At 42.0% G+C, this 265,724-nt stretch overlaps 2 protein-coding genes across 2 annotated transcripts; both read right to left on the reverse strand.

Annotated features, from left to right (window-relative positions):
* Positions 1 to 4,716: 4,716 nt before the first annotated feature.
* On the reverse strand, positions 4,717 to 76,178 carry LOC124777390 (cytochrome P450 9e2-like). The gene is made up of 8 exons (XM_047252781.1): positions 76,086 to 76,178; positions 65,356 to 65,743; positions 50,887 to 51,024; positions 21,244 to 21,452; positions 20,953 to 21,145; positions 20,002 to 20,223; positions 8,853 to 9,116; positions 4,717 to 5,495 (listed from the first exon to the last, which is right to left on the reverse strand). The coding sequence occupies exons 2-8, from the start codon at positions 65,738 to 65,740 to the stop codon at positions 5,326 to 5,328; spliced, it is 1,581 nt and encodes a 526-aa protein (XP_047108737.1). The 5' UTR covers positions 65,741 to 65,743; positions 76,086 to 76,178; the 3' UTR covers positions 4,717 to 5,325.
* Positions 76,179 to 117,808: 41,630 nt separating this feature from the next.
* Positions 117,809 to 236,641, reverse strand: LOC124774948 (cytochrome P450 9e2-like). The gene is made up of 8 exons (XM_047249657.1): positions 236,585 to 236,641; positions 190,780 to 191,170; positions 179,357 to 179,494; positions 162,437 to 162,645; positions 162,158 to 162,350; positions 149,592 to 149,816; positions 137,709 to 137,978; positions 117,809 to 118,357 (listed from the first exon to the last, which is right to left on the reverse strand). Exons 2-8 carry the CDS (start codon positions 191,165 to 191,167, stop codon positions 118,194 to 118,196), a joined length of 1,587 nt encoding a protein of 528 aa, XP_047105613.1. The 5' UTR covers positions 191,168 to 191,170; positions 236,585 to 236,641; the 3' UTR covers positions 117,809 to 118,193.
* Between the last annotated feature and the right edge of the window lie 29,083 nt (positions 236,642 to 265,724).

A 265,724-nucleotide genomic window follows, 5' to 3' on the forward strand; every position in this document is an offset into this window, starting at 1 on the left:
GAATGGAAGCCGCAGTATGTTTAGATCACTCCGTTCAACTAAGACGGAGGACGAGTACAAAGTGTGGTTTTCAATCTGCGGTGCCACAAAAAGTAAGTTAAGGAGAGTCAGGGAGAGTTTCAAACACGCAGACCTGGCTTCCGGCTCCTTGTGTTGTTGATGCCCCACAACTTTTATCGAAAACCATGTTTTACCACCATCAAATGTTATGGTAGCCTTTATTACTCGCATTACTGTCAGGTAACTAATCATCATCAGATACAAGAATTTTTCTTTGTTAATTACAATAGCGACGTGGAACGTGATGTTCCGTACTAATCTACATAACGTTAAAAACACGAACAGAACAACTGCAATCGTAGCAGCCGACGACGATACAACATGAATTTCCACAAATATCTACAAGTTGTGGGGCAATATATACTGAAAATGTCTTTTCAGTTATTATGGGCACCATAAGATCTTGCTTAAACGGTGGAACTGCGGAAAACCGTGGGTTAATCTGTGGTTTTTATGGAGAATAGCATGAATGTTGTGGATTACATTGGCGTAATTTACGTCCAGCTGCATCTCTTTATAATTGATGTCAGTCGTCTCATCAGTCCGTGCCAAAAACCGGAATAATGCAACAGGCTTGGAGAAGCATAATGCCGAATAGGGAATGATGGCTTGCCTCCCAAATTGCTGCTTGTCAACCCATCTAAACATATCTGGGATGTAAGTGACTGCCGACTGTTTCATCACGAAACATATCATCGTAATAGGCAGAAATTGTGAGAAGTGTGTGCGTTAACGCCCGGCACTATCCACTTCTCTCCATAGCAAGTAACAAACCCAGTCCGCACTGTTTACGCGGGTGCTTAAACTAATATTCCCACTGGAAAACACTACGCCGCATTCACCGAACGAACTGAATAGATTTAGGGCGATTTCCTTTCCTATACCCGTACAAAAGAGCAAATCTACCGTCTCTAAAGACTACGCCGTCGACACGATGTGAAATTCTCTGTTTTGACCCTCTTACACTGCTTTAGCTGTACTACGTCTTGTAAAAACTCTGTTACCGGGAAAGTATCATGAGTCATACCGCACGTGATTTTATCGAATGTCGTAACCTCTTTAGGTCATCAGCAACAGTGAGATCAAATGCGCTTGTCATGTTTATAAATGAGATGCTGATAGGCTTTTCTTCGTTAACAGCGGTTGTTTACAGCCTCCGGCTTTAGGCGTCAAGCTTACTGAATTTTCTGTCAACACCGTGTTGAGTAAATACATTTAAGTTTTACTGTAAACAGAAAACAGCTTCTTCCAAGATCTTGAGATTTTCTGTATCAACATTTACTGCTCCAACGTCTGGGTTTTAGATTCAGTGATGTTGCTCATATCGCAGATATTAGCAGACGACTGTGATACTTCTACCAGATATTAAGAGTACTGAGAGGGAAGCGGCATGTGAATTGTGTTACAGTGGGTGGTTTCTCCTTTGTTATGAGACACTCATAGTAGATGTCGGCGCCCGTGTTTGAGCATTAAGGGTCGGGCATGCTAGAAGCATTTGCAACTGATGTGAAACGTGTTAAGTTTCATTCTTTCTTTATAAAAACAACTGATTGCAGTAGCCACAGAAGCTATTCGTACAGTACGCGTTGTCGCATCGTCATGTTTAATGATGCCAGATTTACGTGGAGCTCTTTAGTAAATGTGAACGATACAACGAATTTGTAGTTATTACTGAGGAAAATAACGCTACGTAGAGAGCTGAAACTCAAACAGCAGAGAAAGTATTCGTGCAGAAACTTCCTTATAAAGTACAGTGGAGTCAGGTACATACCGTTTCTGATGCCCAGAGATAACATTTTATATGCATCCTTTTCATGCCAATTATTGCTTTAAGATCTCCAACTGCTGACTGAGGAAATGTTTTGGTCTCATTTGACCTCACGTTTCTCGAGTCTATATAAAAATAATCGTGTGGAGTCCATTACTGTGAGAAGTTTTTGAGATTTGTATACAGTGCAAAAAATATGAAAAATTATCTATGAAAAATTTAAGTGATTTGTTGCTCTCGTAAATATACTACATTAAAATAAGTTACAGCCGCCATAGGTGTAGCTGGGGCAACTTTGGGACATATTAATAAATACATTAAAATATTTACAATTATTAATGTCGAACAGCGTGATGATATGAGACGTAGGCGCCAAAATATTTATTGAATGAAACAAAATATCTCATATTTTGTATGGGTTCTACACACCTGTATCAAGAGAAAATTTGTTTAAGAGTTAAGAGTACAGACACTTCCATCTCACAGTACATTTAATCTATGTGAATAATCATCTTGAGGTTGAAGCTCTTCTGTTTCTATTTGTTTCCCAACAGATTTGCTTTTGTAGAGGGCCTCCTTCAGCAAAACCCAATTTTTATCTTTATCTTTATTTCCCAGACATATTTCGCTGAAGATTCAGTATCATCAGTGAGTTTTTTATTATCTTCGTCTAAAACAGGAAAAAATACTCTTTACTACTTGTACACATACAAATTTAAGAGAGTACTTACATATTTGAGGAACCGACAAAGTTTTGTATATGTACCTTGTTACCACAGGCTACAGTTTTCCTGGATTTTTACGTTTTTTTATTGCAGTTGCTTTGTTCAACAGTTTGGCATTTGCAGCCATATAACTTAATGTAGACTAGGTATTTACTTCGAAATTTTGCGACTGAGAATGTTATGGTTGTGTCTACCATTAACTAATTCTCTTTTGAAGATTGTGAGTGTGTTTGTTTGTGTGTGTGTGTGTGTGTGTGTGTGTGTGTGTGTGTGTATGTGAATGTGTGTGTTTGCAATATGTTTCACTTACTTTTTCTGGTTTCTCCACTATCTTCACTGCGAAGGCCTGCACTACAAAATTTTTGTTGTCACTGTTTACAAACTGCAGAAACAAGATGGCGGAAAGCTGAACAGTTGAATGTATTTTGGGTGGGAGTTTTGGATGTTTGTGAGCTGTACCTACCGTTTTGTGTGTGTACATATGTATGTAGATGAATGGGCGTGAGCTTCATTTACTTAATTACTACTTTTTATTTTTATTTATTTTTAACTTTTTTATTTTTATTGTGGTGTGTGTGTGTGTGTGTGTGTGTGTGTGTGTGTGTGTGTGTATGTGTGTGTATAGAGGGAGATTTGGGTTATATATGGGTTGGTGTTGTTTGATGGTTCTTTGAGTGCAAAGGACAGAGTTACATTGCACAGAACAGTATATTAATTTACTACTTTTTTCCCTTCAATTATGACTTTTGTGTTTGATAGTCTGCTCCAGTTATTACTTTTTGTGGGAGACTGTTGCTACATTTGAGCATTTAGAAGTCATTGTTGATGTTTTTTGGCTGTGTTTCATGTCCATAAGATGTAGAATGACAGATGTTACTTTTTAATGCTTTTCTGTGTTCTGTGTATCTGGTATTAAAGTTTCTGCATGTATATCGTATGTGAATTGATTTGCAGTCCTGGCATGTGAACTGGTAAATACCAAATGTGTTATGTTTGTCTGTGTTTGTAATGGTTGCTTTTAATTTTTTCTGTAGAGAGTTGTCTGTCGTGTGGGCTACTTTATGTCTTATTTTTTTTTTAGTGTGTTTCCTATTCTATGGGCTGCTTTGTTGTTCTAAGCCACAGTGCGCTGTTTGCTTGTTGCTATGTGTGTTTCTTGTTCATGTGTGCCTGTGTGTATGTTCTGTGTGTTTATATTCTGTGCCTTTGTGATCTGTGTGTTTATGTCCTGTGCGTCTTGCGTTTGTAAGTTGACGACAGGTTTTTATTTTTGTGTGCTAGGTGTCCCCTTTATTTTCGTTTTATTTCGCGATTTAGTTTCTCTATAATGTTTATATCGTATCCATTCTCTATAACTATTTGTCTGATTGTCTGTAATAGGTTTTTGTATTTGTCATCAATGAGTGGAGTTCTGTTCAGACTGTGTAGCATACATTGCAAAATGGATAGTTCGTGCATAAAGAGAGATTGTGTATAGACGGTGGCCTTCCAGAATATGGAAAACTGGGTTTGCTTGTTTTGTCTGTTCTATGGCGAATTTTATTTTTGCGTGAACTGCGTTTATATCATTGCAGAGTTGTTGGATGCGACTGGGTTTTTCATCTAGAACGCACATGATATCATCTACATAGCGATACCAATGTACTATTCTTTTTGTTTGGGTCTTATTGTTGTCTCAAATATTTTGTTTTCAATGTGATTGAGAAATATGTTAGCTAGGAGTCCACTGACTGGTGACCACACGGGAAACCTGTCCTGTTGTGAGTAGAGCCGGCTGAGTAGAACAGGTTGTCAACGAAAAAGAAAAATTGTGTTTTGCTCAAGGGGGACGCTTTCCAGAACCAAATGAATCTATGTGAAATTAGTTCTTAACAATTCATACAAAACTACTAGCAGGGAAATCTCTGTCTGTGACTTCGAAATGTGTGACATACATAGGTGAAACCCTTAGATGATCTACTAACAGAAATAAAATGCTTGAAAGACGGCAGTATTTACTTGGCAATACATTCTGTACAGAAGATGAATACTTGTATATAAACAAGTTATCAGTTACCTATAAACAAACTGCATGTTTATGTAAATAGCACAACTTCTGTGTTGAGGATTATGTACAAAAATGTGTAATTAGTACAACTACAAATCAATAAAAGTACCACAACGATAATTTAAAAACTATTTATTGAATGTGACAACAATGAAGTTGAGAGTTTACATTATCATTGTCCAGGTGTTTCACTGAGATACACTCTAGCTGCAGTTTCACAACACTATTTTTTATTTTGTTTTAGATACAAATATCATGAGACAAGACGAGAACAAATGATTCCTTATACACTATACCTGCATCACAACATAGTTTAAATGCTGACTGTAACACTCGAAAAGGTATAACTCAATTCATATATGATTGGTATCAGTTGATTGCGCCGTATCTCCTTCTCCAAAGCCTTTGCGAAGTATGGAACGAGTTCTGAGTCATCAAGTCATGTACTGGGAGTCATCTTAGTGTCTTAGTTTGAATAGCATCCAAAAACTACCGTTATGACAAAGTCCATTATTTGTTTTCAAAACTGTTCCACTTTACCCTTTTTGCATCCGAACCATAAAGTTTCCTATACTCAAGTCAATAACTGGACGTACAATAGCGACTATGGCTTTTTTCCATGTGAACAGGGACGATGTCGGCGTGGAGGCATCTCTTGGTGCTGTGAATTACCAGCTGAACGATACTGTGAGAACTCCTTCGTTCTGCTGAAAGTGATGTACGTGTTAGGTTCTCTGTCGCATGCCAAGCCACGCACCACCCTTTATGGAGAGCGACACACTATTGCCTGGATCGAGTTTTAACGGAATTAGTGTCTTGGAAACAACTTCTATATTAAACTGGGACATGAGGTACAGCAGCAAAGTCTTTGCCTCCATGATAGCGAATCTCTGGGCTGCAACAAGGAAACATTAACAACGTTATTTTCATATCACATACAACGAGAGCAATATGATGGCAAATTTGTTCATACACCATAGATTTATGGTCTGTGGATTTCTTGCATTTTGAGCTGCTACCGGTGAGAAACTACAATTTTTGTCGGTGTGAAGTTGAAGTATTTGTAAACATGAGTCACAAGAAAAAGTAAAGGACTAGCCACTTTACGCTGAGCAGGACTCAATGTAAAGTGGCTAGTCCTATCCTGTCTGTTGTGACTTATGTTTACAACACAGTTTAACTTCACACCTACAAAGATCCATGCTGAAGCGAGTCTGAAACATTGGAACATAAATAAACCAGTACATGAAGCACGAATGATGACCAGAAACACACAAAACAGGAAAATAGGTTTTGTTAGTGTATAACATTTTACGATACAGATTCAAATTTTCTCTGAATCTAATTACTGTTTTTTAGAAAAAGATAAGTAAATTTATTTTTGCGGCTACACCAGCGTCAGTCCTTGGGTGAAGTGCACGTTTAGTCGTTCAGACAGCTAAATGTATTTACGTTGCATTTTTTTTACCAACAGTTCAAAAACAGTCATGCATCAAATAAGATTGGCGGTGGCGTAACATTTATGGTGTACAAAAGGTCATAATCAACATTTTCTAGGAATAACAGCAAACAAACGTATCACCTTACGTACTCAAAGTAGGTACAATACAGAGTGGAGTAGTTGCGAATTAACGCGGCGCACAAGTGTGTTACAAGACGGATTTGAACTTCACTGATAAAGCTACAGAAGCAGTTTAGAGCTTTTTGCGAAGTAGAACCGTAACACTTTACTTAATAAATTATTTCTTCTTACTGATCTGAATTTGGCCAACTCTGGGCCATGTAAAGCAATATTTATAGTTCAAATTGCTTTGACCACTATGGGACTCAACTTCGGAGGTCATCAGTCCCCTAGAACTTAGAACTACTTAAACCTAACTAACCTAAGGACATCACACACATCCATGCCCGAGGCAGGATTCGAACCTGCGACCGTAGCGGTCTCGCGGTTCCAGACTGTAGCGCCTAGAACCACACGGCCACTCCGGCCGGCAATATTTATGATTTAGTCTTTCGGTTGCTATTTATTTTCCTTTTTTCCAGTTTTTTTCATTCTTTCGCTGTCATGGCTGATTATTTGCATTTTTTTCTTCCTATTCTTTTAAATTATGACTGTTTTTCATTATGCTCCTAATATTTCTCTGTTTTGAAACTCTTAACCCGGTAGAGACATTTCTTCTTACTTTGGTCTTTTGACGGTTATTGGCCCACATTTTTTTCTTTTTGTTACTGAAATAATTGTTTGCTTAATCAGTGTTATTCCGTTCCTTTTACGTAGACGAATACGCGGAGAACTGTTTACTCTCCAACAAGATCGGCGGTGGTGGCTACTTTACTACCCCCATCTGTACTTCATAGACATAACATCCTCTCTGATAATGAGTATAGTCTCCTCGGCCTTTACATAACGTATCTACGGTGATCTCTATACCACCTGAACGTTGAACTTCCGTTGTCTGATCGTGCCAGCCATAGATGATTATATTTCGTTTCTTGCCGAACTACAACATGGCTGCTAGGAAATGTCACTAGAACACGAAAAGGAAATACTTTCAGATTCCGCTCTCATATCAACCTGTTATATCACAAATTGACATAAAGTTCAAAACAAGAAATCGGTCTGCAATTCTTTGTCACGCACAGGCCGATCGATATTCCTTGCCAAACTGCAACATGGCGGACGATGCAAAGCACATGAATTTGCATACTCGTTGCAGTTCTGTACTCAGAGACCAGACTTCTACATCCAGGTTGTATAGAGATCTCTGTATTCGACCCATAGAAAAGAAATATCTCTGGAGTGAGCATTCAGATGTGCCGAATTGATTTTCTATTATCAACATACTTTGCCACCATTGTCACGGGACGACGTAGATTTGTACGTAATGTATCCTATAAATTTCGAATAGCGTCATATCACTCGTACGGTTAGAACAAACAGATTAACTTCGTAGGTGCCATGGACTTGGTATAGGCGATTTGTAGACACCATAGCAATATAAATTTGATGCCTGGAATAAGCTGGGCTCGTAGTTTTGACGAGCAAAATGAACGGGAATCACGTCACGGTATAGTCACATCAGTTTGCTTAGCCCAGTAACGAAAGACGTAAATATATTTATTAGCCAACATCTGTGATACAAAAAGTCAAAGGAATTGAGGAACTAACAACGTCAAATGTTATTAATGGCCTAAACAAAATTCATAACGTATCTTCTTGACAAGTTTTGTTCGGTAATGTGCTGAAAAGTGAAACAACATTTAAAAACATCGACATTTAACTGCTAGAGGAATTATACACATACAAACACGTCAAGCAATAGCTATAAACGAAGAAATGGAGCCTGTTTACCTCATCCGTTATGTTTTTTTCTTACGTAGCTAATAACGTCATGAACAACTACGTTTTCTCCTTCATTAGAGTTGACGTTTTCACTTTAACATGTTAGGTAGTGGAAATTGCTTCGTTAACTTATGTTCTTATTTACATGCATGTCAGCTCTGTTCTGTTATTGTAAAAACTGAATAATTTTTCGCTTTGAGATATCTGACATCGCTGGTGTAAGAACACTCAATATAAAAAAATATCCAAGTCGTCACGGAACATTTGCAACTTTCCACGAATGCAGAACAATAAGAAAATAAATATTACGATATTACGACGACACAAAGCACAGCAGCGAAAATAGGTTAACTTACGATGTTAGCAGACGACGACACCGTCAAAACTTTCTTGGCGAGAAACTTTGTGCCGTGATGTAACGGTCCGTTGACGAGCAGTGTGAATGCCTCTATTTCAAATGCATTGTTGAATGTTTTCGCGTGACGAGACGTGACGCCCAATGAGAAATGGCCTTAAGAAAATAGCGTCGTCCCGAGAGATCACGTGACACTTCCAGTTTACTGCTGACAAGATGCTCTGAACGCAATGCTCGAGATATTTCTACTCAACGATTCGACCGACCTTTACATACACAACGCTCCTGCAGCACGAATTACGACAGTCATTTTCCTTCGATGACGCAGGAGGAAATCACGGAAAACTTGAGTTCTCATTTGAACTTGACACGACACAAAAACCGAGGGAATTTCATCAATGATATTGCACTACTCGCTTGCAAAATCTCTGTAGTGTCTCCTCATACTTTTTGTTTTCCATCGTGTGTTTAACGTGTCTTTAATGTAGTGATGCTGATCCTGCTTTTCTTTAAGAACTGACACAATTCAAAATAAAAAATAAAGTACAGCTTACCTATACAAACACGAGGTCCTGACCCGAATGGAGAGTATGTGAACGGTACGATGAGCTGCTTGTTCTCCGGAGTGAAGCGCTCAGGCCTGAAGCAGTCAGGGTCTGCGAAGTATTTGGGATCGTTGTGGATTCCGTGAACGGGCACCCAGATCCCGTCTCCAGGTCGCAGTTCGACGCTCGGGCACGAATCCGTGGCCGGTAGGCGGTACGTGCGGACGCATTCTCGGTCCAAGAAAGGCGCAGGAGGGTACATGCGCAGAGTTTCTGCAATGTTCATTAAGAAAACCATTGGATATTGCAGATGTTCCACAAGCAGGTCTTTACATTAATGTGAAGCAACGGTCCCACAGGATTTACACATAGTAAGTAATAATATACTAACAATAGGATCAGTTTGTAATTCGTTGTGTTTTCCCTGTGTTGTATTTGACTTTACAAGTGTGCAGTGAAGTTACAGTGCCTTTCTGCCGTTTATATTTTATTTCTTGGAAACTGCATAATCTACGTACTGTATAACCCGTTGCAGCAGTGGATCGTAACATTCTATAAAGTTGGTTGGTTGTTTTCCAAATACATCATTTTGTCACGAGAAATATTGTTTGACAGATATCCGAGAAGTGTTTAGAAAGACAAAGAGAAGCAGTACCACGTAGGGCTAATAAGATGTAGAGACCGTCAACTACGTCAGCCATACCAAAATAAAACAAAAATGCAGCAAAACATCATGTGACATTCCGGTGACGTATTACACTGCAATCATCATATGGCACGCGAGATATCATCTGATTACGAACATAACGTACGTCGCCGAGAAAGTGAGCCTACAAGAGACTATCGCCAGTTGCACACCGAGGAATGGTTCAAATGGCTCTGAGCACTATGGGACTTAACATCTGAGGTCATCAGTCCCCTAGAACTTAGAACTTCTTAAACCTAACTAACCTAAGGACATCACACACATCCATGCCCGAGGCAGGATTCGAACCTGCGACCGTAGCGGTCGCGCGTTTTCAGACTGAAGCACCTAGAACCGGTCGGCCACATCGGCCGGCTACCGAGGAATCATTTGAACAAGTTCCTGATGTTACTTGACCGTTGCTAGGAGTAATTCTTGCTCTAGGATCTCGAACAATCGAATTTTGTAACAGTGTGACTGGGGCCACCACAGATCCACTTGACGTTTCGCATCAGGAATTAAGAAGTCAGAGTTCTTCACATTTAAGCGGCCTTGACTAGAAATACGTGTCGTTTAGCCAGATTCCTTCTTTTCACTCGGCAACGAACCAAATGTCATACTTCACGAATTATCTTGTCTGTTATACTTTGTGTTCTGTGATTGTAACTGGTTTAGATGTTGCTTTGCTACACTGAGGTGGCAAAGGTCATGCGATATCTCGTAAAATCGTGTCGGAGCTCCTTCTGCGCGGCGTTGTGCTGCAGCTCGGCGTGGTACGGACAAGTCGTTGGAAGTCACTGCCGAAATATTGTGCCATGCTGCCTCTATAGCCGTCCATAATTTCGGAAGTATTGCCGGCACAGGATTTTGTCCAAGAACTGACCTCCTTATTATGTTCCATATATGTTCGATGTGGCTCATGTTGAGGTCTGGGTAGCCAGACCATTCGGTCGAATTGTCCAGGGTGTTCTTGAAACCAACCGCCAACAATTGTGGAACGATGACATGGCGCATTGTCATCCATAAAAATTCCGTCGTTGTCTGGGAACATGACGTCCTTGGATGGCTGCAAATGGTCTCAACCGAACATCCAGAGGACCCAGTCGATTCCATGTAAACACAGCTCACATCGTAATGCGTCTAGGTCCAACTACCATTCGTCGTTCAAAGTCTATTAATTCTCATCACGCGTCCTTAATCACGTCGGAAACCTTTTCGCACGAATCACCAGAGCACAAACGACAACTCCGCCAGTGCACTGCCCTTTTTAATTTTGTGCACGCGATACGACCGCCATCTGTATATGTGCATATCGCTATCCCACGACTTTTGTCACTTCAATGTATAGCAGACGTTGAATTTATAAACTTGTTATTGGCCTATTGCTGAGGGATACTATTATAAAGATATTTACGAGGTTCCTGAAGTCACTCATACTGCGGATGCTGAACAGTTCTTTGAGACAATGTACGTCAACGCTGAGAAACCTTGTTAGTTTAGATTGGCTTTGGTTGATAGTACCTGATACTGTCATAGTTTTGTGTAGGCCATCAAAAAAAGTCATGTTTCTTGGTTTATCAAGTGTCGCAAGGGCTATGTTTATAACAGAAGCCTTACTTCAGAGCGCACAGATAGTCTTTGACTCTTCTACACTGCTTAGAATTATTGCTAAGGAACAGAGGTATTGTTGGGCAGGAATAAACACAGGCGGTGAAACACAGTACATTCGTAGTAGAGATGGGGTGGTAGGCTATATTTACAACGAAAAATGGCACAAATCTCATGCCACGGGAAAACAGGGTAACAGACATAAATATCGTTCATGTCTGACACAGACTCCCGACATGAAGGTATATATCGGACTCTCAGAAAGGAACAAGCTCTCCTCGGGAACTAACGAACATTAGGCACCTGTTATTAATGCTTGCTTCCAAACTGTTGAGGAGTTTCTGGAGGATACGGCCGCACACATCTCTCAAGGCGGTTATCAGTCCTTGCAAGGTTCTGGGAGGGGGTGTTAATCGAGAAACAGGTCTGTCAGGAGCATTGCAGACATGCACCGAGGAAATACGCAGGCCATTACGTACGTTCGGTATCTTCACATTCCAATGTGTCGGACACCTCAGCGGTCCTGTATGGGTGGATATTGTGGGCCATAAACACAAGAGTTGGGACCTACAGCAGCTCGAAGGAAACGGACGTGATCCAGAATAATCTCCCAGTAATACCGCTGTGGTGCAACGGCACCTCATGCAAAGATATGCAACGGTTTTCGCCCATCGTGCATAAAGCCTGGCCACACCATAACACCTAAACTTCACACATCAAAAAAGGTTTTGCATCACCTCGGTTCCGAGACTACCGGAAACTGTACAGAAAATTGGAATAGTGATCAACATAAACATCGTTTCTGCCCATTTTAATTGCTCATGAAAACTGCACATTGTGTGTTGTACTACCGAACAGGGAGACCGTCAGAGGTGGTGGTCCAGATTGCTGTGGACGCCTACCTTTAATATCCAGTAGCACGTCCTCTTGTATTGATGTATGCTTGTGTTCGTCGTGGCATATTATCCACAAGGTTATCAAGGCACTGTTGGTCCATATTGTCGCACTCGTCAACGGCGATGCGGCGTAGATCCCTCAGAGTGGTTGGTGTGTCGCGTCGTCCATATTAAGGCCCTTTTCAATTTATCCCAGGCATTACCGATAGGGTTCGTGTCTGGGGAACATGCTCGCAACATTAGTCGAGCGATGTTGTTATCCAGAATTAAGTCATTCACAATATGTGCACCATGGGGGTGTGAGTTATCTTCCATAAAGACGAATGCCTCGCCAATATGCTGCCGATATGATTGCACTATTCGTCGGAGGATGGCATTCACGTATCCTACAGCCGTTACGGCGCCTTCCATGACCACCAGCGGCGTACGACGGCCCCACATAATGCCAACCCAAAACGGCAGGGAACCCCCGCCTTGCTGCACTCACTGGACAGTGTATCTACGGCGTTAAGCCTGACCGGGTCGCCTCCAAACACGTCTCCGATCATTGTCTGGTTGAAGGCACATGCGACACTCATCGGCGAAGAGAGCGTGATGCCAGTCCTGAGCGGTTCATTCGGCATGTTGTTGGGCCCATCTGAATCGCGCTGCATGGTGTCGTGGTTGCAAAGATGGACGTCGCCATGGACGTCGAGACTGAACTTGCGCATCATGCGGCCTATTGCACACAGTTTGAGTCGTAACACTAGTCCTGTGGCTGCACGAAAAGCATTATTCAACATGGTGGCGTTGCTGTCAGGGTTCCTCCGGGCTATAATCCAGCGGTCATCCACTGCAGTAGTAGCGCTTGGCCGGCCTGAGCGAGGTATATCATTTACAGTTCCTGTCTTTCTGTATCTTCTCCATGTCCGAACAACATCACTTTAGTTCACTCCGAGACGCCTGGAAACTTCTCTTGTTGAGAGCCCTTCCTAGCACAAAGTAACAATGCGGACGCGATCGAACCGCGGTACTGATCTCTAGCAATGACAACGCGAGCCGTGTACCTCCTTCCTGGTGGGATCACTGGAACTGGTCGGCTGTCGGACCCCATCCATCTAATAGGCGCTGCTCATGCATGGTTGTTTACATCTTTGGGCAGATGCAGTGACATCTCTGAACAGCCAAAGGGACTGTGTCTGTGATACAATATCCACAGTCAATCTGTGATACAATATCCACAGTCAACGTCTATCTTCAGGAGTTCTGGGATCTGGGGTGATGCAAAACTTTTTTTGTTGTGTGTATATCAGTGACGCCGATGAATATTCTGTGTAGTGTAAAGTGATCTTCCCTCTCTCTACACTGTCTGGTGGCCAGAATCACTTGCCACAGGTGAGGCGAGATTCGTCGGAGAACATCACTCTGGGCCACTGTTGCTGTCTCTAAGCAATATGCTCCCTAAACCATCGAACTTTTTGCGACGATTGCACTGATGAAGTGCGGCTCTTTTTACAGGCTTCCGAGCATGCAAACCAGTCTGATTTAATCGCCGTGAAATGTTTCTGGCAGAGATTCTTGCTCCCATTGAGCTCGTAGGGTATGCAGTGATATGCCTAGGAGTGTAGTGTCTATTCCTTTCTGCCACTAGAGCTACGTATCAATCCGCTTTTGCTGTGGTGGTTCGTCTACGACCGCCGACATGCTTTCGCATAGCACTTCCACTTTCAGCGGCCTTTTTTATTGGCGAGATGACACTTTCGGACGCACCCATTACTGAGGCCACGGTAGTGACACGTTCACCAACTTCGAGCCGTCCAACTCCTCGTCCACGACCGTAAGCACTCAAATTATGTCTTGCTGTATCATTAATCGGTTCCACAATGATCTTCGTCAAACACGGTACTGCGTGAATTTTCCAATGCATACAGAGTGTTCGTACATAGGCGTCGCTGCAGTTAACACGTCCCGCCCCCTGCATTTCCTTTTACTATGGTTGGTCAGGTGTTCCGTACTAATTGTTGGTTGTTCCATAGCAATAAACAGTTGTTCCTTAGTAAGTGTCATCGTTCTTTACCAATTGTCAAGGATGTATATGCTGAATCTGTACTTCTGACAAACATTTCTTTTTGATTTCTTCACTTTTTCTTTTAATCATTTCGGTTTAGATGCCACCCACTTCCTATTAATTTCATTCCTAAGAGACTTATTCTGCTGTATTCCTTTCTTTTGATGAACATTTTTGTGCATCCTTCTTTCGTCGATCAATTACCCAATATCTTTCTCAGTTACCCTACTTGTGACTCAATTGTTTCTCCGACTTACGTGTTGGTTCTTTTTAGGAATATCCATTCCTCATCAGCTGAATTGCCTACTGTGGTTTCACTGTCGCAGCATCGGATCAGGGAGAACTTCAGTCGCACATCATCATTCCCCAGTATTCAGGTGTACTGCTTCTTTCGAATAGATTTTTCTTAACGACAGTTTCAAACTTTCGCATACTCTTTGTCATTACTAAATTGTCATCTGAGGTCGTCGCCGTCGCCGAAAACCGGACCCAGAATTTTCCCGTTAGCAGCCAGCGGTGCTGTCTACTGTAACACGGAGGCCGTGGTATACGGCCAATAAAGTAACAACTTGAAATAGGGATTTCGATACGTGTGGTGTCTACAATCTGTATTCTGGACGTCCCATAAGCCAGTAATTCCTCGTTTCTCTCACACTACGACCATTTACTGAGCGTTGAATAAAAGTCTTTCACTTGGCCAGAAACCCGTACCGTAATTTGGGATGTGCCCTGTCTGCCAAAAAAGATTTTATTTGTTGTCAGATAGGGCACTACGTATGAATCAGCAACTTGCTCACATGTTTAAGGGCTGTGAATAGCACAGCGAAGTAGAGACAGTTACTTAGTTTACTGTAAATGCGGCATTGGCCTTATCGATCACGAGCCTGCCCACTGAGCCTATTTCTATTCCCCGGAGCAAGTATCGTTGGTCTGACACACCGGTGTCAATGTGTTCTTTTTTCCATTCCCAGGAGTGTATATAAAAATGGTTCAAATGTCTCTAAGCACTAGGGGACTTAACATCTGAGGTTATCAGTCCCCTAGACTTAGAACTACTTAAACCTACCTAAACTAAGGACATCACACAAAACCATGCCCGAGGCAGGATTCGAATCTGCGACCGTAGCAGCAGCGCGGTCCCGGACTGAAGCGCCTAGAACCGCTCGGCCGGCTCTTAAATATATAAATTGGAAAGGTAAGCATATATGGAAAGATGTAAAGGCAGGAATAAATGAAACAATAGTGAGACAGTTATGACACACACAGCTGAGACAAGACCTGAAACATCAACAAAGACTTGTGGAAACCACAGAAATGAACATTCTTCGAAGGATTACAGGGAAGGCTCTGAGAAACAGAGAGAGAAGAGAAAGCATTAGAAAAGAACGTAGATTGGGCTCCTTTAATGAGTGGGTACATAACAGAAATCATGAATGGAACGAACAGATGGCATGGATAAACGGAAGATTGTGAAAATCGTAAGAAACAAATCACTAATAGGTAAAGGAAATACTGGACGTCCAAGGAAAAGATGGATCGACAACCGGTCGGGTAGACTCTGGAGTAGTGAAGGAAATAGGCTTTAGGAGGAAGACGAGTAAGAAGCAGCATAAGATGAAGAAAATGATGATGACTACGGTGGCGATGACGATGATGATGATGAAAAACTGCATGATTCTTTCAGACTGTGTTTTAAATTACTTTAACTGCTAGTTTCCGACACTGTCCCATTTTCAGGTGCATCTACAGTAACAGACATGGACACATCGTTATCAGTTCGTTAAACAAAACCTCATACCATGCATATCTGCGCACAGCACGGTCGTCATCTTCTAGTAATTTTTACTACAAATCACACAACTGCATATAATGTGATTTGATAAGATGACCGTGCTGAGCACAGACCTGTATGACACGCGAGTTTTTGACGAACTGATAACGATGTGACCATATCTGCACATGTAGATGCATTTGAAAACGAAAAGTGTCTGAAACTAGTAGTGCAAATACAGTAATTTAAAAAGGCTTGTTGGAATCATGCCCTTCTTCAGATTTATTGAAGCTCTTCAAAGTCTACACTGAGCTGAGACCAGGAATCGCCATTTCACTTATATTAACCTCGTCTTACAGAAGATCGATGGATTATCTACTGAAAGTGACCCTAATGGACCCAACTGCGGGATGTAAGCATTATTGCACTTGCCAATGTAGATGTTATAGCATTAATAAGTAGTTCCAAAACATAATTAACCAAAAGAATAAAAAATGGCTGAAAAAACTATACTAAGTTTTAATGAAGAGAAGACAGAATATCTGGATGCAAATAAAAAAATCTGAAGTCATGCATCGGGACAGCCTACACAAACAGCTACAGGGGAACTGTCAGGGCATTTACGCGCGCACTATGAAGAAAACGTGCTCGCCAGAAGCCAGGCACTGATTTGCAGACTGTCGCCAACCACTGACAAGCAGGCTAGCCAGTCAATAGCTTCTTTCCTACGCTCCCTCTTCCGTCACGACTAGCCTATTATACACTCGACCCATTAAAGTTTCAAATATAAGTCATACTGACACCGACCGCCTGCAATAAACAGAGCCACCTTTCCTCCAGAAAAGCCAGTCTTGCCCTGAGGAAGGGCGTTGTAATGCAGTCGAAACATCGGTTTTAAGTTTGTAATTAAAGTAATTTATTCGACGAAGCGGTACAACACCCAGAAGAATCTTAATCATTATAACACTGGCCGCGGAAGCCTTCGTAGTTATAATCAGCAATCTTATCGCCAAACATAGGTGACTAGGTCGCGAGGTTTCACATGTGGTGAGAGGATAATAACAATTTGGGTGACGATCAGCAGCAAGGAGCCTCCTTCGCTATGTGGGATCAAGATGTACGTACGGGTGGATTACAACTCACGCACCCGTTATGAAGGCCTAGTTGCACAGTGAAAGATAATAAGAGAAAACTGTGACTGGCGGACACGTCGGTTTCTAGAAGGATTTGTAGAATACGGACGATAAAATTGATAAACAGGTGGAGGGCGTATAATCTCTCTAGTAATAGTAGCTGCTAACTAATTACAAGATTGACTACCAGAGACGGTAGGGGCGTCCAAATGAGTGGGTGCAAGTCTCTACATCATGTTGAGTATATGGTACCAAGTTTCACACGAGAAAGCAAATTTTACACGGCAAAAATTAAATTAACGATCGTCATTCACAACCTATTGCTAAAGGTGCTGACACCAACAGGGTTTACTGAGAGCTGACTCAAAGTTACGTCTCCTCCCTACTACATAATGTCCGTACTCTCCAGATACTCTGAGAAGAGTGACCACAGAATCTCTTGTTCGTTTCTTCCCTGACGCGACGTTCTGCTTGTACATGTTATGGAGGGGGGCGGGGTGGGGGTTAGAGGCCAACACACAACAGCGTCAGCTGCTCGCCCAGTCAGGGTTCAGGAAGAGCGCGCCAGAAACTGTACTAAAGTCCTTTCTTAACAGAAAAAACTTACAGAATTTTCTCGAAGGCTTGATTTTGATTGCTTGATTGATTTTTAAGTAGGCGCGAAGTTACACCTCTGCAGTTGAAATTCGTACCCACCGGCTAGGTTTAAAAGCAGCCGGCGAACATTCCCTAGGTTTCAAGAAAAAAAGTAAGGAACTGCTTCTGACTCGTATCTAAGTTGCCATATTTCCATTTCATGCAAGATGCTACCCCAGGCTACATGAGAAATTATGAGGCTACTGATCACAACTGACGTCAGACAAAAAAATACACTCCTGGAAATGGAAAAAAGAACACATTGACACCGGTGTGTCAGACCCACCATACTTGCTCCGGACACTGCGAGAGGGCTGTACAAGCAATGATCACACGCACGGCACAGCGGACACACCAGGAACCGCGGTGTTGGCCGTCGAATGGCGCTAGCTGCGCAGCATTTGTGCACCGCCGCCGTCAGTGTCAGCCAGTTTGCCGTGGCATACGGAGCTCCATCGCAGTCTTTAACACTGGTAGCATGCCGCGACAGCGTGGACGTGAACCGTATGTGCAGTTGACGGACTTAGCGAGGGCGTATATTGGGCATGCGGGAGGCCGGGTGGACGTACCGCCGAATTGCTCAACACGTGGGGCGTGAGGTCTCCACAGTACATCGATGTTGTCGCCAGTGGTCGGCGGAAGGTGCACGTGACCGTCGACCTGGGACCGGACCGCAGCGACGCACGGATGCACGCCAAGACCGTAGGATCCTACGCAGTGCCGTAGGGGACCGCACCGCCACTTCCCAGCAAATTAGGGACACTGTTGCTCCTGGGGTACCGGCGAGGACCATTCGCAACCGTCTCCATGAAGCTGGGCTACGGTACCGCACACCGTTAGGCCGTCTTCCGCTCACGCCCCAACATCGTGCAGCCCGCCTCCAGTGGTGTCGCGACAGGCGTGAATGGAGGGACGAATGGAGACGTGTCGTCTTCAGCGATGAGAGTCGCTTCTGCCTTGGTGCCAATGATGGTCGTATGCGTGTTTGGCGCCGTGCAGGTGAGCGCCACAATCAGGACTGCATACGACCGAGGCACACAGGGCCAACACCCGGCATCATGGTGTGGGGAGCGATCTCCTACACTGGCCGTACACCACTGGTGATCGTCGAGGGGACACTGAATAGTGCACGGTACATCCAAACCGTCATCGAACCCATCGTTCTACCATTCCTAGACCGGCAAGGGAACTTGCTGTTCCAACAGGACAATGCACGTCCGCATGTATCCCGTGCCACCCAACGTGCTCTAGAAGGTGTAAGTCAACTACCCTGGCCAGCAAGATCTCCGGATCTGTCCCCCATTGAGCATGTCTGGGACTGGATGAAGCGTCGTCTCACGTGGTCTGCACGTCCAGCACGAACGCTGGTCCAACTGAGGCACCAGGTGGAAATGGCATGGCAAGCCGTTCCACAGGACTACATCCAGCATCTCTACGATCGTCTCCATGGGAGAATAGCAGCCCGCATTGCTGCGAAAGGTGGATATACACTGTACTAGTGCCGACATTGTGCATGCTCTGTTGCCTGTGTCTATGTGCCTGTGGTTCTGTCAGTGAGATCATGTGATGTATCTGACCCCAGGAATGTGTCAATAAAGTTTCCCCTTCCTGGGACAATGAATTCACGGTGTTCTTATTTCAATTTCCAGGAGTGTATTTAAGCACTCTGACACTATTTTTGCTTTTGTTACTTGTTCTCTAACTTCCTTCACGACATTTCCACTGTCGCTGGACAGTCTCTTTCTTCCATTAGCCTATTGTACCAGGCGGCAGCTTTGAAGGTCTGAGCTGACGAGAGAAAAAGAAATACTCCCTCGGGCCCCGGAACCTAATGCCATTGTGGTCGAGAACATAGGAACTGACCAAGAGAGTCCGGCAGGAAAGGCAACGGGAGGGGCTTGACGCCAGTAATTTCAATTACCGTCGTCAAACTCAGCTCACGGACCTACGGTCGCTGACGCGTGTATTCCCATAGTTGTTTTTCACATTTTTTTGATATTTTCAGTTTCTCCTACCGGTGTCTGTATATGACATAAAGTTTTCTCTCTACCAATTTCAACGAATCTGGCTAATTTTGAGGATATTTGAAATTTACAAATCGTGCTTAGACGTGTCTAACGGTGTATGCTATCACAGGCCTTTTGAAATCTGGAAACATAGGAACATCTGCATTGTAACTTTTCTCCCCGTGAATAAATGATCCAGTGTGAATTTTTTTCTCCGGAAAATGTACTGTTAGTCATCAATTAGTTATTCAGTTAAGTGGAATAGCCTGTTTAACATACAAATAAAAGATCTGAAGATATCAGGAAACAAAAATAAGAAACAACGTTCAGAAACGACCGGCTGCAATTACACGGCTTCGGTGTCATCCCGACTCACCGGAGATGACCATGTCGAGGTACTGGCAGCCCAGGACCTGCTCGTAGCTGGGCTGCCCCCCGCTCTTCTGCATCAGCTCGTCCACCTCCCTCTGCAGCCGCCTCTGGACGTCCTGGTGTGTGGCCAGCAGGTAGCTGCAGAAGGTCAGTGCAGTGGACACGGTGTCGAAGCCGGCGAAGAAGAATATCATCGCCTGGGCCGCTATGTCCTCGTCCGTGAGATCTGCCGCAATGAGAGGAACACTGTGGGCCAAGTAAGGAAAAAAAATGCTCTAATAAAGATTCCGTTCTTTATTTACAGCTCTCTCTGGTAACCACATTGCAGAAATAATGAAAGTGAGGTCCCCTCTTATCGTAGAATGCCAATCTTTTTTTCATCTATACGTGTTTCGGGACTTATGGGACAAAAAACGATTCTTTATTTAAGTTTAAAAGAATAAAAATAAATTAGAAAAACAGAAGTTACGTCTTCGCGTTTGCTATTGTCGTCTTCTTATTCCGATAAGATATTTTGTGTTGTTCAAGCCATGTTCAAGGTTACTCGGGCCTCAGAAAGTCTTTTGTTTATAATGGTGTTTTCGATTTAGTTAAACTGGTCTTTGCATGGTAAATAAGTTCATAAAAGTACTGAGCCCCACGTCTGTACAACAGCCAGCCCCAACTCTAATCCACGTCAATCCGACACTAAATCTTTTAAGATTCTATGGAAAGACCACATCACGACAAAAGACTGTCTCGTTTTAAATTTTTGTGATGTGGACCCCCAGGCCGCAACCTAGAAAGCTGTGCATAAATTCGGCCCTGCAGTGTAGAACTATACCGTGCAAACCAATGTGACGTGTACGGCAGAGGGCGCGTCTCGTCGTATACGGCTAATCAGTGTAAACTCGCAGAAAGTTTTACCTGACCAGTGCTGTTCTTAACATAAAGTTTCCTCCTGCCGGCTACTTACACCTGCGTTTGCCCTCGGCGGTGCCGTTCTTCTGCCCGTCCTCAGGTGCCAACTCGCCACGGCGCGCCTGCATGAGCAGGTGGATCATGTCGTGGCGGATGATTCCTTGCTTCTCTCGAGTCTGAATTGTCTCTACCACCAAAGACTTGAAGAAACTCACCGCCTTCTGACTGAAGAAGGGAATACCCAGCATCTGAAGTTCATAAAGTAAATGAAATCATTCTTTTGTTACACTGTAACTAAAGTGCCTCTACATGCCTGCATAGTTTACAAACGGTGCATATTACGAACCTCCATCATCCTTGCAGATATAAAATAGCCGAAACTGACTAATGGGCTGATATTGGACAGATCTCGGCCCGTGGTGAAGAACTCGTTGTCAGGTTCGGACAATGAGTCCACTTTGACACCAAACGCTGTAGTCGCAATCACGTCGTTAGTGACGCGTCTGAAGAAGTCCCTCAGCTCTAGTGTTAGGACGTTCTCCTTCTGGGAACAAACTGCACCAGAAAGAGTAATGATTACACAGAAATAATTCTTACGAGTTGAAATCATAAAAATTCTTGTCAATAGTAATAAAGAATCTCCCATAAGTCCAACCCCTCGTCCAAGTCGTGGGAGATGGGCAACGGCACAAAGTAGGGGATTGCCTTTAGGGGCGATGTACAGCGGGGACTTCGTGTGCCCCAGGACCGCTACGGTAGCTGAGAAGGCCCTATGGGAACCCTGAAACGTGACGGCTAACGGGGCTCTGGTGAAGCTGCGATAGGCCTAGCAAGCCAGTAGTGGATAAATCAACTGCTTTCAAAAAGGGAACATGCCTCGGATCACGGAACGGATTTAAAGGAAACGGACCAAGCAATGGAAAAGGATTACGAGATGGTTTACGGCTGGGCACCTTAAACGTAAGGACTCTAACTGGGAAGTTAGAAGAAATTGTAGAAATGATGGAAAGGAGGAAATTGGACATCTTGGGACTTGCTGAGACTAGGTGGAGAGGAGTTGGTGAAAAGCCACTAAGTAAAGGATGTAAACTGTACTGGATAGGGAATGAGAGGGGAAGAAATGGAGTGGCAATAGTGGTCAGAGAGGGTCTGCAGGAGGAGGTGGAAGGTATCAATGATCGAATGATAAAAGCCAGAGTACGGGTGAAAGGAAAAAGCATTGAAATCATCCAAGCATATGCCCCACAGGTGGGGTGTACAAAAAAGGAGAAGGAGGAATTTGAAGATGACATGCAAAAGCAGCTAAATGGAGGAAATCAGATTATAATAGGGGACCTCAATGCACATGTTGGCACAGACAGGAAAGGATTCGAGGAGATAATGGGACCAGAGGGCTGGGGGAACCGAAATAGAGAAGGAAAATTGTTGCTGGAATTCTGCAAGAGGAATGGGCTGGCGATCGCAAATTCGTGGTACAAGAAGAGGAGTAGTCACAAAATAACTTGGTACAGTGGGGACTGGTCCCAAACTTCAGTAGTAGACTATGTACTAGTGGATAGGCAGATGATGAGCAGCCTCACAGATGTTAAGGTCATACCATCTGAGGCCTTAGACAGCGACCATCGGCTGTTGGTAGCCACCCTAAGAGAGAAAAAAGATAGGAGGGCAACAGATATACAGGAGAAAAGGTTGAAGACATGGATGCCGAAAGAGGATGAACGGAGGACCCAGTACCAGACACTGATCAGGAAGAAGCTGCCAAAGGAAGATCAGAGAACAGTGGAAGAAGAATGGGGCGATTTTAAGAGGGCTCTAGTTGAGGCAGCTGAGACTGTGTGCGGAAGAACTAGCACAAAGAGGAGAAGTAGGGAAACCCCATGGTGGAACAACATATGTAAAGAGGCAGTACTTCGAAAGAACAAAGCCTTCAGAGAATGGTTCCAGACCCGAACAGAGGAAGCTAGGGTAAAATATAAGGAAAGCAAGAAAGCGGCACAGACCATAGTAAGGGCGGAGAAGAAGAAGTGGATGGAAAAATGGACAAGAATGTTAGAAGAGGACAGTGAAGGGAACAAAAAAGTACTTTACACCATGGTAAGAAATAAGAGGAATGACAGAAGCGAGTGCCTGAGGATCATGGATAATAATGGAAGAGTTGTGGAGGAAATGCATGAGCTCAAAAAGATTTGGAAGGAGTACTTTGAAGATCTGTTGAATGCTGCCAAGCAGGTAACTAACAGCGATGGAGAGCCTAAGGCAGCAGACGATTATAATAGTGGGGAAATTGATGATCTAACTTGGAATGAAGTGGAAGAAGCCATAAAGAGGATGAAAGGGGGCAAGGCACCAGGTTGGGACGAAGTAACAGTGGATATGATACGAGCAGCAGGAGAAGTAGGAACCCAGTGGCTATACAGAGTGCTGAGGGTGGTGTGGAAGGAGAACAGAATTCCTGAGGATTGGAAGAAAGGAATTATAGTCCCGATCTTCAAGAAAGGGGATAAAAGGAGATGTGAGAACTACAGAGGAATCACCCTGCTATGCCACTGTGGAAAAATCTATGAAAAGATGCTGGAGAAGAGAATAAGAAGCAGTATTGAAAGTAGACTGCAAGAGGAGCAGTACGGTTTCAGACCGGGAAGATCAACAACGGACCTCATATTTGCGGTAAGGCAACTGCAGGAAAGGCACTATGAGTACGGGAAGGACTTAATCATGGCCTTTTTGGATATTGAGAAGGCGTATGATAGTATCTGTAGGGACAAGCTCTGGGATGTGCTGAACGCAAAAGGGATAGATGAAGAGATTACACGAAAAGTCAGAAAAATGTATGAGGGAAGTGAGAGTTGTGTGAAAGTGGGGAGGGAACGTACTGCATGGTTCAAGCTGGAAAATGGGCTGCGACAGGGAAGTGCACTTTCGCCTTTATTGTTTATTATTGTTATGGATGAAATCCTACAGCAAGTATCAGATGCAATTGGAGATCATAAAATGAAAGCAGTGCTTTTTGCCGATGACCTGATGTTATGGGGAAATTGCGTGAAGGAGGTGCAAGAGCAGTTAGATGCATGGGAGGCAACGGCAGCACAATATGGAATGCATTTCTCTGCAAAGAAAAGTGAAATAATCGTCACAACAAGGAAGAAGAATAGGCCAAATGTGGATATAACTTGTGGAGGGGAAAAACTACAAGTGGTAGAGAACTTCAAGTACCTGGGAAGCGCGATTGAAAGTAAGGGGGGAAACGCAATGGAAATAAATGAAAGATGCAGAAAAGCAGGGCAGTTCTACAAATGCATTAGGGGGCTTATTTGGAGCAAGGAGGTGCCACAGAAATCCAAGGGAATTATATACCGAACCTACTTTGTCCCCATATTGACATACGGAAGTGAGACATGGGTAATGCACAAAAGCGACAAAAGTAGAATACAGGCTAGTGAAATGAAGTTCCAGAGGAGCAGATTGGGTGTAACAAGACGAGACAGATTGCGAAATTTGTATGTGAGGGAAAGACTAAAGGAGGAACCAGTACAGGACAGGATAGAAAAATCAAGACTGCAGTGGTATGGACACATGAAGAGAATGGATGAGGGAAGAATTCCAAAGAGGATGTTTGATCTGCAACTGGAGGGGAAGAGGCCCAGAGGAAGACCAAGAGATAGATGGGTGAAGGGAGTGAAGGAATGTGTGATGAGAAGAGGAGAGAACTGGACGAAGGTGGAAGAGGGGGAATGGTGGAAAGACAGAACACGGTGGAGAGGCTTGTGTTCCCGACAGACCCAGCCAGTGGCTGGAAACTGTCCAAGATGATGATGAGTAATAAAGAAACAAAAATAAAAAAAATCCAATCGCGAATGAATAATGTGTAAGTAGGCTGTTTAGGTTTCTATGTTGGTAACGCCATGTAGCGCTCTGCATTAAAATCACTGGCTGTGCTGTGTGCAGTCTGTGGCTGGTTGGCATTCTTCGAATGTTCGCCATTGTAGTGTTGGGCAGTTGGATGTTAACAGCGCAGTTGGAGGTGAGCCGCCAGCAGTGGTGGATGTGTGGAGAGAAATGGCGGAATTTTGAGAGCGCATGATCTGAACGTGTGTCCATCAGAGACAGTAAATTTATAAGACTGGACGTCATGAACTGCTTTTGAACACTATTAAGGTAAATACATTGTTTGTTCTTTATCAAAATCTTTCACTTGCTAACTATGCCTATCAGTAGTTAGTGCCTTCAGTAGTTTGAATCTTTTATTTAGCTGGCAGTAGTGGCGCTCGCTGTATTGCAGTAGTTCGAGTAACGAAGATTTTTGTGAGGTAAGTGATTTGTGAAACGTATAGGTTAATGTTAGTCAGGGCCATTCTTTTGTAGAGATTATTGAAAGTCAGATTGCGTTGCGCTAACAAATATTGTGTGTCAGTTTGGCGTTGATCAGAATAGGTAAAGAGTGAAATGTCTGAGTATGCTCAGTTCTGCTCAGCTGTTTGAAAATCAAATAATGTAAGAGGTTTATCAGCACAGTACTTCACTAATTTTACTATGGGTATGTTTCATATGGCGACCTTACTAGGATACCTCACTGGAATCTTCTGATTTTTTCTTGTAGTTTCTGTAATTAGTGTAGCTATTGTTTATTGCTAGCACATAATTATAGAGAGAATTTCCTTTGTAGTTGTAGTTTTTCATTGTTGTACAGTAAAGAAGTTGTGGCATGCATGTACATTTGCACCAAGTATTTCGCAGCTGCGCTTGCAATTAACGAGATATTATTTTCAATGCTATGTTAATGTGTTTTCTTATTTTGATCTTCAAATTGTGCTTTTCTGTGTTATCATGTGAAATATTGTGACAATAATGGCGTGTGAAAAACGTAATACTAGGGTCCAAAGTAAACTGAGAAATGACAGTGAAGACGAAAGCAGTGTGTTAGCGCCACCGTGTAATGAATTAACTAATGTTCAAAGTAGTAATTTGGTAATTGTGTATAGGGAAATGGAGCAGGCTGGAAATAATGGTGTAGGAAGTGAAACAATTAGTGAACAGGGAAGCATTATCGATCGATCGGTCGGCAACAGCTCGCCTCAGGAATTCGAAATGACAGGGCACAATCTCGCAAATACTGTAGATTCAGGTTTTGGGTCCTCACCGTTTTCTCAGATAAGTCAAGACACATTTTCTGCTTGTCAAAATGTGAATGTTGCTGGTGCAAATTCACTGCCGGAAACACTGAGGAACATGTTTCATACACCAGTGCATTGTTATTATAATTAATACAACAAATGGGACCAAAGCTTCAAAAGCTAGACACCACGCTTGAACAAACACGTGAAGATTTAACTACTGAGTTACATAACATCGAATCGAAATGTCAAAAAGTTTGTAATGACGTAAAAACACAAATTTGTGAGCATTTTCAACCTATTTTCTCGCGGCATGAAAATGCATTACAGAATCACGAAGCAGCCATATTATTCATGAAAATCATGAGGTTAAGCTACTTGCAAAAACGCAGGAAAACTTAAAGGACACAGTAGATACTCTGAAAATTGGTTCAGAAAGACACATGGAGGAAATTAGTTCATTATCAGAGAAAGTAGTCGAACTTTCGGATCAGCTAAATAATTTATCTATGAAGGTAGATGATAATCTGAATGACACTAGACCGATAGTCTTTGATGATACGGAAGAGTGCGAACAAATTAGGAAATTCAAACAAAATCAGAATCAAATTAATACGGAACACCAAAGAGAAATCCGGGAAGTACAAGATCAGCTGACACAGGTAATACAAGAATTACGTATTTCAGAGGACACTCGCGATCCAATACGGGAAGAGGGACTTAGATATACTGAACAGCCACAGAATAATAACACAGGGCACTTCGGAAATTATGAAAGAAGTTGGTAAGGTACACCGAATTTTGAGATGGAACCGCCGAAACGACGTAACAATGACCGACATGCGACTCGCCGACATGATAATTTTGACTATAAGCTGTTCATTACTACACGTAAATTCAAAACATTTAAGAATTCCGGCAACGACATTCGTCCACAAGCGTGGCTTCATTAATTCTCTCATTGTTTTCCTCCCAACTGGTCATTAGAGCACAGATTAGAATTTATGTGTGGCTACTTAGAGACTGAACCAGCTGTAAGAATGCGATCAGTCATTCATGATTGTCACAGTGAAGGAGAATTTTATCATGCCTTCCTCTCAGCATATTGGTCTCAAGCTACACAAGACCGAGTAATACATAGCATCATAATGATGAAACATTTCGAACAATCTGAATTTTCCAGTCTTGTAAAATATTTTGAAGACATGTTGCACAAGAATCAGTACCTGTCAAACCCATACAGCCCCTCAGAACTCATCCGCATTTGCTTAATCAAATTACCTGAACATTTACGACATATTATTTTGGCAGGACGTTGCAAAGACGACATTGAAGCTTTTCAGGGACTCTTACAAGAATTAGAAATTGACACTGACAATCGCGGAACGCGAAAACAGGAACACAACAATTACAAGTCACATCCGTCACAATTCCGCAATGAAAGAAATAATAACTGGACAAAACAAGGCTATTCTTACAACGTAAATCGTGAACAAAACAGACACCACCCGTATGACAACTGTTGACAGAGTAGTAATAATTACAGGGAAAGATCACCTCTCCGCAGTAATGACTATCACAGAGACAATCAGAGAAACAGACAATATGGGAACCAAAATAATTATTATCAAGAGAACAGAATAACGTCAGACGCAACGGTTACGGTTACGATTCCGGGAGAAATTCTCCACCACATGACCAACAAAAAAGAAACTATGTAAACTACCGACAAAACGACAGTCCTGAATTTCATCAGAACTGGCGGGATTCAAACAGGGCAGGGCCCTCTTGACAAGGTGAATTTGTAGAAGTTAGATCTCCAAATCCCAATAACGACGCGTGCCAACAAAGAGACAATAGGCAATGCCTCACACCGCTGGCAGCGACAAAACGTACTTATGAAGCTGACAACGTAGCTGCCGTGGCTAGTAATTACATATAAATGGAAGACATTAGGGACATCTTACTCCAGGAACACGACGTAAAACATAAGAACATTGCATATCCTGTGATTCACATTACATTAGGTCATGGGGTGTATCAGAAGACTATGCACACTGATCTATATTTGCACGCAGACAGCTGCCACCACCCTTCACAGGGGAATGGGGTACTTAAAACTCTAGTACATAGGGCGCGCACTATCTCTGACGCAGAGAGTCTACCCCAGGAATTGGAACATCTGAGAACAGTATTTCGAAAAAATGGGTACTCAGAGTGGCAGATTCAACGTGCTCTCCGCCCAACCACTGCAGCACAACCTGTTGAGATGGATGAAGTCACGAGCACGAGGGAGGAGGTAGGCACTGCATTTATTCCATACACAGGCGCACTCTCGGGGAAAATCACCCGCATTATGAAGAAACACCGGGTCGGAACTGTGTTTTGTCCTCCAAATAAAACTCGTGCACTGGTGGGGAGCGCCAAAGATGACCTCAGTTTGAGGAAGGCCGGCGCGTACCAGATTCCGTGTCAATGTGGCAAGTCGTATATTGGTCAGACGATGCGTACCGTCGAGGATCGATGCCGTGAACACCAGAGGCACACTCGACTGATGTATCCGAGCAAGTCGGCGGTCGCTGAACATTGTTTGTCGGAAAATCACGCTATGGAGTGTGACCGCACGAGAATTCTGGTACAGACGTCGAGATACTGGGACAGCGTTGTTAGAGAGGCCATCGAAATTCGCACCAATGACGACCTCATAAACCGTGACTGTGGCTATAATCTTATCAAGGCTTTGGAACCAGCGATCGGGTTAATCAAGAGTAAATCGAGCAAACATATACTTGTGACGGCCACGGCGGACAGAGCCATCACACCGACGTCATCTCAGACGCCGTCGCAATCTGTTCCACCGCGCGACCGTGGCGCGGGGCGCGGACGGCGGAGGGAGCGCGCCGCGGGCGGAGGGTATTTAAATCTGCCGCTGCCGCGATCGAACCCAGTTCCCTCTGAGCAGTCATAGCGTACGGATCTCCGTGCCGGCACGTTCACAGGAGCTCAGTCCGTCAGTTCACCTGATGATGGCGACATGTATGATCGCCGAAATATTGTGCCCATTGGACACTATAGACCGGCAGCATACCCGTGGATATTTTGATTATCAAATACGCCGGGAGAAACTCAAGAATCACATCATATTTGATACTAATGAGTTAATTCAGAATAAAATTCAAACAATTGAGAACTGTAATGACACTGATAGGCAGGACCTTTTTGAGATTTTACAAGCACATTCCACAGTTTTTTCTCACAAAACAGGAACAATCAAGGGATTTCAATACCAATTTCGTGTTCGTGAGCATACTAAATTTTGTGTTAGACCATACGTAATTCCAGCACATTATAGGGACCGTGTTAAAACAGAAATACAATCTATGCTTGAGGAGGGCATTATTGAGCCTGCAGTAAGCTCATACAACAATCCATTACATGTTGTTGAGAAGAAAAATGGATCGATCAGGCTTGTCTTAGAATCGAGACAAATCAATACTATCATCATTCATGAAACAGACAGCCCGCAAACGATGGAAAAACTTCTTCATAATTTTAATGGTGCAAAAGTGTTGTCTTCTATTGATCTCAGATCCAGATTTTATCAGTTCGAACTTCATCCAGAATGTAGAAAATACACAGATTTTCTTTGTTTCGGCGTTTGTTATCAATTTCGGAAACTTCCTTTTGGTTTGAACTTTTCTTCGGCAGCGTTCATTCGCGGGCTAAATTCCATATTACCTGATTTCTTAAAACGTCACATCACCTTATATGTGGATGATATTCTAATAACAGAAGCCTCATGGAAACAACATAATCGCATCCTCAACAGTTTGTTACGTATTTTTGCAGAATCTGGAATTACTGTTAACTTGGAAAAGTCTGAATTCAGTAGGTCAAAGGTGAGGTTTTTGGGACATATTATTTCTTCTGAAGGCATTCAGCCAGAGCCTGAAAAGTTAGAAGCAATCAGAGCCATTCCAGTTCCATCCACAAAAAAACAAGTCCGCAGTTTTCTAGATCTCGTAAATTTTTACCGTCGTTTTCTGAATATGCAACTTCTAGTTACACCAAAACTTTGTTCTCTACTGGAAAAAATACTATTTGGAACTGGAACGAACAAGCACAGTTGGAATTCAATTCTTTGAAAGAATCGCTACTTAACGTGTCAATACTAGCTCATCCAGATCTGTCACAAGATTTCTGCCTTAGCACGGATTCTTCTAAAGTCGGTGTTGGTGTCCATTTATTTCAAGAAGCCATAGAAAATGACACTACTGTTCAGAAAACCATTGCTTTTGCTAGCCGAGTGTTAACAAAATCTGAAAAAAAATTATTCCGTTACTGAATTATAATCTTTAGCTATCGTTTGGGCATTTAACAAATTCCGTTTCTTTCTTTCTGGTAAGCACGTAAAATCATACAGTGACCATCGTGCATTACAATTTCTTATGTCTTCAAAATTAAATCATGACAGATTAAAACGTTGGGCATTGTTTCTGCAAGAATTCCACTTCACAATAGTCTATATTCCCAGCAAGGAGAACATTGTTGCGGACGCACTGTCACGCGCACCGGCTGGGCTTGAGAAAAGTAACACAGAAGGCAACCTCGAGAAAAATTTCAGTATTCTTTACATTCAGAAAGTCGCCTTTGAAAACTTCATCACCACACCTTAAAAGGACATTGCCCATGAACAAGATAAAGATCCGATTTGGAGAGACATCAAAAGTAAATGGCATGAAAAGACACACACTCAGATTCGGCATTATTACCTGGTTAGAAACAACATACTCTTCAAACGCTGCACTGTTGATGACAAGCTATGGGTACTTTGAGTCCAGACGATTTTGTTAATAAGCTCATTTGGTATATTCATTTCAGCTGCGCACATTTTGGTCCACGAAAATGTCATATTCTTCGAACGACTTGTTATTTTAACAATATGGAAAAGAGAATTCGAAGAGTCTTGTCTATTTGTAAACTTTGTCAAAAGGCGAAACCATCTAGTATCTCACATCGTGCTCCGTTGTTTCCTATCATTCCTTCTAAATTAAAAGAATTTGCTGCTGTTGATCTCTTGGGACCCCTTGTCAGAACATCGAATGGATTTTCGTACGTTCTAGTCGCTGTTGAACTTACTTCAAAATTTGTTTCTTTCACTCCGTTACGTAAAGCCACTGGACGGTCTGTATCCAACGCCTTTGTTAAATACTTCTTATGTGAAGTTTGACACGTTAGTAAAGTCATTTCAGATAACGGACCACAATTCAAATCTGCTGTTTGGTCCCGCATGCTTCGGAACCATAAAATCAAACCTGTTTCTATTTCATTGTTCTCACCACATTGTAACCCGTCTGAACGGATTATGAAAGAAATCAATAAGCTTTGCAGACTTTACTGTCACAGAAAGCAACAGCATTGGGACAGATATTTACACTTATTTCAAAACGTGCTGAATGAAATGCCTCATGACTCCACTGCTTTACCACCTACTCTTGTACTGAAGAATGAAGAACCACCGAACAGATCCAGAGAGCTTGTACCTTTCCCGAATACACGCAAACTTCGACACAAAGACATAATTGATTTGTCTATTAAAAATATAAAATCTGCAGCAGACAAAAGGAGAAAACTACACGGTAAAGCAAATGCAAAGAAATTATATGTTAGTCAGAAAGTTCTCATTAAAGCTCATTCATTGTCATATAAGAAGAAACACTTGAGTCACAAATTCTTTCTGATTTACAATGGACCTTACAGAATCCGATTTATACCACATGATAATTGCGTCGAAGTTGAAACTCTGCGTACTAGGAAGAGTAAAGGATTGCACCACATTTCACATGTAAAACCGTTTATTGGAAGATAATCTGCTTTTTAACTTAGTCTTTGCCTTAAAATTTTCCACTTCACGCTACTAGTACGCTTGTCACACTTAGAAACTGTTATCATGCAACAATGTTTTGAAGTTAACTATCCAGTCTAGAACATAGGGAACTTATTTAGACAGTTATTACCACTGCATTGTGATAGTGAAATGAGGACACAGTGTTACTGTGTGTGTGTATATTCTTGCTTGTTAGTTACCCGATTATGTAACGAATATAAGGCTTACATACTTAGAACATATACTGCTAATGAGATTTTAATACAACATTTTGGTCTACTTGAAAAGACATTCTTTATTTGAAGTACTTTCTGTGAGATTAAAGATGACTTAGTATTTGGTTTCTTTGACAGCTACATGATTATATCACGACGCTACTAATGTGTGACACAATTTATATTGTTGCTTTTGTGCTGTATCTGCATTATATCGGCACAGTTTTTCTGAATTCTTCTGGAAGGTAAAACATGTTTTAGTAGTAACTTTTGTGGTATAGCTACAATGAGATAGCCTTTTCTGTAGCAGAACAATACGTTACAGTGTAGTACTTTCTTGATCACGGTACTGTACGTAATAACTACGAAATCTATACGCATAGCATTTCGCTTTTGTTTATTACGAGGTAAGTACATTGACTTCCACAGAACTTTGCTTATGGACAACGATAATTACGACACTTGGCACATTTTTTACCCTTAAGTAATGACAGAGATTATGTTACAACAAGACGAACAATTTAGCGCGGCAGTACACGTATTTGAGTGATTAATTTTGTACTTAAAACATTTATTTTTAAAGATGTTTGAATTACAAAGAAAGTTTTCGGCGATACATTTCATTCCATTGCTGTAATCTGTAACACCTGTGGGTATAATTACATTAATTCTCAGGGGATACACGCTTACTTTGTGTACCATGTGTGTAGCAAGCACAAGGAGCCCTAGCTAATATGGTATTTGCTTATACAACTTTACACATCGTTACCATATTTCTCTAACACATAAATTACACAGCTATCTGATCATTTAGCTGAGAGAGACAAACATTTTCTTTACTACATCATTGACAGATGTTTACGTAATTACACAGTTGGAAAACTTCAGACTTATGAAATTGTATATAGTCTGTACTGTGTGAACTGTTCATATTTTTTCGGAACCATTGTGATACTATGAGAGCTTTGAATGATGTGTTTGGTATGGGATCATGATTTCAAAGTATGATTGAGGAAGGTGACACTACTGAAATGAGCAGAGAATTTTTTTAGATTTTGGAATTATTGCAGAAAGCTACGACGTTTTTGAGATTTGGCTGAGTTTTTATGATATTATTACGATGACAATGTGTATTATGCTGTTGAGGTATGTTTATGATCAATAAGCTGATGCTATATGAGGAATTTGATTATGCTATGTATTTATTATGATGAAATATTGAAGTGCTACTAATATGTATATGTAATAAAGTAAGGAATAATGAGTAGTGGTTAGGGACACTGGTTTGTGAAAAAGGATGTTGGAAACCAAGAATCGTACTTTAAGAGTTTTGAAATGTGTGTATATGTGTGAATCTATCACAATGCTGGCGAAAATTTTTTTGGACACTGTTAAATTTACAGGATTTTGTTTCTACACATTTGTAACGCAAATTCTCGACCTGTGACATTTTTATATGAGACTGTCACTGTAGCAGAAACTGCTGTCGTAAATATTTCGGTAAGAAAGGTAAGTGACGTTGACGTATGCGTTTTGCGCGCCCAGCTGAGAGATAGTTGCCTGAAAAAAGAAAGCCATTAGGTGGACAAAAAAAGAGACCATTATCCTCGCTATTGACATTTCTTTGTAGAAAGCATCGCAAATATGACACGCTCAAACTTGAAAACATATGATTACACTGTGGAGCTCTTAATTTATGATATTTGCTAAAATGCCTAATGAAATGATGAGAAACATTTTACATGTATTATCTTTCTAGATGAGAGATTTTTTTTTTGCCTTTGGAGACGTCATTTGCCTAGTGAAGACGTTTCATATGTTGCTTTATATATATATATTTGCTCATTTCGTTTAATATCTAGTTTCTAGCTGCACTGCAGCATTGGTTAAAATAAAATTTAATAGATGTACTAATATAGATATTTTATACCTACAGATCCCGTAAATAATAATTTTATGATCTACTTCCAAAAAAACAAAAAACAAAAAAAACGAGCACAAGAAGACACTTCCCTTCATAGGAATTGCATACATAACTTTTGTCAATGACTGGGTAACTTGTTATGTAGAGTAACTTATCGTGATGCATCAGCCTAGTGTTAAGATGTGACATAGGTATTAGACATGGCCATATTTACTGTAATATTTTCCCTGCTTGAGCTTTGTCATGATTAGATATAAGTTATTGCATTTGCTGCTGCTGTTTTCCAGGCATAGTGCTACTGAATTTCACTTTGTATTACTCTGTTAAGCCAGTTTCACTACTGATTTATTTATCTTGTTTGCTGCACATTGCCTTATATTAGTTGTAATATTGCATTTGCTTTGCTAATTTAGATTTACTGCTGCTAGCTTTGCCAGTTTGCATTTTTTTCATTGCTGTTTGTATAATTGTTTTGTGCTGCTGCATTGCCTCGTCCCTTAGTTTATGCATCTGAGCTCAGTAGATTTACGTTAGCTTAAGAGGGGGTAGACTGTATAAGAGAATGAGTTGCGATGAATTGGAAGAAATGCATTGAGAAGTTATACGAAAAAAGTACAGAAAGCAGGTATAGATCGGACTTTTTGGAAATAATGAAGAACGAAGGGAGATCTCCAAGAAGTAAAGGAAGTTTTGTTTGCAAAATACTGCAGTAAAACAAACCCTGTTCTTTCCTTTTATGTTATTCCGCTATGTGTTCGTGTACCCTTGTGTATTTGTGTTCTTCCTCTCTTTATGTGTTTATCTGATGAGAGTTATGTTGTAGAATTTTTCCAATAATATGTCATTTTCTTTGTAAAGATGTTTCACATTATTAATTCTGTTCTGTTTCAATTCTTATGTGTGAAATTAATGTTTCAAAAACTATTCTCATTATTTTATTTATTTACTTATGTCATAATTCCTGTAACACTGATGTATATGTCTATTTCTATTCTTTTGTAAAGCCTGTATTAGTACAAATGTTATCTGTGTTGTTATGTTCTTTAGTGATGTATATTTTACCTTTGTAACTATATTCTTATGTTGTAAATTTATAATTATATAGACACTAGTTCTTCAAATTAAGTTTCCTGTCACTGTACACATTTCACATGTCGTAGTATATGAACAATATGTGAAAAAAAGAGGACTGTTAGTGTTTGGACGTGTGTTAATAATTCAGCGAGGGACTGATTAACAGCAATGCTGGTTCTAAGGACAATTCCAAAAACTTTGTGAGAGCGCAAGTGGTGGTTTATGGACTTGCTATATTCTCCGCAAGACTCTTTGATGGTGATTGTGCACCTGCTCAGTCGCAACAGATGGCTGCTGGCCGTCTCTACAAGGAATATAGTGGGTCTGCACCTTTGATGACCCACCAATACCATTATTTCTACAAGGACTGCAGTGGGTCTACACCTCTGGTGGGCCACCAATACCGTAATCTCTAACAGGACTACAGTGGTCTGCTCTGTGATGACCTACCTACCAATACTCTTCAACTCTGACTGACTCTGCTGTCGGTTTGCTCTGTTGAGGCCCATTACCTGTCTGCATGTCAAGAGTCGGCACTGTCTTTCTGTTGGAAGGACTACACCACTTCTTCAAGACTGCATGGAAACCCACTACTTCTGTGTGCATTTTCTTTTACTACTCAGACTTTGAGAAAAACACTGCAATTTTACTGTGATGAATGATCAACACTGTCTTTCTGGACTGTGAGAAAATTTTAGCTCTTGACCAACATTGTATCAATAAGTGTGTGCATTTGATTTCTTTGTTATTGTAATTATGAAAAATTTTTTCAAATTTGTATTGGCCACTGCCCAAAACAATTTGTAAAATTTTTTGTGGGGAGCATGGGGGCTATGTAAGTAGGCTGTTTAGGTTTTTATGTTGGTAACGCCATGTATCGCTCTGTATGAAAATCACTGGGTGTGCTGTGTGCAGTCTGTGGCTGGTTGGCATTGTAGTGTTGGGCAGTTGGATGTTAACAGCGCGTAGCGTTGCGCAGTTGGAGGTGAGCCGCCAGCAGTGGTGGATGTGGGGAGAGAAATGGCGGAGTTTTGAGAGCAGATGATCTTGACGTGTGTCCATCAGAGACAGTAAATTTATAAGACTGGGTGTCATGAACTGCTATACAGGGTGTTACAAAAAGGTACGGCCAAACTTTCAGGAAACATTCCTCACACACAAAGAAAGAAAATATGTTATGTGGACATCTGTCCGGAAACGCTTACTTTCCATGTTAGAGCTCATTTTATTACTTCTCTTCAAATCACATAAATCATGGAATGGAAACACACAGCAACAGAACGTGCCAGCGTGACTTCAAACACTTCGTTACAGGAACTGTTCAAAATGCCCTCCGTTAGCGAGGATACATGCATCCACCCTCCGTCGCATGGAATCCCTGACGCGCTGATGCAGCCCTGGAGAATGGTGTATTGTATCACAGCCGTCCACAATACGAGCACGAAGAGTCTCTACATTTGGTACCGGGGATGCGTAGACAAGAGCTTTCAAATGCCCCCATAAATGAAAGTCAAGAGGGTTGAGGTCAGGAGAGCGTGGATGCCATGGAATTGGTCCGCCTCTACCAATCCATTGGTCACCGAATCTGTTGTTGAGAAGCGTACGAACACTTGGACTGAAATGTGCAGGAGCTCCATAGTGCATGAACCACATGTTGTGTCGTACTTGTAAAGGCACATGTTCTGGCAGCACAGGTAGAGTATCCCGTATGAAATCATGATAACGTGCTCCATTGAGCGTAGGTGGAAGAACGTGGGGCCCAATCAAGACATCACCAACAATGCCTGTCCAAATGTTCACAGAAAATCTGTGTTGATGACGTGATTGCACAATTGCGTGCGGATTCTCGTCAGCGCACACATGTTGATTGTGAAAATTTACAATTTGATCACGTTGGAATGAAGCCTCATCTGTAAAGAGAACATTTGCACTGAAATGAGGATTGACACATTGTTGGATGAACCATTCGCAGAAGTGTACCCGTGGAGGCCAATCAGCTGCTGATAGTGCCTGCACACGCTGTACATGGTACGGAAACAACTGGTTCTCCAGTAGTACTCTCCATACAGTGACGTGGTCAACGTTACCTTGTAGAGCAGCAACTTCTCTGACGTTGACATTAGGGTTATCGTCAACTGCACGAAGAATTGCCTCGTCCATTGCAGGTGTCCTCGTCGTTCTAGGTCTTCCCCCGTCGCGAGTCATAGGCTGGAATGTTCCGTGCTCCCTAAGATGCCGATCAATTGCTTCGAACGTCTTCCTGTCGGGACACCTTCGTTCTGGAAATCTGTGTCGATACAAACGTACCGCGCCACGGCTATTGCCCCGTGCTAATCCATACATAAAATGGGCATCTGCCAACTCCGCATTTGTAAACATTGCACTGACTGCAAAACCACGTTCGTGATGAATACTAACCTGTTGATGCTACGTACTGATGTACTTGATGCTAGTACTGTAGAGGAATGAGTCGCATGTCAACACAAGCACCGAAGTCAACATTACCTTCCTTCAGTTGGACCAACTGGCAGTGAATCGAGGAAGTACAGTGCATACTGACGAAACTAAAATGAACTCTAACTTGGAAATTAAGCGTTTCTGGACACATGTCCACATAACATCTTTTCTTTATTTGTGTGTGAGGAAGGTTTCCTGAAAGTTTGGCCGTACCTTTTTGTAACACCCTGTATATATTATGACTTTTGAACACTATTAAGGTAAATACATTGTTTGCTCTCTATCAAAATCTTTCATTTGCTAACTATGCCTATCAGTAGTTAGTGCCTTCAGTAGTTTGCATCTTCTATTTAGCTGGCAGTAGTGGCGCTCGCTGTATTGCAGTAGTACGAGTAACGAAGATTTTTGTGAGGTAAGTGATTTGTGAAAGGTATAGGTTAATGTTAGTCAGGGCCATTCTTTTGTAGGGATTATTGAAAGTGAGATTACGTTGCGCTAAAAATGTTGTTTGTCAGTTTAGTGTTGATCAGAATAGGTAAAGAGTGAAATGTCTGAGTACGTTCAGCTCTGCTCAGCTGTTTGAAAATCAAATAATGTAAGAGGTTTATCAGCACAGTAATTCATTAATTTTTCTAAGGGGATGTTTCAAATGGCACAGTTTCAGAATCACCAATTTCAATACTGCAATGCCAAAGTTTGCTAGCTGAGACAGTATTGACATGAAAGCCTCAATGTTTCACTTCCGGCTCTGGAGAGTGCACCAAACAAGGTAGTTAAGACAATGTACTCGTATTTTAGAGGAGGGAAGACCAAATAGGAGTCTGATAATCATGAGCAAGATTTCTGGCGGTTCCTGCAGATCGTTGGAGGGGACTGCTGGGATGCTTCGTTCATCGAGGTTATGGCAGACTTCGTTCCCACCTACTGGGCAAGGTAGCGCGTGCTTAGCAAACTGGTCTCGCATTCGGGAGAAGTGGGGTTCAAATACCCGTGTTGGCCTTTCAGATTTAGCGTTTCCGTGCTTTCCCTAAATCGATGAAGACGGAAACCCTTGTCGTACCAGAACAAGTGCTCCGTCTGTAGTGACCTCATCGTTTACTTGACGTAAAGCTACGAGCTTCCTGAATTTTAAAATTTTCTCTGCGAAGGGAGCGTTCGGAGAAATTTCTGGCTTACGGGCGGTCATCGTCACCTACACTCCACGATATTTGAACTTGGCACCAGATAGTAATCCACACGTGAACCATCGAAGACTGACGAAAACGTCTCCTTCATTCCGCAATATATGTCAGACTGTGAGTACTCCGCGCACGCGTCTGAATCACGTTGACAGACGGACCGCAGCGGCCTCGCTCGTGCAGCCGCAGACCTCACAGCCGGCTGTCCCCGGGTCGCCGCTCGCCGCGTGCGTCGGCGCGCTCTGTCGTCTTCAGTTTGAGCAAATTGTGGAGAGCAGGGGATTCCACGCATTAGCCAGCAGGTAGCCGCTGCCGCCGTTCATCAGATTTTCCGCTATGCGTATGTTCAGTAATGGGATCCCAAACAGACGTTGCCGTGGCCAAAAATTATTTTTTTATCATACTCCATCGAATCTATGTTAAATGCAACATTCTTCCACAGTGCGTGCGGTCTGTCCTCTGTAAACCGTACCACACTGGCAACGTATTTTGTAAACACCAGTCTTCCACAATAACAAATGTCCTTGCTGAGGACACTGGTCGGTAAATGCGTACATTTTATACGAAACTCGGCCTGTTTTGCCAACACAGTGCGGATCATCTGTCTAAATAGTTCGCACCGTTTAATTAACTTTGGTATTATATCACTTTTTAGAAAGGTCCCTCCCGCAAATTCTTTCTACTAATTGGTAATAAGTTTCAGGAGAACGTCCAGGCTTTGTTCTTGTATGATTTTCCTCACTTTTGTTTTGTTTCCCTCAACTTTTGCTGTATGTTCAACCACGAATACTTTGATCAGCCCTGTGTCTTCCCTGGCGTCCAACATTTGTGTGGAGATCATTGAGGAGAGAGAGCTTGAATCAGCAGATCTTAAACCAATTTTATTTTGTAGGTACACAACGTGATCAAAAGTGTCCGGACACCCACAAAAACAAACGTTTCTCATATTAGGTGCATTGTACTGCCACTTACTCCCAGGTACTCCATATCAGCAACCAAAGTAGTCATTAGACATCGTGAGAGAGCAGAATGGGGCGCTCCGCGAAACTCACGGACTTAAATCGTGGTGAGGTGATTGGGTGTCATTTGCGTCATACGTCTGTACGCGTGATTTCCTCACTCCTACACATCCCTAGGTCCACTGTTTCCGATATGATAGTGAAGTGGAAACGTGAAGGGACACGTACATCACAAAACCGTATAGGCCTATCTCGTCTCTTGACTGACAGACACCACCGACAGTTGAAGGGGATCGTAATGTGTAATAGGCAGACATCTATCCAGACCATCACACAGGAATTCCAAATTGCACCAGGATCAACTGCAAGTACTATGACAGTTAGCCGGGAGGTGAGAAAACTAGGATTTCATGGTCGAGCGGCTGCTCGTAAGCCACATATCACGCCGGTAAATGCCAAACGACGCCTCGCTTGGTGTAAGGAGCGTAAACGTTGGACAATTGAACGATTCACGGCACACAGTTTGGTGATCAGATGGCAGGGTGTGGGTATGGCGAATGCCCGGTGAACGTCATGTGCTAGCGTGTGTAGTGCCAATAGTAAAATTCGGAGGCGGTGGTGTTATGGTGTAGCCGTGTTTTTCATGGAGGAGGCTTGTACCTCTTGTTGTTTTGCGCGCCCGCCACTATCACAGCACAGGCCTACACTGATGCCTTAAGCACCTTCTTGCTTCCCACTATTGAAGAGCAGTTCGGGAATGGCGATTGAATCTTTCAACACGCTCGAGCACCTCTTCATAATGCACGACCTGTGGCGTAGTGATTACACGACAATAACATTCGTGTAATGGACTGACCTGCACAGAGTCTTGACCTGAATCCTGTAGAACACCTTTGGGATGTTTTGGAATGCAGACTTCGTGCCAGGCCTCACCGAGCGACAGCGATACCTCTCCTCAGGGCAGCACTCCGTGAAGTTTGGGCTGCCATTCCCCAAGAAAACTTCCAGCACCTGACTGAACGTATGCCTGCGTGAGTGGAAGCTGTCATCAAGGCTAAGAGTGGGCCAACACCATACTGAACTCCAGCCTTACTGATGGAGAGCGCCACGAACTTCTTTTCAGCCAGGTGTCCGGATACGATTGATCACATAGTGTATGTAGAAGATACTTTCATAGTGTGGCCTCATGGAGACCATATATTAATGGAGTTATAACATCATCTCCTTTCATAAGAACATCTGGTTCACTATGGCATTAGAGAAAGGTGGTTGTTTACCTTTCCTGGACATTTCCGTTAAACAGAAGAATGATAGCTCTCTGTGGCATTCAGTTTATCATCGAGTTGTCATCATCCATTGCAAACTATGAGCGTTCTTAAAACATTGTACACAGAGCTCAAGCAGTCTCAGATGCACATAGTCTATTGAAAGTGCTCGCCCACCTAAAGACTGTTCAGGGGAGTTGGATATTCTACCCGGCAGATTAACAGGGCACTATCAATTAAAGCCAAGAACCAGGAAGTGGATAAAGAGGAGAGCGCACCTGAAAAATCTGAAATATTCTTCCCTTTGTTGGCAATATTTCGTGTAAAATAGCAAGAATCCTCCGTAATTTTTAGGGTAGATCGGTTTTCCCCCCACCATTTAAGGCTGTCTCCCTGTTGCTACGAGGATAATTTGTCGTTGTGGAAAGTTAGAATTTACAAAATACGTTGCCAGTGTCATATGGCGTGTGGAGGTCAGACCGTATGCACGGTGAAAGAAAGTTGCATCAGCGTTGCACTCGCCTTTTGCAACCGAGGACTCTGCTGTTGCTGAACATTGCATCTCCATCGGAAATTCAATGGCGTATGATAAAACACTAATTCTGACCACAACAACATATTTTAGTGACCCAGTATTGTAAATAGGCGAGGCGGAAAATCTGATAAACCATGACGGCAGCTAATAGCTGGATAATGCGTGGAGTCCTGTAATCTCCTCGTTTTTCTCACAGGGGGAGGCCACAACGTTGTCATTAAGGTTTTACTTCAAACTTCGCACGCCTCTTGTAATCCGACTCCGAGGAAATCGCAAGAAAAGTTTTTAGCCTCTATTATGTAACTGATATATCTATGTGAAAGAGCCGAACGTAGGAAGTCAGTGTGGTCAAGCGGTTAGCGTTCGCGCTTTGCGAGATGGTCGTGTGCGGGGCGATGATTTGAATCTCACTAACACTTATATCTTATGATAATGATTTAATCTGAAGAAATGTATTAAAATTTATGCTACAGCCAGGGCTTGAAACAAGGTCTCTTTGCTTTTTATATAGGAATGCTAAGGATTACACCAGCGCACAATAATAGGTAGCATTGTTGCACCGACTACCCAAGTCCCTGTCCCTCTTTAACACAGACTTCATACGTTTAGCTTATTTTCCCCTTGATCGTCACTATCGCCGAGGCCCTCTCGGATTGGAATAGCAGTCCACCGTTGGATGTAATGGGGAAATCCTGTAACACAAATGTAGGCGATCTCTGGTTCTTACGATTAGATTTGAGTCTCATCTTTATCGATGATAATGATGGAAACTGAAGATATGCAATACAATTTTTGCCACACCGGAGACTTGAACCCTAGTCTCATAAACATACTAGGCAGGAATGCCACCACAGGACTCTGCCGCGCGTTGTTGCACGCACTACCCATTATACTTAGGTACCACGTGCATTTTCATGAAGTAGTGAATTTAGTATGTTATCAGACTATTTACTATTTTTAATTAAATTTTCAAGGACGCGGTACAGGCTTGGAAAGCCCAAGTCAAACCTCGATAAATGATGATACGAATGACGTCATTAAAATCAGTAATATAGTAAGTCACAATGTGCCAGACCACAAGAGCAACATACAATTACTCGTGAGATGTGCTCTCGACATGACACGTTTCTGGATGGTATTTGACATACAGACATGGGAAACATAAATTGAAAGTTGATGCAAATACTGCATGCAAATACACGTGATTTTTTTCGTTAAATTACTTCCCGAATGTCACGACACTCAAACAATATGACCAGTGATTTAAAAAAATGATTAGTAATTACTTTTGAGCGGGAGTCGAACCGTGGCGTCGTATTCATTCATCTTACGAAGCTCGAACACTAATTACTTGACCAACAGGAACTCTAACGTCCGGCTTCTACGCACAGAGAAATAAGCACAAAATAGACGCGTGAAACTTCTCTTGAGATTTTCTCGAAATTGCCGGAGTAGAGCACCTTCCTAATTGCACATTACTTTGTTTTAATGGCCTCCTAAAGGTGTACAAAGTTTGAAGTGAATCCCAACGTCGTGGCCGGCCTTTGTCAGATCGAAGACGACGGTGCAGCAACTCTGACAGCCGAGTTCCGCCGGTGAACGAGGCAGCGCGCTGCCACCGGGCAGTGGGGGCGTGGCCTGTCTGTGTGCGCCTAGTACTGCGCAATACAGGGTGAGTCACTGACTGTTGCCACCAGGAATAACCCCGAAAGTATGAGAGGAGCTGAAAAGCTTGTGGGACGAAAGTTGCATGGGACAAAGGGGGCCATAATATGACGTTGGTGTTTTGCTGCTAGGTGTGGTCACTTCAGGGATATGAAGGTCAACTTTGTTTTTTTAAATGGGATGCTACAGTTTGGTACTTATTTTCTGATAGTGACTATCGAGACGAATCCAATGATGTGTAACAGTAAGGTCTTTGAACGTCAACGAAGGTCACAAAGGTGGCTGAACGTCCATTTACAGAAGGTGTTCGAAGTGCTGACCATTGGTATCACTTCTTATCACGGATTGAGTGGTATTCCTTATCACATCGGCACTTATCGAAGCACATGCTCTGACAATTTTCTCTCGCATATCTTCTACACCTACATCTACATTTATATTCCGCAAGCCACCTAACCGTGCGGGCGGAGGGCACTTTACGTGCCATTGTCATTACCTCCCTTTCATGTTCCAGTCGCGTATTCTTCGCGGGAAGATCGACTGCCGAAAAGCCTCCGTGCGCGCTCGAATCTCTCTAATTTTACATTCGTGATCTCCTCGGGAGGTATAAGTAGGGGGAAGCAATATATTCAATACCTCATCCAGAAACGCACCCTCTCGAAACCTGGACAGCAAGCTACACCGCGATGCAGAGCGCCTCTCTTGCAGAGTCTCCCACTTGAGTTTGCTAAACATCTCCGTAACGCTATCACGCTTACCAAATAACCCTGTGACGAAACGCGCCGGTCTTCTTCGGATCTTCTCTATCTCCTCCGTCAACCCGACCTGGTACGGATCCCACACTGATGAGCAATACTCAAGTATAGGTCGAACGAGTGTTTTGTAAGCCACCTCCTTTGTTGATGGACTACATTTTCTAAGGACTCTCCCAATGAATCTCAACCTGGCACCCGCCTTACCAACAATTAATTTTATATGACCATTCCACTTCAAATCGTTCCGTACGCATACTCCCAGATATTTTACAGAAGTAACTGCTACCAGTGTTTGTTCCGCTATCATATAATCATACAATAAAGGATCCTTCTTTCTATGTATTCGCAACACATTACGTTTGTCTATATTAAGCGTCAGTTGCCACTCCTTGCACCAAGTGCCTATCCGCAGCAGATCTTCCTGCATTTCGCTACAATTTTCTAATGCTGCAACTTCTCTGTATACTACAGCATCATCCGCGAAAAGCCGCATGGAACTTCCGACACTATCTACTAGGTCATTTATATATATTGTGAAAAGCAATGGTCCCATAACACTCCCCTGTGGCACGCCAGAGGTTACTTTAACGTCTGTAGACGTCTCTCCATTGTGAACAACATGCTGTTTTCTGTGAATTTTAAAATTTTCCCGGCGAATTGACTGGTCAAACAAATTTCGGGCTTGCAGCCGGTCGTCGTTCAATACTTCGCACGATATTTCAACTGGGCACCTGCCAGTCATTTTCAGGTGAGCCGTCGCAGACTGGCGAAAACGTCCTCCGTTCCGCAATATATAGCGTACTGTAACTATTCTGCGCTTGCGTCGAAAACTTGATAGTTGAACCACACTGCCCGCCGGCAGCGCCCTCGCTGGTGGAACAGCGGAACTCAGTCGCCCTCTGCGTTGCTGTTTGCCACGGCCGTCCACGCGCCCAGTCGTCTTCGATTTGAGCAAATCGTGGAGATGATGGGATTCCATGCACTGTCCAGCTGGTAGCTGCTGTCACGGTTTAACAGACTTCCACCAGTCGTATTTCTACGGATTCTTTAATGATGAAGTCCCAGAAAGACGTTGCTGTGGACAAAATCATTGTTTTCTCATACTCCATTGAATGTCCAGTAGAAATACAATGTTCAGCAATAGCGGACTTGCTTGGCTGCAAAAGGCGGGTGTAACGTTGATGTACAGTGAAGCGTTCTGTTAAACCGTGACAGCGGCTACCAGCTGGACAGTGCATGGAATCCCATCATCTCCACGATTTGCTCAAATCGAAGACGACTGGGCACGCAGTGTGGTTCAACTATCAAGTTTTTGACGCATGCGCAGAATAGTTACAGTACGCTATATATTGCGGAACGGAGGACGTTTTCGCCAGTCTGCGACGGCTTACCTGAAGATGACTGGAAGGTGCCCAGTTGAAATATCGTGCGAAGTATGGAACGGCGACCGGCTGCAACCCCGAAATTTGTTTGAACATGCTGTTTTCTGTTTGCTAAAAACTCTTCAATCCAGCCACACAGCTGTATGATATTCCGTAGGCTCTTACTTTGTTTATCAGGTGACAGTGCGGAACTGTATCGAACGCCTTCCGAAGTCAAGGAAAATATCATCTACCTGGGAGCCTGTATCTAATATTTTCTGGGTCTCATGAACAAATAAAGCGAGTTGGGTCTCAAACGATCACTGTTTCCGGAATCCATGTTGATTCCTACAGAGTAGATTCTGGGTTTCCAGAAACGACATGATACGTGAGCAAAAAACATGTTCTAAAATTCTACAACAGATCGATGTCAGTGATATAGGCCTATAGTTTTGCGCATCTGCTCGACGACCCTTCTTGAAAACTGGAACTACATGCGCTCTTTTCGAATCATTTGGAACCTTCCGTTCCTCTAAGAGACTTGTGGCACAAGGCTGTTACAAGGGGGGCAAGTTCTTTCACGTACTCTGTGTAGAATCCCGTCAGGTCCAGTGGACTTTCCTCTGTTGAGTGATTTCAGTTGCTTTTCTATTCCTTGGACACTTATTTCGATGTCAGCCATTTTTTCGTTCGTGCGTGGATTTAGAGAAGGAACTGCAGTGCTGTCTTCCTCTGTGAAATAGCTTTGGAAAAGGGTGTTTAGTGTTTCAGCTTTAAGCGTGTCATCCTCTGTTTCAATGTCATTATCATCCCAGAGTGTCTGGATATGCTGTTTCGATCCACTTAGTGATTTAACGTAAGACCAGAACTTCCTAGGATTTTCTGTCAAGTCGGTACATAGAATTTTACTTTCGAATTCACCGAACGCTTCACGCATAGCCCTCCTTCCGCTAACTTTGACATCGTTTAGCTTTTGTTTGTCTTAGAGGTTTTGGCTGCGTTTAAATTTGCAGTGAAGCTCTCTTTGCTTTCGCAGTAGTCTCCTAACTTTGTTGTTGAACCACGGTGGGTTTTTCCCGTCCCTCACAGTTTTACGAGGCACGTACCTGTCTAAAACCCATTTTACGATTGCCTTGAACTTTTTCCATAAAGGGTTATTTGGTAACCGTGATGAGAAAACAATGATTTTGTCCACAGCAACGTCTTTCTGGGACTCCATTACTAAAGAATCCGTAGAAATACGACTGGCGGAAAATCTGTTAAACCCTGACAGCGGCTACCAACTGGACAGTGCATGGAATCCCATCATCTCCACGATTTGCTTAAATACTCAACATTGTCAGTGTCGGAACAGAAATTTTCGTTTTGATCTGTTAGGTAGTCTGAAATCCGCCTCCTATTACTCTTGCTAAACAGATAAACCTTCGTCCCTTTTTTTAAAATTTCTATTTACTTCCATATTCAGGGATGCTGCAACGGCCTTATGATCACTGATTCTCTGTTCTGCGCTTACAGAGTCGAAAAGTTCGGGTCTGTTTATTATCAGTAGGTCCAAGATGTTATCTCCACGAGTCAGTTCTCTGTTTAATTGCTCGAGGTAATTTTCGGATAGTGCACTCAGTATAATGTCACTCGATGCTCTGTCCGTACCACCCGTCCTAAACATCTGAGTGTCCCAGTCTATATCTGGTAAATTGAAATCTCCACCTAAGACTATAACATGCTGAGGAAATTTATGTGAAATGTATTCCAAATTTTCTCTCAGTTGTTCTGCCACTAATGCTGCTGAGTCGCGAGGTCGGTAAAAGAAGCCAATTATTAATCTAGTTCGGTTGTTGAGTATAACCTCCACCCATAATAATTCACAGGAACTATCCACTTCTACTTCACTACAGGATAAACTACTACTAACAGCGACAAACACGCCACCACCGGTTGCATCTATCATTTCTAAACACCGTCTGTGCCTTTGTAAAAATTTCGGCAGAATTTATCTCTGCTTTCAGCCACCCTTCCGTACCTATAACGATTTCAGCTTCGGTGCTTTCTATCAGCGCTTGAAGTTCCGGTACTTTACCAACGCAGCTTCGACAGTTTACAATTACAATATCGATTGCTGCTTGGTCCCCGCATGTCCTGACTTTGCCCCGCACCCTTTGAGGCTGTTGCCCGAGGCCATCTAACCTAAAAAACCGCCCAGTCCACTCCACACAACCCCTGCTACCCGTGTAGTGGACTCCTGACCTATAGAGCGGAACTCGAAACCCCACCATCTTCAGATGTAGTTGGAACGTCTGCATAAAAAAATGTCTTTTACGAATATCCACAAGAAAAAAATCCAGAGGCGTCAAGTCTGGTGAACGAGCTGGCCACGACACATCTCATCCGAGTCCACTCCAACGATTTGGGAATTGTCTCTGCATCTCATTTTTAGCTATCAGCGAAAAATGTGCCGCACACCCATCGTGTTGATACCAAATTCTGTCCCTTGTTCCTAAAGATATTTCTTCCAATAACAGACCTAATGTTTCTTGCAAGAATGTGGTGTACTTCCTACCATTAAGATTTCCTTCGATGAAATAGGGGCCTACAATTCCATCCGCCAGAATCTCACATCATTCATTCACTGACCACGGTTTTTGGTGTCCAACTTGCCGGAGCCAACATGGATTTTCAGTTGCCCAATAACATAACATTTTCATGGTTCGTGAATGTAGCTTCGTCAGTAACTAAAATCAAATTAATCTGAACTTGAGCCCATCGGCAGAATTCAATGCGACGCATACAGTCCGTACCAGTTAATTCTTGGTGGAGACGATACGGTAAGGATGATATTTTTGGCGATGCGGAACACTAACAACACTACTCTGGCTCATGCCAGATTCCCTTGTACTCTCATTCGAACTAACACAAGGATCTCGAACACAGTGGCAAGAGTACCAATTTCCGTTTCCTCTACTAACTTTCCTTCGCCGGATATGTTTCCGATGCGTTAAAGATCCAGTTGTTCTCAATTTATCATACACATATTTAAATGTACGACGTTAATGATGAATACGTTGAGGATATCTTTCAGTGCACAAGGCTCTAGCTCTCACTAAATTTCTTTGGCATTCTCTGTAAATGAGAAACATACAGACTTGTTCATCGATGGAATACGTCATTCACATTCGCTTGATTCGACGATACTAGTCTAGTGTTGTATTGCGAAACTGTCGAATGGTGTTTACATGTCAAAGGCACGTTAGATGGATACGCCGTATTCGACGAATATTTACTATTTGCACGATATACGAGAGAGAATTGTCAGAGCATGTGCTTCGATAAGTGCCCAAGTGATGAGGAATACCATGCAATCCATGATAAGAAGATTGCAGCACTGCATTGATACCAATGGTCATCACTTCGAAGACCTTCTGTAAATGGACGTTCATGACAACTTTTTGACCTATGTTGACCTTCGAAGACCTTACTGTTACATCATTGGGTATGTCTCAATAACCGCTATCAGAAAATAAGTACCAAACTATAGCATCCCTTAAAAAAAAACAACAAAGATAACCTTCATATCTATGACACGACCCATCTAGCAACAAAAAACCGGCGTCATATTATGACCCCCCGTTGTCCCATGTAACATTTGTCCCACAAACGTTTCAGCTACTATCATACTTCCGGAGTTATTCTAGGTGGCAATAGTTAGTGGCTGTCCCTATATATTGCGGAACGGAGGACGTCTTAGATGGCTCGCTTGACGGTGATTGGCAGCTGACCAGTTGAAATATTATGGAGTTTAGTTCACTACGACCGGCTAGAAACGTGAAATTTCTTCGGAAATGATCTTCCTTCCGTCCTTTAACCCATGTGTAACTCATTTAGCACTCTCTAATCACACTGGCACCCATGGCAAACTTATTGTCTTCAATAGGAGTGCGATCAGCGATATCAGTTTCATAAAGTGGAATTTTTAATCTCGTTACATGAAAATTGGCTCTCGTTTTATGCCACATACGGTCTTCGTTCATGGAAGCATTACCAGGTCATTAGGTAAACGGCTAATTTTTTAACTCTTGGAGTGATAAGGCAAATGAATGCAATTCTGCGCTCCACAGGTACAGCAAGAAAGAAGGGATTTTTAGGGTCCAGAGGGGGGGGGGGGGGGTGGTAGAAGTCAAGAAATGAACCACACAGGCACCTTCATGTTCGAGGAGTGTTCCTCAAAACCCTTACACAATGTGGGATCGTTGGTGTGGTGCAGTGTCTTGTTGAAGGTGAATGTCACCTGCAGAACTTTGCAAGCGAATAAACATATGTACATGATCGGGGCGGAGGTTCCTGCATCGTTCTCCTGCGAATATAGCAGAGGATTAGGGGCCCTCATACATTGCCATGTCAAACCCCACACAGAATAATATGTACACCGCCCGCCTGAACAATGAGCTGTTGGAATTAATTCCTTCTGTAATTTCTGAGACTCCGTATCCTGCAATGGATGTGGACTAACTTATCCATCAACTTATTTGTCCGGACAAACTCGTCCAGTGGCAGAGTTCCTGCACTCCTGTTAATCACTGTGCTCTGTGACAGAGATAAAGGTGCAGAATGGTGGTGGCGTCGGAATCCAGTAACGGGTATGTTTCTGGATGATGCGGCAGCCTTTCAGTTGTTGATGCTCAGGTGCTCAAATGACCCGTGGCTAAAACGATGATACCCATCTGCTAGACAGGCATACGTGTCTTCCTGTCGTCGTAGCGTAGCACAGCGAGAAGGGACGGGGCTTTTGGCTGCGTAAAACCCTTTCAGACCATTTGGGGAGTGGTGAGCCTCATAAACTGTAGAAAGAGCGGAAGGCATATTTCCATTTATCGAAATAATTATAGAAAAATTATACAGCATATACTGAATATGTTGTATTCGAGACTCTTATGCGTTATTTCTTTGAATAATTTTCAGGATGAAATTGGTGTAGAAACTGAGCTACATTCTTCTGTTAGTGAAACGTTGTTCTTTGTATTCTGAAAAATGTTGCAGCGGCTTTCATCGTATTCGCATAAATTCTGTAAGGACCTAATGAGGAATATATTCTTATGTTCACACCTCCACATGTACGTGGAACCGAAAGGCTGGGGATTAACAGTGGTGTAAATTACCCTCCTCCAAGTGTTGCACTCAGTGCAGTTACTTCCCGAGCGCATATCTTGTTTTAGATGTTGGAAGTGATAAACGATTAGTAAGTGAAGTAAGTCTGATTTATGTGTGCGATCAAAAATATAGTGGCAAGTCTTTTCGAAAGCTGACGGTTGGATCAAAGCAATGTGGTCTCTTGAATCCAATGCAGAACGATGTCTTCGTCAACGATCGTATCTTCATTTGTTGAAAGTAAGCTTTAACTTTTTTTTACGTTGAGAAAACAAATGCAGAACAATAAAGTGACGACAATAACATAAACACTGCACACTATTGCGACAGGATAACAGTCTTGTTTTGCTACTAAGGGCAGTGTTGCTGTCTGACTTAGTCAGCGACACTGCACTAGTAACAGAAGAGTCAACAGTTTGTTATGACACATGCAATTACACTAAATACAACGTGTAAAGACTCACTTCTCAGCTCTGCCATTTCTTTCGTTAGGTGCCGGACCATCTGCTGCCCAATCTCTGATATAAGTACGAACATGTTTTTCATCTTCATAGAGGTGAAGGCTGGGCTCAGAGTAGTCCTCATGTCGTGCCACTCCTTCCCTGCAGAAACGTGTTGTACATGGAACTTCCATTAAAAAAATTGTTTACTTTAACATAGGTCGGAAGAACAGCTCAACATCGATTAAAAATAACGTATTTGATGACAGATTGAATGTACAGAGGGCTCGCTACTTCATACGAAGTACTTACCGGCTTGAATCATATTCAGAAAAGATTTAGCATAATGTTGCAATAAATTTAGCTGCACAGTTACAATGTCAATAAGGGACGCTTATGCTTTTATTTATTAAATGCTGTGCAAGATTTACTTAAAACCGAAGAGGGGAGGAAGGGGATGGAGTGGGTAGTTTGTTAGAGCGAGTTCAAGCATCCCGCTGGAAAAATCTTTTAGAAACGAACGAACTATAGATTGTGCAGTCATCACAGACTCGTTCTACTCTTCACAAACACCTCCCCATATTTCCGTATCGTAAGTGCTTTTCATTATTGAGTACTACCTAGGTGACCAGATAGGCGATAGTTTGGCATTTGAGCTACTAATGATAAAATTTTGAGCAAAAGTTTTTAAGGAGTGGAGACATCGTCGTTTGGGCATTATTTTTGTTGATCAACGCGATTTTTTGACCACACACGCAAATCCAAGAGTGATTTTATGGACTGATTTTAATTTAATGTTATTTTAAATGATGTTTACCGCTCCGAAACCTGCTGAAATACTGAAATACGACAAACTCAAAGTTCTACTAGTCTCCAAATTACGATTCCAGCTGCTATAGGTAGGTAATTAGGCTATTACAGTAGTGCATACATATTTTTAACTTACCGTCAAAATCGGTTTTCCTCTTCTTCCTTGTTACAAACTTATCTATAATTAAACAGTATCACAAAGGCAGACAGCGCAGAAACGGCAGCATTTAACTTGAACTCAAGTGCAAGTAAGAATTGAACTGATTATCAAACCAACGGCTGAGCTCAAATAAACCCAAAAATGTACAATGGTTGGTCATGGCTAAATTAGGAATGGGTGGCAGTTGGTAGTGCTGTCGGTAGCTTAAACCTACTGATGGCCTTATTGACTGTCGCTCGTTGTATGACCGAAAATCAGAACATCTTTCAGTTGCAGAGCACGGCAACAGCAGTACACCAGTAGAGAAAACAGCTGAAACAACGCAAAAGAACTTCTTTTTTTGAGAAACTTAATTTAGCACTCTCACATAACTACTCCTCTTTCAACAACAAAATTTAAAAGCATGGCCACGCGATGTAGCCGCGCGGTCTGGGGCGCCTTGTCACGGTTCGCGCTGCTCCCCCCGTCGGAGGTTCGAGTCCTCCCTCGGGCATGGCTGTGTGTGTGTGCTGTCCTTAGCGTGAGTTAGTTCAAGTTAGGTTAAACAGTGCGTAAGCTTAGGGACCGATGACCTCAGCGGGTTGGCCCCTTAAGATCTTACCACAACTTTACAGTTTTACAGGCATGACCTAGGGCTAGCAATGCGACGCGTTCTTAGTGACCTGATAGCAGAAATATTATCAACCATATAGTGAATAAAATATTGAGACTGAAACGTAGCATCACAAGTTAAGTTAAATCCCATGATAGGTACGTGGATGACAATCTCATTCTATTTGATAGTACAGATGATGACGTAACAATCCTTGTTAATAAGTTCAATAGCGTGCTTAAAAATATCTAGTTTATCCTTGAGCATGAAAAAAACATCATATCTTTTCTTGATATGAAAATATCAAAAAAGAACTAAAAGTTGCGTTCCAGTATTTACAGAAAGCCTATTGGTATTGAAAACACTATACCAAACTCCTCTACACGCCCCACCTCTCACAAAAGAACTGCATGTAGGTCAATGCTATACGGAGCCCAGAAATTTCCTGTTCAACACACAGAACACCACCAAGATATAGAAACCACAAAATGTACTGAAATATGCATTAGATATGCTCCTACGCCCATTAATAGGACGTTACAAGAGATAAAAAATTAATTGAACGAACAACGTAACGTACACTCAAAAGCGACGGCACCCCAGCACTTAAATATGTAAAAACGCCTTATCTTGGTATAATGGCTGACAAATTAGCTAGGCTGCTCAAGTACACAGATGTAAAAAATTAGCTCAAGCACCAATAACAACCCAAGTGTGAAGCTTACTCACAACATAAAACCGCCAGATACGGATCTTGATTCAATTGGCATCTACAAAATTACCTGCAGCCAACGCAACAAATATTATACAGAGCAAACACGCAGAAATTGCAGAACTCTATTTAAAGAACATATAGACTGATACAGTCTAGGTAATTGTAATAAATCGGAAGTAGCAATACACATTAAGGACACAGGCCACCCTTTAAAAATTGAATTAGTCTTGAAATTTTGCACAAAATGAAAGTTTACGCTATTAATACAAAACACGGAGGTAGTATTCTTAATAAGTTAAGCGAATTCAAAAACTCGAAATTCTTCAGCAGTCTTAAGCGAGTTTCAATGCAATAGATTTAAGATGTGTAAATGTGAAACAAATCATTACCAGCATCGTGAAAATCGCTGAAAAATACGATAATCGATAGGCCTACTCATTCACACGCTGCACGACCGCCATATTGTATTAAGCGTACTGTGTTTAAATGGATGTAGAAAATTTTGTGCACTGAATTATGTCAAAAAACGGCGACGAAATAAATAGTACAATATCGTAATGTTACAAACAACTCCGCCAGTGTACTAAGGATGCAGAACAAAGCTCTAATACCCCAAAAATCATAAGTGAAGAACTGTCAGGTAAAAAAGTGTATCATACGATTTTCGCAACGTAATAACTGATGCAAGATTCTTTGCATCAAATACCGGCTGTGGTGTAGACAGCTCTGTACCAGCATAAAACATCACTGGACACCAGTTTCTCGCCAACCATTGCCCCCTCTCCCTCCAGTTACCCCAACAGCCACTCCAGCAGCGACCAGTAAACAACGTGTGCTATGTTAATTAAATTTAAGACAATTTGTTTTCAAGTAACAATTTCTGTATACTTACAAGCCTGGAGATGGGCAGAACGTGCTCGAAATGTATTACAATTTGTTAAATTAAACATAAAACAAATTAAAATAACTTGTAGCAGAAAATACAAATAAATAATAACGGGGTAGTGTGTAATTTCATTAAGGCGCAGGGGAGGGGGGGGGGGAGGGTCCGGACCTCTTTGACGCCTCCTCCCGCTTTGACGACGACGCTACGTCCTTGTACTGCCGCCCACGTCCTAGCTGGCAACATCACATTCCTTCGCAATATTCCGGATCTTCAGCCCACATTACAACATGAGAAACTAAATGCTGTAAGTAACGGGTATAAACCACCGCAAGCGGACTTTCAAATTATTTTGTGGAAAGCATGGAATTTGTTCATGCCCCTTTCAACAATACAGCTCGTGGCGCAGTATGAAGATTTGGAGCATTGGCTGAAATACGACTGTGGAGTTGTGAACCGAAAATGTTGCGAGTTTAAACTGCGAGTTACTTCTGTGTTATTGTTGATCTGTTTTTATTAAGGCGAAATAACGAGACTGAGCAACTAGGAGCAGTGGTTTCCGAAATACGCCCGTCACTACACTACCTTGTCAATTTTTTAGACTAGTAGCTATGATCCAGAGTAGAAGTAGGTGTGACACCGCCATGTGGAGTATCTCCACAAATATACGATTACCTCGAAAACTATTGACTAACAGAACCCAGAACATTATAATCTTGATCATCTTGTGCTACACAGATGATTCACTTTAATGTTAAAAGAGAACCACAAAACGTGTGGTAACTCTACGACGATGTGACGGAACATCCTCCTCTAGCATTACTTTTCCGCAATAGTAGTTGTCGGTACCAGTATTATTTTTCAAACTTTGCAGAGCTCAGTATTATCTCAGTTGCTTTTCTGAAAACTTTCATACAATTTTATACACAGTATGTTATATTTCAAGCTAAGATTTATGAAAAGGAATTACTTTATAAAATATTTTAGTTTCGCTTTTATAATCGATAAGTACTAGTTCTGAATGTACAGTTAACTTTTTTTAGAAACATTTGAAGTTAAGAACTATTTGCACGCTTAAAATTTCTGTTATTAATTACACAATCCTGTACTGTTAAATATGTTTATTTCTGGATTTATTTATGAAATAATAATCGAAATTAATAATGTAACTAAAACTAGTAGGAATTCATTTGTTAAGAAAAATTGTAAACCGTTTGAAATATTGTTATTTCCGCAGGGTATGATCGGACGTATTTTTGTATAATAGGCGGGAACAATGAAATTTCGGCTTTGTTAATGTGAAAAATCAAAGTACTGTATGATATACCAAAATGTGAGAAAATTGTTTAATGCGTACAATAGATGGAAGAAGGGAGGAGGGAGGAGATTACAACGCCCAGGCTTTTTTGCGTCTGTAACGGATGCCGAAGTGGGCGCGGGGTGTCGGTGAACCCCCTGGCATTAAAATAATCTGCTGATAAAAAATTATAACTTTCAAGAGGTTTATGTATTATAACTAAGGCAGTAACTTATAAATATTGTTAATAGCTGTAAATGCTAGGAGAGTCAATAAAAATTGGCAAGTTACAATAGAAAATACAAATGACTGTGGTGATACATTACACAAACTACTCCTCAGCTTCGTGACAGGAGACACACTTCACAATTCTTTCTGAATGTGTGTTACATACGTGATTATGACTCGCTCCACAATACTGTTTTGCTTTTCTTAGATGTTGTATGTCTCCTTGTTTGTTTTAGCTTGTTACGCACAAAAAGGGTACAGGCCTTTCCCTACAGGAGGCTGATTTCCAGGTGTTGTCGTTTCTTCGATTTTATTTTGTGGAATACTTTCCACTGACTGGACGATTTGTTTAAAAACCTGCTTACATTGTCAAAATGAAGCAATGGGAACTCCAGATTGGAATATGAACCCTGTAAGGAAAAGACAGTTGCTCTTTACCATAAAGGTGACACGACGAGTCGCAGACAGGCACAACGAAAAGACACAACATTAGCTTTCTGCCGAAGCCTTCTGAAGGAAAGGAAACGCACACGCACACACAACGTATTCATTCATAGAGGTAAACACATCTCACGCTCACATGACCGCCACCTCTGGCAGCTCCGACCGGAATACTTGTTCCTGCTACCTGTCGATACACTGGTTCCAACCTAGCACGCTGAAGGAAAAGTTTCTGATTGCTATGAGTCTTCACGTTCCATCTTGGATATTGCTGGGTGAAATTTGTGGTTTGCACTGATAGCAAAGATATCGATGAAAGAGTAAAACATTGATAGAGGCCATATCTTTGTTCTCCTCTCGCAGGCGTAAACAAGAGCCATTTCATCAATGGTATCAGTTCCACCTTTCGTGGAATTGTAATATGTATTTACGTGGGTTTTGTACCTCTTTCCTCCTTCAGTGCTTTAGTCTTGGCGCATTGTTGATAATATCAGCAATTTTTAACTAGGTTTTGTTTTTATTCTGTGGGATACCAAAATAACTCCCCCCCCCCCCCCCCCCCCCCCCCATGAACCATGGACCTTGCCGTTGGTGGGGAGGCTTGCGTGCCTCAGCGATACAGATAGCCGTACCGTAGGTGCAACCACAACGGAGGGGTATCTGTTGAGAGGCCAGACAAACGTGTGGTTCCTGAAGAGGGGCAGCAGCCTTTTCAGTAGTTGCAAGGGCAACAGTCTGGAAGATTGACTGATCTGGCCTTGTAACAATAACCAAAACGGCCTTGCTGTGCTGGTACTGCGAACGGCTGAAAGCAAGGGGAAACTACAGCCGTAATTTTTCCCGAGGGCATGCAGCTTTACTGTATGATTACATGATGATGGCGTCCTCTTGGGTAAAATATTCTGGAGGTAAAATAGTCCCCCATTCGGATCTCCGGGCGGGGACTACTCAAGAGGATGTCGTTATCAGGAGAAAGAAAACTGGCGTTCTACGGATCGGAGCGTGGAATGTCAGATCCCTTAATCGGGCAGGTAGGTTAGAAAATTTAAAAAGGGAAATGGATAGGTTGAAGTTAGATATAGTGGGAATTAGTGAAGTTCGGTGGGAGGAGGAACAGGACTTCTGGTCAGGTGACTACAGGGTTATAAACACCAAGTAGGGGTAATGCAGGAGTAGGTTTAATAATGAATAGGAAAATAGGAATGCGGGTAAGCTACTACAAACAGCATAGTGAACGCATTATTGTGGCCAAGATAGACACGAAGCCCACGCCTACTACAGTAGTACAAGTTTATATGCCAACTAGCTCTGCAGATGACGAAGAAATTGAAGAAATGTATGATGAAATAAAAGAAATTATTCAGATAGTGAAGCGAGACGAAAACTTAATAGTCATGGGTGACTGGAATTCGAGTGGAGGAAAAGGGAGAGAAGGAAACATAGTAGGTGAATATGGATTGGGGGACAGAAATGAAAGAGGAAGCCGCCTGGTAGAATTTTGCACAGAGCACAACATAATCATAACTAACACTTGGTTTAAGAATCATGAAAGAAGGTTGTATACATGGAAGAACCCTGGAGATACTAAAAGGTATCAGATAGATTATATAATGGTAAGACAGAGATTTAGGAACCAGGTTTTAAATTGTAAGACATTTCCAGGGGCAGATGTGGACTCTGACCACAATCTATTGGTTATGACCTGCAGATTAAAACTGAAGAAACTGCAAAAAGGTGGGAATTTTAGGAGATGGGACCTGGATAAACTAAAAGAACCAGAGGTTGTACAGAGATTCAGGGAGAGCATAAGGGAGCACTTGAGAGGAATGGGGGAAATAAATACAGTAGAAGAAGAATGGGTAGCTTTGAGGGATGAAGTAGTGAAGGCAGCAGAGGATCAAGTAGGTAAAAAGACGAGGGCTAATAGAAATCCTTGGGTAACAGAAGAAATATTGAATTTAATTGATGAAAGGAGAAAATTTAAAATGCAGTAAGTGAAACAGGCAAAAAGGAATACAAACGTCTCAAAAATGAGATCGACAGGAAGTGCAAAATGGCTAAGCAGGGATGGCTAGAGGACAAATGTAAGGATGTAGAGGCCTATCTCACTAGGGGTAAGATAGATACCGCCTACAGGAAAATTAAAGAGACCTTTGGAGATAAGAGAACGACTTGTATGAATATCAAGAGCTCAGATGGAAACCCAGTTCTAAGCAAAGAAGGGAAAGCAGAAAGGTGGAAGGAGTATATAGAGGGTCTATACAAGGGCGATGTACTTGAGGACAATATTATGGAAATGGAATTGGATGTAGATGAAGATGAAATGGGAGATATGATACTGCGTGAAGAGTTTGACAGAGCACTGAAAGACCTGAGTCGAAACAAGGCCCCCGGAGTAGACAATATTCCATTGGAACTACTGACGGCCGTGGGAGAGCCAGTCCTGACAAAACTCTACCATCTGGTGAGCAAGATGTATGAAACAGGCGAAATACCCTCAGACTTCAAGAAGAATATAATAATTCCAATCCCAAAGAAAGCAGGTGTTGACAGATGTGAAAATTACCGAACTATCAGCTTAATAAGTCACAGCTGCAAAATACTAACACGAATTCTTTACAGACGAATGGAAAAACTAGTAGAAGCCAACCTCGGGGAAGATCAGTTTGGATTCCGTAGAAACACTGGAACACGTGAGGCAATACTGACCTTACGACTTATCTTAGAAGAAAGATTAAGGAAAGGCAAACCTACGTTTCTAGCATTTGTAGACTTAGAGAAAGCTTTTGACAATGTTGACTGGAATACTCTCTTTCAAATTCTAAAGGTCGCAGGGGTGAAATACAGGGAGAGAAAGGCTATTTACAATTTGTACAGAAACCAGATGGCAGTTATAAGAGTCGAGGGACATGAAAGGGAAGCAGTGGTTGGGAAGGGAGTAAGACAGGGTTGTAGCCTCTCCCCGATGTTGTTCAATCTGTATATTGAGCAAGCAGTAAAGGAAACAAAAGAAAAATTCGGAGTAGGTATTAAAATTCATGGAGAAGAAATAAAAACTTTGAGGTTCGCCGATGACATTGTAATTCTGTCAGAGACAGCAAAGGACTTGCAAGAGCAGTTGAATGGAATGGACAGTGTCTTGAAAGGAGGATATAAGATGAACATCAACAAAAGCAAAACAAGGATAATGGAATGTAGTCTAATTAAGTCGGGTGATGCTGAGGGAATTAGATTAGGAAATGAGGCACTTAAAGTAGTAAAGGAGTTTTGCTATTTGGGGAGCAAAATAACTGATGATGGTCGAAGTAGAGAGGATATAAAATGTAGGCTGGCAATGGCAAGGAAAGCGTTTCTGAAGAAGAGAAATTTGTTAACATCGAGTATAGATTTAAGTGTCAGGAAGTCATTTCTGAAAGTATTCGTATGGAGTGTAGCCATGTATGGAAGTGAAACATGGACGATAAATAGTTTGGACAAGAAGAGAATAGAAGCTTTCGAAATGTGGTGCTACAGAAGAATGCTGAAGATTAGATGGGTAGATCACATAACTAATGAGGAAGTATTGAATAGGATTGGGGAGAAGAGAAGTTTGTGGCACAACTTGACCAGAAGAAGGGATCGGTTGGTAGGACATGTTCTGAGGCATCAAGGGATCACCAATTTAGTATTGGAGGGCAGCGTGGAGGGTAAAAATCGTAGAGGGAGACCAAGAGATGAATACACTAAGCAGATTCAGAAGGATGTAGGTTGCAGTAGGTACTGGGAGATGAAGAAGCTTGCACAGGATAGAGTAGCATGGAGAGCTGCATCAAACCAGTCTCAGGACTGAAGACCACAACAACAACAACAACCAAAATAACTGGTGGACTACCAGTTGTTAGGTCTCGAACAATAACATTGATGAATATAGATCTCGATTTGATGGTTCTTCATTATACCTGGAATATGCTTCCTGTCTGAGTGCAGAGTTTCTGCTGTGGTAAATTTATATAGCCTTGGTGTAGCTCTTCCGTCAAATCCACCGATGTGTAGTATCGATCTGTAGTAATATTTCGACCAGTATTTTTCACAGACACTGCCAGACGTTTAACGATAGCTGCTGAAAATCGTTCTTTCTCGGACAAACTTTGTACTTTAACTGCATAGCGTTCCGTATTAGTGACGTGTCTGTCTATTGCGTCTGACATCACGCGTACAGTGATGCCATACTTGCCCGGTTTCTCCTCGTTCTCTGAGGGATTAACGTCCTGTAAAGTTTCTTGAAACGTTATCTTGGCATAATATCCTTGTAAACAGGCCGACACATTGGGTTTGATCGGAGATAGTGTAAAGTGACTGAACTGTCCTTATTTGCACCCTTTGTATCAGTATTCCTATAAACAAGTACAATTGTTTCTCATTAGTAGAAGTGACATTCAACCTAACTACCTCTTCAATTTGAATGTTTTAGTATAACATTCAGCATGTTACGTGTAAACGCCAAGGCGTCTCCAAGAGAACGCCAAACAGTTACTCCAAACTCCTCCCTTGCCACATACATCAAAAAAAGTTTTGCATAACCCCGATTCCCAGAACTCCTAAAGATAGACGTTGTCACTGGATATTATATTACACAGTCCCTTTCACTGTTCAGAGATGTCATTAAACCTGCCCAAAGATATAAAGAACCATGCATGAGCAGCGCCTGTTAGTCGGAAGTGATTCGACAGCCGATCAATTCCAGTTATTCAACCAGGAAGGAGGTACCACGGCTCGTGTTCTCTGTAGTTCAACCGTGTCTAGACGCTCAATACCGCGGTTCGATCGCGTCCGCACTTTTTCTTTGTGCCAGGAAGGGCTCTCAACAAGGAAAGTGTCCAGGCGTCTCGGAGTGAACCAACGCGATGTTGATCGGACGTGGAGGAGATACAGGGAGGCAGGAAATGTCGATGACATGCCTCGCTCAGGCCGCCCAAGGGCTGCTACTGCAGAGGATGACCCCTACCTACGGATTATGGCTCGAAGGAACCCTGACAGCAACGCCATCATAATGAATAATGCTTTTCGTGCAGTCACAGGACGTCGTGTTAACGACTCAAACTGTGCGCAATACGCTGCATGATGCACAACTTCACTCTCGACGTCCCTGGCGTGGTCCATCTTTGCAACCATGACACCATGTAGCGCGATACAGATAGGCCCAACAACATGCCGAATGGACCGCTCGGGACTGGCACCACGTTCTCTTTACCGATGAGTATCGCATATGCCTTCAACTGGACAATCGTCGGAGACGTGTCTGGAAGCAACCCGGTCAGGTTGAACGCCTTAGACACACTGTCCAGCGAGTGCAGCAAGGTGGAGGTTCCCTGCTGTTTTGGGGTGGCAGTATGTGGGGCCGACGTACGCCGCTGGCGATCATGGAAGACGCCGTAACGGCTGTACGACACATGAATGCCATCCTCCGACCGATAGTGCAACCACATCGGCAGCATATTGGCGAGGCAATCGTCTTCATGGACGACAATTCGCGCCCCCAACGTGCACATCTTGAGAATGACTTCCTTCAAGATAATGACATCGTTCGACTAATGTAGCGAGCATGTTCTCCAGACATGAGCCCTATCGAACAAGCCTTGGATAGATTGAAAAGGGCTGTTTATGGACGATGTGACCCACCAACCAATCTGAGAGATCTACGCCGGACAATCTGGCCCAACAGTGCCTTGATGAACTTGTGGGTAGTTGGCCACGACGAATACAGGCATGCATCTAAACAAGAGGACGTGCTACTGGGTATTAGAGGTAGCGGTGTGTACAGCAATCTGGAACACCACCTCTGAAGGTCTCGTTGTATGGTGGTACAACATGCAATGTGCGGTTTTCATGAGCAATAAAAAGGGAGGAAATGATGTTTATGTTGATCTCTATTCCAATTTTCTGTACAGTTTCCGGAACTCTCGGAACCGAGGTGATGGAAAACCTTCTTTTTATTTGTGTATATTAGCAAGAGACTTCCTAGGTATTCTGGACTGTGTAATTATACATTTTATTCTGGGCTGTGTGATTACATGCCTTCTTTCAAACTTAGTCACAGTTACATCCTGATGGTCACTACTTTACGCTGCATTACCTTCATCGTCTTCATCATCTCCAATGTCCACATTACTTTCCCGATCTGAATCATACTCCGTAACACCATCTTTCACTTTCATTCCCTGAGTTAGAATTTTCATCTAAAATATCATTCAAAAATCTTTCCAAAGATGGTTCACGTATTCCTTTAAACATTTCTGAGTCTCGATGTGAACAGTAGTGAATTGAAGCAACTTACTGTAAATATACAAGATAAATACAGCCGAATGTCATCAACAATCACTTCCTCTGAAAATAAACTGATTGCGGAAATTATCAAGAATTCCAGCCAACAAGAACATAGACTTGCATTGTTTCAGACATTGGAAACAAAAAAGCTTACACAGAAAATTTTTCTGTATCTTGGAAACCTAATTAGTGGGGGAGTGTGCGGGTTGTTGAACGCATATTAAAAGCTTCATTTTTCTTGTTTCAAAGGACGAGATTCCTGCAAAATTGGCCGGCCGGAGTGGCCGTGCGGTTCTAGGCGCTACAGTCTGGATCCGAGCGACCGCTACGGTCGCAGGTTCGAATCCTGCCTCGGGCATGGATGTGTGTGATGTCCTTAGGTTAGTTAGGTTTAATCAGTTCTAAGTTCTAGGCGACTGATGACCTCAGAAGTTAAGCCGCATAGTGCTCAGAGCCATTTGAACCATTTTTGAACCTGCAGAATTGATGGGCAATTAACGTTTCGTACAATATTCAATAAACAGTAACTCAAAGGGAAAACTTTCTATGAGTAGCCCGGGCAACATAAGCAGTAAGGAACATTCTCCCTCCAGCGTCATAGGGTGAGGTACGTTTATGGTCAACACAAGTTTCATTCAGTGAACATCAGGTGACACTGCCATCAGTGAGAATCTGTTATGAAGGCTGTTGGTAGTATCATAGCATGATGTTCACTTAGCAGTGTATCCTCTCCTAGCGACGTGATCATGATCTGTCGAGAGTGTGATTTATCATTCAGTGATATTGATGCTCTCGTTGATCGGGACCTCACCACTGTCATGTGACCAGGGAATCGATGGGTTCAGGAGGATCGTACTCAACCCCATGCTGGTTCTCGAAAGCTCCACACGTCCAGTGCTTGGGTTGACAGATATATTGATCGCTTGGACATGCAGAATCGCACAGCCACATCACGTTTCCTTGGTCAGGAAATGGGCTTGGCCGTAGCTAGTCTAGTATACACACTGACAGTCCGAGCTAGTCTGGAGCACGATGGAGTATCAGCGTGGCGGTCGCTGTTGAGAGGAGAGAGAGAGGAGCGTCTACAGTGGTGCGACCAGAAACAACTCTGGACTCCAAAGTGGCCCTGCGTCGTCTTTAGAAAAGTCCCAGTTCCGCGTGCAGCGTCACGACGGTCATGTCCGTGTGTGTATGCTCCCAAGAATTCGAACACTGTCATATTTCTGTCGACATCGTCACTTCGGCTCAATACGTTGGCATGATGACACAGTATACAATGTGGTCACCTCTGGTTCACGCAAACAGTAATTTGGAGAGCATGTGATACATTTTCGACTTTTAGAGGCCGGTGACATGAGTCTTACTATTGAGATCTCCGTGGCATTGCCTTGCAATAAGATATTGTTGTTCTGACCTACATTGCTACAGAGGGTTTTCGGCTGTTGCCCTGGGCACAGCTTTCTGTAGATCTTTCAGCCACTAGCCCAGAGACTGGCATGTCACCATTCACCAGCCTCTACAACTGATGAACTCTGGCATCGAGATGAAGCAGCATGGAATCTATTATCTGAACAGTCCGGCTCAAGCTAGCTGGGTTTGAGCCCTTTTTAGCTGCCGGAGGTTGCTCTGTGATATTTTGCTTCCTATGTTCTTTCAGATCACCTACAAATTTAATCATCACATACACCAGATAGGGAGGCCCTTCAAAGTTAGATATGAAAAGGACCTGCTAAGTAACGGTGGGGCAAATGTGCACAGTCCCACCTGTGCTGAACCCATCAGCTTCTTTTCCAATGCACATCATGGTGACTAGAAGACTTAGAACTTTTGTATAAAAGAAAGTACAGGTCGCAGGCTTGACCTGTTAGAAGAACGGGGAATTATTAAATATTTTGCTCACAAAGACGGGTCAGTTTCAAATGAGTAGGTGTAATTGAACGACAGGAATTTTGTGGATATTTTCAGAGTCCTAATCTCATTAACATACCAGAGAGATTGCTCGATATTCCGGATGACTATGTATATGTAATTTTCCTCGTCTTTTAATGCTGGTGTTCTGCTTATTCTTTGTTACGCTGTTAATGTATTCCTTGAAGTTTTGATGTTCAGATATGTATATTTTTTAATTATATACTGTTTTATCATCTTCGTTCCCCCTCCCCACTCTTTGCAGCCTCCTTTTTCTCCTACTGGTTTTTGCTGCCTATCCCTTTGATTTGTTCCCCCCCCCCCCCACCCCTTTTTCCCCTTCCTCATTTTCTCCCTTCCCCTTCATCTTCTTATTGTATTGTTTATTATTTATGATATCTTACAGTTTATATTACCACAATATTTACCACAATAACTTTCCTTGATGGTAACTTATTAATTATTTGTCATGTTGTAAATTTTACATAAGTACGTAGCCAAACATGATATGGTCTCAAATGCCATAATTTTAATTTTTAATGTTTTAAACTAGTTTAGTGTAATAAAGGTCATCCACTACTGCAAAATCTCCTCGCCTGTAATGTCAAGAGTGCCGTTTCTAGCCAGAAGCTTTCCTTAGCCCAAGCGTTACGTAAATGAGGCTAGTGCATTAGCTGTACGTTGTTGAAGTACTATTCAATGACGAGCACCATGTTGCGCAAGTTTTTAATATTGTGGAGTTGAATTTTATATTTTACTGACACCGTTCAGTTATACAACGTACCTCCTCTACAACATCCAACACAATAAGGCTGAATAACATTTGTATTCGCAACGAGTCATTAGTGTAGCATCTATAACTTAACATGTATGCAGTGTTAACCGGTTTAGTCACTCTCTTTCTCCTGAAGAAGATATTTTCATAAACTTTGAAACCATAGTGAAGGGATTTAAATAAAACTTTTCACCGGACAGGCTGTTTATTATTTCTTCACAAATATTTTATCCAACGGTTGCTGCCTCAACCATGTGCAAAATTTTAAAATTTAATCATCTATTGTTCCTACTATATGGTAAACATACAACAAGGAAAGTTTTCTTATTTGCTATTTGGTATTGCTGTTTTAATGCTTAATAGAGTATGTGAGCGTATTACCTTTCAAAGCGAAAAGCATTCTCGTTAGCAGGGGATTGGCTTTGTCAGTCGTAAAGAAGTCCATGTGGTCGGTGAAGTGGTCGAAATCCTTGACGGTGACAGATCGGATCAGTTCGGGGTCTCTGACCATGACTGCCGGGATCGTGAAGGAGAAGATGCCACCGTACGGAAACGGGTCGAGCTCCTGGTACAGGTCTTGGACGATCTCGGTGAAGGACTTCCTATAGAGCACCACGTCCAGCATGTTGCCCACGAGGGGCAGCGGCGGCACGGAGGGCACCCCGAGGCGGGCGAAGTGCTGGCTGTGGCGTCGCCACCAGAGGAAGAGCACCAGCGCACCGCCGGCGGCCAGGGACGCACATAGCGTGAGCCAGTCAGCCGTCATGTCCTGCAGGGATCACCCGCAAAAATTAAAATGTACATTGATTATAAATCAAATGATGATTTTAAAAGGATGTATTTCCGTCTATACTTAATATAAAAACACGACACTACCACTGTTACAGACTGATGACCATAGATGTTAAGTCCCATAGTGCTCAGCCAACCACTGTTACAAAGAGGGAAGTTTGTCTCGATGCTGCCTTTCGACTGTGTACGTGGTGTTCTCATCAACTCACTTTCTATAATCGAATATCAGCAGCAAGAACGCAGTCTCCAGGGTTAAAACACGCACTGATCAGCCAGAACATTGGGAACACCAACTTAGTACCCGGTATGCCCACCTTTGGCACGGACAACAGCGGCGACGCGTCGTGACCTGGAAGCAGTGTGGCCTGGGTAGGTCGCCGGAGGAAGCTGTCACCACACCTGCACACACGAGTGACCTAGCGACGATGAGCCCTCACACCACGTTAAATCGCATCCCGGGTGTGTTCAGCCGGGTTCAGATCTGGCGAGTTGGGGGCCCAGTTGGCCTACGTCAGTGGGAACTCGCCATTGAGCCGCCAGCTTGTCTCTGTCTCGTAGTACAGGTGTCAAGGAGCCGCTGTCCTGGAAGACGACAGATTCGCACCCTTCCACGGCAAGATGAAGAAGGTGTCGGAAGTCATCAGACTATGCAACGCTCTACCACTGCGCCAGCATCCAGGGAGGGTGGTGACGCGTGCATCTCAGCAGTAGCTGCCGATGTCGTGGTGTTAACACTGGCACACGCGTGGGTTGCCTGCTGCCGAGTCCCATCGTTAGGGGTGTTCGGTGCACTATGTGTTTTAAACACACTTGTATTATGCGCAGCAGAGTCTAGTGTTAGTTCCGCTGCAGTTCGCCCCCTGTCATGTTTTACCATCAGAGTACATATATTCGCTAATGAAATTTGTTATAAATCATCCCTCTCAATTCGCGAAGAACAGTGATGCTCATACGCAAAACACTAGAGGAAAAAATGACCTTTCCTATCCGTTATTGAAGCTGTCAATTGATCAAAAAGGAGTACATTATTCAGCAACATAAATCTTTGATCATTTGCCCAACAACATAAAGTGTCGGGCAGGTAGCAGATCAAGTTTTAAATCTAGCTTAAAATCATTTCTTTTGGACAACTACTTCTATTCCATGGACGAGTTTCTGTTTCAGAACTGGTTAAAAAAAAAAAAGAATTTGTACCTCTTAATGAGCGGTGGTCGCCCAGCCTCACGTCATCTGGATGTGTTTCCACCCCGGTTTCCCCAGGTGCTGAACACACTCACCGCATCACTCCTCGAACACCCGACAAGTCGTTCAGCTTCCAAAATGCTCGTGCTAAGCCTACGGGCCATCACAGTCTGCTCTCGGTCAAACTCAGATAGATCGCACGTCTTCCCCGTTCTACAAGCGGACAGCACGCTTATGTTATACTAAATGCAATGTATTTGTGTCTGACTGGCAGTCATTCCTCGCCAAATGATGCTGCTATCGCCTGGACAGGTTTATATCGATAGCAGGTCGTTGGTCATAATGTTCTGGCTGAACAGTGTATGATAATAGAAACAAGTTGTTCCAGTAAATATTGGCCCGCAAACAAGCTCTATGCTAGATAATTATGAATATATGGCGCTTTAGTGAGTTAGGTGACTAAGGACAGTGTACTGAACATTATTTAATTTACTAGCACACTGATAAGTGTAGCTATTAAGAGTAATATGTTTTCAGATTAATTAGTATCTCCAAGTACATGTGGCAACAATAAAACATAGTTGCTTATCTTCCCACGGGCAGCAGGTGGGGTGTTGAAGTGTGCAGGTGTGGACGCAAAATGGTTAGTCTACACTGACAGGCGTAGTCCAATTACAAGGGACACCATTGACCTCGAACGCTCGAGGCCGTACGAAACCATGCCTAGAATAACACTCGATCATGAAAAAACAGTGGTATGTGTCATTTCCAAGCAAAAGGTTGCTTTCCGCCACAAGTGCCATTTTAATACAGAGAAAAAAAGGAAAAAGATATTAATACCATTGGAGGGAAACTATATGTAATTCAATGACGTCAGTACATCATTACATTTTCATTCAACAGTGCCAAAAACCCCCTGCTTAAAATAATTATAATAACGGAAAACACACATATCCTACGCAACTGTCAGTGCTTATATTAATCCTCATAGCGCAGTTTCGTGTTTCCGACTAAGTGGTTAAAATAAAGTGGAAGAGAACATAGTGCACCTCTCGTTAAAGCCACTGTTTTACATTCAAAATCACTTTCGCATTAAGCAGTCCAATATCAAAAGCCACACTAATTACATTATCAAATGATGCATGGGTATGTCAATGTCATAACCTGTCTTTCACCAAGTAGGATTCGTTATCAGTAGGAAGGTTTTAGAGAGCGTTACTGTGAACAGTTTAGTGATAGGGTTGTTCTCATCAGAAACGACAGCAACCTAACACAACATAGACGTATACTTCGGTCCACAAAATTGTTTGTAAATCACAGAGTGAAGTCTGATGATGAAATAACAATCACGTATCTTCACTTGCGGTGTGGCACATTGTAGCCTTACAGAATTAGCAGTCCTGATGCAGAGCTTATATTACCGGAAGAAATAAACATCGAGAAGTAGGCAATATTTTGTTGTTTTCGGTGGCAATGTCTTCGGCATAACATCTTTATTTGCAAAACTTGCGTTGAGAAGGGTAGCATCGAGAAGGGCACGATCAGTGTGACCTGACCAGGAATCACACAGCAACAGTCTCTTTTCCACTTGTTCTCCAAGGACTGAAGTTATAAAACGTTTCATGCGACCTTTAATCATTTTTCGATTTTTGTTTGCCTCCACGTGAACGTTCCGTGGGCAGATTGTTTCAAGTTTGTTTAAAATATTTGGGCGGAAAGTGTCTTGTGCCTGTTGAAAACAGATGTACAACCTGTTTGCTATTCGACCTGTCATTGATCAAGCCGCATCAGTTGTGTAGCTGTGGATAGAACTATGTACTTCAGCACACTAGCTGTAGTTTTCTCTCTTCTGTGAGGCAGTGTTGGTGAGAAGACATTGAATTAACTCTGGTCGCTGTTACACACATTCTTCATCGCCACACCCAGCTTTATCAAAACCAGTTCACTTTCTCCACAAACCGTTGTGCGTGCTGACATATACTAGTCTCGTCTTCTACGTCCTTATGAGTGACAAATGTAGTAATATGTCTGTACGAAATGCCATATTCAGCCATAACACTGTCGATAAAAGAAACTGAAGCTTTGAAATTGCCTACGTCAACCATTTTAGACGCTTCTAGTGTTCGTATTTGCAGATACCAATACTGAATTGTAGATCTATACGACCTTGCACAATCGAACTGCGATAATCGAATTAAGAAAAGTGTACAACTGAGACGGAACAATAAATGAGAATTATCTAAAATGCATACGCCTATGCAGCTACTAAATTCACTCGAGACTATTATATCGGCTGTAGTGAAGACACATTCGTAACGTAGCTATATCATTCACGCAACTCGAGCATTTGTTAGTGCAGCTACGACATACGCTGTGATGGTGCTAGCAGGTAAGTGCGAAGTCTTGTATGGAAGTCACACAGACCACTGTAGTTTTTACGATCGAGTGTTAGTCTAAGCATGGTTTCGTGCAGTTCCGAACTTTCAAGCTCCAGCATGTCCCTTGTTAGTGGTGCTGTTACGATGGTGCAGAAAACACGAAGTAGTAAATTATTATCGTGATATCAACAGCAACAGAGAGTGGTATAACGAGAGTAGGATTCGTTATCAGTAGCAAGGTTTTAGAGAGCGTTACTGTGAACAGTTCAGTGATAGGGTTGTTCTCATCAGAAGCGACAGCAACCTGACACCGACAACAATAGTGCAGGTATACTTGCCGACGTCACAAGCAGAAGGTGGAGGAGATAGAGAAAATATATAAGGATATTGATCGGGTAATTCAGAACATAAAGGGAGACGAAGATCTAATAGTCGTGGAGGATGAGAATGCGGCTATACGGGAAGGGGTAGAACAAAGGGTTGCGGGAGAATGTGGGCCTGGGACAAGGAATGAGGGAGGTAGAACAAAGGGTTGCGGGAGAATGTGGGCCTTGGACAAGGAATGAGGGAGGCAGAACAATGGGTTGCGGGAGAATATGGGCCTGGGACAAGGAATGAGGGAGGTAGAACAAAGGGTTGTGGGAGAATGTGGGCCTGGGACAAGGAATGAGGGAGGTAGAACAAAGGGTTGCGGGAGAATGTGGGCCTGGGACAAGGAATGAGGGAGGTAGAACAAAGGGTTGCGGGAGAATGTGGGCCTGGGACAAGGAATGAGGGAGGGGTTGTTGTTCCCTGTGGAGCGGTGTGGCGGTGCGTGGCGTGTCGGACACGCAGCTGGACGGGCGAGCCTGACTACTTGGCATTCAGCAAGTTAACACCGTTCAGCACTGGGCTGTGGGGACCCGAGTTTTCCTGCAGTGTTGACGGTTGCTACCGGCGGCTTTAGTGGACAAGGAGTGGCTCTCGTCGCGTGCACCTGCTTGTGACGTGCACCAGTCCACTGTGGAGTGCTAACTACGCCGAGTTGTAGTGAACAACCTGTCAGCAGCCACGAGCAGCAGGGCAGTATTATCCAAGGGCCTCCCTACCTGCAGTTCTGAAGCTACTGGCCTGCTTGATATTTGTTTGAAATTATCTATGAGACTGTTTAGTAAGTAATGTACTTAAAGATTGTTAATTCTGCCTGGTGTAAGGTGGCCAGGAATCCAGTTTCTTATGCTTTTCGGTGACCCCCTACGGCGCTGTGTGTCTCCTTCTGCAGTTTTCTGTATATGCCAAGCTAGTATTTTGTAATGTTACCTTGTATTTGAAATCATGGGTTGTTATTATTGAGTATTTAATAATACTGATTGTAATTTCTGTCTGTTGCAGACCTCATGGCCCTTCCTGGGGCGAGTTATAGGATTTGGCCTGTAACTGAAGTTGTGTGTGCTCAGCGTAAAGGTACGTATTTGTGGGTCATGTGCATGTGCGTGCTTGTATTTGCACACTCTCTTGCTCAGTGTTGTGAATCCCTTCGGGTTATAGGTGTAACCGGCTGTCTGTCATTTGGTGCGTATACTGATTACAGTGTCTGTTAGCCCCTGAGAGGCCCCAGTAAAGGTACACCCTGAATTTTTAAATCTTGTTTTAGTTATTATGTAATTACTCTTTTAAATGACCTCGTGCATTGCTTCTTGTTATGGCTGGCGAGGTAAACTTGCAATGTTATGAGCAGGCCCCTCCATACTGAAGTTCTAATAGTTGAACTATCGATTGCCCATTTCAGTATTACTGTGCACGTTAATTTTCATCAGACTTGTTTTGGTGTTTGTTGTTCCTCGGTATATGTCGGCAGCAGTTGGCGCGTTTCTGCGTCGCTGTTCTGGGGCAGGGACGCATTTTCCTGCTGCTTCGGCGGCTTCCCCGTCGTCGCAAGAGGTCTGAGTACTGGAAGGTCACACTCGATTCTGCGGTTCTCCAGTTCCAGCCCCAAGTTGAGTGGTTTGTTGTTATTCTTTTGGTATCGTGCCACGGCGGGGGTATCGCCGGATATGCAGGTAATTGACTCAGTAATTCTGTTATTGTAAGGCCCTTGTGAGAGTCTGTGAAAGTCTTTGTGCAAACTGAACACTGAGTTTCTTATTTTCTTAAAAAAAACTGAGGGTTTAATGTTAATTGTCATTTTAATTGCGTTTTAGGGAACAGGCTTGTGCCCAATCAGTGAAGCACTGCTGTTGCTTCGGTTTTACATAAGGGTAGCCCTTGAGCAGTTTGGCTGTATCTTGTCCATATGAGAGCAGAATAACCAGTGGACATGTGTGCATCTTAATGGTTTTTATGTTCATGGTATTACCGCACAGTTGTGATCTAGTTGCGGGGAGAGAGTGCCGCCGCAGGTCTGTTTATTTAACTGTTTGTAGTTTGGCCGCCATTCTGTTGGACAGTTGACATTTTTTGAGTGCTATTTGTAATGTTATGCATAATGTAAAGGGACTTATACATTGTGAATTTAATTTAAGAATCGTAAGTATTTGTATGTATCTCCCAAGAATCTTGGTAACCGTCAGTTGACTCATGATTGAATTGTTATTAAATAAAAATTTTTGCTTGGGAATGATATTATGACGCATAGAGTTGGGCCACCCTTCCACGTGTTATCCTTAAATTAATCCCGGGCCTTGTTCAGGATATCAGGATCGGTTAGAAAACTTTATTGAAGACCTCTATGAGGAGGAGGAATTCTGATTACGTGCAAGAAGAAGAAAGAGGAGTCGATGGGGGAGAAACAGGGGACCCAGTACCAGAATTAGATTTTAAAAGACTTTTGGAAGACTTAAGATCAAATAACGCAGAACCGAAAGATCACATTCCATTGGAATTTCTAAAACCATTTAGGAACTGACAACAAAACGATTACGCACGATGGTGTATAGAATGTATCAGACTTTCGATGGATCATCAGACATTCGGAAGAACATGATTAACACAATTCGAAAGTAATTTTTTCTGTTTTCCGTCTTTCCCCTAGTTGCTTTAAATTCTTCACTCTCCCTCTTCCCCCTTCCCTCCCCCCCCCCCCCCCCACACACACACACATACATGAACACATATTTATATATATATTACTACAAAATAAATAAATAAAATAAAATAAAAACATTTATACACAGCAAAACACACACACACACACACACACACACACACACACACACACACACAAACAAACAAATATCCATATTTTTAAAAAAAGAGAAACATGCTGTCAGGAAAGAATTACACACAGGAAATACACACACACACACAAACAAACAAATATTCACATTTAAAAAAAAGAAAAACATACTGTCAGGAAATAATTACACAATTACACACAGGAAATACACACACACACAGCAAATGGAAAAAATAATCAAACCACAACACAAACAAAAGAAAGAAAAACACACAAGAACAGTTGGCAACACTACACACCGAAAACATAAATATCTTGATCACAAAATAGAAAGTGCAAGTGATATATGCGATGTGATAAATGTCTGTGAAAGGACGCTAGAAATCGGGCAGCTGGAGTATGGAAACTAACGAATACATCTCCAGGACCACACACATGAGTTAACAGCGCTGGAAATCGTAAGTAAGACCGCACGATAAGTTCACATTACGAACTTTGAACTACAAAAGTTGATTTTAGCCTGAAAAACAAGAGAAAGACACAACGAGATTTATATAGCAGCATATTACATCTACCACATAGTACGTTTATTGTATGCAAAAAAGGAAACATGTATTATAGACCACTGATGATGCTTCCCAAATAAATGTAGCGAAAACCGTATGGCAACAAACAAACTGCCTTCAATTGGTTGCATAGACTGTACATACCTCCAACAATTTGAAAGATTACAAGAACTGAAAAGTGGGAGAATTGTCACACAATCAGCTTAACAGCTCATGCATCAAAGTTGCTGTCATGAATAATATACAGAAGAATGGAAAAGAAAATTAATGCTCTGTTAGATGTTGCCCAGGAAAGGTAAAGGCACCAGGGAGGCAATTCTGACATTTTACTTGACAATGGAAGCAAAACTGGAGAGAAATCAAGACACGTTCATAGGATTTGTCGACCGGGGAAAAGCGTTGGACAGTGACTAATGGGGCAAGCCGTTCGAAATTCTGAGAAATATATGAGTAATCTATCTATAGTGAATGATGGGTAATATATAGCGTGTACAAGAAGCAGAAGGAACAATAAGATTGTAAGATCAAGAACTAAATGCTCGAATTAAAAAGGATGTAACAAGGATGTAGTCTCGTTCCCATTCTTCAATTTATACATGAAAGAAGCAAAGACGCAAATAAACGAAACGTTCAAGAGTGGTATTAAAATTCAATGTAAAAGTATATCAGTGCTAAGATTCGCTGATGACATTGCTATAGTCAGTGAAAATGAAGAATAATTAGAGGATGTGTTGAATGGAATGAGTAGTCTAATGAATACAGAATATGGAGTAAAAGCAAATCGAAGAAAGACGAAAGAAATTAGAAGTAATAGAAATGATAACAGCCATTAACTTAACATCAGACTTGGTGGTCACGAAGTAGACGAAGTCAAGGAACTCTGCTATCTAGGCAGCAAAATAAGCCACAACGGACGGAACAAGGAGGACATAAAAGGTAGACTAGCACTGGCAAAAAGGGCATTCCTAGCGAAGAGAAATCAACTGGTACCAAATTGACGACTTAATTTGAGGAAGAAATTTCTGAGAATGTACGTTTCCAGCTTAGCATTGTTTGGCAGTGAAAGATGGACTGTGGGGAAATGTTACGAAACACAATATTCAAATTAGAGAGCGCCATCCACCTGCATCAGTAATTGATCTTAAAATTACGAGTGATTGTTACTTGTAGTAGTATAAAATTGAATTTGAGTGCTATTGGGAAGTAAGGAAACATTTGCAAGCACACTGGGCGACACGGCCAATGAACCGAGCGCCTGAACGGCCAGGTATCCCGTTAGTTAGTTACATGTTCCACGGATTATTGTGCACTCCTTGAGAGTTGGCGCCACAAGCAGTGGGTAGGAAGCGGCAGGCAGGGCCGGCCTTCTCTGACGCCTTGTGGCGCCGCTGGCCGAATTCTGCAACAGGGAAAGCTGCCTGTGGCATCCAATCGCGAAAAAGTTTAATGAAGTTGTTTGAGGAGGAACCTCAGCAGAAAGCGCTGTCGCCGCTCGCACATAGACACGACGTTTGGGGCGGACAGTGGAGGTTGCTATCGGACAGGTGGGAAAGAGAGCCCCTAATCTGTCAGAAAATGTGGGACGTCGCTGAATGCGCAGGACCTACACAATACATCGGGTTAAGGACATAAGAACGATGGACGTTGTATATGAAACTTTTCTCAGAGTGACTGAGAGCACGGCAGTGAAGAAAGGAAGCGCCCTTATTGGCTGAGGAAAGACTGTTGGGAAGAATTTCACCGGTTAACCAAATTAAACATTGTCCACGAATCGAGACTTGCCTGTTAGAGATCCCATGTTAGTGGTCGGAGATCGCAAGAAATAGAATCCAGCCAATCTGGGCTAGCTCGTAACGAAAAATGCGGTAAAGCGAGGATTTATTGACGGAGTCCGTCGTACGGTACACACAGCTCTCATCTGACTCTTCTGTCCGCCTGGTCGCCCCTTATGACGTCAACTTAGAAGGTGAGGTTGCAGCATTTCTGCCACCAACAGATAGAATATGGCGAGGCCGAGCCACTGAAGCGTGGCAGTAACGACAGTCAAACAGTTACATCTTAGAGTTTGCTTCCAAATTCCGCAACGAGTGAGAGGCACTTTCTTCCATGATGCTGCGTGTTACCTTCAGCAGTTCTGTCCTTTAGCAACTCATTACGTACTTTATTTTCAGTTTCCTCCCCGACCCCCACGTCGGATTAACAGATTTGCGTTCACACAGGTTGCCTTATCGAGATGTTACCATAGGATGCCTTTATGAAATATTATTGAGAAATAAACTTTTTGTCACAGTTGTGAACAAATAATAATTAATAATACAATGTCATTCATTTTCAAACGACCCACAAAAAACGGAACAGACGGGAACTGAAGCATCTGAGATGTGGTGCTACAGGAGAATGTTGGTAATTGGGTGCGATGATACGGTACGGAACGAGGTGGTTCTTCACGCAATCGACGAGGAAAGTAATGTGTGGAAAACACTGATAAGAAGGGACATGTGTTAAGAATTCCATGGAGCTAGAGGGAGCTGTAGAGGGCAAAAATTGTAGAGGAAGACAGAGACTGGAATACATCCAGCAGATAGTTGACTAAGGACATAGGTTGCAATTGCTACTGTGAGACGAAAAGGTCGGCACAGGACAGGAATTTGTGCGTGCCGCATCAGACCAGTCACAAGACTGATGACTTGGAAAATACAGTAAATTATGTGACGTGGTTTCGGGAAGACTGAAGAGGGCAGAGAAAGAACAACTAACCCAATGAAGCAGGTATGTATCAAGGTGCCAATGATGACAATGTCTGCACTTATACTCCTCACACCCTGTGCTCTTACGAACCACCATTGGCTTCAGTATAAAATGTTGCTTCAGTCAGTATTTTAAATGTAAACTTCATGATGAAGTCCCCATCTAAGCGGGCTCAAATTCCACTCATGCTGTATCTTAACAAGGAATACAGTACTGCTTCAGTGCGTCACATGTCACAGTTTACTGTACACCCGCAGCTGACGGAGGAGGAGTTCTACATGTCGTCCTCACATTTGTGTGCGATGCTGCTCTCGCCTCTCCATTGAGTGCCTCAGGATCATCTCGTAAATCTTGGCAAGACTGTACAGCTCGCTGCCTCCAGTTCTGTAACTGTACCAACAGGAAGGAATGTTAAAACAGCAGCGAAATGTGCGGTGCGCCACCGTGCATGTATCACATTCCCCAAAGATGGGTTAGTAGTGAAATTTGATTCTGATCAGGTGGGGATGAAATCGAAAAATTTTCGTTTATGATACATTTGCGCTATCTTGGACAATTACTTCCATGAATAATGAAATGCCACTGTATATGAGGACTACTCTTTTCTACTATTAATCACTAAATTACATAGCAAATTAGCCTTAGCATAAGATAATGATGTAGTAAGTATTAGCTGACGAATTTCTCATGTTGTCGTTGTTATGTACAGCCTCTATAAAGCACGAACTGTGACGTGATGAGCCACAGCTGCAAAATAACCTGCCTCAGCCGGAGTCAATATGCGTATATTGAAACACGATGTGTGCGGTGTATGTAACTAGAATAGTTGCGTAAGACAACTCTTAAACTGATAACACTTGTTTCAGCCTTGCTTATACAGACTGGCGCAGAGAAACTGGATAATTTTAAATAATTAGCAAACAAGAACGATACTTACAAAACTGTATTTGATGCTGAAATGTATTTTGCACAAGAGTGAAAATTTTATTATGTAACACGTTTCAAAATTACGTCATTAAGTGCTGCTCATTTCACCATAAACATTCAGAAGTCGGTTCTGGAGATTTCAAACAATGCGACGCAATGGATTCTCTGCGATGTTGGCGATGTTTTCCTCAATGTGAGTGTTGATCGGAGTAAGGTTTTTTTCCCCATAAAAAGCTATCACACACAGAGAGGTCTGGAAATCATGGCGGCCAACCGATGTTAGCATTTCCTGAAATTATGCGATCCCCAAACAAAGTTTCACTGCGTACGTGAACAGTCTCCCACTGTGTGATGTGGCTCTACCCAGTTCAGACCATGTGTGCTGAATATCAATATCTGGGAGAGAATGGAGCCTTGGGCCAACAATTTCTCTCTGATATTCATATAACATGGAGACGTTACACTGACAGTGGGACCTTCTTCACCGTCAAAGAAGTCAAGAAGCATCACCCCACGACACGACACTGCACACCGTACAGTAACTTTAGCACTGCCTAACCGAAGCTTGTGAAGCGCAGTTTTGTGTCCAGTAACGCATGTTCTTTTTTTTTTTCGCTGATGTAGTTAGGTGAAGACGGCTTCATTTGACATCCAAAAACTTTCGGTAAAGTTAGCATCCTCAATTATTTTAACCAAGAGAATTCCACAAAATTGTACGTGCAACAAATGCTCATTAGGACGAATCTGAAGATTGTGGAGTATACTTTGCACTCTCCGGCGTCAGAACCCCGATGACGAGGCAATTTTCACACCGAAAGACGACTCCTTACCATTGCATCCTTCGCAGCATCAATGAGTTCCGAGCTACGAACGGAAAATAAGAATCTTCTAGGCTTTATTTTTTCAGAGCCGATCCTTTCTTTTCAAAGAGGGATGTCAAATTAAACATCTTTCAGCCGTCGAGTTTCCAAACTTATTTTATTTGGCTACCAGTTTCACCGATTTACTACGCCATCTTCAGGCCCGTGACCGACGTGTAGGAAGATTCCACCTCGATTCAGCAGTCCTGCTATTAGCAGATGTCTGCTTGCTATAGCGATACCTGCAACCATCATCTGCCTGCAGCCTGAACAGCCGCTGTAGCGAGCAGAAATCTAGTAACACCTGTATTGGTGGCCCCCTGTTTTGATCACAACCGAGGTGGAATCTTCCTACGTTGGTCAGGGGCCTGAAGATGGCGTAGTAAATCGCTGAAACTGGTAGCCAAATAAAATAAGTTTGGAAACTAGACGGCTGGAAGATTTAATTTGACATCCTGTATCGAAAAGTCCAGTCCCGCAACCATCTCTGAAAAGATGGATATACAGATATTCTCTGCCAAGTTACGAACCCGCATTTTGGTCGTGTGTGCAGAAGGAACTTGACCACAGGCCGAGATCTTATAGGGGCGACGAAACACGCTTTTTGCAGCTGTCACACTGTCACTCAAGACAATCGCACGGTCCGCGCCGCTCCAGTACCCGACTGCAACTAAATATCCATTATTATTTGGCAGTTTGGCATTTTAGCCCCATTTATTGAAATCTACGCTGCCGCCAGCATCGGCTTCAAATGTTCCCATTTCTCTGATCCACCCAATATTTCATGCAGTTTCAGTGGTAATGTCCGGTGTTGGTTCAAAGTGATGACAAAACCGGTATACATGAACTGAACCAAGTATTTAATTTACTCGTTAACTGTAAAAGGAAAGATATCTCAGACATGAACAGGACCCGAGAACCTGCAGCCGTAGACCTTTCTTTCGTTCCCTTGTTATCATATCATTGCCTCATCCCAGAAGGGCAAGTGTGAGCTGCCTGTGGAAAAATACTCCACTCTTCAGCCAAAGAAGTTTAAGAGACACAATAACGGAAGAAAATTTCAAAATGGTGAGCTGGTTCAAATGGCTCTGAACACTATGGGACTTAACTTTCGAGTTCATCAGTCCCCTAGAACTCAGAACTAATTAAACCTAACTAACCTAAGGATATCACACACACATCCATGCCCGAGGCAGGATTCGAAACTGCGACCGTAGCGGTCACGCGGTTCCAGACTGTTGGGCCTAGAACCGCTCGGCCATTCCGGCCGGCTATGGTGAGCTGTATACACATCTTTAAAGTCAGTACCACCATTAGATGTTGTTTATTTACAGTGTTACATTTACACTTGCACAATCATGATTTCGGCTTCAAAGTGCGATTATCAAGTGTTTTAAGAGTTATAAATTGCCTAAGATGGCATACTGTCGTTATAAATTGCCTAAGATGGCATACTGTCGTATTAAAATACGGCAATATGCCATCTTAGGCAATTTATAACATTTAAAACACTTGATAATGGCACTTTGAAGCCGATATCATCATTGTGTGAATGTAACACTGTAAATAAACAACAGTGTAATGGCGGTACTGACTTTAAAGAAAAATATTATGACTGTGGGCCCGCATTATGGAAAAAATTATTAAGTGTATACAGCTGTTTTAAAAATGTATTAAAAGACGCTTATCACTGATTATACTTAAAACAACTCACGGGAAAACGTCGGGTGATACTCAGAAACGGGAATACCGCAATGAGTTTCGAGTACTGCAACTTACTCCACTACCACCTAATTGGAAGTACCAGAATTTGGTAGCAATAATGAGGGGAGGGAAAGTGGATTGGTCCTTTGGGGATTATAATTATTTTGGAGGATTGGTATAATGTGGGAGAAAGATAACTACAAAAGCTCAGGATTCGGGTGCGTGTAGCTAAGATGGGGGGCATGCCAAGCTCAAGAGGAGGAAAGAAATGGGAGGGATAGATGAAGGACAGGGGAAAGGAGAGGGCACCTCTGAGGTCGGGAAGGGATAGAAAAGACATGGTTAAATCCGATAGGAGGGACGGATGATAGACGATGCAGAACAGCAGGACTGGTAATGATTGAGGGAAGCAGCTGTAGACGAGACATTGACGCTGAATATCAAAACATAAGTATTGTCTCCACGAGAGTTATGGGTCGAAGTTTCTCCTGTTTCCGTATACTGGCGCTCGCAAAACTTGTTAAAGAACTTACGTAAATCGCAGTCATAGCGCTGATTGCAGCTGGCGTGTTTCTGGATATGCACGCAGAGGCATTGTTAAGTGCTGTTCTTAGGGAATCTGCACGGTGTACATTAAGAAATTTACGGAAGAGGAATAGAAATGCGAAAGGAAATAGAAACCATTGCTAAAGTACTAAGATGAAGTACAAGGGCCGTCTTTTTTTCCAACCTCCGATCAGTCGGGAAACGAAAACCATAGTGAAAAATCGAAAATGTTTTATTTGCAATGTTTAGCAACACTTCCAGCTATCTCTAAATAGTCGCCTCTCCGACTTAGACACCTGTCGTAGAGTGGTGCCAGCTTTCTTATACCATCATTATAGAAAGCAGCCGCCTGCGATTTGCACCAATTCTCTGTGTTGAACTGCAGCTCCTTGGTAGCGTCAAAATGTTTTTCTTATAGGCAGCGGTTCGTGTGGGTGAGGAGATGAAGAACAGAGGGAACCAACTCCTGGCTGTTGGTGGATGATCAGCACATCCCTTCGAAAAACGTTGCAGGAGCATCTCCATTGAGCCTGCAGTATGTGACCGAGAAATGTGAAGAAGAAAACCCATGACAGTTACGTTATGTGGGCTGCTTGAAATCAGGCGAAAGCCTTTAGCAGCACTTCACACTTGGCAGGGGACACTTTTTTCTAGGCATCTTTATGTGCTCACGGTGTGCTCAGAACTGAAAAGTGTGGTGTCACGCAATACATGGGCATACAAGAGACCCTTCACGACACATATGCACAAAGCTTCACCGGATTTTGCCCTCGTAGTAGCTGTAACCGAACGTGAGGAAGATTTTGAGTTGTTAACTGGAATGGACAATTTATGTAACACAGTCTACCACTCCAACTGTTGTTATTAATAGTTAGAATGAAAAATATCAGTTACAGTGACAAATGTAAGGCGGAATATAAAGCTATCTTCAACCCAGGCAATACAACATGTTTATGAAGGAAATGACAAAGCCATCGCAGCTGCTATTTTTTGGAAATGCTGGCCAGACACGGAAATGAAATGAATGAATCAACCCATGGGTCGATTAAAACACTATAGTGCTTTAATATGAATGGTGCTGTTGGAGATGGTATGGACTTGCCGCTTTCCTGCGACCCTTCAGCTGCCAGCTGGTGCAGGAACATATAGTTTAATCTGAATGAGTCTCTTCTTCTCTCAATGTTACATCAATTTGGGTTGGGAATTGGAGAAAATGTTCTTTCAACAGCCACATTCAGCAGAGTTTTGACTTCAATGGAAAATAGACACATGACTTTGACTCGTTTGCTAATTTCACCTAAGACTTGAACATCTCTAGCTTTTTCCGTGAGATTAGTAGAATTTCACTGTGTAACTCGTTAAAACATTTCTTATTGTTCTCTTTGGTTTATGTTGTTAACGTGGCATTTGAATCCGAGACAATTTCTCTTGCCTTTCGTAGCTGTCTATCAATAAGTTTTTGGACCAAGAGTATTTCCGCACTTCACAAGTTTGTTAGGCATACACTGATCAACCAGGACATTATGACCACAGACCTACTATGGATATAAACCCGTTCACGCGATAGCAGCATCACCTGGCGAGGAATGACTGCTAGCCAGACACACGCAACGTGCATACACTATCACTGAGCGTGCTTTCCGTGTGTAGAATGGGGGAGGTGCACGATCTATCTGACTTTGACCGAGGGCAGACAGTGATGGCCCAGAGGTTCTGCACGAGAATTTCTGGAACTGAGCGGCTTGTCGGGCGTTCGAGGAGTGCTGTGGTGAGTGTCTTCAGTGCTGTGGTGAGTGTCTTCAACAGACTGGAGATTAGATTAGACTAGACTAGACTAGTACTTGTTCCATAGGTCATGAATACGACACTTCGTGATGATGTGGAGCGTGTCAGGTTAACAAAAGGTGTCTATACAAGATATTACATTACACAAAATACTACATGACACTTAATATTTTTTTGGGGTGGGGCGTGGGGAAATTACCCAGTTACTATATCCAAAAATTCGTCTAATGAGTAGAAGGAGTTGCCATTCACAAATTCTTTTAATTTCCTTTTAAATGCTATATGGCTATCTGTCAGACTTTAGATGCTATTATGTAGGTGACCAAAGGCTTTTGTGGCAGCATAATTTACCCCCTTCTGAGCCAAAGTTAGATTTAACCTTGAGTAGTGAAGATCATCCTTTCTCCTAGTGTTGTAGCCATATACACTGCTATTACTTTTGAATACATTCGGATTGTTAGTAACACATTTCATAAGTGAATATATGTATTGGGAGGCTACAGTGAAGATCCATAGCTCTTTAAATGTCTGCAGGATGAACTTGGATGAGCTCCAGCGATTATTCTGATTACAAGCTTTTGTGGAATGAACCCTCTTTTACTCAATGATGAGTTACCCCAGAATATGATACCATATGAAAGCAGAGAATGAAAATAGGCGTGGTAAGCTAATTTACTCAGATGTATATCGCCAAAATTTGCAGTGACCCTAATAGCATAAGCAGCTTAACTCAAATGCTTCAACAGATCTTCAGTGTGTTTTTTCCAGTTCAACCCCTCATCAGTGCATACACCTAGAAATTTTGAAAATTCTACCTTAGCCAGCGATTTCTGACCGAAGTGTATACTTATTAATGATGTCATTCCATTTAGTGCGTGGGACTGTATATACTGAGTTTTGTCAAAGTTTAATGAGAGCCTATTTCCAGAGAACCACTTAATGATTTTCTGAAAAACATCGTTTACAATTTCATCAGTTAATTCTTGTCTGTTGGGTGTGATAACTATACTTGTAGCATCGGCAAAAAGTACCAGCTTTGCATCTTCGTGAATACAGAATGGCAAGTCATTAATATATACACTCCTGGAAATGGAAAAAAGAACACATTGACACCGGTGTGTCAGACCCACCATACTTGCTCCGGACACTGCGAGAGGGCTGTACAAGCAATGATCACACGCACGGCATAGCGGACACACCAGGAACCGCGGTGTTGGCCGTCGAATGGCGCTAGCTGCGCAGCATTTGTGGACCGCCGCCGTCAGTGTCAGCCAGTTTGCCGTGGCATACGGAGCTCCATCGCAATCTTTAACACTGGTAGCATGCCGCGACAGCGTGGTCGTGAACCGTATGTGCAGTTGACGGACTTTGAGCGAGGGCGTATAGTGGGCATGCGGGAGGCCGGGTGGACGTACCGCCGAATTGCTCAACACATGGGGCGTGAGGTCTCCACAGTACATCGATGTTGTCGCCAGTGGTCGGCGGAAGGTGCACGTGCCCGTCGACCTGGGACCGGACCGCAGCGACGCACGGATGCATGCCAAGACCGTAGGATCCTACGCAGTGCCGTAGGGGACCGCACCGCCACTTCCCAGCAAATTAGGGACACTGTTGCTCCTGGGGTATCGGCGAGGACCATTCGCAACCGTCTCCATGAAGCTGGGCTACGGTCCCGCTCACCGTTAGGCCGTCTTCCGCTCACGCCCCAACATCGTGCAGCCCGCCTCCAGTGGTGTCGCGACAGGCGTGAATGGAGGGACGAATGGAGACGTGTCGTCTTCAGCGATGAGAGTCGCTTCTGCCTTGGTGCCAATGATGGTCGTATGCGTGTTTGGCGCCGTGCAGGTGAGCGCCACAATCAGGACTGCATACGACCGAGGCACACAGGGCCAACACCCGGCATCATGGTGTGGGGAACGATCTCCTACACTGGCCGTACACCACTGGTGATCGTCGAGGGGACACTGAATAGTGCACGGTACATCCAAACCGTCATCGAACCCATCGTTCTACCATTCCTAGACCGGCAAGGGAACTTGCTGTTCCAACAGGACAATGCACGTCCGCATGTATCCCGTGCCATCCAACGTGCTCTAGAAGGTGTAAGTCAACTACCCTGGCCAGCAAGATCTCCGGATGTGTTCCCCATTGAGCATGTTTGGGACTGGATGAAGCGTCGTCTCACGCGGTCTGCACGTCCAGCACGAACGCTGGTCCAACTGAGGCGCCAGGTGGAAATGGCATGGCAAGCCGTTCCACAGGACTACATCCAGCATCTCTACGATCGTCTCCATGGGAGAATAGCAGCCCGCATTGCTGCGAAAGGTGGATATACACTGTACTAGTGCCGACATTGAGCATACTCTGTTGCCTGTGTCTATGTGCCTGTGGTTCTGCCAACGTGATCATGTGATTTATCTGACCCCAGGAATGTGTCAATAAAGTTTCCCCTTCCTGGGACAATGAATTCACGGTGTTCTTATTTCAATTTCCAGGACTGTATTAAGAACAGCAGAGGACCCAAGACCTTGCGGCACCCCATTCTTGATTGTTCCCCAGTTTGAGAAATCACCAGTTTTTTGCATATTATGTGAACTGCTTATTTCAACCTTCTGCACTCTTCCAGTTAGATATGATTTAAACCATTTGAGCGCTGTCCCATTCATACCACAGTACTTGAGCTTATCTCGATGTATTTCATGATTTACAAAATCAAAAGCCTTTGAGAGATCACAAAAAATCCCAACGGGTGCCTTCCGGTTACTCAGAGCATTTAATATTTCATTAGTGAAAGTATATATAGCACTTTCCGTTGAAAAACCTTTCTGGAAACCAAACTGACATTTTGTTAAAACTTTATTTTCACAAAGATATGAAGCTACTGTACAACACATTACTTTTTCAAGAATTTTGGATATGGCAGTCAGAAGAGAGACTGGGAGGTAGTTGTTGACATCAGACGTATCCCCTTTTTTATGCAGTGGCATACTTCAGTCTGTCTGGGAAAATACCCTGCTTCAGAGAGCTGTTACATATGTGGCTAAGAATCCCACTTACCTCTCGGGAACAAGCTTTCATTATCCTGCTGGAAATGCCATCAATTCCATGTGAGCTTTCATTCTTGAGAAAGTTTATTATCTTCCTAATTTCAGAAGGAGAGGTGGGTGGAATTTCAATTGTATCAAATGCTGTGGGTAAGGCCTCTTCCATTAACTACCTTGCTTCTTCTAATGAACATTTAGATCCTATTTTCTCTACAACATTTAAAAAATGATTATTCAAAATGTTTTCGACTTTCGGCTTGTTGTTTGCCAAGTTTCCATTCGCTTTGATGGTAATGCCGTCATCCTGTACTCTTGGTTGCCCTGTCCCCCTTGTAATAATATTCTAAATTGTTTTGATTTTGTTATCAGAGGTTTTAATGTCAGACATGATGCACATGCTTCTGGACTTTTTAATAACCTTTCTTAATGTAGCACAGTAGTTTTATAATATTTGGCTGTTTCTGGGTCATTACTCTTTTTTGTTGTTAGATACAGTTCCCTTTTGTGGTTACAAGATATTTTTATTCCTTTAGCGAGCCAAGATTTTTTTACATGGTTTCTTATAACTAGATTTAACTACTTTCTTGGGGAAACACTTTTCAAATTTTCTTACAAGTATATCATCATATAAGTTATATTTTAAATTAGCGTCGGGTTCGTTGCACACCTCATCCCAGTCTAACTGCTGAAGATTTTCCCTGAAATTTCTAATTGTTGAGTCATTAATTGAACCCACAACTTCGGAGGGTAGTTTTGAATTACTGAATGGAGCTGTAACTAGCTGAGCAACATGATCAGAAAGCCCATTCTCAACAGGACAAGAATTTATGTTTTTAAACTTATCTTGGTCTATAAAAGTGTTATCTGCCAACACGTGGCGAGACCGAGGCGAGACCACGTCCAGACTTCGTGCGGTTGGGCGGCCACCCCTCATTACAGACGTCGGACGTCGTAGGCTGGGCAGACTGGTGGAACAGGACAGGTGCTCGAACTGTGGCGGAACTAACATCGGGCTTTAATGCTGGGCCGAATACAAGTGTGCCCGAACACCCAGTGCGGCGAACACTCCTAACAATTGGCCTCAGCTGCAGACGACCCATGCATGTACTGATGTCAACACCACGACATCGGCAACTACGACTGAAATGGGCACGTGACCATCGGCACTGCACGATGACGCTGTGGCAGAACGTTGTACGGTCTGATGAAGTCCGATACCTTCTTCATCATGCTGATGGGAGGGCGCGAATCCGTCGTCTTCTGGGGGAACAGCTGCTTGACACCTGTACTGAAGGTGGAGACAAGCTGGCGGCGACTCCATTACGCTCTGGGGAACACTCACGTGGACATCCATAGGTCCAGTGGAGCTCGTGCAAGGCACCATGAAGACCAAGCAGTATCGTGCACTGGTTGCAGACCACGTTCACTCCTTCATGACGATCGTGTTTCCCTGCGGCAGTGGCATTTTTCAGCATAATAATGCCCCATGACACAAGGCCAGGAGTGCGATGGAGTGGTCTGAGGAACACAGTGGTGAATTCTAGTTGATTTGCTGTCCCCCCCCCCCCCCCCAACTCGCCAGATCTGAACCCGATCGAACACATGTGGGATGTGACTGAACGTGGCGTCAGAGGTCAGCGTCCCCTCCTCGGAATTTACGGAAGTTAGGTGACTCTTGTGTGCAGATGTGATGCCAGATCCCTCCAGCGAACTACCAAGGCTTCGCTGCGTGCAAGCCACTACGCGTCGCCGCAGGTATCCGCGCAAAGGTGGAGAAAGCGGCTATTATGTAGGCAGTCATAATGTTCTGCCTGGTCAGTGTATCTGCTACAATGTGTGAGTGTAACTGCCTCTGTAACAATGAGACACGCTGTTGACGTAATTTGTCTAGAAGAAAAAGGTAGGAAGTAGCAAATGAAGTCTTATAATACCATGCATCACTAATTTCAATTAGTTATCGGTTGAGATTAAAATAGCGCTCTCAGTTCTTTTCACGTTTTTTCACACTGCATCATTCCCATTACGAGAGAGAAGTGATGTGGCGGTGATAAATGTAAATTATTGTTGATGTTTATTTTTTACCATACTCGTGTGTGACGTGCAGGCAGTGTGATTTTTTTTAAGCGACTGGTGTCGTGAAAAGGCAATTTGTAGTTTACATCAGGAAATTCGCTTTAAGAAGCGTTATAAACGATTAATACTAAAGACAGTACTTAATAAGAACAGTGAAAAGGGTGCATTACAGAATTCGAATTTTCTCTGAAATGCCTTTTTTTTTAATGGACTGCAACGGTAGTATCAATATAACACATGTAGTAAAGTTGACTAACTTGAATGTTTTAGACAGGGACTACTGGTTGGAAACGAGTATTTTTTTTAAACAAGTAACTTACACTTTGTAATAGGTAGTTCAGCTCATAACAAATGATAAAGGTAACGGTTGCCAGTCTCGAAGAACCCATTACTATATAATATGTTTACAGAACTGAGTTATTGGTTCCAAATAATCTGGCGCGACCACGCGTTGTTTGTGATATGGGCGTAACGATGCTCCACAAGTGCTCTACATACTGTTTTCGTCGAAGAGTACACTTCACGGGAAAGCTGATGGATACTGTTTAATCTTTTTGTTTACTTTTCGGTGCTTATTCATCCGGGTTTCCGGAAAATGCATGTAGCCGCATCGTACAATAAATGAATGTAAGCAAATTCGAGTAACGAGTAATATATCATCTTCAACAATCAGTCAGGACGAGTAAATAGTGATAAATTCCATTATGGGCGTGTTACAGACGATTGTGGATTGTTTCTCAAGTGAGCGCCATGAACGTTAATGAGGGAGGCAGCTGTTTATTGTGAAAAGTGTCTGGAAAGACGCGCTTCGCACGCATCACTTATTCAGGATCTCGTTCGACCTGAAATTCTTGCAGGGGCTGGACAAATATGTGGAAACACAAAAAACACATCGCGTTGCCATACCTAATACAGCGGAGAAAACCTGTTTGCTTTCGAAACAGCTTCCAGTCGTCTGGGACTGGATAAACGTAAGTCTGGTATGGTTTTGAAGAGGACCGTGCGCCTGCCGTTCTCGCTACAAAACGGTCGCAGGTTCAGGTCACGACGGTGGAGGTGGACGGCGAACGCGCTCCCGCCTCTGTGCAGCAGACCTCGGGGGCTCAGCGATGTTGAGGTTTGGTGACAGCGGTGGCCAGGGGGACGCGGCAGTTCGTCCTCGCGCCCGCGAAAGGCAGGCAGGTTTTGTGGCTTCGGCACAACGTTTTCCTGTTACGGTCATTGCGATAACTGAAGTGTGGGTTTGGAATTGCAGCCCGCCCTGCACTTCCGAGCTTACGGAGCTCCCTTAGTGTTGTTTTACTCAGGGGATGCGAGAGTGAGACATTCCGTTCTGCAGAGACTTTTGCAATTCTCTTCAAAGACCGTCTTTTACGATCACTCAGCAAACACCTTCTTCCATGTTGTTACTTAGGGGATGATGTTTTTACACTTTCCCAGCATGCGGTATAAGTCTTCAATACTGAGCCTCTTGTATAACTAAACACCTTCGGCTCCCTGGTAACGGAAGTGGCCACCAAACGAGCACCAGTAATTTGCCCGTGTTTGAATTCACTCAGCTGCGACATGGTGCGCTCATAACTACACAGAAGACGGCTGACACGTGAAACACACTGAGGAAACTGCACAGCCGCCGCTCGTGCTCCAGTAAAACGGCTCAACCTGTGGGCTCGGCTAGCATCTTCATTTATGTTCAAGCATGCATACCTCGAGGTGTTCCCATATTTTTGTTCAAATCCTGTAATTTAACCATTGGATCCGTACCTCAAAACTTTCGGTTTTCAATCTGTCCTCTGCATAATTTACACACTATAAAGATTTATAACCCTATGTAACGTAAATTTATGCTTCTGCGGCTCTGCCTTTCGCTACTGTTGTGGTGAAACTTCGCTTAAAACCAGTGGCAACATAAAGCTTTACTGCAACAATTGAATGACAATGGCCCGGGTTGACAGTTTATCTGCATTACCATTGACTAAAAAAAAACCTCATCGATGTTATTGAAAATCCCCTTTCGATCATCAACTTTTGGATGTTGCAGCTTTTGTTGCTTTTACGGTTTGCAAATGGAAATCGGAGAATTTCTATCCAGTTTTCCTATGGTTAACTATGATACAAAGCAATGATATAGCAGTACTGCCTTAAAATTCATGCTATTAGGGCATGGGCTGTGATTGAGTCTGCCTCATTTTGTAATTATCTTACTCGCTCGGATTTCTGTGATTTCGAACTCTCTCCATTTATTTCTTATTTTTACCATGTAATAAAAGTACACGTCGCGTGCCGGGTAAACAGGTGTGTAACTTGGTAGTGTAGCTTAGACGGAACAAATTGATTCTGTTCGTCGATAAAAGCTGTATCATAGAACCCGATGTCGACCTGGCCTCTCTGTAAATCCTCTACCACCAGGAAACTGCTAGCGTAGATCGAAGGGTACAGAAAACGGCACAAATATATACGGTAAGAACCAAGAACACCGGCTCAGCTCGCAATATTACAGTTCTTGTGTCAATCATTTTCGCTACTCCAAACATAACATCTTCAGATCAGAATTCATGCCACTTGGGAACAAGCATATAATTCACAGGTTCAGCTCACCGCATTGTCGACAACTGAATTAAGTACTAATTGACTTAAAAACTATAAACTGACTTGTCCCATGCCACTATGATATATCGCACGGGTTAATTAGCTTATCACATTTGCGAAGATAGACGTATAAAAATCGATGACGATTGTTCATTTGTATAACGTTTTTGTTAGAACTGTGCATTTAGTCATTGATGAAACGCTTTTTTCTTGTACAATATGTTCGAGATGGAAGGATTTTCAGCGTTGTATCAAGCTCGAAGACAATACCAGGTTACGCATTCTGTGCGAAATATGCGCTGCCCCTGTGCAGCTACCAAGGACAAGAATTATTCTGTGTTGGAATTACTTCACGGAGCGATCAGATACATGCCTAGCTGTTGGTGGAGATTATGTGAAATAGTGAAAAAGCTAATCGTTATTGAATAATAATTTTCTGCTGCCCTTTTCTCAATGGTTACTGAACGTGTCTTGTAGCATAACCGTACACTTACAATACAGTTTTGCGAATCTTGGTACTACAGGTGTTGGAATATGGCCACTTAATACGACACTCACTGCTGACTCAGCCGGCATAAAGCATATTGCCATATCTCAAAGGTTCTGCTTTAACAAGTTTATCGCTGTATTAAAAGTACGAATAACGTGTTGTTACGGACTTTCAGATCCGGTATTGTCAAGGATTTAGATGTTTAACGGTTCGTTGTACAATTGTACTTTACTACACCGACGATCAAGAAATGGTTCGTTGCGAACAGTATCGGTGATAGCAGAAGCTTACGAGATTAGCACTCACCAGCGTAGGTGTAGCAACAGCAAAGGGCTGCCAGCGCTTTCCTGAGAGGCACTTCTGTCAACAGTGAGCGCAGAGACTGGCTGTTACATGAAGCGATGCTCTAGGATTGGGGGAGGGGGGAGCGAAGGGGAGTAATGGCCTGAGGAAAGTCCGTGGAAGGGGGGGGAGGGGGAGGGGGAGGGGCGGCCACCAGTGCAGTAAACGGTGTTCAGGGTCGACCTCATACGCTCCCATAAAAAGCGACGCACTATCTCCTCTGATAAGCGGCGTAGCCCACAAAAACAACTTGTTCGAATGAAATGAGACAGCAGTAAACTGTAGTCCTTGTGTTTGCAAAGAGCAGGATTTGGACCCTCGTCATGTGATCTAACATCTACCTCACATGTTTTCGGAAATTCGTGTTTGGAGAACGCTTATCAGTCCAGTGACAGAGCAGTCCTTATCGCAACGTTCCAGCGAGTTTCCTGCTCGTTATCTTATCAACAAATCTTTTGGTTTCATGCGACAGTGCAATGATTTTTCCTAAACGAATACATTTTCTGAGAAACGGCCATCACAGCAAGATTTGTGCGCTTAAAACACAGCGTACGTTCATGTTTCACCTGGAAGAATCCCATTTTGAAATGATACCTCGATAATGTCACTGCGACACGGCTATTCATATTACTTAGTTCGTTAGACCGAGGGGGGTGCTACAACAACAGTTTCCTAAACTGCTGAACAAAATTGAATCCTGGTGGTTTTGGTGGCTGCTGAAAAATCGAAGTGCATACTGTGTCGAAGGAAGTATGAACATCCGGGAGGGAGTCGCGTGGAGCGTGGGAGGAGGGCAGGAGGTGCGTGTATCTACCGCTCCCCCCTCCCCTTCCCCCCCCCCCCCCCCTTCAACCTCTGAATTGCGGATTACAGAGTTATTGTTCATTACAGAATTATCAAACACTTCAACTGTCTGGGACGAAATAAGCTTTTTCGTGTTACCTATGAAATTTAGTTCTTGTGGGATGACACATCTCGTAGCTGAGCAACGTATATGCAGGATGTCCTAGGAGGAATGGGCAGTATTCAGAGCTACGACAGGAACTATCATTCGAGGCAAAAATATGTAGTAAACATGAGCTCTAAAATGCGTACCTTGAGAGATATCAGCACTTCCTCATCTTTAAAGTTGTGAAACAAATGTCTTCTGCTGCAAGTCCTTTGCATTCCATATTTTGAAAAGGCGTAGTTTGAACTAAAAGAAAAGGTCCAGTAAACATAGACTCTAAGATGCGTATCTTAAGAGGTATGGGTGCTTGGTACTTGTTCACCTTCGCCACTGTGAAACACATCTCTCCTACCGAACTAGTACTCATAGTTCTTAAGGGATGCATTTTAGAGCCTATGTGCGCTGGACAGTTTTTCTTGTTTTCGTTCATACTCCCTCCTCCCAGAATATGGAAAGCAAAGATTTGCAGTAGAAGACTTTTGTTTCATAGTGTCGAAGGTGAAGAAGAGCTCACGGCTCTTAAGGTGTTGATTTTAGAGGCCATGTGTGCTGGACTTCATGCTTCGATTAATCGTTCCTGTGATATCCCCTAATATTTACCATTCTTTCTTTCACACATGTATTTAAAAACGGCAGCTTCTGCATCTACATCTACACTTACATGGATACTCTGCAAATCATATTGAAGTGCCTGGCAGAGGGTTCATAGAACCACCTTCACAATTCTCTACTATTCCAAACTGGTACAGCGCGCGGAAAGAACACCTATATCTTTCCGTACGAACTCTGATTTCCCTTACTTTATCATGGTGATCGTTGTGATCGTCTCCTGTCTCCCGTCCCTCTTCATCTTCTGGATTAGTCTTTATGGATGCCCATGAAGCAAAGCATAAGAACGTCAGATGCACTTAACCTCCAGAGCGACTGTGACATCAGATATGACTTTGGCTCTCCTCTGACTGCAGAAAATATACTACCCACGATTCCTGATGTATAAAATAAGCTACACTACTGGCCATTAAAATTACTACACCATGAAGAAATGCAGATGATAAACGGGTATTCATTGGACAAATATATTATACTAGAACTGACATGTGATTACATTTTCACGCAATTTGGGTGCATAGATCCTGAGAAATTAGTATCCAGAACAGAGCTTGGATGGCGTGTACAGGTACAGCTGCCCATGCAGCTTCAACACGATACCACGGTTCATCAAGAATAGTGACTGGCGTATTGTGACGAGCCAGTTGCTCGGCCACCATTGACCAGACGTTTTCAATTGGTGAGAGATCTGGAGATTGTGCTAGCCAGGGCAGCAGTCGAACATTTCTGTATCCAGAAAGGCCCGTACAGAACCTGCAACATGCGGTCGTGCATTATCCTGCTGAAATGTAGGGTTTTGCAGGGATCGAATGAAGGGTAGAGCCACGGGTCGTAACACATTTGAAATGTAACGTCCACTGTTCAAAGTACTGTCAATGCGAACAAGAGGTGACCGAGACGTGTAACCAATGGCACCCCATACCATCACGCTGGGTGATACGTCAGTATGGCGATGACGAATACACGCTTCCAATGTGCGTTCACCGCGATGTCGCCGAACACGGATGCGACCATCATGATACTCTAAACAGAACCTGGATTCATCCGAAAAAATGACGTTTTTCCATTCGTGCACCCACGTTCGTCATTGAGTACACCATCGCAGGCGCTCCTGTCTGTGATGCAGCGTCAAGGGCAACCGCAGCCACGGTCTCCGAGCTGATAGTCCATGCTGCTGCAAACGTCGTCGAACTGTTCGTGCAGATGGTTGATGTCTTGCAAACGTCCCCATCTGTTGACTCAGGGATCGAGATGTGGCTGCACGATCCGTTACAGCCATGCAGATAAGATGCCTGTCATCTCGACTGCTAGTGATACGAGGCCGTTGGGATCCAGCACGGCGTTCCGTATTACCCTCCTGAACCCACCGATTCCATATTCTGCTAACAGTCATTGGATCTCGACCAACGCGATACCATAAACCGCAATCGCGATAGGCTACAATCCGACCTTTATCAAAGTCGGAAACGTGGTGGTACGCATTTCTCCTCCTTATACGAGGCATAACAACAACGTTTCACCAGGCAACGCCGGTCAACTACTGTTTGTGTATGAGAAATCGGTTGGAAACTTTCCTCATGTCAGCACGTTGTAGGTGTCGCCACCGGCGCCAACCTTGTGTGAATGCTCTGAAAAGCTGATCATTTGCATATCACAGCATCTTGTTCCTGTCGGATAAATTTCGCGTCTGTAGCACGTCATCTTTGTTCAGTGGAAATACTTTTCTCTGTCTACAACTTGACGGGGCTGTAGCGCTCCCGTAGCAGCACAACGTACTGTTGTCCCTATCTCTGTTGTCCACAGTTCGTTCTTTCCTTCGTTGACGAGAACAATGGCACAACATAATAACGATGTCTATGACAACTTGACATTAGCGAAATAGACGTTCTAAATATTTCCTTACTCGAATATTGTCGGAACGTTTCTCTCATCATTTCTATACGAAATATCGCAGTGTAGTGAGTATCAATGAAGTAAGTGCTCAAACACGCTTCTTGCGGTATTTGAAATTTATGAAGGCAACAGAAAGTTCTTGGCGGATCGAAATTCCAACCCAGATCTCCTACATATGGCGAGCAGTCGCGCTAACCAATCAGATCGGGGCGGCACTCGCTGGGCTTGTCGCCTGTTGTCGTGCTGCTGACGCGGCTTGTGCAGCCGGAAGTTGTTGTACCGTCGCCAACAAGGCACCAGTTGTTTGAAATTTTTCTTTTTAAAATTCAGTCTTGATCGCACCACGTATGCTACAAGAACATAGGTGACCGGTTTCGGTCATATCACATGACCATCATCAGACCCACGGCATGCTTCGAAGATGGTAGGTGGAGCACTCTTCTCAGCTGACGTCACAGCAGCTGAGAAGAGTGCTGCACCTACCATCTTCGAAGCATGCCGTGGGTCTGATGATGGTCATGTGATTTGACCGAAAACGGTCACCTATGTTCATGTAGCATACGTGGTGCGATCAAGACTGAATTTTAAGAATACAAATTTAAAAAAATTTTTTGATCACTGTTCCAAAAATGTTTATTAAAATTGTACCAGTTGTTTGGTTCTGGAACTGACACACTTGTGTTAGAGCCATCGTATTGACCGTCTACGTCTGAGACACCGGAGCAGGCGGTGGAGGTAAAGGGGTAGCCATTGTTTACACTAGTACGTTACAGCAAAAAGCAAGCAAAGACTCTGAAAAGAGAAATTTGATTAGTTCTGCGGCTCCGCTCCTGGAATAAATGCAAGAACACAACAAGAAATTAGCTATGAGAAATGAGCGCCCCCCCCCCCCCCCCCCCGCAAGCAAAAACACAAAACAAGCAAGCAAAATCTGCACTGAATTATACTCATCACCAGTTTTTGTGTCGTCTGGTTACCACTGAAGGCTTGTAACATGGGAAACAAGGAGAGCGCGTTGTTTGATGCCTGGTATCCACTTCTATAACACAAACAGCACGCATGTATTGAAAGGATGCGTTATTGATAAGAACAATAAGTTATTTAACTTAAGATAGTCCAGGTGTTGTGGTACGAGCTCTCCGTAATAGCCCACGCGAGCCTCACTGTTGGTGTACCACAAGTCCTGCTGTGTACTCTACTCAGACTCCCACTGGGTTGCGACTGAAGACTGCACTCGTTGACTCACTCGATTACTGACTGACTGGGTCCTCCGGTTCGCTGCGGCGATCTAAATACTGTCGGTTGAGAGGGCGTTGGCAGCGCGCTTCTTGCGAGTTTGGCCTCTCTCCTGATCGGCTCGCTTGCTCTGATGTCTATTATCGATCTTCTCGCAATCTCTTTGCCGCCTGGAGTGCTGGCGCCAGCTTACGCCACCACAACATCCTTTCAAGTTGATCGTCGATTCCTTAGTTTTTTTTTTATTACAGATGGCACCAGACCTCTCACCAAACATGCTGAACTACCGGACTGTCACGGCTCCACTTGACCACAATGTACTCTAACGTTAGGCACCTGTGCACAGATGCATCAGGTACATAACAGAGGCGTTAAACTTCTCCTGCGATTTTCTTGGTACTGCCAGAGTAGTACACCTTACTACTTGGTCATTATGTTGTTTTAATGCCATACTAAAGGTGTACAAAGTTTGAAGTAAATCTGTGATACCAATTTCATGTCCTCCCCTTGATAGCTGGAACTGGGTGTGGTGGAAATGGTAAGGCTAGTCAGATTTTCTACTTCTTCCACTGTAGTGTTAATGCCTAGCTCTCGAGAAATCATTTAATCTTCTTTTTTATTCTGAGAAACTTGACTTCACAAGACTGGTTCTGGCACCGAGGGGCGTCAGCCATACAAAATTACAAATTTATATTGATTCTCAAGTTGCATGGTCTTCTAGTCACTGCAGTCGTCAGCTACTTAAAGGAAAGAAATCCTGTGTGACATTTTTATAGATCGTTTCGTCAAACTTGGTAGCAAAGCACAAAATTTTACGTCGTTACCTTGTATTACACGAAGCATTATTTTATTACTGTGAAGCTATAAAACTTCTGAAATAGATAGGAAAAAGTGATAACCATGTGTTTCATATTGACCCAGTCAAAGGATAATTTATGAGGGATCGAGTTTTTGATGCCAGTATTTATGTTTCGATCATCAGATGTGTCGTGAACTGCACATGGGTTGAGGAGAGGATGAGGCCCCAGAGTCATAGTCCGAAACTGTCCCCTAACTTGTTTTATAATTTGATATGTAGATCCGAATAGTCAGCCAAGTCAGATTATTAATGCTGCATGGCAACTGCATACAGTATTCACTGCTGACAATGACTGCATTGCAGATTATTCCTTTTTCTCCTTTGCTCATGATATGGTAAGGCGGTCTTGGTATTTCGGCAGCCTTACGTGCTTTTAGTTAGCTCGTGAAAGGGAAGTTGACCTAGGTGTACAGAGGAGTTGTAAAGTTGACGTTCAAATCCGTCCTCCACACAGGAAAAGAGCAGGGGAAGACAGCTAGCATGTCCGCCCTGCAGGGGCTTCGAGGAGACCGAGCAGCGTGCAATAAAAACTGCACTGTGCGAGAAGCAAAAAGGAATCCTTTTTAACTAAGATAAGAATCTGAAGGACGGGTCAAAACACAAGCCTTAATTGCATGGGAACATACGTGAAGTCCTTGCGCGGTCTGCTGGAATGTTTGTTCCAATTCTTATAAGAGGTCATCTGGTTGGCTAATAGTAATTATTTCGGCAGAAGAGGCAAGTTCATGGGCATGCTGCGATAGTACCTAACGGTTGCTGCTGCTGAGTATAGTTTCGATTCCAAAATAGCAGTCCATATGAGCAAACTAGTTGCGTCTTTACCTTCAGGTATGCGCTGTGCTCTGTTTAACAAGAATAGCTCGATGTAGTCGTAGGGTCGATTCGCGCACGGCTGCTTTCACGTCCCGCAGCTAATTCGCTGCAGATAATTACCTGTAACTGTGTTCCTTCAATCAAATAGTCTATGCATTGGTTAGAATTGTGAGTTGATAAAATACACAGAGATATAAAATAAAAGTTAAATGAATAATTAATAAGAAGCGTTCTATTGTAACGTCTGCAATAGATGTAGACCACACGCAATTATACTGAATAATGTTAATTCAAGAATGGACCTGTAAAATAAACGGGAAGTGGTCCTACCACAGGCAGTCAAAATACAGGCGTAAAATATCCTTACGAACTGCAGTAAAGCTGCGTTGAGAGCGTTACAACAATGATACCAAATTCCCAAACTAAACAGTCATCAAAAATACGTGAAAACTATGTACATTTTGTATTCACAATACAGGAAATATTGACCAACTCAAAACAGTTCAGAGTTCAACATGAGGATTCACAAACGAACACATACTCTGTTTATTCTCAGTACCGTAAATCAAGCGTCAAAGATTTAGTCTAACTCTGGCACATTCAGACTCTCGAAATATAAAGTCCCTTCAGAAGCTAAAATGTGGTAGCTGCCGTTCACCGGCCAGAATCGATCACCTGTACCACTGAATCACGCGCTTTGTCATAGGCAGGTCTGCGCTTCATCTGGTTTGGCGGCAATCCATGGCGGAGACGCAGTTTGAGTGTCACACCGGCAGCCGCATTTTGCAGGCGGCAGATCACGTGAAAGTGACACAGCTCCATGCCAGACCGTTAACTTGGGAAGTTTCCGAAAACCACTGAGCAAATAAGTGACTTGTTCCAGCTCTGTGAGAGAGAGAGTCTGTACCTGTGATCTAATGTGTTTAGTTACTGCTCAAAAAGGCAGGTAGGTATTGTTTGTATGATAGTCGAGCATGTTATGATTGAGTTCCAGTAAACCAACTCCAATAGACACGCGCAGTTAACGTCCATTCTATTTGTGCTGAGTTGTATTTGTTTTTGTTAATGATGACTGTGTAAAAGTATATGTTATTGTTAAAGATGCCTATGGTCTAGGGGTAGCGTCTTTGATTACTAATCAATTGCCCTCAGTCCCAGGTCCTCATTCTGCCAACTACCTTGTCAAAGAGGACAGTGGAGCGCCCAGGGGTTGCCATTGTGGTGGGAAACTGCCTTTAAAGGCAGAAGAAACAGAAATGATCAACGGCATGTGGACGCAGAGGGTACTGGAAAACACTGAATTAAAGGCACATACTGTATATCCACAGGACATGTGGCCTGTAATGAGAAAGTGTCGTGATGAACTCTCCTTGTCAAAAGATGCCGGAACAGTCTCTGAGAGGGGATTCCAAAGAGGGAGTTAACCATGAGAGAAAAAGACTGAATATCTAAAGAAAGGATAACGTTTTACGAGTCGGGGCGTGGAATGTCAGCAGTTTGAACGTGAACGGAAAACTAGAAAATCTGAAAGGAAATCCTAAGGCTCAGTCTAGATATAATGTGGGTCACCGAAATGGAAAGAAGATAAGGATTTCTGGTCAGACGAGAGTAGGGTATTACCAACAGCAGCAGAAAATGGTGTAACGGGAGTAGGATCCGTTATGAATAGGAACGTAAGACAGAAAATGAGTTACTGTGTACAGTACAGTGATAGGGTCGTTCTCAACATAATCGGCAAGAAACCATCACCGAGAACAGTAGTCCATGCATATGTGCCGACGTCGCAAGCCGAAGATGAAGAGATAGAGAAAGTATATGAGAATATTGAACAGGTAATTCGATACGTAAAGGGAGATGAAAATCTCATAGTCAAGGGGGGCTGGAATGCGGTTGTAGGGGAAGGAGCAGAAGTAAGGGTCACGGGAGAATATGGGATTGGTATTTAGAGTGAAAGAGGAAAAAGACCAACTGAGTTCTGCACTAAATTTCGGCAAGTAGTAGCCAATACTCTATTAAGAATCTGAAGAGGAGGCGGTATACTTGGAAAACGCAGGGAGATATAAGAAGATTTAAATTAGATCACATTATGCTTAGGCAGTGATTTCGAATTCAAATACTGGATTGTAAGCTGCACACAGAAGCATATGTAGATACAGATCACAATGTAGTAGGGATGAAGAGTACGGTGATGTTTAAGAGATTAGTCAGGAAAAGTCAGTGCGCAAAGAAGTGGGATGTGGAAGTACCAAGGAAGCAGGAGATACGTTTGAATTTCTCTGAGGCTACAGAAACTGCGAAAGGGAATACGAGTAGCTCGGTAGGCAGTTCAATTGAAGAGGAATAGATATCATTAAAAGGGAAATCATGGAAGTTGAACAGGAAAACCATTGTTAACACAAGAAATGCTTCAGTTGATCGATGAAAGAAGTAAGTACGAAAATGTTTAGGGAAATTCAGGAATACAGAAATACAAGTCACTTAGAAATGAAATAAATAGGAAGTGCACAGAAGCTGAGGCGAAATGGCTACAGGAAAAATGTGAAGAAATCGAAAATAAATGATTGTGGAATGGACTGACTCAGCACACAGAAAAGTCAAAACAACTTTCATTGAAATTAAAAGCAAGGATGGTAACATTAAGAGTGGAATGGGAATTTCACTGCTAATTGCAGAGGAGAGAGAGAGAGAGAGAGAGAGAGAGAGAGAGAGAGAGAGAGAGAGAGCAGATAGGTGGAAGAGGTACACCGAAGACCTTTACGAAGGGCAGGACTTGTCTGATGACATGGGGGGAGAAGGAACAGTAGTCCATACACAAGATGTAGAGGATCCAGTATTAGAGTTAGAATTTAAAGGAGCTTTGGAAGACTTACGGTCGAATAAGGCAGAAGGATAGACAAGAGTCCAACAGAATTTCTAAAATCAGAGGGGGAAATTGCAACAAAACGACTGTTCACGTTGGTGTGGAAAATGTATGAGTCTGGCGATATACCACATGAGTTTTGGAGAAAACATCATCCACACAATTTCGAAGACTGAAAGAGCCGACAAGTGTGAGAATTATCTTACAATCAGCTTAACAGCTCATACAGCCAAGTTGCTGACCATAATAATATGCGGGAGAATGGAAAAGAAAACTGAGGCTGTGTTAGATGACGATCAGTTCGGGCTGAGGAGAGAGAAAGGCACCAGAGGGATAATTCTGACGTTGTCGTTGAGAATGAAAGCAAGACTGAAGAAAAATCAAGACACGCTTGTATGATCTGTCGACCTGGAAAAAGCGTTGGACACTGTAAAATGATGAAAGATGTTAGAAATTCTGAGAAAAATGGGCGTAAGCTATAGGGAGAGACGGGTAATATACAATGTGTACAAGAGCCAAGAGGGAATAATAACAGTAGACGACCAAAACGAAGTGCTCGGATTAAAAAGGCTGTTAAGACAGAGATGCAGTCTTTCACCACTAATGTTCAGTCTGTACATCAAAGAAACAGTGATGCATATAAAAGAAAGGTTTCGATGTGGAATTAAGATTCCTGGTGAAGGGATAATGATGCTATTACATGATCTGCTGAATGGAATGAACAGTCTAATGAGTATAGAATATGGACTGAAAATAAATCGAAGAAAGATGAAAATAATGAGAAGTAGCACAAATAAGAAGAGCGACGAACTTAAAGTCAGGATTGGTGATCACTATGTAGATGAAATTAAGGGATTCTGTTACCTAGGCAGGAGAGTATCTTATGACGGTCGGAGCAAGGAGGATACCAAAAGCGGACTGGCACTGGAAAAAAGGGCATTCCTGGCCAAGAGAAGTCCACTAGTATTAAACACAGATTTTCCTTTGAAGAAGAAAATTCTGAGAATGTACGTGTGGAGCACGGCATTGTATGGTAATGAAACATGGACTGTGAGAAAACCAGAAAAGAAAATCGAAGCATGTGCTGTTACAGAAGAATGTTGAAAATTAGGTGGACTGTTAAGGTAAGGAATGAGGAGGTTCTCCAGAGAATCGGCGAGGAGGGAGATATATGAAAAATACCGACAAGAAGCAAGGACAGGATCGTATGGTTAGTGGTCATAGCAGGAGACACATTAAATGTCATTTAGCGTCACCCATGACTTTTCGCACACAGGATAAACCAGGGTTCATTTAATACTTAGAAGAAGAATTATTTTTGAGACATTGTGCATATTTTTAACAACTTTGACCGTGTAAGGAGAGTAGACAGTTTACTTTTTTACCATTTATAGGTGATCTTGGTAGAAGAAGAAATAACTACTAGAGTACAAGTAACTGGCGAAGCAAGTGCTCATTAACATCGTCAGTATCTTTATTTAACGGTGATTCTTGAAACCTAAATTCACATCTCTGTACTAATCCATTAACCTCCACTGAAGTTATTTCCAACATTGCTCACACGCAATTTAAGTCATCCAAGATTTATCGCAGGAAGTTGTATTAGACTCCGAGCCATGGAAACGTTCGAAGTTCGCCAAATGCCGGTAAGTTACAGAATGAAAATCCCAGTAAGAGTGCAGCCCTGAAGAACCATCCAGCCAATCCCAAGAAAAGCTGAAATTTTTGATGCAATCGGTAAATGAGGCCTAAACAATTCCTTTGAAACGAAATACAACTGTCGACGAGTGTAATTGACCTGAGGTTAGGTTTGGTGTTGAATTAATAAATCTGTTTCGATATGTGTTGACTTCCACTTACCTTTTATTCGATGACCAGTACTACGAGCAGACAGGTGGAGTTGTGGTGGGAAGCCCAATGTCATCTGTTATTGCCAATTTGCTTGTGGAAGGCTTTGAGGAATGTGCATTGCATTCATGTGCGTAGACGATACTTTTGTAGCTTGACCTCATGACAGTGAGAAACTTTTTAGACCACCGGAATTCGCTCCACCAGAATACAAGATGGCTGCCTTCCCTTCCTTGGCGTGTTGGTCAGAAGGAAGGTTGATGGTACATTGGGACATGCCCTTTATAGGAAGCCTGCTCACACTGACTTCTGCGGGGTAAGAGTTGTCACCATCTGGCTCAACGTGAAGGTGTACTTTTTACCTTGGTTAACAGAGCCCCTGTCACCTCCGACCCTGAGCGATTGTCAGCTGAGTCAGCTCTTCTGGAGGTCACCTTTCGTCAGAACGGTTGTAATGAATGATTGATTGATTTTTATTGTTGTAGAGACCTCAGAGATCATCTGAGGCATTAAGAAAGTCAGTATTACACAGTATAAATGTTACACAAATAATTACAAAAACAAGAAAAATATTACACAATATAAATGCTACACAAATAATTATAGTACCTTCACACAAATACAAAACAGAGAAATTTCTGGTGCAACTGATACTGCATAGTAAATTTAGCCAATTACTGACTTACTCAGATATAGAAGCATATAGAAACTAATCACATAAAGTGTTGTCATACCAAATTCTTTGCTCTCTTAAAAATTCACCAGGTTCATAAATGCTGAGCTCAAGAAGAAATTCTCTGACTTTTTTTGAATTATTGAATTGGAAGACCCCTGATATGTTGGGGTATGGCATTAAAAAATTTTATGGACTCATGTAGGAAGCACTTTTGTGTTTTTTTTATAGTTACATTGGAAAGGAACTATGTCCTGCTTGTTTCTAGTGTTATAATTATGTTGCATGTCATACTGTTGATAACTGGAATAGTTTACCTTAATAATCATTATACATTGTAGTATAAATATTGATGGTAGGGTCATAATCTGTAATTTTTTAAAGTTTGGCCTAGAGGGAGCTCTGGGTGCCAAGCTACACATCAGTCTTATGCCTTCTCATGTAGTTTGAAGACATTAGCTACCTTGCTTTGATGTCCCCACAGTATTGTGCCATAGAAAAGGTGACTGTGTATTAAAGCAAAGCAAATCACTTTAACTACTAGCACATTTAGACAAAGACAAAGCTTCCTTAGAGCAAATATTCCTATGCCAATGTTGCTTCCCACCTTTTCTATATGGCTACCCCAGGATAATTTTGAATCTATTGAGATTCCAGGGATATTAACAACATTTGAGCTCTGTTCAAATTCAGAGTTATTATTCCATGTTACATACAGGTCTTGTACTTTTTTCGGTTGACACAAAGGGAATTAGCTTTACACCAATTTTCAACTTAGACAGTGCACTTGTCTGCTTCATATTTCACCTTCTGTGCTGTTTCTGCAGCTATACAGACTGCAAGATCATCTGCAAATAAGTAAGCCCTAGTTGACGGCCCAACTATGTTACATGGTAAGTCATTTATATAAATAATAAATAGAATTGCACCAAGTACAGAACCTTGTGGGACACCCAAGCCTACAGGTGAGTAATCTGATTGTGCACCATTAAAAGCCACCTTCTATAGATCAAGAAAAACTACTTTAACACAGGGAAGACATTAAATTGAACAACAGGGTGCAGCATTTCAGGATGTAAGGTTACACAGACTGTGTGGAAAGGGGCTTATTTAACAGTGATATATACTGTAGATACACAGTGAAAGAAGTTGCAGGTGAAAAGAAATCAAAAGGAAAGGAAATTCCAAATGGAAGAAGGCTGCTGTTAATGAGAACATGAGTACTTCAAGTAGACAACTGCAGGAACATTACGCATTCAGCAGAATTGAACAATACTATTCAAAAATTTCGTCAAGAAGAAGTGAGAAACACAACAAAAAATGGTAAGAGAATCGACTGAACTAACAAGGACATGAAGAATTCAACATAGAAATCACTGTTGGATAGAGACCACATTTCATCAGTTAAGATGGCAAATGCCACAGTAATTAACAACAGAACGGAATTTATACAAACAGTCCCAGATTTTTAAATGTTTGTGTAGTTTAAGGGATGAATCACAAACACAAATAGTTAATACTGAAGATAAAGACATTATTTAAGAAATGTCAGATGAGATATTTAGAGCCATTCAAGGTCTAAAGAATACCTCAGGAAGAAAATAATTCTCCTAAACTGAAGAAGTATAATAACTGTTCACACTTCACAAAAATGCCCAGACAAGACAAAAACCACTATACACTTATAGACGTATCAACCTTCTATTCGTGCTCCGTAAGATATTTATCAAAATTATCATTTACCGTAATGAATAATCATTTGGTTTTGATAAATCACGAGGACAAGATGGATTACAAGTCGATATAGCACGACGGATCGTCTGCAAATCGTTACCGAATTTATAGAACCGAGCAACGAGTGTAACTACTTTGTGATTCATACATTTTCAGAAAGATGTCCACTCAATTTTAGCAGAGCAGTAAAGAATAAAAGCTTTAAACAAGCGGGTTATTGATTCAACCAATGTTAGTTTCCGTTAGACCTGAACATGATACGACGAACAGCCATAAATTTTTAGTTATCACCTCGAAAAAAATCAAGCTACGACGAGGAAACTAAGCAGTCGCGTTAGTTCTTCTCTGGTTACTCATCCTTCAATGTAACACATTTTTCCCAACGACTGATGACATGGCAGAGAAAGGTTGTAGAAATTTGCATTTAGGCTTGTGAGGAAATATTCCACCCCGGATATCACATGTTTTTAATTATGGAAAATCCTGCATCGCTGTGGTTTCGTCATCCGAGGAAAGAAGAAAAATTCATTGGGTGCCGTGTTAGGAGAATACGGGGCGTAAGGCAGTATTTGACAGCGCAAAGAGGCAGTATGTGTAACTGCTGTGCAAAATGAGTTAGGGCGTTGTGGTGAAGAAACATCCCACTAGAGATATTCATGCGACGAGCTGATTCTGTATCTGTTTGACCCTTACGAGCAAAATCTGTTAGAACCACACCATGGCAGTCCCAAGAAACACTGTGTACCCTGTTGCCCTGTAACGGTTCGGTCTTCGCCATTTTCGGCGGTGGTAACTATATGTTTCCACCACTTGTTATGCTACTTTGTCTCGGGCTGATAGGGACCCATCCAGCGCTCATCCACAGAGATCAAGTGGCTGAACAAGTTATGTGGAGTGTCCTGAGACAGCCGCAACATTTTCAATGTTGCCTTCGTTCAGCGGACTTCTTAAATGAGTGTGAGCAATCACGGAACCCAGCGGGAGGGGACTTTTGCCATGTTCAAAATGGTGCACAAGTCCAATCTCCACTTTTCCCTATCGCCTCGCGTGTGATACGCTGATCTTCAAGGCCTACGTCCATCACAGGAAGATGGCCTACCATTCCGTTCTTTGTTATACGGACTTGTTCGACCACAATGGAAGTGTCTGTGCCACTTACGACTGTGACATATTACTTTACCTTCGGTGTGCGGGACAGGACATCTGCACTCTTTTCTTACAAAACTTTGCAGCTTTAATCCCTTGTCATTGCATGAAAGCAGGTTTTCCGCTGTGCAACCAAACTCGATCCTCGGCACATGAGTGAATGTTCAGTAGCCTGTGTTTCTCCGCATTCACTGATCATCTACAGAGTAGCCTCACTTAACGATTTTATTTTGCATTTTGCGACTCGTGTCCTTAATCTGTTCAGTGCTGTCCATGTACTATACTGTAGTTGCTGGCCTTGTGTGATTTCCGCTTTGGGTTGCAGATTTTTATTTTGCGGAGAGTCCTACTGTAATGATACTTGACGGATCTTAGGTCGGTGTTCTAGCGGTACTGCCCGCTGTATAAAGTTCTACCTTGACTGCGTGTTGCAACTGATTGGTGGTCGTACATCAAATGCCGTTGCCGATTAGCTGCTTTTTCATTTGCTAATTTGCATCTGATATTTAGTGGTACTGTGGCCGCAAGTGGGTAAAGTTCGTGGAGAGGTGTAGGCGTCAGGCGTCTGGTGACAATCCACAGAGTCTCATTTACGGCGACATCTGCTTCTTTGTTGTGGCCAGACGCCTCCCATGCTGGTACCGAACATTCTCCGGCCTGAAAAGACTCCCAGTGCCGATCGAGAAAGTTCTCGTTGCGCTTTCCTCTTTGAACTAGTTGGTTTACGTATAATATTTTTCCTTTCATAAATTTTTCTTTTTAGATTAGTGCAGTGTTCCTTAACCCCGCTTCCTTAAAAAAAGTTATACACATATGCTCTTTCGGGTGTTAATGAACCGCTGTAATACTTAAAGGGCATAATTATTATAAATTGTTAAAATTATTATTTTAAATGTAGGTTTATTTGTTACAATATAAACAAACCAACATTTCAATAATCATGTAATTTCTTGCCCTCAGTGAGCAGTTACGCAACAGTGTTTTACTTAGCGTACAAACTTCAATCACAGCAAAAATTAAAACAGTTTTACTTAGAATTTCACAATTGGGACAGTGGTACCTAACGTGAGCATTAAAAAAATGTTTATTACAATCTGAACACTTCATTTGTGTCTTGTCGTCACGACTTCAAGGACAGAATTTGCATCCGGAACCTTTGCAGTTTTGGTTGCCACCGCCTAGCTTGGTGTTGAGAAACTTCCTGTATGTATTTTTCTAACAATGGCCGATGACAGCTCATTTTGTGGCAGCATTTTTCTAACTTCAATGTAAGGAGTGACTAGGAGACTTCTCAATTGTTAAAGAAATATTCTTCTCTTGTAAAGGCCTTTTTTTTCGCCCTGGATTTGTTTCGCTCCGCAGCACAAAAGAATAGTAGACAGAAGCATCAATAATATTGTAGAAGATACTCATTGACCAGTGGTTGCTTTTCCTCTTGCATGTGTAGCTGTTATTAAGCTGATCCAATGTGCCAACTGTTCCCTTACTTGCCCTGTAGTCCAATATCATTTTTGGTTTCTTATCTTCTCTGTTGCTTATTTCCTCACTGTTGTGCTCTGTGCTCATCAGGACAACCTGTTTGTTCTTCCTTGGAACGGAAAGTACGACCGTGGTGTCCTGAGTAAAAAAGAACTCTTAGTCTGAACATCATCTTTGCTTGATATATGTGATTAGGGGGTTTGGGCTTATTTTTTCTTACTGTCACCAGCATTGTAAGATGTCTTTTGATAAGTCCTTGGCCTAATGCGTATGATGTGAAGAAGTTGTCACATGTGACACTTTGTCCTCTTAGTTCATGTTTCAGATCCACGATAAACTTCATATTTTGATTTTTTCGGTTGCTTGTCCAGATAATTTTCCTGTATAGATCTGTGTCTTCTAAACGTAAGTAGTAGCACTACCACACAATGTCCATTCTTTACCCAATATTGAGCGTCTGCTCGGCACAACGTCCTCAGAAAGCCACCAGTTGTTCATGCACGGTTGCTTACGCCAGGAATATAAGGGACTGAAAGCATTTCCACCCACTTATCCGACAGAACTCTTACAGGTATCAACTCGTCACTTACTCTTCGTGCTCTTCGATCATACTTGTCATGGACACGTGACACACGTGAGATGCAATAGGACCGTTTCAGCAACATTACGGCAGGAAAGAAGGCTCTACCTTGAAAGTTCAATCTATCATCAAAAATTGTAATTATTAGTATTAGCTTGGGGAAAGACGTACGGGAATGTGTAAAGCTCCATCTCCGACAGGACACTTTTTCTCTAAAAAAACTTAAAGGCCATCTAATGAAACTTTACTATCGTTATCACGAAATCTGATATGTAGCCGTACAACTTGTATTATGAAAACCCTTACTCCGACATGTCATTATTCTGATAGATAACAATACAGAAATTAATTACTCTTCCTATACATCGAAAAAAATCAGTTCTCTAGTATCTGACTGTGACTTTGCGAATATTCTCTAACATCTCCAAACAGTTATCTGCTATATTGATGCACGCAGTAGACAACGTACCTTATCTTACCGCTGCAACTGCATGAAAATATCGGATCCAGCAACATGCTAAAATATTTGAAAAGAAATACTACAATCCATGTAGAGTGAAATGCTGGACGCAACTACTGATCACACTTCCTTTGTTTTAGTTTTATAGAAGTTAAATGATCAGAGGCGTTTAGTCAACAAGCCGTAAGCAGTGTAAAGAAATGAATGAAATCAATAAAAACTTTTAACTTGCTATATTCGGAAAATTGGAAATTGATAAATTGGCAGCTTTACTCAGATCTTTCTTCTCCTTGGACAGTTTGTTTAGCAAAAACTTTAATTATTCCACAACGTTTATAATCAATAAGCACGTACCTGGTCGCAACAAAGACATGATTACTTTCAATGTATGCGTACACAAATCTGACAAAGTCCCTCCAGTGCGCAAGCTACCAACAACTACGCGCAGCAGAAAGGCAAAGCACCAAAAAAATTCTCAATTAATATCGAAATCTCCTCTGGCGCCACTAGCAGGCTGCGACGTTTCCTGGAGCGCGGTTTTTCTCCAGGACAACTGCTAGCAACTGTTTGCTCGCTACCTCTCGCGATAATAATATCTCAGTCTCAGAGTTTGTGTATGCATGCAACAACAGAATCAATAGCCAACGGCCCAGAAAAATATTAACGTCTAACTTTCAAGCTGTCTCTGGATACCACAGACTCTTTGTTGATTCACCATGTGACTAATACACCAGCCCATAATAACAAGTCAATATAAGCTTCAAGCGTAATTTCATGTAATGCTTCCCAGCTATCCCCATAAACTCTTCGACTCTCAATATTAGTCATTTCCACCACAATGCTCAGATTATTATTTGTCATAACTTGGAAAAACTCCAAGTGATACTTTGTCTTTAGAGTGAGTCAGTTGAACAGCTTACACATTGTCATTTAATGTATCAATATCTGAAATTTCTTCTGTATGAGATAAAGCACGAACGTTGTCATCACTGGTGTCATTTTATTGTTCTGTCAGATGCGTTTACTAATGCTTCCAAATGCTCATCGGAAAGAATTCGTTTTGTCATTGTAACAATAAAGAAATTACTACGGTAGGTACGTGAACTATGTCTCCACAGAACAACTGACAAAACGTAACTGTTAGAGATAATGTGCTACAATAATTTGAATGCAGTGAGCGACTTGTATTGCTACTTGAGCTTCGGACATTGAACAATAAGGAATCAGGTATTTGTTTGGCTACAAAAACAATTATGCTTATACGTCAGGCTTGTACAAATAAAACTTGACTCTGACATTTGCACATTCTGTGAATGGCCCCCCACGTCGTACTGACCCAAAGAATAAAAGTCTAACAAATTAAGTTTTAGCAAGGGGACAAGTAATTTTTTAAATTTGAGATTTAAGGCATTTAGAAAGTTTAGAAAAACAGTCACCAGGCTTGTAGCAATACCATTTAAATGTTAAAAGGTTATGGAAGAACAAATTCCTTTTCAGGTCATATTGACCTGAAGATAACAGCAAGATTAAATGACAGTGTACGATCTAGGCTGACTCCCAGGTATTTTGGTTTGGTGCAGTGTTGCTCTCTGAAACCTCTCCATTCCCATTACAACTGTCTTGAGGCTTCTCGCTTATGTAGAAGACACATTGTTTTTGCACACTTCTACCAACTCAGCAATAAGTACACTATCTTAACTACTTTAGACGTGAACTACTGTTTTTGTAAATTGCAATGAAGAAACTAATTAAAAATAAGAAAATTTTGATGTTATCAGACTATAAGATGCTCAAGCATGCAGCAGATTTCACACTGTCTGCTAAAGGAGATGAATGAATCAGTTAACTAATAGTAAATACTGTAAATATTGATTGACATTTTATTTAACTGGGTGAAGACAGCTGTGGGAAGATGGGAGGAATGGGTTGGACTGCTGAGGAAAACGCGAGTAGTGTGTTCTATAAACTGGAAGTTGTCTTGACCTGAAGCAGGGGAAGAGCACAGAGAAACCGAAGAAGTACTGACTATTAACAAACTTTTTTTTGAAACAGGAAGGGTTAATTGATGTATATTTGTGTAAGAAGTAGCGAGAAGAACGTCTCAGCTGATCAGTGATGCCCATGACTTGCATCCTCTTGCAACCGGATGTAATCTATTGCGGCCGTAGTAACCTTGGGGAACAATTGGCAGGCAGATTATTTTATTGCTGTGACGTCTGGCCGTTGTGAAGGCACAATCGTGTTCTGACTGTAACGACATCGACCCACGTCCTGGAGCCTGTGCGAAACAGGAATAACAGGGAGGCCGGATTTAGGCGGATTTACATTCGGTATTTTTTAAATTTCTTTGGCTGGTTTTATCTTGTTTACGATTGTTTACTCTTATGACATGGTTACTAAAGTATAACTTGATGTATATAATTCTCACTCAATATTTAAGAGTGCAAAATAATTTTATATAGACTCAAGTCGATGCGTGAGTGTACCCCGATCATGGGGCAAGTCTACGCAGCTATGGGAGCACGTTTACGCAGACATAGAACACAGCTAATGAACAAGTAAAACGCACTACTAAACTTTTCAAAATATGTTTTACTGGCAGGAAACAAAGTTACAGTCTTTCTTACACTAATGAACATAGTAAAACAATTTGTCTGCTACCAAACAAATGTCTTGGCAAAGTTCGACCTGATAGCGTAATATGACCTACACAAAAATTTTAATCTTAATTAAAGCCCTATTCACTATCACTGTTTTAGATGCAATTTATACACACCAAAAAAATGTGTTTCCTGTGGCACAATCACCGTGAGCCCACCTTTTACAAGTAAAGCCCTAGACCAATTCTTGATGATTTATTTTTGATTGGTTGTATTGTTTCAGTCACTAAATACAAAAGCAATTTTCATTCTCTTCATCAGACTACTCTAAGCTGTAAGAGAAAGAAAGAAGAACTGGATGGGATTTTCTTTGTTGAGACAGGAGTGCTTGGTAATAGTAGCTTTGGAAGGACTAGTTTGTGGGAGCAGACCGAGACTACGCAGGAGATACAAGATGAAGACGACATGAAGAGAAGCGGAAATTACAATAACCAGAAGAGTATCGCTGAAGATAGAAGCGTTACGATTTGAAAACCTGCCTTTGGTCACAACACTAATGACATCAGAAGTAGACCTATCTACATTTTTCCTTGTTCTTACTTTCAGCAAATTCTTTCCCTTATCAGTCCATGATCCCGTAGAATTTCTTGTTTGAGAATCACTGGATTCAAATAGCGTTTTTAGCAATTGCTACCTTTTATTCTCATGTGACCTCACATTTTTATATTGCGTTTCCAACTGATATTGTCTTAAAGTTTCCTTCACTGGCGTATCAGTTAGGATGGCAATGCAAAACTGTGCGGAAACATTCCCATTCCGTGTGACTTTTTTCTGTGGGGACACATTAAAGATCTGGTGTATATACCGCCTCTACCACGTGATCTAATAGTGCTCCGGGAGACAGTACGGGAAGCGACTGCCACAGTCGACGATGCCGTACTGGAACGAATATGGCAAGAATTCAATTTCCGTATTGACGTCTGCCGGTCACTCATGGTTCGCATATCGAATATTTACAGTGTTTAGTTCTTGTGCAATAAATAATTGCAAATTTTCCCGGGCTTTATGTACACCCTTTAGTAGTAATGTGCTACGTGCGTAAACGTCTTCAATTACTTTATGGATGTATCTTAATCTCTGTCTTCTTCTAGAGTTTTTACTCCTTTCATTTATCTGTCTGAAATGTTTACTGCTGTCTTTAGCGTACGTGACTCATGTTTTGCTTCTTACATCTGTAAACGGCTGGTTTTGGGTGGCCAGAAAGTAGTCCACTATTTCATTTCAAGAGCTTACCTTAGACCAGACATTTCAAGTAATTTCCATAATATGAATTTGACCCTCACTACCTCAACAGAAATAATGTCCATCATAAAATCTTTAAAATCAAAAACATCTAGTGGGTATGATGAAATATCAACAAAGTTAATTAAAGAATGTGATTCTGAGCTAAGTAACATATTAAGCTATCTGTGTAACCAGTCGTTTATCAGTGGAATATTTCCTGAATGGCTGAAATATGCTGAAGTTAAGCCACTGTTTAAGAAGGGAGATAAAGAAATAGCATCAAATTTCCGTCCAATTTCACTGTTACCAGCATTCTCAAAAATTTTCGAAAAAGTAATGTACCGTCGTCTTTATAACCATCTTATCTCAAATAACATACTGTCAAAGTCACAGTTTGGATTTCTAAAAGGTTCTGATACTGAGAAGGCTATCTTCACTTACAGTGAAAATGTGCTTAATTCATTAGACAAAAAATTGCAGGCAACTGGTATATTTTGTGATCTATCAAAGGCATTTGACTGTGTAAATCACAATATCCTTCTAAGTAAACTAGAATATTATAGTGTAACAGGAAATGCTGCAAAATGGTTCAAATCTTATATCTCTGGCAGGAAACAAAGGGTGTTATTAGGAAAGAGCTTGATACATGTCTATCAGGCATCATCCAACTGGGAACTAATTACATGTGGGGTCCCACAAGGTTCCATTTTGGGGCCCTTACTTTTTCTTGTGTATATCAATGACCTTTCATCAGTAACATTACCAGATGCCAAGTTTGTTTTGTTTGCCGATGATACAAACATTGCAATAAATAGCAAATCAAGTGTAGTCTTAGAAAGATCAGCCAATAAAATATTTGTGGACATTAATCACTGGTTCCTAGCCAATTCTTTGTCACTAAACTTTGAAAAAACACACTACATGCAGTTCAGAACTTGTAAGGGGTGTCCCAAGAGTATATGTCTAACATATGATGACAAGAAGATAGAAGAAGTGGACAGTGTTAAATTCTTGGGATTACAGCTTGATAATAAATTCAATTGGGAGGAGCACACCACAGAACTGCTGAAGCGTCTTAACAAATCTCTGTTTGCAATGCGAATTTTGTCAGACGTAGGGGATATAAAAATGAAAAAGCTGGCATACTATGCTTACTTTCATTCCATAATGTCATATGGGATTATTTTTTGGGGTAATTCATCAAGCCAAGCTAAAGTTTTCCGGGCACAAAAACGTGCAGTAAGAATTATATGTGGTGTGAACTCAAGAACATCCTGCAGAAGCCTGTTTAGGGAACTAGGGATACTAACTACAGCTTCCCAGTATATTTATTCCTTAATGAAATTTGTCATTAAAAATATATCACTTTTTCAAACCAACAGCTCAATTCATGGAATCAATACTAGAAATAAGAATAATCTTCACAAGAATTTAAAGTCACTTAGTCTTGTACAAAAACGTGTGCATTATTCAGGAACACACATTTTCAATAACTTGCCAGCAGCCATAAAAAGCTTAACAACCAATGAAATTCAGTTTAAGAGAAGCCTAAAGGATTTATTGGTGGCCAACTCCTTCTACTCCATTGATGAATTTCTTAGTAAAACCAACTGATTTGTATATAAGTACAACATAACTTCTGCACAATTTCAGTGCAGTAATGTGTTCACTGAAAATTTGTGTGTGTGTGTGTGTGTGTGTGTGTGTGTGTGTAAGTATAATCTAACTTCTGCACCATTTCAGTGCAGTAATGTGTTCATTGTAAATAAGTATTACAGTAGTTGTATTACATGTTTATTACCTTATAAATAAATAAAAAACGTTTTTTATTTTAAATTCAGTGCATTAGTATTTGTAAAATGACTCTTAGTGTCCATTAAAAATGACGATCATTCCACTTGGGACCTGTGGAATGGTACATTAGCTTATTTGTTTTAGTTGTAAATATTTGTCATGTATTGTTGTTTTTCTGACATGTTCCACATCCAGGAGGACCTCCTCACTACGGATCAATTGGAATGAAAGTAAATCTAATCTAATCAAATCTAATCTACTGGCTTCATGTCAATTCAGACAAACCAAAATATCTGGATGATAAGACTTTGTTGAATGTCTTGACATCGAAAAAAACAGTTTTGATTCGGACTGCACTATTTCTGTAGAACATTACCGTTGTATTAGCTTTATAAATTCCGTCGTGAGTTCCATCAGATAACTTCTTTGAATGATAGAATGCACTCTGTAAAGTGCCTTCCTATCCTTGAAGTATGCACAGAGTAAAATAAAAATTTGGTACCTTTATGATTAGAGATCCTACATCTATGAATGATATCGTTTGTATGAATTTTATGTAGTTGGCACTAGGAACACTTACAGCACGTCTTTATTTATTAAAATTAGTCTCTGTTTGTGCTTTCTGTGTTCATGAAAGTCAGCGAGCATTGGTGGCCTCTATTAAGTTGTTCGGATATTTATTATTTCCATTGTGAATTGTGGCAGCAATACTTTGAGAAACATCTCTACGATTTCTTCGCAGCTTTTACAATAAATTGTATTCCCACGTCCACGAAACAAATTTCGTGTGAGCCCGGGGCTATGCAGATCACTTGGATTGTAGGAAACGGGAGAGGGCAAAGGGCGAGCTTGTGGTGCCTCGAAAAGGATAGTTCGGCTCAAGATAGGAAACCCCAACAGAAAAATCCGACAGGTGTACATGCCTAGAGATGGCAGCGCTGTGGTTGAACTATCCTGGCGAGGGGCTGGCGTTCTTTCCTGGCGGAACTTCACCGCAGTGCTAGAATTCATCACAAAAACAGCCAGACGGAAATCAACCAGATTTATCTTTAACCTATTACGCTGTTGAAGGCTTACCACTGTATTTGTTTACAATCGCTTCTCCGTGCTTTAATGAACAGGTGTAGCGGAAACAAAAAAAAAATTACGCCAGGAAAGATCGTTTCTCTCTTTTCAGGTTATTTCCAGAACTTCGTACCATTCCAGTCCGTCTCTTGTGGTTGCCACAGAGGCTGTATCATGGACCAGACAGAGCACCTCAAGACGACTTCACGTGTACGGTCAGACGTCATTCGGAATGGATCTTCGTGATTCCCAGTTTTGTTTTACTGGTGCACTTCGCTATCTCATGCACAGGGCACGCGAACGCAAACAGCACGGATATCTCTGATTGTTTCTTCGCACAGATTTCCCCCCCCCCCCCCCCCCTCAATTCAGTTCGAGATAAGAGATGGCGACGCCCACCGTTGGCCCAGAAATGCAAACCGAGCCGCGGGCCGCTTGCACGACCCGTCGTTGTGGCGCGGACACCAGCTCTGGGTTTTCGTTGCAGATTAAATCTTGGCGGGACTCCAACCCATAACTTTTGTCTTTCGCGGGCAAGTGCCCAGCACGTCGTCCCCCTCCTATCCGTTGCGTCACAGCTTTACGTCTGACACTAGGGAGACTCAGGCACAATTGCGAGGATTTCTTTCGGAATCTTTTTAAAAAAATTGGTTGGATTTATCGTGTTTAAAATAGTTTAACTTTACAACACGATTTTAAAGTAGAAATTGGAATACATACTTCTGACTCACCATTACATTTAAGAGCGCAAAACTATTTTACATAGGCTGAGGTCGAGTGCGTAAACGTACATCGAGTAAAGGGCAGGATTACGCACGTGTGAGATACCATTTACGCGTATCATAGAACACACTAATGAGTAAATAAAACGCAATAGTAAAGTTTTTAAATTTATTTTATACAGGTTTACCTACATCAATTAACACAAGAAACAAAAAATTATAGTGGAAATTTTTTTTCTGCGAAATTGCAGCTGTTAGCGTGCTATGGCGTACTCAGAAGTCTGAATGCTAATTGAACGACCATTCATTATCGTTGTCCGCACTGCACACGAAAAATGTGTTTCCTACGACACATTCGTCGTGAGCTCACCTTTTACATCTAAAGCTGTGGAACCATTCGTGATTTTTTTTTTTTTTTTTTTTTTTTTTGATAGGGTGTATCTTTTCAATCAATAAATACAAAGGCAGCGTTCATTCTCTTCACCAGACTACTACTGGTTGCAAAAGAAAGCAAGAAGATGTGTACGTGACATTCGTTGAGATGAGAGCGCTTGTTAACTGACGCTTTTAAAGGATTGGTTCGAAAGAAGAGGCGGAGATGAAGGAGGAGAGACAAAATGATAGACGACATAAAGTGAAGCGGACCCGAAAAAGGTGGCGGAAGACAGGAGAACTTGGAGAGTTACCTCGTGACAGACCTGCCTTTCGACAGAGTGCTAGCCTAGTGACATCAGAGGAGGCCTACACACATTTTTGCCTGTTCTTGCTTTTAGCAATTTCTTGCCCTTATCAGTCGTTGATCTCATAAAATTAATTCTTTCTGCTTCAGATTCATTACGTTCAAATACCTTTTTTAGTAATTTCTATCTCTTATTCTCCTGTGCTGCCACTTTTTTAGATTGTGTCTGCAACTGTCTTGAAGTTTTCTTGACTGGCATATCAGATTGGACTGCAAACCAAAACAGTGCGTAAACGTGCCAAATCGTCATGTTAGAATTAGTTTCGAAACTACAGTAGTAACTCTGAGGCTTTCACGTTGTACAAATGTATCTTGTAATGTACCATAACCTCCTGTATACGCAGATACACTAATCAGACAGAACACTATGACCATCGACCAACTATCGATATAAAGCAGTCTGGGCGATAGCAGCGTCTCCTGGCGAGGAATGACTGCTAGTTAGGCCCATGCACTGTGCATGTGGTACCAGTGAGCGTCCTGTCCGTGTGTAGAACGGGGAGAGCGAGCGATCTATCTGAGTTTGACCGAGGGCAGGCTGTGGCGGCCTGGAGGCGCGGCACGAGCATTTCTGGAACTGCGCACCACCCGTCGGATGTTCGAGTGCTGTGGTGAGTGTCTTCAACAGTTGGTGGAACCGAGGTGAAGCCATGTAAAGCTGTCGTGGGGTTGAGCGGCCAGCCCTCATTACAGATGTTGGACGTCGTAAGCTGGACAGGCTGGTGAAACAGAACAGCCGGCGAACTGTGGCGAAACAAGCATCAGATTTTAGTTCTGGGCACAGTACAGGTGTGTCTGAACACACGGAGCACCGAACACTGCTAACGGTGGGCCTCCGCAGCCGAGGACCCTTGCATGGGCCAGTGTTGACAGCACGACACCGGCAACTGCTACTGAAATGGGCACATGACCATCGAAACTGGACACTGGCGCGGAGGCAGAGCGTTACAGGGTCTAATGAATTCCGATACTTTCTTACCGATGGGAGGGCGCGAATCTTTTCTGTTCTAGGTGAACAGTTCTTTCACACCTGTACTGTGGGAGAAAGACAAGGTGGCGGCGGCTGCATTATGCTCTGGAGAACATTCACGTGGGCATTCATGGGTCCAGAGGAGCTCGCATAAGGAGTATCGTAAACTGGTTGCAGACCACGTATACCCCTTCATGACGATCACGTTTCCCGACGGCAGTGGCATTTTTCAGGATGATAATGCTCCACGTCACGAAGCCAGGAATGTGACGGAGTGGTTCAAGGAACACAGCGGAGAGTTCCGGTTGATGTGGTTGAACGTGGCGTCAGAGCTCATCGCCCTTCCCCCCGGAATTTACGGGACCTAGGTGACTCGTGTGTGCTACTGATGTACCAGTTCCTCCAGCGACCAACCAAGGTCTCGCTGCTTCCATGTCACGATGCGCCGCCACTGTTATCCGTACCAAAAGTGGACACACCGGCTATTATATTAGGTAGGTGGACTTAACGTACTGGCTGATCAGTGTAAATTCACCTGTTGTCAATTCTAAAGGTGGTGCTCCCTAGGAGCTTCGATATTTGAGTATCAGAATTTACTCACCTTGCTCATACAAATATGATCTTCACGCTAAAATGTTCACTCCGCTGAAGCCACGAAGCTTATGGCAGTACTTATCAACCATTATCGGAAGCGCTTCAGCAAGAATGATTCCCGAGAAAACTGCTCTGCATGAACGCGGACCGTGCATAAACGTGCCAAAATCTCCCCTACCTCTCTCCTATTCTGAAACACTAATTTTTCCTCACTCATTTAACGTAACTCAGCGAGTATATTTTCCTGAAACTTCTATCTTCATATAGCTCTCGTTATGCGATCAATTGGTTGAGCAAGTCTGATAATATCCATACATTTCCCTTCTCCTTCCATATACTTCCATCCTGCTTGCCAAATACCGATCATTAATTATTTTGTAGGTGTTTACTCTTTCGTAAAAATCTTCGCACTGTCGCTGCAGTTTTAGTGTAGGTGAATTTCTGTGATGCCGCCAGCATTACCGGTAATATAGGGGCTGTGACTGAGTCCAAACTGGGGCCTGAGGTGCCCACTGACTGCCCGTCCACCTGGTAGAGCACCCAGTTTCAAGCCATCACTTTTCTATGGAAAAAGAGCCCACCAGTAAGTATCGAGACTGGTAGGCTTGTCCGCTAGCAGCGCTCTCACGTAGCGAGGTAATCAACAGCCGTCGTGTCCCTCCGTTTTACGGAATTTACGGAACCGGATGACAGGCAGCGTCTCAACGCGACTGCCCATCAACTCAGCCACCAAGACAAGATCTGTGAAACTCTATAAACCAGTTTCTTTATTGACAAGATAGCGTAATCTGCAACATGTAACACATAATGTAGAAGACTCTAACTAGAGTCATCAAACAGTATGAAGAAGTTACGTAGGCTAGAGATTAACAAAGATGTTTGTCAAATCAGGAATATCTCGTCTGGAAGCAAGAAAACTAATTACCTCGAAAACTCATCTGAGTGAATAATATGGCGGTATTCTATACTTCGAATATCCCTGGCTAACGGCATATTATGAAACTTTTCTTTGAGTCAGCAAGTAAATATTTCAATAAGTGACATTAACTTTCGGTTTCTCTTGTACATTACGCTTAATGTGACTCACTGCTGAGGTCGCCATAGACTAAGTTTCGTTTCTGCACTCAATCAGTCAAGTTCGGCGTCGAAGACCCAGCCAAGCGCCACCTTGGATCAAGAGATTTGGCTTTGGCTGAATTTTGAGCGGCACTGGAGTCTTGGGAACTATTTGCAGGCTGAATTTGGACAGCATGTGTAGCAGTACCACCTTTGTCTCCATCAGTGCGAACCTCTGAGCTGCAACAACAAAACATGAGGAAGCAGATGAGAAATATACGTAAAAACAGGAAAAAATATCGATAAAAGAATATCATTCTCTCAGCTTCTTCCAATAGGGCTCGTTTTGCACGCAGGCGTATGTTTTGCCATACTGAAAGGGGGAGAAGAACTCTCGTCTTTTTTTATTATTGGAACTTAGGTACTATATTTATTCTCTGAACGCCATCTTATGTCGTATGGCGGCTGGTACTGTTTGTAGAACGGTGGCTGGTAGGCCCCTGTGTGAACTATATCTAATTTAAAAGACATGGTCCCTTCTCTTTCCGTACGCTTATTCCCAGATATTTAATGGGTTTCAGAGTGATTCCGCTACAAACTTTCAGGTACGATGGAGGAGGGCAAATGTACCAATTTGAGATAAGGCACCCTAGTCCGAAACCGGCCGGGTCGAAAATTATAACCAAAAATCGTTCTGATACCTTTGGAATACTTGAACTGGTACTGTTGTCCCTAAAATTGTAATTTAGGCAAATTTCAGAGGTGGTAATATGGACCTAAACAAGAAAAAAAGTGTTAAATAGGGGCTCTAAAATACATAACTTTGACCTATGTGCACTTTTTCGTCTTAGATACTGTAAAACATATCGCTTCTTCTGAACGAGTGATCACAGTTTTTGACGTATGCATTTTAGTGGCGATGTTTACCGGAAGTTTTTCGTTTTTTCGTCCTTAGTGCCTCCTCCAAAAACGTGGAAACCAAAGAGCTTGCTGTAGAAGAGATGTATTTACAGTTTCCAAGATGAACAAGTGCTCTTAGCTCTAAACGTATGCATTTTAGAGCTCATGCTTATTAGGCATTTTTTAATAGAAGTTGCCTACCCACAATGCCGTTAAATGTATTGCACTCTCAATGGTGGCAGAACGATTTTTGCATATAACGTTCGAAACGATCGTTTCCGGAGCAGGGTCCCTTACCTTAAACAGGCACATTTTCCTTTCTCCATTACCCCTGAAAGTTTGCAACATCGATACGGAATCACGCTGTATACGACTTTGAAAATGTAGTTATAGTCAGTTACGTACATGTACAAGTTTAGAAAACGAAACATGAATATTCACGTAATAAAAAATAATTTAACCTTTAAATTGAGTGCACGTAACAAAGTGAACATTCTGGATACTAATACTGATAAAAGACCATAGATATCAGATAGAACTCGTAATATCTTCAAGGCAAACCTGTGTACTAGAAACCTGACCTTTGATTAAGAAATAGTGTAGCATCTGTCAGCCATGATATGCAACTGAGCATTAAAATAAACTTGAAGTTTCAGTCCTGTTTTCTGATGGTAACACTGTGGCCATTATACTTTATTATTAATTATCAGATTAAAATTAATCACAATTGTTTACTTGATTCTCCAATAATCCCAAGTTTTTTGTTCTGACACGCAATGAAATATGGGTTAATGAACATAATACATGGTGGTCATAAAGTCTCGATTCATTTCTAAGAAATAATGGCTGCATTACATAATACATAATTATAATATATTTCAGTGCCTATTTTTTTCTTTTCAAGGTTAATCGAGAAGAACGCTTGCGGTAGAAGAATGTGTGGCTTTTGTTACGACGCGATTGCACAGTCTGGAGATGCAACCGGAGTTTACTTCGAGATTTCACAAGCCAGCACCAACAAGAGGTGAGTCACGATCCGGAAGGCCTCCTGAACCACAAGACACTCTTCAGCGTGTCAGAGAAACAATCGAAACAAATCCCAATGCATCAAATCACCTTTAACCAACGAGTTAGGCGTGCCAAAATCAACAATTTTGGATGTTTTGCACTTCACGCTAAAGAAAAAAGCGTACCACTTTGAGGTGCTTCACAAGTAGGCCGCGAAAATTATGGAACTTGCCAAACTGCTTGTTACGATTTGACAGAAGTTGCGCACAACGAACATCTAATGGGTAATATTTTTTTTGTTTATTAACGAGAGGCGTGAGGTCGGTCGCTTGACGGCGCGTTCGGCGCGGCCCTGCCCGCTGCCGGCGCGCCGTAAAGCACGGAATCTCGCACTGGGGCGTATCGCTTCCCAGTCGGGCGTGCCGCGGCAGTCCTCATAAGGCCTCTCCTTCCCAAGTGGCTCTTTCCGCCTTCCCGTGGTGCCAGACGTTAAGCTCGGCATTCTGCCTTGCTACAAAAGGGAGAGCTGCGACCCAACCCGATGCGAAAGCGAAGGGTGCGTGGCACAGGTGGAGCTGTGTCGAGGGACCGAACATCAGTCCCTTTCTGTTCGCAGGGTACAGACCATCAGGTGCTCTGCATGCCGGAGACCTCGTTTGTCGGCGTGGGATCGCGGCGCGAGTCGGCAAGGGAGCTTCGCCGCGCCCCTGGGTAACCGGGGGGTGTTCTGCCAAACCCAGGAGGTGGTTACATCGCCTGGGCCAGGTTAGATGGGTCCAGACCGCTGAACGACTGGGGGACCGACCTGCCACCTGAGTAGGAGTGGGTCCTTGGCCGAGAGGTGGAAGCTCTGGCTAGTAGGCGGCGAAGGACGAGAGGTGCATCCGCCTTTCCAGAGTGCAGGGTGCAGTTGCCGAGAAGCGTCGGGTGAAATCGTCGACGACGGAGCCACCGTCGGGGACCAGTGCGCTGGCAACGGCGCGCTGAACCCAGCAGTTCGAGGGTGCCCTTGGCCTTGGGGCGAGGCCGGTGGGCGAGCTGCATCAGTCCCCCCCAATGCCAGAGGAGCCAGTCCGGGGCAAGAGACGGGCTCCCGACCTTTTTCACTCGTCAAATCAATCATGGCTGACCAAGAGACGAGTGATTCGAGTGGAGTGTTCTTTCGAGGTGTTCGACAATTGCTGTTCCCACCCCTGAAGAGGGCCTGGGACAGGGCGCAGAAAATGCAACCGAATGGCATACTAGAATCAACCAACTATTAGATTCTAGTACAAAAAACGGGAAAATTAGTAATACAGTAGTACTTTCCATCAAAAAAGAACTCGCCGCCTGGGCTATCGCTAGTGCAAAGCTCGAGGGGCGACTAGAAGAATTTGGAAAAGAGAATGAACGACTGCGAAAACAGTCCACCAAAACAAGGGCTGGGGTGGTCGCACAGGCGGCTACAAAAACACAGAGAATCAAAGAGACCATTGCAAGGGTGTCCAAAAGACCTGACACGGCAGTCTTCCTAAGACCCCTGCCTGGTCAGGACATCAAAAAAGTACAAGAACTCTTCACAACTACTGTAAACCCAGCAGCAGACAGGATAAAAAGAAACAAGGTTAAGGCAACAAAAAATGTTGTAATAGTAAATGTTGCCACTGAAGAAGACAGAGATAAGATACTCAATCACAACAAACTTAAGAAGGTTGTTAAGTGTGAACCGCCCAAAAAGCGGAATCCCTTAGTGATCCTGTATGATGTGCCCACCACAATAAATGAAAATGACGTTTATGAAAAATAAATCAACAGAACTTTGAGGACATGAGTTTGGAGAACTTCAAAAAACAATTCAAACTGCACTTTAGAACCGAACCCCGAGAGCGCGACGTTGTGCATCATGAAGCCGAAGTTTCGGGGGGTATGTGGCGTAAGCTCACCAGTATGGGCATAATATACATGGCGTTCCACTAGATTAATGTAAGGGACTACCTCGTAGTTCCCCGGTGTCACAACTGTGGAGACCTCGACCATGTTCGCGAACACTGTGAGCGAAAGCCGGCTTGCTCCAGGTGCGGCGCTGAAGATCACACTAGGAAAACCTGTGGCAAAGCAGGGATATGTATCCCTTGCACAAGGAGAGGAAAAAGGAACTGCAATGCCACAGGAAGGAACTGCCCTACATATAGGGTACTAGAACAAAGACTAATATCGAGGACTGATTATGGCTGAGTCCATATCAGGTAACAGCAAGCCTAAAAGAAAGTCCCCAAGTAAAAGGGTAAGGGATGCACTAAGGGCCAGCAGATTTAGAGAATTCTTACAAGGAGCAACCAAAACTGAGACCAAAAAAGTAGATACGAAAGATGCAGGTATACAAACTGACCCCTGTGGTCAGATAAGAGCTCCCTCTCCCCCAAACCGGGGATTAAGGTCGCTTGAAGAGCTGGAACGACCAAAAGGGCATCCTGTGGCAAAACAACAAATCGAAACACCAGAAAAACAAAAAATACAAGTTAACACCGTAAGTAGTACATCATCCTCTACAAACCCTTTTACACAAAAAGGTTCGTGCTTAGATCCCAATAGGGTATACCCCAACCTAGAACACGTATTACAATTAGCACGCCTGTCCTCACCACAGCCCTGAGACATGTGGTGCGGGTCGGTCATGAATACGGCAGAGACGTCACCTTCTCGGCAATGGAGGCTGTTGATAAAATACAGCTGAAGACAATGAATCTTCCCACTGACTTCGGAGCCCTGCGTGACCTAGTCAAAAAAGTCTTTGAAAGGAGAAACGAGAAATTCGACCTCGACGAACTTTACAGTCAATCTGTCATTACAAACGGAAGACTAGCTCACGACTGGATCAAAAATTGACCTGAATCACACATTAGAACATACTTTGCACGTGAACCGTTTAAAAGTAGGACAGATTAATTCACACAACAGTAAATTAGTCATGCAGGAACTCGACAGAGTCGTGGAGGAGAGGAGTCTGGCTATGCTCTGTCTGCAGGAACCATACTCCCAGGCCGAGCGAATCCCATTTGCAGCAGCAAATTGGCATGTAATTCACAGTGGAGTAGAACCCAGAGCAGCAATAATGATCATTAATAAAGCGCTAAGAGCCACAGTCCTTTCTCAGTTCTCCGACAACCAGTACAACGTCGTGGAGCTACAGTCACCAGCCGGAGTACTGTACATCATCAACATGTACTTCCAGTACGGCAGGGCAATAGATGAACTCTTAGATAAACTCACACAAGTAACCACGGCGCTGCGGGTGCGTCGATGTGTCATGACAGCAGATATAAACGCAAAGTCTCCCATATGGTTCAGCGGCACACGGGATGATCGAGGAGAAAAAGCCGAAGAGACCATCATGGCGTTACAGTTAATGGTCGCCAACAAACAAGGGAACCCACCCACCTACACAGGAGGTGGGGGCGAGGGCACGAACATCGATGTCACACTGGTCACGCCCAACCTCGCCACCAGAGTAGCAAACTGGGTGGTCTGGGGTCAAGTAACAAACAGTGATCATAACCTCATTACATTCTCATTGGGAGACGAGGAGTGACGCTGGGACATGGGGTGGGAGACACAGTTAAACCAGAACAGGGCTGACTGGGACCGCCTGTCAAGGGAGTGTGAAATACCGACATTGCCAGAAGGTGACGAAAATGTCGAAGGATACGCCAAAGAACTGGTGAAAGTAGTTGTTAGGGCGGTGAAAGCTGCCGTACCAACCAGGAGGAGAGCCGTAGCGGCCTGTCCGTCACCATGGTCAACCGAACTTGGACAGATGCGCCAGTCTGTGAGGAGGGCGAGGAGGTACTACCACGGAGTGTCGTCTGGGAGGAAAAGCAACGCTGGTTGCAAAGATACAGAGAGGCGAAGGAGCACTTCCAACAGGAGCTTAAGGCAGTAAGGCTACAGAGCTGGGAGAAGTACGGACCCATGGGGCTTACTGTACAAGTTAGTACGCGAAAATATCAGGTCACCCATGGTGCTGTCTACCGTCAGGGATCAGGGCAAGATGGCGGAAACCTGGCAGGAAACTGCTGAGGTCCTCCTCCGTGAACTGCTGCCTGACGATGGCGAGAATGATGCCTCTGAGGCACAACAACAAATCCGGAGACAAGATCAAGAGAAATACCGGAACAACAGCATGGTATATCCCTTCTCCGAAGAGGAAGTAGCCGCTCAGATAAAAGCCCTTAAAAGAGGCAAGGGTCCTGGCCCAGATTGCATCACTGCGGAGGTGGTGCAATTCATGGCCCTCCAACTGGTAGCACCTCTCACAAAGTTATACAACGAGTGCTTGCGGCTCGGGAAATTCCCCCAAATATGGAAAAAGGCCACAGTAGTAATAATTAAGAAGGGCCCAGACAAAGACCCCCAAGAAGCCAAGTCTTACAGGCCCATCTGTTTACTGGACACACTGGGGAAACTATTTGAGAGGTTGCTGGCAGACAGACTGGCAGCACACCGAGTGTTGTGCAGGATGGGCGACAGACAGTTCGGCTTCAGGTCCGGGAGATCGGCGTCTGGCGCCATCGCCCTGGCTGCGGAGGTCTGTGCCTCAACCCCGCACAAATACATGGTTGGCATCATGGTGGATATCAGTGGCGCCTTTGACAACCTGTGGTGGCACTCGCTCTTCTCCTGCTTGTGAGAGGAGGAGTGCCTGGGATCGCTATACGACTGTCTCAGGAGCTATTGTGAGAATAGGGAGGTTTGGCTATCGTCCACTAGCGGGAGAATAAGTAAAAAGATCACCAAGGGGTGTCCACAGGGATCTGTCCAGGGGCCACTCTTCTGGGATATTAACATGGAACCCCTCTTGGACAACCTACAAAACAGCGATGATGTGCTAGAGGGCATAGCCTACGTGGACGACCTCCTCCTGCTGGTTGGCGGCCGCAGCCGCGAAGACTTGGAGCCAAAAATTGAGAGGGCCATATCAATCCTGAGTACACGGTGCCACATGACCAAAATGAAGGTCTCACCAACCAAGTCCACGTACTTACTCCTGAAAGGACTATTAGTCAGGAATCCAACCGTAAGAATAGATGGCTCACCAGTTCTTCGACGCCATGAGGTGCGATACATAGGAGTAGCCGTCGATGGGAGGTGGACTTATACATCACACATTGACACTGTCATACAGAAATCATTAGAAACACTAAACAATCTAATAGCGATTGGACATAAACGATTCTACCTGCCACCAGAACTAATCAAACTATATCACAACGGCATTCTGACATCAATCGCAGGACATGGGTCAGGAGTCTCGGCCCACAGACTCACGAGGGTCATGCCTGCCATGGCTGTGAGAAGACTGCAGCGGAACATGCTTCTCAGATCAGTAGGGGCATATAGAACAACCCCAGGGGGAGCGCTAACAGTATTAATGGGGCTCTGTCCGCTCGGTATAAAGATCAGAATGCAAGCGACGTGGTATTGGGTTAAAAAGGGAAACAGGAATAATTGATCTAATGGGGATTCACGTGGGAAACAAAATGGAAATCAAACGCAGGGGGGAAGAACTCTGGCAAGAACAGTGGGACAATGAAGAATCTGGTCGCAGAACATACGAACTGCTGCCCAATATCAGGGAGAGACTGCAATTAGAATACTTCACACCGTCACGAGGACTGCTGCACTTCCTCACAGGTCATGGACCCTACCCGGCATACCTATGCCGGTTCGCGAAACGGTCTACACCGGCGTGTGACTGTGGGGCCACACCAGACACCCCAGAACACGTGGTGGATGAGTGCCACCTCTTCGGCGACGTAGCGGCGCAATTACGCCACCAGCTACCCAACCACGACACGTACCACCTGCTCAGGCATGAGGACCATTTTTCAATCCTGAACAAACTAGCAAACGAGATATCACTTAAAGTGATAAAGGAATTTCTTAGGAACAACGATTAAGACTTCGTTACAACCGATCTGACTCCACGCACCTGTCCCGTTTCCGCCGAGGCGTGGACTTGGCCAGCCGCCTCACGGCTGGAATCCGCCACGTCTGGGATTAGGGGGAGGGTGTGCCCTATTACCGATCCAGACACTCACCGATTTTGACATTAGGTTAAGTTAGGTTAGGTGTAGGACAAGCTAGAATAGCAACACTAGCAGAGTACTGCAGCGATCAACAACTCCGGCCAGCCCGGTGCCAGGGGCACGTCCACCGGGACTAGCTCGGTGAACACGGCCAACCTCGTAGGTTTACACAACGCTGGCACGTTTGTAACGCTGCAGGTAGAAGCAGATTAGCATAAGTAGAAATAGAACAACATAGTAAAGACATAACAGTAGTGCCCATAGTGAGAGCAAAATAACTAACATAAAGTATGCTGTAGTATTAACACTTAAATTGTATCAATTAGGACCCACTAATTGCATAAGGTGGTGGGTTGTTATGTATCATATATATATTGAAGAATAAAGATTTTTTTTTATTAAAGAGACCACGTTCCACATTTGCGGAAAGGTTGAGAACGTTACTGCCGCATATGGGATAACGAGCCACCAAACGCTGTCACTGAACGGAAAATAGGCACTCCAAAAGTGAATGCGTTATTTGGATTAATTTTTGCGGAAAAACAGTTACAGAAAACATATACCATGATATGTTGGAGCAACTCCTGAAACCACGACTTCAACAAGGAGGCATTGCTCATAATGTTTTTTTTTCCAACAGGACGGCCCCATTTTGCTGTCGTAATGAGTACGTAAATGGAAAACTCGCCAGCAGGTGGACAGTTAAAGGTTCATCAAGACTTTGGCGATCGCGTTCACCTGATTTGACACCCTCTGTCTTCTCTGCTTGGGGGTACATGAAGTGAAGAATGAACGAAACAAAGCGTTCTTTAGACTCTAAGTGCACGAAACAGGGATGCAGCGTTGGTTATTAGATAAGGCACGCTTCAGATTACACTCATGTCTGCTCCTCAACGAAGGAAGCAATGCTTCAAAACGGACGGAGGTCGTATTGAAGTACGATGAAAATGTATACACAGATTGTCAATAAACTTACACATGTGCAGTGTGTAAATTCATGCATTATTTCTTCGTTGGACCGACGCTTCACCCTGTATTATGTGACAGTCCTTACAAACGCTACCAGTTTTAAAATGTTTGAGGATGATAAAGAATGACATGAATGATCTATATATTATTTTTAAAGACACCAAACTGCAGTAGTTTCAGTCTAAATACAAAGCCTATAGAAAAACCTATAGGGAAGCACTTAAGACATTAAAGGCACAGAAGTATACAAAACAGATGAGTCAAACCTGTATTGTTAGCAAAACAGCGTGGAATATAGTAAAGAAGGAAAGTGGGGGCAATGACAAGGCATTGTGTAACAACATAATAAGGGGCAATGAAAAATTGGTTAGTGACCCAAAACAAGTATGTGAGAGATTCATAGATCAATTTAGTAAGATGAGTAAGGAGGATGTGATCATCCCACCACAGGTGCTAAATCCCAGTAATGTCTTCCTGAGGTGTGTTACAGAACAGGAAATCCTGAGAACCATTTCCAACTTAAAAGCAAGTACATCCAGTGGCTGGGATAACATCTCAGCCAAATTTCTGAAAGTATGCGGTAATGAGTTAATAAAGCCACTGCAACATTTAATAAACAGCTCTTTCAGACAGGGGTCATTTCCTGACTTGTTAAAAGTCACTGAAATAAGACCAGTGCATAAAAAGGGAAAAACTACTGATGTACAAAATTATAGGCCTATTTCATTGACATCAGAACTTAGTAAGTTGTTGGAAAGGCTATTTCTTGATCAAATGGAATCATTTTTCTCTAAGTACAATATATTAAAAAGTTTTCAACACGATTTCAGGAAGGGCAAGTCTACAATAACAGCCATAGCCAGATTTATTCAAACAGTATTGAACAAACTTGATGATGGAAACAAAGTTATTGGCACCTTTCTAGACCTATCTAAGGCTTCTGATACTGTAAATAACTCCATTCTTCTATATAAGTTGGAAACTTATGGGGTCAAAGGAGTGGCATTAGATTTGTTAAGATCATAACTTGCTGACAGGACACAATGTGTTAAGTTGTATCATACAACTGGGGGACTTATACAAACAGTAAAATCATCTTATAAACTGTGGAGTCCCTCAGGGAAGTATTATTGGGCCTTTTCTGTTCATTGTGTTCATTAATGATATAATAATTCCAAAAAATGCAGACCTTGTGAATTATGCCGACGACACCTCCTTCATAAGCTGGGGCCCTACAAAGCAGCTACCAGTGCAAAATAATATGAAGAACACTAGCCTCATCACAGAATATAAAAATAAATTGGCATTAAATAAGGAAATGACAATTCTAATGGAGTTTATGCTAAATTACAAATTAAGACAAGTGGATAGTGAGCCAGACTTATCAATTGAAACAACTGATAAACATAAATTTCTGGGTATTATAGTTGATGAACATCTTACATGGAAGGAGCACGTCAGCTACATGTGTAAAAAAATCTCGTGTAATACCTACCTTCTAAAACGCCTTTCTAGCATAATAGCGTCACCAGTCTTAAGACAAATCTATTTTGGTATTATACACTCCCACCTACAATATGGTATTGAGATTCGGGGCGGGGCACCAACGGTATACATGGATAGGGCTTTTAGAGCCCAGAAGAGAGCAATTAGGATAATAGCGAATATTAGTAAACGTCAGTCCTGTAGAGAATACTTCATTAAGTGTGATATACTAACAGTGTATTCATTGTATGTCCTAAGGACTATACTGTTTGTAAAAGAAAATATGGAGCACAGTATAATAAATAGTGATATCGATAGTTATAATACAACGAAGAAACAGGATTACCACATAAAATTCAGAAATAAAATAGCAACCGATCATAATCCATTTTCTGCTGGAAGATTTTTTTACAACAGACTGCCAAATACCATAAAAATGTCAAAAGGGAAGATATTTAAAATAAAATTAAAGCAGCTGTTAATTTCTAAATGTTTGTACTCCATCAAGGATTTTTAATGTTGTATGTACTTTATTTCTACTGCTAAACTATTATTATTGTTTCACGTATGTACTGACTCACTATGTCCACGACTGTAAAGTTATTAATGACAAATAAACCATTATTATTATTATTATTATTATTATAAAATAAATTGGACAAACTATGCAAATCATTAATTTTTGCTCTCACAGAAGAATCGTTTTGTAGATATGACATAGTGATAAAACTATGTATAAGGAACAGAGCTAGATGTAGAAGAGATCCCAGTAAATGAAAAACAACTTGCCACGAGATTCTGTGACGAGAAACAAATATGGGACTAAAGTAAGAAAGTGTTATAAATAAACAGTTAATTTTTTCATAATATAACATCTCCAACCGTTAACCGTTTATCAAAATTATATGATCGACTATTTTTAAAGAAACGCTGACCAAACATATATATGATGATAAGTATTGCCTATGGATGTCTAAGGAGATGACTGAAATAAATTATTTAAATGAATTGTACCTTGTAGGTGAAAAAGATATTTGTGCACGATTTTTTTAACTTTTGAATCTATATTAACACACTGTAGACTTTGTCAGTGATAATTTATTAAATGAAACTTCTAGTAATTTGCAGCACTCTGAACGCAAAACTGCCACTTTCAATACGATCGTAGTAATGCGTGGTTCAAAATGTGTGTGTTCACATTCACAATAAAGCGTAATGGCGATGCATCACTGAAGAAGAGACGATCCAGAAAATCTTCATTGTCATTCTTGGTTGCCCTGCACTCTTACTTTTGCAAAGACAGTTAGTGTCTTCAAAATGATACAATCTACAGATGATATTGTCACCTAGAGGATTATAATGGAACTTAATACATAACGCACATTGCACTGTAACAACATATTCAGCCCTTGCAATCTGTGAACGACAAAAAGCTTTTTGTTCACTAATCGCCATATTTGGTACTATCGCTGTCTAACGGAAGACACAGGAAATAACACATGCACGTGTGCACAGTATGCAGAGGAAACAATGTTATACCAGGTGCTACGAAATGGATTATTAGGGTTTTAAGGCTATGTGGCATTTATTTCATTCGACTTACAAAATACTACATCAAATGAAAGAGCAACTCGAACAACTCAAGAGTGGAAGAAAAATACTAGAAGATAAGGCGCCAGTGAAGTTGTTTCCTTTTTAAATCACTTCATAACGGAATTACTGCAGAGGAAAGTCAAACATCTTTAAGTCTTTTGTGATTTGTGTTCAAACCAGAACAAGAATTATACTGTACGAAGATCTCTTAATTATCTTGTGAGTGAACTGATAGTTTTGAAGACATTGAAAGTAGCTTCCCCTATTGCACGATACTCTTTAATGCAATGTGATAGGAATATTGGACTGATTAACACAAAATCAGTAGCTGATGTTCCAATCGACTGGGTGCGGATCATGCTTGAAGCTCAGTGTAAACTATTGATGCTATTGTGGTCAATAAAAATACAAGACTGGAAGAGATTTCTGAAGAAGAAATATTCGTTCCTAAGAACACCCGCCAGACAGGTAGTCATCACAAAAAACATCTCCGCATCATTCACAATCGAGAAACTTATAATGGAGCTTCGATTTCATTGGTGGTAAGAGCTTGATAGAGACTTCAGGAGCAGAAGTCTGGGGAATATCCATCTCCTGCTTACAGATGTAAACTATAAAAAATATAATAAAGTATTATTTTAGAATAATTTTATATGAAGCTAACAATAATCAGGCTGGTAGCTAAGAAAGTTTAAAAAGGGAAATGGATAGGTTGAAGTTAGATATAGTGGGAATTAGTGATGTTCGGTGGCAGGAGGATCAAGACTTTTGGTCAGGTTAATACAGGGTTATAAATACAAAATCAAATTGGGGGTAATGCAGGAGTAGGTTTAATAATGAATAAAAAATAGGAGTGCGGGTAAGCTACTACAAACAGCATAGTAAACGCATTATTGTGGCCAAGATAGACACGAAGCCCATGCCTACTACAGTAGTTCAAGTTTATATGCCAACTAGCTCTGCACATGATGAAGAAATTGACGAAATGTATGATGAGATAAATGAAATTATTCAGATAGTGAAAGGAGACGAAAACTTAATAGTCATGGGTGATTGGAATTCGAGAGTAAGAAAAGGGAGAGGAGGAAACATAGTGGGTGGATATGGATTGGGGGAGAGAAATGAAAGAGGAAGCTGTCTGGTAGAATATTGCACATAGCATAACTTAATCATAGCGAACACTTGGTTCAAGAATCATAAAAGAAGGTTGTATACCTGGAAGAATCCTGGAGATACTAAAAGGTATCAGATAGATTATATAATGGTAAGACAGAGATTTAGGAACCAGGTTTTAAACTGTAAGACATTTCCAGGGGCAGATGTGGATTCTGTCCACAATCTATTGGTTATGAACTGCAGATTGAAACTGAAGAAACTGAAAGAAAGGATATAGCGGAGACATGGCTTAGCCACAGCCTTGGGGGATGTTTCTAGAATGAAATTTTCACTCTACAGCGGAGTCTGCGCTGATATGAAACTTCCTGGCAGATTAAAACTGTGTGCCGGACCGAGATTCAAACTCGGGACCTTTGCCTTTCGCGGGCAAGTGCTTTACCAACTTCTTTTATTTCAGGAGCGCTTGTTCTGCAAGGTTCGCAGGAGAGCTCCTGTATAGTTTGGAAGGTAGGAGACGAGGTACCGGCAGAAGTGAAGCTGTGAGGACGGGGCGTGAGTCGTGCTTGGGTAGCTCAGTTGGTAGAGCACTTGCCCGTGAAAGGCAAAGATCCCGAGTTCGAGTCTCGGTCCGGCACACAGTTTTAATCTGCCAGGAAGTTTCATATCAGCGCACACTCCGCTGTAGAGTGAAAATTTCATTCTAGAAATCTGTATTGAATTTAATGTATGTAACATGTCCTTATAATGACTTCAGTATTCATTAATTTTGTCCATAGATAGCCCTGAAATTCGGATTCAGGCTTTAAAATTGCTCTATTGAACAGTTTCATAATGTGTGAAAGCACGTTTTTTTTCTATGCTCTTCATTTGAGACAGTAGTAAGAAGAAAATACTTGTACTGAGGGGTCAGGAATGGAACAAAATGACATACCGTTAAAGCTGCTGCACGGGGGAAGGTTATGTTATGTGTTCAAAGTGATCCCCATTAGCTGCCCAACAAGGTCAATGCAGCTGAACTGCTGACCGAGCTATGGCTGTCAGTGTTGCCGGTATGGTAGGCGCACTGGACGCCTCGGTGGTTTGTCGTAGCCCTTTCGGTTAGCTGGGTTCCGTTGACGAAGTTCATTTCTTAAGGTCCCCCATAGATAGAACTCAAGAGTTGCAAAGCCTGCAGACTGTGGCGGTTACTCATCAGCTCCTCTCTGACCTATCTATCGTCCCAGTCGATTTTCATCCAAGGCGGCGGAGTGCTACCTTGTTGTAGGTAAAATCTTTCGTTTCCAAACACCTATCGGATGGCGGGTAAACTCGATGTTTTCAGCATATGACGATACAGCTAACCAATTACGTAACCCTCAAAGAAGAATGGGCCAATCAAATCGGTCGATGACAGACCACACCACACATTAACACCCGGCAGATTAACATATTTGTCCACGTGAATTTGAGGATTGTCAGCATCCCAGTACATGCAATTGTGGCGGTTGACACTACCGTTCAATTTGAACTGCACCTCGTCACACGAGATAACCATCCCATCTCGCAAAGCATGCCATCAAACCACTCGCAGTACTCCATCGCTCTATCCGGCTCGTCCTCGTTCACAGCGTGCAGCGATCTTGGAATGTGCACTTTCCACTTCGCAGTCTTCACAATTCGTCGTATGCTTGATTAGCTTACTTCTTTTCCATGTGCAACCTGCTTCACAGATTTTTGAGATGACCTAGTAAAATGTTGCAACGCAGTAGCACTGGAAGCTGGACTTGTTGATGTTTTTATTTGGCCTGATCTTTCCTTATGTACATCCTGAACAGTAACGTCCACTTCAAATTTAACCCGAATACAATAAATTGTTGCAGCTATTGGCGGCTGAGTTACGTACACGTTGCGCCATTGCCGTTGTACCTCCATCATATTTTCGTACTTCCAGAACCATTTCAATACGGCATTGCGTCGCTCAAACCACAATCTTACTTCATTCATTGCTGCACTGTCGTATGCTGGAAAACGCGCGCCAGAAAACAATGGACTGTGCTACCGCGCAACATTGCAACGATATGTCATTTTGTTCCGAAGATATTGACTATCAAAGAGTCTCTACATTTTCCTGAACCCCTCTGTACATGATGTGCTTCGTTCCCATGTACCGTGACCGGCAAAAAATAGGCCTAGGCAACAAGGAACGACTTGCTGTTCTGGTAATGACGCATGTACCAGGCAAGCTGGTAGTGGGACAGAGGGAGCACTCTTTTACTTCTTCTTCTTCTTCTTCTTGCTATCCGGAATTAGACCGAGTAAGCGTTATGGTCTCGGTCCATGTCCCTGCTGGTCTTCCTGCATCTGTTCTACCGCAGGACTGACAGTTGGAGATTTTTTGGGGATCCTGCCGGTCTTCATCCACAGTATATGGTTTTTTCAAGATTAATGTAGTTCTATTTTGCTATTATACAGTGTGTAGCCAGTTCTTCTCATTAACAGCATCTCGTTAGCCTCCGTTCGTCATCTCTACGGAGTGTCCAAGCTTCGCTGCTATACAAAAGGGTATGTTCGACCAGGGTGTCGTATAGTTTCAGTCTGAACAGGAGATGGTCTGAAGATGGCATTTATTAGTTTTGTGACTTTTTTGAAGTTTTTGTGGTGCATGTGGTTTTCTAGAATGTAGCCGAGCATGCACATGATGAACCCTGTGTATCTGAATGTATTTACTCGAAGGCTATGTTGTCTATTTACATTTTGGTTCTCTTATAGTCTTCCTCCATGAAGGCGACAACTTTAGTTTTATTGAACGAGACCTTCAGATTGCACATTTTTGCAGCTGAATGCAGGTTACACATTCAACCCTGTAGACTAATAGTGAAAGTTGCAATTTGAAGTATTTGGGCGGAGGTTTCCTGTTCTGGGATAGGCCTCCCAAAGCCCTTGGTCAGAACAGGAGAATTGGAGTTACTTTTAGTTTAATTCTGAGATGGCCCAGACCGGAAAAGCAAGCCCGGTGTATTTGATAGTGTATTTGTTTATGAGTATACAGGGTAAAGTCGGTGACTTGCCTTACCTGGGCAGTGTGCCAGCGTCGCTGTCAATCGCCTGCAATGGGAACAAGGAACGGTGAGTGAACCACATTAACTGTGGACAGCTGACCGAAACAGGTTCATAGTAAAACAAGTGGATAAATTACCGGAGCGATCGGATAGCGGCTGTCACTAAACTGCTCGATCTTTGCAGACGTCAGTAGGAAAGGTAACATATGAAGACGATGCTAAAAGTTCTTGGGTATTAGTCCGCGTCATTCTTGCGGTATCTTCCGATCCGACGTTTTGGCCTATCGTTAAGCCCCTTTTTCCGGGAACACGCTGCTCACTTTTATCTTTTGAATATTGTGCAATCAGTTTAACCTGCATTGTTAACGAAGTAGGTAGTCATGGTTGATGTTATTATATGCTGGATGTATTCATTCAAGAGTCGAGCCAGCAAAATAAACAGTTCACCATATTTGCGAATTACCGTTATCTAATAGCCAGTATCAGGTTGATCTTTGACTTCCTTTTTCCTTAATCGATAACCGTACTACAATGTCCCAGTTCGGAATACACACGAGACAAATATTAGTTATCCTCAGGTGACACCACATTATGTTGTGTGGTCTTCAGGCCGAAGACCGAGTTAATGCAGATTTCCATGCTACTCTGTCCTGTGCATGTCTTTAAGTGCCGCAACCCACATCCTTCTGAATCTCTTCACCGTATTCATCTCTTGGTCTCCCTCTAGGATTTTTACCCCCTACATTTCTCTCCGGTACTAAATTGGTTATCCTTTTGCGTGTCGATATGTGCCCTATCATCCGATACCTCCTTTCAGCTGGTTTGTGCCACAATTTTTTTTTCCTCACCCGTTTCTATTCAGTACCTGCTCATTAGTTACGCGATCTAATCTTCCGCATTCTTCTGCAGCACCACATTCAGTAGCTTCCACACAGTAGCCAAACAAGGATCATGGAATGTAGTCGAACTAGACCAGGCGATGCTGAAGAAATTAGATTAGGTAACGAGACACTTAAAGTAGTAGATGAGTTTTGCTATTTGGGCAGCCGGATAACTGATGATGGCCAAAGTAGAGAGGATATAAAATGTGGAGTAGCAATGGCAAGAAAAAAACGTTTCTGAAGAAGAGAAATATTTAACATCGAATATAGGTTTAAGTGTCACAAAGACTTTCTTGAAAGTACTCCTAGGGAGTGTAGCCATTTATGGAAGGGAAACGTGGACTATAAACAGTTTAGACAAGGAGAGAACAGAAAGCTATTTAAATGTGGTGCTATGAAGATTAGATGGGTAGATCACGTAACTGATAAGGAGATACTGAATAGAACTGGTGAGAACCAAAAATATGGCACAACCTGGCTGGAAGGAGGGATCGGTTGATAGGATACCTGCCGAGACATCAAGGGATCGCCAATTTAGTACTGGAGGGAAGTGTGTGAGTGTGTGTGTGTGGGGGGGGGGGGGGGTAAAAATCTCCGAAACCTACTGCAACCTGCATCATTCAGAATCTGTTTACTGTATTCATCTCTTAGTTCAAAATGGTTCAAATGGCTCTGAGCATTATGGGACTTAACTTCTAAGGTCATCAGTCCCCTAGAACTTAGAAACACTTAAACCTCCTTTCAACTGGTTTGTGCCACAATTTTTTTTTCCTCACCCGTTTCTATTCAGTACCTGCTCATTAGTTACGCGATCTAATCTTTCGCATTCTTCTGCAGCACCACATTTGAGTAGCTTCCACTCAGTAGCCAAACAAGGACATCACACACATCCATGCCCAGGGCAGGATTCGAACCTGCGACCGTAGCGGTCGTGCGGTTCCAGACTGTAGCGCCTAGAACCGCTCGGCCACCCCGGCCGCCATCTCTTAGTCTCACTATATAAATCGAAGTGATACTTGCTACTAGATAATGGTAATTTGCAAATAAGGTGAATTGTTTCATTTTGTTGGCCCGACTCTTGAATAAACACTTCCATCGTATAACAACATCACCCATCACGCTTCCCGCCACCGTTCCAAATGGTGCCAGACATCGTCTGTGTGACAACGATGGGGGTCGTTGAGCGGGTTATTCGAAGGGCGATGCGGTGCCTCAGTGTTCGTCGGAGCAGGAACGTATTCGTACAGCCCTGTGAACGTGGCTGTTGTCATCTTGGAAGACTGATGTGCCTGCAGCATGCTCATCATGAAGATGCAGAAAAAAGAGTAACACCGGATCATGGACGATGTTAAATTGACATCCTGGTTCACCTGAATAATCCTGGCTCGAGTCTTGGTACGAAAAACACGTCAGAAGCATCATAGACTCACCGCCGCCGCGAACTGCACTCCATAAACGGTGGATAAAATGTCTCATTGGGTCATCGATGCATTCGACGTCGGGATCACATATTACTCCTCCTTTTAGCTACCGAACATGTTCTGTCCTGTTTGCCTGATGACGACGTGGAACGTTTTTTGGCAATGTGAGCATTGCTCTTTTGTGTGGTTCCCGACTCGAGACATCGATTTACATACAGGTCCCTTCACAGTGGCCTCTGCTTGAAAGATACCCCCGTTCAGCGGCAGTAGCATTACCTTTTGGGTTTGATACCGATTGTCGCGGTTGAAACATGTAACTAGTATCAAGTTCCAGTCGGTTGGAGTGTTCTTACGACCACTGTCCTTAGGCCATGTCGCGTGGTTACGATTGGTACATCAGCCCTTGTAAAGGTGTTGGACAGTCCGTTCTGATACACCAAGAAACCGTCGTCCACAGTATTGTCATGGGTAGGTCCAAATACGGTAATTCCTTTCTGCCAATCTGCGCGAGGTGGCGCAGTGGTTAGCACACTGGACTCTCATTCGGGAGGACGACGGTTCAGACCCGCGTCCGGCCATCCCGTAGGTTTTCCGTGATTTCCCCAAAATCGCTTCAGGCGAATGCTGGGATGGTTCCTGTGAAAGGGCACGGCCGATTTCCTTCGCCATCCTTCCCATTTCCGATGTGACCGACGATCTCACTCTTTGGTTCCCTCACCCGAATCACCCAACCAACTAATCTGCCACGTCTATCCATGTTACTGCGCTGATTCCATCCAGTCTAGCGGAACTTACATACCATTTCATTGCCATTACCTACATCGGCGGCGGGAGGTCATGTGACCTGGTACCTCTTTTACACCATCTACAGCGCTCCAAAGCGCCCAACGCACTCTTTTAAAGGAGTGACTATTAATTTGTCTGGTGAATTTACTAGATGGATAAACTCGCACTGTGTGTCTTGATACACACCTGTCAGAATTGTGAGAGTCGGTTGTGCATGTCTGAGACGGCCCCAGTCGTATGTTACACGGTATGGTGCTTCTGGAGTCACTCACGTATTGAATCGAAACGAACGAGATATACAAACAGGAAAGCCAGAAAAAAAAACTTACCAATGCAGAAACGTGGTCCACAGCCGAACGGAAAGTACGTGAACGGTTTGATGAGGTGCTTGTTCTCCGGACTGAAGCGTTCCGGGTCGAAGCGGTCGGGATCTGGGAAGTACTTCTCGTCGTGGTGGATGGCGTGCACCGGCAGCCAGACCCCGTCTCCGGGCCGCAGCTCCAGCCCTGGACAGCTCCCCCTCCCCGCCGCCGGCAGCCTGTAGGGGCGGACGCACTGGCGGTCCAGGGACGGCAGCGGCGCGTACATGCGCAGGGTCTCTGCGAACATGAATTACACCCAGCAGCTTAGTAGCGCTTGCACAGAGCTCCCATTTGGCACTGATGAAGACAGCAACGAGACGTAGATTGGACTCCGCGAGACGCTGCAAGTGATGGTGAGGTGGATGGGGCCAGGAAACACCCTGACTCGTGGTCACGCAAAGGTCGCGCAGAACATCGGAGACGGGTCGACGAACAGTCGGAGACTGAAGACAGATTGTAAGACTGCAGCCCATTGCCTCACATACTTTTCAGATACTTGAATTGTCGAGTTTATAACCATTGTTTGTAAATATACCTATTAATGAATTTTTTTCAGTAAGTAGTGTTTATCAAAATGTAATTGATAGGATAAGTATCATTTTTCTCAAATCGCTGTAGTAAACACGCTGGGCATGTCGGTAAAGTCAGTTGGCGCAAGTGCGCGCAGTCGTAGAGATGAGGGAAGAGAAGCTATTGCGAAGAATCTACATATACATCGAAATTCCGTACGGCGCATGGCGGAGGGTACTCCGTACCACTACTTTTGATTTCCTGGCGCAGGTGGTGAAGGCCTCTAGCCGTTCGCGTGGGGTGCTAGCAGAAATAACAGTTCCCAGCATTGTTCACAGTTGATCGGGGTCCTTTGGTCTAGAGCCAAGTGGAAGGGCTCAACCAAACGTTTCTTCGAATCTGTGACTGCCTTGGACGCAAATTTGTTGGCATGAATTATGGAGTGCGCAAATGTAGGACTTCCCCTGACAGGTCAGCGGTGCGCTACTCAAACGAAGGAGCTACTCAGGAAGCAGAGTACTTCCTGAAGGCACGCGGTTTTTTTATGTTAGGGGGTAGTTGGAGGTGTTCTGATCAACAACGCCAAACGACACGCACATAAACCACATTGACTGTCAAAATTTTATCAGTAAATTGTCGAAGTATTCGTACAAAATTACAGAATTTACTGCCCTCCAAGAAAGTTCTCGCCCTCAAATTATTCTAGTGACTGAGAGCTAGCTGGAATACAAAGTGCAAAGCTCAGATATTTAGCGAGTCATGGATCGTATATCGGAAAGACAGTTTATAGGCCATAGAAGGGGGAGTGTTCATTGCAAAAGACAAAAATACTGTCTCCATTGAGGTCTAAGTTGAGTGTGACAGTGGAGTTATCTACTCACTTATAATAGGTCTAGCTGAAACCAAGCTGATTGTTGGATGCTGTTACCGGGCACCCGATTCTGCTGATGGGTCTAGAGTCATTCAAAGAAAGTCTACGGTCATACCACGCAATATTGGTTGGAGGCGACTTAACTCTACCCACTATAGACTGGAATGTCTATGGATTCATTGCAGCGGGTATAAAGAGACAGTCGTGCGAAGCACTTTTGAACACGTTTCCCGAAAACTGTCTTGAGCAGCTCGTTCAGCAGCCCACACGCAAAGCAAATATTTTAGACATTGTAGCTACAAACAGTCCGGACCTTATCGAGAACGTCAGTATAGAAACAGTGATTCGCGACCTTTATGTCATTATAGCAACTATGCTTATGGAAGTTAATAAATCATTTAAGAATGCTAGGACAGTGTTTCTGCTAGAAAGAGCAGCTAAGCAGTTGTCAGTAACTAACTTAGACAATGGACTGGCGCTACTTATTTCCAGTACGATAGTAGTTGAGAAATTACAGGTTAAGTTTATGCAGAGTGTAAATCGTGGACTGGAGAATTATGTGCCTAGAAAGTGGATTAAGGACGCAAAAGACTCACCATGGTTTAATAGTGAGATACGGAAGCAGAGGCTGTTGCACTCTAGGTTCAAATGAGGACGCGTGAATGACGAGAATCAGAGACAGGTAGAGATTCATGCGTCTGTGAAAAGATCTATGCGCGAAGCATAACTACCACCGTCATACCTTACCAAAAAATCTGGGAGAGAACCCGAGAAAATTCTGGTCCTGTGTAAAATTGGTAAGTGGGTCTAAGGTTTCCACCTGTCATTTACAGACCGGTCTGGTGCCGCGGTTGAAGATAGGAAAACGAAAGCCAAAGTTTTATATTTCATATTCAAGACATCGTTCGCGCAGGAGAATCGTACAAAAGATGCAGTCGTTTGACCATCGAAGAGACTCCCGTACGGACGATATAGTAAGAAGCATCATTGGCGTAGAGAAGCAACTGAAAGAGTTGAAAATAAAGAAGTCACCAGCTGCGGATGGAATCCCATTTCGGTGTTTCGGGGAATACTAAGCGCTGGCCCCTTAACCTAGGTTGCGTTTACCGCGAATCTCTCGCCCAGCGCAAAGTCCGAAGAGACTGTAATAAAGCGCAGATGACAGCTCATATAAAAACGGCAAAATAACGGACCCGAAAAATTACAGACCAATATCTCTAACATCGTTCTGCTGCAGAATCCTTGAACGCATTCTCAATTCGAATATAATACGTTTTCTTGCGACCGAGAATCTTATACCCACGAATCAGCAGTGCTTTAGAAAGCATCGCTCGCTCGAAACTCGGCTTGCCCATTTTCACATGACATACTGCGAACTATGGATGAACGGCAACAGGCAGATTCCATATTTCTATATTTCTGGAAATCATTTGACACGTAGCTCCATTGCAAGCTGTTAAAGAAGTTACGAGCATATGGAATAAGTTCACAGATATGTTAGTGGCTCGAAGACTTCTTAAAAAAGTTATAGAATCGAGTATGTTGTTCTCGACTACGAGTGTTCATCAGAAGCATGGGTACCGCCAGGAGTGCCCACGGCAGTGTGGCAGACCGCTGATATTATCTGTATGCAGAAATGATTTGGCGGAGAGGGCGGGCAGCAACCTGAGCTTGTTTGCTGATGATGATTTGGTGTACGCGAAGGTGTCGGAGGTGGATGACTGTGAGAGAACATAAGGTAACTAAGGAATATATTTGGCGCTCAAATTCTAGAGCTCTAAGATTTTGGAAGTAATGAAGAATGCAGACAGAGAAACTTCATTGGCCCGGGTCGTTAACCATCACAAGGGTTTTATTTTTTCAGCATAAATTCTGAGTTAGTCCCAAGTGAAAGAAATAGTCAAAAGAAGCCAAAGGTGGTTAAATTTACAGTTGATTTTCAATCACTTATTGTGTTCAAAAGCAGTTGTAACTAAAGAGATTCAGAGAGTATTGCACTACTGCTGCAGATAATTAGCTTAAATTAAAAGTGATTTAATTGAAATTCATTTTAAGTTATTGAAGTATGTTGGCTTCCTTGTAGTCAAGGTAGTTTTAGAATTTTATGTTGTATTTTGTAAATGATATTATGTGTTCGTCTAAGCAACTTTGGTACCGAAAAATAGTCATTGCCATGAATGAAAGTCATTAGGGCATTAATCTAAGACGCAGTCACTTGCAAAATAATAAGTAAACAATGATGAACAGTTTTTGTCACGTTCAGCTGTTGATTGAAACATAACAATCATGAATTACACAACACAGTACAGTTTCCATGAAGTGTTGCTAGTCATTGATGATTACTGGTTATGGCTAACGGTAACTAACATCATTACATTCCAAATTGTCTCTTGTGTTCATGGCACATGTGTCTTTTACAAGTAAGCTATCGCATGTGCATTTTGTCAAGTTGCTACTTTCGTACATGTTTTTAGAGTCATTACAGTCTCTTACAAAAGATAAGTTTTTGCTCGTTTTGGAGCTGGCGACCATCTCATTCTGCAGTCTAAATTTATTCAAACCATATTCTGGCATTCAAAACTCGGCTAATTACAGTGAAACTTTAATTTATAACCATTTTTTTACGTTTAGGTCATTGTTGTACGCAGTAACCCGAACGATAGCGATCAGGTTGTGACTATATGCGTTCTGTCAGTAAACACTGATCTTCGGATTCGACATCTTGTCTCCACTAACCGCGTGACATTAGATACATGTGGCACAGTAAAACCTTACATACACCTTAATTCTAATAGGTACGTTATAAGGTGAACTAAAAGGCAAAAAGTAACCCTCATTTCTTTTGTTTGTTGCTCAAACCATTATGACATGATTCGGTAGTGACGGTGTCGTGAATTGACTTGCTTCACGTACGTGTCGGAAGTGGGATACTGCAGTTGAACGAACTGGTGTGCGGTTCGTCTCAGTACCGTTCGCTGATGAGAGATGATGTCAGAGCTACCAGGGTCCCGTTTCAAAAGCCAGTATCTCACTCACACATCTGTGTGCCTCCACCACCCGTTTGAACGTTCGCCTCTCGTCAGAGGGTATGCGTAGCCTCGTGCGGCTTTCGATGTTCTCGTGGCCTGTTATCAGCACATTATTGCACTTCTTTTTGTATTTATGGAATGTAAATCTGACCTTGGCTACTTCACTCTTAAAGTCTGTGGAGGAAGTGATTGGTCAAAGATAGTTCTTGCCCGTACATCTAGAGGAGATTATTTTGGCATTGAAGCTATGTGGACAACCACAAAAAGAAAAATTTATTGTATGATTATTTATTATATGTTGGGGACAGTATAGATAATATAGTACCACACAACATAAAAATTACAGAAAAAAACCAGTAAACTGAACGGACATCTGGTCTTATCCAGTCTACAGATCATAAAGAAACTCCACATGCAAGCCACCAGAAAGATTCATTCACCAAACAAGGGAACCACACAAGGCGATTTTCAATTACACGCTGATACATAGGAAACTATTACGAATAGTTCGGCAAAGGAGAAATAGTGAAATGATAATAGTAGTGCAACGCATGTTTTAAATGATGGACAGTGATTATCTGCAGTAACTGTAAATGAAATTAAGTATACAGTGTGATTTGGATGATTTATTGAAGTCTCTTGGTCTATTTATGGTACGTATACTTCTTTTTAGATTGAGTATTTCCTCCACTTGGTATCAACTGTTCACGTCTCTATAATTTCACTTGTCTAATATTAATCTAACAAAATGGTACAGGAACAAATGAAAAAAATTGTTACTACTACTATCACTATTATGAAATCATCTGCAAATCAAACGCCCGTCTCCTAAACGCCGTAATGCTGAAATCTTTGCGTGAAAAAGAAAATGGCAGGAGAAGTCTGGGTAATGGCCTGTTCGTCTTACTCTGTCATGTAATTGTATTTCGTGAAATGGGCTTGTCCGGAGGCAATAAAAGTAACTTGTAAAACTTTCGTGGGAAGATTCAGCCTGTCGGAGAATGCTACCAATGGACTGCTAAGAGTTATTTCAGTATGAAACATTGATTTCAGAACGCCCCTTCAAAAACTTGGCAGTTACGCTAAAACTAGACAGTCCGTAAATAACTTCTACAGTTCGTGAATGACGTAACCAGCGAAAAATACTTTTTTGAATGTTTTATTTTGTTCCCTTAGCCGGTTTCGGCCTATCATGCCCTTCTACAAATGGATAATATTTTTCATTACATAGATGTTTTGGTCAACAGCTTGTCGTCTGCTCCAAACTGCACAAGAATATTTAAGTATTTAGTACCACTTTATCTGTTGTTTCGTTAATAAAAATACGCTAAAGCGCTGCAAAATAGTTTTCTTCGCTTACATATGTTGCAGGAGATGGTGGTTCGTTTTGTGGTGTTCCATGTGGTTTTCTAGCTCGATGTTTATGTTCCTGAATTCCACCGTAACACACATATTGCAAATAAGTTACTGTAGCACACTTCACAATATTCTTTAAACTCATGTTGAGCACCTCACTTGTGTTACACACTTGGTGTTTTTCTTTACAGTGCAAAGATTATCATTAAGCAAAGATACAAAGATATCATTCATTAAATATTCCGGGATGGTTCCTTTGAAAGGGCACGGCCGACTTCCTTCCTCTCCTTCCCTAATTCGATGCGGCCGATGACCTCGCTGTTTGGTCCCCTCCCCCAAATCAACCAGCCAACCAACCATAAAATATCGACCAAGGATGTAAACAAAGCTGATTTGTGGGATGTGTAAAATGTAACATGTTAATAACAGGAAAATATTTGCACCTTAAGCATGAACGTATTATTAAAAGACAGTAGGATAATGATAAATTGTTGTTACTACGATTTTTTATACTGTCAGTGGTAATTATTAATGAAATACTACAAAGCTAACCTATTACATATCACAAAGTAGACATATATGTACACAAATTTACACATACAGATATTTGGACATCACTACTAAGGATGTAGGCTGCAGTAGGTACTGGGAGCTGAAGAAGCTTGCACAGGATAGAGTAGCATGGAGAGCTGCATCAAACCAGTCTCAGGACTGAAGACCACAACAACAACAACTGTTCATAACTTAATTGCAGGAAAAATAAAATTAAAAAGTTGGAGAGTGGGAAGAGAGCGACTCTTTTGTTCATCATCGTGGTTTATATTTACGCAATAACAAACTGGTATCTCAAAATGTAGTGATGTGACTGTTAGGGGTGCAATTTGTGTCTGATTTTTGTGAACAGCCTAAGGAAATTCACAATATCCAACATGGATAAAATAACAACTTCTATTATACAAAACTTTTTGTCAAATAAAATGCTGCGCCTAATGCCCGTGATTTGCTAGCTATGGGGCATATTCATAGAAAACGTTTGTTCAGTTACGGCAGAACTGATTTCAAGCAGCATTTAGTACAACTTCACTGGTCGCGGGGAATACCGTGCAACTAAGTGGAGAATTCCTCCGATCAATGTAGAATAGCTCGTGGGAATACTGTAGGAAGATTCCTTCGTAAAATCTGCCTCAATATTTTTAATCGTGGCTGCAAGAGTTTCAGACAATAGCATACATCATTAAACGGATAAAAGAATATGAGCTTCCTGCATATTATAGCACTGTGATCATCAGTGGTACAGAATATTTCTGTTGTCTTCAAAGACCACACTTCAGAAAGCATACTTCATCCCAGGTTTCGCATGTACTTTGGAAACAACGATAGTGAGTATCTCAGCTGAGGTTGTTCGATGCAGATTACTTGAAGCTGTTGTGGTCTTGCTTTCAAGAGATCAGAAGGATAAAATAAAAAAAAAAATGAGAACATACGACAGCGGCTTTATTTAGAAAGGATTTTGATATTACTACCATCAAAAGACTGCACTGGTATAATCATACCAAAAGACTATTTTTAAGTACAAATCCGATACAGTGTTTTGGAAGAGGTGCGCCATTAAGCCTTGGATGCATGAGTGGCATGATTCTGTAACACCTGTTTTGAAACAACTCTAAATGCTGTTATTAAAACAGATATTATCAAAATTAGAAGGGGTTAGTGATAGAGAATTAATAAGAAAGTATTTATTATGATATTGTGACCTTTATTTTAGTATAATATGAAATACCGTGTTATAAATTACATTATAATTTCCCTGAATTGAATAACTAACTCTCAGTTTTACTGATACACAACAGAAGACTTGCTCACAAACAGTATAGCACCTCACAAATAATTTCACTGAGTTCATTGCAAATAGGTTTTGTTCATTTGCAGAATAATGGACCACATTTCTGTCTAATCGATGTGTGCACCGGAGGCATCTTCTTCTTGATGATTTCCAGTAAGCGAGGAACCTTATTCTGAATGTGTGAGTATTTGGTTATCCTCTCTGCATGAGACAATTTTCATTTTATCAGATTGACCTTCCATATCGGTTGCGATGTTGTGAAAATAAAGCACAAGATATTTATTGCTTCTATAGAAAACAAATTTGTCCATAAGACAAAATACCTTCGTTTCAACTGTTAGTTGCAGGTATATATGCCTTCTGGTCGACCAACTCCTGATTTAGATTCATCACCCAATAAAACTCTCTCTCAAGTAAATGTTTTTACTTCCTTCATCTGCAGAGGTGCTGTGATGCACTGAACTTTCGCAATATCATACTATTGTTCTTTTTGGCCGCGCGAAGAACTCTTGTCGAATTGTCTTTCAAGCCAAAACAATAATCATAAAACTTCTCTGGACACTGAGCCTTCATTCCGAGTAGAATTTCCTGTTTCTTTTGTTACGCTACCTTTCATTGGAGCCGGTGGAGTTTTGAGGACACTGTTGATTGGCGGCAGTGATTTACTCTGCTGAATTCCATCATGACTGATGAGAAACTCAGCAATTCTGTACTGATTCACCACTGTTTGCTTCGCTTGGTACGCTAGAAGACATGAGCCTATTATCCTGGAGACCACCAGTGTCCTAATCTCTGCTATCACTTTCATCGAGGACAGCTTCATCTTCAAGCCACTCAGTAACGGTTCATTCAAAATTTCGATCACTTCGCTGACTTCAGATGATAGGGATAGTGTGGTATCCATGTTATAAATGAAGAATAAAAGTTACTATCCTGTTTATAAAAAAACCCTAACGCTGATCTGAAAGTATTTCGGCATTGACAATGAGGAATACACCTACCTTCAAAACAGCACTCGGTTGTAGCTTTTACAATACCTTTGACCTCTCAGCAAAGAGTGTAACTGTGCCTAACTGATAATTGTTATCAGAAATCTAGCTACTTTAACGCACTATTCAGGTAAAAGGTATATAAACCTAGGAAAGACACTTAGTTTGCTGAGGGGTCTAAAAGACCCAGTCACGCGTTAGACGTGTTGGATTACTAAATTCAAAATGTAAATAAATTAATTGTGCTACAACAAATAATGCTTCTTATGAAGAAAGTCTATTGTCTTCCCAATGACTGCACTGGACATAAACTACAGTATACATATTTTAATACTTTTGTTGTGAAAATGAAACGTGGCTAGGTATAAAAGATGTTTTTTTGAAAACGAAACGTTGCTGGATCTAAAAGGCCCATGTTATGCATCCAAGGATTAGAAAGACGAAGACCCTATGATATTTAGGAGAGACAAATCCTGACAGACACTCGCAAGAGATGTACAAATATCAGTAATGACGTAAGGCAAGAACTTCCGATGCGTAAAGCAGCCTGGGAGGGACTCACAGACAACCACACCCGACTTGCTGGAACGAAGAACAGATGTTTCACAATATATATAAATGACCTAGTAGATAGTGTCGGAAGTCCCATGCGGCTTTTCGCGGATGATGCTGTAGTAAACAGAGAAGTTGCAGCATTAGAAAATTGTAGCGAAATGCAGGAAGATCTGCAGTGGATAGGCACTTGGTGCAGGGAGTGGCAACCGACCCTTAACATAGACAAATGTAATGTATTGCGAATACATAGAAAGAAGGATCCTTTATTGTATGATTATATGATAACGGAACAAACACTGGTAGCAGTTACTTCTGTAAAATATCTGTGAGTATGCGTGCGGAACGATTTGAAGTGGAATGACCATACAAAATTAATTGTTGGTAAGGCGGGTACCAGGTTGAGATTCATTGGGAGAGTCCTTAGAAAATGTAGTCCATCAACAAAGGAGGTGGCTTACAAAACACTCGTTCGACCTATACTTGCTCATCAGTGTGGGATCCGTACCAGATCGGGTTGACGGAGGAGATAGAGAAGATCCAAAGAAGAGCGGCGCGTTTCGTCACAGGGTTATTTGGTAACCGTGATAGCGTTACGGAGATGTTTAACAAACTCAAGTGGCAGACTCTGCAAGAGAGGCGCTCTGCATCGCGGTGTAGCTTGCTCGCCAGGTTTCGAGAGGATGCATTTCTCGATGAGGTATCGAATATATTGCTTCCCCCTACTTATACCTCCCGAGGAGATCACGAATGTAAAATTGTAGAGATCAGAGCGCGCACGGAGGCTTTCAGACAGTCGTTCTTCCCGCGAACCATACGCGACTGGAACAGGAAAGGGAGGTAATGACAGTGGCACTGAAAGTGCGCTCCGCCACACACCGTTGGGTGGCTTGCGGAGAATAAATGTAGATGTAGATGTTGAAAGAGATTCACGAAACATGTTGAGGGCACACAGAATATGAAATGATGGGAGTTTGAATAGAATTGTCTAACTTAACAGCGTGTAAAATCAGCGAGCAACAAACGCATCTGCCGCGCAGGATTAGCCGAACGGTCTGAGGCGTTGCAGTCATGGACTGTGCGGCTGATCCCGGCGGAGGTTCGAGTTCTCCCTCTGGCATGGGTGTGTGTGTTTGTCCTTCTGATAATTTAGGTTAAGTAGTGTGTAAGCTCAGGGACTGATGACCTTAGCGGTTAAGTCCCATAAGATTTCACACAAATTTGACCATTTTTGAACAAACGCATCTACACTGAAGCGCCAAAGAAACTGGTATAGGCACACATATTCAAATATGGAGATACGTAAACAGGAAGAATACGGCGCTGCGGTCGGCAACGCCTATATAAGACAAAAAGTTTCAAATGGCTCTGAGCACTATGGGACTTAAACATCTGAGGTCATCAGTCCCCTAGGACTTAGAACTACTTAAACCTAACTAACCTAAGGACATCACCAACATCCATGCCTGAGGCAGGATTCGAACCTGCGACGTAGCGGTCGCGCGGTTTCAGACTGAAGCGCCTAGAACCGTTCGGTCACACCGGCCGGCAGACAACAAGTGTTTGGTGCAGCTGTCAGATCGGTTACTGCTGCTAAAATGGCAGGTTATCAGGATTTAAGCGAATTTCAACGTGGTGTTATAGTCAGCGCACGAGCGATGGGACACAGTTTCTACGAGGTAAGGATGAAGTGGGGATTTTCCCGTACGACCATTTCACGAGTGTACCGTGAATATCAGGAATCCGGTAAAACATCAAATCTCCAACATCACTGCATCCGGAAAAGCTACTGCAAGAACGGAACCAACGACTACTGAAGAGAATCGTTCAATGTGACAGAAGTGCAAAACTTCGGCAAATTGCTGCAGATTTCAATGCTGGGCCATGAACAAGTGTCAGCGTGCCAACAATGCAACGAAACATCATCGATATGGGTTTTCGTGTACCTTTGATGACTGCACGACACAAAGCTTTACGCCTCGCCTGGGCCCGTCAACACTGACACTGGACTGCTGATGACTGGAAACATGTTGCCTGGTCGGGCGAGACTCATTTCAAATTGTATGGAGCGGATGGAGGTGTACGGGTGTGGCGACAACCTCATGAATGCATGGATTCAACATGTCAGCAGGAGACTGGTCAAGTTGTTGGAAGCTCTGTAATGATGTGGGTCGTGTGCAGTTGGAGTTACATTGGACCCCTGGTGCGTCTAGATACGACTCTCACAGGTGGCAGCCTGCCTGATCGCCTGCATCCATTCATGTCCAGTGTGCGTTACGAGGGACTTGGGCAATTCCAGCGGGACACCCCACAGGTCCAGAATTGCTACAGAGTGGCTCCAGGAACACTGACTGATTTTAAACACTTGCGCTGACCACCAAACATCTTCCGAGACATGAACATTTATGAGCATATCTGGGCTGCCTTGCAACGTGCTGTTCAGAAGAGCTCTCCACCCCCCTCGTACTCTTACGGATTTCTGGACAGCCCTGCAGGATTCATGGTGTCAGTTTTCTCCAGCACTGCTTCAGACATTTGTGGCGTCCATGCCACGTCGTGTTGCGGCACTTCATCGTGTTCGCGGCGATCCTACACGATATTAGGCAGTTGTACCAGTTTCTGTGGCTCTTCAGAGTAAGACAAATACTTACGGCACAAGCTGCAGCCCATGACACGAGGCTTCTGCGAGCAATGGCTTACCGGAGAGCACCATGTCGAGGTACTGGCATCCCAGGACCTCCTCGTAGCTGGGCTGGCCGCCGCTCTTCTGCATGACGTCATCCACTTCTCTTTGTAGGCGCCGCTGCACGTCCGGATGCGTGGCCAACAGGTAGCTGCTGAACACCATCAGAGACGAAACGGTATCGAAACCGCCGAAGAAGAATATAACCGCCTGCGCCGTCACGTCTTCATCGGTAAGGGGTGCTGTTACAGACAGAAATAAAAAAAAATGTGAATAAATAAACGAACTCCTCATCCCAACATTTCCGCTACAGCTTCCAGACTAAAAAAATTGAAATTTTAGACAAATGTTACTCATGAGCAACTGTTGTACACTATTTGATATAAAGTATCTGGAGATCCCTATGTGAGGCGGAATTGACCACTAGACGTCACCAGAATTGGTTCCGGTCGTGTAACAAGAGGCGGGGAATATTGTGCTCTCAGTGGAGAGGCAGTGACAGCAGAATGGGTCAGTCGGAAGAGCTCAGTGGCTTCGAAAGTGAGTCCGTCATTGGATTCACCATGGAGTTTTAAATCATTCTAAAATTGCCCAATTCGACTGAAAAGTGATGTGACTGTGAGGTGGGAGCTCGAGGGAATGACTGCAGCTGAACGAGTAGGCCAGGTGGGGCAGGTGGGCCAGGTAGGCCAGGCAGGCCTCCTGCACTGACAGGCAGGGACCGTCGGGCGTTGAGGAAAGGTGAAAAAAAAAAAAAAAAACCTAATGAAATCAGCGGAAAGATTTACTCGTGAGTTCTAAAGTGCTACCAGCAGTCCAGCACAATGACTGTGACCAAAGTTAAACAGAGTGAGGTACAATGATCGAACATTTCCTCATAAGCCATAAGTTTCTGCAGTCTGTGCTAAGCGACCCTTGAGGTATTGCAAAAAACGAAGCTGCTGGACAACAGATCACTGGAGACTAGTGATTTGGAGTGATGAAGCACGCTGTGCCACGTGCCAATCCGAATGCCTGGAGAACGTGTCCTGCCGTCATGCCGTCCGGGGTAGCTGCGCGGTCTAGGTGCCTTACCACGGTTCGCGCGGCTCCGCCTGTCGGAGGTTTGACTCCTACCTCGGGCATGGGTGTTCTAGGGAAGCAGCATACTCACGCCTTATAAAATTCACAACAGTCTTTCCATTGTGTGCCAGCCAGTCCGCTGTAACTAGCTCTGACGTCATAAATATTGCGCAATAAAAAAACTTTAAAACGAAGTAAATAACCTGAAACGTTTCTAGCATGTCAGGAGTAATACAAAATCAATATGTGTTGGATATCAGTTCAATAACTTTAACCATTTTCGAAATTTGGATGTTTTTCTGTAAAAATCATTGGCGCAACAGAAAAGAGCTAGAAACTTAAAAAATTATATTTAGATTCCTTTTGCATAATAATTTAGTAGAAACAGTATTCTGGACCTCACAAATTAAAATTTTAGTTGAAATTCATGATTTTCTGGTTTTTATCTTAAAAATTAAGGAAGCAAGATAGATTAAGTAGGCGAATAAATAATAATCATAAAGATGTGAGAAGTTTCAACTGAATAACTATAAGACTATAGCGATAGCGTATCTCCAAAGGGCAAGTTCAGAGTTCGTCTACTGCGTGTAGTGTAATTAAATTAATTCTCTCGCCCAAAATATTTAACTTAGCCACGTCAGACTTTTATTATGATTACTTACTTGTGTGCTGATTGCACAATTAAATTGAAAGCTTCATCGGCCATCAGCAAAGGAAGCAATGATTTATTCGATAACTTAAACTGGTGCATAAACTAGCCCAGCGGCTAGTCGGGAGAGCAGATTTTATCAGGCGTTTCCTTAGCCGTCCGCACCGCGGCTTTATATGTAAGAACGCTGCGTGAGAGGAAGAAAGGCCCCAGTCCTCTCCAGACGCTGATTAGCACACCACCTGTGCCGGGAGTCGCGTCGCGTCGGTTTCGTTGATATAAACAGCCTCGGATGCAGTAATACGTTACTCGGGATACGCGTAACCATGAAATCGTTTTCGAGTGATGTGTTAATTTTGGGATGACGTTAATGATCTATCTTTAGTTTGTGTATGTCGTATTTTCACGAACTGCCGCAGGACAGACATTCTACCATTATTAGCATGGCGTTTGATGAACATTATCATCAAATTATGGCGAGCATTCACTTAAACATTTAATTTGAACATTTATCGTTGGATCAGCGCATTAGAGTCTGAACTGCTCTGGTAGTTGGATTGTGTGGATTCTTTTGGTCTGCGACTTTCAGAATATAGCGAACATTTTAGAGAGAATGGTTTTTGATTATGAGTCCCAGACAATCTCCTAATTCCTCATAGGTATAAGCTGTTGCTATAAATGTATTTCTCAGATGAAATGGGCACTAGGAATTCTAATTACAGGCTTCACGTTTTGTAGTTAGAGAGCCAATGTTGAGAACGGCAAACAACAGCATTAAATAAATAATAGGAACATTAACAATTATTCCACCCGCCGCCCCACAGTGTGTGTTAGTGTAACTTATGTTAAGTTAGATTAGTTAGTGTGTAAGCTTAAGGACCGATGATATGAGCAGTTTGGTCCCACAGGATCTTACCAAATATTTCCAAATTTTCCTGCCGTCATGTACACTGGCAATGGTGGAGTATGGAGGATGTTGTCTAACGGAATGGGGGTGTTTTTCGTGGTTAAGATGCGTCCCGTCATTACACTTAGGGTAAAGCTAAACGCGGAAGCATATGAATTCAACTTACAGCACTGTTTACTCCTTACAGTAAAGACATTGTCATTACACTTAGGGTAAAGCTAAATGCGGAAGCATATGCATTCAACTTACAGCACTGTTTACTCCTTACAGTAAAGACATTGTTGGTAAACGATTACTGGTTGTACCACCATAATAGTGCACCTTGTAATGAAGCAGCATCTGTAAGGTAATGGTTCTTGGATAATAACATCCTTGAAATGTACTGGTCTGCCCCAGACCCCAGTGTCCAACATCAATACCTTCTCTGGATTTGGCTGTTGTGGAGGAATGGGCTGTCATACCTTCACAAGCATTCAGACGCCTCATTGAAAGTGTCCTCAGCATAGTTCATTTCACTATCGATTACCTCTGACGACGTCATATTTGGTTTGTGTGTGTGTGTGTGTGTAGGTGTGTGTGAGTGCGTGCGTGTGTGTCATCTTTACAGAGTTTCTCTGAAAACAAAGATTTTAAATTCTCTGTACAGCGCGTACTTGCTGCAGTTTCGCCTTGAAAATGGCAAGGTGTGCTCCTGTCGAAACATCGGCTGTTGCCGACGACTTCACCCGGCTGCATTCCCATAAGTTATTTGCACAGAGATGAACCCTTTATAAAGGCGAAGGGTGAACGCACCGCATATTAATGTCCACTAATAGGTGTTTGGACGTTTTTGTTCAAATAGTGTAGCTCTGTATTACTTCGTTATACGCAGAAGATATTTTACGACATTATCTCGTATATCAGACCCAGTGATCAGTTTAATATCAAAATTGGTGTTACGTGGCGCTTTCATAGCAAGTACCTCTCCCCCAAGTAGATATCCATGGTGTGTGTCACGGCGTCCCCTCTCTGTGGCCAAATGGAGGACCACCACGGCTAGACGTTTGGTTACACTGGCTGTAGCTTGTTGTCCGTAACTTCCAGCCATTCATCCCCCCCCCCCCCTCAATCCGTCACCAGGTGACTGTTTTAGCAGCGAGGCAAAGTCTTGCAAGTTTTCGGCACACTTCTTACAGGGTGTCCGCAGCAAACTTCCTTGGCTACCACAGCAAGTTTCTGATTACTGTGACTCCCGACATTCACTGGTACAAAGTCGGTTGTCATTTCGTTCCCCTGCTGCACATTTTTTTTCCTGAATCGCTTGAAATGAAGTCCACTGAGTAAGTGAAGCAGAAGGAAAAAATTTTCTCTCAGTCACACCTCCCGCTTCCTTGTCTTCACAACCACATACATTCTGGAGTGCAACATTTAACTCGGCCGATGGATCGACCAAGGTGGTCCAGTCACATGACCCATACAATCAACGGACATCAGCCCCTTAGATCTATACCTGTGGGGCCCCTGAAAGAAGTCGTGTATGCAGAGACCACCTCAGATTCAGAGGCCATTCTGTCCGTCATGCCAATCAGTTGCAGGGTGGCCCATTTGAACATGTGCGCGAGTCGCTGCCGCGTCGTGTTCGTGTATGCTCTGCTTTGCAGCAAACAGCACCTGGTCTAATGATCGTCTCATCGCAGCACGTCATGCACTGATATGAGACATTAATATATACCCTATAGAATAGACACAATGTATTTTCGGACGCATATGGCGTGGCAGTTGAAGGTAGCAAAACGAACTGCCTAAACTTTGCCCACAATTCCTCTTCGTCCACCTTACTGGAACTAAATGATGTCAATTCACCGTATAGGTGAGACGTTAACAACTGCTTATCTGCTCTATCAAACAGAAACACTCGCCTAGTCTTCTTAACTGATGTATAAACTTCCGAAAGCGTAGCTGCCATGACGATATCATGATCGCTAATCCCCGTTTCTGTACTGACGTTTCCGATAAAGCCCGATCTATTTGCAGCTAAAAGGTCTAAGATTCTAAGATACATCCGCTCCGAGCTAGCTGCTAGAGACAGTTTTCAGAAAACACGCCCACGTATTTTGCGCGACTGTTTGTCTGCACCCCTCGCAATGAATCCGTAGACATCCTGCTCTATACATGGTAGGTTAAATTAGCCTCCAACTAGTATTCCTTGATCTGGGTATTTACGCGGTACTGACCGTAGACTTTCTTTGAATGACTTCCGAGCTGTCACAGCGGAATCGGGTGGCCGGTAAAAACAGCCAACAATTAACTTGGGATCAGTTACACCTGTTATACTTTTCCAGATAACTTCACTACCACACTCAACTACGACCGAAATAGAGACAATATTTTTGTGAACTGCAGTGAACACTCCCCCTTCTATGGCCTCTGACCTGTCTTTCCAATATACGTCCCACGACTCGCTAAATATGTCAGCGCTTTCCACTTCGGGTTTTATCCAACTCCCGGTCCCAAGAATAGTTTGAGCGCAAGAACTTTTCTGGAGGGCAGTAAGTTTGGGAACTTAATTAAAACTTTGATAGTCACAGTGTCGTTACTCTGGACGCCATCTGACTTCCCTTGCTGCTTCACAGTAAGCATGTCTATGTGGATGTAAGTTACAGTTGTTATGTAAAGATGAAGAGCGTTTAACAGGACCGACTACTATGGGGAGCTGAATCAAACCAATTTGCCGACTGAACAACATAAACAACAGCATGGAATGTGTCAGTAGAATTAATATTCAAATCTGCAATACAATCTTATTTGTCTTCCAGTTTTAGACGTGTTTCCACCTCCACAGAATCGACCTGTGGCTCCCCAACACGTGGCCCGCTATTGTCATCCAAAACTTGCTGACGGTGTCCAAGCACTGTGGTGTTGCACGGAATCATCCTGGTAAGCATTCTCACACAAGAACAGAAACTGTCACTGATTTAATTCTACAAAGAGCAAAACGATCGTGTTAAACCTCACTCTATTCGCAAGTAACATAGTGCTGCATTAAGACACTGTCATTGGACTTGAGTTGATGACAGTTCAAATCTTCTCCCATGATCGAGATTTAGGCTTTTCTGTTGCTTCCTTAAATCGCTTCATCAATTTCCCGAACGTCTTCTTTGAAACGGATGAGGTCCATTTTCTGCTCTGTCCCTCCCTCTTCTGAGCCTGTGGTGCTCACGCAGTAGAGTACTCGCCCCTTTATGTGCCCTTACTTACCTAAAGTATTTTTTCAGTATCAGGATGAGTTTACGACCATGTGGCGTAGGAGACGACGTAATACGATCTCTTACGCGTGTTTTAAACTTATCATTACCAAGAAAGAGGAATGGTTCAAGACCTTCTGTTGTCGTAAGGCACGCAGCTATCTAGTACGGTGGCTGCAGGATGGCTATGTTTTTTTTTTTTTTTTTTTTTTTTTCGCTTTGCTCACAGCACAGCTGACAGAACTGCATAGCGTAACATTCAGTCGATACGAAGATTCAACCCTCTACATCATCATCATCATCATCATTTAAGACTGATTATGCCTTTCAGCGTTCAGTCTGGAGCATAGTCCCCCTTATAAAATTCCTCCATGATCCCCTATTCAGTGCTAACATTGGTGCCTCTTCTGATGTTAAACCTATTACTTCAAAATCATTCCTAACCGAATCCAGGTACCTTCTCCTTGGTCTGCCCCGACTCCTCCTACCCTCTACTGCTGAACCCATGAGTCTCTTGGGTAACCTTGCTTCTCCCATGCGTGTAACATGACCCCACCATCTAAGCCTGTTTGCCCTGACTGCTACATCTGTAGAGTTCATTCCCAGTTTTTCTTTGATTTCCTCATTGTGGACACCCTCCTGGCATTGTTCCCATCTACTAGTACCTGCAATCATCTGCTTTCATATCCGTAACATCAACCTTGTTGATAAGGTAACCTGAATCCACCCAGCTTTCGCTGCCATACAACAAAGTTGGTCGAAAGATTGAACGGTGCACAGATAACTTGGTCTTGGTACTGACTTCCTTCTTGCAGAAGAGACTAGATCGTAGCTGAGCGCTCACTGCATTAGCTTTGCTACACCTCGCTTCCAGTTCTTTCACTATGTTGCCATCCTGTGAGAATATGCATCCTAAGTGCTTGAAACCGTCCACCTGTTCTAACTTTGTTCCTCCTCAATCCGTTTATATTTCTTTCCCACTGACATTACTTTCGTTTTGGAGATGCTAATCTTCATACCATAGTCCTTACATTTCTGATCTAGCTCTGAAATATTACTTTGCAAACTTTCAATCGAATCTGCCATCACAACTAAGTCATCCGCATATGCAAGACTGCTCATTTTGTGTTCACATATCTTAATCTTACCCAGCCAGTCTATTGTTTTCAACACATGATCCATAAATAATATGAACAACAGTGGAGACAGGTTGCAGCCTTGTCTTACCCCTGAAATTACTCTGAACCATGAACTCAATTTACCGTCAACTGCTGCCTGACTATCCATGTAAAGACCTTTAATTTCTTGCAAAAGTTTGCCTCCTATTCCATAATCTCGTAGAACAGACAATAACTTCCTCCTAGGAATCCCGTCATTTGCCTGTTCTAGATATATAAAACATAGATACAATTCCCTGTTCCACTCTAAACACTTCTCCATTATTTGCCGTAAGCTAAAGATCCGGTCCTGACAACCTCTAAGAGGCCTAAACCCACGCTGATTTTCATCCAACGGTCCTCAACTAATACTCGTAGTTTCCTTTCAACAATACCTGAGAAGATTTTACCCAAAACGTTGATTAAAGAGATACCTCTGTAGTTGTTACAATCTTTTCTGTTTCCGTGTGTAAAGATTGGTGTGATAACTGCTTTCGTCCAGTCTGATGGAACCTGTCCCGACTCCCAGGCCATTTCAATTATCCTGTGTAGCCATTTAAGACCTGACATTCCACTGTATTTGATGAGTTCCGACTTAATTTCATCCACCCCAGCTGCTTTATTGCACTGCAATCTATTGACCATTTTCTCCACTTCCTCAAATGTGATCCTATTTCCATCGTCATTCCTATCCCATTGTACCTCGAAATCTGAAACATTACTGATCGTATTTTCACCTACATTGAGCAACTCTTCAAAATATTCCCTCCATCTGCCCAAGGAATCCACAGGATTCACCAGCAGTTTTCCTGACCTGTCCAAAATACTTGTCATTTCCTTCTTACCTCCCTTTCGAAGACTGTTAATTACATTCCAGAATGGTTTTCCAGCAGCTTGACCCATAGTCTCCAACCTGTTTCCAAAGTCTTCCCAAGATTTCTTATTGGATGCTGCAATTATCTGTTTGGCTTTGTTTCTTTCTTCAACATAACTTTCTCTGTCTACCTGAGTTCTAGTATGTAGCCATTTTTGGTACGCCTTCTTTTTCCTTTTACAGACTGCCTTGACTGTGTCATTCCACCAAGCTGTTTGCTTCATCCTACTTTTACACACTACTGTTCCAAGACATTCTTTAGCCACTTCTAGTACTGTGTCCCTGTACCTTGTCCATTCCTTTTCCAATGTCTGTAATTGACTACATTCAACTAACTAGTACCATTCTGAGATCACTGTTATGTACTTGTGCCTGATTTCCTTATCCTGAACTTTCTCCACTCTTATCCTCCTACATATGGACCTGTCCTCCTGCACTTTCGGCCTCACAATCCCAATTTCACTGCAGATTAAATAATGATCAGTGTCATCAATCTACAAATCTGAATAATCCATATTAGTTATTTTGTTCAAATTTGGTGCACAGCCTTTTGTTATTAATGGAATGATGTCAAAATTTCAGATTTTTCTTTATTATAGTTCTGCAGATAAAGAGAATTACCTATAACTCCCAAAACCTACGCCTGTTTTTTTAAAATCTAGTTAGGAACAATAACAGATGGACTTTCATTATCATTTGAAGGCATTCGAAAGTTATCAATGCATAAAAATCAATTAATTAGAATTTTGTTTTTAAGACTTCTGTCACTGTGCATTACGTAATACAAAAATCAGTCAAAATTATTATTTGATTATGTTTTGCCGTGAGAATTATTGAGAGAGTGTATGTGGGACATACGTTTAAATTTAATATCTCATTTTTCGTAAAACCTTGTACAAACGAACTGTGGGAAATTATGTTGCAACCACGATTCAGGTGATCCATGTCGGTGTACGCTTTCTTTTGTATAAAAGTACCCAGAATGGAAGGTGGAGGCGGAATAAGTTTATTTCTCAAATTGAAGAATATTTCACACTTTGTTTATTTTAATTAAAGAAAATACAAGAATTTAAAATTTTGCTGATATTAATTACTATCAAGTTAGGGATTAGATAAGACAAGATTTGCCGCGAGAATGATCTGGAAGGAAGAGTTCGTTTCTACAAGGATCGTTTAGATCAACAGCCAATCAGAATTAAGCTATTCCCGCGCGAAAAGAGGAGTGTGCATATAGGAGAGTACCTCAAGAGGGGTCGCTTGCTAGTCGGTCTACGAATAACACGATGTCAGATCGCTCTTTACAAATACTCTGTGAGATGAGGAAATAGTGAGCTAATTTCGGTTTGAACATATCGTGACTGAAGCGACTGGAGTTACGAACATTTTAATGAAAGTGTGGTGTTTCTAAGTTAAATAGTTTGAGAGATATGAGCGTGTGAACTTTCTGGTCGTAGTAACAACTCCGAGTGTCGTGTTTCGTGCAATGTACGGAATACTTTGGCGAGCACCTCTTACGAAGAAGACCACTGAAACGACCGAATGTTTAACTCGCGAAGAGTTGTGGGTCTGTGACTGGTAGAACGTGAAAATTGTCGGGTCGGACTTAACTACAATTCTGGCTGCTTTCCGTGTGAATTTTTGTTATACAGACAGTGATCCTCGAATGATAACGTTTTACCATATTAAATAAGGACTTGATAGCCATTTCACGTGTTTCAATATGAACAAAAAGCAGAGTTAATCTAATGTTAAACGCTTTTCTTTAAGTAGACCGAACATCCCGAAGGCCCGATTTTCTGATCATGAACTTTCAAGAACTAACTTTCAGCTAGAGTTACGCGGCCTGTGTGCGGTAGGTGTTAGATGGTGGTTTCATGAACGCTGCTTTACACTGCCTAGCACGTATCTGCTACCACAGAGTGAAAGGACGTCGGCAAGAATCCTGTCGAGGTAGGATAATAGCGATTACAAAATCGTAGACGGCCGACCCCGCCCCGCAACTGGCAGAAACCTGGAAAGACGTCGTCGACTTTGATCCGACGAGGGCAGCTGCCACACTGGGGACAGTGGATGAACTGGCCAGGCAACTGAGCGAGTCTGAGAGGGGCCAAATTGTGGGCTTCAGAGTGGCGGCATGATCCTTTCGCAGAACTGTCACAAGTTGGACGATGTTGGTATCAACGGTCACTCGAACGTTTTCACACCCGTATGCGTGATTCTGGGCGTGCACAAAGCACAGACCGCCGTATTGTAAGGGCAGCAGTGGCAGATCGTACGGCCGCCACAGCACAGATAAGAGGCCTTGTGAGCCCAGACACGTCAACACGAAGTGTTGCGAACCAGTTATCAGGAGTGGAACTGCGGGCGTCCTCCACTCACGCCACAGAACCGACATGCCTGAATCTACTGGTGCCTCAGAGGATCACTTGGAACCGCTCACCGTGGTCTTCAGCGATGAAAGCAGATTCTGCCAACACGAAACTGGTGGTGGTTGGGACGTACTGCGGAATGTCAGTAGACCTGCTCTTTTGCCATTCTTGCAACAGGAAGGTGATGTGTTGTTCCAACAGGATAATGCTCGCCCACACACCGCCAGTGAAACTCAACGTGATCTGCAAGAAGTGCAGCAAATTGTCGCCAATCGAGCACGTGTTGGATACGATTAGACGAGAAGTGAACAGGTGGAGCTGGCTGGCGTGGTGTAACGTGTTCCAGGAGACACTGTTCGCAGTCTGTACGATCCAATGGACGCCAGAGTCAGCGCCTGCATTGCCACCCGTGAAGGCCGCACCACATACTAACAGCACTACGGGTGTTTCAGCGTGGGTCGATACCTGGTATCTCAGAACCGCTCGTCCTGTTGGTCTGTAATTGAAATTGTTTCTTGTACTCGAGATATAATGTTACAACAGTAAATACTGAGTGAATCGGAACCCTCTATAAGGGTTTACTAATTTAACTGAATCCGAATGGCAATCGCAGACTCACAGGACTAGTGAAACCTAATCAAATTTCTTATAGCTATTTCCCAAGATTCTCCACATTTACCTCATACAGAGCATGGTAATAGCATAAATGCATAATACTGATTACGGTTCTGACGTTCCACAGACGCGAGTAATACCTTTCACATGCGAACTGAGCCATGCGTGCACCCATATCGATTCTGGACGCTGGTTCAACCTCTGTAGTTTCGTTCCGCAGCGACCGCCTTTTTGGCGTCTCGCTAGGGTCAGCCTTGCAGCGGCTTGAAGAATTTTAACACGACGAGTGGCTCTCTGAGAGTTTTGGTCTCGGGTACTCTCCCGCACGCTAAGGGGGTCGCTCGCCGAGGACAAGGTGGTGCCACTGTGGCCGAAGGCTGCTTACCGTCGAGAGTGCGTGGATGTCTTCTGAAGATTCAGCGCTCCCCGTTTGTCTTCATGAACGCGTGTGTCCAATTCCGATTTCTGGTGCCTTGGTAAATGATTGTGATTTTGTCAGCATTCGTTCGGCCACAGTATCCGTCGTAGAAATAAATGGCGAGATCCTTATTTGTGTATGATTGAGAGTTGAGTGCGATTTGTGTTTAAAGCTACTGTTATGCTAATTCCTGATAAATGAGAGTTGTTTTTGGTTTCACGCCTAGTTTTCTGTAGGGGCCATTGTTTGCAGTGGGCTTCAGAAGTGGATCAACATCCTTGTAATGAGAACATGGTTGAGTTATTTTTAAGACAGTTATAAAAGGGATACCAGGTTGACCGGCTACAGTTCCATTATTACTCCATTAGGTACAGACGTTGTTCCCGTAAAATCTGAACCCGTGCCTTATATTTAACCACTCGGGGGCTCAAACCTTATAACATCTATTGTGTTTTGTTTTATCTGCATGATATGACGTTCAGGTGGTTTTAAAGTATTTTTATCTTCAACTGGCTATTCGTGTCTGTGGTCTAAAGTGGCGCAGTCCCGTCGACCTGAGGGCAAGCGCCATTTTACGCTCTGTAATTTGTATGTACGTTTTCACAGTTCGAGCTGAACTAAGCAACAGTTTGGTGGACGGACTGAGCTTAAGCTGTCGGCCTTTCACTGGTTCATTAATTTTCGGCCCGCTTTTAATTGTGTTATGAATCAGTCAACGCATTTGTTTTTCGCTTTGTGGTTGTTTGGTCATTTAAAATATTTTTTCAACTGAATTACTTTTGTTCTCTTAGTGAATTTAAAGGATTTGGAATCTAAAGGTTTTTTTTAATTGTTATGGTGGTTAAATAATTTTGAAATCATTATTAACGCCTGTATTATGTATCTTGTAACTGCCTTTTATAACTGCAAGTAAATCCTTCTCATTTTCTTCTTTGGTGGATTACCTTTTAAGTGTATATTTTTTTAAATGTGTCTGTCTTACAACTTTTGGTTTTTAAAGTGTTATTCACGCAATACTCTTGAATGCCACTGGGACAATTTTTTAAATATTTGCTACATTTGAGAAAATTGAAAAGAAAAAATACTTGAAGCATGGAATATTTCTCTTGTGTGCTTAGCACTTTCTCACTCCCTGCTTCAGGCCCGCTATTATGTCATTAACAAATAAATTACTTGTTAAAAATTTTGCTAGTAAGACCGACTTGAATAAAAAATCAGTGTTGACAAATATTGTTAAAAAGACTGGGAAAAATTTGTAATCTATGATGCTGTAATAATTAACAACTCTGAAACGTGTAAATTACTTACGCTTTCCTTTGACTTCCGTGGTTCCGTTTACCTCTTCTTCCTGCGATGTTAGTTCGCCTCGTCGCGCCTGCATCATTAGATGGATCATATCGTGGCGAATGATTCCGTGTTTCTCTCTCGTTCGAATAGTTTCTGAGATTATGGACGTGAAGTAGTCCACGGCCTTTGGGTCCAAGAATGGTATGCGCAGTAGCTACAACACGAGGAAAGCCATAAACAGCCTCTCTATTTGCTAAAGAGAATAAATGCTAATTTGTGTACTCTGCACAAGTTACTCACTTCCATTAGTTTCGGTGATATCAGGTATCCAAAAGCGACCGTTGGTCTGAAGGTGGTGAGATCACGACCCATCGTGTAGAAAGAGTTATTGGGCTCCGAAAGCGAGTCCACCTTGACTCCAAATGCTGTGGTTGCAATAATGTCGTTGGTCATGCGTGTGAAGAAGTCCTTCATCTCCAGCGTGAGGGTGCCCTCCCCGCCAGAAGAAACTTCAGGAAGAGAAATAAAAAGCGTGTACGTTATTATTTTTATGACAGTGGGTGAACACTATTTTTATAATCGAAGCAGTACTTCATCGCTCAGGAGAAGAAAATACTACTGCGTTTATCTGCTAAGGAGGAACCATGAGTAACGGGATCGGTTCTGCCTCTAGACGTCTGTGCCGCACGATGTTCTGAATAAATTAATTGTTACAGGATAGAGAAGCGTTGGTGAAAAGAGAAGTTGCCACATTCATGAGAAATTTTCATATATTGAAGGATGCACATATTCATAAATTTTGCTTAGAGCAGCATATGGGAGCATGAGCGAAAGAAGTAGGATTTCGTAATAGTCCTTCATGGTAGAAAGTACATATATACCGAGCACCCACAGATAATTTTAATATCGCCATTAAGCTCTCACTGGCGTATTTAACAGTAAAAACTAACGAAATAGAGGTTACCAGCGCTTTTAATACAGATTATCTTAAAGATTTCTCTAGTACGATAACTTTTTATTGCAGTCGGTAACACTGTCATTAAATGAATTCGTACTGTAGAGTTCTCAAATAGGGTAGCTAATTTCTCATTGATAATATCTTTAGAGAATGGTCTAATGAACAAAATTATATTAAAAAAAACCGTTAGTTAATGGCCTCTCAGACCATGACTTGAGTTTCTTATGTTAAACATTAATACTGATAATACTGATTAGGGTGCAAATCTACTACACCCGAGTTCAGGAGGGTGGTCAGTAAACCATAAACAATCTTTTGAAATTCAGCAAAGACATGAATTGGAGCTCATAACATGAAAGAAAAATGTCTGTTCATCCAAACGTGCAGTATATACAAGTAAAAAAAAATTAAACACTTCCAGTAGTGAAGTCCTTATCTTATAATAGCTGTTCACCCCCACAAGGAATGCAGGCTACAGCCAAAACAAAGACAAAAAAAAAAGTTGGTTCAAATGGCTCTGAGCACTATGCGACTTAACTTCTGAGGTCATCAGTAGCCTAGAACTTAGACCTACTTGAACTTAACTAACCTAAGGACATCACACACATCCATACCCTAGGCAGGATTCGAACCTGCGACCGTAGCGGTCACCCGGCTCCAGACTGGAGCGCCTAGAACCGCACGGCCACTCCGGCCGGCCAAAACAAAGACATTGCTTACTCAGAAAATAACGGTATCTTTTATGACATAAGGAAACTGTAACTGCCAAGTTGGGTGATAGAGTTAAAATACAAGGAGCGAAAGGCTATTTACAGTTTTTACAGAAACCAGATGGCAGTTATAAGCGTCGAGGGGCATGAAAGGGAAGCAGTGATTGAGAACGGGATGAGACAGTGTTGTAACCTATCCCAGGTGTTATTCAATGTGTATATTGAGTAAGCAGTGATGGAAACAAGAGAAAAATTTGGAGTGGAACGGACAGTGTCTTGAAATATGGGTATAAGATGAACATCAACAAAAGCAAAACCAGCATAATGGAATGTAGTCGAATTAAATAAGGTGATGTTAGGAAATTAGATTAGGAAACGAAAGACTTAAAGTAGTGGATGAGTTTTGCTATTTAGGGAGCTACATAACTGATGACGGTCGAAGGAGAGAGGATATAAAATGTAGACTGTTTCTGGCAAGGAAAGCGTTTCTGAAGAAGAGAAATTTGTTAACATAGTGTACAGATTTAAGTGTCACGAAGTCGTTTCTGGAAGTTTCTATATGGAGTATAGCCATGTATGGAAGTGAAACATGATCGATAAATAGTTAAGACAAGAAGAGAATAGAAGCTTTCGAAATGCGGTGCTACAGAAGAATGCTGAAAATTGGATGGATGGATCACGAGGAGGTATTGAATAGAAATGTGGGGAAGAGGAATTTGTGGAACAACTTGAGTAGAAGAAGGACTCGATTGGTACAACACATTCTGAAGCATCAAGGGATCATCAATTTAGTATTTGAGGAAAGTGTGGAGGGTAAAAATCGTAGAGGAAGACCAAGAGATGAATACACTAAGCAGATTCAGAAGGATGTAAGTTGTAGTAGTTGCTCGGAGTTGAAGAAGCTTGCACAGGCTAGAATAGCATGGAGAGCTGCATCAAACCGGTCTCTGGACTGAAGACCACAACAACAACAACAACTGCCAATGAAAAACAGCTCTGATGTTGATGTTATAGTTCGTTAAAAGATATGCTGATAAATACTCAAGACATTAATACATACATTAAAGCAAATGAATTACGAGGAACAGATAGTCATAACACGTACCAAAATAAAGACACTGTAGGATATAGGAAGAAAGTGATTAACACAACCAGAAATGAAAAGCACCAGCTGGAATTAACAGTAACTAATACGATGGTAACAAATATGTGCAATGTAGAGAAAATTTTTAGCAAGCATCTTATCAATGTTTCTGAAAAGTTATGGTTATCAGCTTCAGTAGATGAAGCCAAGGAATAAGTTGGCCCAGCCAGTTCAAGTAACTTCTGTAATATGAGTATGTCTGTCTCCACATACGGCTGACGTAAGCCATTGTACGTATAAAAAAGACAAAGGAATACCGACAAACTTCACCAGGTTAACCTTTGTCTGAAATCTCGAACATTTTAGAAAAGGTAAAAGTCCAGTCAACAAATATAAGAAAAAGGCGAATAGGAGAAAAAGAATGGTGTAGTCGCTAATTTTTGTACATTGGTACGAGGGAGTGTCATAAACAACGTACTAAAAATCCGCACTGGTGGGGTGTCAACGTCACGGTGGGTCACTTCTTTATGTTTTTCTTGAATAACTCGGAAACCGTGGTTTCGAGAAAAATTGTTTATCAACTAAAAAAAATAAACTACATTAAATTTGCTGTAAAACATCCTATTCACTTTTTCTTTGAGACTAATAGTTTCCGCTATGTAGGGGATGTAAATGTCTCAGATTATTAAAAATAGTGTTTTACTAGCATGGAAACAGGGTTTAGTTAAAACAAGTAGGTCTAGAGCAAATATTAAATGTGTGTACCACGTATAAGTGCAGTAGAGTTCTGTTAGGGATAAGTTATGTTCTCAGGGGTGTAACATGTGGGAGGAGGGGCGACGTGTGCCGTGGAAATGGGAGGTAAGGTAGATTGCTGGATTGTGGCCATGCAGGCCCCTTCTTCACAGGTCTGCAAAATGAGAGCGAGCGGGTGATTCCGCACCCTATCTACCCAAGTACATCACAAGAAGTAAAATATAGAATATTTAACAAATTTATACCGACTCTCCGAAGCTTGCCTAATGAATCACTGGTGACGCAGGTGTGTGTGTGTGTGTGTGTGTGTGTGTGTGTGTGTGTGTGTAGGGGATGGGGGGGGGACAGGAAGGGGATATTTATTTTCCACAAAATACGTTAACACTACATGGAACACAGATAGGGGTTACTAATAATACTATTGTGCAAGAAACGCATACTACATAAATCTTCGGAAATAATTGCCGTTAAACTAGTTTTATACCATTAAGACACTACTTCTAATAATTTGAAATTCTTCTGTTCCTTGCAACACAGAGACTAAGTTGTAGAGAATATATGAGTAGGTCTTTTGGGTAGTTTAATGTTGCACTGGGAAATATTTACGTTAGAAACCGCAATACACGAGTTATTCAAGAAGAACATGGAAAGTTATCTTTAAACGCTCACCCACCCCTACATTCACATCCCATCGGTGGGAATTTTTTGCAAGTTGTTAATGACACTCCCTCCAACCACTGTACAAAAATCTGTGACTTTCAGATTAAAAGATCATGCATCTAAATTGTTGACCAGAATAATATACGGAAGAAAAGAATGGATCTGTTACATGACATCAGTTTGTCTTCAGAAAAGGTAAATGCACCAGAGAGGCAGTTCTGACGTTGCGGTTGATAATGGAAGCAAGATTGAAGAAAAGTCAAGATACGTTCATAGGATTTGTCGACCAGAAAAAAGTGTTCGACAACGTTAAATGAACAAAGATGTTCGAAATTCTGAGAAAACTGGGATTAAGCTAAAGAAAAGATAGGCTATACACAATATGTGCAAGAACCAAGAGGGAACAATAAAACTGAAATACCAAGAAGCAAGAGCTCGGATTAAAAGGGGGGAAGGACGGAGATTTAGTCTTCCAAACCTACTGTTCAATCTATACATTGCAGAAGCAATGACAGAAATAAATGAAAGAGTGAATGGTTATCAATGATAAAATTCGCTGACGACATCCTCAGTGAAAGCGAGGAAGAATTACAGGTTCTGCTGAATGGAATAAATAGTCTAATGAGTACAGAATGTGGTCTGAGAAGAAATCAAAGAAAGACTAAAGCATTTGAGATGCGGTACGGCAGAAGAATGTTGAAAATCAGGTGGACGGATAAGATAGGGAATAAGGGCATTCTCTGGAGAATCAGCGAGGAAAGAAAATATGGCAAACACTCACAAGGAGGGGGGACAGGATGCTATGACATCTGATAAGACGTCAGCGAAAACTATGGTAATAGAAAGAACTATAGAAGATAAAAATATACAAGAAGACTGATATGAATACACCCAGCAAATAATATTTAGGACGTAGGCTGCAAGTGCCACTCTGAGATGAAAAGGTTACCGCAGCAGAGGAATTAGTTGCGGGTCGCATCAAACCAGACAGAAGATGGAAGACTAAAAACAAAAACTTACGCATTATTAACAATTTCTGGGGAACAAATAAAACCCCTTCTTTGTTACGCATCATACTGAACAAATGTGTGGTAGCTCCTGTAAATAATAAAATAAAGATTTTGTTTTATTTTCAACTGTTTTGGAGAGATTATAAAATTGTTTATTTGCTTCAAACATCTCAGTTTTATGGGCAATATTTTATCGCAGTATAATTCACTTAAGTAATATTTTTAATAATGCCTCAATTTTATTAAAGCTACTTGCAGTGTTATACTGTTTGCTACTTGCAGTGTTATACTCTTTGCTAAATATGTGTAGCAAGATAGTTTGTGTGTATGTGTGTGTGTGTGTGTGTGTGTGTGTGTGTGTGTGTGCGTATCGGAGAGTTTGGGAATCCTGCCGAGGACAGAGCATGACCTAGGCACTACTCAGAGCCATTTCGCTTTTAGATCTGTGAAAGGATGTACACATTACCATGTCTTTTTTTCTTTTTCGTAAATGTGCATTAGGTATGTTTGTCTTATGACATATTATAAATCCTTGAGGATAACGTCAGTTTGGATTTATGAAACATGTAGCGCATCTAGTCTATTATGAATCTGACCATTTGCGTAGAAGCAGTTGAATACGAAGTCGGTGGTCATCACAGAACAATGTGATAGCTTCAAATTCTGTTTCCATCAGCTCTGCACGTGACCTCCAGTGACATCTGCCTGTTCTCTACGATAAAAAAGGACAAAAACAGAAACGTTTTCAGGACACTGAAGTGATTACATGGAAGTCACTGGAGGCATTATGCGGTGTATCTTCGAATTAATGTTCCAAAGCTGTGGAAAACACATTGGAATACGTGAATTAGGTGGTGAAGATGGTGTAATTTTATGAATTTTGCATGAAGTACTAAATTTGTACTTGTTTTGTGGTCAGTCCTACATGTGCCTGCGATTTGAAAATGGACGACTGTTTTATTAGCATTCGCGGCTTGAAATGAATGAAAATTTAGAGTCGATGCCCGTGGCCTTTAGTTACTCGGAATTTTTTTCTTTATGAATAATGATAATAGCATAGCCCCTCCCCCACCCCTTTCCCTCGTTTCTGTTGTGAACTACAACTCTTCTAGTATGATATAAATATAAATGAAAATTTTTTCTAACAGTCCTATATGGTATAGTATTCACCAAGAAATTTCAATTGATGGATTCTAGCAACACAGATGTAGTTGACTTTACGAATATGTGCCACTTTGAGTACGTGACTTGCAGCATGTGAAATCGTTTTATTTTTGTAAAAGTGTGCAAAAGCTGATATGTTAGTAACCGAATTTAATATGACTGCCGCATGAGAGATTTGACCTGAAATTGACGTTGTCTTTCTATCTCGACTCGTGAACATGACAGCAGCGGATGTTCACCATCAAATGTGCGACGTTCTGTGCACAAGATAATGCTTGAAGCAACGACTCTTAAGTTCGAAGGTTCGCAGCGAAGGAAGTGGGTAATTGGCAAATGACGGAGGAACTGGCGCAAGTGGTGTGATGGTTACAAATAACAGATGTTTCTCAATAACTACTCAATAAACTACTAAAATAAGAAAGGTAGATCAAGAGATATGTTCTTGAGTTAAAAAGGGGATATGCAGAGATGCAGTGTTTCTGCCCTACTGTTGAAGAAGCAATGACGGAAATAAAAGTTCCGGTGTGGGATTAAAATTTGGGGTGAAATGATGCTGTTGATAAGTTTCCCTGATGACAGTGCTGTAATATATTAAAGTGAGGAAGAGTGGCAGGATACGGACTGAGTGTAAACCGAAGAAAGGTGAATGTAATGGGGAGACTGGAATATGGACTGAGAGTAAACCGAGGAAAGGCAAAAGTAATGAGGAGAAGCGAAATGAGATTAGCGATAAACTTAAACATAAAAACCGGGGACCATATAGTAGACAAACTGAAGATTTTGTGCTACCTTCGTCTTTCTCTTTCACTGTGGTCTAAGCAATAGGTTTGTTCCGTTTTCAAAGAATCCAGCCATCTTAATCTGGGTCTTCCTACGGATCTCTTAGCTAACAGTCTGAAATTTAACGCTTGTTTTCGTATCTCGTATCTGGCATTCTATGCAGCGGTTGTAACCAGCTTTGTCGATTCGATTCGATCCTCTAATTTGTGGCATATACTCCAAGATTTGCTCTTAAGTCTTCGTTTCTTAGTGTATCTAATTTTGTGCAGTCTTGTACGTGTTTCAGACATTTCACTTCTGCCACTTGGATTCTGCTTTTTAGTAGTTGTCCAAGTGTTTCACTTCTAAAAAGCAATATGGCGGTTGTTTTTTTGTGTCGCTTCTCTCTTCATTGCTCAGTGTTCTGTTGGCTGCTCGGCTCTTCATTTGATATGTCTGTAGTTTGTTCTCAATGTCGAATTCTTTCCCGTGGCTTACGATAATTACCACGTAAGTGGAAAAGTTAACTTTTTCAATGGTTTTGTTTACTGTTATGATCTTAGTCCTCAGTGGTTTTGTCCCTTTGAAAGCCATCACTTTTTGTTTTTGCAACGGATATTTTCATCTTATATTCTTTAGAAATTTGGTTAAGTCTGTAGACGGATATTTTTAGCGAAGTTTCGCTATCCTATACACTTGCAAGGTCGTCTACAAAAAGCATTGTGATTGTATTACAAATATGTCATGTACTAATTTCAAGCCCAGAGCAATTTCTTGTTTCCATGCCTCAGTTTGCTACCTTAGAAACAAAACAACGCATGACCATGCCACGTTAAAAGACATCTACCAGTTAATATGAAACATAGGCATTAATATAAGGACAATATTTTTGTGCGTATTCCTCTGCAGCTCGGCATTTTATATAGAAGTGAATCATGGGCTGCAGGGAGACAGTAAATGGAGAGAACCGGGGCGTTCGCTGTAGTTTTGCAGAAGGTGGTCTGTTAAGAAATGACGAGATTTGCTACAGAACTAGCGAGAAGAGGAATGTGTGCACAACACTATATCAAGAAACAAGATGACGAGACGTGTTATAACATCCATGATTAACTTCCACTGCACTAGAGGCAACCGTAAAGGGAATAAAGCTGTACGGTAAGACAGGGATTGGAAAACACTCAACAAATAATGGAGGACGTTGGGAAGAGATTGGCGCAGGAGTACAAGTTGCGGCAGGCTGCGTCACATCAGGGAGAAGATAGATGATCCGAGAAAAATAATGAACAGCAAATTCAGTTCCACACATTCTGTCAGTAGGACAGTAATTTTCTTGACGCAAATTGCGATTACGGAAAAAATCTTGGTCGCACAATTCTTTATTAAATGTTACGCGATCCAAAAAATCATCGGGAGACGTAAACAGTGAACAATGTACAGAAATTATAAAAAATACATAACACAAACCAGTATAACGCATAATCTTGACAAACACTGTTTGAGTAATTATTTCAATACAACAAACTGAGCACATGAACTGTATATAGTATTAAAGTTCTCATTTCATAAATATTTCACAAAGAGCAATCTTTATGAAATGAGAAATGCGTTGCTATCCACAGTCCATACGCTCAATTTATTGAGCCTAAAACTAGATTCATGTATAAGTACTGAAATAATTGCGCATACAATGTTTGTCACGATTATGTGTTGTAAGTAGGCTGTTTAGGTTTTTTATTGGTAACGCCATCTCTGTATGAAAATCACTGACTGTGCTGTGTGCAGTCTGTGTCTAGTTTGCATTGTTGTCTGCCATTGTAGTGTTAGGCAGCGGCAGCTGGATGTGAACAGCGCGTAGTGTTGCGCAGTTGGAGGAGAGCCTCCAGCAGTGGTGGATGTGGGGAGAGAGATGGCGGAGTTTTGAAATTTGTCATGAACTGCTATATTTATATATGATGATATCAAGGTAAATACATTGTTTGTTCTCTATTAATATCTTTCATTTGCTAACTATCCCTATCAGTAGTTAGTGCCTTCCATAGTTTGAATCTTTTATTTAGCTGGCAGTAGTGGCGCTCGCTGTATTGCAGTAGCTTGAGCAGCGAAGATTTTTGTGAGGTAAGTGATTTGTGAAAGGTATAGTTTAATGTTAGTCAGGGCCATTCTTTTGTAGGGAATTTTGAAAGTCAGATTGCGTTGCGCTAACAAAATATTGTGTGTCAGTTTAAGGAGAGTCATTTGTAATTGTTCTAAGGGAACGTTTCATATGTCGACCCTTAGCCGAGGATACCTCACTGGAATCTTCTGATTTTTTTTTTCTTGTAGTTTGTGTAATTAGTGTAGCTATTGTTTATTGATAGCGCGTAATCATAGAGAGAATTTCCTTTGTAGTTGTAGTTTTTCATTGTTGTACAGTAAAACAGTTGTGGCATGCATGTAGATTTGCACCAAGTATTTCGCAGCTGCGCTGGCAATTAAGTAGACATTATTTCCATTGCTATGTTATTTTATTTTGCTCTTCAAATTGCGCTTTTCTGCGTTATCGTGTAAAATATTGTGACAATTATGGCGTGTGAAAAACGTAATACTAGGCTCCAAAGTAAACTGAGAAATGACAGTGAAGACGAAAGCAGTGTGTTAGCGCCGCAGAGTAATGAATTAACTAATGTTCAAAGTAGTAATTTGGTAATTGCGCATAGGGAAATGGAGCGGGCGGCAAACAATGGTGTAGACAGTGAAACAGGTAGTGAACAGGGAAGCGTTATCGATCGATTGGTCGGCAACAGCTCGCCTCAGGAATCGGGAATGACAGAACACAATATTGCAAATACTGCAGACTCATTTTCCACTTGTCAAAATGTGAATGTTGCCGGTGCAACTTCACTGCCGAAAAGCACTGAGGAACATGTTTCAGACACCAGTGCATTGTTATTACAATTAATGCAACAAATGGGACAAACGCTTGAAAAGTTAGACACAATGGAACAAAATCAGAGACAAACACAGCAACAGTTAGACACACTGGAACAAAATCAGAGACAAACACAACAACAGCTTCAAAAGTTAGACTCATTGGAACAAACTCTTGAACAAACGCGTGAAGATTTAACTACTGAGTTACATAACATTGAATCGAAATGTCAAAAAGTCTGTAATGACGTAAAAACTCAAATTTGTGAGCATTTTCAACCTATTTTTTTGCGGCATGAAAATGCATTACAGAATCACGAAGCAGCCATAAAAGAACTGCAAATTATTGTTCATGAAAATCATGAGACCTTGCAAGCTAAATTTGACTCAGTTGCATCTACCGATTCGGTTACGCAACTTGCAAAAACTCAGGAAAACTTTAAGGACACAGTAGATACTCTGAAACTTGGTTCAGAAAAACACACTGAAGAAATAAGTACACTATCGGGGAAAGTAGCCGAACTTTCGGATCAGGTCACTAACTTATCTACAAAGGTGGATGATGATCTGAATGACACAAGACCCGTAGCCTTCACTGACACAGAAGAGTATGAACAAATAAGAAAATTCAAACAAAATCAGAATCAAATTAATACACAACACCAAAGAGAAATCCGGGAAGTACAAGATCAGCTGACTCAGGTAATACAAGAATTACATATTTCAGAGGACACTCGCGCTCCAATACGGGAAGAGGGACATAGAAATACGGAAAAGCCGCAAAATAATAACACAGGGCATTTCGGAAGTTATGAAAGAAATTGGCAATGTGCACCAAATCTTGAGATGGAACGGCCGACACGACCTAACAATGACCGATATGCGACTCGCCGACATGATGATTTTGACTATAAGCTGTTCATTACTACACGTAAATTCAAAACATTTAAGAATTCTGGCAACGACATTCATCCACAAGCATGGCTCCATCAATTCTCTCATTGTTTTCCTCCCAACTGGTCGTTGGAACACAGATTAGAATTTATGTGTGGCTACTTAGAGAATGAACCAGCTGTGAGAATGCGATCGGTCATTCACGATTGCCACAGTGAAGGAGAATTTTACCATGCCTTCCTCTCAGCATATTGGTCTCAAGCCACACAAGACCGAGTAAAACATGGTATCATAATGATGAAACATTTCGAACAATCTGAATTCTCCAGTCTTGTGAAATATTTTGAAGACATATTGCACAAAAATCAGTACCTGTCAAACCCATACAGCCCCTCAGAACTCATCCGCATTTGCTTAATCAAATTACCTGAACATTTACGGCATATTATTTTAGCAGGACGTTGCAAAGACGACATTGAAGCTTTTCAGGGACTGTTACAAGAATTAGAAATTGACACAGACAGTCGCGGGATGCGAAAACAGGAACACAACAATTACAGGTCACATCCGTCACAATTCCGTGACGACAGAAACAATAACTGGCCACGACAAGCCTATTCTCACAACACAAATCGTGACCGAAACAGACACCACCCGTATGACAACCATTGGCAGAGTAATAGTTACAGAGAAAGATCGCATTTCCGTAGTAATGAATATGACAGAGATAACCATAGAAACAGACAATATGGCAATCAGAACTATTATTATCAAGGGAGACAGAATAATTTCAGACGCAACAGTTCAGCGTGCAGTTACGATTCAGGGAGAAATTCTCCACCACGTGACCGACACGAAAGAAACTGTGTAAGCTACCGACAAAACGACAGACCTGAATTCCATCAGAACTGGCGAGCTTTAAACAGAGCTGGGCCCTCTCGGCAAGGCGAATTTGTGGAAGTTAGGCCTACTAATCCCAGTAACGACGCACGGCAACAAAGAGACAGACAATGACTCGCACCGCTGGCATACACGTGCGCCGGCTGGCTCCGAGAAAAATAACATTATATTTGGTACTGCTAATGAGATTTTAATGCAACATTTTGGTTTACTTGAATATACATTCTGAATTAAAGTACTTTATGAGAGATACCAGATGACACAGTGGTTAGTTTATGTGACAGCTACACGAGTTTATCATGACGCTACTAATGAGTGACAATATACAATGTTGCTTTTCTAGTGTTTCTGTTTTATTTCTGCACAGTTTTTCTGTTTTATTCTGCAAAGTAAAACATGTTTTAGTAGTAACTTTTGTGGTATAGCTACAGTGAGATTGCCTTTTCCGTAGCACAACAATACGTTACAGCACAGTACTTTCTTCATCATGGCAATAAGCGTAATAACTAAGATATCTATACATAAAGCATTTCACTTTTGTTTATTATGAGGTAAGTACATTGACTTCTGCAGAACTTAGCTTTCAGAGGACGATAACTACGACACTTCCACACAGATTATGTTGCAACAAGACGCACATTTAGCGCTACAGTACACGTATTTGAGTGATTAATTTTGTACTTAAAACATTTATTTTTAAAGATTTTTGAATTACAAAGAAAGTTTTCCGTGATACATTTCATTCCATTGCTGTAATCTGTAACACCTGAGGGTATAATTACATTAATCCTCAGGGGGTACACGCCTACTTTGTGTACCATGTGTGTGGCAACCACAAGGAACCCTAGCTAATATGGTATTTCCTCATACAACTTTACACATCGGTACCATATTTCTCTAACACACAAATTACACAGCTATCTGATCATATAACTGAGAGATAAACTTTTTTTATTACATCAGTGACAGATGTTTACGCAATTACACAGTTGGATAACTTCACACTTATGAAATTGTTTATTGTCTGTACTTCGTGAAATGCTCATATTTTTTCGGAACCGTTGTGATACTATGAGAGTTTTGAATGATATATTTGGTAAGGGAGCATGATTTTAAAGTACGTTTGAGGTAGATGACATTATTGAAATGAGCAGAGAATATTTTTTTAGGGTTTGAAATTATTGCAGAAAGCTACGACGTTTTTGAGATTTGACTGAGGTGTTATGATGTTATTATTACGACGATGATGTGTATTATGTTGTTGAGGAATGTTTATTATGCTATGTATTTCTCATGATGAAATATTGAAGAAGTGTCGACGAATGTGTATATGTATAATGAGGTAAGGAATAATGAGTAGTGTTTAGGGACTCTGATTTGTGGAAAAGGTTGTTGGAAACCAAGAATCGTACTTTAAGAGTTATGAAATGTGCGTAAATGCGTGACTGTATCACAATGCTGACGAATATTTTATTTGGACACTTATATTTATAGGATTTTCTTTCTACAGATTTGCAACACTAATTCTTGACCTGTGAAATATTTTTATGTGAGACTGTCACGGTAGCGGAAACTGCTGTCGTAAATATTTCCGTAAGAAAGTTAAGTGACCACCTGCACGTAATGCGTCGCGGGCACCCACCTGGGCGACAGCTGCCCGAAAAAAAAAGCCATTAGCCTTTCAGCGGCACAGGTAGAAAGGGGAGGCCATTGTCCTCGCTATTGACATTTCCTTGTTGAAAGCATACTGTGGAGGTCGTAATTTATGATATTTACTGAAATGCCTAATGAAACGATGAGAAACATTTCACGGCTATTGTCTTGCTAGTTGAGAAAAATGCCATATGGCTTGCTTTATGTATTTATTTACACATTTTGTTTAATATTAAGTTTCTAGCTGCACTTCAGCATTGGTTAAAATAAAATTTAATGTATGTACTAATATAGTTATTTTATGCCTACAGATCCAGTCAATAAGAAATTTATGATCTACTTCCAAGAAAACGAGGGCACATAAATATACATTTCCTTTCACAGGAATTGCATAAATAATTTCTTTACGATTTGGTAACATATCTGCTAGTGTAAGTTCACGTGATGCATCACTCTAGTGTTAAGATGTGACATAGGTATCAGACATGGCCATTTTAGTGTAATATTTTTTCTGCTTGAGCTATGTCATGTTTAGGTATAAGTTGCTGCTGTTTGCCAGGCATAGTGTTATTGAATTTGACTTTGTATTATTCTGTTAAGCCAGTTTTACTAATGATTTATTTTTATTGTTTGCTGCACATTGCCTTAGATTAGTTGTAATATTACAATTGCTTTGCTAATCTCTTAATGCTGCTTGCTTTGCAAATCTGCGTTTTTTTTTTCATTGCTGTTTATATTAATTGTTTTATGTGCTGCTGCATTGCCTTGTCCCTTAGTTTAGCATCTGAGCTCAGTAGATTTAAGTTAGCTTAAGAGGGGGTAGACTATATAAGAAACTGACTATGGAGAATAGGTAAAGAATGCATTGCGAAGTTATATGAAAAAGATTTGGGCCTAAATGAGTATTGTACAATCAGAAATAATTATTTTGAAAGAAATATGAACAGAATACAGAAAGCAGGCTTAGATAGGACTTTTTGGGAATAATGATGAACAAAGGGAGATCTCCATGCAAAATACTGCAGTAAAACAAACCCTGTCCTTTCCCTTTTGTGTTATCCCACTATATGTTTGTGTACCCTTGTGTATTTGTTTTCTTCCTGTCTCTGTGTACTGTTTCATAGAACTTTTTTCTCTTCTAATACTAAGTTACATTCACTATGATGAGGAATACTGTTATCCTCAAATACAATTGGCATTAATAATGTGTTATTTACTTTGTAAAGATGTTTAGACATTATTTATTCTGTTTTATGTTGATGCTCATGTGTGAAGTTGATGTTTCGAAAGTTATTCTGATCTTTTATGTATGTACTTATGTCATAATTCCTGTAACACTGACGTATATGTCTATTTCTATTCTTTTGTAACGCCTGTTTTACTACAAATGTTATCTGTATTGTTATGTTCTTTAATGATGTATTTTGTACCTTTGTAATTGTATTCTCATGTTATAAAATTGTAATTGACACCAGATCATCTTATTATTAACTTGTAAGTTACATTTCACTGCACACGTTTCTGTTGGTCATAGTATATGGACAATACGTGAGAAGTAGGGACTATTAGTGTTTGCACGTGTGTTAATGATTCAGCAAGGGACTGGATAACAGCATTGTTGGTTCTAAGGACACTTCCAAAAACTTTGTGAGTGCACAAGTGGTGGTTTATGGACTTGCTACATTATCCGCAAGACTCTTCAATGGTGATTGTGCACCTGCACAGTCACAACAGATGGCTGCTGGCTATCTCTACAAGGACTACAGTGGGTCTACATCTTTGATGATCCATCAATACCATTATTTCTACAAGGACTACAGTGGGTCTGCACCCCTATACTGTAATCTCTACCAGGACTACAGTGGGTCTACTCTGTGATGACCTACCTACCAGTATTCTTCAAAACGTCGAATGACTCTGCTGTGGGTTTCCTCTGTTGTGGCCCATTACCTGTCTGCACGTCGAGAGTCAGCACTCTCTTTCCGTTGGAAGAACAACACTACTTCTTCAAGACTGCATGGAAATCCACTACTTCTGTGTGCATTTTCTTTTACTAATGAGACTTTGAGAAAAAAAACTGTAATTACTATTATGATGAATGATCAGGACTGTCTTTATGGACTGTGAGAAAATTTTAGCTTTTGACCAACATTGTATCAATAAGTGTGTGCCTTTGATTTCTTTGTTATTGTAATTGTGAAAAAGTTTTAACAAATCTGTATTGGCCACTGCCCAAACCAATTTGTAAAATTTATTGTGGGGAGCATGGGGGCTATGTAAGTAGGCTGTTTAGGTTTTTTATTGGTAACGCCACCTCTGTATGAAAATCACTGACTGTGCTGTGTGCAGTCTGTGGCTAGTTTGCATTGTTGTCTGCCATTGTAGTGTTGGGCGCTGGATGTTAACAGCGCGTAGCGTTGCGCAGTTGGAGGAGAGCCGCCAGCAGTGGTAGATGTGGGGAGAGAGATGGCGGAGTTTTGAAATTTGTCATGAACTGCTATATTTATATATGATGATATCAAGGTAAATACATTGTTTGTTCTCTATTAATATCTTTCATTTGCTAACTATCCCTATCAGTAGTTGGTGCCTTCCATAGTTTGAATCTTTTATTTAGCTGGCAGTAGTGGCGCTCGCTGTATTGCAGTAGCTTGAGCAGCGAAGATTTTTGTGAGGTAAGTGATTTGTGAAAGGTATAGTTTAATGTTAGTCAGGGCCATTCTTTTGTAGGGAATTTTGAAAGTCAGATTGCGTTGCGCTAACAAAATATTGTGTGTCAGTTTAAGCACAGTCATGTATAGTTGTTTAAAGGGGACGTTTCAGTGTTACTTACTTTTCATCATTTATGTACATTTTCCACAGCTTATGTCTGACGATGATTTTTCTAAACCCGTAACATTCAGTAAAGAATTATGCGATAAAGACTTTTCCATGATTGCAGTTTGTATTAAATGTGAAAGGTTGCCTACCTCTACCATGGAAGAATTCCGGGATCGAGTAATGGAAATCAATTTTTCCTAATTTCTTAAAAGTACAAGTAAAAAAGTCTCTTTTCACATTTGATTTTACAATGTCGAAATTTTTTGCTGCTAGTGAACGATTTATAGTGTTTAAACCTTGTTCCGCTAGAATTATTGGCATTCTCAGTATGACAGGTAAATTATAATCCTGTCATGTATGATATAACCATAATTACTGCTAGATACTACTCATAACATTTTTTCCATATTTGCATGTAACAATGTGGTGATCCTGACGCTTCATCCAAAACAGAGATTTAGCATACTCTATAATACTGTGATTGTTAAGAAAAGCCCACCTAAAAAGATTTCAACGAAAGAATGTCTGCAGTAATTATTGTATGCAGGAGGATTTGCGGTAAGTTCCTGAACCCACAACCTTTACGGGAAGTAGAGGCGATAATTAGGCTATATTTATTTGCATAAATTACTAATTCGGTTAACACTAAATGAACCAAATAATTTTGCAAAAAGATATTAAATGAAAGTGATTAGTGATGTTAGTACAAAGGGAAAAAATGACTGGTGGGCACAGATAATCCTATACTTTTTCATGGTAACCCACATTAAACATATTAGTAAGAACATATACTACTACTAACCCATGTGAAGTGTGTTTCCTATTATCATGTTAATTAGTACATTTCGTAAGTCCAATTTCCATCTCAAAGCTGCACCTGGTTAAAAGCGGGGACATCCGTTCGCATGTCCAAACAGATTTTGTTTATTAGCCTCACATACTCACTCTCATGCTCCGCTGTTTTCTTCGTCAAATACTCAACCATCTGGTGTCCAATCTCGGTCATTAGTAAGAACATGTTCTTCATCTTCATCGAAGAGAAAGCTGGGCTCAGGGTGCATCGCATGTCGTGCCACTCTCTACCTGAGGTGGAAAAATGACGTGAAGATTATGCAGTGCATTTGTTCCCTACAAAATGGGCAGAATTGTAACTGGAACAAAAGAATGCATTTACTACGCTGCTCTTAGCCCTTAGCAACTGATTAAGGCCATCATGCTCTTTCCTTAAGATAGAAAAACATTTTGTGATTGCTTAGTGCATGTGGATTCTGTACAAAATAGGCAGTACCTAAACTACTTAGAGTAAGTTGTGATATCTGATTAGCATGTATCATGGAGTGTAATTAAAAGAAGATACGAGACATGCCTTGTTAACTTTAATTACGCTGAACAAAATTTATGATGTAGTATAGTAATAGACTTAGAGAAAGCTTTTCACAATGTTGACTGGAGTACTCTCTTTCAAATTCTGAAGATGGCAGGTGATAAATATAGGGAGCGAAAGGCTATTTACAATTTGTACAGAAACCAGATGGCAGTTATAAGAGTCGAGGGGATGACAGGGAAGCAATCGTTGGTAAGGGAGTAAGACAGGGTTGTAGCCTATCCCCGATGTTATTCAATCTGTATATTGAGCAAGCAGTAAAGGAAACAAAAGAAAAATTCGGAGTAGGAATTAAAATCCATGGAAAAGAAACAAAAACTTTGAGCTTCGCCGATGACATTGTAATTCTGTCAGAGACAGCAAAGAGCCTGGAAGAGCGCTTCAACGGAATGGACAGTGTCTTGAAAGGAGGATATAAGATGAACATCAACATAAGCAAAACGAGGACAACGGAATGTAGTCGAATTAAATCAGGTGATGCTGAGGAAATTAGATTAGGTGATGAGACACTTAAAGTAGTAAAAGAGTTTTGCTATTTGGGGAGATAAATAGAGAAATTTGTTAACATCGAGTATAGATTTAAATGTCAGGAAGTCGTTTCTGAAAGTATTTGTGTGGAGTGTAGCCATGTATGGAAGTGAAACAAGGATAAATAGTTTAGACAAGAAGAAAATAGAAGCTTTCGAAATGTAGTGCTACAGAAGAATGCTGAAGATTAGATAGGTACACCACATAACTAATGAGGAGATATTGAATAGAATTCGGGAGAAGAGAAATTTGTGGCACAACTTGACTAGAAGAAGGGATCGCTTGGTAGGACATGTTCTGAGGCATCAAGGGATCACCAATTTAGTATTGGAGGGCAGCGTGGAGAGTAAAAATCGTGGAGTGAGACCAAGAGATGAATACACTAAGCATATACAGAAGGATGCAGGCTGCAGTAGGTACTGGGAGATGAAGAAGCTTGCACAGGATAGATTAGCACGCAGAGCTGCATCAAACCAGTCTCTGGACTGAAGACAACAACAACAACATGGTAATAATTTCAGAAACAAAGCCATTTCTCAGTGATAAGACCATAATTTGACGTAAATAGCTTATAATAGTTTTGCTACGGTTGGAATCTCCTGTCGACGATTTTTTCCGTGTTTGCGAGTTAAATGTGGGTTTTTAAAATTCAGGTTCTGAAAATCACGCTTTTTATGTTTACACCAACATTATTCGACACTCATGTATCACCTTCCGTATATCTCGACTTATTTCTGTAAAAAAATTATACCAATTTAGTGGTGGTTTTTCTATTTAGGACCTAAAAACTGTAGCATTTGCATTTTATTTATTTTGTTTCGATTGCTCTCCTGAAAATTACGTTAATTGTGGAAGTTAATTTGTAGATGTCGGCTAGTTTTTACGCCTTTTTATCGTTTCATATAGAGTCATCTGCAAGGTAGTCGGAAGAGTTTGCTTAAGAAGTTGTTTATCATGAAAATACCTTTTCAAGAGTAATAGTTGTGTGTTTCTTCTACTAACGTTTTAGTTCAGTTGTCTTTCTATTGTGGGTATATACTGTTTTCCTCATCTGTTACATAAAAAACGAGATCAGAGAAAACACTTACGTCGCTACACGCATCGAGAGACGCTTATTACTGTCGCCGCTCATTTGTTCGGTTTGTTTTTGTTCAAATTTGGCGCCAGTTTCGACTGTTTGACGCATGTTGTTGTGATAGCTGCTGAAGGAAAAATCATCTGACGTCTGTACATGTGTGTGTAATCCGAGAGAGAGAGAGAGAGAGGGAGGGGAGGGGGACAGAGAGAGAGACAGGGAGAGAGCGAGGGTTGGGGAGCGACTGAGAAGCGGCAGATGTTTTCCATCAATCGAGAATGGTTGATATACTCTTATTTCATTCGAGGAAGTGTGTTTAATTCATTAAGTGTTGCAAACTGTTTTATTGCACAGTGTCATGTCTGTTTTTAAAACATTATTTACGTGAATTAATACTTTTTATGTGCTGTTTTTTGTCTATTGCAAGTTTTCCTTAGAGTCTATTGCTTTCTTTGAGGATGTTGAGATCAGTGGTGGATTTCCTATATGAAGCAGTCTGCAACAGTGGAATGTGTACCGTAACTTTTTGAGGCTCTGAGGTATTCGGAATTCTTAGTATTAAAATTCCTGTATGTTTGTCCTATGTAGACAGACTGGCAGGAACTACAACTTAACTGACAGAATCCATGTTTGATAAATTTAAATGTGGAGGCTTCCTTACTTTTTAGATTTTTCTGTAACGTACTTGTTTGGGAGGAATGGTATTTGTAGTCCTTATTTTTGCAGAATGTTCCACAATTTGTGGAAATTTTTGTTGTTGTTGTGGTGTTCCTTGCAACGTGTTCCTGTTTCCTTTTGTTCCAACACTTGACAAATACAGGTTCGTCACTGGGTCCCAACCCGCGATGATCAAAGTTGATTCAAGGTGAGACTGGATTTTATTACACTAGTTACACCCTATTTACAACACAGTGTTGATTTACTTTTAGCAAGCACAGGTTAAATACTAAACCTATAACTTATAGTAAAACGGCTAAACGACGAGCTGATAACTAATATACAACATCTCAAGTGTGTTGTGCATCGCCATACTGAAACCTATCTGCCAATTCACGCTCACGACATCCCAACCTCAGAACAGCTAGCAACCTGGTGAACGGTAACTTCAGTCACCACAAAACGTTTGGGAAAGAATGGTGCAGTAATACTCCATAGAGCTCTACACCTTTCTCCAAGACAGCAACAAACATGTGAACTTGACCTACCCCAGAGGACATGGTATACACTCAGCAGGATCCCCAGACTAATCGTGGGGGAAACAGTGACCTGGTGTACAGATGGGGGAACTGTATGACTGCATTATAGCTTCCCAAGACAGTCAGACACACTGAGCAGAGTGCTTTGAAAATTCGTGTCTTGGAAACCCCTCGGACTTCTTTGACACTTTAGTCGATGTGATAAATTATTTAAATGATACGTTTATATACTTGTAAAATATATGCATATGTTATTTGTATTTCTGAAGTGATATGTAGTTGGCACACAATTAATAATAACAATATGCGTGCCCTGCGATTCCTCCTTTCCACCATTCCTTTAAATATAGCTTCCAACAACTATCCAGGTAAATGTGTCCCAGCATTCTGTCTCTTCAGTTCATTATGTTCTTTATTGGCCTTCTTTATCGTTCACCCATTGCACGACTTCATTTTCCATTAGTTGATGGATACAGCTGATATTACACATCGACCGTTTCGCAGCCCAACAGTGCATGTTCGAACACAGTTCTTGGCTAATCTTTTCTTGGTCTCAGGTTTTATATTTTTGGATTTTACCAGCTGTTTTCTTTTATAGAAATGTGTTTTACCTTGTACAAAACGGCAGTTACATCTTTCTTGCATCTTTATCTGTTCCAGTAACAAGGCATCAAAATTCTTCCACTTCGTCCAGTGTGTCTTGTGTAAGTTTAGCATTTAGTGATCCGGAATGTTCACCTTTTATTCACATCATTACCTTAGAATTATTTGCGTTTGCATGCATAAAATGGATGTTAGCTTAGACAAGTCCAATTTCATTAAGGACCTGACTTAATTGTTTTCCACTTTCGGCGACTGATGCTAAGTCATCGGTAAACCATACAGTGCCAATTTTCAGTCTACATCTACATCTACATACATATTCCGCAAGCCACCTGACGGTGTGTGGCGGAGGGTACTTTGAGTACCTCTATCGGTTTTCTCTTCTATTCCAGTCTCGTATTGTTCGTGGAAAGAAAGATTGTCGGTATGCCTCCGTGTGGGCTCTAATCTCTCTGATTTTATCCTCATGGTCTCTTCGCCAGATATACGTAGGAGGGAGCAATATACTGCTTGACTCGTCGGTGAAGGTATGTTCTCGAAACTTCAACGAAAGCCCGTACCGAGCTACTGAGCGTCTCTGCTACAAAGTCTTCCACTGGAGTTTATCTATCATCTCCGTAACGCATTGGCGATTACTAAATGATCCTGTAACGAAGCGCGCTGCTCTCCGTTGGATCTTCTCTATCTCTTCTATCAACCCTATCTGGTATGGATCCCACACTGCTGAGCAATATTGGAGCAGTGGGCGAACATGTGTACTTTAACCTACTTCCTTTGTTTTCGGATTGCATTTCCTTAGGATTCTTCCAATGAATCTCAGTCTGGCATCTGCTTTACCGACGATCAACTTTATATGATCATTCCATTTTAATTCGCTCCTAATGCCTACTCCCAGATAATTTATGGAATTAACTGCTTCCAGTTGCTGACCTGCTATATTGTAACTAAATGATAAAGGATCTTTCTTTCTATGTGTTCGCAGCACATTACACTTGTCTACATTGAGATTCAATTGCCATTCCCTGCATCATGCGTCAATTCGCTGCAGATCCTCCTGCATTTCAGTACAATTTTCCATTGTTACAACCTCTCGATACACTACAGCACCATCCGCAAAATGCCTCAGTGAACTTCCGATGATATCCACAAGGTCATTTAAGTATATTGTGAATAGCACGGTCCTACGACACTCCCCTGCGGCACACCTGAAATCACTCTTACTTCGGAAGACTTCCTCCATTGAGAATGACATGCTGCGTTCTGTTATCTAGGAACTCTTCAATCCAATCACACAATGGGTCTGATAGTCCATATGCTCTTACTTTGTTCATTAAACGACTGTGGGGAACTATCGAACGCCTTGCGAAAGTCAAGAAACACGGCATCTACCTGTGAACCCGTGTCTATGGCCCTCTGAGTCTCGTGGACGAATAGCGTGAGCTGGGTTTCACACGATCGTCTTTTTCGAAACCCATGCTGATTTCTACAGAGTAAATTTATAGTCTCCAGAAAAGTCATTATACTCGAACGTAATACGTGTTCCAAAATTCTACAGCTGATCGACGTTAGAGATATGGGTCTATAGTTCTGCTCATCTGTTCGACGTCCCTTCTCGAAAACGGGGATGACCTGTGGCCTTTTCCAATCCTTTGGAACGCTACGCTCTTCTAGAGACCTACGGTACACCGCTGCAAGAAGGGGGGCAAGTTCCTTCGCGTACTCTGTGTAAAATCGAAATGGTATCCCATCAGGTCCAGCGGCCTTTCATCTTTTGAGCTATTTTAATTGTTTCTGTATCCCTCTGTCGTCTATTTCGATATCTACCATTTTGTCATCTGTGCGACAATCTAGAGAGGGAACTACAGTGCAGTCTTCCTCTGTGAAACAGTTTTGGAAAAAGACCTTTAGTATTTCGGCCTTTAATCTGTCATCCTCTGTTTCAGTACCATTTTGGTCACAGAGTGTGTGGACATTTTGTTTTGATCCACCTACCGCTTTGACACAAGACCAAAATTTCTTAGGATTTTCTGCCAAGTCAGTAGATAGAACTTTACTCTCGAATTCATTGAACGCCTCTCGCATAACCCCCCTCACAATAAATTTCGCTTCGCGTAATTTTTGTTTATCTGCAAGGCTTTGGCTATGTTTATGTTTGCTGTAAAGTTCCCTTTGCTTCCGCAGCAGTTTTCTAACTCGGTTGTTGTACCACGGTGGCTCTTTTCCATCTATTACTATCTTGCTTGGCACTTATTCATCTAATGCATACTGTACAATGGTTTTTAACTTTGTCCACTGATCCTCAACACTATTTGTACTTGAGACAAAACTTTTGTGTTGAGTCGTCAAGTACTGTGATATCTGCTTCTTGTCACTTTTGCTAAACAGAAAAATCTTCCTATCTTTTTTAATAGTTCTATTTACGGCTGAAATCATCGATGCCGTAACCGCTTTATGATCGCTGATTCCCTGTTCTGCGTTAACTGTTTCAGATAGTTCGGGTCTGTGTCACCAGAAGATCTAATATGTTATCGCCACGAGTCGGTTCTCTGTTTAACTGCTCAAGGTAGTTTTCAGATAAAGCACTTGTCAGATAATGCTACTGCAGGTAGCTCCTGTTTTGAGGTCTTTACTTCGCTCACTGCCTCTTCAATATTCAAGCTAACCTCGTGGGTGACAACGTACAGCCTCGCCTTCCACGATTGCTGATTTTACCCTCTTGTATCACTCCGTTGGTACTGCCTACTCAAGTCTACTTCGCATGGTTTGCCTTACATTTTACTCCCTGCAACTGATACTAGACAACCTTAGAATGGAAAAATTACCCCATTCCACATTATTAAAAGCCTTCTCTAAATCTGTGAATGCGATGTATGTTTCCTAATCTCTCCCAGACCTGCACTCTATATTAACCGCAGCACTAGCGTTGCTTCTCGAGTGGCTCCGGTTCTTCTAAAACCACGTGCTCCTCCCTAATCTGTTGGTACTTTCAGTTTTGCCTTTCATTCTTCGATACTCCCGTACTCTTGATGCATGTCGCACTAGACTGGTTGTATGGTAATTATCACATCTATGGGCTCCTTTTTTCCTCGGAAGTGTTAAAATGAGATAACTTTCAATCGCGAGCCTGAATCGTTTTAGCTTTCCGTCCCCCTCCTTTTACTGGTGCCCATACGGAGTTCCGCTGGTATTTCATCAAAGCACGCATATTTTTTGCATCCGAAATTGTGCAAAACTTTTTTGAAGTTTAGAAATGAGAATTGTATCCTTAGCATCTTCTTACACCGTGTCCTCGTTTTCAGTGATCTTAATTTTTCCTAAGCAGTTCTAAAATTTCTTCAAGTATTTTTTCCATCTCCTCTAATTTTTTTCTGGTACGACGAAAATTGATCCCTTTAGTTTCGTGATTTGCAGTAACATTTACATTTTTCGTCGCGACGTATATTACTGCTATTTAAGAGCTTGCCTTAGCATTCATACTGTCTCTCTCCTGCCGCCTCAGTTTCGTCTTTCATCAAAATAGGAGAAGACATGTGAAGATGATATGAATAATTTAACCATTCTCTCCCCGTCGCTAGGGATGACTGGTTAGGAATGACACTGGAAGAAAGATAGTTGCCATCGTAAACGTTTAAGATATACCATGTTAACTTTAAACGAAAAATGTAAAGTAGCAAATAAAAAGATATATTAAGTAAATTCTTTTTGACATGTTTCCATTTTTTCATGGCATATTTAATACTGGACTACAGTTTTTAATAGATACGGAATGGCAGTACGGCAACATAGGCCTAGCGCTAAACTAAAGAACTCGTGCTAAACTAAAGAAATCGTAAGAAAAGGTAAATATCAGTTACGTTAATAAGACGTTAATAAGATCCATTTTCATCCAAGAAAGATATTATAACTTTCATTATCAAATTACGTTCTTGGACTCTCATAAGTGTGCTAATCGTTCCGAGCAGCCTGAAACATTCTTCAAATAAATCAGAAAAAACACTTGCAATAAAAGAAATAAATAAAATAACAAATAAATAAACACCGTCTGGATCACTTCTTTTATTACCGACTACCATTTTCAATCTGCGCTGCAATTCAGCTTCAGATCTTGTTGGAATAGGAAAAACAGACAGTAAGAATAAAAATTACGAAAGACTGACATTACAAACATTATATAAGAGGCGTTCAAAAAGAAACGAGCCGGAGTCTGGAACGCGCAAACCGGAGGAGGGTAGTGTCGTGCGTGGCGTGCGTGACGATGTGGTGTGGTGTCGGCCAGAGCGTGGAAGTTCACTGCCCGGATGCCAGATGCATTGCCGACGGAGACGTGGAGGCGTCGGAAGAAGAGCAAAGAGGTGTTGGTCGTTTCCTGACAGCGGAAGGAGCCGGAGGAACGGACAGTCACCGGCGGAAGTCACAAGTGTACGGCGAGCACTGCATGACCCTTACAAGGGCCGAGGCGCGGCCCAAGCGCTTCAGGGAAGCACGGGCGCCGTCAGCCGATGACGCACGGTCTGGAGCACCACTCTGCACCACCGGCGACGTCGTCCAGCTGGTGGATCCACTCACTACCCAGGACCGCCGAGTGACGGTGGAAGCCAGAGTCCCCTCAAAAAGGCTCTCCAGGGGCGAACGACTCACCTTGGACGACGACGTCCAGCTGTACGTGCGGACCTGGCTAACATCGCAGCCCCGGGAATTTTATGAGACAGCCATTCACCGCCTTGTGTCACAGTGGGACAAGCGTCTCAACAGCCAGGGTCAGTACTTCCAACACACAGGTACTGGTTTCTGTAAATATGCCTCCGGCTCGTGTCTTTTTGAACGCCCCTTATAACGAGAGGCTGCACAGTTACCAAAAACGTATTACGAAAAATCACACATACCCGCCGCAAATTGCAGTCTGGCAACTAACATAAAACAGGAAGATTGTGGGTGAAGTAAATTTTGTTTGTTTTATTACATGACAAATGTATATAACGTAGCCTAGCAAATTTTGTATAGCCACGTGACGCGTGCGTATGTCATAGGCTAGTATATTGAAACAGAGTCAAAGAGATTCCTGCACCATTAAAAAAACTAAAATACAGTAAGTAATGAAATCCAGGACTAAAACAGATGATAATGAAATCGATTCCCGTATCATGATGCATCATACAATATATATATATATATATATATATATATATATATATATATATATATATATATATACAGTAATATATGACACATCATACATACAGAAATCTATTTCATGATCATGTGGCCGGCCGAAGTGGCCGAGCGATTCTAGGCGCTACAGTCTGGAACCGCGCGAACGCTACGGTCGCAGGTTCGAATCCTGCCTCGGGCATGGATGTGTGTCATGTCCTTAGGTTAGTTAGTTTTAAGTAGTTCTAAGTTCTAGGGGACTGACGACCTCAGAAGTTAAGTCCCATAGTGCTCAGAGCCATTTGAACCATGATCATCTGACTACAAAAAATTTGACATATGCACGTGACTACAATAATTTTTCCCCGACCCAGAACCTGTCTACCAGTATAAAGACAAGGCTTCCGATCCAGATTCTAAACCAGTCAGGTTCCTTTCAGACTATGCTGATACAATAGCTCCAGACTCAGCAATCAGATACAACCGCTCGCTCGTAGGAAGATCCGTACCCAAAGACTGAAAAGTTGCACAAGTCACACCAGTACCCAAGAAAGGAAGTAGGAGTTATCCGCTGAGTTAGAGACCCGTATCACTCAACGTCGATTTGCGCAGGGATTTGGAACATATACTGTGCTTGAACATTATGTTCTAGCAGACGGCACTTCCCGATGTAAGCGAGAAATCAGCCGAAAAGTCACCGTAAATACAAATCAACCTATTCCTAACGAACTGTTTTTCTATCTAAAAAGCAAACCAATATGTAACTAACTTGATGCTTTACCTCAATAAAGCGAAACGTATCTGGTGAGAAAAACACTCATTTTTGTAGTTGCAACGACGGATCAAAAATACCATCACGAATTAGGAATCACCTCGAAGAAACGATTTATTGACAAACAGCCAACAAGGATTCAGAAACCATTGTTCTCCTGAAACACAACTAGCTCTTTATTGTCGTGAGGTAGTGATTGCTATCGACTGTGGACGTCAAATTGATTCCATATTTTTAGATGTCCAGAAGATTTTTGACACCATTCCTCACAAGCGGTTTCTAATTAAATTGCCTGTCTATGGAGTATCGTCTCAGTTTTGTGACTGGATTCGTGATTTCGTCAGAAAGGTCACAGTTTGTGATAACTGACAGGAAGTTATCAAGTAAAACGGAAGTAATATCTGACGTTCCCCAAGGAAGTCTTGTAGGCTCCCTGTTGTTCCAGATCCACATAAACGATGTGTGAGACAATCTGAACAGTCGTCTTATACTTTTTGCAGATCCTGTAATTTACCGTCATGAAAAGTCATCAGATGATGAGAACGAATTGCAAATTAATTTAGATAAATCATGTGTACGGTGTAAGAAGCGGTACTTGACACTAGATGATGAAATGTGTGAAGTTATCCACACGGGCACTAAAACCAATCCGCTAAATTTCAGTTACACGATTAATCACTGAAATCTAAAGGCTGTAAACACAACTGAATACATAGGGATTTCAGATACGAACAACTTAATTGGAACGGTCACATAGATAAAGTTGTGGGGAAAGCACAGCAAAGATTGCGATTTATTCGCAGAACAGTTCGAAAATGTAACTAGTGCACTAAAGAGACTACTTACATTAAACTTTTCCGCCTTCTTCTGGAGTATTCCTGTGCGGAGAGGGATTTGGATCAGGTAGGATCGATGGAGAACGTCGAAAAAGTTCAAAGAAGGGCAGCTTGGTTTGTGTTATCACGAAATAGGGCAGAGAGTGCCACGCTTATGACACAATTTTTTTTTTTTGGGTCGCAATTATTAAACAAAGGCGTTTTCCTCTGCGGCGGGATCTTCTCATGAAATTTCAATCATCAACTTTCTCCTCAGAATGTGATGATGTTTTGTCGACGCCCATCTACGTAGGGGGAAGTCAACATCATAATAAAATAAATCAAATCTCGCACGGAAAGATTGAGGTGCTAGTTTTTCCGCGTGCTGTTCGAGAGTGGAGCTGTGGAGAAGTGGCTTAAAAGTGGTTCAGTGAACCCTGCGCCAGGCGGGCACTCCATTGTGGATTGCAGAGGAATCACGTAGATGTAGATTTTACGTTACTTGACAAACTGTAGTTGCTAATTGTGCAGCCTGTGATGATTGTGTCACTAACGTCACATTTTTGTAACCATTTGGAGTTGCTTCTTTTACCTGTTCTAATTAAAACTGAATATGGCGTGCAGCGCAGACTGAAACTGATAGTCGGTAGTAAAAGAAGTGGTCCAGATGGTGTTTATTTATTATAACAACAGAGATAACGGTTTCCTACGACACAGTGTCGTTTATAAAAATACAATAACATTGACGCAAGCAGCTAATCACGAAGAGAAATCACGAAGTAAAACATTGGTAATCTGTAGTTCATTGTACACGGAATACCCTTTTGTACCAATGAGTTCCTCTTACCTTTCAACGAAAACAGCATCCGCCGCAACATTGGATTATGTTTACTGTTGCCGAAAAGCACAAAGTGGTCTGTGAAGTGGTCAAAATCTTTAACAGTGACCGTCCGTATGATTTCAGGGTCTCTTATCATTACGAGTGGCACAGAAAACAGGAAGAATCCTCCGTAGGCGTGAGGGTCGAGCTTGTGGTACAGCTGGATGACGATGTCGTGCATGGCCAACTTGCGGAACGCCAGTAGCAGCATGTTCCCCACGAAAGGCAGCGGCCGCAGGGACGGCGTCCCCTGCCGCGCAAAGTGTCCGCTCCAGCGGCGCCACCACCACACCACCACCACCACCACCAGCACCACCAGCAGCGGCAGCGGCAGCGTCCACCAGTCAGGCGACATCCTCTGCAGACAGCAGACACGCATGGAGCGATCTGTGAGAATAATCTGGCAATGTGGAGGTGCTATTCATATGATCAAAGAATGATTCACTAGAGACAAGGTCAGAATCAGTGAAGATCATCATTATCAGTAACTGGACATCAGTTGCTGGATAAAGGCCTCCAGCAGATTTTCTCACGTATTTTCACCTACAAGTGAATATGATATTACTGCATATTTTTTAATATCATTAGACTGGGCGAGGGATAACGTCTTTAGTTACGAATCGAAAGGACACTGGTCTTAGGTTCGAGACCCGCCAGGGTAGCCGCGCGTGTTAATCTGACCGCTTCTGGCAAGGGCAGGCATGCTAACGCCGGATCGAATCTGCTTGATGCCCCTTGTAAAAGCTAGTTTCAAAACCTGGACAACATTACACGAGTGTCGTTCAATAAGTAATGCCCCACATTTTGTTAAAAGCCATTTGTATACATAGACAAAGTCCTAGTTGGTTGTTCACATCTGATGTTTGTCCCGTGCACCAGTGAAGTTTCGAACCGTTCTGGCAGATGGCAGAGCCGTAGTACAGCGTCAAAATGGCGTCTAATACGACTCACGTTACAAGCAGCCTGCTGTTATTGAATTCATGTGTCCTGAAAGAAAAACCGTGGTGAATATCCATAAACGTTTGTGTACAGTATATGACGATGTTGCATTTGATAGGAGTACAGTTGGGGGATAGGTAAAGAAAGTTATAGACCCAGGAACTTCTTGATTATCAGCCGCGCGCGGAGTCGTGTCACAGCCACTGCTCTAGACATGCTGAATCGTGCGGATGCCATTATTCGTCCCGACCGGTGCATCACTGCTCGACAATTGACTCTACATTTGTCAGGCAGCATTGCAAGTGCGTCTGCAATGATCGAGACTCTCGGATATTCGAAGAGGTGCTCGTGATGGGTCCCACGAATGCTCACAGCGGACCACGAGATTCAAAGAGAGGCCAGTTCATCTGAATTGTTGGAGCTTAAAGATTCTCTACCGGGACCACACTTTGAAGATGAACAAGTGTCAGTCATGCAGCGAAAACATGGCGACGGCTACAGGACAGGACAAGAGCTTTTACCAGCACGGAATGTATGCTCTTCCACAACATTGGCGTATGGTCATAGAACGTGATGGGGACTACGTAGAAAAATAGGACATGGACAAGACATGTTGACGTATATTGTCACTAATTCTAACTCTTAACGATAGATATGATTTGAAAAAAAAATGTGGGGCATTACTTAGTGAACGACCATCGTAGAAATAGAAAAAAGGTGCGCGTTTCGATTTAAATCCCGCTAAACCTCGTGTAAAATGCACCGATGCATACCTTCCAATGCTGCGCTAGCATTCCAGTCACAAACTTAAATGGTACGTGCCGGTAAACAGTGAAACCGGACAACGACGCATTTTTCAGCTACTGTTTGTGTGGTCTCTTTGGCATATGACGGTGATCTCGTCCAGATTCCAGGATAAAATAAGATGGGCAGCACTGCAGGAGGTGCGTTTACGAGACTTCAGCCGGTCTAATGACATACGGGGGTCACAATTATTGACCTGTATGAAATAAAATCGTCACGGCTTCTGAACGGTTTGCGTTAGGACGTTCAAACTGCACCGTTGGTTGCGAGGCATGATGCGAATTAGTATGGGAGGCCCACTTTCATCTGGATTGATTCATCAATAAGCAAAATTGGCCCATTTTGGGGGACTGAGAATCCGCATTTTGTGATCGAGAAGTCTCTTCACCCGCAATGGGTGACTGTGTTGTGTGCCACGGAATAATCGGTGCGATATTCCTCGATGGCGTGGTGACTACCGAAAGGTGCGTGAACGTTTTGGAAGATGATTTCATCCCCATTATAAAAGGTGATCCTGAGTTCGGCAAACCGTGGCTCATGCAAGACGGAGCTCGACCCCATCGAAGCGGGGGAGTGTTCGATGTCCTGGAGGATCACTTTAGAGGCCGCATTCTGGCTCTGGGGTACCCACAGGCCACTGGCACGGACCTCGCTTGGCCACCAGATTCTCCAGATCCAAATACATGTGATTCTTTGTTGTGGGGCTACTGTATTGAAGACAAGGTGTACAGCAATGACCTCAAAACCACTGCTGAGCTGAAAACAGCCATTCAGGAGGTCATCGACAGCATCCACGTTCCGACACTTCAGCGGGTCATGCATATCTCGCTATTCGCTTGCGCCAAATCTCCAATGATGGCAGGCATATCGAAGATGTCATAACCTAAATCTGAATATCTGCGGTGACGTTTACATGTTGAATAAAGTGTGTGTATGCCGTAGTTTGTAATTAATTTACCTTTTTCTGATATAGTTCAATAATTGTCGCCATGTATATCGACTTAAAACTGAACTGCTGCGGATATTGTCCGAAATCGTTGGCTAAAAAATTTCCTGTGCGTGGCTTCGCATTTCTAAATCGCTCTCTTACTACCTTAGTAGGATAGCTGACGAGTTCAAACGTATTTGCTAGCGCGTATTTTTGCGTTTATAGTGGTCGATCATTTAGCTACAGCGCAGGAGTACCACACGGTAGACGATTATTGCAGAACAATTCACAGTATTCTGCCGTACTGCCTGACGCCGGCGTCTGTTCACATGGTTTTGATGCACAGAGATGCCATAATCGAAGCTGATCCGTTGCCGATTAGTCGTCTGTCTGAAGATACACAGGAAGCCCGGAATAAAGGTATCTGGCGACGCCGAGATTTAGGAGCAAATATTCCGGCGACAAAACGATGTATGATATACTCCATGGGCTTCTGGCATGTTCTGACTCACTCATCTCGAGTTCAAGGAAATGACAGAGAAGATAAACATAGGCAAACTGAAGTGAAAGATCTGCCTTTCGAACCACCTCGCAGTGGAAAACCGGACAGCGACTCTCCTGATAGCGCTGTTGACGCAAACGACGAATTTTATTACGATTTTGACTGAAAAATGTAAAATGGCGAATAAAATGTTTCAAAGTGGCAATGTTGACCTCTACTTCGCCATCAGTGACCTTCAAATACGTTATACTCAAAGTTTTACTCGAATCTGCTACATTTATGGTTTCTCATCAGCCAAAATATTCGCCATTTGGAATTCTGCAATTCCGACATCGGATTCGTAATCAGTAACCCCAGAAATCCAATAAGAACGCGGTTTTGTAGAATTTTATGTCCAACTTTCTATTATGTCTAGGTTTCGAATCGAGATGGCCCACTGTGCGACGGGTTAACGATGAGAGGTGAGCATGCCGGTCAGCCCGGACATGGTTTTTAGACGCTTTCTCACATCCCATTAGGTGAAGAACAGGCTGTTTCCCACGTTCCGCCTCAGATACTCGCTACGCAAACATTTAGTGCACTTTCTCATACTTGCACAAAGAGTTTACTCTATACGCATGTACACTGGGTATACCTCTTCGGCTCTGTTTTCATTTATTTATTTAGAACATGCTCCGTTACAATATTTGTTATAGAACTTGTATACACTGTGTGTGTGTGTGTGTGTGTGTGTGTGTGTGTGTGTGTGTAGAGTGTAGTGAAACATTTATCTTATGTGATGATGACGGTGATGATGATGGTGATGAGAGAGGGGAGAGGGTGGAACCCGCTGCGCTGCCGGCTCGCGGCCCGCTGCTCGCCAGTAACACCGAGGGGGGGCCTCCAGGCTTTGCGACCCCATCCGACGAACGGGTCACCATCAGTAGCCTCATAAGCACCTCACGAGGCACTGCGGAAAGGTGCAAAGGACTGTGGCGCAAAACCTGGCGACCAGGTTCTTAACGCCATCACGTCCCCTCCCCTTTCCGACTCTCGATTAACTGGTTAATTACCTGCTAGTTTCTAATGCACGTATTATTCTAATCCCATGACTGTGTGATATAGGGGCCATTCTAGTCTTCATAGCTCTGATTTGATAACAATATGAAATTTTTTTCTATGACAACTAATGTTTTAGTTCGAGAAGTACAACTGCAACGTGTGAGGTTACCAGATAATTCGATGATTACTGTCATGATTCCTTTTATCATCTTCACTTTCCTGCTACTACGCATGTGACTAAAGGAAAGGTACATGTTCTTTGATCATTTTTAGAACCATCTGCCCAAATATAGTAATTACGTAGTTCCGTCCGTATATAGCGAATACTTTTAGATTTAATGTCGGAAAACTCCAGTTTGTCGATAATCACATTAAAATTAAGTTAATTGCTGAAACCTTTATTTGACAGCAGAAATCGTGTTACTTTTATTTATTTATTTATTTGCGCTTAGCAACGATGCTCGTAAAATGTGCAATCTGGAGATAAAACACTACTCAAAATGCAGGGATGTTAATGTCTGCCGTTAAAATCCAAGTGTATACTTTACAGATGACTTTGTCAGACTGTTGTGAATCATACGGGAGTTACATAGCTTCTGATTAATATCTCCCTCATTTTTGTGTGTCGTGTTTAATAAACTACCGGAAAGACCATATGCAGTATGCAATATAGTAATAAAGACTGATTGCAACTTATCATGGTAACGGTACAAAAAAGTCTGCCTTCTTAAGGTAAAATACCCCAAATCGTTACTAATTAGCAAGAGAAAGGTAAAAACTCATTCAGTGCCACACTTAAGTCAATATTTTTGACAGAAGCAGAAAAAAAGGGATTAATATGTGTGCAATTCTGTAAAGGTTGTGTCTATACATCCACTGACTTGGGAATAGAAGTAGCAATATAATGGTGGAGAGATTTTCATTCGATGTCTTTACTGATTGTTGATCTCCTTCGAGATTCTATTGTACAGAGGATGGAGAAGTACTGTCGCCTCCTGTAATTGAAGCGACAGCAAGCACAGTTTGCAATTTCATGTCCAAACACTTTACCGCTACGATAGCAGCAATCTGCTACAAACCTTTCCTTCTTGTCGCCTCAATTGTAGATTCCTCAGCTAAACAGCGACGTAAATAGCGAAACCAGCTGCAGTTTTTGTTGAAAATTATTCATTTGATTCCTTCTGTATCATCCTCTAAGGGAGAATCATTCTGGACATTTAATGAGAATGATACGATTTAGTGAGTGAATTTTGAAGGAAACTTTTGCACAAGTCCAGGAAGTAATTCGAAGGCCACATTGCGGCCAAATGTATGCTGCAATGTTGCCAATTCTCCATTAGACTGGTGACAGGCGGAAGACACCTGGTAACTCGAAAAGTCTCTTCAGCTTCTAACTATAGGACAAGCTAGCCCCGGTTGCTACTACTTTGGTGGGGACCTGAATTGACAAACGTAAAGGCCAATTAGCTATCGATTGCAACTTGAACATCAGATATAAATATCGGGGGAATAATATACGGGGGCCTCCTTTTAAGTAGCTGTCGTAGCAATTTTTGTTACTATGTCTTATAAGAACTGCTAACTAAAAAAGTTATTCTCCAGAAGCGATTAGGTTCTGTAGTACCATCTGACGCCGTTAACAGAATGAGTAAATAACATTATTTTTGCTATTAAATACGTGAAAATAATTTTTATGAAGTAAGGGTTCTTTCACACTACTGCTGACACAGAATAAAAAAGATGAAACCACAATATAACACTGATTACAAAACACGAACATCAAGAAAGACATCTCATAAACTGCGAATAACACATTGTTCATCTACATCTCGCAAGCCGTGTATTAGTGTGTGATACTGGGCAGTTTCTACATCAATATCACTTCTCCAATTGTTTGCTCCAGGCAGGATTGTTTCGTGGGAAGGACAATTGCTAGTAAGTAAGTATCTATGTACATTCTTATCTCTATAATTTTATCTTCACGGTCTTTCTGCGAGATATAAGTAGGAAGAAGCAATTTATTGCCCGACTATTCAAGTTACCGCCGTGGAGGCTGCCTCTTTTGCAGCGCCTTCACCTGGAATTGAATGAGCAACTCTCTGACGCTTTCGTGCTTACTAAATAATCCAGTATCCAAAGGATTACTTCGATCTTCTCTATTTTGGCTATCCTACCTGATGCAGAGCTCAGAATGATGAGCAGTATTTAAGTATTGATCAAACGAATGTAAGAAGTCAATATTGTAAGAAGTCAAAAAACATTGCAACTATGTGGTCACTTGGTACTGTTTTCTGGAATCTCGTGGGCGAACAGAGCGTTCTGAGTTGCACTCAATCATTGTTTACGGAAATCGTGTTGATTCTTACATAGATTTTCAAAGTCCGAAACTTGTTTAGTTTGCGAGCATGAAACATATTATGAAGTTCTACAACAGATGGACGTCAGAAATGTAGAGCTATAGTTTTGTGCAATTTTCTGACGGCCTTTCCTGAAAATGAGAATAACCTGTGCTTTTTCCAGTCATTAGGATGCCTCGTCACGACATCTACGGTAAAATGATGTTAGGAAAGGAGCAAGTTCTTTCGCATACTTTGCGTATAATCCAGTTGGTATACTTGCAGGTGCAGCGCCCATTCTTCTGATGAGTGATTTCTGTAGCTTTAATATCCCGTGGTCAAGTAGTTCTGTATCTTTTTTGTCGTTCATGCGACGATTTATAGGGGGGACGAAGTTTCGTTGACAGAAGTTACTTAAGCCCATATTTAGTATGCACTATATTCAGAAAAATGAAATACAACTTATCACGATGAAGGTACAAAAAAGTCTGTCTCACTAATTCAAAGTACCCCAAATCGTTAAGGATTATCAACAGATTATGTAAATTCGGCAGCGAAATGCTCTTTGTCTATGTTCAGTCCACAGTCATACAGGAGCTTCACATAACTACCACAAACGTTTGGAATTTAGCAGTGTGTGCAGATACATAAAGAAATAAAGTACAAGTAAAGGAATAAATCCGAAAAGTGTTGATTTGTAGTGATACGGCACGGAAAAATACATTTTCTTTGCCATTTGTTATCCATCTCTCTGTCTTTCCGTCTGCTAAGTCATCTTGTTCTCAGGACATGTAAAGATATGAAGTAGAAATTTATGCCACGTGCTAAGGTCTTCGGTCCTGTAGCCGTGTAAATAAATTTAAGCTCCTAAGTTATTTCTCACGAAAGATACAGCCTGGTATGTCCGACGTTCTGATACTCGCAAACGCAATCCATAAAAGCTACAGACGAATATTTGTCGGAAGTATTTGGCCTGTTGGTTTAACGGTAAAGTGCGCACCTGCAATGGATTTTTCAGGTTTCATTTTAACCTAGTGTTCAACTCTCAATGATGTAACGATTGGCCAGAAACATCGCGTGTTTCGGTTTACCCATTTAACTGTACTTGGCTTCTCCCCACGTGGATGACTGGAGTAGTTTAGGGACACACAAGTCACAGACGTTGTGTCCAATACAAAAACTTGCACCAGGGCATTAAGCAAAAGGAATTACTGCTATCTGAGTACGTAATTGTGTTTGTACAGAACTCACATAGTGCGAGTCATACTCGCACTTTTCAAATTATTTGCTTTCGGTATTGTGTTTTCCACTCAGTTTTAAATAAAAATAATCTCTGTTGTATGCTCCTGAAGGTACTGGAGTCCTGCCTGCACAAATAACTCAAAGTAATATGCCTTCTCATTGATGTCAAACACATTCACTTTCATGGCCTCATCGGATTTGACATTTGCCATGTGAAAAAAAATATTTTCCCATAGTCCTCTTGATCTTCTTGATGAATGATCACAAAATAGTTTAAAATCAATAGTCCTTTGAATGACTGAAAAAGAGTGAAATAGACTAATTGAGTTATGTGTATATTATGGCTTTCTTCTTTCAATTAAATGTCTTAGCTGGTGATGATCAGTGGTTTTCGATTTATTTATGTTATACCTTCATTGAGAAAAAGTTTGAGGCAAACACATTTTCCTTTTGTTCATAGTAACGTAAAAGCTTAATAAGAGTAATCGAAAGGTAAACAAAACGTCCTTTTGTCATAAAGTTTTCTCCCTAATGACACAATGGATTCAGTATCGTGTCCAATTTCCATCCTCCACTACAACAGAATTTAGCCGCCAGGGTACAGAGACAACAAGTTTCCGGATGAATCTGTTATTCTGCGACAGCTCTTCCCATGAATCATGAACTGCTTCGGACAGCTACGCCTGGGTTGTTGGCGTAGGTCTTCTACACTTGATAATTTTCTCCATCTCTGCCCACACCTGTTCTACAGGATTGAGGTCAGCACCTTTTGGAGGCCAGTCCAGGAGGTCGATGTCTCCATTCATTTGAAACCATTGTTTTACACAATTCCCAGTATGGACTGGGGAACTGTCATGTTGGAATATTATACTGCCTCCCGAAAACCTCTGACGAACCGAAGGAAGCATTATGTACTCCAGTATTTGGCAGTAGTAATGACTAGCAAGCGGACGGTCCAGTTCCCACAAAACGCCACAACCATCTGCTGATATCCATCCCCAAACTGTGACAGAAGTTCGGCCACACCTTTTCCTTTGATAAACATAGTTTCTGTCAAATCTCACTCCACGTGGACGATATACAAGGACAGAACTATTTGGCGCGGTGGTAAACACCAGCTAGTCCGTAAATATAACTTGCTCCCAGTATGAAAGTGACTTATTCCTGTACTCCAGAGCTTAGTTTAACCTGGCAGTCCTACGTTGCTCTTTCAACATTTTCATAACAGCAGATTTTCGTCCACACCTTCCCTTCTCGTTGAGACGTCGTCTTATGGTGGACCTGCTCACGCTTAGCTGAAGGATGTTCCTCATTTCTGCGCTGGTCCTGAATGGGTCGCCATCACTGCATCTGAGTACACTACTGTCGTGATACTCCGTGGTGGTCCGTGGACGCCCAGGGCGTCGACAGCGGTAGGCGCGGCCTCCACCGGCCGACCTCTTTACCCAGAGATGAATCGTAGATTTGCTGTGTCCTAGGGCACGGGAAATGGCGCTGATACACTATCCATCTTCATAAAGGGCAAGAATGCGACGTTTATCGGATTCCTTGAGCTAAGACATTGCAGGTAAGTACCTAGTGACAAGGCAAGAGGAAACCAAGTGCCATACAAGCGAGACAGCACTTTCATCGCCTCAGAAGTCACATTCATTCCCGTCTACATGCTACGAAAAATATTTCTGTAACAAATTTCTCTTAAGTATTATTTTATCGTGACAATTATTTTGTCTCTAATCTTCATACATAGTAATAATGAAATCGTTTTCAGAGATTTAAAGCAACATTTAGATTCATGTATTGATTCACGTCATGGTGCTCCCGCTAAAGCACGCCATACGCGTCAGTGGAGGGTCAGCGTAGTGGCTAAAGCGCTATGTTCGAAAACTTTTAGAATGAGGTACTAATCCTGTCATTACAATTATTTTTTAATTTAATGGGAACAACGAGTTATTAGTTTAGATGGACAATGCTACTTTTATAGTTTACATTATTTGTAGTATTGTGTGTAAACGCCTTCGAATGCTCTGTGGACGAAATCAAGAACATTTAATCTCCAGTAGCTTCCGTATTATAAATACGCCTCAGTTTTCAAGATGGACTCAGCCTTCAATATATAATACTTCTGTATTTCTAGCAGTACCATACCTACAGGTGCTAAGCTCTGCTTCAACTAATGATTTCTGCAGCTATACGAACACAATTTGTGATGCCTCTTAGGATAAGTACTTACGCAGTGCCGTCAGACGAAGAGATATACCTTCCCCAGACTTAGGGGACTTTGATTTAAAACTCTTCCTACCTCGACAACGAGCATTTCATTTTTGGGAAATCAGAGACCACATTTTGTCACATTTCGCTGGCAAGAAGGAAAAGAGCTGATCAATAATAAAACAAATCTCCAAGCAGGAATGGTTCAAATGGCTCTGAGCACCATGGGACTTAACTTCTGAGGTCATCAGTCCCCTAGAACTTAGAACTACTTAAACCTAACTAACCTAAGGACATCACACACATCCATGCCCGAGGCAGGATTCGAACCTGCGACCCTAGCGATCGTGCGGTTCCAGACTGTAGCGCCTAGAACCGCTCGGCCACTTCGGCCGGCTCCAGCAGGAATGGAGGAACGAAATTAAACCTCTCGTGTTGGGAGGTTATGTGATTTTATTTCAGTGATTACGGAATCAAGTGAAAAGAACAATGCAGTTGGCATCGAGAGCACACTGCTAGTGTGTGATGTTGCACAACCTGAACTGGAATTGATGTAGAGCCTTAAATTCTGCAATCGGTATGTATCCATAGCACACGAAATTACTGTTAGATATAGTGGTGGATCCTGGTTTGATAATTGCGTGTGGGTTCGATTCTCAAATAGGTCGTTCATTATTAACACTAACGGATCTAATGCATCTCTGGTAACGCCAAGAGAAGAATATTACGTCACACCATAGTTCAGAATCCGCATTAACACCATATCCCTTTACCAGCAACAGGGTCAGAGACTGTTTAAACTGCGCCACAAGAAAAGCGGTAGTCGCAGAAGACAGAAATTCTGTTCGGGTAAACAAGCGCTAAAATTTTTTTCATTCAATGACCCAATGGGCATTACGTTCACAGGGCTCATATTTAGTGTAAATTTGAAACGTAGGAAATTTTGGTGATGGAGTGGAGTTCGAATTCGGTTCTCTATGAACGGTGCGTATTTGGGTTGGAATCCTGGTCCAGTACAAAAATATAATTTCCTTGTAACCCATAGTGTGTGCACACTGAAGTTTTAGCGAAACATAATTTTCATTTTTAATGTCCCTTCATGAATTGTCAACAATAACTGCCATTATTTATAGTCAAATATGTGAGCATCTTACTATTGGTGAGAAAGCAGTTAATAGTTTACATCTGTTTATGGATGGATAAGGGTGACAGTGGGTGCCGGGTTCGTTTCCTGGGTAGAAAATGAGTGTATCGTTATTACATATTGATAAATCGCGCTGCTGGTGAATTTCATATTTAACATTTGATTTTACTTAGTTCACCATCCGCTAACGTGCTGGGAACAAAATCCTGTAGCAAAATTTTACATCACACCATTGCAATTATCAACACGTGCTCAGGTGGATACTTCTGAAGGAAAGTATATTAAACGGCTTTCGTACTTAGTTAACAGGGAGATAAGGGACTTCATTTAGCACAAAAAATTTCGTCATTTAGTTTCAAGTTCATGTGTGCTAACTGATGGCTTACAAAACAATCGTTTGACAAATACTTGAAAGCTACACATCATTCTAAAAGCCAAACAAGAGCAACACCGTTAGTTGCGCGGTTATTTAGTAAGCATAAAGGCGTCAGAGAGTTGCTCATTCAATTCCAGGTGAAGGCGCTGGAAAAGAGGCAGCCTCCACGGCCGTATGGTCTACAGTTTAATACCTACACCGTAGGTAACTTGAATAGTCGGGCAATAAATTGTTTCTTCCTACTTATATCTCGCAGAAAGACAGTGAACACAAAATTATAGGGATAAGAATGTACATAGATACTTACTAGCAATCGTCCTTCCCACGAAACATTTGTGCCTGGAGCAAACAATTGGAGAAGTGATATTGATGAAGAAAGTGCCCTGTATCACACATTGTAACACGGCTTTTGAGATGTCGATGAAACAATGTGTTATTCACAGTTTACGAAATGTCTTTGTTGATGTTCGTGTTTTGTAATCAGTGTTATATTGTGGTTTCATCTGTTTTATTATGTGTCAGCAGTAGTGCGAAAGAAACCCTACGTCATAAAAATTATTTTCACGTATTTAATAGCAAAAAGAATATTATTTACTCATTCTGTTAATGGCGTCAGGTGGTACTACAGAACCTAATTGCTTCTGGAGAATAATTTTATTTAGTTAGCAGATCTTATAAAACAATAACAAAAATTGCTACGACAGCTACTTAAAAGGAGAGCCCCGTAAATTATTCCTCCGATATTTACATCTGATGTTCAGGTTGCAATCGAGAGCTAATTGGCCTTTACGTTTGTTAATTCAGGTCCCCGTCAAAGTGGTAGCAACCGACGCTAGCGCCAACGCCGGCCCTGCCACGTCTGTGTTACGCGAGCTTGTCCTGTGGCTACGAGCTGGAGAGATTACTTTTCGAGTTGGCAGGTGTCTTATGCTTGTCGCCAGTCTAATGGAGAATTGACATCATTGCAGCATACATTTGGCCGCAATGTGGCCTTCGAATTACTTCCTGGACTGGTGCAAAAGTTTCCTTCTAAATTCACTCACTAATATCTTATCATTTTCATGAAATATCCTGAATGATTCTCCCTTAGAGAATGATACAGAAGGTGTCAAATGAATAATTTTCAACAAAAGCTGCAGCTGGTTTCGCTATTTACGTCGCTGTTTAGCTGACAAAACTACGCTTGAGGCGACGAGGAGGCAAGGTTTATTGCGGATTGCTGCTATCGTAGTGGTAAAGCCTTTGGACATGGAATTGCAAACTGTGCTAGCTGTTGGTTCAAATACTGGTGGCACAGTACTTCTCCCTCTTCTGTAAAACAGAATCTCGAAGGCAGATCAACAATCAGTAAAGACATCGAATGAAAACCTCTCCACCATTATATCACTACTTCTGTTCCCAAGTCCATGGATGTATAGACACAACCTTTACAGAATTGCACACATGTTAATCCCTTTTTTTCTGCTTCTGTCAAAAATATTGACTTAAGTGTGGCACTGAATGAGTTTTTACCTTTCTCTTGCTAATTAGTAACGATTTGGGGTATTGTACCTTAAGAAGGCAGACTTTTTTGTACCGTTATCATGATAAGTTGTAATCAGTTTTTATTACTATATTGCATACTGCTATGGCATTACCGGTAGTTTATTAAACACGACACACAAAAATGAGGGAGATATTAATCAGAAGCAATGTAACTCCCATATGATTCACAACAGTCTGACCAAGTCATCTGTAAAGTATACACTTGGATTTTAACGGCAGACATTTACATCCCTGTATTTTGAATAGTGTTTTACCTCCAGATTTCACATTTTTCAAGCATTGTTGCTAAGCGCAAATAAATAAAGAAATGCAACACGATTTCTGCTTTCAAATAAAGGTTTCAGCAATTACCTTAATTCTAATGTGATTAACGACGAACTGGAGGTTTCCGACATTAAATCGAAAAGTATTCCCTATACATGGAAGGAACTACATAATTACTATATTTGAGCAGATGGCTCTAAAAATGATCAAAGAGCATATACCTTTCCTTCAGTCACATGCATAGTAGCAGCATAATGAAGATAACAAAAGCAATCGTGACAGTAATCATCGAATTATCTGGTAACCTCACACGTTGCAGTTGTACTTCTCGAACTAAAACATTAGTTGTCATAGAAAAAATTTCATATTGTTATCAAATGAGGGCTGTGAATACTAGAATCGTCCTTATATCACGCAGTCATGAGATTAGAATAATACATGCATTAGACACTAGCAGGTAATTAACCAGTTAATCGAGAGTTCCGGATCTTTTCACAGCTTGTAGGCGCATTGTTGGACACAACAACGCAATCAGATCTTTGCCACCTGGGAGTTGCAGTGGTCTGCTGGGTTGATCGTTGTTTGATAATTGCGGGGTATAGGTTCGATTGTCACTCATGGCGTCCATTTTTAACATTCACGAAAAGATCTAATTCACCTATGGTAACGCCAAGTCCAGAGTGTTAGCCCCCCAGTGATTCAGAACCCGCATTAAACACAATATCCCTTCACTACCAACAGCGCCACAACCTGTTTAAATGGCGCCATAACAAAGGCGGCAGCCGCCGAAGGCACAAACTCTGTCTCCAGTAAACTAGCACTAAGAAGTTTATTTCATTTAATTTAGGAATGGTTATTTCGTTCAGAGTGTTGATATTTAATTTGAACTTGAGACCGTCCTCGACTGGAATTCAAATTCGGATCTCTAGGAATGGAACGTATCTGGGTTGCAATTCTGGTCCAGCACAAACAAATTCATAATTTCATTTAACGTCCTAGCACGTGCACGCTAACCTAGCACCGAAAAATAATTTGCATAATTAATGTCTGTTCACGAATAGTCAACAATAACGTTAGGTACGGTTATTTCTAGTGAAACATCCGAGCATCTCGCTACTGGTGAGCAAGCAATTGATACTTAACGTCTATTTATGGATGGGAAACAGCGACAGTACGCGCTGGGTTCGATTCCCGGGCAAGCAAAACAAATTGTACCCCCATCTCATATCGATACAGCTCGCTGCTGGTATATAAATTCGATTTCTAACATCTGATTTTACTTAGTTAACAATCCGATAACGTGCTGAGTAGAAAATCCCCTCACAACATTTTAAATCATAGCTTTTCAATTTTCAGCACGTGCATACTTGATTGCTTGTGAAGGACAGTATATTAAACGTCTTTCGTGGTTAGTTAACAGGGTGATAATGGTTTTGATGTGACAGAAATAATGTCGTCATTTCTTTTCAAGTTCACATGTGTTAACTAATACTGGTGAAAACCTTTATATTTCACGCCTCTTTACGGCTAGTCAGCATTGATGATCGTTGCCTTGATCAGGTAGCGGGCAGGTGCGAAAGTGTATTTTGGTTAGTAGTGGCTACGTCTGCTGGGTTTCTGTCCAGATCCATGATAAAAAATTTCATCATGTCATTTATAGTTCAAACATGTGGGCAAATAATTCTTCATGAATAGTTAGTGCAGTGATGTTACTGATTATAATTCATTAATATTGATGTTTCTATAGAGGGTTTACCGCTGTTTATCGTGGTTTCTGTAACTAGGTTCTTTAAAGACCAGGTTATGCAGAAACCAATTGTCACTGGGACATTTAGCAGGAGCAGGAAAACCTTATACAGAGGAAAAATACTTCTAACTGTCATAGATCTTTATTAGTCCAGACATTGTCTTAGAATATCTTGTTCATTTAAACATTTACTTTGTTGCTATATAGTTTATGTGCATAGTTAATTGTTTCAGATTGTAATGAGATAGTAAAGCTTTTGAAAATTATTGTAACCTGTACAAGCGTTAGGGACTAACTCATCTCTAATTAAGTGTTTTTCAAGTTTTTGCAGTATCATGGTGTGATGTTACATCGCACTGATTGCCTTAAAGAAGAGAGTTGTCTAGTGGTCTCTAGTGCTATCCATTTTGCGTAGTCTAACGACTGTACAGCAAAGTGACTTTATGTTGGTTGCATGAAAATCAGGTGGATCTCAATCCAGGTCGTTCGGATACTTTTGCGCATTATAGTACAGTCCGAAGCAGACCGGGCTGCGGACGGTCACGTGGCACTACCGAGAGCGAAGACCGTCGTGTTCGGCGCGGGGCTCTGAGTCTGCGAACCGCTTCTGCAGCAGCAATTTGAGCTGCAGTTGGCACCAGAATGACACAACGAACTGTTATAAATTGGTTACTTCAAGGATAGCTCCGAGCCAGACGGCTTGTAGCGTTCATTCATCGACCACAATCCACCACCGTTTGCGACTTCAGTGATGGCGAGGGAGAGTTCATTGTAGGGCAGGGTGGAGGTCTGTTGTATTTTGCGTCAGCGATGGCCTTTAGAAGGAGGTCAGTTGAGGGCCTGCACACAATCTGTCTGTATGGTTGATACACTGAACTACGCCTCGAGTTATGATCTGGGGTGCGATTCCATATGACAGCAGGAGAACTATCTTGGTTATCCCACGCACCATGGCTGCAAAATTATACGTTAGTTTGGTGATTCGACCTGTCGTGCTGCCATTCATGGACAGAATCCAAGGGGGTGTTTTCCAACAAGATAGCGCTTGCCGTCAGACCGCTGTTGTAACCCAACGTGCTCTACAGAGAGTCAATATGTTCCCTCAGCTCGCTCGATCACCAGATCTTCCTCCAATCGAGAACATAAGGGACATCACCGGACAACAACTTCAACTTCAGCCTCAAAAAGCATCAACCGTTCCTTTATTGACCGACCAAGTGCGACAGGCGTGGAACTGCATCCCACAAACCGACATCCGGCATCTGTACAATACCATGCGTGCACGTTTCCGTGCTTCCACTCAACAGCCTGGAGTTACTGATGTATCAGCAGTGCGTATTTGCAATGGCTTACCTCTCGCTTACATTAACCTCTGATCTTGCAATGTTAATCACATACGTATGTTAACTAGTCAAATGTATTCTAGAAATTTAATTTACATTAATCAATTTTTGGAGTTGGGACTTTTTCCGGTCAGTGTAGTTTTCGAACTCAGTGTTCATGCTCCCTCTCTTTGTGTAGGCAACCCGAGTGTAATTTTCAGCTGGTTTTACACTCTTTACATGTAAACATCGAACTGTTTGTGTGGAACAAAATATGGTGTGGGGTTTCAAAACAAAAATCTTCTAATACCAAATTTATTCTCAAAATTTGCTACAGTAAATTTGTGCAGTCGTCGTATTGTATTGAGTTCTTAATTCTTAGCCTATTCTTGTTGTCGTGCTCCTCATACTCCTTTCCTGCTGCTCTCCACGCTGGTCTATCGTACGCATTGTCCGTCATCTCTGCATATCGACTGCAACTTATTTGCTTTTTATTCTGCTTACTGTTGTCTAGCCTTTTACCACTACCCTCTCTCTCTCTCTCTCTCTCTCTCTCTCACACACACACACACACGCACACACACTTTCCTTCATCACTGAAATGACTATTCCCTCAAGTCTCAGGATGTGACCCTTCAATTGATCCCTTCCGTTATTTATGTTGCGCCATACATTTTTTTCCTATCCGAGTCGATTAATTATTTCTTCGTTAGTTATCCGATATGTGTATCTGATCTGCAGTAATCATCTGTACGACTAAATTTTGCAGTATGGTATTCGTTTCATGCCTGTGTTGTTCATCGTCAGCGTTTGACTTCTGTACAAGGCTACTCTCAAAAGAATACTTTCAGGGTAGACTTCCTAACACTTGAGTTAGTTTAGACGTTGACGTGTTTCCATCGTTCAGGGACGCTTTTCTTACCGTAGTCAGTCTGTACTACGTACGCTACCCCGCCATCGCTAGTTATTTTAACCCCCAAAACAGTTGAACTCGTTTACTGTTTTCAGTTTCTAATTTCATAGTTCCCTCAGCATCACGTGATTTAATTATCAGCCTAACCCAATAATGATTAATATGTCAATGAAATAAGAACGCTCTGATGATTTCACAAATTTTCTGAAACATGTTTGGACAAGAAAAATGACATAAAAAGTTGTGGTTTGCGTAAACGTGTGGAAACCAATACCATAATAAGTTAGAATAAGAATACACATAGAACAAATGTCATACGAGTTGCAGAGAGACAATGCACCCGGCTATCTTCATTGCGAGTGATTGATGCCTGGCTACAGAATTGAAATAAAAATAGACCCGAATGGCTACTTGCTCGCCATTAGCAAAAGCTCATTATGAGCTACAGAAAGGGTTGATGGGTGAAGCGCTGAATCGCCTAAATTCGACAATGAAGGTACATGCTGACAAAGATAACTGGTGTGCTTCAAGAAATTACCTTGGTATTCATTCCAATTCTGTACTAGTCTATCTTCTCGTTCACACCCTCTCTGTCCTCCTCCAGCCCTCTCTCTGTCCACCACCTCCACCTCCTTCTCTCTCTGTCTATTCCTCACACCTCTCTCCATTCTCTCCTTCCTCCTCATCTATCTTCTCCTGCTCCCCTCTAATTCCATCTTCTCCTTCCCTCACTTATTCCATCTTCTCCTCCCACCTCTCTCTGTGTACCACTTCCTCTCCCTCTCTCTGCTCAACCCTCTTCTCCCATCTCTCTGACGCCCCCCCCCCCCCCCCAACCCTATCTGTCCATTTCACCCATTCTCGTCTCTGTCTGTCTCTTCGTTTCCCTTTCTCTCTCCGCATTATCACACTCACCCCAATATGAGGCTGGTAGTTCTTACCCTCCCCCCCCCCCCCCGCCCCCAGAGAATTTATTTTTCAGATCTTAAGTAAATGTGTATAATTTGGTTGAAATAGTTCTGTGGATCTCGAACAAGCATTTTTACCCTTGGCTTCACTCACGTACGCATATGTCAAATATATTCCACTTATTTTAACACATTTCATACGTAAACGCACACATATTTCACATGTACCTCCAGCGAATTTGGCCCTGCAGTTTCATTTTCGCTCAACTCTACTGAACTATATGCCGTAAAAATGATATAGCTTGCAGGTACATCATGTGGTATATGTGGATACTATACGTGAAATGTATTCTGAGTAGAGCTGGTAGTAAGGAAGTAGTAAATGAAAACGTCGTGCATGATACAGCAGTTTTTCATGCATCTCAGTGCCTATGACGTCATATTTCTTGCACTATGTGCCGTATACTGATATAATTTTGTTGGTACTTTTAGTACTACATGTGTCGGTTAGACGGTCAGCGAAAGCGCACCGCGAGTTCCTGCTACTAATAAGGCGGATACAAAGTTCGGTTGTTACATATTTTTACGAGTTTCAAACAGGAGCAACTTATTTTCAATTATCTGTGTAGTTACTAGTTTATTTTTGTAATTTCTTATGTGTTCGAGTGCTTACTAGGCACAACCTTTTATTTCAATAACAGTATAGTGTACAGTACCGCCGTTGCAATCGACCCTCGTATCGTACAGACTTTTGTCTGTTTGGTTAGAGCAGCTCAGTGTCGGTCAGACCGTCAGTGAGAGAGCACTTCGATATCCCGCTGCTAATAAGGCGAGTACACTGTTCGTTTGCTACGTATTTTTACGAGCTTCAAACAGGAGCTACTGAAGTAATGGATAGGAACTGTGATTGCTGTGTACACATGCGAGATGAGTTGGCGAATCAGCTCCAGGCTGCGATGGCTTCCGTAACACAGCTTGAGGTTGCTGCCAAGGGGCGTCACTGTGGGGGATCGAACGCGGGAATGCGAGGGACGTAGAGCACGTCTCCGATCATTCCAAAGTCTGGCAGGAAGCGAAAATCTTTCCGAGGGGCCAATCGTAGGGCCTCCCGGGTTCGTTGTTTGACGAAGAGGTTTCGGACATCATCTGTGGCTGACGATGTCTCTGAGCCGGATGCAGTAGTCCACCCTGTTCCAGAGGAAGCTTCTCGGCCCTCAAGGTCTGGGCATTCACAGAGAGTGGGTTTGCTGGTAGTTGGGAGCTCCAATGTTAGGCGCGTAGTGGGGCCCCTAGAGGACATGGCTGCCATGGAGGGGAAGGAAGCCAGTGTGCACTCCGGTGCATTCTGGGGGGGAGTCATTCCAGATGTGGAAAGGGTGCTTCCAGATGCCATGAAGAGTACAGAGTGCAACCAACTGCAGGTTGGAGCAGTTTCTGTCTGGTTTCGGGTGGCTAGCGGAAACGGTAAAGATTGTCAGTATTGCTTCTGAGATGAAGACGGAGCTCACCATCTGCAGAATCGTCTATATAACCGACTGTGGTCCTTTGGTGCAGAGCCGAGTGGAGGGTCTGAATGAGAGGCTCAGGCGGTTCCGTGACCGTGTAGGCTGCAGATTCCTTGACTTGCGCCATCGGGTGGTGGGTTTCCCGGTTCCGCTTAGTAGGTCAGGAGTCCACGACACACAGTTGGCGGCTACACGGTTAGCGGGGGCTGTGTGGAAGGGACTGGGCGGTTTTTTGGATTAGAGGGTCTCAGGGAACCACAGAAGGGGCGTCCGTCTAAAAGTGGGCAGGTAAAACACAGTAAGGTAGTTGTAGAAACGACTGGTATTGTAAATTGCCGTAGCTGTGTTGGGAAAGAACCAGAGCTCCAAGCCCTAACAGAAAGCACTGAAGCACAAATAGTTATAGGTACAGAGAGCTGGCTAAAGCCAGAAATATGTTGAACCGAAATTTTTTCAAACGATCCAACAGTGTTCAGAAAGGAAGATTAAATACATTTGGTGGTGGGGTATTTATTGATGTCAGAGGCAGTTTGCCTTGTAGCGAAATTGAAGTAGATAGTTCGTGTGAAACAGTCGTGCATAAGGCTCACCAGTGGCAAGACACAATCAATACTTTCACTGCACGATGACAACGGTGAAGTCACAAATGACAGTGCCACTAAAGCAGAGTTATTAAACATGGTTGTCCGAGACTCCTTCACCAAAGAAGACGAAGTAAATATTCCTGAATTCCAATCAAGAACCACTGCCAAGATGAGAAACATAGAAGTAGATATTCTCGGTGTAACAAAGCAGCTTAAATCACTTACCTTCCGGTCCAGATTGTATACCAGTCAGGTTCCTCTCACAAAGGGAGGCCGCCAATTGTGAAATTTAGATTCGATTCATACTGCACATAATAAAAGCTCATGGCCAGAGGTGTAATGTGGCAAAGCACCAAGATGCACTTCTCAGCCGTTGTCGAGAAAATCGACAGTTGAAAGAAACCGTTGCGATGAAATACTCCCTACGATTAATAATTTTATACAGCGTTGTAGTGCAGCGGTAAGCGCTCGGGTTCGTAATCCGAAGGTCGCCGGTTCGAATCTCGCGCCATGCAAACTTTTCTTTTTTTAGTATTTGTTTTTTGTAATTCATATATATATATATATATATATATATATATATATATATATATATATATATATATAATTCCCGGCAATCAGTTGCAACAATTATGCATATAATAAGTTGTTGAAAGTCGTTTGTCGTGGAAAAACTGGCGACTTCGAACATCATTATGTTTTCCGCAAACAAAGTTGTATTTCACAAATGTTATTAATTGTCTTCATAATGTTAACCACGTATAGTTAACGGAAGACGTAGAAACGATTTTCCGAAACGAATACGTATAGCGTAAGTCAAACGTTCGAATTAGAATAGAAACCCCACGAACACAAATTTGCTGTGGCAGGTATGAAATATAAACTCCTTTACTCGCTCGTTACACTTGAAGGACAGATGTTGAATGGGCCGAAACGAGCCGCCGCATAACAGCGTAGTTGCCTGCTAACTTCGAAAGAAGGTAGATGCGGTCCCTAGCGCAACTTATAACATCGTCGAAAATCAGTGCGGACGGGAAAGCTTTGGTACAACCTGTTAAACAAACGGAAAAATGGAGGCGGTACAATTGGAGAGCGATCCGCCTTCACCAACATGCATAAGCAATTTATATATATATTTGAATTACAAAAAACTAATAATAAAAAAAAGTTGCATGGCGCGGGATTCGATCCGGCGACCTTCAGATTACGAACCCCAGCGCTTACCGCTGCGCAGGGACGCTCTGGAAAATTACTTATCATAGAGAGTATTTCACCGCAACGGTTTCTTTTAACTGTCGATTTTCTCGACAACGGCTGAGAAGTGCATCTTGGTGCTTTGCCACATTACTCCTCTGGCCATGAGCTTTTATTATGCGCAGTATGAATCGAATCTGAATTTCACAATTGGCGGCCTCCCCTTGTCAGAGTATGCTGATAAAATAGCTCCATATTTAGCAGTTATATACAACCACTCGCTCACAGAAAGATCCGTACCTAAAGACTGGGCCGGCCGGAGTGGCCGAGCGGTTCTAGGCGCTGCAGTCTGGAACCGCGTGACCGCTACGGTCGCAGGTTCGAATCCTGCCTCGGGCATGGATGTGTGTGATGTCCTTAGGTTAGTTAGGTTTAAGTAGTTCTAAGTTCTAGGGGACAGATGACCTCAGAAATTAAGTCCCATAGTGCTCAGAGCCATTTGAACCTAAAGACTGGAAAATTGCTCAAGTCACACCAATACCCAAAAAGCGAAGTAGGAGTAATCCGCTTAATTACAGGCCTATATCACTAACGTCGATTTGCAATAGGCTTTTGGAACATATACTGTATTCGAACATTATGAAGTACCTCAAAGAAAACGATTTATTGGCACATAGTCAGCACGGATTCAGAAAATATCGTTCTTCTGAAACACATCTAGCTCTTTATACTCATGAAGTAATAAATGCTATCGACAGAGGATGTCAAACTGATTACATACTTCTAGATTTCCAGAATGCTTTCGACACCGTTCCTCACAAACATTTTCTAACCAAACTGCATGCCTACGGAGTATCGCCTCATTCGTGATTTCCTGTTAGAAAAGTCACAGTTCCTAGTAATAGACGGAAAGTCATCGAGTAAAACAGAAATATTATCCGGCGGTCCCCAAGAAAGTGTTATAGGCCCTCTATTGTTCCTGATCTATATTAACGACATAGGGGACAATCTGAGTAGCCGCCTTAGATTGTTTGCAGATGATGTTGTCATTTACCGTCTTGTAAAGTCATCAGATGATCAAAACGAATTGCAGAATGATTTCGATAAGACATCTGTATGGTGCGAAAAGTGGCAATTGGCCCTGAATAAAGAAAAGTGTGAAGTTATTCACATGCGTACTAAAAGAAATCAGCTAAATTTCGATTACGCGATAAGTCACACAAATCTGAAGGCTGTAAATTCAGCTAAACACTCAGGGATAACTATTACAAGTAACCTAAATTGAAACGATCAAATAGATAGTATTGTGGGTAGAGCAAACCAAAGACTGCGATTCATTGGTAGAACACTTAGAAGGTGCAACAGGTCTACTGAAGAGACTGCTTACACTACACTTGTCCGCCATATTCTGGAGTATTGCTGTGCGGTGTGGGATCCGCATCAGGTGGGACTGACGGATGACATCGAAAAAGTACAAAGAGGGGCAGCTCGTTTTGTATTATGGCGAAATAGGGGAGATAGTGTCACAGACATGATACATGAATTGGAGTGGCAATCATTAAAACAAGGGCCTTTTTTGTTGCGACAGGATCTTCTCACGAAATTTCAATCACCGGTTTTCTCCTCCGATTGCGAAAACATTCTGTTGGCAGCCACCTACATAGGGAGAAATTATTATCGGTATAACATAAGAGAAATCAGGGCTCGCACAGAAAAATTTAAGTGCTCGTTTTTCCCGCGTGCCGTTCGAGAGTGGAACGGTAGAGAGACAGTTTGAAGGTGGTTCACTGAACCCTCTGCCAGGCACTTTATTGTGAATAGCAGAGTAATCACGTAGATGTAGGAATAGATGAATAGTATCCGCAAAATGTGTCGTGAATACAGTTAGCAGTAATAAATAAGTAATAAATTAAAATGTCATGAGGCAGGTTTACTGTGTGAACAGCGAAAATGTGGCAAATGTTCATATTTTCCCTTTTATCATTTTGTGAAGGTTTGAAATTATGTGTTAAGTTTGTAAAGTTTGTTGCAAGTCTCTGTGTGCTCTGATTCTCAAATAGTGGATGACTGAAGTACAGGTATTCACAAGTCGTGTTCCACGCTGCCTTTTCCCTCTCACCCCCTCCCCCCCCCCCCCCCCTCCACTTTGATAGGTTGGTGGTTCTTACCGCACAGTGATACTTAACAGACAGAATGTGGGATGTGTACCATGTTTGGTTGACACCGGTCCAGTGGTTTATGAGGAGACGTGTAACCTACATATACACTAAGAAAAAAATACCATTTCAGAAAAACTGGATGATTTAAGAGAAAGAGCTTCAGAACTGAGCAAGTCAATAACACGTTGGTCCACGTTTGGCCTTCATGGAAGCAGTTATTCGACTTGGAGATGTTACGTATCCTCCTGAGAGATATCGTGCTACATCTTGTCCAACTGGAGCTGTGGGATTTGGTACGATAGCCCTCAGGGCATCCAACAACTCTATTAATCAATGCCAAGTCGAATAAATGCTTCCATAAAGGCCAGAGATGGACCAAAGCGTTACTTAGTTGCTGAATTTGTGAAACTCATCCTCTTGAATATATTATCCAATTATTCTTAAATTGTAATCATTTGTTTGTCTGTATATGTACATTAGATCTACCCATTTCCGTCCCATTCAAATAATTCCTTCGTATGCGTCTGTCTTAGAGTGTACATACATACACACATATATGCGTACATACGTTATTATAATACTTATGGACCACAAACTTACAACTAAATTGTGAAAATATGTTTCGTACGGAGTTCTACCTCAAAACTAAGGATATGTCTTGGAAGTGACTCGCCTTACATCTTCGATTTATCCATGAGAACGTCTGTGAATTTCGCTGCACATGGTAAACGTTGCATAACGGGCTGTCAGCACGTGTGGGGAACAGTACACGAGGCAGGAGCCGTTTGCCTTGACGACCTGCCGCGCCCAGGGAGCCTTGACCGACTGTCCGGCTGTCGACTGGCATTTCTTCCCTGCAAACACTATTCCTGCTGCTATTATGCGTTTATATATGTCCATACCAATCTCATCAACTATGTATAATTGCTACATCCAATACCCTTAATAGCAGTTGGCGTATGTACAGCAAAATATAGTCTAACAGTCGTTGAGTAACAAGACATTTCTTCGTTGTATGTTAGTTCACAGAAAAATATATACGTCAATACTAAACCTCCAATCAGACTTCATCAGAATCGTGAGAAATTCACAACTGAAAGTGTAATAAGTAAAAAATATCCACAACACCAAAACTGCACTCAGCAGCCATAGTTTTTAGGTTCTAACTGGGTAAAGGAAGAAGAAATACTTGTTAGTGGACATAGCGAAATTACCTTCAACTTGCTCATGAAACTGTACTATTTAAATCCAGTGCAGATAAACGACAACATTGAATGGAGGAACTTCAGAGCCAAAATCTGAAAGGACACCTGAAAATCAGCTATAATGCTGGTATAATAATGATTCACCTGACAAATCGAGAACAAAACAGTACGAATTAATAACGAAATTATGAGTCTTCCTATGCAGGTCAGATGAAGACTATGACTGAATAGTTGGCAAAAGAAATAAACAGGGGGGTTAAAAATTAGTATGGAGTGATTTGGGAAAGTTGAAGGGGTCGGCGAAATGAAATGGTAACTAACAAGTAAGTCTTTTGAGGTATTGCATGTTGTATGTTTGGTTAAATTCAAAGGTAAGAATACGAACGCAGTAAGCCAAAGGAGACAGCGTTTTCTAGCGGTACATATGGAACTGTTTGTTGGCAGAATGTGGAGATAAACTGATCAAACTAACCCTTACTAAATTTATGGTCAGCACTTCGTTCATGATTTAAAACAAAGCTTTTGATGTCCCTTGAAATGAAAGTAGATCTTGCACCAATTGCCCTCAATTATATGCTGGATATATTCCAGTCTCTGTCCTCCCCTACAGTTTCTACCCTCTACAGCTTCCTGTAGTATCATGGAAGTTATATCTTGATGCCTTAAGACATGTCCTATCATCCTATCCCTTTTTTATTGTTGATCTTTTTCACACGTTTCTCTCCTCGCCTATTCTACTCAGAACACACTCATTTCTTATCTTATCTGTGCGGTCCTAAAGCAACGACTGCACACCGACCAGCGCAGCGCCGCGAAACTGCAAGAAGGGGGCGCCGACCAGCCCGATAGTGGCAGCAGCGGGCAGCGCCAGCCACGCCTGCAGGAAGACGAGGGCTCAGCACCCCCTGTCCACGCTGACTTAGCAGCCACCCATCGCTGGTAGACTTCGAGAGCATCAGCACTGAGTAATAGGAAGACCATACTTAGCCTTAGTTCTGCGTGTAGTAATAATAGATAAAAGTAAACCGCACCCACTCAGGCCCCCATGATGAACAAAAAGAAATTAACATTATCAAACAAATTGCTTGTAGAAATAAATATGGATCCAACCCAGATGTAACTGATAAACTTAACATCAAGATCAAAAACAAACAATTCACACCTTCTAAATCAGATTCACAAGAAGGTAAAAGTACTATTGCTCGCGTACCCTTTATAGGTGATTCCCATCCTCTTTCGGAAGACTGGTATTCAAATTTCTTTCAGCACAAACAACAAGCTACAACAGCACGTCATCCAAAAAGTAAGACAAGTAACCAACGCCAACTTAAATCAGATATTTACAAACTCTTATGTGACAATCGCCCACAGTTCTACATGCGCCAAACTGGAAGGAGTTTCACTACAAGAGACTGTGAGCATATGGATGTCTTCTGGCTAAATAACTTTAACAAATTCTCTTTTGCAATGCATCTAAAAGACCATTGTCACTCAGCCACAGCCATTACAGACAACCAACAAATACTACACACACTCGACAAAGGAAAGAAAATGAATTTGCTCGAAGAGCTCGAAGTTTACATCCACAGCTTTAATCACCACACCTTATTCTCAACGAATTAGTGGAGCTCTCAATTTCATGAAATATTCGGAAACAAAAACTCATTATCCTCTGATATCTAATAACAAAGTAATATGTTGTGGAAATCCGACGTAGCAATCATACAACAGTTCAACTCTCATTATCGTAATTCGTAAAAGTCATATTGTAAACACAAGTTTTAACTGTCGTTTTCGCGATTTGTAATAGCTTTCAAAATTTCATGTGTTGAACATCATTGTACTTCCTAGATCTAAGTTCTCTGACAACAGTGTAGCTCAAAACAGTTCTGTCATTTTCGTCATTTGTAATAGCTCTCAGTAAATTCTTGTGTATAACATCATTGTACTTCCCATGTCTAAGTTCTGACAAAAATGTGGATTAAAAATTTCGCAATTCATAATAGCTTTTTAAGTTTCTATGTGCGCAACTTCTTTGCACTTCCTATGTCTAAGTTCTTTGACCATAACCTACATGTTTCTGTATGAGCAACATCTTTGCACCTCCTATGTCGAAGTTCTTTGACTATTATCTACATGTTTGAATGTAAACACGGGGTATATCACGAGTTCTTGACACAGTAGTGAAATATGCAGCTAAATTAAAAAAAAAAATCTGAAACATGGACGTGAAAATGGTAAAAAGTGTACAACTCAATGGAAAAACTGTCGCCACAACATAATTATAATAAGGATACCGATACTTGATCTTTATGTAAATGCAGATACATTTTCGACAGATGCTCCTTTGCCAGTTAACAATTGTTCCACTTGTATCTGATTAGTCAACCAGTAAATAATTTTCTTTGTATTCAGCGATATCCAGCAATATGAACATGTACATGAATGTATAAATACCTGAGGATGGGCACAAGCCCGAAACCGGTCGTGTAACGAATAAATAGTCTTATTGTGACTGGTAGCGGAAATTGTTCTATATCCTATAATATATTCCATAATTGGAAAGTGTTATGCACAGATCATTTTGATTCCTGCTACTGTCCATGGCAACTTTTGCCCTTCCTTTCTTATGTCGGTGCTGAATCCCACAGTAGCTTACACAACATTATCAGTCCATATAGTTTTCAACATCTCTGTGGCTAACGAAAATGAAGTGGTTGTGAGTGGGACATGAAGCGACGCTGATTGATGGAAGACGAATGAAGTAAGCTCTTTGCTGAATTAAAAGGGGCAATAACAGAATCAGACGAAGGCCTAATGGATGGTACGTAAGTGCCATTACCAATCATGCAGGAGCGACGCGGACACGTATAGATGAAGACTGTGACAGAAGAAGACACCGTCCAGCGTAGGAAGTCAAATCGATGGTGGCAACGAAGGCCTGGTAGGCTATGGAGGGTGGTCATAAACATTCTGGAAAGCTTGTAAGGGTGTCGCGGGATAGGTTGTACAGAGAAATAACTTTTAAGAAAAATTCTATTCTTGCACCGTTTCCGAGCTAATTAGCACTGAAGTTATCAAATCAGGCCGTTGCGAGAGCAAATTCAAATGCCCCGCCAGAGGGGGTGTCGCCAAACGCATTCTTCGTTTGGTTTCATAAAGGCCCACAGGAGAGAGATTAAAAATTGGATATGGGTAGGTAGTAAGGATCGAACCCGAACCAACGGCTGAGCAGTCTCGTGTGCTGTCGTCTACGTTGTGACAACAACTGCCACTAATAACTGTATCTAGCAGGCTATTTGAAATGCGCGCGCAACGACGTTATTGACTAACTTCAATGCTAATGGAAACGGCGCAACATGTCGCCTTTTTTCCTTAATTATTTCTCAGCACAATCTACGCTGCAATACCCTTACAAACTTTTCAGACTGTCTCTGACCACCCTTTATAAGGCGAGTGAACAGCTTGAAATGTCGAGGGACCACTGTGGAGGACACAGAGAAGCTTGTCCACGCTTGCCACGTCTTCTGTAAACTATCTATCAGCGTGGTGTTGGGATACTCCATTGGCCAGCAAGCACCTCAGACCTGTTCTTGGATAGAACTTGTGTGCGACTAACTCGGACGCCAACTCCGTTCAGTTTGAGTCCCAGTACATACGATACCAGCGACCAGTTACCGCAGCTGTGGGTTAGCTTGCCTCGTGAGAGGATACAACGGCTTCGTAACTCCCTTCTCAGCTAAACCAGTGTATGCACATCGTACAGGCAAGTGGCTTCATACTGCCAAGTTCTTTGTAAATTTGACTCGATTTTTTAAGCACCGAAGTAACACGGCACACCCTCTCAACCGATGAAGTAATTTCGTTTCCTCCTTCCCTTCTCGGAGCGTCATGTTGCCTGGTAGTGTATACTGTCTGATTACACTATCACAGTCAAATGTTTAGAGCTCATCACGACATTCAAATAGACAGAGGTTACCGTCTGGATTGTAAAAGATGAAACAGTCGTATAGGTATAGCTACTGCGAAATCAGTTGTCGAGATTCATCTGAAGGTCTATCAACAAGTACTGCTGCTATTCAAAATACTTTGTTTAAGCATACTACCACCAACACATTTACGAAATATGTTCCTAATCTCTGCAAAGGATACCGAACATAAAAAACAAAGAACTTTGAACCAGGGACAGCGCTGTTTAAAATTGGTTTCTTTGTTCCCAGTCGAAGATTGTATCAAATGTTAGAGTGGTTTACTAGGTATGGCCTTGTTCGTAACTGATATGCCCTTGCCTTTCTCTGACCTTTGAAATGACTTAAGTAGTGATTTACAGTTGGACCTACCTTTTGACGTGACCTCTGAACATGTGGTATTTTTCACTCTAATAAATCACTGATAGACAAAAAAGTCTTAGAAACGACCGGGGGTCGATTGCCACGCCTAATGGATTTGTAATCTGGCACTTACTGACATCTTCAACTTTCGTAGTCCTCTCTTCCTCAGCTGCGTGTAATATTACGGTATACTGATAGTTTTTACTTGTGGATCGTCTGACAGCAACTGAATAAAGCTCAATTTTAGTGCCATACCCGCTTCGCCTTTATTTTCTGCAAGGCATCATTGCATTGAAGCAAGCGCTCAGTTCATAGTGCTGTGGAATGTGGGAAAAAACCGCAAATTGGCATTCATAAGAAGAAGAACAACAACAAAAATGCAACAGAGCGTAATATGTAAGAAATTGTCCACGCAACCTGCCACTGATGATGCCTTGCAGAAAAGAAAGGCGAAACGCGTATGGCACTAAAATTGTGTTTTATTCAGTTGCTGTCAGACGGTCCATAAGTAAAAACTATCATCTGGCACTTATTCTCCACGTCACTTCAGTTAGTGTGAATAACAAGAGTGGGATGTGTTTCGGTGTAAGATAGTGTCATCACCTAAAACGAATTACAGCATTTAAACCAAATCAGAGGTTCCATCACCCTGAAGAGATTCGCTTCTGATCGATAAAACCTCGGATCTAGTTTAATAGTTCACATAGAATGATACACTGTTCCGTACGAAAGAATTTCATTCTATTTGACGTTGTCTGCGCAAGCCTAAGCAATTGTGCAAAAACAAGCTCACTGTAGTCCACATTAACTCTAAGAAAAAAAGATGTTGATGTCTGAGGAATATCTTATTGCTCCGAACCATACCGGCATTCACGGACAGATATGTGGTGCATCTGAGGAATATCTTATTACACTGATCCAGATCGAATTTCAGAAACAAAGAAGTAGGCAACTGAGGAATAAGTTACTGCACCGATCGAGACCGAGACTCAGAAACAAAGATATTGCGTTCCTGAGGAATATCTACCTGTAGAGTGGATTTCTATTTGTGCTATCTGTGAAGATTTCGTTTCCTGCCGCCAAATTCTTAAGAACTAACTCATATGAAATTCTAACGAATAATGTAAGGGCTTTCAGTCATACCTTCCTAACTATACTATGAAGTATATCGTGACAACCCAAAAAGCAGCGATGAAAATGAGAGGAGAAAGTACCAGCAGCCTTGAGGATATTCCAAACCGCTTACAATATCTGATGGACATCCTTATGCTTAATACCAGTAATCTTTAGGAAATCAGGCACTGTAGAGAACGATAGGCTCTTTTTCTTCAGAAAGAAAAATCAATGAATTAAAAGAACTGATATATAATTTATAATGGAAAGCTCACTTTCACCCTGTCTCATAATAAAGTCAAATTAAGACTATTAAATGATTTAGTAATGTTTCAAACGGAAGTTCTGTGGAACGCAACGTCGTGGCGCTCTTGCTCTAGGAGCGGCACAGCAGGTGCTTGCGGGCGGGCCGTGTCTGTTTGTTTGGAATTCCTTTCACGAGCTATTTCGGCCTGTGAGGGAGCTTGGACGGGTTCTGAGAATGAAGAAGTTCTGGCAACGAACATTCTGTGCTGGATGTTAAGCCTGAGCTGTAGAGCCAATCAGTGGGTCAGAACTCCTGTCGGTGAAATTTTGTTGTAGTTCAATCAAATTAGACGTTAAGTTGGGCACTTACACAAAAAAGGGAAACTCGGCAGAAACGTTCAGGATTGTGTCCAGATCAAAATACCACAAGTCCCAAATAATCCACTTTGTGGAAAATCCACCATCTTGAAAAGATCTCCGCTATAGTGGAATTTTCGAGCTTTAAACATAGCAACTGATCCAAGCGTCCGATTGGGTTAATTTTTGTGCGAAATGAATGAGTTCACGCATCACTATCTACCAAAAATTATTTACTATAGTCCAGTTTTGCTTTTCAGTTATATTTCCTTTAACTCAACTAGCGCTGAGAAAAATTGAACTAAAAGTTTGCACTTTTATCACACTTCGCTGATTTTTTTAAAATTACAAGTAATGTTGTAACGTAAAATAAAAACAAAATACAATGTAAATAATGTAGGCGAGAGGGAAAAATTGCAACAAAAGTACATTGTTTTTCATAGAAGTAGGCAGAGTTGCTGTAAGCTGAAATGGTTCACCCACTGGCCTAAAATTAATGATAGGAGAACGTTATCTGAAAAAAAAACTAGCTCCAGAACGGATTTTATAAAAAAATGGAAGAAACAGTGGACAGGACGTTTTGCATTTGTTGTTATTACCGTGTTTATGTAAACACTTCAGTCACCGTTTCGACTTCGTCTTCGATATGAGTCGTCGAAGTTCACCCAATTTGGGCACCCACATGGCAAGCGCAGTAGCCACACACATTAGTACAGCTTAAGCAGCTTGTACTGCCTATCCACTTGTTTTCGCAAGCAGATTTACAATTGCATTACATAATGTGAGGTACTTGCTCCGGTGCTGGTTCGTCTTGAGTCGCAATTTCCCTAAGCTGACCGGCATAAACGCCCCTACCCACCACCACTCTTTTTCCGGAAGGTGATTTCCCATTCGTATTTGAACCCAAAGGGAATGATAGAAATCAATTAAAGATCAATGGTTTGTGTCTATATTAGACAAGATTAATGAAGATAACGCCTTCCTCGTCTGGTGGTGAGCTCTGTAAGAATGATGTTTGTCCGCAGCGGATGTTGGTGGAAGTGCGGCCAAATCAAATGTTGCTGTGATGAACTGCTTTGCAGCACTCACAAGGTTTTCAGGATGCATTTCCTTTAGGTAGATGTGAGCACATTTCGCTTACAAGAGGAGACCACGGCACTGGGATCACAGACTTACTTGACGCTTTTTACACATTCAGTAAGCCATTAAAACAACATAATATGCACTACTCTGGCGATTCCGAGAAAACCGCAAGAGAAGTTTTGCGCGCCTGTCATGTGACTGATGTGCCTGTGCGTAGTGCCAGGCGTCAGAGATCGTGGTGGTCAAGTGATTGCCGGCACGGTAGCTCAGCGTGTTTGTCAGGGGGCAGCAGTGCAACGAAAGATAACGAAAAAAATGATCAATAAAATGAAGTCGTTAGCGTACGAGCTACAGGAGACGAATTTGTATGGGGAGATGGTTCGACTCCCACTCTAACATAATTTTTTATGTATACTTTTTTCATCACTGGTCATATGATTTAACTTATGACATTTGAGAGCTAATATAATTAAAAAACCACGTGTATTTGCATGAAGTTTTACTACCTACTATTTTTAATTAAATTTAACTATTAGAACAAACATATTTATAACTATAGACAAGTAAAGGAAGAAATGCATAGAGTTTGCCTGAAAATGTATGCTTGTTGATTTGCGAAATCCCTTATACATGCAATCTGGTAAGGCACCTGGAACTACTTTGCAACTCAAGGCTTCGAGCTGCAGACACAGAGGCAGGCCCCATCTGGCAGTTAACCTGCGTAGCGATCAGGCATAGCTAGTGTAGCAAGAAGGAATAGTGTAGGCGCAAATTTTTTGAATATCACATAATTTACACTTGTACTACAAAAGTCGTGATTCGGAGAGGGAGGGGGGGGGGGGGGGGTGAGGTAGCTGAACAATCGCCGCCTCATATACGTTCGTCTTACGAGCTCCAACGCTAACCACTTGACCACCATGAACTCTATAGTTTGGCACCTACATACAGATACATCACTTACACAAAAGACAATGAAACTTCTCCTTTGTATGTAAAAAAATTACAGTGCTGGAAAAACTCTTACGTTATTTGATTTATAACAGGTCAGCAAAACTAAACGTACTGACATTGTTTTATCTTTACTTATTCTGATCATCACTAAACTGACACACAGTATTTTAGCGCAATGCAATCTGACTTTCAATAATCCCTACAAAATAATAGCCCTGACTAACAATACCTATACCTTTCATGAATCACTTACCTCACAAAAATCTTCGTTACTCGAACTACTGCAATACAGCGAGTGCCAATACTGCCAGCTAAATAAAAGATTCCAACTAGCGGCCCGCATCTCGTGGTCGTGCGGTAGCGTTCTCGCTTCCCACGCCCGGGTTCCCGGGTTCGATTCCCGGCGGGGTCAGGGATTTTCTCTGCCTCGTGATGGCTGGGTGTTGTGTGATGTGCTTAGGTTAGTTAGATTTAAGTAGTTCTAAGTTCTAGGGGACTGATGACCTAAGATGTTAAGTCCCATAGTGCTCAGAACCATTTGAACCATTCTAACTAGCGAAGGCACTACTGATAGGCATAGTTAGCAAATGAAAGTTTTTGATAGTGAACAAACAGTGTATTTACCTTAATAGCGTTCAAAAGTCATGATATATATATAATTTTGAGGCATACAATTAAACAAATTTCCTTTCTCTGGCGGACTCTCAAAACTCCGCCATCTCTCTCCCCACATCCACCATGCTGGCGGCTGACCACCTGCCCAACGCTACGCGCTGTTCACATCAAAGTGCCTAACACTACACAAGCGAATATTCCAACAATGAGTCCAACTAGCCACAGACTGCACACAGCGCAGCCAGCGACTTCCATACAGAGCACTACGTGGTGTTACCAACATAAAAACCTAAACACCCTACTTACAACACCTAAGACTTATCTTACGATTTCCTAGCATTTGCCAGAGTAGCGCACCTACTATTTGCCCATTATGTTCTTTTGACGGCCTACTAAAGGTGTACAAAGTTTGAAGTAAATCCGTGCTCCCAATGACGTGGCCTGCCTTGTTAGCTGAAATGTCTCGCAGAGTAAAGAAATGGAATTATGCCTTCGATGCAGAACAGGCGAAGTTCTTCTCTGACAGACAGTGTCTACTAGGACACTAGTAATACTGTATCCGAACATTACAGCTTTGATTTTCCCACTGATCCGAATTACCTTACATTTTTCCACATTTAGGGCTAGCTGCCATTCATCACATCAACTGGAAATTTTGTCTAAGTCGTCTTATGTTTATCTAGTCAACCAACTTCGACACTTTGACGTACACCACAGCACCATTAGCAACCATCTGAAGGTTGCTGATCATCCTGTCAGCCAAATCATTTATGTGTATAGGGAACAACAGCGGTCTTGTTACACTTCCCTGGGACACTCCTAACGCTACCCTCGCCGTAGCGAACAACATACTGGATTCTATTATTAAGAAGTCTTCGAGCTACTGACATATATGTGAGCCTATTCCATATGCTCCTACCTTCGTTATCAGCCTGCAACGCGGCACCGTGTCAAATGCCTTTCGGAAATGTAGAAATATGCAAGCTACCTGTTGCTCTTCGTCGGCCGGGGTGGCCGAGCGGTTCTAGGCGCTACAGTCTGGAACCGCGTGACCGCTAAGGTCGCAGGTTCGAATCCTGCCTCGGGCATGGATGTATATGATGTCCTTAGTAAGGTTTAAGTAGTTCTAAGTTCTAGGGGACTGATGACCTCAGAAGTTAAGTCGCATAGTGCTCAGAGCCATTTTAACCATTTGTTGCTCTTCATCCATAGTTCTCAGTATATCATGTGCGGAAAGGACAAGCTGAGTTTCACACGAACGATGTTCTCTGTACCCACGATGATTCGTGAACATAAGCTTCTCCGTCTCAGGAAAGTTTATTGTATTCGAACTGAGAATATGTCCAAGGATTCTGCAGCAAACAGAAGTTAGGGATATTGGTCTTTAATTTTGCGGATCCGTTCTTTTTTGGGTTTCTTATATATTGGAGAAACTTGCGATTTTTCCAGTCGCTAGGGACTTTGTGCTGGACGAGAGATGCAAGAGAGATAACGGGTCAATGTCGTAGAGTACGCTTTGTAAAATTGAACTGGGATTCCATTCGGACCTGCTGATTTACTTACTTTGAAGTTTTTCAGTTGTTCCTCTACGCCAGATGTGCTTATTACTACGTCACCCATACGGGTAGATGACATCATGATGGCTAATCCCCGTTTCTGTACTGACATTGTCGATAAGGTTCGGCCTATTTGTAGCTACAAGGTCGAAGATATTGCCACTGCGTCGGAGCTGCCAAGCTAGCTGCTCAAGACAATTTTCAGAAAATGTCTCCTAAAGTATTTCGCATGACAGTGTCTGTACCCTCCTCCCCCCCCCCCCCCCCCCCCCTCCGACGAATTCATGAACATCCCAGTCTGTACTCGGGAGGTTAAAGTCGTCTCCAACCAGTACTGCATGATCTGTGTATTTACGTATTATTGACCGTAGATTTTCTTTGAATGTCTCTTGTAGGTTACAGTACGCTTGTTCGCCCACTGCTTGAATACTGCTCAACAGTGTGGGATCCGTACCAGATAGGATTGATAGAAGAGATAGAGAAGATCCAACGGAGAGCAGCGCGCTTCGTTACAGGATCATTCAATAATCGCGAAAGCGTTACGGAGATGATAAACTCCAGTGGAAGACTCTGCAGGAGAGACGCTCAGTAGCTCGGTACGGGCTTTTGTTAAAGTTTCGAGAACATACCTTCACCGAAGAGTCAAGCAGTATATTGCTCCCTCCTACGTATATCTCGCGAAGAGACCATGAGGATAATATCAGAGAGATTAGAGCCCACACAGAAGCATACCGACAATCCTTCTTTCCACGATCAATACGAGACTGGAATAGAAGGGAGAACCGATAGAGGTACTCCCGGTACCCTCCGCCACACACCGTCAGGTGGCTTGCGTAGTATGGATGTAGATGTAGATAGAACTGTCACAACAGAATGGGGTGCCCGGAAAAAACATCCAACAATTAACTTGGTTGCACCCAGACCTGTTACACGCGATCACGTGACTTCACTGTCACACTCAACTTCGACCTCAACAGAGACAGTATTTTTGTGAACTGCAGTGAACACTCCCACTGCTACGGGCTCTGTCTTTCCGATATACGTTCCACGACTCGCTAAATATCTCTAAGAGATCCTCCAGTCCGCTTCCTGACGATTGCCCCACCGCTTCCCAAGAACGACATGAGCATGTGAAACCCACCGAGGCGCGAAACACAAGACAATGGGCTGGCTGGCTTCCCCAGCTGAAAAAAACCATGTCCAAGAAACAATGTTGATCGAACGTCACCACACATCATGACTACTTTCTATCTTTTCACATCTCGAAGACAGAAAGAACACGGGTATGAGCGATGGTAGGGTTGGAAGGAGCTAGACTGACGAATGGCAGTGGATGAACTTTAGACTTTTTGCACATATATTAACCGGTATTAATAACTACATCTATTAATCCATTCCAGTCCATCCACAGAACGTTAATGAGATGAGATTTTGTTATGGGTGCTGGACTTGTGGTGCTGACGTTTTGCACAACAATGTGTGCAATCCCGAGTCTGAGGTTAGGGCTGTTGATATTTTACAAATATCGGAAATCCGATACATCGATATTTTAAGAAGTAGTACAATCGGTCATCGATAAATTGAAAATTAATGTCGACATTTCGACGGCAAACATATTGACGTACCGGCCTGTAAAAATATTAGCTACACATAAATATATTACCTGTTTTAGTGCTGTATTTTTAAGTATTGATTCATTATTAGATATCCTGTACATTAACAAGCTAGCAGCCTGATTATCTTCGTTAGAGGAAGAGTTGAAAGAAAAACGAGGCACGCTCACACTACGCGATAGCCACTTTGCTAACAATGGTTATTGCATGTAAGTGGCACAATGAAAGACGTTCTGTGGGTCCGTCGTTCGGCTTCGTCACATGTCGGATTTCTCGTATGTACTTCATGTCAACATACCTGTTTTTTTTTTTTAATATTATTTCTGCAAAAGCCAGCGACCCAGCAGTTGCGTCAAAACTGCGTGGTGAATTTAAACGTTGCTGTTTCTGTTGGTAGCGCCGAACGCTGATTACGTCAGAGTTTCTCCTCACACGTCTCCAACCACGACAAAGAGCAGTCTGGTCATTTAGATTTCTGTTCATAATTTTCAGCAACTATTCTTGAAGAATACCGACGTGAAGAAGTAGCACACTAGCTGAGATAAAAATAGTTTTTTCACGCGCCTGGTATGCTATTTTTTCACGTATTCTACTACAATTTCTATATTACCGAAAATTGCGAAAAAATATAACAAAATAAAAATATCGGTCCTCGATGTTGCATTTCGATATTGATATATCGATATACGTAAAGCTGAAGTGATATATCCGACATATATCGACATAGCCGATATATATCGACATCTGCTATTTATATCGACATATCCTGTAAAAAATATCGAAATGTCGATATTTTATTAACAGCGTAAGTACCGGTAACAGATCGAGTGAACTTCAGACGCTGTAACTCTGCTGTCGAAGGTGGCTTGTTGCTTCTTGGGACCGGATCGCATGCTTCAACAACCCTTGCAGGCGTGATGCAGCAAATGCCTCCCTTTAGCGTGGAAGGTATTGTGACCATCCAATGCCCTCAGGATGTGATATATTCTTTCACTTTGGGTTGACTCTGCTGCGCAGTGGCGGTCTCAACATGTGTTTGAGACTGCAGCAACGGGCGTACACCAATTTCTGAAAGCACATCAGGCAAGAGCTTCGAGCCACAGCGTCTATGACGAATTATCCCTGTTCCAAATTGCAATCGAGAAATGAACGAACGAGGGCGGGCAGCAGCAACTATCGAATGAGTGACGGTTGTGGCCTTTCTTTTCGTAACAGTGCCTTCTTGCAATGGTTTCCGAGTTTCAAGAACAACTTTCAGGGAACTCTGAAGGGTCGGCGGTATCTGTTCTGCATTTCCAGATCAAATTAGTTCTACCGTTGGATAGGTGAAACACTCGTTAACTTGGGAGCGAATGTCCTCACGGAAAACTGTTGCCGCTGTTTCGATGATTCTCATTCTTTCGTCTCGTTTGTACCACGCTTCATTGAAAACCCGATGATCATTTTCTGTAAAACAGGTAATGCTTTTCCTTTCAACTACTCGGGAATTGGGCGCAAAAATGAAGCCAATCGCACACTTCATCAGTTACACAGGTTAAAACGAAAAAAATTCAAGATGGCGGACTTTAGGTAAAGTATATTTTTGGGGATCATTGGGATTTTGATCTAGACATCATCCTGAGCGTTTCTGCCAGTTTTCAGCTTATTTTTTATAAGGTCCATCTTGGGCAGATTTTTTGATTAATTTGACTGTGTGAATTGGAAAGGAAATTAACAGGGAATGTTTTCTTTATAAAAATCTGCTAGGAAATCATTTGTTACACGATAGACACTGATACGGCGGAAGCGTGGGTGGTGGGATTGGAGTGTGATGGTTTTACTGGACATATCTTTAATTCATCATCAAAAACGGAATCTGAACATTGCACTTCATTGTAAGAGCAATTTCACTATAGGTGATCATAATGCGGGAGTGACAATAAAAGCATATCCTGATGACATTTTCATGACAAAGAATTTTAGGACAAATATCGAAAGATACGGTGACAGCAACCTCGCAACAGGTAGTACTTTCTGCTTAACAATCACGAAAGACATCTACAAGTAGTTAGCAATGTCCTTAAAAATAAATGTTTCACACAAAACTCTCTAAATAAACAATTATCTTGGCACACATTGAAGTCTTCACATAACCTTGACGCAACTGGAACACTTAACTTTACAGAATTAAGTGCCGAAAATCTGATATCAGTAGCTTCACATATTTCGAACCATCAATGTCTAACAAAGTAATCTCTGTGCTACCATTACAGTAAACATTTAAAGGCAATCTAATGAGGGCAAGCTTCATATTTTAATTTCTCAATAAAATATCACTTAAAATACCTACGGTTACAGACATGTAAACAAAAGACAAGCCAAACTTAAAACTAATTTTAAAACGAGAGACGAACGAGAAGTAAACTTGACATTGCAAAACAAGCCCTTCACTTATACTATACACTAGAGTGTTCAAATTCTCGGCTTAACAAGAACACAACTCGTATGAAGAGGCAACATTAACTCGACCCACCAAATTATACAAACATGCTTAACAGACACAACTAAAAAGACAACGCCGTAACGAACCACAATGACAGGCAAAATAATGTCGCCCGTGTACAGAATCAACCAGAGTGACAGGCAAAACGACGTCGGTCATCCACACGATCAACCACAATGTATGACCAGCGATGTCACCCAATTAACAATCAACGATAATGTCTAAGGAACAACATCATGCAAACGCTAAGGAAGAGAATTTTACACCAGTCACAGTGCTGCACCACCCCACGCCAGTAAGGAGCAAAACACGGTAAGTAGCCCCTACCGTTACAGAACCCACGGTGAAGCACTGCGAACAAGCTGACAGTCACTTAAGTCCGGTGACATCAGTCTTCTGACTGGTTCAATGCGACCCGCCACGAGTTCTTCTCCTGAGCCAACCTCTTCATCTCAGAGTAGCACTTACGTCCGCAATTCATTACTCGATGTATTTCAATGTCTGTCTTCCTCTACAGTTTTTACTCACTACAGCTCCCTCTAGTCCCACGGGAGTAACTCCTTAATGTCTTGACAGATGTCCTATTACCCCGTCTCTTCTTCTTGTCAGTATTTTCCAAAAATTCCTTTCCTTTTTGCGGACGACCTCCACATTCCTTACTTCATCAGTCCGCCTAATTTTCAAAATTCTTCTGTAGAATCATATCTCAAATGCTTTGATTCTCTTCTGCCCCAGTTTTACCACGGTCCATGTTTCACTACCGTACGATGCTGTGCTCCAAACGGACAGTCTCAAAAAATTCTTCCTCAAATTAAGGCCTGTGTTTGGTGCTAGTAGGCTTCTCTTGGTCAGGAACGCCCTTTTTGTCAGTGATAGTTTGCTTTTGATGTTCTCCTTGCAGCGACTGTCATTAGGTATTTTGCTGCCTACGTAGTAGATTTGCTTAACATCATCTACTTCGTGACCATCAGTCCTGACATCCAGTTTCTCGTTGTTCTCATTTCTGCTCATTCTCATTACTTTCGTCTTTCTTCGATTTACTCTCAGTCCATATTCTTTACTCATTAGACTGTTCATTCCATTCAGCAGATCCGGTAATTCCTCTTCACCTTTCCTTTGCCAAACTGATATCCATCTAACAGATCCTCAACTTTTTCCCGTTCTTCTGTATATTACTCTTGTCAGTAACTTGGATGTATGAGGTGTTAAGGTAATTGTGGGATAATTCTCGCACTTGTTGGCTCTAGAATTCTTAGGAATTTTTTGGATGATATTTTTCCGAAAGTCAGATGGTATATCACCAGAGTCATACATTCTACACACCACTGTAAACAGTCGTTTTGTTGCTACCTCCCCCAATGACTTCAGGAATTCTGATGGAATATTATCTATCTCTTCTCCGTTATTTGATCTTAAGTCTTTCAATGCTCTTTCAATTTCTGTGTCTAATACTGGATCAACCATCTTTTCCATCTCGACTTCCGCTTCTTCCTCAGTCACTTCAGACAAGTCTTTCCCTTTATAGACGCCTTCAATGTACTCTTTTCACAAATCAACTCTCTCCTCTGCATTTAACAGTGGAATTCCCATTGCACTCTTATTGTTACGACCCCTTGTTTGTAATATCACCGAAGGCTGTTTTGACTTTTCTGTAAGTTGAGTCAGTCCATTTCTTTTTCGTTTTCTTCACATTTTTCATGCAGCCATTTCGCCGTATCTTCCCTGCGCTTTCTTTTTATTTCATTGCTAAGCGACTTGTATTTCTGTATTCCTGAATCTCCCTGAATATTTTGGTACTTTCTTCTTTCATCGATCAACTGATGCATTTCTTGTGTTCCCCACGGTTTCTTCGTAGATATCTTCTGTGCACCTGCGTTTTTCTTTCCAACTTCTGTGACTGCCCTTTTCAGAGATGCCTTTTCCTTTTCAGCTGAACTGCCTACTGAGATACTCCTTATCACAGTATCTAAATGCTTCAAATGGCTCTAAGCACTATGGGACTTAACATCTGAGGTCATCAGTCTCCTAGACTTACAACTACTTAAACCTAACTAACCTAAGGACATCACACACATCTATACCCGAGGCAGGATTCGAACCTGCGACCGTAGCAGCAGCGCGGTTCCGGACTGAAGCGCCTAGAACCGCTCGGCCACAGCAGCTGGCTATCGCAGTATCTATACCCGCGCAGAACTCCAAGAGTACTTCTTCATTCGAAAGTACTTCCGTATCCCACTTCTTTGCGTATTGATTCTTCTTGACTATTCTCTTAAACTAAAGCTTCAGCATGATAATATGATCCTGTCACTTCCGCATCCACAATTTTCGGAACATGACAAGCACAGCCCCTACGTGGGTGCCATACTCCGTACACACCACTGCGATGGTGGCCGGCAGACAAACTGCACTCGTTTCCTTAACTCCGCAGCGCCCTTCTCGGCGGTGTACTCCATACGTGGCAGCGAGAAGTGGCAATCAGCGGGCACTCGATGCCCAGAGCTCGTCTCTCTCGTCTCTGCACTCATGGCTCTGTGGTCACACCTACGTGATTCTAGTACATAGGCTGCCTGCTACCAACGCACTCCGGCCCAACGTGTGCTCAGTTCCTCGTCCCCAGGCAGTTTCGTGACGGAGATCCGACATTAGCTGACGATGGTTCATTTCCTAGTTGACCACAGGTAACATGAGCCACATCACACACTCGGCAAGCTTCTCCGCTATCACCTGTGAGAGACGATCCTGGCATGGTTCAGGTCAGAGAATGAAATACGTACTACAGCTGATCTAATGTTTTCTACTTCATTGCAAGCTGAGTGGCTAAAGGTATAGGAAAGCTGCTGGGTGTGACGTCACGTCACTCATCCAGGAGTCCTCAAAACTGCAGTAACACATTGAGGCAGGGATTCTAAGAAGTGTTGGAAGATATATTGTTCCACATATGTTGTCATACCACTCAAATTATTCTTGTGTATTTAATTTTCAATTCATGGAACATACAAAGTCATCCACAGTCCGGTCGTGAAGGGTCGACTGGGTTAAGATCGAGTGATCTAGGTAGCAAATATCAAACTGATTGGAGTGCTCACCAAGCCATCTACATGCACAAAAACACCAGTGGCATTTCGTATTTTTCTGTTGAAACATGGTCTGTTCATTGGGGTGCTCTCATCCAAGAAAGGGACGCAACAGGTCTACAGGATTGTCCACATAGCATGTAACTGCCAATGGTCCCCGCAAACGCTCAGTAGGGTCAAGCTGAGACATGGTGAGGACAACTCAGACCATAAGTAAGCAACCTCCTGTCTGGAAAAGACCTTGTTGACACTCAAGACCCACTGCATCACAGGGTATGCACTACATTCAAAATGGTTCAAATGGCTCTGAGCACTGTGGGACTTAAACTCTGAGGTCATCAGTCCCCTAGAACTTAGAACTACTTAAACCTAACTAACCTAACGATATCACACACATCCATGCCCGAGGCAGGATTCGAACCTGCGACCGTACCGGTCGCGCGGTTCCAGACTGTAGCGCCTAGAACCGCTCGGCCACCCCGGCCGGCGTGGTGACAGTGACACCGATGTAGACGCCTCAGCGAAGTGACACGACCTGGAACTTTCTGCATCTGTTTGCAGTTAGAATAAGGAACAATCTACAAGAAGAACAGAGACTAAGGACAGAAACAATTTTACTACAGCATTTACGATTGACGGGGACACCAAACACTGCTGTCCAATCGCGAACTTCAACCACGTGACATTATTGTATCATTTTCAGAATAGAATTTGGCAAAATGATACACGGTTTTCAATCGTCCTTGTACCAGACTCCTCTTTTTTTTAAAGAACGACGAATACTGTATTTGTTTGCTAACGGGTAATGAGATGTCTTAAATCGAAGTTTTTTTATAGTACACAATGTAATTCTGTTTTTCAAGTTTCATACTTAAACAGATTCCGCTGTCATTGTAATTTTATCTGCGCTGCTGTTTCTCATAACCTCTTAGTTAACTACGTATTACTTTGGTACTGTTTTCTATGCTGTCCTGTGAACTAATATGTTGTAATATAGTGGTTGGTTGCATTAATAGATAGTATTTCATCTTTTCTTTCAAATGAAGTTTTGTTTGCAAGCATAACATGAAGAATTCGAAAGTAAAGACAAAATTGTTTACATTATTAATGTGTTTCAGTGTTATTTTAATTTTAAAACGTAGCGCAGTTCCTCTACTAAATATGTTCAGGTCATTTATATCTTTAGTATGATGTATCTTTGTAGCGACTTTAGTTGTTAAACCTACTCAAACTACGACTTTTCATATGCCATAGCTCTTGATGTTCACCTGAGTTCCTACGCCAGAGGAGAAGTCACGACGCACACAATCCAAGCGGGCCGTTGGATTCTCACGCACACTAATTTCGTCGCGCTCTGATTGCATACTTTCATGATTAAGAAAATGCTTTCAGTGACTCGATTAATTTCTACAAATGAAGTGAGATAAGGAAAATACACACAAACTGAATTGACTAGACAAGTCAGAAAAACCTTCACTTGGCAAGCAGTTTCAAGTGAGCCTCTTTGTAAGTCACTTAGCTATTCACTCAGAGTTTCATATTTCTATGTCGCCAGTAAGGCCCACAATCTGGTATGATAGTGGAGAGCCTTACAGGACTGGGGTTGTACAAAAGATTTACTTTTGCTTGTCATCTTGTTCTGAAGTTATCTTGTCATTGCTGTATGCGAGCCTGTAGCGCTGTCTGCAGTCCGGTATTACATAAATGTTTCGGATCTGTACCCCACCTTGATTATACTATTGCCTCAAAGTCTTGCTGACATAGGAAAGTTTCCAGGCATGACTAACCGACGTAATGCTACGAATGTGTTTCTGCGATATGTAGTTAATTTTAGGCAGTGGCTATAATTGATGTTGCACCTACAGATGAGTCCGTATCTCGCCTTATTTAATATCGTCCTGCTCCTTTTAGACACGCTCATATTGCCTAATTACACTCTCACTAACGATGAACTGCACTGTGAAATCAGTGTAGATAGACAACTGTGTGAGCTCCAAGTAAAAGTGACGCAGAATTACGGTATTTCTTGAGTGGGATGAACTGTTAGTGTGCACAGAAAATGGACTGGAAGCAAACCAAAGAAACACGGAAGTAATGAGGCGTACCAGCAATGAGACAAGCGATAAACTTAACATAAAAATTAGGCATCACATAGAAGACGAAGGGAAGAAATTGTGCTTCCTTAGAAGCAAAATAACACATGGAACACGAAAACAGGAGTGCATAAAAAGCAGACTAGAATAAGCAAAGAGAGTATTTACTGTTATCAAACATAGGCCTTAATATGAGGAAGAGATTCCTGAGAATGTACGCTTGGAGTACAGCACTGTATGAAAGTGATTCATGGAGATGTGGTGCTACTTAAGGGGACTGAAAATCAAGCTAATTCGTAAGATAAGAAATCAGGGGGCTCTCTGCAAATTCGACAAGGAATGGAATACGTGAAAAATTCTGGCAAGAAGAATGGAGAACTTTATAGGACTCACGTTAAGACATCAGGGAATTAATTTCTTTGCGAGTAGAGCGATCCGTAGAAGGGAAAAAGCTACCATTGCGGAAGGCAAGAGACTGGAATACATTCAACAAATAATAGAGACGCTGGTTGCTTGCTAGTGCTGCTCCGAGGTCAAAAGGTTAGTGCAGCAGGGGGCATTGCGCATTACAAAAACGTGAATTATCACAACACAAGCCACTTTCGACCTAAAAATAGTCGTTGTTGGTGAACTGCGCAACCAGCCGCAAATACTTTTTAAATGATTTATTTTAGTGCCATAATCATTTTCGGCCTATCACGCCCATTTTTGGATGGCTAATATTTTTCGTTATATGCCATACATGTTTTGATTAACAGCGTGTCAAAATGGTTCAAACGGCTCTGAGCACTATGGGACTCAACCTCTGAGGTCATCAGTCCCCTAGAACTTAGAACTACTTAAACCTAACTAACCTAAGGACATCACACACATCCATGCCCAAGGCAGGATTCGAACCTGCGACGGTAGCGGTCGCGCGGCTTTGGACTGTAGCGCCTAGAACCGCTCGGCCACTCTGGCCGGCAGCAGCGTGTCGTACGCTGCACACTGCACAAGAATATATGAATATTTAGTGCCACTTTATCAGTGTGGAACAGACGAATTGTTGTTGATCAAAACATCTACGTAAGGAAAAATCTTATCATTTTAAGATAGATATCTTAGCCTGAAACAGGTAATGGCACTGAAATAAAAGATTTAAATGGTATTTGTGGCTGGTTGCGTCATTCACGGCTATCGTTAACGGCCGCGGATTTCATAAGATCCAACTTGGAAAAATAAAATGGTCTTTGTGCCTGAAATGAATTCCGTAAGACGTTATTTGATATTCCAGCATGAGACTCACGGATTCTAGCGTTATGCTTTGCACATTAAATAAGAGTTATTTTGCTCAAAACAACTTCTCCCAAGAAGCACATCACCACTTACTAAAAACAATAAATTAATACTAACCTCCACAGCGAGTGTGCAGACGAGAGACTCCCAGCGTGCGTGACGTTCGTCTGTAGTGGTAGGGCCTCCGCCGCGCACGTCAGTGCCAACGAGGAGGGGGGGGGGGGGGGCGGTAGGGCTGCACCAAGGTCAATTCAGTTGGCCGCAGATGACGCAAAGCAGCAATGGACTGGATACGGGCACACGTGACAGACAGACAGAAAAGGTTCTCATTCTGTGAGGATGCTTGGCGATTGCTGACATTCGTTTACAGCTTCTTCAGCATCCTTTGAACAAAGCGGTATTGGGGAAGGTAACTGACACGTCCTTATCGTCGTTTCAGGTCGCTAGTAAGAAGGATCTACTTGTTGTTAAGCCTTTTTTTTCTAAAGAGGTTCAATGTTACCTTAGACACCACTTGGCACGGTACTCTGTGTGAAGTTTTCCCCCGATATTCTGATACACGTAAGTAAAAGGGCTTTGACATCAAGTTGGCCCTCGCTAAAAACGACCTACAAGCGATGATAGGGACGTGGACAGTCGTTCATTTAATGCTCAAAGTCCTTCTACGCGACGTTACATCGGAAGTTAAACAAAAGGCGGAGGTGATATGCGTCTTAGAAGGAAAATTTTTATCGCAAGGTGTTGCATCAGATTTAGTGTTTAGTGTTTGTGCAGTGTAGTGCACAGGTCTTCCCTGTGAGAGAAGGAAACGCTTCTCAAACTGTTTTTGCTTTTTGATTTGTTTTCGGGCAAGGTAAAATTGGCTCCGAAAATAAATGGTTACACATCCGAAGGACTGAATCCCACACAGGCTTGTGCAGTAGAAAGGCGGCGTAAATCTCTGGCTTACTCTTCATGACGAAATACAGTTTGGTCGCTCGCCGCTGATCCACGCTCCGTCTGCCATCGCTTGGACTGTGTTGTATGTCGCAGCCTGTCTGTTTAACTAAACCACTCATACATGTCCCTGATTTCATTAATGAGACGTGTTTTCTATAAGTGAGGCATATTCGGAAAGAAAGGGACATATCACAAAATGGTTACTTGTGATAGGAAACTGTAAATACACTACTGACCATTAAAATTGCTACACCACGAAGATGACGTGCTACAGACGCGAAATTTAACCGACAGGAAGAAGATGTTGTGATAGGCAAATGATTAACTTTTCGGAGCATTCACACAAGGTTGGCGCCGGTGGCGACACCTACAACACGCTGACATGAGGAAAGTTTCCAACCGATTTCTCATACACAAACAGCAGTTGACTGGCGTTGCCTGGTGAAACGTTGTCGTGATACCACGTGTAAGGAGGAGAAATGCGTACCATCACGTTTCCGGCTTTGATAAAGGTCGGATTGTAGCCTATCGCGATTGCGGTTTATCGTACCGCGACATTGCTGCTCGCGTTGGTCGAGATCCAATGACTGTTGGCAGAATATGGAATCGGTGGGTTCAGGAGGGTAATACCGGAACGCCGTGCTGGATCCCAATGGCCTCATGTCACTAGCAGTCGAGATGACAGGCATCTTATCCACATGGCTGTAACGGATCGGGCAGCCGCGTCTCGATCCCTGAGTCAACAGATGGGGACGTTTGCAAGACAACAACCATCTGCACCAACAGTTCGACGACGTTTGCAGCAGCGTGGACTATCAGCTCGGAGACCATGGCTGCGGTTATCCATGACGCTGCATCACAGACAGGAGTGCCTGCGATGGTGTACTCAACGACGAACCTGGGTGCACGAGTGACAAAACGTCATTTTTTCGGATCAATCCAGGTTCTGTTTACAGCATCACGATGGTCACATCCGTGTTTGGCGACATAGCAGTGAACGCACATTGGAAGCGTGTATTCGTCAACGCCATACCGGTGTATCTCCTGGCGTGATGGTATCGAGTGCCATTGGTTACACGTCTCGGTCACCTCTTGTTCGCATTGACGGCACTTTGAACAGTGGACGTTAAATTTCAGATGTGTTACGACCCGTGGCTCTACCCTTCATTCGATCCCTACGAAACCTTATATTTCAGCAGGATAATGCACAACCGCATGTTGCAGGTCCTGTATGGGCCTTTCTGGATGCAGAAAATGTTCGACTGCTGCCCTGGCCAGCACATTCTCCAGATCTCTCACCAACTGAAAACGTCTGGTCAATGGTGGTCGAGCAACTGGCTCGTCACAATACGCCAGTCACTACTCTTGATGAACTATGGTATCGTGTTGAAGCTGCAAGGGTAGCTGTACCTGTACACGTCATCCAAGCTCTATTTGACTCAATGCCCAGGCGTATCAAGGCCGTTATTACGGCCAGAGGTGGTTGTTCTGGGTACTAATTTCTCAGGATCTATGCACCCAAATTGCGTGAAAATGTAATCACATGTCAGTTCTAGTAAAATATATCTGTCCAATGAATACCCGTTTATCATCTGCATTTCTTCTTGGTGTGGCAAATTTTAATGGTCAATAGTATACTTATTTCTCGTATGTCTGAATAACAACCTGATTTTAATATGCAAGTATTTCTGAATATAATGGGTACTACTATTACGTAAATCTTTCTATAATACTATCTTTTAATGTGAAAAATAATATTTCTGATAAACACTTATAGGTCTTTTTCTGATATATCAGTGGCAGTAGGTTATAATGAGCAAACGTTTCTGTCATAAAGTGTTATTTAACCCTCAGAGAACATTAACACATAACAGTAACATTATTCTTAATAATATGTACGATCATGGATTCTTCAGAAACGTACATAAACAAAATAACAGAAAGTAAAATGAAAATAATTACAACTATACAAATAAAATATCGCTGTGTAGTCCTGACGTCCATACATTTTGATGGCCAGTTTCTCGGATATACTTCCTAGCTACTGACCTTTTGTTCCTGTTCTTCTTCCTGTTCTGCATGAATGTCTAATTTATAAATAAACATATGGAGTAATGACGAGCTATTTTCATCATCCATGCTCTTAAATAAATCCCTGACATCCTTTTATTTTTCTGGTTTCGCTGAATTAAATGCCACTGTTGATAATTTCAGATTTTTCAGTACTCTGTTACTGTATTTCTGTTTCCAAACTCGGGATGATATATATATATATATATATATATATATATATATATATATATATGTATATTGTATATTAACGAGCCCAGTTGTATGTTGTTAAGTCTAGTACTAAACCATTAGCTTTGTATTTCAGAATGAAACACTTCCGAATTTTAAACATCGTTCCCTTGGCGATAGGTTTCACAAGCTCTCTCTACCTTAAACTGAATGAGAGGTGCATGCATCAAGAAAACTCTGCCCTGACCTTTAACATTGAGATAATGAAACAAAAGCTTGGAAGCATAATCTACGTACAAGGTGATTAATTTAAAACACTTTCCCGAAAAAGGGCACGTACACCTATGGATCCTTCTTTCGGAAAGTGCCCCAATTTTAATAACTGACATGCTTGATTCCACAGATATGTGTGCTGTCAAAACGTTAACCCTATAATCTACAGAAATAATTTTTCTCTGTTTGCAATGGCTAAAGAAAACTTTTGGAGAATTTGACTCTTATAAAGAATGGTCTGCACAAATACCTAATTTATATCAACCTATCTTAAGTTAAGGCCTTATCGTACAGATAAGAAAAATCCCATCTTTTGCGATGGAATTTATTTGTGTACTAAACATATTTCACCCGTTCATACTACAAAATTACTAGAAAGAAAATTATTTAATTACACTTGTTTTGATATGAGATGACAAGTGATTCTTGGCAGTTCATTTAAATAATCTGTTCCTACTTATATATATATATATATATATATATATATATATATATATATATATATATATATATATATATATATAGTTGTAAGTAGGAACAGATCTAAACGAGCTGCCAAGACTCACTACACATCTCGTATTATGGTAAAGTGTGAATCAGTTTTAATATTGTTATTCTGTAATTGGTCTTCTGTTCACTGACCATATTTTAATTTTAATTTGGGATCCTCTTTATGAAATATACTTTGTGGACGGTGAGTATTCCCTTTCTTTTTTGTTGTGGCATAAGATTGCCACGTCTGCTTTATCCCAGAGTGATTAGATGTCCTGCGTATGTGGAAGGGGTACATTCACTTTTCAGTTACCTCGTTCTGTGCACTTCATTTTAAAATTTGTCATCATCCCAATATAATTAGAGTTGTAGCTGTTACATGTTGATTCATACATTCCCCAACTATTGTATTTACCTTTCTCTTGTGTCAAAGTTTTCCATCTACATTTGCATCTACGTGCTTACTCTGCTATTCACGATAAAGTGCCTGGCAGAGGGTTCAATGAACCACCTTCAAGCTGTCTCTCTACCGTTCCATTCTCGAACGACACGCGGGAAAAATGAGCACTTAAATTTTTCTGTGCGAGCCCTGATTTCTCTTATTTTATCGTGATAATCATTTGTCCCTATGTAGTTGGCTGCCAACAGAATGTTTTCGCAATCGGAGGAGAAAACCGATGATTGAAATTACGTGAGAAGATCCCATCGCAACGAAAAACGTCTTTGTTTTAATGATTGCCACTCCAATTCATGTATCATGTCTGTGACACAATCTCCCCTATTTCGCCATAATACAAAACGAGCTGCCCCTCTTTGTACTTTTTCGATGTCATCCGTCAGTCCCACCTGATGCGGATCCCACACCGCACAGCAATACTCCAGAATATGGCGGACAAGTGTAGTGTAAGCAGTCTCTTCAGTAGACCTGTTGCACCTTCTAAGTGTTCTACCAATGAATCGCAGTCTTTGGTTTGCTCTACCCACAATATTATCTATTTGATCGTTCCAATTTAGGTTATTTGTAATTGTAATCCCTAAGTATTTAGTTGAATTTACAGCCCTCAGATTTATGTGACTTATTGCGTAATCGAAATTTAGTGTATTTCTTTTAGTACTCATGTGATAACTTCACATTTTTTCTTTATTCAGGGTCAATTATCACATTTCGCACCATACAGATGTCTTATCGAAATCATTCTGCAATTCGTTTTGATCATCTGATGACTTTACAAGACGGTTAATGATACTATCATCAGCAAACTAAGAGGGCTACTCAGAGTATTTCCTATGTCGTTAATATATGTCAGAAACAATAGAGGGCCTATAACACTTCCTTGGGGAACGCCGGATATTACTTCTGTTTTACTCGATGACTTGCCGTCTACTACTAGGAACTGTGACGTTTCTGACAGGAAATCACGAATCCAGTCGCACAACTGAGGCGATATTCGATAGACACACAGTTTGGTTATAAGACGCTTGTGAGGAACGGTGTAGAAATCCTTCTGGAAATCTAAAAATATGGAATCAATTTGACACCCCTTGTCGATAGCACTCATTACTTCATGAGTGTAAAGAGCTAGTCGCTTATCACAAGAACGATATTTCCTGAATCCGTGCTGACTATGTGTCAATAAATCGTTTTCATCGAGGTAATTCATGATGTTCGAATGCTGCTCCTATTTCACTTTTTGACTATTGTGACTTGAGCAATCTTCCAGTCTTTAGGTACGGATCTTTCTGTGAGCGAGCGCTTGTATGTAATTGCTAAATATGGAGCTATTGTATTAGTATACTCTGAAAGGAACCTGACTGGTATGCAATCTGGAACCGGAAACCTTGCCTTTATTAAATGATTTAAGCTGCTTTGTTACATTGAGGAGATCTACTTCTATGTTTCTCATCTTGGCAGTGGTTCTTGATTGGAATTCAGGAATATTTACTTCGTCTTCTTTTGTGAAGGACTTTCGGAAAACCGTGTTTAATAACTGATTTAGTGGCACTGTCATCAGTGACTTCACCGTTGTTATCGAGTAGTGAAGGTATTGATTGCGTCTTGCCACTGATGTGCTTTATGTATGACCTGAATCTCTTTGGGTTTTGTACCAGGTTCCGAGACAGAGATTCGTTGTGGAAATTATTAAAAGCATTTCGCATTGAAGTACGTGCTATATTTCGAACTTCTGCAAAACTTCTCCAGTCCTGGAGATTTTGCGTCCTTCTAAATTTGGCATGCTTTTTTCGTTGCTTCTGCAATAGCGGTCTGACCCGTTTTGTGTACCGTGAGAGATCAGTACCATCATTTATTAATTCATGTGGTGTATATCTCTCAATTGCCGTCGACACTACCTCTTTGAAATCATTCAACAGCTTTTCTACGCTTAGATGAGCAGATCGGAAAGAGTGAAGACTGTCTCTTAAAAAGGCGTAAGAACATTTTTATCAGCTTTTTTAAATAAATGTACTTTTCGTTTCTCTTTTGTGGTTGTGGGTGTTACGATGTTCAGCCTAGCATCATCTGCCTTGTGGTCGCTAATCCCTGTATTCGTCACAACACTCACTATTTGTCCATGATTATTTGTTGCTAAGAGGTCAGGTATGCTTTCGCAAGTATTTACGCTTCGATTGGGCTCATGAACTAATTGTTCAAAGTAATTCTCTGAGAAAGCATTCAGTACAATTTCGGATGGCGTTTTATGCCTGCCGCCTACTTTAAACGTATAATTTTTTCAGCATATCGAGGGTAGACTGAAGTCACCACCGACTATAATTGTATGAGTGGAGTACCTATTTGAAATGAGACTCAAGTTTTCTTTGAACTTCAGCAACTATTTCTTCTGAGTCTGGGAGTCGGTAAAACGATCTATTTAATAGTTTAGTCCGATTGTCAAGTATAGCCTCTACCATTACTACTTCGTAGGAACTATCTACTTCAGTTTCACTACAAGGCAAACTACTTCTGATAGCAATAAATACTCCACCACCAACTGTATTTAACCTGTCCTTCTGAACACTGTTAGGTCGCTGCAAAAAATTCGGCTGAACTTATATCCGGCTTTAGCCAGCTTTCAGTACCTGTAACTATTTGAGCTTGAGAGCTTACTATTAGGGCTTGGAGCTCTGGTTCTTTCCCAACACAGCTACGACAATTTACGACTACAGTACCGATCGTTTCTACAACCACCTTACTGTTAGTGCCATTTGTCTTAAGCGCATGCGAGGTGGAATGCAAAATTTTCGTAACTAGTGGTGCCATCTGGAAAGCAGCAGTAGTAGATCTTTCCACTGCTAGGTGGCGAGAGCTCCATATCTGATGAGTCAGTGTGCGGAGTGGCATTCAGTTGGGAGGACGTGTTGTGTGTGCACAGGCGTTTCCGTAATTCTCTGTGTTTGGTGTGTGGCGATTTTACTATGTCACACCACATGTGATGATCCAGCTTTCTTTTCACGGGTTATCACTGGCGACGAGAGCTGGATTTACGGTTATGATCCTCAGACAAAGCAACAATCGTCCCAGTGGAAGAGCCCGGACTCTCCAAGACCCAAAAAAGCGAGACAGGTGAAGAGCAAAGTGAAGAGCATGATCATCGTTTTCTTTGATAGCGAGGGATTTGCCCACAAAGAATTCGTCCCACCCAACCAGACACTGAATTCTGAATACTACTGTGACGTTTTGTGACGGCTCCATGAAAACGTGCGGTGACGACGGCCCGAACTTTTGCGTCAAGGGAACTGGCTGCTGCATCACGACAACGCACCCTGTCACATGTCCTTGCTCACCAGGTGCTTTTTGGCAAAAAACAATATGGCAGTTGTACCCCACCCACCGTACTCGCCAGATTTGACACCTTGCGACTTCACACTATTCCCAAAACTGAAATTCAAGTTGGAAGGCCGTCGGTTCGACACTCTAAAGAGGATTCAGGAAGCATCGCTGGCGGTGATGAACACCCTCAAAGAACAGGACTTCCAGAAAAGTCTGACCACTGGCAGGAGCGCTGAGACCGGTATGTACGTGCGGACGGGAACTACTTAGAGGGTGTTCGATGAGATTTCGGGATTGCAGCAGGATCATGTTGACTTTGTAACCTCCCCCCTCACTTATCGACCTTAAAGACAGTGAAAAATTAAACCGCGTGTACCTAATGGAAATTTGGGAAAAGCAATCGTCACCGAAGTTAATCTATCGGTAAAGAGGGAGGAAAGGGTTACATCTAAATGAAAGGAAAAATGCAAATGAAACTGGTGGAAATCAATTTTGAAAAGGGGTAAAGTTAATAAAGAAAGTAAATGTGCGGCCGTTACGTTAACAATTAACTAGCGGTAATTAGATATTTGAGATTTGGGGGAAATCACGGTCGCCAGTCCTAAGGACAATTACTATAGTAACTGAAAAAGAAAGGTTATTACACATATAATTAACACTAGAAGCGTGGCAACTGAAGGTTGACACGTGTAGTGTGAAAACTGAAAGTTTATCAGAAGTAATAAATTTCGCTACACTCTGACTTAATTTAGCAAAAGAATTAATAAAACCGGAAAATCGAAAGGTAATTTAGTGACTGAAGTTAATAGTGAGCTTTCTTTCTGAAGCACATCGAAATCCAGTAAAATACGGTTAGTCTTGGACTACCTCAACAATCATTTCAAAAGCAACTTGACTCTACGCAATTTAGAAACAAGAGATTTAACTTTGAACTTGAATTAAATGATTCTGAACTATTAACAATAGTAAAATTTAGTACGTACCAAGCTGAGCTGCAGTCACAGGTAAGCTAAAATATGCTAACAAAACTCGCGCTCTAAATTTGTGCTCGTGTAACCTAAATATTGTAGCCAGCTACTGAACTTTGAAATTAAAGCAGTGAAATCTAATTATATTATTTTAATGCTGGCGTTTGAATTTCAACGACACTCGGGTTCATTTCGGAAAAGGAAGGGACCCTGCTTGGCGATGCAATTGGGACAATGAGCAACAAAGGTTCATGCTAAGTTGCTGTAATTTTGCTAGGCAAATGGAACAATTTGAAAAGCTGAGGTCTGCCATACAGTTCTGAAACTTTACGTGCTTTTAGTCTTCCTTGTTGGTTGATTGAAGGTTTGAAGCCGTCGATCGAGGAGGTGGCGACAGTCACTCATTGTCGGCCGTCGCTGTTGCAGAAGCTGGATGTTGGCGCGCCTTCTTCTCGACACGGTCACCAGGCGAAACGGGCTCTTGATGTGCGCCAGCTAATGCTTCCCGTCCGCGACACCATGTCAGAAACTATCATCGCGAGTCGAGCGCAATTACATGCTGCCAAACCCCGAAAGCGCGGCAACTCGCGGGAGCGTCACACAACACCTGCTCCACTCGCTACTTCCGCCAGACCCTCACTGTTCTGCCCGCGCTCCACGCGGCAGAGTTCACTACCAAAGATCCTACACACTTTGATTCGTCACACGACCTATCGACGTAATCGTTCGATAGCAGTTTTCCCTAGGCAAGACCCAGCGTAAAAATACAAATAATATTTACGAAACAAACCAATTATACATCGACATGAGTGCATATATATATATATATATATATATATATATATATATATACAAACAGTAAAACAATTACAATATATAAAGAGACAGAAATGTCATATCTTGAGGTAACAAAACAAGGAAAAAAAATAATAGTACAATAGATGGAAATAGGAGTATATGCATTTCCGGCGTTACACGTGCCCCACATTGTCTGAGGATGTTCGTGTAACGTAAACAGACTCAGAAAATGTCCCAAAAAAGAAACAGCGGAAATGCATATGCTCAAAACATCAACAAAATTTAGCATTCGTCTAATTAATCATAAATCAATTTTTAGACCATAATAATTGAGTGGGGACACTCCTAATCTTATTCCACTCTGTCATCTTGCACAAAATAAAACAGGTTGACAACATATTAAAATTCATAGAAGATATAGAAAATGGTTTAGCTATTCCAAAATCATTAAAATTCGTAACACTATGAGAAATGGAATACTATTTGCAAAATTAATCAGAGTACATGGTCATAAAAACAGGTAGATCAAAATACGCAAATTAATAATTAATTACATAGAATACACATTTTTACATAACCTTTTCATAATTAATATCTCGTCATGAGATTCCACTTAACGCTAAACAAGAAAATAATATTCAGTAGATCGAAAAAAACATAGATATTGACAGCAGAATTCTTTCACATCAGCTGTCCGGGAAGAAAAACTATTCCGCCTTCCGTACTCGCGAGTACAAAGAATGCCGACAGCGGCCCAAGAGCCAACAGCGGCACAAGAGCCGACAGCGGCTCGCCTCGCCAGTATTGTTGCGCCCGCGTGTGCGGCACGCTTGATCTCACTCGCCCTTGTGACGGCGTTTCCAGAACGTCCGTTTCACTGAATTCTTTAGGAAAAACTCACTCCCGAGTAATCTCAAGGAGTCCCTTAATACTATCACAGTGGATAACTCAACACTGTCCATCATCACACGCATGTACTAGCCTGAAACTTAAAACAGCGTCTAAGTACATCGGCAATGACTAGTAAATCACATATTTATGAAATCTTACAGCTATTTACAAAATCATATTTACATTTCTTAATCTACTGTGACTCAGCTGAAAACTTAAACTAGCAGCTTGGATTTTTCAGTTGATTAGATCATGATTAAATTGATTAAAATTAAATTGATTAATCAAAATTAATTACTTATTAATTACAACTTCTTTAATGACCTTGGTCAGTCAAAAGCATCGCAACATGGCGCATCCTTAAATCTTCTAACTCGCTCGATTTCTCATGAGCTTTTACAAGTACTAAGTCTCCGATTGCAAACTTAGCAAAACGCGCTTTAGCGTCATGACGACGTATGCGAGCATCGGCTTTAAGCTTCATTACTTCTCGCAAACGATCTTTTTTCACACCAATACTAATGTCAATCCGTGGAGGGAATTTGATTATCTCTTCCAATTCACTTTCTACACTTTTGTCAATGCCGAAATTCCTCATGTTACGGCAGTTCAAACTCATTCCTACGTCAATGTCATCCGGCCAGTTAACAATGTGTATAGGCTGGTATTGCCTATGCACACCGTCTCCTGCCTCGTCAAAACTAACTACTATTGTTTTATCTTGTGACGTACATGTCAAAGTTTTGCTTTCGCAATTAATCACTGCACGGTATTTTAATAGCCAATCTAACCCGATAATCACTTCCGTAGTTAAGTCTGGCACGACGACAAACTCTTGTTCAAATCGTGCCCCACATATCTCGAAGTTGACAAAAATCTGTTTTGTGACCGGTTTACTGGCCTTCCCAGTAGCACCGATAATTTTCACTCCTGTTACTGGCATAACTACGATGCTGGGTCTGTCTTTCAGTAACTCAAATATTTTCCCAGATACAGCACTCAGTTCTGCACCAGTGTCAATCAACACGTTTAGTTGTAGGTCGTGCATATTAACAGACACTACTATCTGTCTACACTTGTCCTCGACTGTTTCTTTATTTTCCCACAGTAAATCTTCGTCTATATCCAGGTCATTCCAGAAAAAACCATCCGGCTTTGATCCTAAATCCGGTTTATCTGGCGGCTTTTTCAGCCTCTGTTCACATACAGTTTTAATTTCAACACGTCTGTCCTGAGGCTTAGTCTGTAGCTTCGCCTCCAATACCGAAACCTTTTCCTGTAACTCGTCAACTAGTGAGTGTTGCTTTGCTATCAATTCACTAATTGTCACCTTCGTTGATTCCTCTTTAATCAGATTGATCTCATCTGCCAATCTACCTGGGGACATGTGCCCAGTAGTATCTGCAATTACTTCCTCTGGATCTGCGCAACCCACACTGCTATCGTCTGCCCGTATAACGTCAGCTCTAACCTCATACATACTGTAATCTACGTGGTTTTCTACCAATCGTGTCCGGCTATCACTAAAATTTTCGTAATCTTTCTCCTTAATACTCTCGCAACGTTTAAACTGGAGGTTTGCGTCGGATGGGTCGGCTACTCCTATCACTATAACTTTCGGTAAAGTCTGCCGGTTAGGGCCAGAACTTTCCGTTACTACTTCAACATCTAACTCCTGCGGGACGAAACACGACTAATCTTGCTCGTGCTCCCCATTAACATCAACTATTTCTGGTAAAGTCTGCCGGTTAGGGCCAGAACTTTCCATCACTTCACAAATACTATCTACCTGCGGGACGAGACGCGGAAAATCCTGCACGCGCTCCCCATAAACACTTCTCCCATACAGGCCCCTATAATCTCTTAGTTCGTCGTATAAGCGACCGAACTGCCTTAACCAGACCTCATCCCTCTCTGCATCCCCTCGCTCAATGACGGACGTGTTATCCGACATCTGATCTTCTCTCAACAATTGCGAATCATTCTTAAACTCAATCTCCAGTTCCGCTGTGGGTATTACAGCTGCCACTTTATAACCGATTTCCGGAACACTACTTAAATTGTTCTCACTGACAGTGAATGTACTTCCTACTGCCGTGTATACAACTGATCTACTACTTGTGGGCGCACTCCTTTCTCCTAACACTGGCACACTCTCCCGCCGTTGATTATTCCACACGGAATTTTCATATCGACGACACCTGGGTTTTCTCCTGCTATTGGGCCGCCAAAATTTCTCCACGCCCGGTCGGCCCCTCACCGGCGCGGCTAATGGTTTCCCTGTCTCGTCCCAGCAGATACGCTCCCCGGGTACTGCTGAGGCGGCTGGTCACACCCTCTGGCGTTATTACTATTGCGCGAAGCCCGTATCACGCTAGTATGATACTGGTTTCCGTTATTCCTGTTATTATTTGCATTGTACCGATTGTTATTACGGTCCGAACCATTATTGTTATTGCTGCCATGGTTGCGGTATGCATTATTCCCATGGTTATCGTTGTTGTGGTTGCTGTGGTACCCGTTGTTGTTACCACGGCCTCTACCATTGTCGCGATTATTGCGCCAATTGTCCTCGTCCTCAACTCTTTCCAGGAAATCATTGATTGTCCTGTAATTGCTTCCTACGTAGCGTTTTGTATCATCTGGAAGCTTCTTGTAGAGTTCCCAGACTATTTCGGATGCCGTGCGGCGATCACGCAAGTATTCCAACTTGCGGATCCAGCCCTCACAAAACTCCTTCATCGAACCGCGCGAATTCGCATCGAAAGGCCTCGATACGACAAATTCGCGCCAGACACTTTGCTGTTTTTGCTCTGACCAGTATTCAGTCAGAAACAAATTTTTAAACTCGTCAAAAGTCAGGTTCGTAATGTTGAGGTTTAGGCCCCAACGCTTGGCATCACCAGCCAACACATCAATAACCGCATTAATTTTTCTCTCATTAGTCCATGATTTGGGTAAAACTCTTTCACAATTTTTAATGAAATCCGTCGGGTGTATACCGCCTTTTTTCAAGGGGTCGAACCGCTCCTCTTTCGTCAACAACTCCGAACTATGTGCACAGATTGGCACATAGCTCTGTTTTTCATCAAGTTTCCTTTCTAATTCCGACACCCTCGTAATCACTTGGCAAGTGGTTGTCGCAAGCGTTTCCACTTCCCTCTTTTTCTCTTCGCAGGTGTTAGCCTGCTTCGTCACTTTGGCATCTACTTCGGATACTAAAGCCTTTAAAGTTTCCACCTTCTTTTGATCCTCTTTTCTCACTAATTGAATTTGTTCCGTCACCTTATTCTCGATGATCGGAGCAACTGCGTCTCCTACACTTTTCTCGATTCTGCTAATTTCGGAATCAAAACGAGTATTTATGCTCGCAATTTCCGCCTGAACGCCTATCATTTCCTGTTTAAGGTTACCGATTTCGGTATTAATCACGACAATATCGTCTTTGATTTTATCAACTTTTGTGTTAACAACTTCAACATTGTTGTTAACAACATTAATAGCTTTGTTCTGATTGTCTAGCATTCGTTCAATTTTTTCAGACTGAGCTACTTGCTTGGCAGCCTGAGCTGCTTGCTTGGCAGCCTGATCTTTAATTTCTGCCGATTGACTCTTGATTTCGTTAATCAAAACATTCAATAAATCAGTTAAATTCCCGGAAACCACCGGTTTTACTTCCGTAGTGGCTTCCTCTTTCATTGTCCCCCCGTATTCGTCATCAAGGGATTCAGATTTGATTTTCACTTCCGATTCCGAAACATTTTCTAAAGTCTGGAATTTCATTTCTGCTCTTTGTTGCGTTTCGGCGGTCGCATCTTTCATGCTAGCCGCCTGCCCCGGAACAATGGGTACCGCTGTGCGCGTTTCCCACTGTTCGACCGATTGTTCCGTATCTAAGTCTACCAAATTATGGTAATTGTTGCCTTCACTCATTTTAATAATTTTCAATATAAATGCAAAATCTCAACTCTAATTAGGATTCCTCACACGAATATTCTCGCTGACGTATCGACCATTTCGTAACCAGTACTTTGTTACGAGATTTGCACAATGCAAAATTCGTGTCCAGAACAACCTCAAATTTGAAGATTGTCCTGTCACCAGGTCGCCACGTGTAACCTCCCCTTTCACTTATCGACCTTAAAGACAGTGAAAAATTAAACCGCGTGTACCTAATGGAAATTTGGGAAAAGCAATCGTCACCGAAGTTAATCCATCGGTAAAGAGGGAGGAAAGGGTTACATCTAAATGAAAGGAAAAATGCAAATGAAACTGGTGGAAATCAATTTTGAAAAGGGGTAAAGTTAATAAAGAAAGTAAATGTGCGGCCGTTACGTTAACAATTAACTAGCGGTAATTAGATATTTGAGATTTGGGGGAAATCACGGTCGCCAGTCCTAAGGACAATTACTATAGTAACTGAAAAAGAAAGGTTATTACACATATAATTAACACTAGAAGCGTGGCAACTGAAGGTTGACACGTGTAGTGTGAAAACTGAAAGTTTGTCAGAAGTAATAAATTTCGCTACACTCTGACTTAATTTAGCAAAAGAATTAATAAAACCGGAAAATCGAAAGGTAATTTAGTGACTGAAGTTAATAGTGAGCTTTCTTTCTGAAGCACATCGAAATCCAGTAAAATACGGTTAGTCTTGGACTACCTCAACAATCATTTCAAAAGCAACTTGACTCTACGCAATTTAGAAACAAGAGATTTAACTTTGAACTTGAATTAAATGATTCTGAACTATTAACAATAGTAAAATTTAGTACGTACCAAGCTGAGCTGCAGTCACAGGTAAGCTAAAATATGCTAACAAAACTCGCGCTCTAAATTTGTGCTCGTGTAACCTAAATATTGTAGCCAGCTACTGAACTTTGAAATTAAAGCAGTGAAATCTAATTATATTATTTTAATGCTGGCGTTTGAATTTCAACGACACTCGGGTTCATTTCGGAAAAGGAAGGGACCCTGCTTGGCGATGCAATTGGGACAATGAGCAACAAAGGTTCATGCTAAGTTGCTGTAATTTTGCGAGGCAAATGGAACAATTTGAAAAGCTGAGGTCTGCCATACAGTTCTGAAACTTTACGTGCTTTTAGTCTTCCTTGTTGGTTGATTGAAGGTTTGAAGCCGTCGATCGAGGAGGTGGCGACAGTCACTCATTGTCGGCCGTCGCTGTTGCAGAAGCTGGATGTTGGCGCGCCTTCTTCTCGACACGGTCACCAGGCGAAACGGGCTCTTGATGTGCGCCAGCTAATGCTTCCCGTCCGCGACACCATGTCAGAAACTATCATCGCGAGTCGAGCGCAATTACCTGCTGCCAAACCCCGAAAGCGCGGCAACTCGCGGGAGCGTCACACAACACACCTGCTCCACTCGCTACTCCCGCCAGACTCTCCCTGTTCTGCCCGCGCTCCACGCGGCAGAGTTCACTACCAAAGATCCTACACACTTTGATTCGTCACACGACCTATCGACGTAATCGTTCGATAGCAGTTTTCCCTAGGCAAGACCCAGCGTAAAAATACAAATAATATTTACGAAACAAACCAATTATACATCGACATGAGTGCATATATATATATATATATATATATATATATATATATATATATATATATACAAACAGTAAAACAATTACAATATATAAAGAGACAGAAATGTCATATCTTGAGGTAACAAAACAAGGAAAAAAAATAGTAGTACAATAGATGGAAATAGGAGTATATGCATTTCCGGCGTTACAACTTCTTGCCACGATATTTCGGCTGGCAATCTTCCAGCCGAAATGTCGTGAAAAGAAGTCAGCATGATCCGGCTGAAATCCCAAAATCTCATCGAACATTCAATACGCCGGGAAAACTTCAAGATTACTTCGAGGGTTATGGTGACCATTAGTCAAAAGGTAAGGTTTTCAACAGATGGTAGCACCAGTCCCGAAAATTTTGGACGGCACCTCGTATCAGTTTTTTAGAAGATGTTCCTAACTCTGTGGCCGAGTTGGTTGTCGTAGGTTATGGAGTGTCATTTTCTGTACACACAGAGACAGACACACACACACAAACACACACACACACACGCAAACACAGCGGCTCACCACCCACCATCCATCCCTACGCCAATGCCCCATTCCATTCTCATTCTCTACAGCTCCCGTGATCCCTCACTCAGCCCTGAAGCATGTGAGCAAGGACATGTGCAGTGTGGTACAGACTAGGTTACGTGTAGAGAAGTATTTGGATGTGACATATGAGCTGGAAGAAACCTGTACTACGTGCATTTAGTGCATACGGAAACGATGGAAGCATGAATAGGACAACAGGACATAAAATAAACGTAAGTGCAATAAAAAAAGAACCCAGATAGTTGCAGATACCAATAGTTAGATTTAAATGGCCTGAAAAGGATCACTACAGACATATCAAAATATGTGTAATTAAATTTTTTAAATATTGTATACCACTGAAGATGCGTAGCATGGATTGTCGAAATATTTTTGGCATACGCACATGAATTCAGGTCCAACACATGGAATTTTTATCATCGTTATGATAAAGCATACCTGAAATTGCACACAACGAGCAATGGCTGAAAATAGTCAAATAATACCTTCAGTTTGTGAGCTTTCCAAATTTATCGACAATAGCAGAAAATTTGCACGAAATCTACAATTACTTTTTTCCACTTGCAAACAAAATGGCTTTGTGACCACCTCATGGGAAAACCTCATACTTTGCCGCGCGGGATTAGCCGAGCGGTCTCGGGGGCTGCAGTCATGGACTGTGCGGCTGATCCCGGCGGAGGTTCGAGTCCTCCCTCGGGCATGGGTGTGTGTGTTTGTCCTTAGGATAATCTAGGTTAAGTAGTGTGTAAGCTTTTGGACTGATGTCCTTAGCAGTTAAGTCCCATGAGATTTCACACACATTTGAACATTTTTTGAACCTGATACTTTCAGCTTCCATCGCTAATGGTAGCACTACGAGAGAATACACAGCAAGAGAAGTATATGTTGAATGTTAATCCGATTTACTGTATTCAAGAATATAAATGTGTCCCCACTCTGAAGGAGAATCATCATCAGAGCTACATGAGATATCTGATATGACACCACTCACAGTACCTCAAAAACCATAAACTTTAAGTTTCTCCAAAATAATATTTTTTGCATAATCAGACGTATAAGACGATATGTGAAATCTTGTTTCTCTCTTATTTTAAAACATGGTCAGTAATGCAGGAAATGGCATTTCCAGTGGAGGAACCCTTTTAAATCCAAACTGTGACTGACTAACTTAAAAAGGTAATGTATTAAAACAAACAATTGCAGTTTTATAAGCTAGTGTTCTCTAGACATGGTTATAAATAAATAAATGATGAGTTTTAAGTGTGGAGCAAACACCGAATCGGATTTCTAACAACGCTTCAGAACAACGTATCTCGGAAACACAAAAGAAATAACGTTACAAATCGATTGAAAACATGGTTGCAAGTAAGTGAAGCTTCTGTAAGTTACGTGAATTCACAGGTGACTAGGCAGGTTCCGATCACACGTGTTTTCGAAGCAGCTCCAAAAGGGACTGTCGCTGGGGGTATATCGCTTGAAACAGATTCTGGCAGAAGCTGCCTTCATTAAAAGTTATCTGTTTGTGTGGAAATCATCTATTCTTAGTTATAGGTATATTTAGGGATATTTTACTTTCTTCAACGATAAGGAAGAATTTTGCAATTAGTTTACCCTGCTTTTCTGTCATAGGTTCTCAGAAACCTCCTTTATCTGTATTACAGCCCTCTATGGGTGTGGATATTGAACACGCTGGTCCACGGGCAGTAGAAACCGACAAGACTGCCGGAAATTATGGCAGTGTCTAACGACATTTAGGCCCTGATTGGTAATAATGAGCAACGGATTCTTTTGGAAGGGTCAATGAAGGAGTTTTCTGTCATAGAAAGCAGCATACCTGTTCAAGCATAGCATACTGAAGTTATTCTGAATAAATTTGCTTTATTTCTTTCATAGATGTGTCTCCTAATTTAATATAATGTTAGGTGCAGGTGAAGCCTCTTATTATTTTACACAACTGCACTCAACAGGCACGCTATTTCTGGGAAAGGTGGGATTCTTAACAGACGGGATTGCATCTCATCAGCCACTAATAATGTTCCCGCTACTTTAATACTAAAACACATAGGACAGGGTAGACAAGAGCTCAAACTGGCACTTAGTGCACAGATTCAATACTAGCATGCAATGGGGTGAGGACAGAGATCGGCTTGGCATTAGACGATAAAGCTTTCTATTTTATACTCCTATTCTGTACTGTATAGCAACTTCACTTAGAATTTAATCAGTATCAAAGGATACTACATGTGCTATGACCACGTGTGTTCAATGTGGCTTTCCACATGCTTACAAGATTTTAATCAAACGGTTGAAACTGTGTAAATGCCTCTACCGTGAGGCGGTAGCAGTTTATTTAAATAATCTACTGCTTCTACTCGAGTTTCTCTATAGGCGAGCGTAACTACCTTGTTACTAGTTCGTCACACGTGGAGCACGTGGCCCCTATTTGTAATACACAAAAAACACACATTAAAAATCAATAAACCCTTTCAAAATTCTTAACACACATAAATAAATTGAAAGTCACACGGTTTGTTACCTAACTCTATCGTATAGATGGACAATTTCACTATCCAAGCCTGACGTTGCCTACCCGTGGCGTGAACACAAAGACATACGTATATTACTCTCAATACACAAAAATCATACAACAGAAAATAATCAAAATAACCATGAGCGGAATCATTGGTTTCGCTATTCAACGCTGGGCTGAAAAACAGTGGGTTAGTCACAAATATCTAGTATTCCAATACCTTTTTCCATTACCAATCGAGACGGACATGCTGAAGGCACGCCCACTCGCTTACCCTTTCTTCGCAGAACAGCTCCTTACCATGGCGGAGCTCCTGAGAGCCTCTGGTATTCGGTGGAGGGGTAGCCTGACCAACCTCTCCCCACTAAACCCTATATTCTCACATCCTCTTTGACAAAGTTTTGCCTGTGGTCGATCTCTGCCACTCAAGCCCATGGAAACAAAGTTGGCACTACTACAGTCTACCAAGAGTTGTCTGCTTCCAAACTGATGGCTGATATCGCTTCAGGAAAGATAAGAATAGGTTGTGAACGATATTTCACGTACGTGAACATATTAACATTAAATAAATATTCTACAACATAATAAATCAACGTTCCATCCTACATGACGGTAGTTTCGTGGCGCCCGCGGTGGGGCCGCGTTACGGGAGAGAGGAAAACGGCAAGTGGCCGCACCCGTGAATATCTATCGATGATGCTTGCTGTCCTTTTAAGAAGGTACGATTGCAAAACATCGTATTTAAAATGAGAATACCCGGCATTCTGCACGTGACGTCCTCACGTAAAAGACAGCGCAAGAAGACACGATTTTAACAAACTTCAACGTTGTCATGAGTCTCAGTCGTATGGATGCAACCCAAGTTCTCGCTTCTTGTTTGCCACGGATTCGTTGTTACATCCTAGGTTAGTGTTCGAATGCCTCTATATAAAACACAAGTCGAATTTCTGAAATACTGCTTTCTGCTGAGATCTGGTCGTGCCAAAGGATGAGATGAGAGTCACGACAAGAAAGTAGAGTGTGCGCTTGTGTTTCAAAGCATTACGGAACTGAAACGAACTCTGCTGGCTAGCGTTCTCACTGGCCGGCTCCGGTCAAAGCTTTTGCATCGCTATGAGTAATTCTTTGGTTTGGCAAAGATGAATCTCTCTCGCGGACAGAGGCGACCACGGAGATATAATAAGGGGGCGTGTCGTGATGCCACAAGCGTGAAGCCAACATCTACCGTGTTAGATGGCCCAAACATTAGCTTCTGGACTCTGGTGGAAGTCTTTTGATCGAAAACTCCAGCTTGCGTCATTCACGGGGATACTGACCATTATGATTATTGTCTAAAATGCAAAAGAATCACATTTCGTTCGTAAGTGGACTCGTTCAAGCGATATATACTTTCACGTATACGAAGTCTGTATTTGTAATTTACATATTCTGTCATTGTTTTATTTCTCTCATTTGGCTTCTGATTTCCTATAAATCCTTCGTGAAAGGTTCTCCAGATGAACTCTGTGAGAAGGAATGACTGGAAACCGAGCAAGTGTAGCCAAGTATGTTCTCAGCATTTTCGGAAAGGGGACTTAGACATAACATTAGTTACGTCACTTTGAGGAACACACTGGATAACGAAAGCAGCCTTTTTATGTCAGATGCTTCTTTTCTTGGTTATTAGAAATTTACAACAAACAGAAAGTTACATATGCGAAGCGAAATGCGTCGTATGATTGAATCATATACGCATTTGGACTTGTTTATCTGGTGCTGTGTTATTCACGTAGTCTAATTAAAGCAACTGTCTCGTGCACACGACATAAACTAGGGACAAAAAGCAATCGTAAACTGTAGCCTGCTAATTACTCGGGCATCTAACATGGTGGCGCCTGCTTCAATACAACGTTCAGCGTACGTCTGTAGCGTCATCTCCGCTTATTATGTGGTGGTACCTCCATGGAGGAGACTCGTGACTGATTGTGATCAACAAGAGACTTAACGCCGACCATGGTGCAGCTGTGCAGTATATGAAAGGCACTCGTCACGAATCGGCCGTCTTTCAGCTTCAAAATATCATTCTGTGGTAAGGTAAGAAATGAAAGTATAGAATTTATGTATCCGCCTGGTGCTCACTGTAGTCTATACTGCGGTCACAGAGGAAGCTGTACTCAGATTATGGGACCATTTTGAGTACTTTGCATTCACGAAAGGTCTCACTCGCAGAAATTTGGAAAATACTCCAAGACATCGACAAGAACTTTTACGATTTCACTACTCCAGACAAATATTTTCAGAAAATACCCATTGAATCTTAAATTGTATTCGATATTAACATATCTCTCTTTTCAGGTAAACTTCTCGGTATTACCAGCTACATTTTACATCCTTCAATGACTATCGTAGCAGTATCTTAGTGTAAGATCTCTCACAAAATCTGAAGAAATTCTGTTCACACGTAAAGGCTTTCAATGGTACTGACAGTCAGACTTGACAAAGGAACACAAATTGTTGATAGCAGAGCAAATACTGAAATATGTTTTCAAATATTCTTTTACTGAGGAAGACACAGAACTACTGCAGCAGTTTACTTCCCTCATCACTTCGAAGATGAGTGGTGGTGCTAAGTTCCAACGGGACCAAACTGCTGAGGTCATCGGCCCCTAGGCTTACACACTACTTAATCTAACTTAAACTAACTTACGCTGAGGAAAACACACATACCCATGCCCGAGGGAGGACTCGAAGCTCCGACGGAGAGAGTCGCGCGAACCGTGGCAAGGCGCCCAAGACCGCGCGGTACTCCCCGCGGCTCGAAGATGAGTGAGGCACGAATTAATGGCTCTGAGAGACATCAAAAACTATAAAATTAAACAAGGCTGCAGACCCTTATGGAACCCTGTCACACGCAGAAAAGTGAGTTACCTCTCATTTTAGCCATACGCCAATGATTCGGAGAAACCACGGGTCACACCCCCCTACAAGAAATGTAGCAGAAGTGACCCACAAACCTACCGTCATATTTCACTGATGTTCAACTGTTATAGAATCTTAAAAAGCGTTATGAGCTCTCACTTAATGATGTATCTCGAACAGAATGGTCTCATTCATGGCAGCTGGCAAAAATTTTGGACTCATCGCTTATGCAAAACCCAGCTTGTGCTTGTCTCACATGATATCCTGAAAGCCCTGAGTCAACGCAATCAGGTGATTGCAGTAATTCTAGAATTCCGAAAAGGATCTCACTCGGAAACACAACAACAATTTTAGCAGAAAGTGCGATCATACAGGGTGACCCAGGAGGAAATGTCAGTATTGAGGGATACGACATCATTCGAAGTAAAAAAGTATAGTAAACACGAGCACTAAAATGCTAGGCCGCTTAAGAGTTATGTATATTGCTTCATCTTCGGGAATGTGAAACAAATCTCTTCCAAAGCAAGCTCTTTTCTGTCCGTGTTTTGATAGGTGGTAGCATGGAGCAAATTGTTTACTAGACAAGTTTTTTCTTATTTTGGTCCATAGTACCTCCTTCTAAAATATGGAAAGCAAACAATTGAGAAGAAGAGATTGGTTTCACATTATCGAAGATGAAGAAGTGCTCATAGTTCTTAAGATATGCATTTGAGAGCTCATGTTCACTAGTGTTTTTGGTTCGAATGATAGTTCCTGTCATACACCTCTGAATACTGACCATTCGTCCTGGGACACACTGTACAGGGTATCAAACATAATGTGTGACTTGACTGAGGATATTTTGGTGGAGTGGATGCAGCATGTTACTTTGCATGGAGAGTCATCGATAGAAGTAGAAGTAACTTCAGGAGTGTCCAAGAGAAGTGTTTTGAACTCTTACTGTTGATACTGTACATCAATCATCTGGCAGACAATATCAGCAGTAAAATGAAGAAATATCTAAAAAAACTGCACAAGTATCCAGTCAGATATTTACAGGATTTGAAATGCAAAGACTGGCAACCACCAAAGAAATATCTACAAAAAACTGTACAAATATCCAGTCAGATATTTACAAGATTTCAAATGCAAAGATTGGCAACTCCCACTAACTGTTCAGCGATCTAAAACTGTGCATTTCATAAAACGCAGAAGTGCAGTATTCTATGACTACATAGTCAATAAGTCATAATTGGAATATTTAGGAGTAATAGTTTGGAGGGATATGAAGTAGAAGAATCACAGAGTCTCAATTTTAAGTAAGGCGATGGCAGTCTTCGATTCATTGGCAGAAAATGAAGCCATAGAGGGAACCATACCAAATAACACTAACTTGGGAAATTGTACGTGTATAAAGTAGGACAAGGCGAATGACCACACCTTTGTTTGACTACGGGAGAGTGTCGTGGATATGTTGAAAAACTAAACTGGTAGGCCCTTTGAGATAGACGTCAATTATGTCGCGAAAGCATAATGTTAAGTCAAGAGTTTAGTGATATTCTTCATACCCCTCCAGCCCCACCCCTTGTGAAGAAAAGAAAAAAGTTAGACAAATTACGACAGACACAGAGACGTTTAAGCAAAGACCCCGAGGTGTCTTACACTAAGCGAGCCCATGTATTTCCCTGTGGTTTGCAGAGTATGGAAATAGATGTAGATACTTTTGCTGTTGTCAGTTATACTGCCCAAACAATAAAACTCGTCTACCACTTAAAGCGTCATATTTCCTGGTCTAATACACTCAGAATCACCTGACTTAATCCTGTTACACTCCCTTCCATCATTTTACTTTTTTTGTGTTCATGTTGAACCTGTTTCCAAGGTAACATGTATTGCGTTCATTAGATATCACAAGTCTTGGGCCATCGCCGAATAAATTATAACTCATGGGCGAGTTTCTAAGTTTTTATTTCTTCTCCTTAGTCTTTAACACTAAGGAACATAAATTTCAAAAAGGAAATTACTTTTACAGTTTTGAGTGGGTGGTTCTGTGGGCAGGAACCTTTAAGTCAATAAAAGTGCGAAAATAAGTGACATATTCGAAGTGGCTGTATTATAGGATACAGTTTATATATTGATGCTGAGTGTTAAATTTGATCATCGTGTTTAGTTCGTATGTACTACGTGGGATTGTGGGTATTAAAATTGGCAGGTTGACGCTCTAACTGAAGGACTCAGGATTACCTCAGTATGACGCCAAGCCGTCCCCTTTGCCAACGTTCTCTCCTTTTACTCTCTCTCTCTCTCTCTCTCTCTCTCTCTCTGTGCCCTTCCCTCCCTCCGCCCCTCCCTTACTCCACTCCCATCTTATCCCCTCCATGAAAGCCTAATAACTATCTCCCGACTGCGGTTCTTACACCGCAATAAATGCCGCCTCGTGGTTACGTCTTCGACGACTTCAGTTACTGCCTTTAGAGAGGTAAGCGCCGACGTAATGCAATTACGGTTTCTCCGCTGCCGGTCGCTCATCGTGTTCTCGTATACTTTTGCTTGTTTGACAAAGAGGTACCATCATCTAAAATTCTTTTATGTAGTGTGTCGGTGCTTCTGTTCAGAACTTGATGCTGCAAAAGTCGAGTGTCGCCTACAGGGTGAAGTACCTAATTTTTTTCATTTCAAATACCTTATGGCACTTTAAAGACTTTGACGATCTGTCTTCTCGAAGACAAATGAACATGAGGTTCAAAAATTAAATCACGTTGTGTGTTTTCAGTCAACGATGTCTCCATTTTAAACTACAATGTGTATCGGAACTCTGTTGTTCTTACGGCAGACTGAATCGTACAGTACTCCCCACTCTCAGCGGAAATATATGTTACTGAAATAAGAAATACGAGTACTTACGTCATTAGCTTTTCAGGCTTCTAATTTGAATACGTCCATCGTGAAATACTTGTGTTTTTAAAATCATTGTTAACTTATAAATCTTTGTTAAGATATTTTTTTAAGTGAAGGATAGGACGAGGTGCTGCCACCTGATGAACAGATCACCGGTGTACAGCGAGAGTGCCGCAACTGCGTGCAGAACAGTCTCTTGGTAGTCGCGATCCGTCTGCTCTCACACCCCCGGAATCTGTCAAGAGGCTGGAAGTTTTGCTCCGGGGAACCTATTCGTAGTAAGAATGGTATCATGCAGTAGACCAACTCTTTTTGTAGTTGCTGCGTTAATACACAGGGAGAATGATATCAATCATAGATTGGTGCTTGAATTCTATACGAACGTAAATATCATTGTATATATACCTCAACAATTATACGACACTGATTTTCAATATCGACTGAAGTGCTGTCGATAAAATGTGTAGACAGTGACTGTAGTAGTCAATAGTTCCTGCTAACTTCAAATTCTCTCAAAGACGCTACACGATTGATCACGTATGTCTTAGGTAGCGACGTATATTTCGATGGACAGCGCTATAAACTTCTAATCACGTAAATGTATAGGCTATTCACTCTAAAATTTCTTGTCAGACCTACAATCAATTGCATCACCGAATTTCACTAATCGAACTTCTACTAAGGATGAAGAGACAAATCAGTTCTACTTGGTTACTTAGATTGTGAAATAACTTTGGTCATTTCCTTAGCTGCCCTGATATGACACTTGCATCTTCAACCTATTTGTCAACACGTTATTTAAATCGTATCGTGAAAAATATTATTTTTAGATGTACAAATTTGGCGTCCCACACGGTCAATTTCGTTGTAATGGAGGGTTAATCGTTCGTTTCTGATATCTTACTTCCTAGCAGTAGCACAATTTTTGTGGTTTACTGATTTACTTTCCTTTGCCCAGGTATTTCAAGCACTAATCATTATGTAGAACCAGGGTAGTGTTACTAAACTTCAATACACGTCGATCTGTATTTTTACTCGTTGTTCTAGTGAACTGACTGGTCGAGTAGCGCCACAGACAAGAAATGTAATGGTTCCTTGAGTTGTTGACGCAATGCCAATTAATTGTGCAGTTCGTAACATCTTCATATTTTACAACTGTATGCCGAAAGCCGTTGTATGGTGTGTGGCGGAGAACACATAACGCACATTACTGATTCGTCCCTACTCTTTAACCCTATCCTTACCCCACATCGATTTAGTTTTTAGATGGTTTTCCTTGACAGTTTGAGACAAATGCCGGGATGTTTCCTTCGAAAGGGTACTGCTAGTTTTCTTTCATACACTCGCCCATTCCGAGCTACCGCTCCGGCACTAATGACCTCTTCATCGATGGAACGGTAAACTGTAATCTTCCTTTCACTCTTCGTTTCTCACGCTACATACTCACCCTTGTCTATTCGCATAGGTATTGGCCTCAGTTTTTCAACTTTCAGTACGACAGATGTATGTGGCAGCAAGAAGTATTTTACCTGTCTTATCTGGGAACCAATACTTTCAAGATTTTAACAGAGAGGCAATAAGGGACTCTCACGTTACACTTCAACCCTTTACAGTGGGTTGAATGTTTATAGTGAAGCGTGGTTACAGTTAAATTCATTTCGACAGGTGTAGAATTATCTATACTTTTTTCTGGAGTGGGTCTTACCGACAGATAGCGGGCGACAAGCTTGGTCCTTGACGCAGGATACTGATGCGTGTGGGGCCATTGTGCACCAATGAAGACAGAACCGAACATAAAATACTTCAGGGCACGCGACACATTGTCAGTGTATAAAATCCCTCCAACGTTTTGGCAGCCGTTGCAAATAGCCTTCCTCAAGCTGTTTTGGAGCAGTGACCGGAACGCTGGAGGAATTTTATAAACTGACAGTGGGGTCACTTTGTACCCTGAAGAATTTTATGGACAGAGACAGCGGCTGCGGGGGCCTACGTTTAATTGGCAATAATTATTAAGCTTCTACATAATGTTTTTGGACTGTAGGTTTTGGTGACTGAACTGTGTCGTAGCCCAAGATCTACGTTAAGTAGAAAGCCGTCAGTCGGTTTGTGAGTTAACGAAACTAATGACTGTCAGTACGAAACTTTAGTTGTGTCCTGTAGCGTAGTCAGATGTCTATGTTAGCTTGCAAGGTGGCTCATTCTTTGAGAGTTGGCGAAGCCAACGAATGTGATGTCATGACGGTAACTACGAGGACTGAACCAGAAATATCGGATCTGACGTAGAGATAGCGGTTGTTGTGTAAACAAATGACTGTGGTAGAAGGTACCAACAGTATAAACTTTAAGTTTGATATTTGATGATGCTACGATGTTTAGTATTTGTTTGGTTGCCACCAACAGTGAACGCTCTCAGGAACCTTTGAAAATTAGTAAAACTGATCATCGTTATGTGATACAATACTTTTATTTTAAATGTTTTATTTAAAATAATATTAACGCTAGATTCGACTCTGGGGGAGTTTGTTCCTTCGTTTGCAACGCTAAAATATTACATCGCAGACAGGAACTGAGGCCATATGTGCTGTTAACATGAACATCACTGTGGGCCACCAAACAAGGTGACTACACTAGAAATAATGAAAAAATCCACAAACTGGTTTTAGATGACCGACGACTGTAAGTAACGAGACAGCGAACATCCCAGTCGTTTCAAAAGTGCTGCACGTCATACACTGTCAGTTTGGACCTGACAAAGCTGTGTGCGAAATGGGCGAAGCGATTGCTCGCAATGGAACGAAAACAGCGTCTTGAGGATATTTCAGTCAAATGTTTGGCGATGGTTCGCTACAATAAAGGCTAGTTTTTGTGTCGATTCATAACTAGATGAAACATGGGCCCATCACCTGATACGTCATCTCATCGTCCATGGAATGGTAAATTGTAATCTTCCTTTCACTCTTCGTTTCTCACACCACATCCACATCCTCCTCTATTCACATACGCCTTATCCCAACAGTCAAAACAGTGGACTTAAAGGGGAGAATTAGCTCCAAAGAAGGCCAAGACGGTCCCATCTCAGGCAAAACCATGGCATCTTTTCTTTAGGATGCATGTGGTATAATTTTGACTGATTATCTTCAAATTGATAAAGCAATTAATTGTAAGTATTATGCGTACTTTGTGCAGCGTTTGAGTAATGAAGTCAAGCAAAAATAGCCGCAATTAGGGAAAACGTAAGTTTTGTTTCATCTTGAAAATGCACCAGTTCACAAACATCCATTATCGTGTAGGCCAAAATTTGCATCCTCATGGACCCTATTCGCCAGATTCAGCCCCTCTGCTTACTTTCTTTGCCAAACTTGAAGAAATGGCTCGGTGTTAGAGATTTGCAAAAATTGAGGATGTTGAGTCTGCAGTTGATGGTAATTTTGCGGAGCTCGACGGTTCCCACTACACACCGTGGTCACGAGAGTTATGGGGCAGCAGTATGCATACATGCATATAGCGGTAGTGTCGCTTACACGAAATATAAAAGAGCAGTGGATCAGGGGAGCTGTCATCCGTACTCAGCTGCGTCGTGCGAAAAGGTTTCCCACGTGATTGTGACAGCATCAAGGGAATTAACAGACTTTGAACGCGGAATCGTAGTTGTAGCTAGAAGCTTGGCACATTCCATTTCGGAAATCGTTAGGGAATTCAATATTCCGAGATTCACAGCGTCACGAGTCCGCCGAGAATACCAAATTTCGGCCATCAGCTCCCACCGATGACAGCGCAGTGCCCGGCGGCCATCACTTAACGAGTGGCGGCAGGTGCATCTGCGTAGAGTTGTCAGTGCTGCCAACAGACGAGGAACACTGCATGAGACGACAGCAGAAATCAGTGCGGGACGTAAACGACGAACGAATCCGTTAGGACAGTGGGGCGAAATTTGCCGTTAATGAGCTGTGGAGGCAGGCGGCCTTTCTCCACACAACATCGCCCGCAGCGCCTCTCCGGAGCTTGTGATCATACCGGTTGGACCCTAGACGACTGGAAAACCGTGACCCGATCAGACGAATCGAGACTTGAGCTGGTAAGAGCTGTTGGTAGGATTAGAGTGTGGCCCAGTCCCCACGAAGCTACGGGCCCAAACTGTGAACAAGGCACAACAAACTGGTGGCGGCTCCATAATGGTACGGGCTGTGTTTACGTGGGATACACTGCGTCTCTTGGTCCAGTTGAACCGTCCATTGACTGGGAATGACTGTGTTCGGCTACTTGTTCCTGAACAACGATGGAATTTTTATGGATGACAATGCGCCCTGTCACCGGGCCAGAGTAGTTCGTGGCTGGTTCGACTGTCGGACGCCCAGGCTTTGCGTGCCTCTCCAGCGCCCAGAGGGGTCGTTTTAACCCCTACGATTTAAAAAAAGGTTTCTCAACTATTATTTCGAAATTTTAAGCATTTATTA

Source organism: Schistocerca piceifrons, chromosome 2 (genome assembly GCF_021461385.2).
Source record: "Schistocerca piceifrons isolate TAMUIC-IGC-003096 chromosome 2, iqSchPice1.1, whole genome shotgun sequence".
NCBI classification, from domain to species: Eukaryota; Metazoa; Arthropoda; class Insecta; order Orthoptera; family Acrididae; genus Schistocerca; species Schistocerca piceifrons.

Excerpts from the sequence above, each read along its gene's own strand:
- LOC124774948 (XM_047249657.1), bottom strand. The coding sequence starts at position 191,167 with ATGTCGCCTGACTGGTGGACGCTGCCGCTGCCGCTGCTGGTGGTGCTG. Across the intron at positions 162,351-162,436 it reads TATCACCGAAACTAATGGAA|CTACTGCGCATACCATTCTT; the intron begins GTGAGTAACTTG and ends CTCGTGTTGTAG. Across the intron at positions 118,358-137,708 it reads TGGACCACGTTTCTGCATTG|CTCAGAGGTTCGCACTGATG; the intron begins GTAAGTTTTTTT and ends TTGTTGTTGCAG.
- LOC124777390 (XM_047252781.1), bottom strand. The coding sequence starts at position 65,740 with ATGACGGCTGACTGGCTCACGCTATGTGCGTCCCTGGCCGCCGGCGGT. Across the intron at positions 51,025-65,355 it reads AATGCTTTTCGCTTTGAAAG|GGAAGGAGTGGCACGACATG; the intron begins GTAATACGCTCA and ends ACGTTTCTGCAG. Across the intron at positions 21,146-21,243 it reads TATCTGCAAGGATGATGGAG|ATGCTGGGTATTCCCTTCTT; the intron begins GTTCGTAATATG and ends TATGAACTTCAG.